Below are 288,358 nucleotides of genomic sequence, written 5' to 3' on the forward strand. Positions count from 1 at the left end.
ACGTCGGAAATTCATGAATTAATCAGTTCACCTAAACCGGGGCTGGACAATCTTTTCAGCCCCGACAGCTGCATTTGGGCTGGGTGCTAGGTCAGAGAGCTTCAGCTATTGGGCAGGGTAGAAATGAAATGAAGAGGAGGAGGAGGAGGATATTCCAGTTGCATGGGGCTCACAGAGAAGGGGAGGCTAAAGCTTTTATCATTACAATAACCCTGTAAGGTAGTTTGGAGTGGGACTGTGGCTCAGTTATAGGACACTTGCTCTGCATGCAAAATGTCCCAGATTTGATCCCTCACATCTCCATTTAAAAAGTTTATCAGACAGTAGGTGGTGATAAAACACCTTTGACTCAGGGCTTTTCTACATGAGTTGGTTTTTTAAAAAACCCACCACTTTACCAAGGCTTCTACTTCCTGATTCTTTGTGGGATTAAAATTGACTCCTTTAAACATGTTTTTTTTTCCTGTCCCACCCCCTGACTTTCTATAAGTTTCATTACACAACTGCTATGTGGCACTGTGATATAGCGGAATTGCATGAATTCACTAGGGTTTCATGCTACCATTCATGGATATATCAGATGTTCCTCACTAGAAAAAATATATGCTAAAATGGTCTCTAAAATGGAGAGGCCCTGAAGGATGACGGTGCCAGGTAAAGCTCCTGCAAATTACCATAAGTGAGGAATCACCAAGTGCACAATAAATGCCTCATGTAGAAAGGCTCTAAGACCCTGGAGAGACACTGTCTGTCAAGGTAGAGTAGAGAATACTGTGTTGGTGGATCTATAGCCTGACACAGTATAAGGCAGCTTCTCACGTTAGGCTGAGAGTGACTGGCCCAAGATGAGTATGAAAGCTGAGCAGGGGGTACATACTAAACCGAAGGACACTGAATGGCCATTGAAATGCATTGGTTTATTCCGGATGGCCATAGGAAATCATTGGAGGAGTTTAGGGATCATCTATAAATCAAAATACCTAAAGGAGTTAAACATTTAGTTTTCATAGAAAACCACACAGAATCAAAATACAAACTAACAGCAGTTTTAGGGAACAACTACTATGACCCCCCAACACTGTGGTTCTAGGGATCCTCCTCACATTCAAGAAGAAATTAGAATGCAATAAAAAGAGGGTAATAACAGTTTTATACACTGCTTTATAAGCACCAGTTATAAAACACTCACATATGAGAAAGGAATTTTGTTGCAACATGCCAAACATTATTTAAATGTTTACATTATCCGCCACAGCGCCCACACCTTACAACAGGCCGGTTTCAAAATGGCCATAGGAAAACATCGGGCTGTCAGGCAGCCCCACAAAAAAGAGAGGGAGCCCTAAAATTGTCATGGAGGTTTGAACTGAGACCCTAAGCATCCTAAGAGTTTTTGCTGGAGGCGTGCTCCATTGGAATGGTCCCCACTTTGCGCATGGCCACCTTAGGTCCCTTCAGAATGGCCATAGGAAGCACTGAGCTGTGGAACCTAATGTGGCCATGCACAAAGTGGGGAACATCCCAAGGGAGCACACCTCCAGCAAAAAACTCTTAATATGCTTATTACAAACCTCCACGAGAATTTTGGGGCTCCCCTTTATTTCTGGGGCTTCCTGACAGCCCAGTGCTTTCCTATGGCCATTCTGAAGGAACCTAAAGTGCCTGTGTGCAATGTGGGGGCCATTCCAATGGAGCTTGCCTTCAACAGGGATTCTTATGGTGCTTACAGTCTTATTACCAACCTCCCCAAACATTTTGGGGGCTCCCCCTCTTTTTTGTGGGGCTGCCTGACAGCTCAATGTTTTCCTATGGCCATTTCGAAACCAGCCTGTTGTAAGGTGTGGGCGCTGTGGCGGGGCATATATAAACATTTAAATAATGTTTGGCATGTTGCGACAAAATTCCTTTCTCATATTTGGGTGTTTTAGAACTGGTGCTTATAAAGCAGTGTATAAAACTGTCATTACCCTCTTTTTATTGCATTCTGATTTCTCCTTGAAGTTGGGGATGATCCCTAGAACCATAGTGTTGGGGGGTCGTAGTAGTTGTTCCCTAAAACCGCTCTGTTAGTTTGTATTTTGATTCTGTGTGGTTTTCTATGAAAACTAAATGTTTAACTCCTTTAAGTATTTTGATTTGTAGATGATTCCTAAACTCCTCCAATGATTTCCTATGGCCATTCGGAATGAACCAATGCATTTCAATGGCCATTGGGTGTCCTTTGGTTTAGTATGTCCCTGAGCAGGGGTTTGAACTTGGGTCTCCCTGGCTCTAATCCAGCCTTCCCTTATCACTGTGGAGGCTGATGGTTCCATTCTGGCTTTAATCAGAACCAGACAGAACTCTAAACTATCCAAGATGCTGAATCTTGTTTCCAAAATGGGGCCAGCACCTAGGATAGCTTCTTTAGAGTTCTGGCTGGTTCTGACTAAAACACAGAGTGGAATCACAGCCCCACTGAAATTGGAGACACTGCCTAAACTGGTGTGCTCTCTAGGTTGACTTCATCTCCCATCAGCCCCAGCCAGAATGGCCAAATGCCAGGAATGGCAGAGTTGTGATCCAAAGCGCACCAGTTTGGAGAATTCTGTTCTAGTTTGACACTACCAAACCATGGTTAATTCTGCCAGTATCTGACTTCATCAGGAGACTGAATTTCGACACATTTGTAAAAAGCCTTTTTAAGGAAGTACCTTTGGCCTCACTTTTTTGTTTCTTGTAGAGCCAGTTTTTTTTCTTTTTTCTGTTTTAATGCTCCTTCTCATATTTGATCTCTAGTTGCTGCAGCAGACAAACATGGCTGGATTTGAAGCCTATTGGAGTCAGCGGAAAGCTTAAACTTCAATAAGTGTGGATTGGCTTTGGTAATCCTTAGGTCCTGAGATGGAAAATGTATGATTGACTATAAGGAAGATGAATTACTTTCTGCTGTCAAGAGAATGCGGAACCAGGGTCTTAATTGTATAGATGCTATTGATCCACAAATCACACCGAGACTTTTCTGTTTCAGAAAAAAGAAGAGGCTAATGCTTGAGGTCAAAGTTAGGGGTATGCTCTCCACCCTGGAATTATTTGGTAACCACAAACACCCACGGAGCATTCGCTCTTCCAGAGCGGAAATTGGCTGCTTCTGAACCCATTGATTAATGTCAGAGTGGAGACATGCCCAATCCGAGCTTCTAACGGCTCCGTAACTATTCAAACATTGTGTGTGTGTCTAATTGGAAACTTCCCAATAAGGAACATGAGGTGATTGGGGTGGGGGAGCTTTGATAATTGATATTGACATCTGTGGCTAACCAATTAGGAATTGCCACAGCACTGTCCATGACTGTGTTCTGTTCTCCAACCGCAGTGTTTGGGGGAGGGAATCCCAATAATTTTTCTCACGGTGTCCTTGGCTTCTGTGCTCATTGTGGTTCTTGGTGTGGCAGTGTTCGTTTTGGTCAGAGAAAGAGATAGAAAATTATATTAGATACAGAGGGAGAGAGAGAGAGAGGAAAGTGTGAATGCGTTTGTTGAGATCATATTATTATTATTGAATTTATTTAGGAGGGAGGGAGAGGGAGAAAGAGAGAAAGAGAGAGGAAAGTCTGTGGTTGTTATTATTGAATTTATTTAGGAGAGAAAGGAAGAGATTCCAGGCAGGCTTGGGGAGAGGTGCCTTCCCTCCTCACTCGCAGCGGATTGGGGCTTCCAGAGAGGCAAAGAGAGGTCTGCCCTCCCAGCTTATGCTCCCCTAGAGCGCCTCCATTTGTTTTTAATATCATTTTTCCTTAACTGCAAAGCTTTGCTGTTCCTACACATACACACACACAGTGAGTGAGAGAGGGTATTTTAAGGGGTGGGATGAGAGAGATAGTGGAAGAGAAATCTGGTTCTAGTAGTACACAGGAGAAAATGCCTCTCTTTTGATAGTATAGGACTGAGGGCTCCTCCTCCCTTGCAACCCCCCATGCTTGTTCACAGGGCTTGGAGGGCTCATGGTGCAAAACACTGTTGTCAAGACACGGCCCCTCTCCCTCTCCATACAGAACAAGGCACGAGAGGTGCCTGAGAGGACATTTGAGTTTGGAATTTAAAAATTCCCTATAAATCACTGTATGCAGGGATCTGCTCCAACCTTGGCATGCCCTAAAGCCTTCTTTAAAAGCAGGGACAGTGCCAATTTTCATGTGTTTATCTTTAAACCTGAGGGAGCTGTGAGTATTTCTGTTAATTGCCATTGACGATAGTGTACTGGTTACCCAAAAACGGAACGGTTCTTTGACGGGTAATTCGACATGGCGGAGAGAGGGACCCGCTCTGGAAATTGAGGCGAAGAAACACCTCTACGGAGCACCGGATCGAATTTTGAGGTGGAGAAGACCTGGGCCGGATCTACACTACTGCTTTAAAGCGCTTTATAACAGTTTTATAGCACATTAAAGCAGTTAAAGCGCTTTATAACTCTTATAAAGCACTTTAAAGCAGTAGTGTAGATCCGGCCCTGCTCTGCACACCCTTAGTCAATGTCAGCTTTGCACACTCTAGATCAAGTGCATCTCTCTCTCTCTCTCTCTCTCTCTCTCTCTCTCTGTGTGTGTGTGTGTGTGTGTGTAAGCAAGTGTATAGACAAGAGTTTTCCTGTTTCATTACAAATAGTCAGACAATAGATTTTTAAAAATCTATTGTCTCTCCCTCCCTAACCATCCCTTTTTTTATATAGTTTTTATTTATTTTCTACACTATATAAACATAAATAAAACATTACAATAGTAATAATAATAACAAAAGAAAAACATTAAACAACTGCTACATACATATTGAATAAATGTTGAGTGCATATATGTTGAATAACTATTACCTATACATTATCATACTACAACATAATCATTCTTAACATAAAAGTGCACCCCCCACCTCGGGATCATTCCTGAGTCCAAAATCTAATCGTTTCCTCTGCTGGCAGTTTCCCACTTCCCTTAGTAAACACAAATATTAGGAACTATTTCCAGATTCCTTCAAACTCATTTATTTTAGTTACGCCTTTTCTCCACTTAATATTACATGTCAATTTATCATTAATGGCTATATCCCATACTTCTTTGTACCATTCTTCAATAGAATATTCCCCTTGAATCTTCCAGTTCCTAGCTACCATCAATCGCGCTGCAACCAGCAAACTCGATATCAGCTCTATAGTTCCTTTTCCACACTTTATATCTTCAAATAGTGACAGCAATGCAATCTTTGGTGTTTGTTCTATTTTCATTCCCACTATTTCTTCAATTTCTGAAAACACCATCTTCCATAATCTTTGTACATATTTGCATTGCCACCACATGTGTAAATACGTTCCTTTTCCCCCACAACCTCTCCAACAATTTGCTGAATGCTGATCATTTATCTTATTCAATCTAATCAGGGTTAGGTACCACCTCCATAAAATTTTAAAATAATTCTCCTTTATTCTCACTGATAAACTTCTCAACACTCTTTGTTTCCATAGTCCCTCCCAGCTCTGTCGCCCTATTTGTACTTTCAAATCTGACTCCCATACCATTTTCTCTGGGTTCTCTCTAAACTCCTTCTCTAACAATAATTTATATATTTCACTCATTAACCCTTTTAAAACTATACTACCTCCTTTCCCTTTTTCCTTATTTACTATTAACTCTTCAAACTTCGTCATTTTTCTACAAACTCTATTATCTTTAATCCACTTTTTATTCCATTGTTCTAATTGCCCATATTCTAACCAAGATAATTTTTTCTCCTTTAACAATTTTTCCATATCCTCTCTTGTTTTTATATCTCTTAACCAATCCTTTAATTTCATTTTACTTTTCTCTTTTAATATTTTACATAATCTACCCTTCAGATCCTCTGGGAAATTCTTTAACATTATTATCGGTGCTAAGGGAGAGTTGCTCGGAAGCAGCTTCCCTTTAAATTTACTCCAAATTTCCCATTGAGTCCTCAGGAGTGGATTATCTATACTTCCAACCCAGCCTCCCTAACCATCCCTATCCATTGCCCACATATTTAAACAGCTTCCCCTTGACACGCCAGGACCAGGGTGTGATTTAAAATGTCTGGACTAATTTGTTTCCCTTTTGTAGCACACAGGCGAAGGAGCACTTTCGTCACATGGGTATTATTGCCTTTGTTGCATTCGTTTCCCACCGTGAATTTAAAAACTGTAATTAATCTGTATTTTATTATGGTGTGTTTGGGTTATTGCTGGCTGCGGAAACAAGGAATCGATGTTGTAAGTAAATAAATAAAACTACCCTTTCTTCGAAGGAGCTCAGGACAGCTGCATTTTTTTCCTCACAACACTGTGAGGCAGATTAGATTGAGGGCGATAATGGGCACCTTGCCACAACTGGCTAGCCCATCATGGGTGACAAGCCTCACACCGCTGCAGCAGTGATACCGGGAAGCAGGGGGAGTGGCGGTGGGGTAGTGCCAACTCAGTGCCATGAGAACAGCCTCATTGTCTAACCAGGTGGTTCTACCATTTGCCTCCTGCTTTCTTATGGAGTTCAAGACCAAAGAGAGGGGTTTTTATGACCCCCATCTCCCCCACCCCACATTCCACGAATGCATAAGGAAGGTCACAGGGCCGGCCGTGTGGGCGAACACTTCTTCCCTGAGGCCAACTACAAGTGTGCTTACTGTGCATAAGAAGGTGCTCTACGCATATAGAACGCTGTAACATAGATGGAATGTAAGCTATAGAGAATGTAAAATTCTCATAAAGTGGGAGTCATGAGGTTGCCAAGTTTGATCAAAGAGGGGATGAGCCCACTCAGTCTCACGGATCCCCCTAAAAAGTTGAATGGAAAGAGCATCAATGAGGTTTATGTCTGTCAACTCTATTTTAAAATAATAATGATTTCTACTGAACTTTAGGAGAATTTACACATGACCACCCTTTTCTACACGAGGCTGTGAAGTTGCTGTGAATCCACTGTATCAGTTTTGTCGCAGAATTGAAATCCAAGCACTATACAAAGAGCATTTCTTTTCCTGCTTTTCCACTATATAACCTCTAGGTTGCACAGAATAGCACAAATACACAAAAGGAAATTGTGCTTTCTTTTGATTCACAGTTAAATGCTGCATTTTCCCTGCTCTAAAAAAAAAAGACTTGTTGAAAGTGTTGGTTAGACACGGAACTGAAACTGGAGAGTCACAACGTCATCTAAAGAATCTATAAATAACTGTCAGTAGGGAATGATGAGTGCAGAATAAATGCCTTGTGTAGAAAAGCCCTAAGACATATTCAATCCAATCATACGTTTAACATAACCTGTGGTTTGGACCTTAGCCATTGCTAACTTCAGCTATGTAGGGGTTTGGGGGGAGGGAGGAGAGAGGTCTGTTTCATTAGGGTTCATGATGGATTGTCTGTTTCTCAACAGTACAGCTATCCCATCACTACACGTCTAGGCCTGCAACTACTGCACCTATTGAGTTTCTGCCTTCAGGAAACTGCTAAATATATAGATTGTTTGCCTGCAGAAAAAAGTGGCTGCTCTGTTTTTATTCTCCTTGACAACATTTCTTCTGCTTTTATATAAACCATCTGGAACCAAATAAGAGAAATGCAAACAGTTGTTGCTTTAAAGCAGTGGTTCATCTGCAATTAATTGGGGAAGTTCTGCAAATTAGTACACCTCTCCTTTAATTAATACTGTATTGATTTTGTGCTAAGAAGCTTGATATGATCTTCTGCAGTTTAAAATAGAAGTAAACCCATCTCTTAGCAACTGGGCTGAGGATTGATGGCTACGTTTTAACAAAAAACTAAAATAAAAGGAAGCAGGCTGATGTGACTCAATTATCTGTATTATGGAATGTAATAAAGCCCCATATCTTTAGATTTTCTTTTTGTATAGATACTGGCATACTGGTAATATTATGCACCTGTTAACATGTGGCAAAAAAGTAAAATCCCATGGTAAATGCATAGCAGAAATAACTGGCTCTCTACATTTTAAAGATAGCGCCTGTTGTGTGCGGCCAAAATTGCCTACTGTAATGTGCTTCAAAGGCCTCTCAGCTGCAGTGCAGGGGTAATGGAAAGGATTGATGGCTGCAGTGTAATAGGCTAAAGAAAAGCCACTGCAGAGAGGCACCTACCTTAACGACATGTTAATGAGGAGGCAAGCGAAAATAAATAGGGCACACAGAAGTTATGGAATGGGAGATTCATAAGGAACAAGCATGATAATAAAATGGAAGGTAAAAAAAGACGTTAGTTTTCAGATTATTCACTACAATCCTTAATGAGAATGTGTAATGGAGAGCTGCCAATATACACTCAAAAAATGCAAAGGTGTACACTCCAGTTCTAAATCCCTGTCATATTTTCCCCAAACATGTTAACTAAAGAAAGACAGCCTTGCCAGGAATCAATGGCTTTAAACAGCCGTACCAATTCCCAAGAGAAACTCCATTTTCCTACCTAGCATTTCTATCTTTGTGCTGTTCTGTTTTTAAAAGACCAAAATGGAAGGAATGAAACATTCAGCTTTGCATGTTACAGTTACAGTTGTCATTGTAGAAACGAAAACTTTTTTTTGGTAAAACATATTCAGGTTTCTAAAAATGTTTCTGTTTTTAACTTACGACTCTTATTATATTACAACTTTATTCGTTGTTTCCTTGTTTTCAGCTGAGTTTTTATCAACTGTATTTACATGTAATGCATGCTAGTGTTATTTTTAAAAATCTTTCCAGACAAAGCAGAATATCTAAATAAGATGTGCTAGGCCTCAAACCTGCCAGGAGCATACACCTTTTGTCCTGGAATCCTTTCTCCAATCCCAGATATGAGTTGTTAAATATCTTTATGTTATTGCCACACAGTGCCCAAAAGACAGTTTCAGTTGTTTAGAAAAAGCGAAGACCAAGCATGTTCTAGAACACAGGTTTCCAACTTTGGGGGCACTTTCGGAATTTTGAAAGAGTTTTGTGGGTACCATCACAAAATGGCTGCCGTGGAAGCCATGCCCGTTCACCAAGTGGCAGCTGTGGTGTTCATGGCCAGTCACAAAACACACATTTCAGATGGCAAACTAGTGAGGCTGAGAGATGAGTAACTTGCCCAAGAATCTGACTACAAGACAGATAGGGTTTGAGCACCCCCACAAAATCATTCATTTGTTTGAACCCATTTTTCTGCTTCAACAGAACGCCTTCACAGAAGGCAAACTTTAGCTTCACACTCTTTCACCCAGCAAACATCCCTGCCCACCTGCATTTCTCTTTCTCCCAGGTCACACAACAGTGCTGGTTCCAGGTTTTTGAGGGCCCTTGAGCAGGACCGTCTCAATGGACCCCCTCCCTTAGTGAGTCTAGCTTCTCAACACCATGGTCACCAGCTTCTCCTGCTCCTCATCCTCATTGTCATCATTGCTACCTCTTGCTTGCTTTACAGGCATCTGCTGCTCCTTTTCACCACCGCCATTGTCTGGGTTAGAGCAAGAGGCTGATGAACAAATGCAATGGTGAAGGAACAGCTACATCAGACTGTTGTCAGTGGGCCCCTGTTGGGGTGTAGCCACTTGGCAGGTGCCCAAATGCTCACCCTAGACATTGGCCCTGATCACGAGTTCCAGCAATCTTGGCCCAGTCACACACAGAGAGACAGAAAGGGAGGGGGGGCAACTTTCTACACAAAGATCCAGAAGGAGGGGGAAACATGCACACAGAAGACCCATGGGAAGGGAAAACATACACTTGCACAGAGATACAATCCTGGTCTCACCTTGGCCCCATCTGCCCTCAACCTTTCCTAACTTCCCCAACATGGCCCCAACTGTACTTTTTTCATGAGGGGCTACAAGGGGAGGAGAGAAGATGCTCCCCATGAAACAGATACCATTAGTGGAATAGAACCCCCATTCTACTAATGGTATCTGTTTCATGGGGTGCATTGACGAAGCTGGTGTTGCCACCTGGATACATAAGCAGGGAAACGCTAATGCACATGATTACACAGGGATACCTTGGAAAGTTGCAGGTAAACTGGTAAGCAAACACACACATGAGAACTACCCATAATATGCTTATCTTGATTACATGGATGTGTATTAATGTAGCCAGAGATGAACTCCTCAATGTATGATAGAGTCAAGAACATGTCTTCAATGTAGGGCTGGTATTTCTTTAATCGTAGCAGACCTTAAAGCAGTAGTGAGAAGAAAGACCCACACCACAGCAAGGACCCACTGACAAAAGCCCTCTGGAGTTGCTGGTCCTCTTCACCATTGCAACCTGCTCGCTCTGGCGCAGACAACCATGTTGGTGAAAAGGAGCAGTAGTAGATGCTACTGCCTTCTTGCTCACTGGCACTCTGCCTATCAAGCCAGCAGCAGCAGCAGCAGCAGCAGCAGCAGCAGCAGCAGCAGAAGAAGAAGAAGAAGAAGAAGAAGAAGAAGAAGAAGAAGAAGAAGAAGAAGAAGGACTATGAGGAGAAATAGCAGCTGGTAGTAATGGTGGTGAGAAGGCCACTGAAGGTGCTTTGACTAAGGAAACTTAAACACCTGGAACCATCACTGCTTCTTACATTCTTAAGCAAGAGTGTATAGTCAGGCTGGCAATGCAGATGTGCTATCCTGACTATGAAGTATCACTTTATATACTTAATCCACATGATTGGTTGAGAACAGGGATTTTTGTACAATAAAAAGTAGTCTCTGCAAGGTTCAATTCAAGCACCCTTAAAGAAAAGTTTCGTAAAGTTCTAGCCCCATCTGCCGACAATTAGTAAAACAGCCATGCAAGATATTTAGACTTTTTAAATATATATATATTGATGCAGGCAGGAAAATAAGTGCTGATTTGATAGAGCTAAACCATGTCCTTTTAAGAAGAACATGACATCCGCTGCCTCCTGCTGATTTGGGAAACACCCGTTTTGTCAGCCATTTTAACCCCTCACTAGAAGTATTGATTACTGTATTGACATATTCAATACAAACTTATATTCAATACAAACATATTTTGTGAATTAAGAGATTTAACAAAAAACAGAGTCAAGAGTATACAGCGGATCTGGAGTTCAGCAAGCAAGTCTAATATGGTCTTATGAATAGATTTTTGAAGATTACAGTACGTTTATTTCTGGATATATAATGTGACTTTTTGTATTTGATGACAGTGAATTGCTTAAAAATACACACACACACACGGAGAGAGAATGAGAGTAACAATTATTTATATGCCACTGCTCATTGAACAAATTATAACTGGTCTATTATTTATTATAAGGGGTAAGGATGGACAAATTTGTCAATTTCGATTTTTTTCTTAGGCCAGATCTACACCAAGCAGGATATAACACTTTGAAAATGGTTTGAAAACTGTATATGGAGTGTGACCTGGGCCCCAACAGTTGTCAATACCATTGTATGAAAATTCATAATCATTGTTATTCACGTTTCCTGATAAATGTATTTTCTTATTCATGTTTGCCTAACATACACATTTTTGCAATGAATTGTCCTAATATAATTAGGAATTTTGAATGTTATTTCCCTTAATATACAAAGTGTTGTACACATTTTTGCATTGGAGAACCTATTGCAAAATTTGGAAAAGTGACTTTGAAACTGACTTTCGGTTTCCGTATTAGTTCGAAAGTGCAAAATTAGGTAAGTTTGCATTAAAAGACAAACAAAATGAATTTCTCTCCCGTCCCTTAAAGGGAGCCTTTACTTTTTCCCATCACGTATACATCAACAAGAACCTGTTTACACAATCAGCTGGCTACACCAAATGGAAGGAGGGTGGGGCTGTAAAATGATGGTGGTAGGCTCCAACCTCTATTTCCATGTGTTGGCTCTTTTTCTCTAAGCTCACAACTCAGAATCTGTCCATGCAGTTGGGAACCCCCATGGTTTTATGCGCATAGCGTGTACGCAATAGAGCCAATGAATGTAAGGAAATCAGGGTGGGTGGGGGTGGAGCTTGCTGCCATAATCCCACTCCCTCACTCTCCATGCATTCAGTGCACCCAAATGGTTGTATGAACAGAGCCACTGACACACACGCAGAGCCCCAGTGTGCATCAGATCAGGTGGGAGTGGTCTATGACCAGCAAGAGCAAATGCTCAAATCAGAAAGCAGACATGCCCTGGAAACCTTTAGGGAATATCACCTGACCAGTTCTGGCCTATGCGGGCAAAGAGATGTCCTTGGCTGCTGTAGCAGATCTCCCTGAAGTTCCCCTCTTTGGCCAAGGCTGGTGGTGGCAATACACAGGCTAACCTTCAGGTCACCCGTTCAAAACCTATTGCAGGTTCAAGTCCTGATGAGGCATGTCCTCTGCAATTGCCCTATTCAGTGGGCATAGGTGTGGCAACTCTGTTTTCTAAGCTGTTAAAAGCACTCTAAGAAGGATACAAGGAGCCAGATCTACCAACATGTGGGATGAAATATTGCAACAGTGGTGTATGAAGAATTGATGGCAGAATAAGACTGAACCCTGATTGCAGTTAGGGCCAGCCCTACCATGAAGCAGCCTGATGTGGGTGCATCAGGCAGCAGAATATTGGAAGAACGGCAAGATGGCAGGCTGCGCCCACTTCTTGATTCTGTGGCAGTGTGCAGATGGCCAGCAGAACTAAGAAGTGGCCACTTGCTTGCACACCTCCCAGCTTCTGCCCACATGGACTGCTTGGGCAGCTGGCTGGCTGTGGCTGCCAGCCACACCCAGCTGGCTGCCCAAGTAAGCAGTCCAGATGGGTGTGAGATGTGCAAGTGAGTGGCCACTTCTTGGTCCCGTCGGCCACCTACACTCACCTTCTCTGTCTCTTTGCTCCTTGTTCTGGCCGGTCACATGCATTGCTGGCCAGCTAGGTGGCCATGCAGGTCACCATTAGTACCAGCTGCTCCATTGCTTCCCTGCTTGCCTGTGAGGCTCAAGTCTTGTGAGACTTCCGGGGCGAGGTCAGTTGAAGTCTCGCAAGACTCCCGCACATTGTTTCGGAAGTCTCGTGAGACTTGAGAGTTCTGGGAGAGGCGGGGTGCACATATGCACGCCAAAAACACACGAATGGCTGAGGGCTGTGAGGGCAGCGTCAGGGGCTTGCTCACTTCGGGCAGCAATCTGCCTTGGGCTGGGCCTGAATGCAGTGTATTAATTGGTATCATTGTCTTTCCTTTTTCTCCTTGGACTATCATTTCAAGGCACAGTTCTGCTAGTTCTGTATTTTCTTTTGTTTTCATTTTGATCATTGGCTGCACAACATCAGTCAATCTGGAGGGCTGCTCTAGTCATTTTCACCCACAAAGCTCTCGCTGTGTGCTATTTCCAGGTTGGGACATCAAAGAAAATGTGATGACGCTTCATGAGTCATACAGAAGATCCTACTCATCTCCATATAGTCACAGGTACTCCCAGTTCGTGCGGGAGGGAACCCCCCCCCAATGCTGTTCCAAGGCGGGGAAAGACACCGAGCGCTTCCTTCCTCCTTGCTGTGGAACAAAGTAGGAGTCTCAGTGCGCAGTCTCCAAGCACAGAACAATGATTTTCATTTAAAATGTTTTCCCTAAAACCCTGAAAACAAACAAACAAAAAATGAATAATAACAAATGTATTGTTAATGTTTTGGTTAACCAAACTCAGGAATTTTGCATGCCTATTGCCCACATAGTTACCAGAGCAGCCAACTTAGCAACCAAAGGCTACTTCCGGAAACATAAAAAGCCCAGCTTTTTGTAGCTTATTGTCACCCAATTAATAGGGTGTATAGCAGTCATTATTTCAGATGGAAACACTGTTTCTTGTGTGGGTTTTTTGTGTTTGTTTTTTACAAATATCAAAATACAGATGTACCTGTTTCACGTTCTGAATGTTTCTACTTTTGGGGTTGAAAAGGAAGCATGTTCACTTGCCTTGAGACCCGGATGACCACAGGGCCACAGCATGGATGAAATAGGGGCACTTCACTGGACTACAAACCTGCCACCATATGGAGGGAAAATCAGGCTGAATTGTAGACCATACCCTTTCTTCTTCTTCTTCTTCTTCTTCTTCTTCTTCTTCTTCTTCTTCTTCTTCTTCTTCTTCTTCTTCTTTTTTTTTTTTTTTTTTTTGAATATCAACAAAACAGAACAGAAAATACATTGTGAAAAAGAAAAAGAAAATACACATTACATATATAGGAATATCATTTTCCATTAAAAAAGGGGGGGAATTATACAAAGGTTTCAAGAAAAGCAGACCAAATATCCGTGTATTTATCCACTCACAAGTTACATTTATATAACACCCGTTCAAAAGTTGATAGTACAATTAGATCCTCGATCCATTGCATTGTGGGAGGTGTGGATTGTAGTCTATACTTAAGGATATTTATGCAATGCTATTTTCCTGTAGCTTTGTACCTGGATGGGGTATCTAGATCTTGTAATACTTGGTAGAATCAATCAAAAGTCGCTTTGGCCTTCCTCTAGAACAGAGAGAGAGGGTGTGATGGTGGGGAGTATGCACAGGAAACCCTAGAACTCTAGTCTGAGAGATACAGAGAAGTATACCACTGTGTTTGATGCTCTCTGAAGAGCTCCAAGCTCCAGAGTTCTTTAGTTCCTGCTGGCATTTCCTGCCAAAAAGATATGGCATCTGATGGGCAACAAGAAAGAGAGACAAGGACCAAAATAATCAGGGACACTGACGCCCTATTCAGACATTATTACGAATATGTAGACCAATGTGTAAGCAGGGATACACTTATTAGCCTCACCCCTGTCATTACATGGGCTGACTAGCCCTGCCATCTGACATCTGTTTGTATAACACTGAAGTCTCTAGGGATGGTGCCTTTGCATGTACAGCTGTGTGTACAAACCCCAGTCTTGCAGGCTGCCTCCTTGCAAGCATTTGCACTACAGCTGGATGTCAGGGGACAAGGCAGGATGGGCAGGATCAGAGGCACGGCTAGTCAGGGCTTCTTTAATCATCCATTTGCCTACATGTGAGTAATAACTTCTGAATAAGGCTTGAGATCCCAGGAAAAGTTAGAGCCTGTGTGGCTGATAGGATTTAAAGGCCTCAGAACATATGTAAGTAAATGAGTGAGGCCTCTGCTGATCCCCAGAATGCATAGAACAACTGACATTAGCTCCCAGGGACTGGGCACAGTGGAATCCTTCATATGGAGCATATCTAGTACGATCAAGATTGGTTATTCACGAAAGTTTCTGGATCCTTTTCATGACATCGTCATCCTCCAGTGCCTCTTTCATTGTTTTTGAGGTTTAATACACTAAGATTTCACTTGCTGAAAATGGAGTAACAAATATACACCACTATTCAAAGAGCTGGTGTATTTCCTGGATAGCAGAATATTCCTGTAATGTTGCAGTGCCATCTGCTGGCTGTTTAAATGGAACATGGAACTTCCCCACCATGGGAACTGCAAAAAAGTGGGGAAGAGGAAATGGAGAAGGCACGTTTATTGTGCCCATTGTAATCCCAGAATGGGTCCACAAGAAGAAAGCCCAGTGAGGGAGCAGCTTTTATCACTCGATTTAGAGAAGCTAAGTGTCTCAAGTGTATGATTAATATACATACATGCCATACTACTGTCTGATAATAAATACAAATTGGGCAGTCAGAAATGTAAGAGCTTAAACAAAGGGAAATTAAAAGAAGAGCACTAATCACTGAAGAGTACTGACCATTTCTCCAATTTTTCAAACAGGCCAGTTTGTACTGGGTTCAGAGAAATGGTACGTGGGCACCACGTGTGTATTACACGTGGAGCTCTGGGAGAGACAATGGTGCTACTTTGTGGCAGTGAATTGGAGTTTCCCTACCCTTTCCCATTGTAAGCATGGGGGCAATGACCTTTTAAAGACGTTCTTCACGTGATGCACTCCAAATGTCCCTAGGTATGCATTCATGGGAATATAACATGTGTGCCCACAGGCAATCCCTATGAACATGGCCTTTGAAAAAGGCACTGCTGCAGGTGTGAAAACTGGCAGGAATCCACAGCTCTGTCTTTGGATGCCCAGGGCACAGATTACATTTTCCATATGAATTCATGCCCAGGGCTAAGCATGGTTTTACATGTCTGAATCAGTCCTGAAGTTACTAAGTCCATTTCTTCAGATCTTAAGCACAGAAGCTAATGAGAAATTATCCCTTAACCCAGCCTTCCCCAATCTGTGCCCTGCAGATGTGTTGGATTACAACTCCCATAATTCCCAGCCAGCCACTCTACATGGAGAAAGGGACTCAACTAGTGCCTACAGGAGCTGCTCCTCTGGACACTGGCTGAGTCCAAAGCTGGCTTTGTTCCTTCTGGGCTTTCCCCAACCTGCTAAGGTGAGGGAGGAGTGAAGTGGACTCAGCCTCAACACTATAGCTCACTTGCTCTCCCGCTTCCTCTTCCTTCTGATGGGGCGGAGCTCTGGGGAGGGGGAGGGGCTGGCGGAATTTGGCCCACTAGCCACAGGTTCCCCATTCCTGTCTATTGTAAACTATAAATGTGTAGCAATTATATACAGATTTAATTGTCATGTCTCCTCCCAAAGAATCTTGGGAAGTATAGTTCGATGAGGTGCTGAGAATCCTCCCTCGCAGAACCATAATTTGCAGTGTTTCCCGGGATGAGGGAGATGTTAAAGCTGTAATGTGGATATGTCTAAAGTGGTTTTACAGTAGAATTCTGTGTCTGTTTTCTCAGAAGTAAATCCTACTTAATTCAATGGTGCTTACTCCCTAATAAATATACGCAGGATTGCAGCCACACAGCACAATCCCATCCTTTCAAACAAGCCCAGAATTGTGCTGGGTGGCTGCACAGTTTACACAGAAGAAAGTGTGGTTTACATGGTTTGTGGTTTACAGAGAAGAAAGTTCTAGTATGTTCAATGGGACTAGTAACCTTTTAGTTTATGCATCATAACTATGGAGAAAGTGCCACAAAAGCATCAGGTATATAGCCATCAATGGAAGGTAGGGTGACCATATGAAAAGGAGGACAGTATCTTTAACAGTTCTGTTGAAAAGGGAATTTCAGTAGGTGTCCTTTGTATATATGGAGAACCTGGTGAAATTCCCTCATCATCACAACAGTTAAAGTGCAGGAGCTATACTAGAGTGACCAGATACAAAAGAGGGCAGGGCACCTGCAGCTTTAACTGTTGTGATGAAGAGGAAATTTCCCCAGGTTCTCCATATATACAAAGGACACGCTGAAATTCCCTTTTCAATACAACTGTTAAAGATACAGGAGCCCTGTCCTCCTTTTCATATGGTCACCCTAATGGAAGGAGAGATACATATATAGGTTAGGAGAAAAGAACCTGAATGATTATTCTCTCATGAGCTTCATGCCACTGATTCACTCATAAACATGTCCCACACATCTCGAGCTGAGTCAAACACTAAACCAAGAAAAAGCATCACAGTCAAGAAGAGGCTCCCAGGAGGAGGATAGTTCTGCATAAGCTGTACCTGCAGAATGATTCAGAAAAGTGACGCTGAAAGAAAGATTACGAACACAAGACATATAAAAGTGGAAGGGGTATAAAAATAAAGATGTAAAACTGCAGCATAAACCTACACTAAAAATGGGAAAACGGGGCTGTCCAAAGATGATGGAATAAAGAGAAATGCATAACAGGGGGGAAAGTGGTGGCTTGTGTACACACAAATGTAAGATGGCATTTTCCTGCCTGTAGTAATGGTGGGGAATTATAAAACACACTGAGTTTTATGCATTTACTTTAATGGTTCTTTTAGATTTTTTTTTACAGTGCAATCCTATACACGTGTACTCAAAATTAAGTCTCATTTAGTTCAATGGGGCTTACTCTCAGATAATTGGGTATAGGATTGCAGCCTCACAGTGCAATCCTTTATATGTCTATTCAAAAGTAAGTCCCATTGAATTCAATGAGACTTACTCCAAGATGAATGGGTATAGGACTGCACATAGCTAGGAGTGAGGGTGCTTCCAGATGTAGGGCTCCAAGTGCCTCTAATCGGAAGGCATTGTGCAACTATTCACCCTTTGTCTCCTTAATGGATTTTTCAATGTAAGAAAAACGTTGGAAGTCATAGGAAAATATGAGAGGGTTATAAGCCTATGCGGCAGGGTTTTGCTATTTGATTGTTTTACTCTGTACAGCACCATGTACATTGATGGTGCAATAATAATAATAATAATAATAATAATAATAATAATAATAATAATAATAATAATAGGAAGATGACTAGAGCCCTTGTAAAATTCGGTGAATGAGGGAGGACAATGGCATGATAAAACCCTCATCTGGAACCACCCAGAGTCCCTTATTTCTGACTACACTTCCATAACATTGTGCTGTTAATGCATTACTCCCCAGGCAAAACATGAAGAACTGAGGGAGAAATAAATAAAGATGTATGAGATATAGGACCTTTTCATATGAATATACAACCAGCTTATCATTTTAGCCTACTTGAGAGCCGGTTCTTCAAAAGTCCTAAATTGCAGAAATTTGTTGTTGTTGGCTCCAGCAATTAATCGGGGGACAAGTTTTAGCTTGTGATTTAAGTTTAAGTGCTTCCTTGCACTAATTAATTGATTGTGGCCCTCAATTTCAAGTTGTAAGAGCTTAAAAACCTTACCTGGAAAGGGATATTGGAGACACAGTGGTGGGGCCTGGCTGGGAAATAGATTGGATGCTTTTTGGCAGGGGCATTTTTGAGTAGGGAACAAGTGACAATAGAGTTGAGGTCACCTGGTATTTGGCTCTGTCAAAGAGAAGCTGTTTTGATCCTAAACCTGCAAATTCCAAAGTTAACATCTAATGAAGGCAGGGGTGCCCACCATGGTGCCATGGCACCTGCAGGCACCTCCAAGGGCACCTGTGAATGGGTCCCCAATGTGGTGCCCATAGGTACCAATGTTTGTTTTTAATTTTCAAGTTTGAATATTTGTTCCATTTTTTATATATATACATGCATGGATTTATTTGAAATGCATACAACTTTTTAGCAATTATACATAGGGTTCAACACAAGTAGACCAAATATCCCAATAAGTACCCATTTGAAAATGATGTCTATTCAAATATTGATAGCATTGTATGGTCCTCAATCCATTGCATTATAGGAGATGAGTGTTAATTCCTCCAGTGTTGTAATATCAGTCTTTTAGCTATCAAAAAGGTGTAGAGAATCCATTTGTGTTGACCATTTATTCATTTCAATAAGGCAGGTAAATAATTTTACAGAGCATGTACATCAGTGAATATTAAAGACTGTTCCAGTACAAAATTTATCCTCCCCATCTAAAGAAGCAACTACTGGACATTGCCAAAAAATCTGATTAAAAAACACATTAGCTGTATTGCACCACTAGTATTTCGCCAAATTAGATAAAGAGATGTTGCAGTGTCCAAAGACATGAAACAAAGGGGTTTTTTGGCTGAATAAGACGCAAACTAAGATCCATAGACACAACAGGTAAATGCTAAAGTGAATTTTGTGGTGGTGCCCACAGCATGGCCTCAACTTCCCAAATGTGCCTCCTGGGTCCAAAATGGTTGGGGGCCCCTGCTCTAATGTCTGCCTTTGATTTGCCTGGATGGGCACTGCATCAAACATGGCCAACTTGTCCCTTCTCAACCCCCATCTCTTGCTCTTTCCAAATCTGACATGGCCCATATGTTTCTTGTGTATTTTCTTATGTGGGTAAATAGCCATTTTGGGGAGAAGGACAGAACTGAAACTGGGCAAATGACACTGAGGGTGGGGGAACGGTAGCCTCCTCCCTCCCCACTGGAATCTGGGTCCAAATTTGCCCACCTCAGTAGTTTCTGAGAGATCCTCTTCACATCTAGTCTTGCCATTTGAATATATCCAAATAAGAACAACAATATGAAGGCTGCAAAGCTACACTTACACACTTGAAGTCTTATTTATTTATTTATTTTTATTTTATTTTATTTTATTTTATTTTATTTACAACATTTATATACCGTTCCACATCTTGAAGAGATTCCAGAGCAGTGGACTTACTTCTGTCATGCATAGGATTGCACTGTAAGTTTCCCACACTTTAAAACAGCCTTCCCCAATTTGGCGCCCTCCAGACACATTGGACTACAACCTCCATCACCCCCAGCCAGCAAGGGTCATGTGACTGGGGATGATGAGACTTGTAGTCCAACACATCTGACTTTCAAAACAGCAGCAACAGCCCTAAGGAGCAGCAGGGAGCCGGCTGTCATTTTCAGAGAAACAGATCGATGCATCAAAGTATGTCCTTAGAATTTGAGTTTTATAAGGTTTATTGTGGCAGGCTGGTGGTGGTTGTGTGTGGAAAGCCAGTTTCTGCATTTCACATATCCTAGAAAGCAATTTAAATAATGTACTAGGCTTTGAAATAAGAACCAGTGTGACTCAGGACTTGAACAGAAGGGGCATGTAATATTCCCTGATGTGTTTTAAATTCTGCCTTTCTTATTGGCAATAGATATATAGGGGAGCGGGTGGGGAAGGTGAGATTTTATTGTGTGCCTTGCTCTGATTTCATAGTGGCACAATGACAGAAAATAAAGCATGTCCTGAGGAAAGCTGTGGGCTATGACATGGCAATGAGAACTCCAGATACGTGTGACGTTAGAAACACATACACACAGATAACTGCCTTCAGTTTAAAGGCCACAAGCAGCATTTTAAAGTCTGTATTTCCTTTCAGCTCTCTTGGATTTATCGACATAACATTCAGTGGGGGGAAAAAAAATCTGAAATGACCAAGGCTGGAGCCATGAGGAGTTTCAGCCTCAATTTATCCCATTCCTTGGTAACAGGAGCAGATGTCTGTTCTCTGAAATGTGCTTTGGTTGTAAACCAGGTCTGCAGTTAACTCTGTGATGTTTGTTCTGGTCGCCACAAAACATTACAATTGTAGATTTAAGGGCTGCCAGAGAAAATGGCATTGAACAGAATCCCAGATGCAAATATTCCAGCTTTTAAACAATGGCAAGATTAATATTGTGCTGGGTTACAAAGCTAATTGGCGATCAATAAAGACCACCACAAGGCAAGAACAGCTATTGTTTTTATAATGAATCACATTTTCTGTGGGTTCAGTTCCAAACAATTATTAAAAGACCCAGTTCTAAGGAGGTTCGCTTGGCACCTACATTATATGCTTTTAGATGCCAGGTGAAGATGTTTTTATTCTCCCAGCATTTTAACAGTCTATAAATAAATTTTAACTTGGTGTTTTAAATTTGTAATTTTGCATTGCTGATGTTTTTATCTGGTTGAGCTTTTATATTGTATTTTACATTATGGTTTTATTCTGTTGTTTTATACTTTGAATGGTTTTAATTTTTGTGAACCGCCCAGAGAGCTCCAGCTATTGGGCGGTATAGAAATGTAATAAATAAATAAATAAATAAGAAACGGTCAAACTTTGGAACATGTTCTGCCTAACAAACGACTTTTCTCCATGGTTATTTATAAATGTGATTCTGGATCTTAAGTGAAAATATTTAGTTATTCCCTCACTCCCCCATGAGACATACTGAAATGTTTTTCAATAAAACAGATTAGAATAATGAAGACAGATTTGTGAAAACTTCTCTAGCTCTAGGGGTGCTTCTAGTCTAGAGCAGGGGTCCCTAATCATTTTGGAGCCGTGGCCTGGGCACATCTGGGAATTTGAGAAACTGTTGTGGGTACTACCACAAAATGGCTCCCATGGAGGATGTGGATAGTCACATAATGGCTGCTGCGGGTCCCTGGCTACTCAAAGGAGGTGCTACAGGCTGGGAGTGGAGAGAAACAGCAAGATAAAAGGGGTAAGTGGGAGAGAAAAAACAAGGCTAGGGGATCGGTAAGGAAAGAAAGAAGGCGGCTAAGGATGGAGAAAGTAGAGAATGGAGTTCCAGTATCCACTCAAAAGTTGTAGTGGATTCAGAAGATGGACTGTGGCTTGTGATCTGGGAGTGGTATGTCGACAACTTTGGAGCTTGTGGCATAGTATCTTAGGCAAACAAAATAACTTGGGGCAGCCCTGAAACGGACTGGAAATTGAATTAGTCATAAGAGGTTTGTTTTTATCTGAAGTAATTTTTGTGAGAAAAACATCAACAAATATAAATAAAACAGCAGTGGATAAAAAAGACTTCTAATGGGGCAGTAATGAGATGGTATAAACATTTTTAAAAAGAAAAGAAAAGAAAACATTGTCTTTATTAACGGTATAAAAACAAAATCAGAATCAGCTGTAGGCTTCAAGGAGTAATTCATTTAATTTCCTGTGTTCTGTGTTATTTGACTATGTTAGCATCTACTGTTTTGCTTTGAAGAGGGTACAGTAAATTTACAAAACTTACATTAAAAAAATTTCTGCAAGTTTTAGGATGAACATATTTTTCAAATTTTGTGTCCATTCCAAGCGGTGCACGGGTTTTCAACAGAAAGATGGAGACACGCAACTTGCATCTGTTTGTTGTTGCTGTTGGTGTTTTTAAAGAAAAGCAGTTTCAATAAGTAAACTAGTAGATTTAAAGTTCTATGTAATGTACGATTGAGCCATAGTAGATGTGAATCAGCATTTGCCTTTCTTTTGTTATTTCAGCCTATTCCCACGAGATTGTTCAATTGTTTTATTAAATGAAATAGTATTTATTATACAATAAAAGCTGTTCACTCCTATTTGACTATTTTCTCACCAAAGCTGCCTCCCCCCACCCCACCAATTCCAGGCCTATTCATGTCCAACACTAGGGGGCACATGGGGCAGGATTTAGGGAGAAAACACCTGGCAGGGGAGGGGTTAGGCATTCCTTCTCACCACCCCAAACTCCGTTGCAAAGTATCCTCTCCCAAAGGCAGTTTACAACAGAGAAGGGGCCAGTTTACATATGGCTGTCATGCAGTGGAAGCTGGTGGCTCCGATGTCAGTGGGGTGGTGAATCCACACCTTGAATGGCTCCTTTAGAGTTCTCAGTGTTTCTGACTAAAACCCAGAGTGGATTCCCCGCCCCACTGATATCGGAGCCAGCAGCCTCTACCGCTGCTGTGTAATCTATTGTTTGGTCCAAGAACATTCATGCCCTGGAAATTCTGTACTGGATTAACAGGATGGCCTAAGGTTCAAATGGGCTCATTTTAAAACATATTTTTGAACATTATCACCAGTACTACAGGTTGGGATTGTAAAGACTGAAAAGATTGTTAAGATTGTAAAGTCCAGTTCTGGGCTCCACAATTCAAGAAGGACACAGACAAGCTGGAGTGTGTTCAGAGGAGGGCAACCAGGATGATCAGGGGTCTGGAAACAAAGCCCTATGAAGAGAGACTGAAAGAACTGGGCATGTTTAGCCTGGAGAAGAGAAGATTGAGGGGAGACAGGATAGCACTCTTCAAATACTTAAAAGGTTGTCACTCAGAGGAGGGCCAGGATCTCTTCTCGATCCTCCCAGAGTGCAGGACAAGGAATAACAGGCTCAAGTTAAAGGAAGCCAGATTCTGGCTGAACATCAGGAAAAACCTCCTCACTGTTAGAGCAGTATGACAATGGAATCAGTTACCTAGGGAGGTTGTGGGCTCTCCCACACTAGAGGCATTCAAGAGGCAGCTGGACAACCATCTGTCAGGGATGCTTTAGGGTGGATTCCTGAATTGAGCAGGGGGTTGGACTCGATGGCCTTGTAGGCACCTTCCAATTCTGCTATTCTATGATTCTATGATTTAACCCCAAGTACTTGCACAAAACGCCCTACAAACATTAAGCATAGCTACCTATTTTGTAAAGCGCTTCTTCCTTCCTCAGCCTCATTAGTTTCTTTTCAGAACTATAAACCAGATATGAACGTAAACAAGACTTTGCTATTTTGGGTCCTTTACAGACATCTGGTGGTGATCAGAAGCTTCCACATCAGCTAATCCAGTTCACAGCTGGACTAATTCTAAGGAAAACACACAATTGCCATAGCCCCACCCCTCCCCGCCCCCATGGCCACTGCTGGGTTGAATTTGTGAGGAATACTGACAGGGAATGGTCGGCTCTCCTTAAAGTATTCAGCATGATGAGCTGGAAGAAAACTGGGGTCAGTTAGTAAATTAGATAATGGATATTCAACCCTGACCAAGGGAAATTAATAATCAAACAAGTACTGATCAGAACAAAACTCATATATATCAGGGGTGCAGAACTTCAGGCCCACATGCAAAATTCAGCCCACCTCAAGGGTCCCCAGATGGCTACACTTCCCCCTGAGCACTGATGGTCTGGTGGTTTCCTTTCTTTTGTGCCGTTTGTTCTCCATTCTAAAAGTTTGAATTGCCTCTCCTAAGGCTTGGTTACTGGTAGCAAGAGCTTTCTACAGAAGCTTTTAATCAGCACCTTTAAGGAGGCTTCTGCTTCCAGGTTCTTTGCAGGATTAAGATTAGCTCCTGTACATGTTTTTCTGTAGTGCTGGTCTGAATCCTGCCCCCTATTTTTGGGAACTTTCTCCCTCCCTGCCAAAGAAACATTGTTTTTTCTGCCTCTTTCACAGGAAGGGGGGAATTCGGAGAATTTTTTCCTTGGGGAAGGGAACAGGGTTCCCACATACCTTTTAAAGTGTAGCCTTTCGCTGAGGGGGCTTCTTATTTTTTAGTTGTTGTTTTTTTTAAAAAAAAAAAATCACTTTCCTCCAGCATTTGGAGGAGCCCAGCAGTTCCTATTGGAGTCCATGTGACATTTTCTTCTCCATTAAGCACTCCTGGGCTCCTGAAAATGCTGGGGGTGTTTTGAGAGAAAGAAAGAAAGAAAGAAGACCCCTCAACATCTGGCTACATATGTGGAAAACATCTCCCGCTCCCTAAGGAGAAAATTCTCCAAAATTCTCAACTCGCCCAGCCTCCTTCACCCAAGTTTTTGTCGTCCTCATCCTGCCCGCAAAACGCCAAAAATGTAATGGTCGAAATTTTCAACACAGCACTAGTGTCCCCCCACCTCACCAGGTTTTCCTTTCTCTGCCTTTCTATAAGTTTCATTATACAACTGTTAGCTGTCACTGTGGTATAGTGGAATTGTGCAATTACATATTACTTATTCCACCATTTCTAAATAATATGAGCCTTTCCTTGTTAGAAAAAAATAAAGGGGAGAAGCCTGGAAGAAGCCCTGGAGTAGGAGGAGGTCATGTAAAGGACCCTCAATGTGAGTAATCACCGGTGCACAACAAGAGCCTCATGTAGGCTCTTAAGCTAAAATATGCTGGACTTTTTGCTCTACTATCTTTGCCTTTGGCCCTGACCACCACTGGAATGAGGCTCATGAGAGCTTATCCAAAATGGAATTCAGCTCTCCGCTAAAAGAGATTCAACACCCCTGATAATTTATATAAATAAATAAACCGGATGGCATAGTATTTAAATGGGTAAATTGGATAGATATAGATATTTCCATATGTATTCCAAGCTGGCCCAGCATTAGAACTTGACATAACGGGGCAAGTGCCAAGATCCAGTGGCCCTGAAAGGGCCTACTGGCACGATGGCTGCTGTCATCGCTGCAGAGTGTCAGCAGCAGCCAGCACAACTCACTGATGCTGCTGTTGCTGCTGGCTAGCTGGCTGCCCATTCACACTGGCATGGAGCTCCCATCCTGCACCCCTGAATTTACTTGTCGACCCTTGATGTCCATAAAGCAGGGAAGGGGGCAGTGTAATGAAGACAGCAGTGCCAGTGAATTCAGGACTGTTAGCTGATGTTATGTTCAGTACTGCTGCTAGGCGTCCCCCCGCCCCCGCAATTCACACTGAACTGGTAAGCTGGGGGAGCCCTTGGTCAACTAGGAGGGCCCCCCACCATGGGCAGCTTGCCTACGGACCCACAAAACCTGGAAGTGGGCCTGTCTGTGAGTAATTCTTTCACATTTTTGTTAGAATCCTCGAAACAAATTCGCGTTACATTCTTCAGTCATTATGCAACCATTAGTACCTTCAGACGTGTTGTGTGGATATGACAACCTGGGGTATCATATCAGCAGCTTGGCCCCTGTCGGCCTGACAGGACCTACCACTGATAGGCTTCCCTTTCTTTCTAACAGTTAGATCTGTGCCAAACAACCAGGGAGCTGAGAACTGCCATGTTAATGTCCCATGCCAGCTGGGATTGATGGGAGTTGCTGTCCGATGAGGGAGCAGGTTGGGATGCAGAATTGCATCTTATAAACTAGTTAGATCAGAAGTTTTGGATCTCCGTATGAATTTAAACCACATGGGTCTGGCATGTGGTGGATCTCTGCCCACACTTGTCCTTTGACGCTCTTGGTAAAGCTGCTACTTTACACTGTGCCCCCACCCACTCGTTTCTTGTTATAAGCCCTCTTTCCAAAGTAGTAATCCAAGCCATTAAAAAAACACCACGTACATGGAGGTGAGTGGGTGGAGAGAATGGTGGCAGTGGTCAGAACCCTCATGATGAAAACACATGTTCTTTAAATTCTCATAAAGCCTATCTATCATGGAAAATTATATGGTAGAATGGTTGCCTTATACAGCTGAGAAGAACATTAGCTGTAAACTTTGGGAGAACCTTCACTGGAGTCCCTTTCATTTGTGAGAACCACTATATTTTTTTCAAATGCAATTGCTTCTCAACAGACGCAAGCTAATGAATAGAGGGCAGTATCAGCTGTGTTTATAATGCAATCAAGTGCCATACACCATAGGCCCCTTGTTCCTGTGTAACACCCCCTTTCTCTGGTTAAAGTAGTGCAGACCTCTGCGGGTACACATGCATTAAACAATGTAATACTACTACTACTATTACTAGCTCTGAGGTAGCAGGGCTCATTTTACAACCATCACTCCCACTTCTAACATAATGAATGGACCTGTGGCACAAATTCATATTACAAAGTGATACACCTCCAGTCACATGACCTTTTAAACTCCTCCTACTTCTCCTGCAGTTACAACACTATGTATTGGTGTATGGTAGGGATCCCCAACCTTTTTGGACTTGTGGCCACATTAGGGAATTTGAGGAACTGCTGTGGGCACCCCCTCAAAATGGCTCCCATAGCTAGTCAGGTGATGGCTCCTGTGGTGCCTAGCTAGTCAAAAGACAAGTAATTCATGCGGCAGGGTCTTGCTATTTACTGTTTTACTCTGTACAGCACCATGTACATTGATGGTGCTATATAAATAAATAATAATAATAATAATAATAATAATAATTCCCTCAAGAAATAGAGTACAAGCAGAGGAAGGGCCTGAACTCCTAAGCCAATCCACATCTTTGGAGGATAACAAAATACCCATTTCAAGTTGCAATCCTATGCATGCTTACATGGAACTCCATAGGAATTACTTCTGAGTAGGCCTACATAGAATTGCTCTACTAATCCTACACACACACACACCCCTTTCCCCAGCTCCAAAGAAACGAAAAAGGCCCCAGCGCCAAAGGTAAGAAATGTTTTCCCTACTTTGACCCTAGGCTCAGCTACTACTTTTTCCACCTGGCACTCCTACCCCATTGTCTGCTGTCAGGGCCCACATTGGGGAAGTGTGTGAGAGTAAGGCTAGGGGCAGAGAGGAGGAAGAAATAATGGGAGAAATAATGGGACTGTCTGGGAGAAAAAGCGAGGTAAAGAGGTGGTGGTGGGGAAATTAGGTTTGAGGCTGGCAGTGAATGATCACTGGCCCTTTTCCCCAGTGAATTGGGGCCCAGTCCCAGTTGCCCCGGAGACCTCCATTTTCCCGGAGGTCTCCAGGGTTTCCCAGTGCATCTGGTCATCCTAAGAAATAGGAAGGCAAAGAGGTAGAGAGAATGAAGGTGAGGAAGAAAGAATGAGGCTAGAGACTGGGTTGGTGCTTTCCCTCTTCTGAGGTGGCGTCAGGTAATCCCGATGCTAAGGAGACAGCATGGGATTTCTGGCCATATGGGTCCCTGAGCCACCCCTGCCCTCTTCCTGAAGGAAGGTGACCAGTCGCTGGTCACTTTCCACCAGGCTCCGCCCCTGGGTTGACCCTGGATTGGCCATGGAGTGATGTTACATAGCGGAAGTCCCGTGTTGATGTCCCTCCTTTTGAAAAAGTCAGGGTAAATCTCCAAGTTTTTCAAAATGCAGCATCGCAGGGAAACCCTGTGGTGGCTGCAAAGCTGTACCTGTGTGGTCTAACTGGCGCAGCGCAGATCCACAGCCACCGCGGGGCTTTCCCCAGATATAGACAGCTGTTGAGGCGGGGAGAGAAACAGCGAAATAAAAAGATGAGTGGGGGAAAGGAAAGAAGGCTAGAGATGGGGAAGGGAGAGAAATGGCAAGGAAAGGGGTTGGGGAAGCAAAAGTGCACGGCTAGAGGCTGGGAATGGGGACAGATCAAAGGGTAAAACTCTGTGTGGGCAGTAGGGTGGGACAAGAAGCAACTTTTTCCTTCTCCTCCTGCTTACGGAACAGCTAATCATCAGTACCAGGTCCAGGAACAGGAAGAAGAACTTGGCATTATCATTTTTCAAGGTTTTATTATGTAACTTTTTGAAGGGGGCAGGAGGGTGGAGAGGTTTGCGTGTGCCGCTGGAGGTCCCACCATGTTGGGGAGTACTCCTGACAATATGGTAGTGCTCTTTAGTCATTGAACGTTATAGGACCGTTGTTGCTGTTTTGTTTTGTACTTCAGAGAAGGGATGGTCAGGTTTTGGCATGCTGAAGGCATGTTCATACAACCATTTGGCATATAGTAGCTGTGGGGGCATGTCATGGCTCCCAATCTGTAACAATCATTTCATGCACACCTAGCAACAGGCAGCGATTCATCTTTTAGTCTGCATCAGGTAGTTTGCACCTCCCCTACCAACTATATACACTTCCCAGTTCCAATAAAGCAGGAATGCTATAATACAACTACTTGTCTTCAGATACTGCAATACCGCAAAGAAGACAGTCCAGAAGAGCGGAAGGAAGGGAACATAAAATTAATAGGTACGTAACTGCAGCAGGATGAATAAAGCCTGCCTGGCACATAGCTGCAAATGTTGGTGATATGTGGAAATGAAGTTAGACTGAGATAATAGCTTTTCTTGCTTCTTGTAGCATGTCATTTAGAATATTTATAAAAAGCCCCAGCTTCTAAAATGGTTGCCTAAGGGCATGACAGTAGAATGCTTTTTTAAAAAAAGGAGAAACTAAGGGAGTCTCTATAAGAAAATGATACAAAAATAAACTCTTTTCAGATGCCACATCTGTTTTTTCTCAGCCTTGGCAAGAGTGCAGTCATAAAGCTGCATCTTACGCTCAGAAACATTCTGGAATTTGGAGCCCAAAGCCTGACTGAAAGAAAATGATCTTAGTGACATAACTAAACTTTGAGAAATCTGTATCCTGACTCGAACAAGCTATTTTTAGGGCTAGATTTTTATTCGACCCCTTTCAGTTGTTAAATTCCCCAACCAATTAACCACAGGAGGAATGTGAACAAATTCTGATGCATGGAGATGTAGCAACGGCCTAAGAGTGAAGCAGGAGAAAATGGCCCAACACACTAAAAGTATGCTTAAAACAGGGTTGGGCATTGAGAGGTCCGGGGTCCATTCCTCACCCCCATACACGGGGCACCTTACAGTCCCACTTCCCTCAAATCTAAAAAAATCAGTGATTTGCCACTGAAATTTGGTGACAAACTGCTCTGTAACTTATTCTCAAGCTAAATTTGGCCCTTTTAGCACTCCACGGCTAAGATATAGGTGTATTTTGTATGTAAATGTAATTTATTTATTACATTTATATTCCCCCTTTTTCCCTCCAGGGAACCCAAGGTGGTGTACATCCTCCTTCTCTTCTTTTTATCCTCACAACAACAACCCTGTGGGGTAGGCCAGGCTGAGAGTCTGTGACCTAGTGGAGACTAGAACCCAGATTTCCCGACTCCTAGTCCAACACTATAATCACTACACCACACTGGCTTTCATGTATAATATTGTATTTTTAAGGTTTTTAATCTTTGTAAACTGCCCAGAGAGCTTTGGCTGTTGAGCCATATAGAAAAGTAAGAAATGAAATGAAGAATGACTTTTTTTGGTTTTAAATAAAATAGCTGCTGCCAAATTCAGCAGTTTAGCAGGAGCTGATGGCGGGTTCGGGACACACACACCTGGCCTGCTTGTTCCCTATTCCTGGGAATTTTGAGCATTAAATTGACCAGTAGGTAAAGGGCTAAGCACCTCCTGACCTCCCTCTGCTTCTTCACTCAAGAATTACAGCTTCTTGAGGGTGCTTTTCAGTTAAAAGCTGGGGCACTATTGGGTCTTGGGCCTTTGTTTTGGTTCCCAAAGCCAATAATGCCTAAGGGTACAATCCTATGCATGTTTAGACAGAAAGAAGTCCTCCTCCTCCTCCTCCTCCTCCTCCTCCTCCTCCTCCTCCTCCTCCTCCTCCTCCTCCTCCTCCTTCTTCTTCTTCTTCTTCTTCTTCTTCTTCTTCTTCTGCCTTTTGCCCAATACTGGGCCTCAAGGCAGCCAGGAGCACAAATCAAATGCATTCCATCTCCATTATCATTAGTGGGAGTATCAAGAATGTACAACTCCCTAAAAATCACAAACGTACATAAGAACGTAAGAAGTGCCATGCTGGATCAGACCAAGGGTCCATCTAGTCCAGCACTCTGTTCACACAGTGGCCAACCAGCTGTCGGCCAGGGACCAACAAAGCAGGACATAGTGCAACAGCACCCTTCCACCCATGTTCCCCAGCAACTGGTGCACCCAGGCTTACTGCCTTGTATCCTGGAGATAGCACACAACCATCAGGGTTAGAATGGAGTGCCTTCTACCAACTCCGGTTGGTGGCCCAGCTATGCCCCTAGCTGGACAGGGATAACCTGGCTTCAGTTGTCCATGCTCTGGTAACCTCCAAATTAGATTACTGCAATGCCCTCTACATGGGGCAGCCTTTGAAGATGGTTCGGAAGCTGCAGCTTGTGCAAAATGCAGCGGCCAGATTGATAACTGGAACCAGAAAGGTTGAACATATAACACCGATTCTGGCCCGCTTGCAATGGCTGCCTATACTTTTCCGAACCCAGTTCAAGGTGCTGGTCTTAACCTATAAAGCCTTACACAACTTGGGACCACAATACCTGACGGAACTCCTCTCCTGACATGAACCTACCCGTACTCTGTGCTCAGCATCTAAGGTCCTCCTCCAAGTGCCTACTCCGAGGGAAGCTTGGAGGATGGCAACAAGGGAGAGGGCCTTTTCAGTGGTGGCCCCCCAATTATGGAATGATCTCCCCGACGAGGCTCGCCTGCCGCCAACATTGTTATCTTTTCGGCACCAGGTCAAGACTTTTCTCTTCTCCCAGGCATTTAAGAGCATTTAACAACATATGCTGAGTTCGTTTGTTTTTAACGGACCCCAGAACTGTTGTTTTTAAATGGATATTGTTGTTTTTATGCTTTTGATGGTTTAAATTTTGTATACTTTTTAATGTTCACTGTTTTTTTAACTTTTGTAAACCGCCCAGAGAGCTTCAGCTATGGGGCAGTATATAAATATAATAATAATAATAATAATAATAATAATAATAATAATAATAACAATAACAATAACAATAACAATAACAATAATAATAATAATAATAATAATAGTCATTGATAGCCTTCGCCTCCAGGAATTTATCCAAGCCCCTTTTAAAGCCATCCAAATTGGTGCCCATCACTACATCTTGTGGTAGTGAGTTCCATAATTTAACTACACGCTGTGTGATGACATATGAAGAATACAAATTGGCGAATGCCATTCCCATGTGATTTTTTGAAACGGTCAGAAGACTTATTCAATAAAGGTATTCATTCATTCCCATGTAGCTAATATTGTGAAACAAATTTATGCTGCATTGGATCCAGATTACGGACATGCAGCAGGGTTGGCGGAAGCAGACTTTCCCACTCCCTCTTTCCCACGGCAGTGGTGCCTCTGCTCAATTTTCAGGGATTCCTCTTCTCCCCACACCATCGCCTGTTCTATTCAGCACCCTCCACACTCTCTGCCCTCGTCTATACGACAGTGGGATAGCTCCTCATTAAATAAAAACACGATTTTTAGTTGATTTGAATGTAGGTAAAGAGCGTCACACTGCAGCAGGAACAGCGATTTATTTCCTCAATTATTATTTTTTATAGTGAGTTATTAATGTGCATGTGCGTATTATCACATTACCCCATATACGATGATAAAGAGTAGAAGCCAATGAAGCTATAAATCTGATCTGCGGAGCTCTGCAAACTAATATAACACACAAACCGAGCGGGAGCAGGGGTTGGGACGAGGCTACAGAGGGAAAGGAAGGAGGCTGGCTGCCTGTTTCCTGCTTTGTTCCCATTGCTCCTCGTAAGGAAATTCAAAAAACAGCCTCCACGAACCAGGAGCAGGGGGTTGGGGACGAGGCAACAGAGGGAAAGGAATGAATTTATATTAAGAAGCAGCGGATTGGTGCAAAATTGGGAAATGGGCCAATCACGTTATCCTACCCTCAAAGCTCCACCCACATGTCAAAATCCGACATAACTCCCCCAAAGACACACCGCCATAACACGGTGCAAACTTGGACCCGATCTAAAAGTTGCGGTAAATTATTGCAGTTAAAACCCAGCACTGAGCTGAATGGACGGCTGTGTCCTGTAACCTAAAACGCAAATATGTGCATTTAGGTCAGGGTAAAGAAGCCATATAGACAAGCCCTCTGTGTAGCAGAGGCCTGGAGGCATTCCCCATGGGGAGGACGGGGTGAGGAAGCCGGCTTCCGCCAGTCCAATGAGAGACACTTCAGTCTAGATCCAACCCATGATGTTTTTATTCTCATATAAACATTTAGCCTTAAAACCCACCATACACTAAGTTTTGCCTTATAACCACGGGAGCTCAGTCTTGTGCATTCAGCATTTTAGATACCGCTGCCTGTGTTAGAAGAATAGATTCATAAATGCAATGAAGTACTTTGGTACCTTTCCTGACTGATCTGTGGACCACCTAGAGTCTGAAAAGTATTAAGGTGCAAGTGTTGTAAGCATTCAGCTGAGTTGGAACCAAGAACAACTCCGAATATTAAAGCAGAGGGTCTAAAGCTGGGGTGGCAGGAATACAGTATATCAGACCATCTGCAGAGCACATGCTGCATATATTTTGCACAAAAAGAAGCTTTAAAAACCATAACTGTAAAAATCCATTGCCAGAAAAAGGTTAGAGAAATAGCATGTAAGTAGTTCTCACTGCAGCCCCAAAAGCAATAAAAATGAAGTAACCGAAGATACATACCTTAATCTAGCTGGAAAACTACTTTAACCATAGGCAACTCCAATGTTAATTTTAAAGCAATTATATGTTAGCAAGTAAACATATAGTGAGTTTGCCTCCTTTCCTCCCAATATCCTCTTAAAAAACAACAATCCTCCAAGAGAATTCAAGTTCACCCTTGAGATCTGAAAATGAAAGTTTCTCAGGAATTCAATTCTCATATATCAAGGCAAAATGGTTTCCCTCTCTATGTCTAAGGTACACCACCACCACGGAACCATCAAGCTCAATAGCTTGGCTATTATCCTAAGTAAAGTAGTGAAAGATTAATGAACTATATATTGGAATGTAAGCTGGCTTCACAGTCAAGCAGGTTATCATGCATTGATCGTAAGACCTAAAGCAGCCATGCCTAAATGCTGTTGTTCCCGACTGAGTGCATGCCCAGATTGTGCATCAATTAAGCAATACATAGATGTATTAGATAGCGAGGCGATACCATCCTCAAGGATCTCACGTGATCTCGGATAGTTTCCTGATCCCTTTCAATTTAATGATCCTATGATGATGATGATGATGATTTATTTATATAGCACCATCAATGTACATGGTGCTCTACAGAGTAAAACAGTAAAACAGTAAATAGCAAGACCCTGCCGCTTAGGCTTACATTCTAATTAAATCATGGTAAAACAATAAGGAGGGGAAGAGAATGCAAACAGGCACAGGGTAGGGTAAACAGGCACAGGGTAGGGTAAAACTAACAGTATAAAGTCCAAACAACATCAAGTTTTAAAAGCTTTAGGAAAGAGAAAGGTTTTTAGCTGAGCTTTAAAAGCTGCGATTGAACTTGTAGATCTCAAATGTTCTGGAAGAGCATTCCAGGCGTAAGGGGCAGCAGAAGAAAATGGACGAAGCCGAGCAAGGGAAGTAGAGACCCTTGGGCAGGCGAGAAACATGGCATCAGAGGAGCGAAGAGCACGAGCGGGGCAATAGTGTGAGATGAGAGAGGAGAGATAGGAAGGAGCTAGACCGTGAAAAGCTTTGAAGGTCAACAGGAGAAGTTTTATATTGGATTCTGAAGTGAATTGGAAGCCAGTGAAGAGATTTCAGAAGTGGAGTAACATGGTCAGAGCGGCGAGCCAGGAAGATGATCTTAGCGGCAGAGTGGTGGACAGAAACCAGCGGACTGATGTGAGAGGAAGGAAGGCCAGTGAGAAGAAGGTTGCAGTAGTCCAACCGAGAAATAACCAATGCATGAACAAGAGTCTTGGCATAAGAGACAGACAAAAATGATCGAATCCTGGCAATATTATACAGGAAAAAATGGCAGGATTTAGCTACTGCCTCAATATGAGGAATAAAGGAGAGCGAGGAATCAAATATAAAGCCAAGACTACGAGCTTCCTTGACTGGAGTAAGCGTAACATCATTGACAGTAAGAGAGAATGAGAGATGAGGAGAAGGTTTAGGAGGAAAAATAAGCAATTCAGTCTTTGCCATATTAAGTTTCAAACGACGATGCAGCAGCCAAGCTGAGATATCTGAAAGACATGCCGAGATACGATCGTGAACATCAGGAGAAAGTTCCGGAGATGAAAGATATAATTGTGTATCATCGGCATACAGATGATATTGGAGGCCATGAGACTGAATAAGATTGCCCAAGGGCAACATGTATAAAGAAAACAACAACGGCCCAGCACCGAGCCTTGCGGAACCCCTACTGAAAGGGGAAAAGAGGAAGACGAGCTGCCATTAGCCAACACGCTGAAAGAGCGACCCGCTAGATAGGAGGCAAACCACTTATAGACAGAGCCGCAAAGTCCAAGGTCATGAAGGGAATCTAAGAGAAGATCATGATCAACCGTGTCAAAGGCTGCAGTTAGATCAAGGAGAATCAGAACGGAGTAAAGGCCTTTAGACTTGGCAGTAAGAAGATAATTGGTGATCTTAGTAAGGGCTGTTTCAGTGGAATGCAAAGGACGGAATCCAGATTGAAAAGGATCCAGAGCAGAGTTACTAGAAAGAAAGTTGAGACAACGAGAGTAGACCACACACTCCAGGATCTTTGAAACAAAAGGCAGCAAAGAGACAGGTCGGTAGTTAGACAGAGCTAGCCTATCAAGAGTAGGTTTCTTGAGAATAGGACAGACTGTAGCATGTTTAAAAGCAGAAGGAAATGAACCAGAGGACAGAGAAAGATTAATAATATGAAGCAAGGAAGGGAGGATAGCGGGAGTAAGATTAATAAAGACGCGGGAAGGAATCGGATCACGAGAACAAGTGGAAGGCTTCGAGGAGCGCAGTATTGTAGACAGTTCATCAGCTGAGACCGAAGGAAAGGTAGAGAAATTTGCAGGAGGAACTGACAGATGAGGAACAGGAACTGGAAGAGGAGCAGAGCTGGCCAGATCAGAGCGGATAGTTTGGATTTGCCCAGGATTATTTAATAATAATAAATTCCAAGAGACATGCCAAAGCCTCATTCACTGGTCTTCTGTCCTCAATTGCGGTTTCTACACAACTGTTCCCCCTTGGGATTTCACTGCGTTAACAGTGGGGCTGGTTTAAATCAGCTGTGCCATCCTGAACTGTTTTTATTTGGTGAGCTGTCAGTACATGCATGGATGTTTGGACAATAAGAAGTTTGTGAATTGGCAGAAAGAGTGGTGTCATCATCCATCACTCTGGATGCAAAGAGGTTTAATGAGGGTAGGTGAGATGGTTGCTTGCAGCCCAATCCCATTGCAAGCATCGGACTTCCAAAATGCATGGGATTGCAGCCGTAGTGGTTAGGTTGGTGACAGCAGGATTGGTGGAGCTATCTGCAAGGCAGGTTCATGCCCTATGCATGCAAGTATGTAGAGATATATGTCAATATCTTGTCCCCAATGTTATTTAAAATCTATAGGAAGCCGTTGGGAGCGGTCATCAAGAGATTTGGGGCAAGGTGTCACCCAGCTCTGTATCTCTGTGACATCTGAATCTGGAGAGGCCATGCACACTCTGAACTGGTGTGTGGATTCAGTTATGGCTTGGATGAGGACCAATAAATTGAAAAAGAATCCTGGTATGACAGAGACCTATGGGTTGGTGGCTCCCTGTCCTGGATTGGGTTGCACTCCCTCTGAAGGAGCAGGTCCATAGTTTTGAGGCGCCCCCATATCCATCTTTGTCACTGGAGGCCCAGGTAGCCTCAGTGGCCTGAAGCGCCATTACCAACTACTCTCATTCCTGGATAGGGATAGCCTAGCCATGGCAATCCATGCACTGGTAACCTCACGATTAGACTACTGCAATGTGCTCTATGTGGGGCTGCCCTCATGCGTGGTTCAGAAGCTGCAGCTCGTGCAGAATGCAGCAGCTAGGGGACTCACTGGGACACCTACCAACTCTCACATAAAACCTGTGTTAAAAGAACTGCACTGGCTGCCTATTAGCTACTGAGCCATGTACAAAATTATGTTATTATCCTATGAAGCCTTAAACATTTTGGGACCAGGATACGTAGCGGACCGCCTTTCCTTATGTACATCCAGCTGACATTTAAGATCTTCAGAGGTGGTCATTCCAAAATGAACTAAATGTCACCATGAAGAACTTCAACAGCAGGACTTTTCTGCATTGTCACCCACCATCTGGAAAACCCTCCCTCGTGCAGTTCGGGAGGCAGAAAATGTAGCATCCTTTAAACACCTCCTGAAACACATCTTTTTACACAGGTTTTCCCAGGGCTGAAACTTCTGCTGGGTTTATTTTGGTTTATGTGGTATTTTTAAACGTTTAAAGCTTTATACACTTTGTTGTATTTTATGGTTTTAGTTGTGAATTGCCCAGAGAGCCTTGGCTATTATGCAGTATAAATAAATAAATAAATAAATAAATAAATAAATAAATAAATAAATAAAATGTAAAAGCACAGCAATTTTATTTTGATATGCTACAACATTCCCTATTAAAAAAACCTTTCCCCCCTGTAACACAAACTGATTTTTTAAAAACTGTGGCCTTAAATACTTTCTACATCTGAAATGGTTCTTGGCAATTTCCTTGCAATATCACTGTGCTGCTGTTTTATTTTTGCCTAAAATGTAAATTTCTCTTCTTTAGCGATCATGCACAGATTTTGCCCCTTCAGCCAAAACATCCAAGAATGGAAACAATATCCCGTACTGCCTTTTCCCCTTATAGATTAACTTCCTGTCCCCTTTCATAAATGCTATTACTATGCCTAAAAAGAAAGGCAACTTACATTTTCTATTATGTTAAACAAGAACAATGTTTACAATAAAAATGGTTAGTGCTCTTACAATATAATGTTCAGATGCACCTATCAGGCTTCCTTTTATGTGGCAAGCTGAGCAACCTATTTTAATTTTTTCTCCTGTAACAGTCTTTAAGGATAGTCCAATACAAACTCTGCTATAGAAAATGCTGCTTGACCTTTAAAGCTCTAAACGGTTTGGGATCTAGTTACTTAAAGGACCGCCTTCACACATATCAACCTGCCCACACTTTATGATCAGAAAGAGGGGCCCTTCTCATTTGGCCACCTGTGAGAGCAATTAGGTGGGTGTCCACACGGGCGAAGGCCTTCTCTGCAGTGGCCCCAAACCTCTGAAACAAGCTTCCATCAGGGGTCTGCCATGCAGGCTTTTAAGAAGGCCTTAAAAACATTTTATTTTACCGTGGCCTTCCCATGATTATTGCTGCTATTGTTGTTCCTGCTGTTTTTATTGTTGGTTTTATTGTTATTGTGAAGTTTTTATTGCTTTTAATATTGTAACTGTTTTTATGTATTTTATTGTTGTAAGCCGCCTTGTGAGAACTTCTGCCCTGAAAGGCGGCCAAGAAATGTTTTAAATAAAAATAAATAAATAAATAACATATTAAATCAGGTGGTGGTGTAAAACACTTTTGCATTTGCAATGAAAAAGTACAGCATTTGTCTAGTCTTATCCTATGCATATCTAACTTGGAAGTAAATATCTAACTTGAGTTCATTTTTTCTTGGAGGTAAAAGTGTGATATAAATGCAATAATAAATTAAATAAATAGCCAAATATTTACTCCCTGGTAAATATTTGTAGGACTGCAGCCTCACAAAAATACAAGTTTCTTGGTCATCATATCTGCTTACAAAACATACAAGGGCTAAGCACACAACTTTCTTCAGAATTACTTCTTATGGTATGAATGTTTTGGAAAAGCCAAGTAATAAGATCTCATTTATGTCCCGTCTCAAGATTAGACAGCAACAGGTTTTTTTTTATTTAACATATCCCTAGGATGTGTGTGTGTGGCATCTACAGCTTCAAATAATGAAATAAAACTTTCTAGAAATAACATGAAACTTAAATTTATTCTTGCTAAACATCCAAAATTATTGTTATAAATAACAAGATACATGAAAGATCTTTACATTCCTTATTTTATAAAGTAATATTTTGTAAGTACAGTTATATACACAATTTACAGGCTTGTTTGTACAGCTATTTCTCTACATATACAGAATACTGCAGTTTATTTTGAGAAAACTATCAAGTTTGTTTGATTTGGCAAAATAAAATCAGATGAAAAGAGAACCGCATTTTATATCCACATGAAAACAATTTCTTTAGAATTGGAAACCAAATCATCAGTTGGTTAACAGCAGCTGCTACTTTGTCCAAGTACTATTTTCAAAGTATCTATTGCTGTATTGAAAATTCAGAATTATATTTTAGAATAGTGAAGGCCCCTGGGCCAGCCTCTGGTCTTCATTTCAATTTTGTGTGGCCTGTGTTCCATCTTGCATGGGGCAAGAGCAGACACAGGGTTGGAGTCAACTTCTTGCTCTGGACTTTCACTGACACAATAGGGCTGGAAAATCCATTCTGGTAGTGGATGGCCAGCGTTAGATCCGACCCACTGGCTTCTAGAGTGTGCTATTTTGTCGCACTTACCGGGTTGGATGCAGAATCCAGCGGGTACACTACACAAAGTGGGCGCAAAAGAGACAAGCTCTGGTGCTGAAAGAATTCGTATAGAAATTTTTATTTGTATCCAAAGGTGCTCAACGTTTCGGACTGTGAGTCCTTCGTCAGGATGTAACGAGCTGCAAAGAGGCTACTGTAGTATGAAGTTTCTCAGACTATGGTCTGAAGTTTCTAAAGCTGTTGTTTTCAGCATTCTGTGGTGGAGCTGAGTTTGTAAATTTTAAAGAGCCGTCCGTTTTGGCGAGTTAAGGCGAAGGACTCACAGTCCGAAATGTTGAGCACCTTTGGATACAAATAAAAAATTCTATACAAATTCCTTCAGCACCAGAGCTTGTCTCTTTTGCGCCCACAGTGCTTTCCCCGCCTCGCATACACACCCACACACCCACACTACACAAAGTGCCAGGATACCCGCAAGATAGCAGAGATACCTACAGTAAGTCCTGTTTCCTCCTCTTGCTGTAACCCCCAATAGTTGTCCAACCCTGATCTAGAAGCATACATTCCTTGGATCACCTGGGACACAGCTACTGCTAAAATGATAAGCTTTTCATTACCATTATAAATGGATGTTACACAGTCAGCCTGTTATAAGGGTTGTCTCTTGATACAGAAGCCCTTGTATGTGAACAAAGGTCTTGCAGGCATAAGTGCTTCTTTATTTGCTGCAACTGTCAGGGATAGACCTGTGTATGTCTCAGTACTGAATGGTGGGCTATTCCTGCTGTTTCAGTACCTGGGAAAGCTCGTGCTCATCACAAGCTGTGTGCACAGCAGAGTGCAGGCAAAGTTTTGAACCAGGTCAATACCCGTTTAATTCACCGAGTTAAATCTGATTTTCTTATTGGTGAGTCTATAAAAGCAAGAAGGTAATGAATCGTTAGAGCAACTTTTCGGCCTTCAGGGCCACGCTGGATTTCTGCTGGGATGGCAGGAGTCATGTGTGTACATAAGTACACGTACACACACACATATACAACTCACACACATACCTCACTCATGCATGTGCACACGCACACCCCACTCACATACAACTCCTGCCCAAGAGTGTTTCAGCAGCCAAGCATCTACTTTGATCAGATACAACCAACGCTCCACCAGAAACCTGTTCTCAAATCACCCAACCATCCAGGAACCCTGGCTCTTAGCTCTTCTTCCTCCTCTAACCCTCTCTCTTTCTGAAGAATCTTGACATCGCACACAGTGATCTTGAACTTTTTCAGAAAAAAAAGAGGAAAAAATGCTCTAGGAACAGCCTGTATGGTTGCTGCTGTAGAAGCCCTGTTCCTAGAAAGCATTCCTAAGAAGCCGACAAGAGCTTTAGAGCATTGCTCCCTAAGATACTCTAGGAACGAGGCTTCTATGACAGGAACAGTAGAGTCCATTCCTAGAGCATTTTTACTATTATTCTGATTTTACTGTTACAGTCTCTGGCCTTTCTGCAGCCCAGAGACTGTACTTTTTGCACCCCTGCTCTAAAGCTAAGGAGGATAAAGTGAAACAGTGCCGCTACTATATAATGGATTGGATCCAAACTTCCTATGAGCAAAGTTCTACTTACACCAGAGGATGGGGATAGTGATTTCCCTTCACAGCCCCTTGAAAAGCTGCTCTAGATGGTTGGGAGATTATTGGAATAGGAGGCAGGGGAAATCACTGCAGTTTTGAAGGTGGGTATCCTGAATAACGGTTCTAATATGAAGTGCAGATTGAATGAGATGAGCTTTTAAAACCTGTATTATTTTAAAAATGGCTCACATACACTGATCATTCCTTGCCAAAAAAAAAGTATTATAAAAAGGGAATGACTTCTGGCTGTTTGTTGCTTTTTGTGCCTGGCAAGCTGATATTTTCATTTTCTTTCACTATTTGAACAATATTAGAAATCTATAAAAATGCTAAAAGCGATGAAGTATCCACTCCAACATACAACAACCTAGTGCAGCCATACTATGCAGTCAAAACTGAAAGCTTAATCTAACACAAAAGGCTGATGTATTTGCATATTCCCAAGAGTAGAAGCTTAGCTTTTGGTCAAGAAATGTACCAACCTTAAAAGACAAGCATTATGCAGCACTTAAGGTGACCTTGTACACTACTGTGCGATTACTCAATGATTCTGCCTGTGGTCAATTTGGACGTTTACTGTTTCCGCTATGACCATAGAGTGCATTGGTTAAATGAATGTGCCTGCACCTATTGGTCAATTCACCTTTCTCCCTGACTTCATGTACACATAGAATCAGTGCAAAAATTGATTAGAAACAGTCATCGTATCAGAGTATATACATAAATATGAAATTAAAGCTCTTAGGGTGATAAACGATTTGGTGAACTATTTCCTTCCCCAGCTGCAGAAAGTTTGAGAGTTGTCAGCTTACGTGGAGGGTGCTGAGGACTCTTACGAAGATTATCATCCATCTGTAGAAACAATTCACCAGTTTAGATATCTGAAGAAGGTTATAGCAAAATCTTCACACAGTAGTACTCAATTTTATATTTTACAAGGCAACTCCCTAAATATACACACTGGTGCAGTCTCATTGAGCTCAAGGGTACCAGACCAGTGTGAGTATTCAGTAAATCTTTATAACAATGTGATTTATTAGTCCTTGACATTTCAAAGTACAATTGGTAGGCATGTCAATTTTTGCTTATCCATAAACACACTATTATTTGAGCTATTATGAGCCATTTAGGGAAAAGACACTTCTACATGACTAGGGTAACATTTAAATGACTTCTCCAATACTCCTGGAAACCTCTAGCAAGGCTCAACGTCACTGGGATAATTCACCTTTAGAATATAGCCAAATTCAATCTGAATACATAAGTGAAGTAAAATTCAGAGAAATTGCCAACAATAATGACAGACCAGTACATTTTAGCATTATGTGATGGAAACAGCCATTTAAGAAGAGCAAAACAAATTCCCTTTATGTCAGGACTTACCGAAATATATTCAAGAAATTAAGGTGTTTCAAAAGCAATCATACAAATGTCTACTCAGAAGTAAGCCTCAATGAATTCAGTGGGACTTACTCCAAGGTAAATGTATAGAGGACTGCAGACTAAATTAAGTTTTGGTAGGAAGTGACAGAACTTGAAACACATTATTTTAAGTTGTTACATTCCCTCTCTGCTGGCTCTTAGGGGTCACAGCCAAAGAGCACATTATGAATCAACTTGATAAATGTCAACTTCCGCAAGTATGATAGTTTTTGGTATTCTCAATCATGTGTCCTTTCCCCTTTCTGACTCCTACACCCTCTTTATACCTGCTTAAAGACAGAACAGGCTGAAACACACTGGCCTGGTTCAGACAACACACTAAACCATGTTGCTTAACCACAAAACGGTTAATGGAATGCATTGACCTTAATGTATTCCATTAACCATTTTATGGTTAAGCAGCATGGTTTAGCGTGTTGTCTGAACCAGGCCATTGAACTGCTGTCATCATGTCTAGCTTCGTCTTTTGTTATCAACAATATCAGAAAAATGCAGAAAGACTGAAACAAGAACCTTTTCAATCAAGTTGGATTCCTTGTTTACAAGCTGTGTGAGTTTCTGCAGATTTGCGTCAACTGTGTCTTGACCTGCTGGAGAGGTGCCTAAATAGACAAAACACACAGAAAAAGAAAGTTAAAAGGAACTGAAAATCCTCTTAGGTGCAATCCTATGCATGTTTAGACGGGAAAAGGTCTTACAACTCCCAGTTGGAGTTGTCTTTTTTCTGTCTAAACATGCATAGGATTGTTACTTTAGAAAGCTTTTGAAGATTTTCATAGGGAAAGAAGGCCAAGAATTGCACACATCATAATCAATGCAGAGTAGAAACATAAAAAAATGATAGATTTCCGAAGCTCTCTGGCAAAAGAATTTAATTCTAAGCTAGATTAGGTAAAAACATAGGCACCCCTCTTTTGAAAATATAGAACATGTTGAAAGAGAAACATACTGCTTACCTGATAAGTAGCAACTCAGAATGTCATCACAGAAGCGACATAAATTGGGAAGCTGCTTCAAATGATCTTGTAACTGGAGTTTGGGGAATGGTACTTTATAAAGAGGAGCAAGAAAACCAAACACAAAGGCATCCAGAGTAGTAGGCCTAGAGTTAACAAACAGAAGTTATAGTTACCTCAGACACCTTTAGAAATTTTCTAAACAGAGAAAAATCTAAAACAAAATATATCTATGCTTGCAGGTTTTCACATGCTAAATGTTAGTTTGTGTGCTAATGTGGAATTGACTGAAGACAAACATTTGATTGACTCAATGTGTCATATGGCATAATTTAATATTTTCATGGTCATTTTGCAAGATTGTGTTTTGTCATCCATCAATTGGGCTAAAAGAGCCAATTGTTCATGGCATCCAACAGCATACCATTTCATTACAGACCCTGAGCACGTTGGACATACAGTTAGAAAACAGCAGTTATTGTCATGGTTCAGTCCTGTTTAAAGACATTAATATCAAACATTTGCCGTAATTTCAGCTTTCTCCCTTGGTACAGATATATAAGAATGGATAAATTAATAGACCTAAATGGAAAGTTCAGATATAGATGATAATCACAAGCCATCAACATGCAGTAATATATTAAAAGATGCAAGATGGATCCATAGAAGGCAAAGAGTGCCTCAAACACTAGGCCAGAATCTTATCATCATCTTGTACAACTCTTTTTTCAGCTGCCTGCAGTACAGACGTTGCAGAGACCAACACAACCTGAAGACGGGACTACTGTGGAAACGTGAGAGTTGTCTGCAATATAGCATATCCAATACAGGAAGATCAAAGCCTGTGGAGATGTGCCCTCAGAAATAACAACAACAACAACAATAATCTGTAATTAGGGCAATCATAGTCTGGTTTAAATTACCTACTTAAAAAAACCAGTCACCAGCTCTTGGGGGAAAGCAAACATAAATAACATGCACAGAGCAAGGTTGGAAATGCCATCCAGTGTTCAGTGGACATGTACCTATTCCTCTCTAGGGCTGACTCTTTAAAAAAACAAAAAACCTGGTTCTGCAAGGTTGCAGCAGAAGCTAGCTTTGCAAGCACTGATTGGCTGGCACATGTTTAAAGTATTTTATTTAAGAAATGCAAGGTAACAATTATATAACAACAAAAACATCAACACACAGAGGCTCTTTTACTTTATTCATCACAGATTTTATATGTATTTTAGAATTATTGTCCCTGAACATGCTCTTGTTGTATACATTTTAAGCTCTGTTGCAGCCGTAAAGTAATCACTTTCAGATTATCAGCCTCAGTGATTATTACATCCTTCCGAACGTAGGACTGTGCACTTGGTGGATGCTGATCAGCAGACCCTGCATTGGTGTATGTAATGAAGGAGAACCATGTTTCTCCTTCATTATCACTCTGATTAATCGGTTGTGTTCTGTTAATTCTTTAGCAAAGGCCACCTCCCAGATTTTAGAAGCTATCTATTTACAGTGTATTCTATTTTTGTTTTCTAGTAGCATACGATAATCATCCTTACTTCTGGTGGTAATAGTAAAATTAGGTATTTACGTAACAGCTGCTTTTGTGTGTCATTAAAAATAGAGAGAACTAATAATATTATTAACATGTAATATTATTACATATATTATTATTAATATCATTGTGTAGCATTAATAACGTGACATTGTTGCAATAATCCCCTATCCCCACTATGGAGCAGTTCTACACTTAAAGAGTATTTTTACCAAAAGAAAAAAGAAAAATAAGCAACAAATCAATGGATAAACTGATAAACATGATGTGCTTTTAATTAAAATGTAACCAAAAAAAGGGGAAATAACGGCACACTGCCAGCTGGAAACATGAGGGAAGAGGTTAGACTGATGGCTGAGCCAGGGCTCAATTCACTAGTATGCAAATGTGTCATTTCACTTACAGTCAGGTGAAAGTGATTTTGGCAGAAAGGCGAGACATAACTAAAACAGATAAACCAAGCCAAGCTCGCTATCTGGGGGCCATTTTTAAAAATTGTGTCTGATTAGACACTGGGCCTATTCAGACAACATGTTAAGCTATGGTTAGGCCACTAACCCTTTCACAGCAAATGGTTAGTGAGCGTGTTTAGAATCATAGAATACTAGAGTTGGAAAGGGCCTATAAGGCCATCAAGTCCAACCCCCCGCTAAGACAGTTTAGCTCAAAATGCTTAACCAATTTGGTTTAGAATGTCATCTGAACCGGGTCACTCTCTTGTTTGTGGCAACCACTAGTTGAACTAGGGCAGATTTTAAAGCTAGCATACCAAAAAAGAAAAGAAAAAAAGAGTCTATTCCTAACCTGCAAGGATAAACAAAAACAAAATTTTCAACACAAGAAGAATTTGGCATTAAAAGTACCATACTTACATATGCTACAAACACTATAAACGTTCTGCACTCACATATTTCCAAAGAAAAATGCAGATGTCCCCAGTCTGGTTGATAAAAGATTCAGGCACTCCTTGGCATCTCTGTAGATCTAAAAAGAAAGAAACCAAAGCTTATCTGCACAACATCCTTACCAGGTACTTATCTCAAATTAATAGAGGGTCTGCATGATGGACAGCGATGAATCTGTGGCACAATGTGTACCACCTTAATCTAGTCGGGATTAAAGAAGGCCCAAATTTATACTGCTACATATATGCACTTACTGAATGTATGCATTAACCCTAAGACAATGCCCTGGAACTTGCCATATGTCCTTGTGTAGGTGTAGACTAGCCTGTTTTTCATTTGTTTTGCATGGTTTCCCTGCCTCTTGTTTGTTCATGTTAGAACCACACTGTTCCCGTATCCTGCTGGAAGACGCGGATAATTGTGTCAATTATCTGTGCCTTGATCATTCCACGGATTGATTACCCTAATTTGCTATATGTGAGCCTGCCCTTGAAAACTGTTCAGAAGCTTCAGCTGGTACAGAATGGCTTTTTGATTAGTGTGAGGTGGAAAGACTGCATAACACCACTTCTTTCCATCTACACCGGTTGACAAATTTGTTAGCTGGTACAATTCAAGGAACTGGTGTTAAACTATAGTACCCATGTGGCCTGGGCCTTATGTACTTAACCCAGGGTGGGTAACAAGTGAACCACCTAGTAATTTATGGTGGACAATGAAGTGCATGAGCAAGAATGCATGTTCAGGATTATTAAACAGATTAAACATGCCTTATTGTTAAGATGTTCTGAAGATGTGTTCTTTCTTTATATATTTAATTTAGGCTACGCGGATTGTAATCAAAAAGAAGACAGCCACGCAAAACTAAAGTCAGTCTATCCCTGTACTTAACAAAGCACTTCCATCTCCCCCACCCTAGAGGCATTCAAGAGGCATCTGGACAGCCGTCTGACAGGTGGAATCCTGCATTGAGCAGTGGGTTGGACTCGATGGCCTTATAGGCCCCTTCCAACTCTACTATTCTGTGATTCTATTATTCTACATGAACTTTTAGGGTGCAACCCCGGTCAGATGCCCGTCAGCCTCTGAACTTGGAGGCTGACGGGCATCCTATGCAGAGCGGGAGGAGTGCAGAGGCAATCTTTGCCTCTGTGCTTCTCCCACTCTGCATTTTTGCAAAACAGGTGTTTTTGCCCATCTTGCTAAGGCTCTGTGGAGGGAAAGGGAAGGAGGCTCTGAATTCTGAGGCTGATGGGCATCCTATGCAGAGCAAGAGGCATGCAGAGGTGATCTTCACCTCTGTGCTTTTCTTGCTCTGCATTTTTGATAAACACGTGTTTTTGCCCATCTAGCTGAGCCTCTGTGGAGGGGGAGGGAAGGAGGGATAGCTCCTATCCCACTTCCCTGGTCCTCTCCCCTCCCCTTCCCTCCCCATCCACAGAAATGCCCCCTTCCCCTCCTCTCTGAGACTGCTTATCTGCAACCTCAGATAAGCAGTTGGCACAGTTCTCTCCATGCCAGATGCAAGGGGGAGAGGGCAGGGACTCCTGGGTCCAAGGTTGGAGCACTGCTCCTAACCTCAGATCTAGGAATCCGAACTGTCCTAGGGGTCTGGAGGCCACAGGATCGCTCTCTTATCCACTCAGGTTATCAGAGAATGTCCCGTTCAAAATTCTCTAACACAGCAAGATTGGCAGTAATATAGAGCAGAGCATTCACTGAAATTGCTCCAATATTATGGAACACTTGCAGATTGTTTGAAGAGCTGACCTAAGAGGCTGATAGGTCTGTAAACCTCATTCATCCTTGCTCTGTTAACCCTATAAACCAACATACACTGAACTATATCCCCCCCCCTCCCCGGCAACACGTTAAACCAATTATCTGTAAATGCACTGTAAATGATGAAAACCAAAAAACACACAAAATATAACACTACATTCTACACTGCAGATTCAGTGGGAAACTACTGTCATGTAAGCAGGAAAACAAACACTTGCACTTATTTATTCATTTATTTATTGCATTTTTATACCACCCAATAGCCGAAGCTCCCTGGGCAGTTCTCAAAAATTAAAACCATTCAAAGTATAAAACAAACAGTAGAAAAACATGATATAAAATACAATATAAAAGCACATTTAGTACATTTGCATCAATGTGAGTCATACATGACTCATAAAATAACATTTACCTGTGCTTCCACTTCAGTGATACTGTAGAGTGGAGGGCCCCCTTTTGTCAACAAGATCCTGTTAAGTGCTTCTCCAGACATTTTTCTAGGCAAGTACCAACTCAATGGAAATGGAATTCTTGAAGCAAACCATGGTTTTGTCACATTGTAGTAATTATCACTTTCAACCCAGAAAGTGTGCAGCTATATCACAATGATAAAGAACATTCATATAATCACCCCACCCCTTGATAAAAACAAAAAACAAAAGTATTGTCCCAACATTTGTCTATTGGTGGATTTTTAAACACGTAAAAAGTAAGCTCCAATGTTGGAGCACCAAATTATTTTATCACTAGACTCAAAATCCAGTTATTACTGATGGTTTCAGACAGACAGACAGACGGACACAATTTTAAGTATACAGCCCTGGTTTAGAACTAACAGGATAGAATTGCTTGATCAAAGATAATCAGAAAAGGCAACAAACACATCAGGTACTCCATTATGCTTAAAGAAGCAACTTATATCCCATTTGAATTCCTCCGAATCCCAGGCCTCCTGTCCTGGTAGCACTGTTTTAGGGAAGCCTGAACAATAAACATGCTAGCTGTGAGTTGTAAACCCTCTCTATCCACTAGCCGAGCTTCTATGTCATCACAGGCCTAGTCTTCACCAATGGCAGACAGAAAACTCCGCACATAAAACCTGGCATATCAAGGAGACAGCCACATCTGAGAAGGCCTGTAGCTGTTTTTCCCCCATGCCATCTTGTAGGCAGTGTAAAATCAACTTATTTCAGAAAGCATTTGGCTAATGAGCTTATTTCCCCTGCTTTATTAGTTTAACTATTTCTTTCTGGTTTTGGCATGACATGTATTTTGAGAGATACCTTGAGCCTCAGAATGCTAAAAGCATCAACTTCTAGTTTTCGTTGTGAAGGGGATTTTTTTTTTTATGGAAGAACATTATATCACTTGAGGCACCTCCTGTGGTCCAAAGTGGTACAACCCAGACACCAGTTTAACTCCTTATGTGGTGTGCGAAAACCAAGCCATAGAAACACAGTATACAGAGCTGCCAAAGTTTTTGCTTCCATTTATTTAAATACTCCAACTGTCAATAATCTATTTACAGCTGTATTCCCCTTTACCTGGAATTAAGCCCAACTGAACTCACTGGCAGTTACTTCTGAGCAGACATGTATAGGATTGCACTCTAAAATTGTTAAATTGGAGTGCTGATTTTAAAGAGACCCAATGTCAACTGGGCAACGTTACTTCCTTAAGCATCTCATAGTACACATGCAGGTGTGTACACACACACACACACACACACACACACACACACACACACAGAGTTCAATCCAAATTAAGTCACATTAATTTCAATGAGCAAACCAAGAATGTGCTTGATATTGGTTGGGTGACACACCAAAATATTAACTTTGGTCACAAGTAATAATTGTATATCTTACCACAGCAGGGTGTAGTTTTTCTTCAAGTAGTGCAATGTATGCCAGTGTGTCAGCACCTTCTCTAGCAGACAGTTCATAATCAGCATTATACTTCTATCAGTAAAAAGAAAGAAAGAAAAGCAATACATTCATGTAGCAAGCAATCATATTATGTATTATTTAAATACTGCCTTTTCTTCTAAAAAGCCAATGCAGTATACAACAATATAAAGCAATAAAACCTTTACAAGCATAACAGGAAGATTTTTTTAAAAAAATTAAAACAGTGTAACTACATGTTTTAAGGGTTAAATTAAAAAGATACATCTTTCTAAAGGTCAAGAGTTTCATAGAAACTTTCCAAAGGGAAAATAAACACAACCGAGAGTTCCTATACAGTTAGATAGTTATAAATTCCCTGTTGTACAAAATGTATAGGACCAGAAATAATAATTATAATTACAATCTTAACTTTTCCTTCAATTTCGTGGTTTCAAAATATTATGACAGTGACTGCTGGATTTATAGAGACACCTAATTCTAGGTTCAGTGATATCTGCATAAATCTAACAAAATCAACTATTAATATTTATGTAATATAGTTCAGACGTGCCTGTCCTAATATTTAGAAGATGAACAGTAGACAGTTTTAAAAATACATCTTTGTTCTTCTAAAAGACATAAAATATTAATTACAAATATACTTGGGCTCCTGTTTGGCTTCTTTCAGAAGAGCTGAAAGAATTGAGGATTTATTAATTTACAATATTTATATACTGCTCCCCATTGAAAAAAATTCGGAGCGGTGTACAAGGTGAAATAAAAATAAAAACAGAATAAAACAGTTAAAACAAAATTTAAAAGAAGCAAAAACAGAAATCCAAGGCTGCATGTTAAAGAAAGGCTTCTTGGAATAAAGATGTTTTCAGGAGGTGCCGAAAGGAGTACAAGGTTGGCGCCTGCCTGACCTCCAGAGGCAGGGAATTCCACAGGAGGGGCGCCACCACGCTGAAGGCTCTTCCCCTGGTGGATTCCAATCGGAGGATGGATCTAGGTGGAACCACCAGGAGCAGGCCCTCGGATGACCTCAGTGACCGGGTAGGTTGGTAAGGGAGAAGGCGATTTATGGAGTACGTTCCACTCTCCTAGGGTAGTATCCAATGGGAAACTACCATTAATATAAATGCTGCTGCTCTAGTATAAACAACCTCTAGTGCAGCAGCACTTGCTGATGTGATGGATTTCCCCAGCAGGCACTCTTGGCCTTACTCTAGTGGTCTTTTACACCAGCGCAAGACAATCTACATTAGTAGTAGTGTCACACTGGATGCTGCCCGTAGTGAATATGTTGCACAGAGACTGGTTGTGGAGTAGCTCCTCACAGATTCTAAGCAGAATCCTTCCCTCTCTCACACTGGTGTTGCAGCACCAGGCAAGCTGCAGCCATCCTGAATGCTCCAGTACCCAAGTATTTTACCATAAACAGAAGCCTTTCTATATTTTGGGACAACCCAGCAGCCTGTTTGCCTTTTGATCTTGCATACACCGGCTGTCAGCAGGAGCCAGTGCTTTGCCACATGTAGGGCCAAAAGATTTGAACAGGTAGAATGTCCTACGCAAGTACTAGCTCCTGCTTGAGGTGAAGTGTCTGGTTGTGATGGAATACACAAGGCACTACCATGGCTTGTCTGGCATCATAGCAGCCGGGAGGTGTCATTTGTATGCATGTAGCACTTGGTGAAATTCCCTCTTCATCACAACACTTACAGCTGCAGGAGCTATACTGGAGTGACCAGATACAAAAGAGGGCAGGGCTCCTGCAGCTTTAACTGTTGTGATGAAAAGGGAAATTCACCAGCTCCTGTATGCATACAAAGAACACCTGCTGAAATTCCCTTTTCTATTCAACTGTGAAAGATACAGGAGCCCTGTCCTTCTTTCCATATAATCACCCTAATTTCCATGCACTCATATCTGCTGGGAAAGAAAGACAGCATTCTTAGAGTTTTAAGTACACTGATTAAAAATCCTCCCCCATTCTGATTTTTCAGCTTTCATTTTCTTGATTTCCTAGCCAGCAATAGCTTTTCTAATGTTAAAACTAATCAGGAAAAAAAATTCTTAATAAATAAAAAAGATGGGAGACATATTTTATTCCCTCTCTTTAAACGACCAAAGAAGCAAGCAATGGCACTACTAAATTTACCCTTGACTTTACCAGGTTTTTGAAATTAAAATTGGAAAGTTCCTAAAAGTGAAGGTAAACATCACCTGAATATTTCTGGGCTACATTTCATTCAAATAATTGATTTACTTATTTGCAGTACGGTTCATTTTTGACAAAATTACCTGACTAAAGTTTTCTGAATCCTTATAATGTAAACACCTCCGTTATCTTGGAAACCGCTAATATTTTCATGGAAATTTATGAATACTCTGCTCGAACAAAACATAGGCAGAGATCTAAAGATGAATGTTAGGCATGCCTAAGGCTTGCACATATTCAATGGGATTATTTTTTTCCCTTTGAAGAGTAGACTGCAATGCCATACCATCAACTGTGTTATTAAGTCCTTTGAGTTTTCAATTTTGTTTGTGATATAATGAGGCTGTTTTATAGAAAACATAAGCCTCTTGGGCAAACAGAACTAGCTGCACAGCTCTTTGAATCCTAACTAATATGATATGTTCTGATTGACTGTTTCTATTACATTATGTCCCACGATGTCAATCCACAATATGGAAGAAAAACAAATCAAAGGAAATGAGGAAGCATATTATAGTAAAGAGACTCTCAAGAAGTCTTAATATGATCTTAAATGTATTACTATACAGTTGCGGTAAAAATGCTAAATATTTCAAAGGCAAGGAGTGCATAGTTCACATATAACTGATACAGTCTTCACACTGCATTGTCAAATGACAAGACAAGCTAAGCTGGAAAACCTACTAATTATCAAAAGTTTCAAGTCTTTGAGCTTTGAAGTTGCTCCATGATGTTGCTAAATTGTCTTTATTGATAAAAATTAAGATGCTTTCAGAAGTCATTACTGATGCATCAGTAATTCTACATCTTTTAGTTTCTTTATTATAGACTCGTGGGAACCTCAGAAAGGTTAGTTTTTCTTAAAAGAAACAGAATAGGTTAACTTCCTTTGTTCGAGGACCACTTTAACAGGTTTTTTGGTATAAATCCTCAAAATGTGACTCTCAGCCATATCTATTTACCTGACACTCACTGTATTTTATGGTTTTAATTGTGCACTTCCCAGAGATCCTTGGCTAATGGGCAGTATAAAAATGCAATAATAATAATAAATCTACAAAGTGCTTCTTTCTGAAAAGCCTATGTATTTTTTTTACTTTTGAAACACTAACAATCTATTTATATACATGAGAATGTGAAAATGTATTATTAAATTACAGTTCTAATGAATATCCATTCAAATACTCAATAGAGAATATGGTTAAAGACATTTACTTCTAAGACTCATTCATTATCTTACAAGCAGCCAAACAAACATCACAGCCATCAACGGGCTCAAGTTAATACAACACTTCTCAATCCTAAACATATGCAATGGACATTACCTCTAATAGGTGTGTTTAGGATTCTAACTTTTGGTAGCATTCATGACACCCCTCTTAGGGTGACCATATAAAAAGGAGGACAGGGATCCTGTATCTTTAACAGTTGTATTGAAAAGGAAATTTCAGCAGGTGTCATTTGTATATATGGGGAACCTGGTGAAATTTCCTCTCCATCACAACAGTTAAAGCTGCAGGTGCCCTGCCCTCTTTTAAATCTGGTCACTCTAGTATAGCTCCTGCAGCTTTAACTGTTGTGATGAAGAGGGAATTTCACCAGGTTCTCCATATATACAAATGACACTTACTGAAATTCCCTTTTCTATGCAACTGTTAAAGATACAAGAGCCCTGTCCTCCTTTTCATATGGTCACCCTACTTTTACTCATCCCTCACCCTAAGCTCATATATCTTTAAGAACTGGTACCTCAGTTTGCTTTCTTTCTTCTTCCCTCCCCATTCCTTTTTTCTTTTTGTGTTGTCTTTTAGATTGTATGCCTGAGGATAGGAAACTGTCTTGTTCTTATTGATCTTATGTTAAGCCACACTGGGAGGCTTTTTTGGCTGATGAACAGGATAAAAATGCTTTGAATAAATACACAAACAAATTTACTTAAAAGCAAGAGCATATTTTCAGCGTGTGGGACTGCAGAAAAAGTTCAGCTGTGTCAAATTCCAGCCATTTCATGGCATGGTATTACCTGCTTCTGCCACCACAGGCTGAATTAATCCCAGATACTGCTCATATTACTTTCTGAAAGTCTGCAATAATGCACAAAAAGCCCAGGCTAAATTCAGCCCACACCAATAGATACACTTTGTCACAGACTGAAGTAGATGGAGGCTAGCAAGAGCCAGGCATTTTCATATCTTCACTTAAACATCTAGCGATCATGAGAATGGCTCTGTATGCTGCTGAAATCAGCAGACTCACTTCTATTTGTTTCTAGAATTAGGATGTTACTTCTTACTTTAAAAGTGGTGCTAATGCATGTAAGAAAAACAGTAGTGATGTTGGAAACTCAAATTCTATTATCACTACCACAAATGAATCTGTATAGTGCAGTTAGCATCAAGTGCTACTAATTTTAAAACATACAATAGAAGGGTTCCTGGTTTTGAAACATTTCAATATTACACGCTTTCAAACACCTTTAATATGGATTGTTGTTTGTATTGATCATACCTGGTATAACCATGTCAAAGATGGCACAAATAACACTATTGCTGATTCCTCCATTTCTTCTAGAGGAGGAAATGAACTGGCACCAGTTCATTAAGTATCTTATAATGATAACAGGATACAAATATGTATAAAACTAGGCCAAGGAAAGTGCACTTTAAACAGCAAATGTAATGAAACGTGGCATGTTATTTGTGGAAACTCACCTGCTTTCTTAAGAAGTTTAATATTTTTGCTGGATGAGAAATAACAGTGCCATCCAATATCAATAATGGTACACTCCCTAAAAATAAAGGATCAATCAGTCAAAATGGTATAATCAAAAGAAGCCTATTAATGATAACTTAAAGGCATTTAAGTTTGTTCACATGGGAAGGCTGATTAACTTAATACTAAGGGTTGGTACTGCACCAAACCTTTGTCTGCATCCTATTTCGCTTAGAAGGTTTTACTTTTGTTTCATTTTGAATTAATGCTCATATTTTGCAACAAATTATTTGCAACATTACACCAGTGCAGGAGAGGAGTATGGGTCATCTTTGGTCCTGTTGACATAGATAAGGTTATGCTAAGCATGCTACTCTACCAACAACCATTAGTCACAGATGATTCATATAAGGCCTTGCACAGTACTGAGTTTATTTATTTATTTATTTAAGGATTTTTATGTCGCCATTCAGCCAAAAAAGGCTCTCACGGCAGCTTACAAAAGTATTTCTTGACAGTCCCTGCCCACAGGCTTACAATCTAAAATTGTAAGTTATTAAAATGAGTTACAGCATCCTAAGTATTTCACTGCATATGAAAACATAAGAAGAGCCATGCTAAATCAGACCAAAGGCCTATCTAGTCCAGCATTCTGTTCATACAGTGGCTAACAAGCAGGCCACGGGGATCCCAAAAGTAGGATATGAGTGCAATAGCATCCTTCTGGTCGTGTTCATCTGCAACAGCTATACAGAGGCATACTGTCTCCAATACTGGAGTTCATATAGAGCCATCGTGACTAGTAGCCATTGATAGTTTAATCCTCTATGAATTTGTCTGATCCTCTTTTAAAACCATCAAAGCTGGTGGTCAACACTACATCTTATGATAGCGATTTCTATAATTTAACTGTGTTCTGTGAAGAAGCACTGGTGTAACATATGGCTTACAACATAGTGCTAGTACAAGACTAACTTTCATCTGACCCTATATGGGGGAATGATGGTAGATTGGTTGGCTTTGCACATCAGACCATATGATGGTGCCATAAACCAAGTATTTGTTGAGCGTTAGGTATGTATATAGCCATTCCTTAAAATGTGGGCTAAAAAATTAACATACACATTTAAAATGCTAAAGCAATACCTCTTGGTGCGTTCCATGAATTATCTATAACATTCACTTTCAACGGTGCTCCAGAAAACCTGGCATAAGCCTGCAATAAAGGTTAAAAGAAAATACAGTCAGTAATTTACTCTTCAGAAATTAGACAAACAAAATGTGAGCTTGGATAAAGTAGCTACTTATTTGATTTATAGTGTGCCCTACCCTAAAGGATCAGGACCATAGAATAGTAGAGTTGGAAGGGGCCTATAAGGCCATTGAGTCCAACCCTCTGCTCATTGCAGGAATCTACCTTAAAGGATGCATAACGGTTTTATGCTGTTGCCATAATAAACACCATGGTTACAACTCAACTGTTAGACTTTATTATGAACTTCAATGGGATGTCAGTCAGCTAAGAATAACTAACAGATGATTCGTATACTGCCCAACCAGCAAATGCCATCAGGGTTGTTTACAATCATAAAACCAAACAATAGCAACAAAATAACCATAAATAAATAAAAATAATACAACAATACAAGCATAAAAATAATAAACATTTAAAACATTTTTAAATATTAAGATTATTGACATAAACAGTAAAATTAATAAAGCAACAGCTTAAAGGTTAAATGCTTGCTTAAAGGTCTAATCCTGACAACTAAATGTATAGTGAAGCCGCCAGGCAGCTCTCCCTGGGCAGGGTATTCTATAGACTGGGGGTCACTACACAGAAGAGTCTTTCCCTGTAGCCACCCATTCCACCCTTGTAGGCAGTAGCACCCAGGGAAGAGCTTCCAAAGAGGATCTTAGTGATTGGACAGAAACATATGTATATGCAAACCCAGGCAACCTGCAAATCACGGAAAATTTCCATGGCTCATTCTCAAAGTAACATTTTCATTACCTATCAGCTTAATTTGTCTCAAAACTGATATGAAAAAACAACTTATGTCCTTTAAAATATGCACAAGTGACAAACGTTAACTCAGTAGTTGCAAATGCTGATATTCACTTAACCGTGTGATGTCTTGTAACTTTTCTGTGGGTATCATCCGTAGGAGGACCTGCAACCGTTTTTATAAAGAATCAATTTATATCCTCCACTGCCCACAAGCTGCGTGCAACCGAAGTGTTTTCTAGAAAATTGTTTTGAAAACATCAAATGAAACTGACTTCTTTGTCAATAAGGGCACAATCCTATGCATATTTAGGCAGAAAATGCTCAGACAACACCCAGCGTGTCCCAGCCAGCATGTCTACCTGGGGCAGGCTGGGAATTGTCGGCATTTTTTCTGTCTAAACGTGCATAGGATTGCGACCTAAAGTTCTTTCCACCCCTAAGCCGAATCTTCTCGAGAAGAAAGCGCAATGCCCCTGCATCGCCCTCCCCAAGCCCACGTCTCTTCACAGCAGCCTTCCCCAACGTGGTGCCTCCGGATGGGTCGAACTACAACTCCCATCATCCCTATGCTGGGAGCTGTAGTCCAACACACATCTGGAGGGCACCACGTTGGGGACGGCTGCCTCCCAGCCTCTCCCTCTCTTCTACCCACAAGATCTCGGTCCGCGCAGCCCGTCAGGCCCATCGTTACCATGACAACGAGGCACTCCGCGTGCACGGACGGCAACCCCCAGTCGCCACCCCAGCAGCGGAGCTCCATGGAAGACGCCATGTTGACGCGGCCAGCCTTTGCCCTCGTGAAGCTCCGCCTCTCCCATCCCACAGGTTGTCTTCGCCTCGCTGTAGGCTGGGCCGAGAAGGCCGGCGGGGGCGCGCATGGGCGCGCTACGGCCGTTATGCGCGAGCGAGGCGCCTGCCTGGCCCAGCTCCTCTTGCTCTCTTTCTCCAATCCCAGATATCTTGGGGTGCTTTGTGGAAGAGGAAAGGCACCCTGTAACGACTCCTGTATTATAACTTCTCAGGACAAAGCGTTGGCGCCGAAGAGCTGGGGGGAGGGGGGAGGGTGTCTCCACAACCTACCTAGATATGTTGGACTACAACTCCCAGCATCCCCCAGCCAGGAGGGCCCCAAGTTGGGGAAGGATGAGCTAAGGTGTGCAAGAAACACCTTACTTCCCTCAGCTTCCTAGTTACTGTTTGCCAAAGGAATATTTCAAATATAGTCAAGAACAGCTGACTTACCAGTATTGATATGAAAAGGAGTTCCTTATTCATTTTCTGGCATGTTGCCTGTAGAAAGGCAGTGGCAAAATTCAGCCAATGCACAGCACAATCCTACCCAAGTCCCACTGGGTTTAATGAGATTTCTCCCAAATCGCAGAGGGCTGCAGCCAGAGTTTATGCATGTGCATTCTGAATGAAGTCTGAGTTCAATGGGGTTTCCACATAGATGACAAAGGAATGTGGTCTTTAATCGCAACTACAGGTGCAATCCTACATATGCTTATTAGTATATAAGGCTCATTGAAGTCAGAGGGACTTGCTTTTGCACGTGATTTGAGGGCGTACAGGCCAGGGTGTACCTGTTTTTTGGGATATGAAATAAGAAAAACTCTGTCAGCTTAGCACTGACCCTCACATCATTTTTAATATTATACTTGTGCACAGTGGTTGCTAGGAGCACATGTATCGTGAATTTAAATTGCTTTTTACTATAAAAACATAATAGCAGGCATTTGCTCTTTTCCCAATTGATGCTTGCTGTGATCTGCTAACAAAAGCATTTCAAATGTTCACTATTCCCAACTCCTGTTAGATGCATGTATTTGTATTCTTGTGTTCATATCTGCAATATAGTCCAGGTTATTTATTTATTTAAAATATTTCTAGGCTGTCTTTCGGGGCAGAAGCCTTTCCAGGTGGCTTACATTAAAATTCGTTTAATAAAAAAACTGATAGGCAACAAACATTCATAAAACACCAATAAAACATTACTACATTACAATGAAACATTACATTACAATAAAACATTACAAACATTACTACAAGGCTCAGTAGTTGCAGCTACAAAGCAGAAGAGTCCAATCTTGGCTTTATATTTGATTCCTTGCTCTCCTTTATTCCTCATATTGAGGCAGTAGCTAAATCCTGTCGTTTCTTCCTGTATAATATTGCCAGGATTCGACCATTTTTGTCTGTCTCTTCTGCCAAGACTCTTGTTCACGCACTGGTCATCTCTCGGTTGGACTACTGCAACCTTCTTCTCTCTGGCCTTCCTTCTTCTCACATCAGTCTGCTGGTCTCTGTCCACCACTCTGCCGCTAAGATCATCTTCTTGGCCCGCCGCTCTGACCATGTCACTCCACTTCTGAAATCTCTTCATTGGCTTCCAATTCACTCCAGAATCCAATATAAACTTCTCCTGTTGACCTTCAAAGCTTTTCACGGTCTAGCTCCTGCTTATCTCTCCTCTCTCATCTCACACTATTGCCCCGCTCGTGCTCTCCGCTCCTCTGATGCCATGCTTCTCGCCTGCCCAAGGGCCTCTACTTCCCTTACTCGGCTTCGTCCTTTTTCTTCTGCTGCCCCTTACGCCTGGAACGCTCTTCCAGAACACTTGAGAACTACAAACTCAATCACAGCTTTTAAAACTCAGCTAAAAACTTTTCTTTTCCCTATAGCTTTTAAATATTGAGTTTGTCCTGACTCTATACTGTTAGCTTCACCCTACCCAGTGCCTGTTTACACTTCCCTGTGCCTGTTTGCATTCTCTTTCCCTCCTTATTGTTTACTACAACTTTATTAGATTGTAAGCCTATGCGGCAGGGTCTTGCTATTTACTGTGTAATCTGTACAGCACCATGTACATTGATGGTGCTATATAAATAAATAATAATAATAATAATAATAATAATAATAATAATAATAATAATCAGAGGAAGTGTTTGTAGGCACTTCACACATCACAAGGGGGCTGACTATACATTCTGGAAGCCCCGAGGTGGCTCTGTGGTGGCGCTGCATTGATTATAAAATGCAGCAGCCACCTTGAAGCTATTGCGGTGTTTTCCAGAGAAGCTCCACATTTCAAGTGTTGGGGACTTACCCTGACTTTTCAGGATTGAGCGAGGTGAACATGGCCCTTCCACCGCCTAACCGCGCTCCATCCTCGATGCAGAGGTGTGGCCGGGCAGGCGGTGACCCCTGATAGGTCACCATCTGCTTGGACAGGGGGCAGGCCTGGCCACCGGAAACCCTGCACTTTCACTGTGCATCGGGATTAGCCACTGCCACCCCAACACAGCAAAAGCATGGGGTTTTGCTTATTGTGGCGGCAACTCGCTGCCGTATAGGCAGCCCCAAGATTATCTCTAATGGGCTACTATAGTCTTGCCCCAGCACTGCACTCATCTAGATTGCCTATTTGTTGATAGTCACAAAAGCTTTCATTACTTTATTTACATGTTGTTAAAAGACAGTCTTTTGATTTTATTGTCAGTCTCATTATTTGGTCTTTAAGAATCTCTAATATCTATTATAAATGTATTATTTATTCATATCCCACTTTTCCTTCAAAGGAGGTCAAGGCAGCATATACAGTTTTCTCTCTGCTCAGCCCCACCACCATTTTATCTCCACAACAATCCTGTGAAGTAGATTAAGTTGAGCTATTGTGACTGGTACCTGGTCACCCAGTGAGCTGCATTGTTGAACGGAGATTTGAACATCAGTCTCCAAAGTTATAGTCCAACACTCTTTACATCCATATTACAATCAAATGAGTCCAGAGTTCTGGAAACCTTTTTTGAGACATGCTGTATAAAAAGATGCAAGTTCTTTGCTGCGTTACTAATTTTCAAGTTGCCATTGTTTTGACAACAGAAGCTCACTCAGAAATAAAACTATGCAATTTTAAGAGAGAACATTTGCTCAAATTAATCTTTATTGCACCTAGAGGCAGAAGAAAAAAATTGCAGAGGCACAAACATTCCTTGTACCACATCGTATTGAGTCAGTGTTACCAACAGTTAGGATTTTTATTGAGAGTTTATAGACTTTATGGAGAGACTTGAAATATTTTGTGGTTTCAGTAAACCCCCTTTTCCTGGAGTCAGATTTTGTAAGATATATTTTTCACCTAAGCCTTTGCCCACCATGAATACAGAAACTTTACAGCTTCAGTAGTGAGCCAGCTAAAGAACACTCAAAAATATCCAGCTGTTTTTCACTTTTCTAATGAATTAAACACATGTTTGACCAATCACAAATTAACCGTTGCATGTACCCTTGTGGATCATTTCCTAACACAAATATGATGATACATGTAAAAAAAAAAAATTAAAATTAAAGGAACAACCTGGAAGGCAAAAGAACTTAATTTTTTAAATCAATAAAAAAGAGGGTTGGCTGATCTGGTATTATAGTAATGCAAGAGGAAAGTGTAGTAATAATATATTTGATGCGACAATAAAGAGATATAATAGAAATAAGAGGTTTTTTTAAGCAGCAGAGAAATGAAAGATATCAAAAATAAATACTAAAAACATATTAAATAAATATCCAAATAAGCAGCTAACAAATAAATAAACAGCCACAAGTTGCCTAACATTAAATTATCTTTCAAATAAATGCTTTGGCTTGGCAATCAAATGAACAAAGAGTGGATGCCCATTTAAGACAGATATCTAAATATGATATATTAAGAAAAGAAAAAGGTAAAACCACAGACTACACAGAGGGAAGACTGGAGATATAAGGTTTCTCTAACAGAGTGATTTATAGCGCACTTGTGAATGGCCACTCATGGAAGTTTGCGGGTAGATTACATGATGTTGTGAACATCCAGGACATCCCCCACAGTATCCGTTGCAAATTCCGCCATGAAAAGAACCACTTTTAAAGTGGTAACATCCTTTAAAAAGTGGGATTTTCTGCCACTAGATGGCACTGTCTGAACTGAACAGAGGGGAAGTATTTAATTCAAAGCATGTAGTCCTCCCTCTCTGCCCAAGTAACACACCCAGGAAGCGCAAACGTCCCAAGTAAGCCATGCAGTTTCCTCTTAATGTAAAGACGCCCACAGAGGAGCCTCATAAAAATATCAGCATTGCATCTTTTTCTAAATAGCTGATATAAATGATGGCTCTTAATGCTTTTATATTTTGAATAATTTGTATCACAATAAACAGCAATCACACATCTAGTTTAATTTTATATATATATATATAAACAAACAGATTTTTAAAATGTGAAATGTTGTGGCATAAAATGCCAGCTTCAGGGACTGAAGTGACTGAAGCTGGCAGTTTATGTCAAAATGTTTGACGTTTTAAGAATCTGATTATTAATGTTTTCTTTTAAAAATTATAAACCGGTTGTGCAATTACTGGTAATATATTGTGGTTTGGAGTGATGTGTCATGCACATCACATTCCCTATGTATCCATTTATTTTGTATTATTTATTCAGCTTCTGCTCATTAAGAAGTGTATGGCCTACAGGCCTGCAAACCATGGCTACCCACAAAGGTTTATGGGTGAATGGCAGCTTCTGCTCTTAAGCCAGCAAACTGTTGTTTTTCTGTACTAGTCTGCAACATTCCTCTGTCCATGGGAAGATGAGTCAAAGCACGGTTCTCATTGGAGCATACTAACAAGCTTACATTCCAAGGTAGTTCAGTTGAAAAGCTGGCCATAACACTCTTGGAAACCCAGTTAGTGGGTCTTACCCGTGCCAAAGAGATGTCAAGAAGTGCCTTACTATCAGTAGTGCTCATTACCAGTAATGCTTTTCTGTGCTGAGAATGTAATACCTTGTTAGTAAACCTAGTAATCAATCACTTGATTAACTTGGGAGCAGTGCCAAGTCCAAGTTATGCTATAATTATTCTTGTGCCCAGAGGTGGGGGTCCACATTTTGCCAAAGAGTCTTTTGTGCAGGAAGCCTTTGAAGTCTGGTCCACTTTTATTGGGATATGCCTTCCAGTAAAGACTGTCTCCTTGTAAGTAAACTGTGGATCTGGCTCATTTATTCCCTTGGTAACCCTGAAAAAACCTGAAAGCCCACAGCTGGGGCATACAAGAAGACTGCATACTGCACTTCTAGCTTCTGATATTTCTGCAGACATTGTTCACACATTTTAATCCTATCAATCCTATCTTTACAAGTTTAAGAGCAAGAAACTTTAAGGTTTTTTTTTTTTTAATGAAATCTGATCACATGCACTGTGATCACAAACTAGGGCATGGATCCAGATTTACACTTGGACAAGTGTACTTTCAGCTGGTTATCAGGCTCAAGCCCTTACCAATGGTGGCATCCAGACTATGAAATTTGCTTAGCACTTATTCTTTGTTCCTTTCATTGACAAGATAAAACATTTATTTGAAAGAGCATTTAATGTCTGCCTTCACACACTGCTATAACTCACACTCAAGGGTTGAATATTGGTTGTTGTTAGAAATGTGGGCTGTTGTTGAACCATGGGTTATTGTGTTGTCTGAACCCAGCCATGATTACAAACCATGTTTTGTTAGCCATGAACAACCCATGGTTCACAACCCAACAACAAACCATGGATTCTCTTCATGGGTTGTTCGTAGTAACAAATCATGGTTTTCTAGCATGATTGGATTCAGACAACACTGTAAGCCATGTTTCAACAACAACCAATGGTTCAGTGGCAACCCATGGTCAACTCATACTCAACCCTTAAAAGTAGTTTATTGTGTTGTCAGAACCCAGCCACTTGTTAGGCAACCTGTGGTTCACACAATCAGGAGTTCCTGCTGAATGGGGTGAGCTATGGTGTGGAGAGGAGAGAGAAATCCCTCAAAATCAAGCAGAGCGGCTGAGCCTCCAGCACCCCCCACAGCGCTGAAGAAGAGGGGTAAGAAGAAGCAAGAAGAAGCAAGCAGCAAGCACCAGGAGGTGGAGAAAAAGAAAGAGAAGATACGAGTAAGGTGAGACTGAGTGTGTGTGTGTGTGTGTGTGTGTGTGTGTGTGTGTGTGTGTGAGAGAGAGAGAGAGAGAGAGAGAGGATGTATGGGTGAATGGGGTGCATGGGGTCTTTGAGTGAATGCGTGTGTTTGGAGTGAGTGATGCTGAGTGTGTGTGTGCGCACGCGTGTGAGTTGGGGGGATGATTTGGAGGTGATATTCCTATTAAATAATGCACTTTAGACCCATAGACATTCCTTTCCAATTTGTTTGCTATAATTGGCATGACGTATTTCTTGCACTTTAAAATAAATTTAGCAGTTTCAAGTTTTGTGCTTCTTATTTTTTCCAGGAAATGTATGTTCTTAAAAATCAAAGTTGCCATTTTTTTTTGGGGGGGGGGAGTAGCTCACCTTGCCTAGGGCGCAAAATAGTCTGGCACCGGCCCTGATGCTAGCTTCATAAAAAGCACTGGTAGAGCATGTGCGTGTTAGCTCACAGCCCATGGCTTTTGCACACCACAGCAAATACAAAAACACAACTTTGTGGTATGGTGCAAAAATTGCACCCTGAGCCTGGTGGATACACACAACCATTTCACTACAGACTAATAGCCATCATGTGGATTTTTAAAAAATACATATGTCCAAATAGTAATATAAAGAAAATGATTCAGAAACTGCAATTGGCATATAATTGTGAGAGCTAGGCATTTGGATCATATTACTCCTGTTCTTGATCATTTATATTGGCTACCTGTTAGTTTCTAGCCTCAATTCAAGGTGCTGGTACTGGCCTTTAAAGCTTTAAAAGACTTGAGATGGGATCACAATTATCTGAAGGACTGCTTACAAAGGGTGACCATATGGAAAAGAGGACAAGGCTCCTGTGTCTTTAACAGTTGTAACAAAAAGGGAATTTCAGCAGGTGTCATTTGCATGAATGCAGCATCTTGTGAAATTCCCTCTTCATCACAACAGTTAAAGCTGCAGGAGCTATACTAGAGTGACCAAACACAAAAGAGGGCAGGGCTCAGTAATGCCATATGGGTAAGGTATTTTATTATGTTAAAGGCAATGCTCCTAGATGATATGTACAAATATTTTGCAGACTGATGGTGCCAACCTGGCCCAGTCTTGGCAGTAGAAGACCATGTATGGCTGTTAACCCTGTACCTCTCCAAACAATGGCCCATCTATCAGCAGCCCAGAGTTCTGGGCTCAGATGTCATGGAGCATCACTCGCTCCTAAACAACCCACAGTTAATGAATGGTGGGTTGTTTGATCATAGAATCATAGAATAGTAGAGTTGGAAGGGGCTTATAAGGCCATGGAGTTAGTGTTGGAATCCTCAGGCTAATTTTTGCAAGTTGGATGTACTAGCAAAGGTGAAGTAGGGGCTAATTTCTTCAGCCCAATCTTCCTGCTGGAGGGGAGACAAAATAATTTATTTTTGAGCTGAAGTGAAGGTGCTAATAAAAATATTTCATTTCCTTTTTGGGCTAAAGCACAAATGCATTGAAGAAATAAAACTCAATCAGCTGATGTTCAAACCTTTTGGTTACGAATGTTACGGCTGGTACAGAAACGATGAAGAAAAAGAGAGATGTATACTCTGGTGTTGAATGAAAATTGCAATATTTAATGATGATTTCCTCAGTGAAAAGTAAAAAATAATGCGTAGATTTAAAAAAGACACGTACACTAGCTCGACATTTTGGGCCCTTAGGTCCTTCATCAGGAGCTGCAAACAAATTGAACAATCTATCAGAAAATATTTCTTTAGAAATAACCATCCTTTTTACACTTTATCTTCAATGTACAATACAAACAAAGAACAACACTCATAAGAGCAAATGCTTTTCAGCAAACAGTTTTTGGTCAACCTATGTTTCTCAGCAAACAGTTTTTGGGCAAACTATCTTTCTCAGAAAATTCCTCTGACCTGAGGGCAGTTTGCCTATATATTACTCCAGTATTTTGAATATGCTGTGTAAACTTACGTATATGCATAACTCACCAGCCCGTAGGTTGTCTGCTCTCTAAGCAAAACAAGCTACCCTTGAAAAACAGAGATTCAATGCCAGTTTTCTCCTGGTTCCCTACTCCCCTGTACTGTTGTTGAGGTTTGTTTGTATAACAAGTGCTGAATATCTTTCCCTATATTGTCCTGAGGAGGACTGCTTGAACTGCAAAAGATACTAACTACACACTACAAGGACAAACGGCTATTACTTATCTCAGTTAGAGGCGTGGGCTTGCCAGCTGAGTGCTAAATAAGGTAGTGATTCTGTTGTCACTCATATACTCCATGATTATGTTCCTAATTACACTATCAACATATGTGCGCCCAGTTGTACAATAATTTTTGCCCTAATACATGTGGAGCAATACAAGTTATAGGGTACAGAAACGTTCAAGCCACCTCAGCTTTGCTTGGCATTGTGGGATTGTAGTGCAGAATATAATGCTATAGCAAGTGCCGTGTAGGACCAGAATGAGAAACCTGCTTCCAGCTGACTACAAAAGAACAGTGCCTTAGTAGTGCTAAAGGGCCCTACGCTATCTGAGCCTATAAAGTATATAGATAACTTTTAAAACTCTAGCAACATCTGTAATGATATTTGTAGCTACATATAACTGTACAGGTTAATAAGGCATCTGTGTGAGTTTAGCTCAACTCCTAAATTTGTCTTTCCACCTTTTCCACAGAAGTCTGCATGTTTGGCATATAGAAAAATTGTCTATTGCTGTTGATCTTACTTAAGAAAATGTCAGTGTCTTATTCATATTCCAAGCTATGAAAAATGACTCATTGATTAAGACAAGTTTTACAATTTGTTCAGAAAGAGCACAAAAGGCCCACTGTCTTTCCAAAAATGCAGGGTCTGAGTCAGTGTTTTTTTGGGGGGCGGGGGGAGGAACAAGCCTGCCATTCCCAAATAAATTGTTCTGGATTATATCCCACTTGAGTTCAGTATGACCTCTCTGAATTAAAGGAGATGAAGAACAGCAATCACTGAACATTTACACTTTCATAGCCCTGTTAAAGTCAGGGCCTACTGTGATGCTGTCTCCTACTTAGTCGGACCATTGGTTCTTCTGGCTGCTATAAATGGCAGCAACCCTTTAAATGGCCAGTAAGTTTAAGTGGTCAGTAACTCACAGCCAAGACACAATATTTATTTGGATGTATTTATTTAAAAGATTTTTAATTTGCCTTTCTGGGGACATTGTCTACACAAGGCCGCTTACAGTATCACAAAAAACATGAACATACAAATTACAATTAAACATACAAACACACACTCAGAGTAGCAGCAGCTAATGATTTTTAAGTACCACATGCAGACTAGAATAAATGTATTTTTGGTGGGAGGGGCTGGGGTTTACAAACCAGCAGTGATGAAGCCATATATATCTCCCTTGGGAGGGTGTTCCAAGGGTCTGGGACCATTGCTGAGAAAACCCTGTCCCTAGTACCCACCATCCTAATGGATCTTGCTGATGTGCCAGAGAATAGGGCCTCTGATGCTAATCTCAATGCTCTGGCAGGCTTATATAGGTGTAAGCTAGGGTGACCATATGAAAAGGAGGACAGGGCTCCTGTATATTTAACAGTTGTATAGAAAAGGGAATTTCAGCAGGTGTCATTTGTATGCATGCAGCACCTGGTGAAATTCTAGCTGAAGTATAACTAGCATGACCAGATACAAAAGAAGGCAGGGCTCCTGCAGCTTTAACTGTTCTGATGAAGAGGGAATTTCACTTGGTGCGGTGTGACTACAGGAATCTGCTACATAATCCATAAAGTTAAAGTCCTGTTTAACGGTGAATTCAAGTGATGGGTGCTAACAGGATTATAGCCAAAATGAGGCCCCTAAGAAATAATGGGGAAGTATCAGTATACTAAGGGAAACTTTGAGGCCTGCAGCCCTCCCCAAAAACTTTTAAAACAATAATGAAGAGGGAATCCACCCTCAATAAACAGCCAGATGAGGACTGAGCATGCTCAGTAGCCACAGACTGCAGACTGACAGCTGGAAAAGAAGAATGGAATGGGGGGGGGAGTAGTGGGTTACGCTACTCAGGGGGTGTTGCTGGCTGGAGCCCTGAACAGGAACACCTTTAAAAAAAAAAAAAAAGAAGAAGAAGGGTGGATATACTGCAACATTTTTTTGCAGGTCCCACTTATATGGCCTATACAGAAGTGAAACCGCCCTTTAAAATTAGACCCTCAACCACATTGCAGCTGCAAAAATATTGTCAATGGTTCCTGCACACAAGAGTCAACATCCAAAGATGATTAATTTGGAAACTACCAAAAGCTCTTAAAGAAAACCGCAATTCTCTGACAACTTTCCATGTCTGCTGCTTATCATGTGGTCTCTTGCACACTCAACCATGCCTTAAAACTTTAAACAACGCCCTTTCACAGACTAAATAGCTTACCTTTAGGTTGCCTCTTGACAAACGGTTCCAGAAAGAGAGTGCAAAGAGATCCAAAGTAATTATGCAAAATGAAAAATAAAATAAAATGTATGGGCTCAATTTGTCCAGTGAAACATTTACTAACATCTAGTTTGTATCACATTTTATTCTACACATTTTTCACAAGGATGTTAAAATTTCATGAAAATCCCATCAGTATTGGCTTGTAACATCAAGTGACAAAAATACATTGATGCATTTCCAGAGCACACTGTCAGAAAGAAACAACTCGTTTCATGCTAATATATTTGTTTTAAAACCCATTCCACGCAAAGGTGCAGGATAGATTATATTTAAAATTGCAATTTATAAACAAATCTCATTAAACTATAGCATTGCTCACAAAGAATAAAAAAAAGCAACGAATGAATCCAGCTATATCACAGAACTCTATGAGAATGTCCTCAGAAGGAAGTTCCACAGAGTTCAATGGGACCTACTCCTAGGGAAGTACATATACCCTGCATAGGATTGCATCCCATAGGATTCACTGTAAAGAACCAGGACTCCATCACAGATTGATTGATTGATTCATTCACACAAACCACAGAATCTTCAAAGCATGACAACCTTTTCTATCGTAAACGTTTAGGAAAAAGCTATTGGAGTTCGAGGCACTGGAACAAAAGGTAACCGCCAGAAGGGGGGAAACTTCCATTGCGACCAGTGACCCTAACAAGACAAAACCCTAAATCAGAACGAAAACAAAGAAGTCTCATTTGAGAATCCAACAGTGTGTGCATCTATTAACCTTTGTTAAAATCAAAAATCCATAGACGCTTAGAGTTGGTCAATATATACGTTTTGACCAGCTTCACGTACATAGATTTTTAAGATTTAGAAATGAAAATTTCAAGATCTGTTTCATCATCATTTTCCTCCTTTGCTTCCAGATTTGTCATATATATTTGTAAAACGATTCTGGGACGTTTTCCATGCCCAGGTTCTCTGAGAGGTCCAAGGCGTTGCCCCCCATCCGGCACGTGCCTCTTGGTGTTCTGTGGGTTTTGAAAGCACCGTGGGCACCTTCGAGATCGGTCTGCTCTCTTTCGGACCCGCAACGCCTGCGTTTCCCCCAGGGGAGACTGATTTCGATGGGGCTGTGAATCCATTCTGGGTTCCAGTCAGAACTCTAACAGAGCTATCCGAGGTGCCGAACCCATTCTGGGGATAGGGTTCAGCACCTTGGATAGCGCCTTTAGAGTTCCGTCTGGTTCTGACTGCACCTCAGAATGGATTCACAGCCCCACCGAAATCGGAGCCACCAGCCTCTACTGCCTACCTCCCATTGCACCCCTTTCTTCTAGATCTGAAGTCTGACCGGTGGGGGTGGGGGCGGGGGGGAAAAACTACTTTCTGGCCAATGGCTGCAGCCTCTGTCCCTTTAGCTCCGCCCCCCATTACCCCAGTTAGGTCTGTCTCCTCCGCTAGTTAAAACAGTTGTTGTCTGGGCTGCTGTAATCCAGTGCGCGGCTGTCCCAGCAACAGGTAGGAGCCCCGTAGCCAGCCCTCAATTTGTCTCCATGCTTTTCGCTTAGAGGGCAGATCCTAGCGCATCCTTCTCCATCCAAACCCAAGTGCAATCGGAGGCGGAATTGAACAGCAGCAGCAGCAGCAGCAGCAGCAGCAGCAGCAGCAGCAGCAGCAGCAGGAGTTTGGGGCATCTTCCTTAGCTGGAGTGATGGACAGGATGAACAAACGCAAAGCCGCCTTCCTGCTCTTGCAGATGGCCCTGCAGCTTTGTCCTGGCTTTAGCACTCAGCCTGCCCCTCAAGGTAAGAGGCAACAGCCCCCTTCTGGAGGCTCCAGGGCAAGGGGAAGGCTTTGCATCCCCTTCTTTGCTGGAGCTGAACTTTGCAAAGGGGGAAGATATTTATGGGAATAGGTGACCAAGAACGGCATTCCCACCAGGACTCAGGACTGTTTATTGTCCAGAGCAGGAGACTTGATGGGAAACACATGGCAGCAACAGGATCCTCAAGACGGGCTCCCCCCGGCGATGGCGGCCCCGTTTCTGGCAAAGAAAAACAGGCGTCTTTGAATTTACAAATCAAATTCGACAAAGAAATTAATTTAAAAAATAAACTTTTGTCATGGGTGATGGTAGCGCTACAAGAAATACGAAGCCGCGTGTTTGTTGGAATTCCTTTAGAATAAGAAGCATTAATCAGAACCATAGGTTTTTCTGTTACCAAGTTTTCGTTTTAAGGAATTCCTTTAGAATAAAGATAGCAAAGCCCATTTAAAAATGTTTTTGCAGTCTGATGCTTGGGAACACAGTGACAAATTTCACGGATTGTTGTGAAGAATCCCACACCTAGAAAAAGATCTGTAGGACCACACAGTCCTACTTTATTCTCTGTGACTCTCATTTTTCTTCCTTTCGTTTGTCTAGGACTGAACACATTAGCAAACTGATGTGATTCATCCCTTTATTAAGATATGGTTTCTTCTTTTTATCTTTTTATATATAAATCAAAACTCTTGCCTGTGAAAGGGTGTCATGATGGAATGATGATGACAACAACTAATGTCTCTCTGAAAAACAAGTGATTTACAATATTAACAGTACAATCATATGTATGTCTACTCAGAATTAAGTTTTGTTAAGTTTAATGGGTCGTACTCCCAGGTATGTCTGCAGTTTTACACAACCCCCATTGAACACAGTGAGACTTACTTCTGAGTAAAGAAGTAAGGGGGTTATTTATCTGAAATTATACCTTGATGTATGTTGTAAAAACAACTCAACAACAAATCACTAAAATAAAACAACAAATCAATCAAAACCAAATAAACACACACACACACACACACACACACACACACACACACACACACACACACCAGGAAGAACCCAGTGCTACAGAAGCCTAACAAAAAGTAATAACAATATTAGAAACTGCAGTAGTCAGCAAAAATGGAAACAAAAGCCCAACCTGGATCAAAGAAACTAATTTCAACTTAGCCCGAAGGCTGCATGAAAAAGCTAGGATTTAGCCTGGTGCCTGTAACCATATAGTGACTGAGCCTGGTGCGCTCCCTTTGGAAAGGAGGGAGTGGCCACTTACACTTTGCCAAACAAGCAAGAAAAAGGAAATGCATCTCACACACACACCCAGATACAGATTTGCATAAAATTTGCATATATAAATGGTGCAAATTTGGAAGTGATTACTATAATGTAAATCAAAATGCAATACATTTCACTGTGAGCAGATGACCTGTTTACTTGACTGCTCAGTCTGCTGTCCAGGTGCTAACTGTGGAGGGGCAACTTCAAAGACCTCTGCTTTCCCTTCTTAGGGCTCTTTATCTTTAGGACTGGACAACATGCCAAATAAAGGATGCCTACAAATGTCTCCTGTAAAGTAGAGCACATGGCCAAGCTATGGGGAGGACATTTCATAAAGCCATCTGAAAAAGCCCTATCTCTAATAGAAAACTGCTGAACCTCATTCAGTGAACGTACCTGGTACAGAGCCCTAATGGTGGTGAGAAACTATTGTAATAGTCTCATGGTACCACCTCTTTAGGCTGCAGTCCTAAACACACTCATCATTAATTCCATTAAACTCAGTGATCCTGTTCAGATGACATGCTAAACCATGGTGGTTAAGCATTTTGAGCTAAACATTATGGCTTAGTGTGTTGGGTGAACCATTCCTAACCATGGCGGCTACCTAACCACGGTTTAAACACACTCATCATTTGCTGCAAAAGGGTTAGCGGCCTAAACATGGCTTAGCATGTTGTCTGAACAGGTCCAGTGGGTCTTATTTTTGAGTAGGAATGCCTACGATTGTGCTACTGGAGATACTCCTGTTATTGATTCCAAGTTGAGTGGGAGTAATTATTTAATTCAAATTGCTATTTAGTACTTCACCTTATTTAGACGATAGTGTAGCTTACACTGTTGTGTTGCTAATATTACCAAAATGATGATATAACAGAGCTATTGAAATAGGAATAAGCAGTTTTTGTAGTTGATATTCTTTTAAGGATAACATATTTATGATTTTAGTTTTTCCATGTAGGCACCATGCATAATAATACTGCTAAAATCCTAAACATTCATTCATTCATTCATTCATTCATTCAAGAAAGATTAATCAGTTAATTGGTTGACCATGTTATTCATCTCTTTTCATGTGTTACCCAAGGGCTATGTGTAAGAATGACATTTTAAGTTACCTGGATGAAGTGGAAAAGAAACTTGATGAGTAGAAAATCTTATAATGTATTCACAGGACAGTATTTTGAATTATCTTAAAAAGCAGTGCCTGTTGAGGAAATAAATGGATAATCGTAAATGAGAAGCAGCTATAGTGTCAGGCTCCAGTTCCCTGGAAAGAGCTCCTGTGCAGCCCCCTATGGCTGAGAGTCCATAGGAAAATGTGTAAGTGACAGAGAGGGAGGTCTGTGGGTGGGGTCGTACCTGCACCGTTGAAGGCTTCCTGGTACACCCATGGATGGCTCTGCCAGGGTAGAGGTCCACCAGCGGAGTGCCATCAATGGTGGTGGGCAAAACAGCACTTTCTGGTGACATGTTAATGTGTGCATGTGTTGGGGCAGTGTGGATTCACAGGATCTAAATCCTCCCCTCCGATATGTCCACAAAATTGACCTGAAACTACACCTGGTTTGGAGGTGGTGGGAACATATTTGCCCCTCACTGGAGTCAATGGGAGGGTGAAACAAGCAAACAAAAAGCTTCCTTCCTTTCTCCCTCCCCCTGGAATAGGATGGCTCTGGTCTTGTGTCCTTGTTTATAGAGGACTGTCCTCTATTTGAAGGGCTGTCTCGCCCCATTTCAGTTTTAAAATGAAGAACCATAAAAGCTGCTATCCATCATCACAGACAGGCACAAATCATAGAATCGTAGAACAGCAGAGTTAGAAGGGGCCTACAAGGCCATCGAGTCCAACCCCCTGCTCAATGCAGGAATCCACCCTAAAGCATCCTTGACAGATGGTTGTCCAGCTGCCTCTTGAAGGCCTCTAGTGTGGGAGAGCCCACAACCTCCCTAGGTAACTGATTCCACCGTCGCACTGCTCTAACAGTCAGGAAGTTTTTCCTGATGTCCAGCTGGAATCTGGCTTCCTGCTCAGTCTTCCACATTACCTGCTCAGTCTTCCACATTATGGTAAGACTTTTTGTAAACCGCCCAGGGAGCTTCGGCTATTGGGCAGTATAGAAATGCAATAAATAAATAAATAAATAAATAAATAAATTTCTATTTTAATAATAATAACAATAATAATATCTAAATCTGCATTCTATACATGCACATTTTATGCAAATTTGTGTCCTCTGTGGTCCTTTATTTTTGGTGATTTCCTCTTTTTTGTTGATGCATAAATGGCCACCCTAATCAAGGAAAATGTTTCATGTTTCTTAAATAAACCTGTTCAAATACATTACCCAGAATGGCACACAGAGTTCAGCCCCATAGATTTCAGCGAGACTTAACTTTGCCCGTGCATAACTTTGCACTGGTGTGTGGCCATTGTTTCACACACACAGGCTGATCATTGCACCTCCTTTGCAGCCAGCTCCCTGCTGTTAACTCCACGAATCTCCTGCCTTCCATTTTGGTTGGTACCCTATTCAGAGTCCCCCAAATCACTACAATTTACCCATAATTCCAAGGAGGGTTAATAGGTTTTTAGGCTAAGAGGTTAAGACAGTGGAGGCTGGTAGCTTTGATGTCAGTGGGGCAGTGAATCTGCTCTTGGTTTCAGTCAGAACTCTAAAGGAGCTGTCTTCTTATGTTTTTATGCTTGTTCATGGTAAGCTAAAATTCTCAGCAATTCTGGCTCACTGTGACCTGTGAACTGGCCCCTTTTGTACAGTCCAAGGGATCACATTGATCCTTCTCACATCCCTGTCCTTAGGCCTCAGCAAGCATTTGCTCCCCACTTCAAATCCCCAGATGACTCAATGACACAAAACTCATTCTGATGTTATATGAAGGATATGTGAAAGAGAAAGTAATTGGCCACAGCCGCTTCTACCAAACTGGTACCCTTCAGATGTTTTGGATGCATCCCCCAGAATTCTTTACTATTAGCCATACTTACTGGGGCTGATGGGAGTTGAAATCCAAAACATCTGGAGGGCACAATGTTGGGGAAGGCTACGCTGCAGTATAACATTATCTATGAATGTGTATTCAGTAGTACTTGGGTTTAAAATAAACATTCTGAGTGGGAACCTGATTTAGTTAGTAGCACTTCGTTCCTATTGAAATCAGTGGGATGTTATGATTAATTTGCCCCGTTGATTGTAATGAGATCTCATTTCTATGAATGTCTGGAGCCAACACAATGTTACACTGAAAGTGGCCTAGAAAGCAGATATTTTACTTTCATGCAGTTTCTGATAATTGCTCTGGCGATTCAGAAATTGCTGCTGCATGTTGACTCTGAAGTAAGATCCACTGAGTTCAATGGGGCTTGCTGCGAGATAAATAGGAATAGGATTGCAGTCCAAGTAATATTGGCTGTAAGAGTGCTTACAACTGCACCTCAGCAATTACCTTACACCGTTTTTCTTGCACTGCCGAAGATAGTGTAAGAAATCTTACATTTTAATATGCTAAAACATATCACAGTAACATACCACAACCAGGACAGCCATAAAATAATCAAGCAAGTATACCCTTTACTCACATTACAATTGGCTCAAGTGAGTTATCATGTAAAGCTGTGAGTTATCTACAAATTAAACCAATTAAAGATCACATTTCTCATTACTAGCATCCCCAATACAACATCTGCTATTGTTACTTTGTCATGTAAACGCTCCGGGTGGAAGCAAACAGCACCAAGAGCAGACATACAAAATAAAATGGACTGAAAAGTAGACGTTCTTTAGCTTAGAGGGGAGCTGGATTTCGGAAGGAGAAAAAGAAGTGGAGCAAAAGAACATTTCTCTGTGGTTCGCTACAAAACAAGAGGATAATATAAAGTAAGCTGAGGACAATACTTTTAAACCTATAGCTATAAAAAAAACACATCTCATTGTAAAATTAACTTTGGAAACCTGCTTGTCATGACATGATTAAAATCGAGAAATAACATGATTTTTAGAACAGATTCGATGATAATGATTTATTGCATTTGTATACTGCCCCATAGCTGAAGCTCTCTGGGCGGTTTACATAATATTTAGACAATTAAAAACAATATACAAAACTTAAAAACCACAAAAACATACAATATACACATACATTTAAAACCACTATAACAACATTAAAAATCTATGAGCCTAAAAAAAACAGACCAGGCTCATTTCATATTGCTAAATGCCTGGGAACGGAAAATAAATGTGTGGAAAATAAAGCACAACTATGAAACAGCTGGGATTGTAAATCCTAATGTATCTCCAGAAGTGTGTGCAGGCTGAACTATGAGTGTAAGACATGTTTTCCCACTGACTTTCCTGTTCTATAGCTGTCGTCTTGCCTCAGTGCTGCATTACAATCACTTTTAAACTCCCTTGAACTGGAAAAAAGCTTCCTGTCATGGAGCAGCAGGACATGGGAGAACGAAGGTTGTGCTTCAGGAAGATAGTTATTTAGAAGCGCTGGTGCATGCGTGTCCACAAGCTGATGTACGTGTAATTATGCTCTCTGCAGTGACAAAATATAGGTCAGCGCATGGGCTCTCTGGAGTCTCCTCAGGATGCAATCCTATGCATGTCTAGACACACACAAAAGTTCTTCAACTCCCAGCATTCCCCAGCAAGCTCAGTGGTGTACGTAGGTAACTTTACACCCTGGACTTAATGGTCTTATGCGGGGCCCTTTAGATGCTCTGTGTGTAAAGCAATTAACATTTCTCTTTTCTCCGCCTCTCTGGGCTTTACAACTGCTTTTTTGTTCCTGATACGTTAGAGCAAAAACAAGCAAAATACCCTGATCCGGTCCATTTTTGTATTTTAGATTCACTGAAATCGTAGCACCATTATGTCTGTAGGAATAAAATGGAGTTTGCTTCTGTTGCCCTGATCATTAACACAAATACTTGGGAATGAAGTACCATTTTGTCACAGGAGATGTTACTATATTATTTATTTATTTATTTATTTTAAAACCACACACAATAAAATAGGCATCTTCAACCATCTGCATGCCTGGTTGCTGGTGTTCCTCACGATAAAAGGTTTTTTAAAATGCTGCGAAGTGAATTATTTACTTTGTTATTATTGTATTTCTACAGCCGGGGTGGGTGGAAGAGGGTTATTGGATTTTCTGCCTGATATCTCATCCAAAGAACTTGGCAGACTTTGGATGCTCTGTACCTTGACTTGGGTTGCTATTTACTGGTGTGCCTCAGGCAGCAAAATGTCTTGGGCCGGCCCTGCCAGCTTGGCCAGGTGTTGATGTTGGGCCTGTTTGCCATTTTGTGATCACCTGTCATTCCTTGGGAGGTCATTTGCAGGGGGGTGGGGCTGGCCTGCAGGGCCCTGGACTTTGGCCTGAGGTCCACCCCTAGCTGCACCAGTAAGTCTTCTATGAGGAGGAAAATACAAGACTGTAATCCTGTGCATGCTGGCTGGGGAATGCTGGGAGTTGCAGGACTTTGTTCTGTCTAAACATGCATAGGATGGTGCCTTTACTGCATTTAAACATTAATAAATAATCCAGCCAAAGTGAAGCATTTGAAAGTCCTTTGATATTTCCCTTTGAAATTGACCATGGTATCCTTCTGGAAGGTCTGGCTGAGTTGGGAGTGGGGGGCACTGCATTCCAGTGGTTCCGCTCCTACTTGGCGGGTCGGCTCCAGAAAGTGGTGCTTGGGGAACATTGCTTGGCCCCGTGGACTCTCCAGTATGGGGTTCCGCAGGGGTCAGTCTTGTCCCCCATGCTGTTTAACATGTACATGAAACCGTTGGGTGCAGTCATCCAGAGTTTTGGAGTGTGCTGTCATCAGTATGCTGATGACACGCAGCTCTTCATCAGGTGTGGCTGTGGATGTGCTGAACATTGCAGGGGCCTGGCTGCGACAATGGACTAGATGAGGGCTAATAAACTGAAACTCAATCCAGACAAGACTGAGATGCTGCTGATCGGATGGGGAGTGTTCAACCGGTTCTGGATGGGGTTGCACTCCCCCTGAAGGAGCAGGTTCGTAGCTTGGGGGTTCTCCTAGAACCATCTCTGTCACTTGAGGCTCAGGTGGCCTCGGTGGCACTGAGTGCTTTCTACCAACTCCGGTTGGTGGCCCAGCTATGCCCCTATCTGGACAGGGATAACCTAGCTTCAGTTGTCCATACTCTGGTAACCTCCAAATTAGATTACTGCAATGCCCTCTACATGGGGCAGCCTTTGAAGACGGTTCAGAAGCTGCAGCTTGTGCAAAATGCAGCGGCCAGATTGATATCTGGAACAGGGAGGTTTGAGCATATAACACTGATTCTGGCCTGCTTGCATTGGCTGCCTATACGTTTCCAAGCCTAATTCAAGGGCCTATAAAGCCCTACATGGCTTGGGACCGCAATACCTGATGAAACGCCTCTCCCGACATGAACCTACCCATACACTGCGCTCAACATCTAAGGTCCTCCTCCGAGTGCCTACTCCGAGGGAAGCTCAGAGGATGGCAACAAGGGAGAGGGCCTTCTCGGTGGTGGCCCCCCGGCTGTGGAATGATCTCCCCGATAAGGCTCGCCTGGCGCCAACATTGTTATCTTTTTGGCGCCAGGTCAAGACTTTTCTCTTCTCTCAGGCATTTTAACAGCATTTAACAAGGTTAAGTTTGTTTTTAATGGCCCCCGGAATTGTTTTAGATGGATACTGTTGTTTTTTATACTGTTGTTTTTATGTTTCTGATGGTTTTTTAAATTTTGTATACGTTTTAATGTTTACCATTTTTAACTGTTGTAAACTGCCCAGAGAGCTTCGGCTATGAGGTGGTGTATAAATGTAATAATAAAATAATAATAAAGTAAAATAAGGATTAAAAATGCCTAATTTGTTTGGATTGTGGCTTTTGTTTTTAAATATTTATTTATTTATTTCCTCCTCCCCCATAGCTACCCTTGTTTTGTTTGTTTGTTTTAACTTGAGAGGATTATTCTTGAAAAATTTGAGAATCCATTTCCAAAGTTCCCAATCCACATTGCCTCCAGACTGTGTAAACAATTGGCTTAATTCACTGTGGGAAGTCATGCATTCTGTGTACACTTACAGGCTAAGAAGCTTTTGTTCAGCTCTTTGCTGTCAATTAACCTCTGTGAATGTCGGCAGCTAGTTCTTCGGATAAGTACTGCTAAGTGTAACTACTTGGTAAATGGGTTATCCATAAGAACCAGCCAAGTGATGGGGGGAATTGCACCACATCCCTGCTTCATTGTATTTGCAACCAGCTGCAGGTACCTGGTAAAATTCTACACACCAATTGGCAGGACACTACAGATGACCAGCTTGGATATGCAGTGTGGTAATTTACCATTTTGTAAATCGGGGTGTTGAATCTCAGGTCTGCAGGCCAAATTTGGGCCGCCTGGGGTCCTAATCCAGTTCTCCAGGGTTCCCTAAATGGTCCTGCTTCCACTGACCTTTCACCCTTTCCCCTGATTGCCAATTATTGGGTGGTTCCCGGCTTTTGAGCATTCTCTCCCCCCCCCTGCCCCGCCCCCAATTCTCAAAGGTTGAAATGGCTCTCCTAAAGCTTAATTATTGGCAGTAAGAGCTTTAAGCTAAAAAATATGCTGGTATTTTGGCCCCACCCCCTTCGCCTTTGATCACACCTCCTTTGCATTCAGCCCCACCCACCACTGGAATGCAGCCCCTGAAAGCTTCGCTGAAATTGCATTTGATCCTCAAGCTGAAAATAAAGATTCAGCGCCCCTGTTGTAAATGATTGGCTAATAGCAGTCTTTGTAGGACTGAAACCATAGGCCTGGTTTCACGCAGGTGCCCAGGTGGTGACAGCATGACCGAGGAATGGGCACATGCTCTTCCCCATGCACATAAAGGTAATGTGTGTGACGTATATGCTCTGCTACATGCTGGGAAAGAAGGCATGTGGGGATGACTCTCCCCATATATTTTTTCTCCAATTTAGTTGCGCAGGGAACAAGGCTTGGAGGGATGACTCTTCTCCACACCGTCTTCCCCAGCAAAATTGTGGCAGTGGAAGCAGAGGGGAGATATTTGGAAGCGGGGTGGTGGACGGCGCTGCATGGAAATTCATGATGAGCTGCACAGAAGGCTTCCGAGGGGTGCTTGCCATCCTCAGGTCCTGACTTGCCCATTTATGCTCTGTATTGTGACCCATGAAAGCCTGCTTTGTATGACCTTTCCCCCTGTTTTGAGGTAAAAGTATCACATGAACTTGACAGTTACATGTATGGGCCTCCATATGGAGTACTTGCATCACAGATTCTTAACATATGTGTAGTGGTGGAGAAAAAAGCATGTGCTGCTAACTCTTCTACCACACTTTTTTTTTACTGCCTGGGTATGTGTCTGAACGGAGCAGAAATTGGTGATCTTCCTTCCTCCTCTTGCAGTCTTCTTTGCTTCTCCTCAGCTTTCTTTCCCCTCAGCGGATGTGATACCTCTGTTCATGAATCACAAAATCAAAGGTCTGGTTTTTAGCTTCTGAATGTTTGCACTTCTCTTTATAACAGGGATCCCCAACTTTTTTGGACCTGGCACACATTTGGGGATTTGAGAAACTGCTATGGACACCACCACAAAATGGCTCCCACGGAAGATGTGGCTAGTCACATAATGGCTCCCGTGGGGGGGGGGCTGGTCAAAAGGGAGCTAAAGAGGAAGTGGTGGTAGGAAAATAATGAGGCTAGTGGGTGGGAGGGAGGAGGAATAGCAAGCCAAAGAGGTAGAGGGAAGAGAAAGAGCAAGGCTAGAACCTGGGAGGGAGAGGAAACAGTGAGGCAAAGGGGTAGAGAAAGAGCAAGGCTAGAACCTGGGAGGGAGGGGAAACAGTGAGGCAAAGGGGTAGAGAAAGAGCAAGGCTAGAGATGCTAAGAGGAGGAGAAACAGTAAGCTAAAGAGGTGGGGTGGGGGATAGAAACAGGGAGGCTAGAAAGGGAGACAACAAAGACCACCCTACCATTTCCTATGATTTTTATTCAAAGTCTATTTTTTGAGGGGACAGGACCTACAGAGCTTCATGAATGCTCTTGGGGGTCTCTGCAGGTGCTGCATTGGGGACTCCTGTTTTACAAATATCGGGCCTTTGTTCCCCATTATCTCCTCATATGGCACTTTTAATCAGCAAAGAGTTTTATAGCTTTTTCTGTTGAACAACGTCTCACTTCAACGAAGTGCTACCCAACACAGTTGCTCTTTGCTGCTAAATCCAGCATGTCTCCACCCAGAGCCAGGAATAAGTCCTGTCTGCTGTGAAAAATGTACCACCTACAGAGGGAGCTTCCAGGCAGCAATGTTTTCTATCAGCCGTGTGGCTTATATGCGAGTACAGCTTGGCCACAGAAACAGCGCCCTGTTAATTCCTGAAAAAACAGAGTTCAGTCTGATTCTTGGCATCTCTAAAGCCACATGAGTTTAATTTAAAGAACTGTATTCCAAGAAGTGCACATTTTAATTTGACTACAATTAGTAAGGTCATTTGACTTACTTCAATGATTCCTCCGCACCCCCCATCTTCAGAAATTCAGCAAATTATTGCAAGATAGCTATTAAATATGCAGGACACGATCCAGTGAAAGTGAAGTCCCATTGATTTCAGTGGGGGAGGTAAATGTATACTTATGCATTACCCATTGAAATCAATGGAGCTTAAAAGCGTTTAACTGTGGCTGGATTGTTCCCGTAGCATCATCTAATGTTGAAATCTAGCATCAAGTAAGTGGCACCACTCATGGAATGTAAAAGTCCCAGTGGAGGCTGGTAGCTCCGATTGTGGTGGGGCTGTGAATCCATTTTGGGTTTCGGTCAGAACCAGTCAGAATTCTAAAAGAACTATCCAAGGTGCTGTACCCTAAGCCCAAAATAGGTTCAGCACCTTGGATAGCTCCTTTCAAGTTTTGCAGCAAATGCTTAGTGAGCGTGTTTAAACCATGGTTATGTAGCCACCATGGTTAGGGATGGTTCACACAACACACTAAGCCATAATGTTTCACTCAAAATGCTTAACCTGTGTGGCTTAGCATGTCTTCTGAAGAGGGTCTAGATCTACCCCAAGGATGACACTTTGAAAATGGTTTGAATATGGAGTGTGTCCTGGGCCCCAACAGTTGTCACTACTGCTATAAACTGTTTTAAAGCAGTAGTGTAGATCCTGCCAGGGTTATTATTTTCCCAGGTGTTCTAAGATTGTTTTAAGATCTTGAGCACTTTCTTGCTCTATGTCAAATGTTGCTACTGTTGCTTGTTGTCTTTATTTTATTCAGTTTTGTATCATGGTTGGGTTCTACTCCATGTGATTACTTGGGTTTTTAATTGTCTTTATGATTTTAACCTTTTTGTTAACCACTCAGAGGACTTTATTAAGTGAGTGACATATAAATACAAGAAACAAGCATGCAAACAAACAGAACAGGAGATGCCAAGGCCTGAGCCTTCTGCATGCAGACCAAGTGGTCTATCTCTGAGGTATGATCCTCACTAACTTCACTGATCTGAGGGGTGGTGTGCCACTGCTCTCACTTACCTCCCAGAACTATATCAGTTCTTAAAGGGGCTCAGGTTAGTCTTTGTGGGCTCTTGAGTGGAGGAGGAACCCCATAACTGGCAGGCAGCCACCAAAAGTACCTCTCCCTACACCCTTTCTATCTGAATCCTAGGGTGGCCATGGGCCCTACTTTACAGAGGGCAGTCCTCAATTTAAAGGATTATCAGAGGTCAGTCCTCTATTTTACGGTGTCCTCTGTTTGAAGGGCTGTCCAATCCAAGTCCAGTTTCAAGATAATGAACCTTAAGAAGGGAGAGCAGCAGAGATTTTGAGTAGTCCATCAAATGTGAGCACCTGGATAGCAGGCCGAGCAGCCACACAGGGAGTTGCAATGATGGGAGTTGTAGTCCAACACCTTTGGAGGGCACCAGGTTGCGGAAGGGCTGCTCTAAGCAAAAAAAGAGAAGTAGGTGGCCCTAAGTTGTCCGTCATCAGTTTTCCACAACCCCACAGTCACCTCTGCATATTCTATTCTCCATCCTGTCCTCATGGTTTATCTGCTTTGGGAGAATGAGAATTTCACTGGCACTTTTTGCATCCTTAGGGAGGATGTGGCATTAAGGCTTGTGAGCCTTAACTCCCAATTTCCATGCTTTTTGGAGCTTGGTTGAAAACTGTAGAGCCTTAACGTTGTTTTGTAAACCATAGGTTTTTTGTTTATTGAATATATTCTCCACTTTAAATCATGGTAATTATTCTAAATTTGTATATATACGTACAAGTCAGCATATACAAACTATTGTGTAAATTTTTGTCCTCCTTTTGGTGACGTATTTCCTCTTTTTTGGTGATGCATAAGTGGCCGGGCTATTTGATTCATCAGTTGTATTATGAAGAGATTATAATGAGACATACAGACTGCCAAAGATAATTACTTTTGTCATATTGAGATTAGGCTTTCATCAGCATGATTGCATTCAGTTTCCCATCATGGCCAGGCCATGGTTGGTATGGTTGTTACAGAGATAAACTAATCCACAGTCAAAACATGACTGTGTATGTGCACCACCTTCATAAATGGCCAGATGCCACAACTGACATGACTTCACTGTTTCTTCACTGAGTCAGTTTTTGGAGCCCTCAACATTTCTGAAACAATGAGCATTCATGTTCTCCCCACAGAAATAATCAGTAAATTTTTGAACGGTTATTTGTATATATGCTTGATTCATAAAAAAGCTAGCCCCAAATGTTCTGTCACAATCTAGTGTGACCAAACCTGGGGCTATACATGTGAAGAGTGGGACTATCTGGACTGCAACACATGTTGCACCTCCATCCCAATGTCATTCCTGAATATTTATGTTTTTCCTGCAAAAATCAATAATGGGATTTCGTTCCAAAGTAAAATACTTTATTGTGATCACTGTTCCAGTAAGAGAAGAACTTGTGCTACTCATAACCCTGAAGCCTTTCTTGATATTGTCCTTTACCTTATCTCTATGTATGTTGGGAAGAGTAAGATTGTGTCTTCTGAACCTACCAACTGGGTGAACATACCCCACTTCGAACACACACACCCAGACATTCATATATATTTAAATAAAAAAAAATATAAGGGGATAAACACCCACACCCCATAAGCAACCCACTAGGGATTGAGCATACTCACTAGCCATGAAATATGTGTGGAATAGAACAGTGTTCTGGAGGAAAACATGGCTGACTGGTTGGCTGGAACCCTAGATAGAAGTAGTCCTGTTTATTGCTGAGGATATAATGCAACAATTTGTTGCAGGTTTGTTCCACTTGTCTATTATAATCATCAACTTCTTAAAATCCTTTTTAATCTCGTTATAGTTTTTGATCTTCTTTCTACACCTAACCAGAGGCTAGTAAAAGCATTCCTGCAACAGACGCTGGCTGATTCTACGCTGAATGAAGTATACGTTCTTGCAACGTTCAAACTGCAACCCAAAAGCACAGCCGTTGTATTTGGGCTCTACTCCTCCACTGAAAACAGAAAATATTTTGAATTCACAGTGATGGGGCGGGTGAATAAAGGTAAGTCTGTTGAAATGAAACAACTGTGCATGCACATTGGGTAGAACCATGACTGGCAAGTCCCATTCATTTCAGTGGATCTACTCTATGTAGGACCTAGGTTGGTTTTTTTATCCCTTATAATTAATGAATAGAGTGTAGGTGGCTTCTACAAGTGTGGTGTAGTAGCTAAGGTGTTGGACTGGGAATTGGGAGATCCGGGTTCTAGTCCCCACTTGGCCATGGAAACCCACTAGGTGACTTTAGGCCAGTCACAGACTCTCAGCCCAACCTACCTCACAGAGTTGTTGTTGTGAGGATAACATGGAGAGGAGGAGGAGGAGGATGTAGCCGCCTTGGTTTCATTGGAGGAAAACAAGGCAGGATGTCAATGCAATAATAAATAAATATTTGACCTGGTCTATGAAGAAGGCTGCCAGGCAGGTTTGAGCACCTGCTCAGGTCCCTTCGAAAACTAACTGGAAAGCTCACTACTGCTGGCCATGTCTTCAACAGGAACAGTAAACCAGGAGTAGGCAACCCCATGCCATCCAGATGTTTTGGATTAGAACTCCCATAATTCCTGACCATTGACCATTCTGGCATGGGCAGATGGGAGTTGTAGTCCAAAACATCTGGCGGGCACCAGGTAGCCTATCTGTGCAGTAAACCATTGTTTATCCTGGGAATGGGCAGCCTGCAGCTCTTCAGATGCCATTGGACCTGAACTCCTGTCTGCCCCAGCCAGCATGACCAGTGGTCAGACATGACAAGAGCTAGAGTCCAATAACACCCAGAGGGGCACAGGCTGCCCACCCCTAGTTTTACACTCTTTTTTCCTGACACTATTTTAAGTATTTTAGAATTTCAAAATTGCATTTCAAAATTGGAATAATGTCATCTTATTCTCTTAACTTCTCTCCAGGCTACTATGCTACATTTCTATGGTCTTAATGTCTTATGATTTGGCTTCTATTTATTTTCTTTCTTTATTTAAAGTACATTTATTTATTTATTATTTATTTATTTAAAGTATTGTCAGCCCCAAAAGGCTTTCAGGACAGCTTACAATCAATCAGCAAAAAAGAGGTTTATGATCTAAAAAGACACGACAAACAAGGGAAAAGGGATGGGGAAGAAAGAGGGGGAAACGAAGTAGACCTCCAGCCGGGCTGGTGGAAGAGCCCTGCTGCCCCTCTCATCTCCCAGGGGTGGGGGCAGTCCAACTGGAGCAGAGCACAGCCTGGTTTTCCTGTTGCTGCTCCTGTCTCCCTTTTGTAGACCAAGGATGGCCAACTTCCATCATCTCCATGTCTACTCCATTCTCCAATATTGGTCTGGGGGCTGGAAGTATATTTTGCTATGGAGACCCTAATAAAGACTGGCATAGTTATGAGCTACATGTGCTCAGGCTCACAACTTTGTATAAAAATATGTATATATGATTATTTACAAGTTAAATAGAATCCAAAAGAAAGAGGTACCTTTTTCCCTCCCCCCCCCCCCTTATGAAAGAAACTCTGGGCAAGCTTTGTACAACTCTTGATTAAAATCTGGTAGGCCTGCCAAGGGCCAGAGGAAATTGCATCAGGGGCTGGATTCACTTCATGGACTGCCACATTAATATACCTGTTCTGGACCATGTTGCCAACTGCTTTTAACTCTTCTGAATTCTTAAAACTTGTTGGTGCCCAGAGCTAATCACAGTGTTCCGGGTGACGTCTCATCAGTGTTGAGGCCAGGAAACGTCTGTTAATGCAATTATGATAGGTTTCTTCTACTTTTGACTGTTCACCTATGTACTTGCTGCATTTCACTTTTCAGAGAAGTATGAGCATTAGCTTATGGCAAGATCCTGCACTTGTCTTTCATGCATTCTTGAACAGCCCCAATTCCCCTTCTTGAGAGAAACAGGCTGGCATCTCTCTGCCAGCTAACTTGGTTCTCAAAGAATCAAGTCAGTTCCCCCCCTTCCCCCCCTTGGGAAATCACTGTTTCAAATTACTAAGGAATTTTATAGATACACGCACATGCTGCATCCAGCATATGAAAGATGGGAACTTAATTTAGTTGATCCCAACGTTTAGCTCTGACTGCAGAATAAACATTCCGATTGCAGAGGCCATATAAAATCAGCCTCATGACAGAAAGTGCTCTTGGTTGAGTGGAATTTAGAGCCATGGTGCTGACTTTTGGGAAACATTGCCGTGATAGGGTAAATTCTTAAGGTGACCATATGGAAAGGAGGACTGGGCTCCTATATCTTTAACAGTTGTTTAGAAAAAGGAATTTCAGCAGGTGTCATTTGTATGCATGCAGCATCTGAGGCTTGTCCATACAGCTTGCAAGATTTGCATATGCGTAAGTTTATGGGTGTACATTTAGGTGTTGTGTGTGTTTATGAAACAGAGCTTATGGGTTTGCTTATGGAGAAAAAAGTATGTGTGCATGAATCCATGTGCATCAGTGCACTGTCTTGATCACTCATATTGGTGTATGTCTCATAGACTGGAAGGGCCAGGTGATTTAAGTATCAGACGATAATTTTTGTAATCATTTCATTTATGTAATTTTTAAAAAATAATTTAATAGATTTTGGTTAAAACCAAAGATGACACTAAGAAAATCTACAATCTATAAAACAAATTAAACAAAAATAAGCTCCAAAAGAACCACAGGAGAATATTAACTTCAGCAACAGGAAATAATCTATAAAGATCTTGTCTGGATGAGCAGATATACTTACTTACTTTTTACTATACTGCCCAATAGGTGAAGCTCTCTGGGCCCTGTTATGAAAAACAAGTATACATTTCAAAGAATGCTGGAAGGCTTTGCAACTCAGTGCACACGCTCCAAAAAATGTTTTCATGAAGTTCTGGGAACTGATCTAGGACATGTTATTCATTGTAAGAGATTTCCACTGGAATGCACACCAGCTATGGAATACAGGTCCCATAACAAAATGTTCAGGCATGGCATTTTAATTTTGCAGTCATTAGAATTGCATATAGAACCATTTCAATCTGGCTTCAGGTCTGGTTTTGGAACTGAAACGACTCTGTTTGCCAGAAACTAGACAGAAGATGTACATCCCTGTTGGGTCTGTTGGATTTTTCAGTGATGTTTGATATCGTTGACCATGGTATCTTTATGGCCTAGCGAGGATGAATCTGGGAGTAACTGTTTTAATTATTCCACTCAGTCCTTGGAGGATCACTTTCAGAAGGTGTTTCAGAAGGTGATGTTGGGGGACTCCCCTCTAAAACCTTGACTGCTGGTTCAGGGCATGGCATTGTTTATCCCTCTAGGATAAACTATTCAATATCTACATGGAACTGTTGGGAGAAGTCATTCAGGTGCATTGTCACCAATATGCAGATGACACATAACTGTATTTCTCCTTTTCTTCTAAAACCAGCAGAACTGTTGAGGTTCTCAATTACTTGCTAGAGGCAGTAATGGGCTGGATGAGAGCTAATAAATTGAGACTTAATTCATTCCAGATCAGACATAAGAAGAACCATGTTGGATCAAACCAAGGGTCCATCTAGGCCAGGACTCTGTTCACACAGTGGTCAACCAACTGTCAACCAAGTATCCACAACAGGGCACGGTGTAACAGTACCTTCCCACCCATGTTCCCCAGAAACTGGTGTATATAGGTTTACTGCCTCTGATACTGGAGGCAGCACATAGGAGGAGTAGCACTGATAAGCCTTCTCCAGGAATTTATTCAACCTCCTTTTATTTTAAAGCCATCCAAATTGTTGACTACTATGAGTGTGCTCCTGGTCAGGGGAGGGGGGGGAGAGAGAGAGAGAGACTTTGCAACAGGAATTCAACTTGCTTTGTGTGAGGTAATACTCCTGTGGAGGAATCTGGATTGCAGTTCGATGGTCCAGCTGGACTCAGCTTTGTACCTGGTTGTTCATATGGCAGGCGTAGCCACGAGCACCTTTTCCCAGCTGAGGTTGGTGCCAATTCTTGATGAGGTCAGACCTTTGAAAAAGCTTTCAGAAACTTCAACTGGTCTAGAATGCAGCTGTCAGGATGGTAGTGGGCATTTTCTCATGGGTTCATATCACACCTGTCCTGCAACAGCTGCACTGTCTGTTTCCAGGCACAATCCAAAGTGTTTGTGATTACCTTTAAAGCCCTACTTCCTGCTGTGCCAGCTTGCCCATTCCCTAATAATGGGGAAAGGAAGAGCTTTTTCTTTATCCCAACTATGATGGAGACTTGATTGATGGGGACAAGAGAAAGGGCTTTCATTGTAGTCACATCCATTTTTTTTTTGTCCTGTTGGCCCCTTATCTCCAAAATCTGAAATTCTTTGCTCAGCTGGCCCCTTCTCTTGCCATGCCAGACAGTTTAAACTTTTAAAATTCCAGCTGGCACAGAGTGGTAAGCGGCAGTTACTGCAGCCGAAACTCTCCGCACGGCCTGAATTCGATCCCAGCAGAAGCTGGTTCTCAGGCAGCCGGCTCAGGTCGACTCAGGCTTCCATCCTTCCGAGGTCGGTAAAATGAGTACCCAGCTAGCTGGGAGAAAGGTAACTGCGACTGGGGGAGGCGATGGCCAACCACCCCGCTACAAAGTCTGCCAAGAAAACGTCAGCGAAAGCAGGCGTCCCTCTAGGAGTCAGCAATGACTCAAGCGCTTGCACGAGAGGTTCCTTTCCTTTCCTTTGTTTTACTAAGTTGTAATTTCCTATCAAACATGTTTGCTAAACCTATTTCATTGTGTTGCTATTTGTATTACTTATTTTATCATTGGCCTCGATTGCTGTAAGCCACCATGCGTGGTATGCAAGCACTTGAATGGCAGTTTAGAATAGAAACCAATAAATAAATACATAAGCCTAGGATTTTGTTTGATTTCTGTAATCAGAATGAATATGCGTACTGCATACCAGCTTTTTAGAGACTTGGGAGCTGTCAGTGCCAGCAGTACACCATTTATTTGGGGTGGGGTGGGTGGCTTCTATGGGCACTGACCAAACTGGCTGTGCAGGCTTTTAGAGCACTTCCAATCTATACCTAGCAAAGTGGAAAACTAGCTTCCAGGACCAGGACCTGCCCTGCTGCGATAAGCAGGTGTATAGTTTGTGTGACTGTAAAGGATGCATATTGGATAGTGCCATGAGGAGTAAGACACCTCCCTCCACTTCAGTAACCGCTGAAGCTATACTAGAAATTTCAGAATTGTTCATTTTTGAGTTTGTGAAAGAATGGCGGCCATATCCATATATCTATATATGCATCTAGGCAGCCCTTTAAAAAGTAAAATACAACAGCTGAAAGTATTTTTCTTCTTCTGAGTCATGTGCTGTTATTCCAGAATTTCTTTCTTTCTTTCTTTCCTTCTTTCTTTCTTTCTTTCTTTCTTTCTTTCTTTCTTTCTTGTTTCCCTTAGGAGAGAAATGAGTTAAAGCAGAACCTGGTTGTGTCTATTTCAACACTGCATTTTCCTTTAAAAAGATTTGGATTACTCTCTCTTTTTTTAAAAAAAACCCAAAAACCAACGTTCCTGTTAGAAAGGCCTGAAGCTGCTCAGGATTCAGTTTAGTTAATTTCACCATTCCATTTGACTTGTATGGGACTAATTTTTTTGTATTTATTTATAGTATCTCCATACCGCCTTTCTAGACCAACCAAGGTAGTTTGCAAAAAGTCCAAAACAATAATCAGATAAAAACATAAGAACACAGTAAAAACAACATTTGAAATCATTAACATGGTTTTAAAAGCCAAATTGCTTCCCTTCTTGAACGCAGAGGGGGTGGGGGCCTGTTGCAACTCCAGAAGATAAAGAACATAAGAAGAGACATGTGGATCAGACCAAGGGTCCATCTAGACCAGCATTCTGTTCACACAGTGGCCAAACAGCTGTTTAATTGTGTACACCCTATCATGTCTCCCCACACCACGTATAATTTTGCATATCTCTATTAGGTCTCCCCTTAATTTCCTTTTTACCAAGCTAAATAATCCCCGCTGTTGTAACCTTCCCTCATAGGGGAGATGCTTCAGCCCCTTGATCTATTTATTTGCCCTTTTCTGTACCTTCAGAGTTTAGGAGCAACACAGGAGACTGTCCTTTCCCACATGCCTGACAAGCGGGTTTCTACAAGCAGGAGTGTCTTCAAAAGGGCCTCATTGTTGATCTTCGTAACAGTCAGGTTAATATTGAGACAGGTGGTCCCTCAGATAGCCTGGTCCTAAGCTGCTTAGAGCTTTAAAGTTTAAAACGCACACCTTTGATTGAGCTCAGAAAAAAATTTGGCATTCAGTGCAGGTTTTTTACAATTGATGTGACCACAATATTGTGTGCCAGTTAGCAGCCTAACTGCCATATTTTCCACCCATTGGGCTCTCCTTGCTTCACCATTGCATTTGAAGAGTTATCAAGGCATTGATGCTAGAGCAAGGTACTGCTCTAGTAGTTAATGCAGAAGTAACTTCTTTTGTTCCCCAGAAATAAAATTATATAACACATGATATTGCATATATCCTTGGATATGATGTGAAAAAGAAATCCTTTATTTGAATATTATTTACAGATGTCTTGTACACTTTCTGACGTCGATAGATTTTTGTGTATTTTTATTTAATATATATTGATCGCCATAGGACTGTTTGAACTTACAGTTTGCTGACAAACACAGCTTGTCTTAAAGTTGCTTTCTTTTTATTCTCCTCATATTACAAAGGCTGATTATTATTATTTTAATAGTGGGGAAATGAAAATATTGTTAACCAGATTACAGTGTTCCAAAAGTGGACAAAATAATCACAAAACCATCTGCTAAACTAAATTCCCTCTTCTGGCGGAGTCCTTTACCGCTGAAAATATAAGCAGCCGACTCCCTAGATACTCTATGTCTACCATTCCCGCCCACCCCGCCGCCATCTTCCCCTTCACCTGGAGATACGCTCAAGAAAGAACTGACCACCTTTAAAGAACAGTGTTGTCTTAAAAACAGTGTGAGCTCACTTAACAACAGCACTTTGAAGCCTATTCAAATATCCGATGGGATTTCTTGAATCCTAAACTGAAGGTTTTTTTTTTTATTATTGCCCTTAGTAACGGAACAGCAGGGGCTGGGTTTCTCCACAGTGAAAATGACTGAACTCTTCATTATCCGTCGGCAACGTTAATTCAAACTTTTCCCGCAGCGGAAGGGTGCAGAAGCACAGATGTTTTAAATATAATCACGTCTTTGGTCCTAGCGAGCATTCCCCCCCTCCTGTGCTCTCTCCAAAAACAGTATTCCACCCCCTCAAATGAACTTTGATCTCCCATCCAATCCAGCTGCCCTCGGGCAGTCCTGTCTCATGGCCGCTGCCCAATTGTGGGCTCTTCCACTCTTTTCTGCTTTCTGTTTCTCTCTAATTCTCTGCTCCACTTATTCATTCGTGCTCCAGATGCTAGGCCTTACTTATGGGCTTACCAGATTCTAAGCCAAAGAACGTGGGTTGTATATCTGTACATCTCCTGATGCAACAGGAGGTAAGGCAGACGTGGCTTCTCCTGCCTGTTCATTCCTTTCCCAGTCCTGTCGTTCACATCAACCCCTAATCTGCTGTGAACAATCAGGATTCCAGGGGGGGATCTACACTACTGCCTTTAAAGCACTTTGAAAACGTTTTGAAAACTGTATATGCAGTGTGTCCTGGGCTCCAACAGTTGTCAAAACTGTTATAAAGCCCTTTAAAGCAGTAGTGTAGATCCTGCCCAGGTACGCTACACAGCACTGCTGCCAGCTTCCATCCCAGCGCAAAGAGTATCGGGAGGGGGACATTTTCTCTAGGACCCCATCTCTGTTTGCCATAGTCCTCATCTTGACCACCACCCAATAGCTCTTATTTTGCATCATTTAGTCTGGTTCTAAATTTTAAAAAATAGTCTACCACTTATATGGCACATTTAATAGGTCACCAACCTTTTGGGGTGTCATGGGTACTCTCACAAAATGGTTGCAGTGATGAGTGTGGACAGTTCTAAAACACTCATTTCCCAGAAGGCAATCTGGTGAGATTAAAAGAAAAGCAACCTTCCCAGGAACCTAAGTACAAGGCAAAGGTGGGGTTTGCAACATGTTAGCTTGCCAGTTATTATTTTTTTTCAATTACAAAAAAATGGTAAGAAATAAAATAAAAATCAGGAGTATCAGGGAACTTGACAGATGCCGAGACAGTTGTCTCTTGACATATTGGTGTTGATGGGCATCATGTGTGATACCCCAATCTTTTATTTTGTTCCTCTACCAGGAAGAGCTAATCTTACTATTAGGAAATAGGGCAGGCACCTAAGGGATGAACAATCATGTCATCTCCCACAGATTTAGGGGCACATTAAAGAACAGGAAATGATGCACAGTTTAATTTGTAATTCTATCTTTATCATGTGAAGAGGGACACTATCTGGATTTTCTTCCCCAGGCACCGAAAATGTTTTGGGTCAGCCCAAACTATTTCTAGTATATTAGCAGGAAATGGAAACTAGGCACAAAAGATTACCCTGTGTCTACTCTCTGGGCCTGTTCAGACAACACGCTAACCCATGGGTAGGTTGTTAACCATTTTGCAGCAAATGGTTAGTGGGCATGTTTAAACTGTGGTCATGTAGCCATCACGGTTAGGAATGGCTCACATGCCATGCTAAGTATTGCTTCACATGCCATGCTAAGCTGTGCTTAATCATCATGGCTTCGTGTGTTGTTTGAACAGAGTCACTGCATTTATGGCCATGGACAGGAGCAGGCAATCTGGTGTCCCCCCCTCCAGGTATTTGGAGCTACATATTCTGGGAGGCCAGTGTTCACAGATGATGGCAGTTGTAGTCCAATCTGTTTGAAGGGCACAAGGTTGACTAGCCATAAGAACATAAGAAGAACCATGCTGAATCAGACCAAGGGTCCATCTAGTTCAGCATTCTATTCACACAATGGCCAACCAGCTGCCCATGGGAAACCCGCAAGCAGAACTGAGTGCAACAGCAGCCTCCCTTCCATGTTCCCCTGCAACTGCCTCTGATACTGGAGGTAGTAGCTAGCCATCAGAACTACTAGCCATTGCTAGCCCTTTCCTCCATGAATTTGTCTAACCCCCTTTTAAAGCCATCCAAATTTATGACCATAACTATGTCTTGTGGTAGTGAATTCCATAGTTTAACTATCCCAGACTTTAGATCTTCAGGTTCAGGTCCAATACTTAACCTACGAGTTCAGACTACTGTTTTTGTCTTCTCCTTTTGTAAGATATTTTATTACTAATCCAGTGAGTGAATTGTTATGAGTGAATTGCTAACTAGAACGCTGAATCGTCACAGCAGGCACGATTCAACTGAGAACAGCCAGACTGGCAAGGATTTTCTATAACTTTCCACATGCTTTTTTCTCCATTGGCAGGAATTTTATTGTATCTCACGTATACTGCATTCTCACCTTACAATGACATTATTTTCTTCTAGTTTCCCTTCGATATTTGAGGAAGGATGGGAAATTAAATGCTGTGATCTTCAGCAATGTACCGCTGGCGGATGGGAAGCGCCATGCGGTTCTCCTCAAGTTGAGTGGCCTGCCACGTGGCTCAAGCAAAGCAGAATTATACGTGGACTGTGTGCAAATGGATTCCATTCAAGATCTGCCCAAAGCTTTTTCAGGACTGTTGCTAAACTCAGAGTCAGTGGAATTACGGACACTGCAGAAAAAAGCACAGGTGAGCAGCTGTGGGGAAGCAATGCAGCATTGCTGAAGTTTGCAGGTTGGCTGGGAGCTAGGCATGTCTGGGCTCCAGAGGTGACAGTTGTGAGGATGGAGTGTGCAAGGGAAATGAGAGTTCATCAGTTCATATTCATCCCCTTGGAGAGTAGGGATTTCCTCACAGTTGTTTATGGCTTCTTTAGATAATCATATGACGCTCCAGTTTCGCTTCAGTGTCTAATGAGCACTTTTGGCAAGCACTTTTTAATTGTGAAAGCAAAGGAAAGCGCTCTTTTCGCTTGTATATTTGCTCTGCTCTGCTATACCACAGTGCCACCTAGAGCTTATGTAGCAAGAAAGCAGGAAAGGAAACACTGTAGTGCTCAGATCTCAGTTTTGCAATGAAAACAGAAGCAGATACGGGATTTAACAGCTGATTAACAGCCTTGTGTCGAAAAGATCTAATTTGCAAGTAGACCTTTTCCTCATGACTGGAGATTTCTGTGGCACTGTTTTTGTTACATGGGAAAGCAATCAGTATGCAAACTGTGTGTGTATCTGTTTCCACAATTCTAAACCAAATGCCTTTGCCTTCCTTCAGTCTTTGTCTTTTCTTTTTTGTTCTTCTAGGACACTTTAGAAGAGCTGAAGCTAATAGTGAGAGGGTCGTTGTCCCAAGCTGCGAGCTTACAAGACTGTTTCCTTCCACAGATTGAGCCGGCACTTCAATATCCAGGTAACGTTTGATGTTTCTGTTATATAGGGTGACCATATGAAAAGGAGGACAGGGCTCCTGTATCTTTAACGGTTGTATAGAAAAGGGAATTTCTCCATATATATGGAGAAACTGGTGAAATTCCCTCTTCATCACAACAGTTAAAGGTGCAGGAGCTATACTAGAGTGACCAGATTTAAAAGAGGGCAGGGCACCTGCAGCTTTAATTGTTGTGATGAAGAGGACATTTCACCAGGTTCCCCATATATACAAATGACACTTGCTGAAATTTCCTTTTCAATACAACTGTTAAATATACAGGAGCCCTGTCCTCCTTTTCATATGGTCACCCTAAGTTATATATTCCAAGAGTAACATGGAAGAGTATCCTAGTAATTATTTTTAGCCTAGCATTTTTGTGTGTGTGCCTTGGATATGATAGCAGTCCTGTAAGAGGAAACAAAGACATGCCTCCCTGAAAGCAACCAGTAGAGTCTCCATCTCTAGTGCCCCGGACACCAGACATTGTCCTTTAATTCTACAGCAGTTATAAGAGTAAAAGCAGCTATAGTTTGTTTCTGTCTACTCTGACCCATTCCTTCCAGGGTCCTGCTTTCTGTGTTTCCCATTTGTCTGCTGTGTCAAGCAAGTCTCCAGATGCCCCACACAGCAGGTGAAGGAAGGATCTGAACTAGGGTGACCATATGGAAAGGAGGCCAGGGCTCCTGTATCTTTGACAGTTGTTTCGAAAAGGAACTTCAGCAGGTGTCCTTTGTATGCGTGCAGCACCTGGTGAAATTCCCTCTTCATCACAACTGTTAAAGCTGCAGCAGCCCTGCACTCTTTTGTATCTGGTCAAGAGGGCAGGGCTCCTGCAGCTTTAACTGTTGTGATGGAGAGGGAGTTTCAGCAGGTGCTGCACGCATACAACTATTAAAGATAAAGGAGCCCTGGCCTCCTTTCCATATGGTCACCCAAGACTCTGGACCATATTTAGGAGAGTGTCTGGAGGCTGGGGAAACTGCGGCTCTTTCTATACCTAAGTGCCTTTGGGGAGGGAAGGGGGACGATCCTGGACTTACCTGCTTCTGGGATTGTCCCTGGGCATCTAAACGGAAGCATGACGTCCCGGAAGTAAGTTTTTTTAAAAAAGCCTTGACCCTTCTCCCTCACCCACCCCTGATGTCCTTGGACTCCCCCTGGCCTGGCTCCTTCCCTTTGCTGACCTCCGCTGCTCATGGAGAGGAGGGAAGAAGCCAGGACGGGCACCCACAGTCCTCAGGATCATCCCGGGACCATGGGTAATACCGGGATAACCAAGGTCTCAGTTATCCCGGGAAAATGCAGGGATCATCCCTGCATGCTCCCAGGATCCCCTGTGGATGCACAGGGATGATCCTGGGTGGAAAGGCAGGTGTAGAAAGGGCCTGTGTTTGCACTCTTAGCTGAAAACCTGAAAGGGCATCAGCTGGTGTTTGAAGCGGCAGCCCCACTGAAGGGATGCGTGCACTAGATCATTTCTTACCGAGAGAAGAAGTTCGCACTTCATCATAATTGATGGATCTTTTAAAAGGAAGGTGGCTGCATCCAAGAATATTTCCCCAAAACAATATGGCAGGGAAGAAGGGTGTCGAGAAAAGGAAAAAAGGATGGAAGTAGCCTCTTAGCAGCCCACAACCATACCTTAAGACAAACTGTTCACCTCTGTAAAAGCTGAAAGCATACTATGAACTTTGCTGTGGTCATAATAATAATTATTTTTAAAGAGCGAACTCAATGTAAAATGTGCTTGAAAACTGCACCAGGAATGTTGGGTGGGGGGAGGGAGGTTTTTGACATCGCAAGCATTAGCCAATCAGTGCTGTGCACAGCCAGTATTTACTGCAAACTGGCAGAACTGATTTCCCTTTCAATTTAATCCTGGGGCAGGTACATGTACATCTGCATACAGTGTGGAGAATGCCTTCTCACAGCCGCTTAGTCACTCAAATTAGGCTATTTTAGGGTTGTGGAAGGTTTATTAACTATGCCAACAACCCACACTCACCAGGTTCAGGCGACACAATAAACCACGGTTCCTGCCTGCTGCGGCTTGAAAATTCAAAATGGCTGCTGGCATATACTGCAAACCACAGTGGCTTAAATAAGCCATGGTGGGTTGTGTTGATTAGGGTGAGCATATGAAAAGGAGGACAGGGCTCCTGTATCTTTAACAGTTGCATAGAAAAGGGAATGTCAGCAAGTGTTATTTGTATATATGGAGAACCTGGTGAAATTACTTCTTCATCACAACAGTTAAAGCTGCAGGAGCTATACTAGAGTGACCAGATTTAAAAGAGGGCAGGGCACCTGCAGCTTTAGCTGTTGTGATGAAGAGGAAATTTCACTAGGTTCTCCATATATACAAATGCCACCTGCTGAAATTCCTTTTTCAATACAACTGTTAAAGATACAGGAGCCCTGTCCTCCTTTTCATATGGTCACCCTAGAGTTGAACATGCGAACCAGGTCAGTGTATGTCTGTATAGACACCCTTTCTGTCCCCCTCCTTTTCTGGGGAGGTAGCAGTGGCGCTACTTTGATGCAGCTACTGTAAGATCCATCAATGAAGAAGGAAGGGGGAACCAGCTTGGACGCCTTTTATCCCATTCCTCCCCCTTTGCTAGCAGGGTATGAGGTCATGCTAAGAAGTTATTTCTTCTTTGAGGTTAGATGTGTATGTTCTTAGAAAACTAATACCTTGGCTTGTGTTGTACTGTGGGCATGTTTTCTAGTAAACCTGTTAAATAGATATATCGAAACAGTAGCCAAAAACAATTTAAACTGAATATTTTACCATATGTAGGCAAAAAAATTGCATATCATCAGCATGGTTGTTTTTGCCTTTTGCGTAGTAGTTGAAATGAAGGTAGTGGCGGCTGACTTTGGGAGATTTATTTATTTATTTAAGGAGTTTTATGCCGCCATTCAGCCAAAAAAGGCTCTCACGGCGGCTTACAAAAGTATTTCTTGACAGTCCCTGCCCACAGGCTTACAATCTAAAAGACATGACACAAAAGAAAAGGGGATTGGGACAGAGGAGGAGGAGGAGGGGGGAAAGGAAAGCAAATTCAGGCACTACAATCTTAGTTGGAAAGTTCAGCAGTTACAGTTGACAGCAGGAGGGAGGGGGCTCTCAGCTGGAGCTGGACCCAGGCACGGTGGAGAGGTGCCTGGCTGCTGCTTCCTCCCTCACTGGTGGCCTCTGCAGAGACAGTTGGTAGCAGGAGGGAGGGGGCTCTCAGCTGGAGCTGGACCCAGGCACGGTGGAGAGGTGCCTGGCTGCTGCTTCCTCCCTCACTGGTGGCCTCTGCAGAGACAGTTGGTAGCAGGAGGGAGGGGGCTCTCAGCTGGAGCTGGACCCAGGCACGATGGAGAGGTGCCTGGCTGCTGCTTCCTCCCTCACTGGTGGCCTCTGCAGAGACAGTTGATAGCAGGAGGGAGGGGGCTCTCAGCTGGAGCTGGACCCAGGCGCGGTGGAGAGGTGCCTGGCTGCTGCTTCCTCCCTCACTGGTGGCCTCTGCAGAGACAGTTGGTAGCAGGAGGGAGGGGGCTCTCAGCTGGAGCTGGACCCAGGCACGGTGGAGAGGTGCCTGGCTGCTGCTTCCTCCCTCACTGGTGGCCTCTCCAGAGACAGTTGATAGCAGGAGGGAGGGGGCTCTCAGCTGGAGCTGGACCCAGGCGCGGTGGAGAGGTGCCTGGCTGCTGCTTCCTCCCTCACTGGTGGCCTCTCCAGAGACAGTTGATAGCAGGAGGGAGGGGGCTCTCAGCTGGAGCTGGACCCAGGCGCAGTGGAGAGGTGCCTGGCTGCTGCTTCCTCCCTCACTGGTGGCCTCTGCAGAGACAGTTGGTAGCAGGAGGGAGGGGGCTCTCAGCTGGAGCTGGACCCAGGCACGGTGGAGAGGTGCCTGGCTGCTGCTTCCTCCCTCACTGGTGGCCTCTGCAGAGACAGTAGGTAGCAGGAGGGAGGGGGCTCTCAGCTGGAGCTGGACTCAGGCACAGTGGAGAGGTGCCTGGTTGCTGCTTCCTCCCTCACTGGTGGCCTCTCCAGAGACAGTTGGTAGCAGGAGGGAGGGGGCTCTCAGCTAGAGCTGGACTCAGGCACGGTGGAGAGGTGCCTGGTTGCTGCTTCCTCCCTCACTGGTGGCCTCTCCAGAGACAGTTGGTAGCAGGAGGGAGGGGGCTCTCAGCTGGAGCTGGACCCAGGCACGGTGGAGATGTGCCTGGCTGCTGCTTTCTCCCTCCCTCAGATTTGGTGTGGCTTGGATATCTTTGCTCAGGACGCAATGGCAGCTGTATTTCTTCCTCTTAGGACAGCTCTACATATTATGATTTCTGCCTGCAAGAACCACCAGTCTTACAAATTGCTTGTCACTGTGTGTGTCCACTCATTATATGCTTGCTGTGGGAAGTGATAGAATCTAAGGCCAGACACCTCGTGTCAAATCATTACGAGCTTGGGATAAAAAGTAGGCAATAATACCATGAGCTTCGTTAAATGAGCAATTTATAGCATGCTTGTTACTGAGAGCTGACAGACAGTGGGCGCCCATTGATTTGAAGCTGTGTAAGTGTGTGGAGGCATCTTTTCACTGATACAGAGTTGAGCAGAGTGAGAAAAATACTTTCAGAACCCAATTGTTAGTTGCTATTTGCTGTGCGTTTCGGCCATGTAACCTATGCTGAGAAGTTTCAGGGCAGGATATTCCACGTTCAGTCCTGCCCATGTGGCTTCGCAACTGTGAGGCTACAGGTTTGGGGGGCATCAGCATTGAAAGCGGCGGCACGTAGACAGCCCCTGGGATGTGTTCTTTTTCAGTCATATAGGTGAATTATGAACTTGGAAGATTATTATTTGCTTTTATACCCTGATAAAATTGATTTTCTATTCAATTCCCCAGAGAGGCTTACACATTAAAACGTACACAAATACAATAAAAACTCATGTAACAGTGTTAAAAACTAATACACAGTGCCTAGAGGTAAATGCACCTCTAAAACTGACTTTAAAAGGTCTTTGCCCCATGGGGGGGAATTCCATACCTTAGGCAATACATCCGAGAAAGCCCATCCTTTGGTAGCCAGCAGACAGGGCCACCTTTATCCCTACAGACATGGGAAGACAGTAAACCATCTTCAGCTGCTCTCAAAATTAATTGTTCGGATTCAGTAAAGGAAATGCATTGCTTTGGATGTCATCTACATGCGCAAACAGTGTACCTACAGTGTTCAATCTGTGGTGGCTGTAGTAAAACATTCAGATCATCACTGAATCCTCTCTAGTTACTCTTCAAGTAGCAAACATGTGGGCCAGCCCTTGGGCTGCAATCTTGAAGCTACTAGACCAAGTTTGCAAATCTATGTACAATTACTTCGGAGTAATCTCCACTGGAACAGCATAACATCAGTCCTGGAAGTAAATCCTCTCGAAACTTTATTGGGGCTTTAAAAAGGTTTATAACACTAGTGACAACTGTTGGGGCCCAGGACACACTCTATGTACAGTTTTCAAACTGTTTCAAAGTGTCATATCCTGCTTGGTGTAGGTTCAGATGGCAAGATAATTGACGCCTAAATCCTAGATTAATGGGATCACGGTATGATCTGAAGCAATGTGAATGATGGAAAGGGCTATATAAGAGTTTATTTCTGAACCTACCACATGACATAATTTAAATGCTTTCAATTTATTATTGCAGGTGACTTTAACAGGCAATTATTAGGTCACATGATGCAAATGAATCAAATATTAGGTGATGTGAAAGATCTTCTGAGACAACAGGTATTTGAAGACTTTTTTTTTTTATAGTATATACATTTTGCTAGCCACTAGCCAAATGGGTATCTTATCTCTGCAGAAAATTCATCCACGTTTGAAGCATTGGTGCAAACCTCTGCATCACAATAAGAAATTTATACATTATGATCCACTGCAGCTTTAGCGAGGGAATTGATTGTTGTTAAATATGCATGGCATAGTTCATTCCTGAATCATACCACTGAGCAAATTCCAGGAAAGAACATGAAGATATGCCTAACTTTATAAAATTATTTATGAGCCTGACCCTGCAAACTTTTCCAGACTTGGCAAAATTATGGAGACCCTGGAGCTAACTTTGTGACGTATAAAAGCAATAAAAATAAGGCAAGATTGAGGTCAGGTATGTGCTACGGTTGACTAGACTTTCTCAGAAAAATCCCAAACTTTATTTAACTGTTGATCACTACTCAGTTGCTATCTAGTTTCACATGTGCTGCTTATATATGATACAACCTGTTTTGGGCCAGTCCTGATATTTTAGAGTAGGGTTATAATTCAGCAATTAATTTAAGCACAGGATGAAGTTGAAATTTATTCAGCAAATGATCAATTACAAAGTTTAAGAATAAAGCATTAATTCTCTGCTTAGGGAACATGGCCTTTTGAGCTCAGTAATAAATATTGCATGTTTTACATAGTTCTGCTAAAGGTAACAGAAGGCTAAAATATGAAATTGTGGCTATTTATATGAAGTAGACTTGTCATAAGGTCCAATATGAACAATTATGCCAATATAAACACAATACTGAGTAAGTATTTGCCAATCTAGGCTATACTATTCAATTGTATTAATTCTGTTCTCTGCATTTTCTGGACAATATGTAATAGTGCTAGTAGCAATTCAAGATAAATGAGATTGATGAATATATTTATTTTATGTAACTTCAAGGTTAAAGAAACAACTTTTTTGAGGAATACAATCGCTGAATGCCAGGCATGTGGTAAGTACTTTTGTATTTCCTGATTTAAAAGATGATTTTATGAACTGTACAGTCAAACCACAAAGGTAACAGTTGTTGTCCTTAGCCACTAACTATACACACTTATTTGTTTGTAAGTAAACATCACCGAATTTCATGGGATTTCTTTCCATGTAAAAATGTAGCATGGCCTTAATTGAGTAATCTACTGATTAAAACAATAGGCATGTGAGTACCCAAGTAAACGAGCACCCAAAAGTTAAAAAAAATGCTTTGCAGGCTTCTGAAGATAATGATAAATATTTGTCACACTAATACCTACACATCAAAATGAACAATGAATGGGAAATAACCCAGGGGCTGTTTTCACGGTGCTGAGTTGGTGCCGCCTCCCTCAGAAGCCCTGCAGAATTCATTTCCCTCAGTTTTCCTAATCCCAATGTCAAGGAGTCCAACTGGGTACCAGAGCCCCCCCCCCCCCCCAGCCCTCCTCCTGGTGGAAGGTGACCAATCGCTGGTTGCCTTCCAGCTGGACATCAGGAAAAACTTCCTGACTGTTAGAGCAGTACGACAATGGAATCAGTTACCTAGGGAGGTCGTGGCCTCTCCCACACTAGAAGCATTCAAGAGGCAGCTGGACAACCATCTGCCAGAAAAGCTTTAGGGTGGATTCCTGCATTGAGCAGGGGGTTGGACTCGATGGCCTTGTAGCCCCCTTCCAACTCTGCTATTCTATGATCCTACCAGGAACCGCCCCCGGATTGGCCCCAGAGCGATGTCAGATGGCGGAAGAGCCATACTGACCTCGCTCACAGAAAAAGTCGGGTAAGTCCCCGACTTTTTCAATGCACAGCTTCACTGCGGTGGCTGCGAAGCTCAACAGCTAAGGTCCTCCTCCGAGTGCCTACTCCGAGGGAAGCTTGGAGGATGGCAACAAGGGAGAGGGCCTTTTCAGTGGTTGCCCCCCGACTGTGGAATGATCTCCCCGATGAAGCTCGCCTGGTGCCAACATTGTTATCTTTTTGGTGCCTGGTCAAGACTTTTCTCTTCTCCAAGGCATTATAACAGCATTTAACAATGTTAAGTTTGTTTTTAATGGATCCCAGAATTGTTGTTTTTAAATGGATACTGTTGTTTTTATACTGTTTTTTATGTTTTTGATGGTTTTTAAATTTTGTATTCTTTTAATGTTTACCATTTTTAATTGTTGTAAACCGCCCAGAGAGCTTCGGCTGTGGGGTGGTATATAAATGTAATAAAATAAATAAATAAATCTGTGTTATATCTCTGACACAGCACAGATCCGCAGCCACTGCAGGTCTTTCACTGCGTATAGACAGCCCCCCAGTTGTGAACACTTTTATTTTTAACTGAATATCCTAATGGGGGATAGAGCTGTTATTACTTTTCTCTTAAACAGGAAGTAGATGAACTCACAACAGCAATACAGAACTGCCCTTCTTATGTGAAACCAGGATCACTTCAGTCGCATTCCCTATACAAATATTTTTTCCTTGTAAAAAATTCAGTGTTCGCCCATATTTTTGTGTGCTGTCATGTGGAATGAATGCACATGGCTCTGTGTGTCCCCATGACTGCAATTATATGGAGAAGGAAGCCCTGAGTGGTGAGCAAAGCTAACATCAGGGGTCAACTTTACTAGGCATCTGCTAGGGCCCATGTCCCAGAAAGCTGCACATTGCTGACCCCCATCCCCCATCCAGAGCCCTGTAGCTGTCATGTCTAGCCCTGCTCCCCCTGGGTCGGAAGAAGGTGTTTCAGGTGATCAATCAGAATCAGACTCTGAAGTAGAGAAGTTGGCACCAGAAATAGGCCAGTCTTTACCAGTGGGGTAGAAAGCTCTCACAGGCTCTTCACCAGCTGGTGGTAAACTTTCTCCAGAACTTATTTCATCAAGGGCAAATAATACACAGTCAGTGGGAAGCCAACATTCTTCCGAAGGAGAGAGCACGGACAGATTAGTCGATCCTAGAGTACGCCACAGATTAAAACTGGCGGAGTGAAAGGAAGGCGAGAGAAAGTCAGCCTGGCTCAAATCGCGTCAGAAGCCACCTCAGAACTAGTCTCTCTGAAGTTAATGCATCTTGGGAAAAGGCTTTCCATTCTTCTTGAAAGGACAATTGTCTCGCTTACTTTGCATAATCTTGCCTAGGGGAAAGTTCCAAGAGATTAGACTCTCTTCAGGTGGGAAGAGATGTTTATTGCTTAAATAAAGCTTTGTGGATTACTTAGCAGGCCTTGTAATTGTCTCCCAAGAAGGCAGGAGGTTTTGAGGAACACGACAGCAGCCTCCCTTCCTCCTTGTTGCTTCTCCAAGCATATGAGCAGCAACGAGAGGAAGGAGAAAGGGCAACATCTTCCATTTGCCCTGCCTACCTTTCTTTCTGAGCATAGTGGGCCCGGAGAGAGGGTAGGGGGTGGAGCAATCAAAAGGGCAGTGTTGATGGTGGCAAGGCAAGGTTCTGCCAGAATCTGGAGCCAACAGTGATGGCAGGGCTCCTGTGGCATGTGCTGTGTGTTCATCACAGAATTATCTCAGAAGGTAACTGCTCTGATCCAGCTGGAGGATTGATCCACTACCTTGCTGGGTGCCTTCTTTTTTTTTTTTTTTTAGGATTTGTCTCAGTCTTTGCCAATCAGTAGCAAGATGGCTAAAAGTGCTGTCCTTTATGACCACAGGACTGGGTACTGGGAGCTTTACCACTCCACTCCCACCACCCCCTAAGCCCAAATGTGAAGGCAACTCTTGTTTCCGAGGGGTGCGGTGCACAGACACAGCAGATGGATTTCAGTGTGGGCCTTGTCCCGAAGGCTTCACTGGAAATGGAGTTATTTGCACAGATATTGATGAGGTAAAAAAAAGTGTATGTTTTTGTCTGTCTGTCTGTTTGTTAAAAGGACTCATATAGACCCCAGTGAGAGAGAGCGGGAAACATGTGCGTCTAGGGGCCAGAGAAATCCAGGATGTGTCTTCATTCTTCGACTGAGGGTAGCCTCCAGGTTCTCAAGGGGCAGGTGCCCTGAGGGTAAAATATGTGAGTTCCCTCTTCAGGTGTTAAAACCTTAGAAGTGGGGATTCAGAAGTTTCAGTCAGGACCAAAACAGAGATTACTTTAAATCTGTGTTAAGCAATTATTATTATTTTCTCTAGAGGAGTGACAGGGTCCACAGTTCAGATTCAGACTCTAGCTTGGGGGAGTGGGGGAGGGCTTTTAAGTTCTGGATCAGGCCCTCTACATCTACTGAAGTAAAAATGAAAAAAGGCATAACTCTGGGAGTCTCCAACCTGTTACCCATCAGGTTTCCTGCCCCTCCTGGCTTTTTTTAACTGGGAGGATGGCATGGTGCAAAATGAAGGGCTACCCTCCATCACCATCCTTATTTGGGTTCAAAATAATGGTTTTGGGGTTTGGAGCTCAGGCCCCACCTCTGCATTGTAGTTTGTTTCTTAAGGAACTTACTTTTCTTTCAGTCTCATTAGTTTGCCTTCTGGGAAATCAGTGTTATGCGACCAGCAATGCCCATCATGGCACCAATTTTATGAATGGGGCAGTGTGCCCCCATGGCAGCTATTTTGTGAGAATGCCCACGGCTTTCTCAAAATTTGACAGCCTCAAAAGGTTGGGAACCCCAATTGTAACTGCTGGACCCAGATGTAGAGAAATGTTGGGTTTTGCCTTCAATTTATGCTTCTAACAGTTGTCTGAATGGACATTAGGTTTGCTGGCTGGATGCTTTATCATTCATATGTTGAATAAATCTAATGTTTGCCTTTTAGTGCCGATATAATCCATGCTTCCCAGGGGTGAGATGTGTGAACATGGCTCCGGGTTTCAGGTGTGAGGCCTGCCCACCAGGATACATTGGGCAGATCGTTCAAGGACTGGGAATAAACACTGCCAAAAATAACAAACAGGTGTGTGGTCTCATTGCCATCTGTCAGAAGCAAGTAATGCTGGTCTCTTTCTCTGAAGTGTATTAGACAACTGAGCTTATTTTTCTTCTTTAAAGATATAAATGAGTTGTCTATATAAATGTCTGCATCGTTTCTGAATGTATGTGTTTTATTGCTGTAAACTGCCTTGAGAGGGCTTCTTGCTGCCTTGAAAGGCGGCAAAGAATATTTTAAATAAATAAATAAAATAAATGTTGTTGTTGTATACCACCCAATAGCTAAAGCTGTCTGGGCGGTTTACAAAAGATTAGAACTTTCAAAATACAATATAAAATATAATATAAAAACCATTTAAATACAAAAACCATTAAAAACAAACAACACTGAAGATTCTAGGACCGGTTAAAACCTTATCATATGCTGTAACATGCCTAGGAGCAGTGGAAGCTGGTGGCTCTGATGTCCGTGGGTTGGTGAATCCTCTCCAGGTTTCAGTCAGACCCAGTCAGAACTCTGAAGCAGAACTCCTCAGAATTCTGATTGTTTCTGACTGAAACCTGGAGCCCCACTGACATCGGAGCTACCAGCCTCCACTGCCAGGGCGTAGACGAAAGGCTTAACTTGGTGTTGAAAGGATGGGACTGTCTATATGGCGGCGGGTTGATGGTGTGATAAGCGAACTCCTGCACTTTTGCTGCTTCGGGGTGGTGGCAGCTAACCCAATGCAGTAGCAAGAGTGCAGGGTTTCCAGTGGCCGGGCCTGCCTGCCCCCTGCCCTCTGCCTGGGTGGACGGTGACCAATCAGGGTCGCCATCCACCTGGTCACATCTCCACAATGACTCTGGAGTGAGGATAGATGGTGGTTGTGCTTTACTCGTCTCGCTCCGGAGAAAAGAGTTGGGGTAAAGCCTCAACTTTTTTTTCTTCGCAGCTTCACAGGAAAGCCCCAGAGTGGGTGCAAGGTGGCTGCTGTGTTGTATAATTGACATAGCGCCATCACGCATCCACCCTGGGACTGTGTGTATAGACAGCCCTGATGACAGCAGAATAGTTGCACAGTGTGTTCTGACTGGTATCACGAGGAGCCCTCGTTCTGTAAGCACACTAGAACCATCTCCTGCTGTGGCCTTTTCCTGTCCTTTCAGTTTGTTTCTCAATTAGCATTAACACCAGATTATTATTTTTTAAAATCTGCTTTTAAAGACTTCTGCATGTAGTCATTTTATACTGGAATAGGCAGCTCACTGAAATAAACTTGCTTTCTTTTTTATGGTATTAGGTCTGTTCCGACATCGATGAATGTCAGGATGGAAATGGAGGCTGTGTCTCAAATTCCCAGTGCATAAATACTGTGGTAAGGACATGTCCGAATTTGACAATTCTGTCCCAAAAGCAAACACCATTCACACAAAACACCTTAAAAGGGAATAGCATTTCAATGGCACAATTGCAATGATCACTTGAAGGCCATCCAGATGATGATAACAGTTGTGTGAAGCCAGCAGATAAAGCTTTGTAGGCACATTCGACTCCCATTCCGCTCTACCACGTTGGCCCACACATGGTTCAGTCACCATCCATGAACAAGAGAATTCCGTATGTGGCACCCCAACCATGAACTTGCAACAAGAATAACATATTAACTGATGCATAGCTTTCTAGCCCAGATTCCTATGCCATATTTCACCAACCCAACGCCTTCCAGATGTTTTGGACTACAACTCCCATCAGCACCAGCCAGCATAGTCAGTGGTTAAGGATTATGGGAGACTGAGAATGAATCATGGGATTTCACATTCCCTCCTCCCCTCTCCAGAGCAAACTTCTCCATAGTCATAATAACCACATTTAAAGAATATTGGACTTTTATTGTCCGCTCATCACTTCTTACTCATGATTGTTATGGGTTCTTTAGATGATGACTTGACCCTCCAGTTTCACTTCAGTGTCTACAGAGCACTTTTGGCAAGGTTTTTTTTAGAGCGGGGGAAATGCAGTTCTTAATTGTGAAAGTGAAAGAACCTCAACTACGTAGCATAAGATAGTTCTGCGCAACTGTGACCCACCTCTCCAAATGTGATTCACCTTCCAAAAATTGTGCCTTGGCATTCCTATTCTCTTTGCACGGGAGAGAAACCCTCTTCTGAATAGAAACCAGATAGAGTTTCAACATACTTTTTCGGCACACTTATCAGTAGCAATTTTATTTTTCACTATTTAATCATGAATATATCCAAGAGCAGCAAGCCTTTGAAACTTGCTGAATGTCTGTGCAACCCTGACTTGGGTGCCTCAGGGCTGTTCTGAAATGTTTCCTATGACATTCCTGTCTAAAAGCAAATGAAATATGTTTTTTACATCAGAAGTCTTGTTTTTTGCAAATCAGTTAATTAATCAACTGAGATTTCTTTAATTGGGCAACGGCCCTAGTTAAAAGCAATGAATGTGTGGCTTATGGGCTTGTTTGCTTTCCTCAAAGGGTTCCTACCGCTGTGGAGCTTGCAAGATAGGATTTACTGGCGACCAGGTCAGGGGGTGCAGGGCTGAGCGAAGCTGTAAGAATCGAGGCCTGAACCCTTGCAGCATCCATGCCCAATGCTCTGAAGTACGGCAAGGAGATATCGCATGTGTGGTAAGTTGATGCTCTTGCTGATTTTTTTCCATAACTTGATGACATTCTTCAATAAAAAACATAATTTGGGATACATCCGTGTTTTTTGTTTTGTTTTAAATCACCTTATGTTGCGCTGTCTGTTGGGGAGAAACATTGTATATCCCCATATTTTTAAAAAAATCCAAATGAATCCATTCAGGGTGCGGTCCTACTGTCCCTGGGAGACAGCCCCAGTAGCTGTAGGATTTCTCGGTTTTTTGTCTCCGAAGGTGGAGAGAGAGGCCTCTCCCAGGGAGCCTCCCCAGTGTATGCTCTCTCGATGGCTAAGGAGGAAGAGAACCCACATCGCTGCGTCGCATCCCTCTTCCCATCACACACATGCTTCCCCTTTGCCTTTGGTGTCCCCTTCTTACCTTTGCTGCTGGGCTGGCTGTATGGAGAGCTGGAAGTAAGAACATAAGAACCCAGGAAGAGCCATGCTGGATCAGACCAAGGGTCCATCTAGTCCAGCACTCTGTTCACACAGTAGCCAACCAGCCATTGGCCAGGGATGAACAAGCAGGACATGGTGCAACAGCACCCTCCCACCCATGTTCCCCAGCAACTGGTGCACCCAGGCTTACTGCCTCGAATACCGGGGATAGCACACAACCATCAGGGCTAGTAGCCACTGATAGCCTTTGCCTCCAGGAATGAGCATGATGACGGCAATAGAGGATGGGCGGCTGCTCTAAAGAGCCCTGCCAGCAGTTCTCTCACTGTGGCAAATGCCAATGAGGGAAAGTGGCTAGCGGGGCTCTCCAGAGCACCCACTGGAGGCAGGAGGGCGGCGGCAGGGGCAAGGGGGAGCAGCGCAGTTCACTGCTCTTCCTGCTCCGCCGCCTGATGCAGGCACCTCACCCTGCTTCATGGTGATAGAAAGAGAGACTCAACCTCATAAGTGTCCTCTACGGACCTCTTCACAGCCAGGGCTACTCTGACGTTAGAGAGCGCTAAAAGGGAAGCATTCTGGAGGTGCTCCCTGGGTGTGCCTGGAAAGGCTGTGGATCCAGAGAACCTGCAGCCTTCTTGTGCCAACACCTTTCCAGAATTGGGGGAGAGCTACACCAGCCCTGGGGCTAGCGTCCTTCATTTCCCACCCATTGGAATGGGAGCGAAACAGTTCAAGAAAGAAAGACAGAAAATGGGGAAAGGAAGACGTGGCTCCCCTGTTCGCTTTGCCCTGCTGGCAGAGCTCCCCACACTAAACGGTAGGATCGTTTTGCCCAAAAGCATTTGGCCCTGAGTAGGTCATGACACTGTCCCCTTGGGAGCCTATTGCAAGTCCTCTGCATTCCTATACCAAAGGGACCGTGCGGCACAATGGCACCTCCAGCCTTGCTTTAGTCCTGTAATACGTTTTCTCGCAGTGTGGCATTGGCTGGGCTGGCGATGGCTTTGTGTGTGGAAAAGATCTCGATATCGACGGCTATGCTGATGAAGAACTTCCCTGCTCGGCTGAAAGCTGCAGGAAGGTAAGGAGATCTTATCGGGGTCTGGATAAGAAGACTAAAAATGGTGTTTTCGTTGACCTTCGTTGTAACCACCATTCTATTGGGGAAGGGCATTTGCAAGGTGAGAAACGAGGCAACCCACCCACCCCCAGCAACCTTTCCCAATCTGCTGCCCTTCAGATGTGCCAGAGTGCAACTCCCATTGTTGTGGTCCAATACAACTGGAAGGCAACAGGTTGGGGTCATTGCTTCTCTCTGACCATCTTGTTTTCCCTCTAGGACAACTGCAAATTTGTTCCAAACTCTGGACAAGAAGATGCTGATGGAGATGGAATAGGAGATGCCTGCGATGATGATGCCGACGGGGATGGCATTCCCAACAATGAGGTACCGGTTACACATATTGGGTTTATTTATTTATTTATTACATTTTTATACCGCCCAATAGCCGAAGTTCTGGGTTAGATCCAGATCTATAGTTAAGTTTAGAGTAGACCAATGAAATGAATGGATCTTGAGTTAGACATGGCTAATGTCCTAATGAGTTCAGTGGGTCTGCTCTAATCTTGACTATAGATCTGGTTCTAACCAATTATTCATTTTTTGTAATTTACATCTGTCCTATATCTAGCTACATTGGCACAAACCAGACAACATCAACCGTCCTATCAGGCATTGCTTTACCTGCACATATTCTAATGTGATGTATGTCACCATCTACCAAAAGGGATGGGAGAACCAGGAATGCTTGAGCTTGCTGAAATTCTCTAAATCTTACTTCAAAGTTCAGTCTGGCTTGCTTCTGTTCTTGTTTGCAATTTGCTTTTCAGTTTGTTCAGACGGGGGAAAATACACATTTTTCAAAACTTGCACATTTTTAAAAATGCATACTTGAAGTTGTGCCTGTTTTAGCATTGCAAATGCGAACACAAGTTTGAGAATTTACAAAAAAATTAAATAGACAGGCACTCCTGTTCACATTTGGGGTTGCAAATGGGGCATTTTCGGGTGATTTGTGCACTGAACTGAAATTCTCATTCATCCATATCTACGATAGTGCTTGTTTGCCACGGATGCAGATTAAACTGGTGAGTCTCTATGCAAACAGACCAAACCAGCTATTAAAAATGGTGACAGAAATCGATGGGGGAGCATTTCGATCACTCAGGACATTTTGTAGCAGACATTTAAGCACTGATGTGCATCAGCAAGAAAGCTCAAAAGGGAGATTCCAGCGTAAGCCACAGAACTGAAATCATTTGCAAATTTCAGTCTGTGGAATTTGGACTCAAACGAGACTGGCGATAGCAAACTCACTCCAGAAAGTTACTGTCTCTCTATCGGTGTTTATTTCTTTTATTAATCTTGCCATGTCAAATGATCATCAAGAGGGGACCAGTTGGGAATGTGTCTCACCCCTTGCTTTGAATCTTCTAGCGGCTTGATTGGGTTGTATATTAATTTGTGCTCTGCATAGGAAGATGACACCATTTAGGCCTCACTTTGCAAAACCAAGCAAAAAAGTAACAGCCAGCTTTCTATACTCAGAGTATTTATAACCATTTCAGACCATCTTTTCAAGTGGTCTCTGGCCTACTAAAACTTATGCCATGATATAGTTCTTAATCTTCAAAGCACCACAAGACCTTTCACTGTTTCCACTTGCTGTCACTTGCAAAAGGAAAGTCAGTAGTCCTGATGAGTACTGGTGTTGTGCAAGAGCTGTAGTCGAAAGGAGTTGGCTTTTCTCTGTTTCAGGATAACTGTGTGCTGGCTTCTAACGTTAACCAGAGAAATAGCGACCAGGATATCTTTGGCGATGCTTGTGACAATTGCCGCAATGTCTTAAACAATGACCAGCGAGACACTGACGGAGATGGCAAAGGAGATGCTTGTGATGATGACATGGATGGGGACGGTGGGTAAACCTTCATGTCGGCGCCACATCTGAAACTCGTGCAGGGGGCACCTAGCATTAAAGGGAATGTTTTGCACATCAGCCCTTGGGCTGGGCTTACACTCGGGCTTCAGTATAGGCAGTGGGGATGGTCAGGCCCCCCTTTCCCACGGCAGTTCTCAGTTCCCCTAAAAGCTGCTCCTGAAGATGGAGATGCAGCAACCACACCATGAGGGCCTGCAGTCACAAGTGAGAATCAGCAAAGCTCCTGAAGTTCTTCCAAGCACATGGAACTCTTTGACTCTTGGCCAAAATAAGAATAGGATGATGATGATGATGATGATGATGATGATGATGATGATGATTATAATTGGGTTGGATCCAGATTTAATAATACTTAAAGTAGGGCAAACAAAATCAGTGGGACTTATTTTAGTCATGCCTGACTTAAGCCCACTGATTTCAGTGGGTTTACTTTAAGTATGACTAAATTTGGATCCAACCCATTATTATTATTATTATTACTAGCTGTACCCTGCCACGCGTTGCTGTGGCTCAGTCTGGTTAAATTGAAAAGAAAGAAAAGACAAAGCGGATGTTTCTACTATGTTTAATTTCACAATGCTTGTGGATATACAATATTTTTAGTTGTTCCATTGTCTGTGTAGATATAGAGATTGTCTGGTTTGCCCACTCTAGAACACGCAACATATAATTGTCCATGTGAGAAGCAATCTGTGTCTAGATCTAAACCGCACAATTCTAAAGATTGGCCCTGAGCTTTGTTGATGGTGATTGCAAACGCCAATCGAATTGGGAATTGCAATCTCTTAAATTGAAATGGCATATCTGTTGGAATCATAGGAATGCGAGGAATGAGGACATCTTCACCTTTGAAAGGTCCTGTCAAGATTGTTGCTTCTATGACCTAGAAGAGCAAATAGGAGAGAACATGCAAATAGGAGAGGAGGCAGAGGCAGTGGATTGGCCTACTGTTTGGTTTTTAAAAAAGGATGTTTTTACGGTGAGGAGGTTAGTGGAAACTCCTGGCAGTTACCTTTCTTCAGAACGTGCAACTGTCACAGGTGTGACATCTATATTCACTCAGCCAATTGTGAGAGAATATGCAAATAGGAGAGGAGGCAGAGGCAGTGGATTGGCCTACTGGTTGGCGATATCACAATGACTTATAAGAGCAAATAGGAGAGAACATGCAAATAGGAGAGAAGGCAGAGGCAGTGGATTGGCCTACTGGTTGGCGATGTCACAATGACCTATAAGAGCAAATAGGAGAGAACATGCAAATAGGAGAGAAGGCAGAGGCAGTGGATTGGCCTACTGGTTGGTGATGTCACAATGATCAGCAGGACTGGTTTTGAGGAGGCCTATTTCTTCTATTTTAAGACAAACCTTTGACCCCATAGAGAACATAGTTACATAACAACGCTCGCGTATTCGAACGCAACGCTGTGTCAAAATTTCAAAGCAATCGGTGAAGAACTTTCGGAGATATGAAAGCATGTTTTTACGGTGAGGAGGTTACTGGAAACTCCTGGCAGTTACCTTTCTTCAGAACGTGTAACTGTCACAGGTGTGACATCTATATTCACTCAGCCAATTGCGAGAGTACATGCAAATAGGAGAGGAGGCAGAGGCAGTGGATTGGCCTACTGGTTGGTGATGTCACAATGATCAGCAGGACTGGTTTTGAGGAGGCCTATTTCTTCGATTTTAAGACAAACCTTTGACCCCATAGAGAACATAGTTACATAACAACGCTCGCGTATTCGAACGCAACGCTGTGTCAAAATTTCAAAGCAATCGGTGAAGAACTTTCGGAGATATAAAAGCATGTTTTTACGGTGAGGAGGTTACTGGAAACTCCTGGCAGTTACCTTTCTTCAGAACGTGTAACTGTCACAGGTGTGACATCTATATTCACTCAGCCAATTGCGAGAGTACATGCAAATAGGAGAGGAGGCAGAGGCAGCGGATTGGCCTACTGGTTGGTGACGTCACAATGATCAGCAGGACTGGTTTTGAGGAGGCCTATTTCTTCGATTTTAAGACAAACCTTTGACCCCATAGAGAACATAGTTACATAACAACGCTCGCGTATTCGAACGCAACGCTGTGTCAAAATTTCAAAGCAATCGGTGAAGAACTTTCGGAGATATAACGACAGTAACGAACAGTCTTTTTCATTTTTATTTATATAGATTATTATTATTATTGTTATTATCATCATCATCATTACCAGTGGAGCCTGGTGGCTCCGATTTCGATGGGACTGTGAATACATTCTGGGTTTTAGTCAGAACCAGATGGAACTCAAAAGGAACAATCCAAGGTGCTGAACCTATTTTGGGAACATGGTTCAGACTTCAGATAGCTCCTTTAGGGTTCTGTTTGGTTCTGATTGAAATCCAGAATGGATTCACAGCCCCACCGAAATTGGAGCCATCAGCACCCACTGGTCATCCCCATGTGTTTTGTGTGTGTACTATTTTGTATAAATAACCTTTCCCCAAGAAGCTCAGAATGACATATGGAGCCATCACATTTCACCTTCACAAGAAGCTTTTGAAGCCGATTATGTGGGCGGGGGGTGGGGGGCAGGTTGCAAGTGGTCCAAGGTTTCCCAGCCCTCTTAATGGCCAAGAAGTGATCTGAAACAAGGTCTTCCTAGGACACATCCAATAAGCTTTGCATCAAGCCACACTGACTATTACTAACTGGTAGGGTGTTCAAAGGACAACACTGACTGTATGTCATCCTCTCATTCAGGTATTAAGAATGTTTTGGACAACTGCCAGAAGGTTCCCAATCGGGAACAGAAAGACCAGGATAATGATGGTGTTGGTGATGCTTGTGATAGCTGCCCAGATATTAGCAACCCCAATCAGGTGAGTGACAGCAGGAAAGGCTTTGGTCTTCAGTGAAAGTAAAAAGAGGTCGGTACATTTAAGGTCATTAAATTTAAGATCATTGTCAATCCTGTTCTGGCAACTTATTTTATTTATTTGAAAACATCTATATCATGCCTCATCTTTAAGGAGTTCAAGATGGCTTACAACAAAGTCAACACATTAACAATTGAAAACATCCTTTCAATGGCAACATAAACACTAAACATGAAAACAGCAGCAGAACAGTAACCAAAAGGTATAAAATATTTTGACGTTAAAATATATGTTTATTAAATTGTTTACTTTATATTATTGTGTATTATGGGGTAGGGTTTTATACTGTATTGTAGGGGTGTGCACGGACCCCCCGCTCCGCCCTGCGGGCCGATCTGAAAATTTCGGATCGGCCCGCTCTGCTCCGCGCCGCTCCGCCCATACTCCGCTCCTCTTCGCCGCGGAGCTCCGAATCAGAGCTCCGCAGTGGAGGGGAGTGGTGCCAGGTAAGGCCAGGAGAGGAGGGCGGGGGGGGTTTACCGTAGCAGAGGCGACGGTAGCAGAGCCTGGTAAGGGACCAAGGGGGAGGGGGGCCTTACCTGCCTCCGTCTGCGGTCCGTCGGCTTCTTCAATTGAAAAAGTGTGGCCCAGACTTCCTGGTTGAACCGCGGGCTCAATTGAAGAAGCCGACGGACCGCGGACGGAGGCAGGTAAGAGAGAGGAGGGGGGGTTTTACTGGGCCCTGCCGCTGTCGCCGCATGGGCGACAGCGACAGCGGCAGGGCCCAGTAAACCCCACTTACCTTTCCGGCGGAGCTCCGGATTGAGGTGAAGGATCCACCTTCACCTCGATCCTCTTCGCCACGCTCCGCCGGCCCCCCAATCCTCTTCGCCTCCGCCTTAAGGGGAGGCGAAGCACCCCGCTCCGCTTCTAATTCGCCGGTCCGATTAGAAGCGGAGCACATCCCTACTGTATTGTTTGTATTGTTTGGATAAAAAAAATGAAGAGAGGTAAATATCTTGCAACCTTCCTGAGGGCGTATTTACACATGCATGAACCAATTCAATTATCTCATTTGAGATGTAGCTGAATATGCCATTGCCCCCATTTCAGGTCAGTGTAATCACATGGAATCTCTATGGCGTTTGGTCTATAGTGGCTGAAATGCAAGTTGTCATTTGATGTTACAGGGAATTGAATAAATATGCACATTCACACTGTGAAAAAATTTTTTTGAAAAAGAAACAGATTAAAACAGCCAATCACCTACTAATTGCCTTCCAAAAAAGAACGATTTTTTTCCAGCTTCAGGAAGGTCATTAATGAGAAGGAGCTCATCTGCCTGTCATTAACGAGGAGTTGTTCAGGCCTTGTTTGGCATCACATACGCAGAAAGAGAAAACCTATGACATTGTGGAAGGTTTAGTCTGGACCATGACACTGCTGTACATTGCTTTCCTGTGCAATGTGGGACAATTTAATCAACCCATGCATGGGTTGATATATCATTACATACATAGATATGAATGGTAAAATTTTAACTGAGAAACTGAAGAGGGTGCATTGCTATAGTAGCAATGTTGAATATATGAAGCTGCTTTTCATTATGGGTCTGTCTAGCCCTGACTGGCCCCAAGGATCTCTGGTAAGTGTCTTTTCCAGCTCTGTTACTGGAGATCCATAAATAAAAAGCAGCAGATTCAGCCTGGGACTTTTTACAGATAAAACATGGGCTTTATTTTGGAGCCCTTCATTGGTCAAAACACTGACATTAGACCCAATGTTAGTAAATGGTCTCGCTTATTCATAGGACTTTAATTGTTAAAAATAAATAAATGAAAAGGCTGTTATGAGGGAGAACATCTAAGGATAAATAATCTGTGCCTATAGAGCACAGAATTTATACACACTTGGGATCCAATCCATCTTTTCAAATATTAGTTCCATGCTAATATGCAGTATTGAAAGACTTGTATTGCATTGCAGAGACTTTCAACATTGTAATCATGTACTTTCCCCCTTTTGCAATGTAGTATTGTAATAATTTTATCTTTTTGTTTACAGTCAGATGTTGACAATGATTTGGTAGGGGATTCCTGTGACACCAATCAAGACAGGTAGGTAAATTTGATGTAATAAATGTAACAAGAATAATGCCGAATCAAACTCTGCTCTGGTGCAAGCCAGTACGCTTTTACTAATTTCACTGCAATTTCAGCGTCAAATTTAAGCTTACATTGTTTTAAATTCATTATACCCATTGTTGGAATCAACAAATTCTAAATTGTAATGTATTTCCACAAAATATTTGTTCCTTGTGTCAAATTTTGTCACATCCAAATTTGGTGCTTGCATCTCTTTGAATATATTTTGAAAGCTCCCTTGGGCGCAGTGTGTGAATGGTGATTAACTTCCCCTATCCCTGTGCCATTTATATAGCTTCTCCAAGTTGATTATTTGCCCAGTTAGAGGCAAATAAGAGGTGTGGGGATGAATGGGGGTGAATTACATTGAGGAAACAGCACTGGGCGGGGGAGTATTGGCCTCCCCCAGTACAGCAGTCCTTAATCAATTATCCCCCTTGGCTTTTTTGAAAGAAATTCAAAGAGACCAAATCAAAGATAGATTTTGGGATCCAAATGGTGGTGGGTTGGAATGCTTACTCCCACGTCCTGGTGCACAGTGGTCCTGCTCTGATTGGGGATCACACACACACTTACTGTAGAGTAAAAAAAAAGAGATAAGCCTCAGCTATCCAATTAATGTAATCTGTAGTTTGAAGAAGATTCTTCCAACTGGGAAGATTTTTTTTCCAGACTTTCTCTTGGTTTGTTCCTAGTGATGGGGACGGACACCAGGACAGCACAGACAACTGCCCCACTGTCATTAACAGCTCCCAGCTTGACACTGATAAAGATGGGTTAGGGGACGAGTGTGATGATGATGATGACAATGATGGGGTTCCAGACCTTGTTCCTCCAGGCCCAGATAATTGCCGTCTGGTTCCTAACCCAGGACAGGAAGATGACAACAGTAAGGCTGGCCTCTTTCTTCCTCTTTCCTCTCCTTCTACCTCAGTCTTTTTACCCCAGTGCATTGCATATATTGTGGCAGCACAGTGCCTTGTGATCGTCAAAGGAAAACTGGCATAAAAGTCCCACAGAGGCCTCTATTCTCTATACCAGGAGTGAAAAGTTTCCCTTTGTGAGAACAGGGTCTTGAGAACTCAGAGCTTTGTATGAAGAGCTAGTTTTTCAAACCAGACTCTCTACCCAGGACTGGCCCAAGACATTGTGTTGACTGAGGTGGGACAGCAAATGGCACCCCTCCCCCACGTCAAAGCCAGCCGAGTCATTTTGGCACCTTAGGCTGCAAAACCAACAAACACCACTCCCAATACCTGGCAGTAAAGGTACAAGAATAGTAAATCCACTTCATGGGAATTGGCAAAACCTAAAATGGGGTGAGTCCACAAATTGGCTTCTCCAAGAGTCTTCCACAGTGGTTTGCAATGTGGCTTAACGCAGCTATGCACTCAGTTTCCCCTGGGATCCATAACTCAGTTTATTGCTCCCCTTTGGACTGCTAACTCAGCCTGTTGGAGGCATTCAGAAACCGGTTCTTGTAGTAACAGCCTCATACAATTACTGCATATCTATGTGGTTTGCTAATGAACATCTGTCGGTTATTCTCTTGTCACCAAATAGTTGTTCCAACAGGAGCTGTCAATGACAACACTTGAGTGTTACATTTATGTGTCCAGGTGATGGAGTTGGTGATATCTGCGAATCGGATTTTGATCAAGACACAGTGATCGATCGGATTGATGTCTGTCCCGAGAATGCAGAGATCACCCTGACAGACTTCAGAGCTTATCAGACTGTTGTCCTGGATCCAGAAGGGGATGCTCAGACTGATCCAAACTGGGTCGTTCTGAACCAGGTAAAGCATTTTTGAATATCTAAAACTTGCAAGGAATGATAGGTTGCAAAACAAAGAAAAACATCTCTCCAAACTTTTCAAAATTGATTATGCTTCATTCTGGCTTTGAAATGAGCTGGGAGGTATCAAAGGAAAACAATCTGAATTTTTGCGGCAAAGGACTCAGTCCTGTTCATAAATGAACCAAAGGTAATAATTTCCCCTGAATTAAAATGATTTTTGCATAAGAAACACTGCTCATGTGCAGGGATGGATGATCTCTGATATTCCTTCCAGCTGCAATCCCCATGTGGCCCTGAGAGCCCCTGATTCCCTGGAACAGATTTTCGGGGTGTGTGTGAGGGGCCTCTCAGATGGGAGAATTTGTGTGTGTGTGTTGTGGGGGGGGGATTGGGAATTCCCCATGTGTGCATAGAATTGTTTCCACTTGTGCAAGGGGGGAGGGTTAGATCCCAACCAAAATCCAGTAGCTATGGACTCATGTACAGGCAGGGCCTGTATGAGAGGAGGCTACAGGAGAGAAAGAAGGCGTCGGGCCAGATAGTGTTGTCTTTTGAGAATCCACTATATAATAGCCACATGTTTCCAAACTTCACCCATACCACAAGAGCCAGAAATTTGCTTTTTGAGAAACAAGAAATGGTCAGGAAATCAAATTCTATTTCCCATATAATAATTGTCAACAGTAAAAGTTGAAGTAATGGAAGCCTCTGTGTTTTTTGATAGAGAGCAAGTACCATTGGATATTACACGAGGCTGTTAACAACTGTTAATCAGCTGTATCTACTTTCAGTTTCGTCACAAAATTGAGATCTAAGCACTACACAAGAAGTGTTTCCTTTCCGGCTTCTCTGCTGCATAACCTCTAGGTGGCACTGTGGTATAGCAGAGTAGTACAAATACACAAGTAAAAAAATGTTTTCTTTGGTTTTTATAATTAAATACTATACTTCCTTGCTCAAAAAAATCTTGCTGAAAGTGTTTTTTTAGACACAGAAGTGAAACTGGAAGGTTGTCTAAAGAACCCACAAACAACTGTGAATAGGGAATGATGGGCACACAATAAATGCATTGTGTGGAAACACCCACAGCCAAAGAAGATTTGCGTAGACTCATTATGTGATACAGATTGGTAATTGGCAAGGAATGCAGTCTTCCCCATCCTTTCCGATACGACTGTAACAAACAAAACATCTTTACTACACTTCTTTGTTTCATTAACTATGTTGCTTCTATTTTTTTTGCAGGGTATGGAGATTGTGCAGACCATGAACAGTGATCCTGGACTTGCTGTTGGTATGTGCACATTGTTCTGTAGACATTCACACAGCAATCCACAAACAGTTTCCTGTTCCTGGGGCATCACATCATTGACTCAAAAGATTGCTAGAGAGATACCCATCATGTATCCTACATCCAGGATGCTTGAAATGTGCACCTTCGTGGTACATCCGCCTCCCGCAACCAGATCTTTGACTGCAACTCCCAGGATTCCCAGCTAGAATGGCCATTGTACACAAACAGCTTTACACGTTCGGCTCCAAGAGCACCAACCTCTTGTTAGGCAGGGAGCACGGGAAGGAGTTCTGGAATCAGTTCAGGTATCCCCTTGTCACCTAAGGGTAGGGAGATTGTGCTAGAAGCACAGTTTGCATGGATAAAAGCAATCTCTGCAGCATCTCTGGTTAAAGGCTCTCAAGCTAGCAGGACTGAGAAACCCCCTGCCTGAAGCCTTGGAGCACTGCTGTCCATCACAGCAAACGAGCTTTTTCTAATGTGGCGCCCTCCAGATATGTTGGATTACAAGTCCCAAAATCCCCAGTCAGCACAAGGTTGGGAAAAGCTGAAGTAGACAATACTCAGCTAGGGAGACCAATGGTCTGATTCTGTATTGGGCACTTGTTGCACATTATCGAATCTTCCTGGTCAGGCCCGGAATAAGGCATCCCGCCGCCTCAAGTGAGGAGGTCATCATGCCACCCCTGGTGCTGGTGTCTCCATTCTGCTGCTTCTGGAGGAGCAACGGCTCCTCTCCCTCCCTCCTCATTGCTGGCAGGAGGCCCCCATGTCTGTGGAAGAAGAGAGAAGTGGGTGGCTGGTAAGCATGGAGATGGAGATGGGGGTGTGGGTGCCCTCCTCCCCTCCCTCCCTCCCTCTGGCATCTGCCTGCTTTCCTCTTCATCCCCTCCCTCTCTTCTTCCCTGCTGCACAGGAGAGTTGGACACAATATTGTGACAGGTCCTGGCCATGGAAGTGGCCAGGACCTCTCGTGATATTTCAGCCGACACTGCCAGGAGACCCCTGTGGCTGTGGAAGAAGGTAGAAGTGGCTGCCCAAGAGGCGGGCTGGTGAACAGGGGGATGGGCGGGTGCCAGACATGGCGTAGCATGGGAGAAAGAGAGGGCCCAGCCAGCTGGCAGCAGCAGGGCCTTTGGGTGGGGAGAGCAGTGCAATTTCCTGTTCCTCCCATTCCGCACTGCCTGATGTGCCTGCATCACTGTGGGTCGTCCCTGTTCTTGGTGGGCTTGGATTGCGCATATTAGATCCAAAGGAATAACTGGTATTGCTGGATCAAAAGCTATATTGCTTAATTGATTTGGACTTGATGTATATACCCACATATTGAACAGGTTACACAGCCTTCAACGGAGTCGATTTTGAAGGTACTTTCCATGTGAACACGGTGACGGATGATGACTACGCCGGCTTCATTTTTGGTTATCAAGACAGCTCCAGCTTTTATGTGGTGATGTGGAAACAGACTGAACAGACCTATTGGCAAGCAACTCCCTTCAGAGCTGTCGCAGAACCTGGTATTCAACTGAAGGTAGTGGCTTGAGCCAAAATGACCAAAATCTCTCAGCAATCTAGGGATTGCTAAGGAGAAATTGGCAGGCTGTTTGTCTGCTGTAGTTTCTTAACGCTGGTTTGTTTGGGTCCATGTGCCTGTCTTCCCATTACATAATGGAAAGATAATTAAAGCTGTTTTTCCTCAGAATTTTCGGGAGGGAGGCGGAATGTTGAAGGCGATTTGTTTTTGACTGGTCTTTGTACTTGCTAGGCTGTTAAGTCAAAGACTGGTCCTGGAGAACACCTCAGGAATTCACTTTGGCACACAGGGGACACCAATGACCAAGTCAGATTGCTGTGGAAAGACCCTCGAAATGTAGGCTGGAAAGATAAAGTTTCCTATCGCTGGTTCCTGCAGCACAGACCTCAGGTTGGATATATTAGGTAAAGATAGCGCAAAGAAGGATCTTCTCTCACAAAATTTTCATGTTGAACTGTGTGTCCATATACGCATGCACACACATCACTGATTTTATCATTTCGCCAAAATGTTGCCATTTTCACCTGCCACAACAAATTATATAAAACAGATTTAAATAAAACATGTTGGTTACAAACGTATGGAAGCTTTTGAAATGACCAGCGCTCTGTGTCTCTGAAATTCAAAGTCATCAACTTAATAGTCTTTTAGCATTTCAGAAAGCTATGAAGACTGGTCTATTCCGGCAGGCCTGTCCAGTGGAACTTTAGGATGTTTTTAGGATGTTTTAATAATGTATACTATGTTTTTAATTCGGTTTTATGTATTTTATACTTATTGTTCCCTGCCTCGATCCAAATGGAGATAAGAAATAAATTTATTGTTATTATTACTATTATTGTTTTCACTAGCAGACCATTTCAGTGCCTTTTTATGTGTACATACTGGCCTGGGAGAAAGCTTCACTGAACATAGAAGGAATTGCTTCTGTGTATACGTGCATAGAGGATCAGGCAACATAAAACAACAGTCTTCTTTGCTCAACTTTCAAAGGGCAAGATTTTATGAAGGTTCTGAACTGGTGGCAGATTCTGGAGTTACCATCGACACTACCATGCGTGGAGGAAGACTCGGTGTTTTCTGCTTCTCTCAGGAAAACATTATTTGGTCCAATCTGAAGTATCGCTGCAATGGTAAGATTTCTCTTGTGCTGCTCTCATGCCTTATTAAATGAGCAGATGTAAAAAGAAAAACTATTTTAGGCAGTGTGCATGAAGGTCACTGTAGATTTTGAGAATCATTATGCCATTATGTCTAATCTGACTTCGCATGTCTCTGGGCTGCACGGATGTGAATTAAACTGATGCTTTTATCTGTTGTATAAATGTCTTTTATTCCTAAACACACTTAGAATTAAAAGTGTGTAATTAAGCAGTCACATTAAAACAGCAATAAGAATAATCCTTAAACCATGCTGAGCATTTTTGGGATATGAAAACACTAGTTGGTTCTCATAAAAATCACTGCTGAAAAGATCAAACATGGCTTCATTCAAATAGTTGTATCCCTAAAGCTGCTTGGGCCATAGCCAAGTGTACAAATGTTTGAACAAGTCCTCAGGCCAAAGTCCTGCCATTCAGAACTCCTTCATAGATGTTCTGAAGATTACCAAAAAAGCCTTCAATGGCTATACGCCTAAGGTGGCAGTCCTACTGTGCAGTCTCACATGGGAGGAAGGCCCATTGAATTCAATGGGATGTGTTTCCAAATAAATTTGTATAGGCTGCATATCCTTATTTAATTCTATGGCTTCCTACATGAGATGTCCAGGCTTAAACTGGCACGTGTTCATGTGTCAATAGTTCTGCTCGCCATGGTGAGTGTGACACTGCCCTATAGCAAGTGTGATTAGAGGTGAGCCCTCCTTCCAACTTCAAAGTTGAAGAGGTGGGTGGAGATGCCTTCAGAAGTTGCATGTGATCCCCTGTGCCTCCTAGGCTCCGAAGTTGGAAGGAAGGATAGGAGTTGTTTGGCACCTATGTGCCCAAGATTCCTGGGAATTTTGGCCACACAGAATCAAATTGGCAAAAACAAACAAGCCTCCCACTCCTGCTGCTCTGGAACAGAAAAAGCAGACAGGGCAGGGTTGGGCACTGCTGTCTGAAGGCACTCATGGTATTTTCAAGTTGTGGTGCTTAACCTGCCATGTTCCCCACTGGCCCATCCTATCAGGCCATATGTGAAAATCTGAAACCTTTCCTAACAACTGATATAATCTCAAATAATAAAAGGCCTCTGAAGACCTTATGGTTTGATAAAAAAAAATGCAGAGCACTGAAAAGGAAACTGAGAAGACAGACACGGAAAGCACTGGCCCATCCCAGGGAGGAGGAGGGCTGGCAGCTACAATTTTTGCCTTGGCCTGCACAGCCAGCCCAAAATTGTAAACCTCTGCATCAGTGTAATATGTAAGCTGTGACATTGGGCATCTTATTTTATTTTATTTTATTTATTACATTTTTATACCGCCCAATAGCCGAAGCTCTCTGGGCGGTTCACAAAAATTAAAACCACAATAAAACACCCAACAAGTTAAAACACAATTACGAAATACAGTATAAAAAGCGCAACCAGGATAAAACCATTAAGTGGAAATTGCCTTGCTTACCCAGGGCATTTGTGCGTCCTGCTTTTTGGTGCAATTGTTATGTGCTGCATTACATGGGCGGAGAGGGGTGACCATGTGCTTTGAATTGAATACTTCCCCTCCATTTACTTTAACTGAGACAGCGCCATCTAGTGGCAGATGATCCTGCTTTTTTTAGGATGTTACCACTTAAAAAATTGTTATTTTTATGGTGGAATTGGCAATGGATACTGCAGGAGACTTCCTGGTCATTCACGATATCATGTAATCAATCCATAAACTTCTGTGAGTAACCAGTCACAAGTGTGCTATAAATTGTTCATTTGGAGAATCCCATAGTGTGAAGGCATTCAGGAGTATGATGTGCTTTGACCACATTGAAGGTTAAACTAGACATGACTCTAAATATATTATTCCCAACTAGGTTAGGGGTTTTTTGTGTTACAAAAAAAATAATCTTAGGCACATGGGGAAAGGAGGTTTAATCTTTCCCTCCCGAGTTGTGACCCTAATAATAATCATACACACTGCGATCAGCCTTAAGACAAAAACTCTCATTGGCATCATGGGGATTTCTCCCCCCAAAAACTAGTTGCGCTGCGGAGGGTGCATTTTCATTGTGATTGTGGCTGGGTAGGTAAGAAACTACTCATTTAGCATCGCATGTAGTTTGGCTCTCATAGAAGTCATAAAAATATTTTATAGCTGTCTGCAATAAGTATGCTCTTTTTCCTAATCTGAACTTTGAAAGAAACAAAGTTCTATAGGAACAACAGAGACTGATCTTTTATCTCCTTCCATATTTTCAGATACCATCCCAGAGGATTTCCAAGAATTTCAAGCTCAGCAGTATGGAGTTGGAGATATTTAAGAAAGACTAAGAATGCAAGTTGCTATGGCAAACAATAAAGCAGTATATATTAAATTCTTATATGATTTTTTGGTGCAAGTCCACACTACACTTATTATGATTGGTGTAAAACTGTCAGACATTTATATATACATATAAATGTGAAAATAAACAGATAAAATAGGTTAGGGTTTCACTGTGTTTTGAATTTCTTTTAAGATAAAATAATTAAGGGATAATCCTACTATGCTATTGTATACCCGCAGTTATAAAGGGACTAACTACATATTATATAAAAAGAAGGGGTGTTGCTAGGTATATAAACGATTTGGAGACATAGGTCCGTGGAACACAAATTTGCAAAAAAAATAAACAAATTGCATCTCTAATCTAAAGTTCACCTGTAGTCTATACTAATGAAATACTAGTGCCCTTCATTATGTTTTGGACTACAACTCCCGGCATTCCGAACCACTGGCCATGCTGGGTGTAGCTGATGGGAGCTGAAGTCCGAATCATCCAGAGGCCACCAGGTTGGGGAAGGCTATCCTTTACGCAGTCCTGCTTCCATGCTTAAAGCCATGAAAAGTAGCCAATATTGCTTTCACGTGAAGTCACCCCACTTCCTGAGTGCTGAAACGATTGCCAAGTATTATAGACTTTCAATCTATGGTCTTAGACCATCTTTTCCACAAAACACGGCTAGAGACAGAAGTGTGTTTGTTTGTTTTGCCTACGCCTTGGCTAGCTACAAGTTTTGTACAACAACTTGAAGAGGTATTTGGTTGTTCATTCTTGCATGTGATTCCCAACAAGGCCCTCATAGTCTCATGGCTGCAGTTGTTGTGGGGTAGATATTTTCCAGTTGGCTATGCAAGTACATGATTAGAGAAGAAAATAAGCTTCATAATGATAGCATCTGAAACTCACTGATCTAAATAGGGCCAATTAGCTGCTGTGGTTTCTTATGAGGTAAGAAACGTTGGTTTGGAACTTAAAAATATGTCTGAGCCATATAACAAGAGACTGGCTAATACTCTTACTCATCAGAGTACATAAGATTATCTTTAGTTAAATATGCTTATACATAGCCTAGAGGTGTCCACAAGAATATCCAGGGCCATGAACTTCCAAGAATTAGTTGTTTCACATTTTTGTTATGGCTATAGTAGTATAAGTAACATACTTTGTTTGAAAAGCTGATTATCTAAAAGTGTTTGATCTCCCCAAGGTAACTGGAGTGCTATAAAATTTTATTTGCAAAAGCAGCAATCTGAAACTAGCACTCAACAAACAATAATTGTTGTCTTTTAGACCAACTCTGTGGATAAATTCACATGTCAGTTTGTCACTGTAAGAACTTTCCTGCACTCATTTGATCAGAACAAATGCTTTGAAACCAATATTCCCTCCGCTGTGGTTTTTTACTTTTTCACCTAGTGATTATTGCACACAAGTGGTTTTCTGTGTGCAAAGGGGAAAATGTCACTGCTTGTAAGGACTTTACCATAGAAATGAATGTGTCCGGAAGCCCTAAGTGTCTTGTATATAAGGCAGGGTGAATAACTTCTTTCACTCCAAGAGCCAAATTTCATTTCGGAGAAGTTCTCATTCTAGTGGTGGCTCCAAGTGCCATCATAAGCTGAGATACAGCAGCTGGCTAAAAGAGAAAGGGTCTTTGTTTATGGAATGCTCTCCCCAGAGAAGACTGCCTGACATCTACTTAAATATCCTTTCAGAACCAAGCAAAGACTTTTTTTATTTTCCCTGGCCTGAATTACACTGTCTGTCTGTCTTACTCTTTGACACTTTTAGGTTTGTATTATCCACTGGCCATCATGATTATTTTAGTTTCCCTTCTCAGTTCAAAATAGTTGTCTAAGTGCTGCTTTATTGGATCTTATTGAATTGTATTTTTTTCTAGCTGTGATTTGAAATCATTTTTAATAGTTTTCTGTATGTCATCCACAGAATGACAATTATTGGTCATTCAAATGGAGTAAATCAAATAAATCAGCAAATAAATAAATAAAGCAAATTTATTTAATAAATAAATAAAAAGTCCAAATACTAAAAAACTAAACAATACAACCTCCACCCCCCACCAATAAATAAAGGCCCGATTCTTACAACAGATCAGGTGGTAAACCCATGTCTGGACTTTAAGTTACAGCTGCAGACCCACATGATAGAATGCTTCTCAATACAATATTCCCTGTAACATCTTTGACTCTTCAAAATTTGAAGGTAACTTCTGACAATACAGGAAATTTAGCTGCCCACTAGGTGGCAATAGTTAGCTTACGGTTTTTAGATTAAGTGTGAAGGTGAATCCACACATAATATCGCTACATTTAATATATTTTTCAAAAACAAATTCATCAGATTAAAACAATTATCTGCTTTCCTGGAGTTTAACTAGAGGACTTTCCTCACATAACCCAATAAACAGATAAAATGTGATGCCTGTCAGATAAAAAGTACAAATTGACATTTTCATTTTGCCTAACATTACAAACTTTCTATTCTTATTATTACATTTTTTAAAAATCCTACCTTCATTTAAGATACTCAGGCTGACATACATTTTATCCTCGCAACTAGTGGTAGTAGGTTAGGCTGAGAGAGGGTGACTAATTTCTCCGCCCCCCCCTTTCTACTGAGACACTCAATATTCCACGGTTCATTTAACTCATGTCCTTGTTGGGCTATTTTTTGTTCTTTTAACAGTTTAATATACAAAATATATTCTTAGGGCTACCTAGGGAGTACCCCAATTATGAAGCCATTATTTGGGATGGCTCCAATTTGCTTCAAAACCAAAAGGCTTCCAGCCAATTCCCTCATCCCATGTGTGTGTGTGTGTGTGTGTGTGTGTATATAGAAGGAGGGGGTGGGTAGGGATAGGTGTAAAGCAGCACAACAGCAATGCAACAAGGAAGCTCTGGATCCACTAGGGATGCAGCCAATCTTATATAAGAAAATTAGGAAGACTAATAACAGAGTCTTTTTAAAAATATACCTTGAGCTAAATGTTTTGGCTTTCGCTCTCATGGGAGTTCAAGATAGGCCATGCAGCATACACAGCCCTGTCCTCTTAACAGATGGGAAGAGCTGGGGGGGCTCAAGAGGAATGGGCACGGGATTGACACTGCTGCCTTGCCATATTCCCCAGTGTTTGGCACCTGAGGCATCTGCCTCATTCTGCCTAATGGTTGAAAGTGTGTGTGTGTGTGTGTGTGTGTGAGAGAGAGAGAGAGAGAGAGAGAGAGAGAGATGCTGAATCTGATGTAGCAGTTAGAAGTAAAAGTCTTACCCATTTCCCCAACCCGCAGACTTTAGTGGCACATTTCCATCTCTCAAAATACTCTATTTTGGGTTTAGCAGATATTCTGGGAAAAAGTGGTCTGGGAATATAACATTGCAGATCATTCTGAACTCTGTTGAAAAAGCTAAATGATGGAAATAATTAAAGAGAAGTTGGGTTTTTTTTTGTGCTATTTAGAAACCATGTTTATACAGTGATCCTAGTTAACGTCTGTTCAAACAGCAAAGCGAGTGGTTTTATTTTTAGAAACCCACACTTTACTTATATTTTAACACTGGCCTTCTCGAACTTTTAGGCCACAGTCGCCCACATAAATAGAACAAGGAGAACCTTCTACCTAGTAACTTTGGAACACGCTGCTTGAGAGTTCTGTCTGCACCCAATTATATCCTGCCTGCAAGTTTCTGTCACAAAATTAAAGGGTCAAGAACTTTAAACAGCAATTAAAGGTTGTATCAGATGGCCTAACACTCTTCAGCTACATTTCTAAGCACACTTACTAGGGAGTAAAGCCAATTGAAATCAGTGGGACATACTTTGGAGTAGAGCTTAGTAAATGATAGCCTGTGGATATAACCTATGTTAAATCACTAGCTGGACAAAGCTAACCTTTAATTTAATGATTACTTCCCAAATTGAACTCTTCTTAACAAAGCTGCTCTACCTATACTGTTCTCTCATTATGTTATGGGTGGAACATTTCAATGAAAGGCAGCACAGGAAAAAGAGGGAATATAGCTTTATGGGCACCCATTAAGGGGATGAGACAAATTAATGGAAGAGAAGACTATCAATGACTACTAGTCCTGATGGCTATATGCTGCCTCCAGGGTCAGAGCAGTACATCTTTGAATAGCAGTTGCTGGGGACAATTGTCCTCTCATATTCTACTTGCGGTCTTCCCAAAGGTGTGTAGTTGGACATTATGCAAGGCAGCATGCTGAACAAGATAGGCTTTTAGTCAATAGCAAGCCAAGAGCACAGGTATGATTCTAATGAGTCCATGTACATGTGTACAATATTGAACTATGTAGGACTGTTACCTCTAGCAATTAATTTAATCAATCAAATTTATTACAGTCATAGACCAGTAGATAGCAATTAATTTATGAATGTTCATCTCTAATTGGATGAAGTTGCAGGCAAAACATGAATCTAGAGTTCCTTCCAAAGTTTGTTACCTCACTCATATCCATCTTTGTGACTCTATTATTTAAATTAGATATGCATACTATATTTCAGACCATCCTCCACTGATTACTACCATGGAAATTCAACTTTTAAATATGCATACATTATTTAGATACACATACATTTTAGGCCATCCACTGATTATTACTATGGAAACTAAACTTTTAAAAAGTGTTACAAGGCAAAATATACTGTTTTGTGTTTGAGGTCAGTCTAAATTACCTTCCATGTGTTCCTTACAACTCAGGCCCTCTGATTTCAAAGGGATTCCGATTCCCCTGCAGTCACTTGAGCTGATAACCTTTTGTTCTACTAGGCCAAGGGGAGGAGGCGAGTTAAGGCTGTGTGCTTAGCAGAAGTCTGCGGTGCTTGGAGTGGATCTAAGATGAAGGGAACTGATTTTGTCTCTCTGCAGGAATCCCTTAGACAGCTGAGAGGGATCTGGCATCTGTTGGAGTAGAAACGCAGAGGACTCTCATCTTAACCTCAGTGCAAATAAACTTATCGGATAGATACATCACATGTCTCTAATGTTCTTCTTCTCAGGAAGGTTGAGGAAGTTCTGGATGCTGAAACTTCTCTCTGCTCAGAAGTACGGTGCAGAAACAAAACAATAGAAGAGGGACAAGCCAATTTAACAGGCTATGTGGCAATAGTATTCAGGGAACAGGTGGAACATAGCTTTTTTCTACAGCTTTAAGGCAGGAGGATCAATTAATCTTTAAATATACCAACCTGTTTAAGCCTCTCAATAGGCAAGAGTCTTAAAGGCTTATGCGATGCATAGAAGGAATGAGTAGAAAGTAGATTGTGAACTGCTAATAGATCTCTAGGTAATTTGCAGTAGATCAGCAAGGGTTTCTGACTTCCAATTGTCTAACAATAGCAAAGAAGTAAAAGGCTTTGCCCCCTTCATTAGGAGCGGAAAAATACTAGGAGGTGAGTGAACATGGATTTCTGTGACCTTGGTTATGGTACCCATCAAGTTCCTGGGCTGAGCATGTGCACAGGAGCACCTTTCCCCTTAAATCTTAGCCTAGGTAGCTTGCCCACCTGAGCTAGAATTTTGTACCTGGATCTAGTTGGTGGGCCATGGGTGTAAAAAAACACAAAAAAACCAAACCCAAGTTGATCCTGCAAACTTGAAGTCTGTCTGGCCCTGTTGTACAGAACCCAACAGCTTGCTGTTGGGTTTCATCATACTTCCTTTGGTCAACATGAGGCTTCATCAGTTGGCCCGACACTGAAATTTTATTTTGGCTATTTAATATTGAATATATCAAAGAGCAGTTCTTTAAATCTTGTTATGAATTTTGCTCTCCTCTACCTAGTGAAGTCCTCCCCCCCTTAATGAAAAGCTGAAATGTGGTAGCTGTTTTATACTAAACGTTTCATTAAAATAATCCAAAATGGATTTCTAGATAATGAATACATAAAACACTGCCAGTTCCAATTTCAAACCACCAGAAGTTTATTTGTTAAACAATTACATCTATAATACTTTCTCAATATGCAATTATTCCTAGAAAACCCAATAGAATACTTTAAAAACCGCATACATTGTTTTACACTTAAGATTTCTCTTGAAGACTTAACAACTACCCCTCCCCCAATTTTAGTCTTATATTTTCTATAGGCCATAAAACTCAAACTGTAACAAGTGCAGCTCCAATTATGAACAAAATACCCAAAAAGTTAAAAAAAGACCAAGATCGTATAAAATGTATTTTTTAAAAAATGAATTTTTTTAAAAAAAACCTATGCATGAATATCCTATTCTGTGTTCATTCTTTAAAACTGACATAAAAACATTATAAATGAAAAAACAGACGTTAAAATATTAAAAGTTGGTGGTACATTTGAAGAGAGAAAGGACTGCTTTATGAGAGACCATGGCTACAAATCCACCAGGATATTCTGTGAAAACCCCACTGAACTGAAGTATGGAACAGAATCTGAACTGTTATACAGCTGCCATTCATTTCAATAGAGCTTGTGCGGGAGAATTTCCTGGTAGGTTAGGCTCCATACTTTCTTTACATCATGCACTCAAACATCACCAAGAAACATTTAATAGTTTAGATTATACAGAGTAATTTTCTTTTATGGTTTATGTGCAAAATTACATAAATTTCCTTCTACCTTTCTATTCTTGGTTTTCACTGGACGATTCTTTGGCAAAACCAGACAGTGCTGCAATACCCCAAACCTTTGACTGAATAGTTTTTTTCAAATACTGGAAAGATTTAAAATTCAACAATGTTTAGGGTTGCAAGACTTGTTTAAATGGCTTATGAACTACAGCAGTTAACACACAAACTGACTCTGGAGAAAAAGCCAATAGTACAGAACTGAAGGATGCGATTTCTTGATAACACACTAACAAGCACAGATGTGCAACAGTGTGGGCCACATTATCAGCCAGTTATTAAGGTCAGAGGGATTTACAACTTTTAAAAGCCATGTGGCAACATGAATAAGCCAATTTGCTAATTTTCACTTACCATACAATAAAAGGGCTGTACCCAATTAGACATATCTACACGCCACTTCAGACTCACTATAAGCATGATGCCTTACTATTTTCAGAATTCTTTCCTTCAGAATATAAGTACAAAGACACATTATTATGTAGGGAAGGGAATCAGTAGTGTAAGAAATTCAGTATATTTTAAAATGGTCCCTGGGATTCCCTTTGGTAAGGTCATAATTGAGCACCAGCATTTTATCTCTCTCTCTCCGACATTTGCATTTACAATCCATTGCAATAAAGAATTCACTTTCCTCTCTTCAAACATCAGAACGCAGAAGACAGAGGAGTCTCCAACGAATAATTCTAGCAAGAACTGGAGATGATAAAGGTCACGTTTAAACAGTAGCACCATTCCTTTTCCTGAGCTTATGCCAGCTCCCTTTTTAAGTGCACTGAAAAAGGCAAGATGCTACCCTCTCAAAGAAGCCTTATGGTGGTTTTATTGTGTATACCACTCCCAGAGAATGGAAAAGCTCCATCACTTAAAAAAACCTTTAACATTAAGACACTAAGAAGAGCTAGGGGTTCACAGAAACACAGTAGTCCAACACCCAGAATGTAATGAAAAGGCTTGCTTGGTACAGCATATGTTGTTAGTTAATATGCAATTAGAGGCAAACAATTTCCAGAGTAATTTGAAGAAACATGGAGACTGGTTTTCCAAGGATTTGGGGAGGGCTGTGTTAATATACTTAATTTCAGCACACAAACTGAACAGCTGGTTGGCCGCTGTGTGAACGGAGTGCTGGACTAGATGGACCCTCGGTCTGATCCAGCAGGGCACTTCTTAGGTTCTTATTGTGCTAATTTGATCTGATTAGAAGCCAGTTGTAACGAGCTCTGGTGTAAAAAAACGAAAACAAAAACGAACTTGGCTTCTCCCGAATACCCTAATTGGCTAAATTTAGCTAGTTTCTCATACTAAGCTGCTGAGAAACTAATGGTTTCCGTTTCAGAGTACTCAACCCCGCCAAGAAAGTATTAGTTAGTGCAGTTGCTCTATACATGTATGGCTACAGCTCCACACAGCTCTAAGGCCTGCAAAATTTACTATGGAAAAATAAATTAAGAAAATAAATAAAAACTGAGCAATAAGAAAAGTGATACTGTCTATTGATTCAGTCCTTGCTGGTGGAGGAAAATGCAAGAACCATTTAGCATCTGTCACTCCTCCATCACCAGCAGATGGCTGCCATCTCCAATTATCTGGAAATATTAAATGAAAGCAGCTGCTGAAATTACTATAATACATAATAACTAAAGTGTGAGAGCATCACATAGGTAGGCAACATAATCTCTACTAATGCACTTTTAAACTATGAAACTACTTTAGGCAAGTTTTACTGAAACAGGGCAATCTAGATACCACAGCTAACTTTGCTGCTTCCCGAACATTATTACTAAACGGTTGCCAAACTTTTCTTTTAATCTGAAAGACTGGCATGTGGTAACTTTAAAATGAAACACCAGTGTCTACAAAACTAACAAGCAATATGCTAACATCTGAAGTAAGCTTACCTCTGGAGCAAAGATAATAATTCACAGTGCAATCCTAAACAGGTTTACTCAGAATCAAGCCCAGTTGTATTCTATGGGGCTTACTTCCATGTAAGTGTGCATAGGATTGCAGCCTTAATATGGTTCAAGACTTAAGAGCTTTCTCTTCCAACATTACTCCTCTCACACATAAGAGGAACTTTTAAAAACTTATTTCTGATTGTAATGATGAAGGAATCTCCAAATAGACTTTGGTAGACATGGGAAACGCATGGTCCCCAAACCCAATTAGAAGTTAGAAAGGCAAATGTATTTTTCAAGATCTCGGATATGTTAACTATGTTTTCCCCCCTATAGTCTCTACAATTGCACTTAAAATAATTACATTAAACATACTTAGGGATCAAATCTGGGATCTAAGCAGTGATACACCAAAACAAAAAAATTCCCTGGAAATAATGTTTAATATCCCCAGTTATTCTTCAGGGTACAGATCCTCACTGGATTTCTTAGGTCCTACAGTTTTTAGTAAATCACAGTTTTAAGTAGATTGCAGACTGTACTCACTTAATAACTCTTGCCAAATAGGAGACTCCTCAGATTTACTAAGATAGCTCAGTTACCATAGGCAGAACTCACATTTTGTTGCTCTGCTCCTGGACTGAATATTTTATTAGATGCATTTACTCCCAGAGTGTCTCATAGTTGTTAATTAATTGCACCAACATTTACAGTGTTTCACATCCCAGTCAAATTTTCAGGTTCCACATCATGTCACCCCAGTGATTCATAAAGGTGCCTTTCATTAATATCATAAATAAATATTTCTATACCCACAAATTTCTTTCTTCCATAATCTTGCAATAATTTACTATGAGCAACTAATACAGAAAAAGAAACTCCGGAGATATGATAGTATCTTCATTCCAATCAAACTTTAAACTCCATTTTGTCATTCTACACAAGTGTTTGCTTTATTAGTCAAAATCGTAAAGACGCGGGTATCAATGTCTGTGAGGACTGTAACACGTCAGCATCAGTCTTACTGCAAGAGCAGGGGGAAAAGGGGGAAAGGAAGCTTTCCCCTATGTACAAAGAGGCATTTTGCTTTGTACAGGAAGAACATAAAATATCTGCAGAACAGACAATCTATAATTTCAACCGGTGCTTTTAAAAAAAAAAAAAAAACTTATTCTGGGATATTTAGCAGTATCCATATTTTTTAGGTTCCAGGCTGAGATGCTGCTTTTGACTAGATGAGTTCCTTCAGACTAATCTAAATAAAAGTTTTTTAAAAAACAGTCTCAAAATGTGTTGTTTAATATGAAAGAGAAAGCAGTATCCTAACCACCAGTGGTAGTAGGACAGCTGCTAGGCAGACTTATTTCTCCATTCCCTAAACCACTGGACATGTAGTAGAAGGAGATTCACACTGAGAATCCTCTGCTTGGACAGCACAAAGGAGCTAGAAGGGTCCACAGGTAGAGGAGGACACACAACCAACAAGAAGCCATCTTAATCCAGAATATGGACCAGGTTCCAACGAAGAATTTTTCAATTGCAGCATTTTCATAACTACAATGATGAAAATAAGTGGAGGTTAACAGATTTGTTAATACATTTGCTGAGACACTCAAAGGGTTCTAAAAGGATGGCTTTGCAAAAGCCATGCTGATTCTGCTTCTCTCCCCTCCCCATGTTTCATCATTCTAGCTAAATAGTGCAATGCTATTTGTGTTTACTCAGAAGTCTACTGAATTCCAGGTAAGAGTACACAGGATGGCACTGTTAACCATGTTTTCTACCAATTTACCTGGATGAAAAACTAGGCTGAAGGGATTTGTAATTTCCTGATCTCCCCCCACCCCTGGAACCACTTTTTTTTTTTAAAAAATGGTATCATATTGGCTCATATTCATTCCTTTGGCACGGAAATCCCAGTGATTTGTTAATCTGTAATACAACAACTGTTTTGCCTCGCAAGGGAAGAATGAAGCAGTCTGCATCAGCTGGCAGTCTATTGGGAGCTGCTCTCCCATGCGGCTTCCTTCTATGTAGGGGGTGGAGCTTTGAGGAGGGCCTCTCAGGAGGCCTTTGGAGGCTACACAGAAGCTCTGGCAGGCTGAATTCAGGTCATAGGCTGGAGGTTCCATATATGTGTTTTTGTGCTTTGACACAAGCCAAGTTTATCGCTAACCAAATCAAGACAAGGTGTCTTTACCAAAGATGGGAGATGAAGCACACATAATCTATCAAATATTATAACTGATACACTACATTTCAAGCACTCAAAGTCCTGCGCATATACCATCCGAGTGATATTTACAAGAGCTTTGTAAGATAGGCCAGAATTATCAGCCCTGTATTTGCAAGGAAGAGACCTGAGGCTGAAAGAACAGTGGCTTGCCTAAGGACACTAAATGGGTTTGTGGCTAAGGTGAGCTTTAATTGCAAACACCCTGTCTTACATGAAATCAGTATGGCATACTAGCTCAGTGTCAAAAGCTTTTACTTTGAGAAACAGACTTACTGGAACCAGTGGGTAACAGTCATCATCACATAAAGAGAAGCCAGGAAGAACACGAAATGGAAATAGGCATAGCTGTACACAGTGGTCTTCTTTTCATCATAAATTACTGTCTGGCCACCCCTTTTGCGAACAGGCTCTACAACATCACCTGTGTAAACAAAGCACAAAGACAAATATTTAAGATTTGCACCAAGCCTAAATCACTAAATACTTCAACTCATTCATTTGAATATAGTTAAGAATCAGAATTTTACCTCAGGAAAAGCTTTAGCACAATGCTGAGATACAGGCTTGAAATAAGCAGTTACAGTGGGGAAATTCACAACAAAACAGCTTTAATGTGCTCATATTAGAGAGCCTCACTCTCTCCCCAGCATGACTTGATGGCAGTTAAAACCTTTGGGAGTGGAATGGATTACATCTAAAAGAAAATGTGCATGTGTCCAACAGAAATGAACACCATGGGTGTTGCCATAAGAGTACAATTTATTACAATTAATTCTAGGGGAAAATGTGCCACACCAACTCATGGCAGAAAAAGTAAGGCACATACCATTTTCCATCCACAGTTATGCTGTTTCTTTTAAAGCTGTGCCTGTAATTAACATCTTTGTGGTCATAACTTTTATTTTAAGTTGTGTGTGCCTCTTTTCTTATGTTAGTATATACTTTCTCCACACACCACAGCAAATAAAAAATATAGCTGTGGCTTTGAGAAGATAGAATGGAGTGATATTTGAAGAGAAAGTTTTATATAGTATCTATGTATCTTTGGTTTTAAGAGCATTTAACATGTGTTTACAGCTTCTGCTGTTGTGTGCTACAGGATTTGCATTACACACATTCTTGGGTTTACAGGGCAGGTCACCCTTCCTTGTCTTGCTAGGATGATTCAGTTGTTGCAGTCTATTAGATGCTGAAAGTTCTCCAAGTAGAAACAACTGAACTACCCCTACTTGAACTGTATCCAGAGAAGAAAACAACTGGAAATCTCCCCACACCTGCCAAACAGGTGGTTTTCCATGTTGATTGCAGAGGCCACCAGTGAGGGAGGAAGCAGCAGCCAGGCACCTCTCCACCGTGCCTGGGTCCAGCTCCAGCTGAGAGCCCCCCCTCCCTCCTGCTGTCAACTGTAACTGCTGAACTTTCCAACTAAGATTGTAGTGCCTGAATTTCCTTTCCTTTCCCCCCTCCTCCTCCTCCCTCTCAATCCCCTTTCCTTTTGTGTCATGTCTTTTGGATTGTAAGCCTGTGGGCAGGGACTGTCAAGAAATACTTTTGTAAGCCGCCGTGAGAGCCTTTTTTGGCTGAATGGCGGCATAAAAATCTTTAAATAAATAAAATAAATAAAAAAATCCTCACCCCACAGGAATAAGCAGGTACTGGACAGGGGGCAAACTCCATCCTAATGCCAAAAGTGAAACATACTACTTCTGTCAGTAATATGAGTAGGATTAACAATAATGATTTTAAAATATACTGATTGGCTCTTAAAAATATACACCTTCCTATTTCTAAATCTTCATGAGTGATCCTAAGAAAATTTGCCACCACATTTGCAAAATTCAGTGATGAGGACAACTTTTTTTAAAAAATCAATCAATCAATGGATCAATAAATCAGAAATAGGATTCTCAAAATCATGTCAAACATCCAAAGGCAACAGAATGTAAATACAAATCTCCCCTATGAGGGAAGGTTACAACAACTGGGATTGTTTAGCTTGGAAAAAAGGAGGCTAAGGGGAGACATTATAGAAGTGTTCAAAATTATGCATGGTGTGGAGAATGTGGATAGGGAGACATTTTTCTCCCTCTCTCAAAAAACTAGAACCCAAGGTCATCCCATGAAGCTGATTGGTGGGAGATTCAGAACAAGTAAACGGAAGTATTTCTTTACACAAAGTATAGTTAAATTATGGAATTCACTACCAAAAGATGTAGTGATGGCCACCAATTTGGATGGCTTTAAAAGGGGGTTGGATAAATTCCTGAAGGAGAAGGCTATCAATGGATACTAGCCCTGAAGTTTGTGTGCTACCTCCAGTATTCGAGGCAGTAAGCCTCTGTGCACCAGTTGCTGGGGAACATGGATGGGATGGTGTTGTTGCACCATGTCCTGCTTTATTGGTCCCTGGTCGATGGCTGGTTGGCCACTGTGTGAACGGAGTGCTGGACTAGATGGACCCTGGGTCTGATCCAGCAGGGCTCTTCTTATGTTCTTATGTTTGTGTGGACCACATGCAACAAGTTGCCCACCATATTGTAAGTCTTTATAGAAGTAGAGTTCCAGGAAGGAATAAATTCTTACCATCTTCACCAGGAGTACAGCAGAAGCAGCAGCGGGCTACCTATAGAACGAATACAGAAACAAGAGAAGGCTTCAGTTTCCATGACAGAAACAAACACAAATAAAACCAACATAAAATTATTAAAAAAAAATTAAAAAAAATTGCAGCACAAAGGTGAGGCTTTCCATTTGTAAAAAAGCCAAATCTAGAATATTTTAGAGATTAAACTAGTCTTCAGCAATGATTGCAAGAAAATGGGCATTTATGGAGGAGAACATTGCACAAGCTAATTTTATGATGCAGATTTTCAAAGTGCCACAGTTTTTGTTTTTTTAAAGTAATCAAGTATTTTGGATTCTTCCTGATATTAAGTAAACAGCAAATTATTAAACAAGTTTATATATTTAAATTAAGGTATAGAAAGCATGTCATTTTTTAAAATAGTATTTTCTATAGAAATTAAGTCTTTACTGGCAACACAAGGAATGTTCTTTTATTTGCCATTAACCTGTATTAAATATGGGCAACAACGGAGAGGGCCTTTTCAGTGGTGGCCCCCCAGTTATGGAATGATCTCCCCGATGAGGCTTGCCAGGCGCCAACATTGTTATCTTTTCGGCGCCAGGTCAAGACCTTTATCTTATCCCAGGCATTTAACAGCATTTAACAACATATGCGAAGTTTGTTTTTTAATGGACCCCAGAACTGTTGTTGTTTAAAAAATGGATACTGTTTTATACTGTTGTTTTTATATTCTTTTGATGGTTTTAAATTTTGTATACTTTTTTTTATGTCCACTGTTATTAACTTTTGTAAACCGCCCAGAGAGCTTCGGCTATGGGGCAGTATATAAATTTAAATATTTATTTTTAAAGAATAAGAATAAAATCTCTTTGGGCCACATGCCCGAATATAGTCTGACAGACACAAAATCCTTTCAACTAATTATATTGAGAAAGAAAAGTCAATTCTATGCATGCTTTGGCTTAAATGTTTCTTCGCATTTTTAAATTGAAGAATGTTTAACAATATCTAAGTTTTTGCCTTTCAAGTCAGTACCGGATATCAACTCAGTAACAGTCACATTTATCAGATATTCAGGCCTTGTAAATTCTTGAGAGATGCAATTAGCAATGTTGGCATGCATGTAAACAGCTCTTCATAATGTGAGTAACAGTCTTTCGTTCAGATGCAAAAAAGGCTCCCTATTTAACAAATGCAGCTGGAGAATTATGTTTACATTTCTAATCAGAAGACAAAAGTCCCTCTGTCAAGGAGAAGAATGAGACACACAATTAGGTGCTTGCTGCTAGCCTTTTCTTTATGTTTCCATGCAATGGTTCTTGTAGTGCTCTTTGGGAGCAAATGATCTAAAAGTAATTCTATTTTGGTAGACTGTAGTGCAGCAGTTCTGAGCTCTCTCTCATGCAACTAGGGCTGTCTTCCCAGACAGAATCCATCTGTGTTGTCCCTCGCTCAGCAAAAGAAGAATCAACACACTAAGAGTGCTTCTTGACCCTGCTGTTTGCAAGTGACAAGCATGCTAAATCACACATCCAACAATGAAGACTACTGCTAGTCCAAATGAACTAGAAGGTCAAAACTGGCAGCGGAGCAATGACATATGCTAAGCGAGGTATGTTTGTGCCAGAGCCCCACACTAGGAAGTGCCGCCCCTTTCAAGTACTTTCTTGGCTGGTGACACTTCTACAGCGACCGGTGAAGCCACCATCTCAAAATACCCTAAATTGAACTGATATCAGATCTTCTATTAGTGCAACCAACTTGGCAGTGAGGGCAGCAGTGCACTCCAAGAATGAATCTTTTCCCTAATAGATTTTCCATATGCATCAGAGCAAGATGGAAATACAAAGACTTATCGGACATATCTGAGATGCAATGGCCGTGTTTGCATGACACAATAGTCAGCCATGTGTTAACAGTCAACTCCATGGGTGACTATTTAGGGGGTACTCCCCACACGACATGATAATCAACTGTGGTGTAGATTAGGATCAGAGTTGAGTTGACTATTAGTCAACAGTGTTTGACTGACACATCTCCCCCTCTCCCCCCCTTCAGTCCTCCCACTGGTATCCCATCAGCCATTGCGAATTCTGCTGGCTGGACTAGAGCAACAGTCGCCACTTTGGTCACTCTTGCCAGGGAACTCTGTAGTCACCAAAAATAACCAACTGTGTACGCCGAAATAGTCAATGGAGCCCAACACAACAACATAATAATCAACAGTAGTTCAAATAATCAACTTTGTACAGCGTTGGTTATTTGCATTGGCTATTTTGACCGAATAACCCACTGTGGTGTGAAAATGTCCTGAGAGATGACACAATAACACACTGTTGACTATTAAAGTGACCATAGACTATCGTGGCATCCGAACCCAATCATTGTGTATGGAGGGGAAGAGGAATTAGAACGTGGAACTATCCCCAAGAGAGAATCCACGCTTGGCTCAGGCAGGTTACACTACAAAAGGAAATGTTGGCTCACTTCAGTTTCTGGTGTGGCATATATTCCCCTCAGTGCTTCAGAACTTGCACGTGTTGTTGAGGTCAAACTAGAAACAAATGGGAAAATAGAAATGGATCAAGCGGAATGGATAACAAGAGACATCATTTCTGGAAACTATGAACAGAGGAGTTCTTAAAGAGCCCAAAAGCCATGTTTCATGGAAGTTGCACATTTTGTGGAAAACTGAATTCTGCTGCAACCAGTGTTTCCATGGATACTACCAGTACTTCCCAATAGCAAATTGCCTGAGCACAGTGGCTGAAACAAACCGGTCAAATGGTGGTGTATTAAGGGATGCACCAGGGCAGAGGGTGCTTCCTCAACATAGCTAGATGCCTAGGGATTCCCCATGTGGAGAAACAATGAATGAATGAATGAGGTGACCCTTCAAGTTCCTATAAAGACTGGATTGTAAGCCTATGCGGCAGGGCCTTGCTATTTACTGTTTTACTCTGTACAGCACCATGTACATTGATGGTGCTATATAAAATAATAATAATATAATAATATAATAATAATAATAATAATAATAATAATAATAATAATAATAATAATAATAATAATGTTGGATGAAATCCTCAATTATACAGATTTTGCACTATTTTAGAGAGCTATCTGTCACTTATTCACATCATTTGAGAGAGAGGGCATATAGCCCCAATCCAAGGGGGGAAAAGTACACCACTATTATTTGCCTATGTAAACACTTTGGTTGTGTTCGGACAATACAATAATTGACCATGTGTTAACAGAACTCCACGGATGACTATTATCATCTTGTCTTGGGAGTACCCCCCCCCCAAATAATCATCCATGGAGTTGGCTATTAACACATGGTTGACTGTTGCCCACCCCCACCCCTCTCTGCCTTCCCCACTGAATAGCGGCACTGGTTCCCAGGAGAATCCCCACTGACAGGACCCAGCATGAAGGGGGATTCTCAGAGGATGTGCCATCCTTGGGTGAGGCAGGGCCCTATGACCGGCGGAAGGATTTTTGCCGTGGTTTGACATTATATGTCAAGCTGCAAGAGACATACTTCGCCCCCTCGCAATCTGTTTTGATATGAGGTTGGGGGGATGGCAAGAGAGCTCCTTCCATACCCCCCAACCCCATATCCAAATGGATAGTGGGGTGATGCGGGGCGGCAGAAGTATCTCTCCTGCTTCTGACAGCTGCAAGAGAGATCCTTGCAGTGTCACCCACCCCTTCTCCCCAAAGAATGGGTGGGTAGGTGGTGGTGCAAGGATCTCTCCTACAGCTGTCAGAAGCAGGAGAGATGTTCCCCCCCCCCCGTCCCTTAGTTCCATTTAGATATGGGGTCGAGGTGGTGGTGGGAGGAGCTCTCCTGCCATCCCCAACCCAATATTGATGTCGATTGCAAGGGGGGGGGGGAAGAATGTCTCCTGTGGCTTGATGTGTAATGTTAAACAGCAGGAGAAGTCCTTTCATAATCGCGGGTGCCCTGCCCCACCCAGGGATGCGATGTGCACATCCCTGGGAACACGTGCAGAGCTGCATATTGTGGTGACCCCCCTCAGGGATGGCATGTGCACGTCTAGGAAAGAATGTGGGGAGCTGATTGCAGTGCCCCATCCAGGGATGGCACAATGAGCAGCACCCCATGCATGTCCTGGGACGGCTGACACATGCTCACAGAGCCCCACTGGGCAAGAGCGCAGGGGTTTCTGCCACTCTTGCCTCGCGACTCTGTAGGCACGTGAAATAGTCAACAGAGCCTGCCACATGACACAATAATCAACCACTGTGCAGAAGGTCAATGCACACCACTGATCATTTCCACAACTGTTACATGGAAAAGGTTTGACAGACAACACAATAGTCAATGGTGGACTATTTAAGCAATGGTGGACTATTTAATCAACCATTGACTATTGTGTCATCCAAACCCAGTCTTTTAGTTTTTTCTATTAAAATACCAATGGTAAGCTCCACTTAACAGATTGTAATTAAACTCAACTAATACTGTATCATCGACTCTTGTATCAGCACCTCTGTGCTGACCCAAGGATACAGTTGGAGACTTCTTACATTACTGATTCTTTAAATTGTAGTTTCACAATCAAGCAATCTACAAATTCCTTAAAGAATCATAGAATAGTAGAGTTGGAAGGGGCCTATAAGGCCATCAAGTCCAACCCCCGCTCAATGCAGGAATCCACCCTAAAGCATACCTGACAGATGGCTGTCCAGCTGCCTCTTGAATGCGTCTAGTGTGGGAGAGTCCACAACCTCCCTAGGTAACTGGTTCCATTGTCATACTACTTTATGACCTCTGCTTTAAATTTAATACACATCAAGCTACTGGGGGATTATGTCAAATTATTACTGCCCTCTCAGAAGTAAAGTGATACATTTTTTTTGGTAAATATACTCAATTACTTGTATATTACATTATAACTGCAACTCAAGACATACCAAGAATATAAAATGCAACAGAATAAAATGGCAGTTCCCAGTCCAGTCACCAATTTTTCATCCGTTGGCAGCTCATGGCCAAAATCAGGTGCACAGATTGTGATGTTGTTCAGATTTTCATCTAGGACTTAAAACACAGTCCAAAATCTACAATTAGCTTCACTCATCTTATAGTTCAGTTATTATTTCGGGTTGGGAAACATGATTCCCCCCTCTCCTTCCCCTGCAGCCCCCTATGCCTCCTATCTGCTCCAGAATATCCCCAATCTGCCAAATAAGATTTTGAGGGTTTGCTGGGGGTGGGGGGTGGGGTTTGGGGTAGAGGGAAAATCACCCCTCCCCATTTCACTGACAGAAGCTGTTCCATTGTAGGGAGGGGTTAATTGGATATAACTCAATATATTGATGTACTATAATATATTTTAAAATAAAGAAAATCAAATGTGCATTATACTGAAAGAGAGCCATATCTAAAGAAATCAATGCAAAGGCCCAACTTGCTGCTGTTCTTTCTTTTTATTGTTTGATTTATTTATTGATTGATTCTGCACCAGCACCCCAATTGTAAGATCTAAAGAACTACATCCCTTACATCACTCACCCCTTACACTCTACATCAAAATACTTTCAATTCCTTTCTTATTTTAGCTTTCTCCAAATACTGATATAATACCCTCAAAAAATATAACCATTAGCATATTAGGTAACATCTTCCAAATAAAATATTATAATACTTCATATTGCAATTGCTAAAATATTCGAACAGAATTGCAATAAAGCTATTGCAATTGCTAAATATTCAAACAGAAGGAAAGTCCAGACAAAATTAAACATTCAAAATGCTACTTATTTCCATCAATATGTTGATTAAAAGGTCTATTCCAAAACTTCAAAAAACTATTCTAACCATCACTATAATTCCTTATTTTAGCTATTTCTCCTCTTCCTTTCTGTAAGCCTTACAAAATGCATGAGCTGAAGCAATCCCACATTCTTAGTGTAAATATAGAACAGCATCAGTCAGATCTATGTCTTGAAACATACTCTGGGATAGCATTCCAGTTTGAATGAAGCTGAGATCCACTTATTAGCAGTTAGAATACTGTTGCTTGTAGGTATATCTGTGGGACTGCAGGTGCAGGGACTACAATATTTCTATTATATAGTGCCCAAATAGGTACTGAGCCTCCCTAACAGTGAAGATAGTGCTCCAGCATCCTGTTGGGATGGCATTTGTAAAAAACGAGAGCAATGGAACAGAGTATCATGGAAAAGGTTGGCTGATACAGGAACATTCCATGCTGGAGTATTTTGTTGCTGGTTGCACTTGTTTTTCTTCAAAACTATTTCCCTTCATCACATTACAAATTGTGTTTGAAGTCACCCAATCAGAATAAAAGAGTGGAATATATAAAATATGCATTTCTGGATTGAGGACTTAGGCCTGGTTTTGACATTACCCTGCAGTGCAATAGCCAATGAAATACCAAATGGTTCATTCCATGTGGTTAAGCCAATTTCTACCTTTTGTAAATTTCCCAGAGAGCTTTGGCTATTGGCCAGTATAGAAATGTTGTTATTGTTGATGATCATCAACATAGGAGCTGTACTGTGGCATGGTTGAAATTGTGCTGATCCCAAGACTCACTTTGATCCTTATTTATTTACATAGTGCCAACAATTACAAGTCCAGGTAATCTGTTTTGAAGTAACTTACTAATTTCTGGTGGTTTGCTTGAAAGAGATGATAAGGTGAGATACATGACATAGCAGCTGATAATACCTGATTGCAACAAGCCAGAATGTGGCTGACCTATAATAAAAAATAAAAAAATAAAATGATGACATTTTTATAGACTGAGAAAGTTTCTATTTACAAAAGAAGAATGTTCAGTGGATTGGATCCAAAGTTTCCCTTCTCCAATGGAAGGAGTCTTTCACCATCAAAATGGGGGAAATTCCTAAATTACCCCAACTCATTTCCATCTTTGAATTTATTTATTTTCCTGTTATCGAGGCTAATATTAAAGGCTTAAGTGGATAAACAGGTTCAGTTGCTGCAGCTGGATGACTTGGACAAAGTACTTCTTGATTACCATCCTGCCAGTCACTGAGGTCATCAGAGGGCATGCTCCTGGTGGTTCCACATGGACCTACTGCCTGATTGGAGTCCATCAGGAGAACAGCCTTCAGCATGGTGGCCCCTTTCTGTGGAACTCCCTGCCCCTGGTGGTCAGGCAGGTACCAATACTGTGTTGTTTCCAGCATCTTCTGAAAACAGTTTTATTTCAGAAAGCCAAGATTTTTATTGGTATTCTGTGTGTTTTTAGTATAATAATGGTGTTTTAATTTTTGTATCTTTTACTCTTTTAATATTTATGTTCACTGCTCTGGAATCTGATTCAGATATGGAGCAGCATACAAATTTTGTAAATAAATGAAACAGATCTTGAGAGACATAAATGGACAAGAGGAGCTCTGAACTTAAAACCTCACTTTGACACACAAATATATTTCAGTCCTTCAAAATGAAAGAGGTGCCGAAAAAAAATTACACACACACTCATACAGAATAATACGTGAAAGGCCTCATTATGTGAATTGGTATCTTTGTTACTACTCATCTTTACCATCTACTTTGACTGATAGGGGGCTGATTCACATGTCACAATAAACCACAATGGGTTGTTTGTTTGCTCATTATCTTGATAGATGATCAGGAGTGGAATAGTTTATTTCGTAAAAACCAAAACAAAAAAACTTTCGAGGAGACTTGCGCAAATTTCAGAGTTTTTTCACCTTGGGGAGATTTGCACAAATGTAACTTTAGTGAATTTGCACAAACCTTCACAAAAGTTTAAAAAACAAGAAGTTATATTTGTGCAAATCTAGCGGATTTTTTGGGGGGGAAAGGCGTCACTGTCTAGGGAGGTGACAAAGTAGAGGAGTAAGTTGAGTAGTGTAATTTCAAGACATAATAGGGAGAGAATATCATTACTGATGTTACGAGGAGTTCTTTGCTGCACTTGCCAGGTGGCTCTGTACCCTTTCTAACAAGCCACACAGAAGCCATTGTGCTGAGTTCACATGTCATGACAAGCCACTCTGAAAATAACCCACCAATAACCCAATGGTTCTGAGGATGGCTTGTGCATGGTTAGCAAACCACACTGAGGTTTGGATATAACAACAAGCCATCCTGAAACAAACATGGCTGAAAACTCACCATGGGTTATGTTGTGTGAACCAGGTCAGTGGGTCTCCAGGCTTTCAGGAAGAAAGTCTTTCACATCGCCTGCTATCTGATCTCTCCCCCCCCCCACCGCCTTTTTAATTGAGATTGAAGCTTGGGTTTATCTGCATGTAAAATATATGTTCTATAGCTGCGCTACAGTTCCTTCCCTAAATACAGATGGCAGAACAGGACATACCATTGAATCACACCAATGGTGCGAACTAATGACCACGCAGCAGGGCTTATGTGGATAGGCATTCAGAAATGACAGCAGGTATTGGTAGTTTTTGCTGCACAAGGAGGATTTAGCTGCTGGGTCCAAGCCTAGGAAAAATGGACCAGTCACAAACACACACAGGATTCTAATGGAAAAATACTGAGGTTCAATTATTGCACGGAAGTGACTAGTAATTCCAGCTAAAACAGATTAAGAGCAACAATAACAAAAAGGTTGCTTACGGTTTTGGACACAGGGTGAGATGGCTACCATTGAAATAAGCAAGCACAAGCCACCATTGACGCCAAGCAGGATCTTGTTAAATGTACAGCCATCAGCACGAGTGTATAGGACAGCCATCACAATCAGAGCTCCAACAGCAATTGAGTACAATGCAAGGGTCACAAGAGCTAAGGAGCCATACCAGAGTTTATTGTGCTTTGTGCCAGATGTCCTGTTTGGGAAAGCAAAGCAAATTATATGTTAGGCTGGAGAAAATATAAATGAGTTATTCTGAGCCATTGCCTTAAGATGCAACCTATTCTGAGGTTAGTTCATATAGCATGAAATTTGTTCTATTTATATTGCTTAATGTGCCAAATGACGTGATGCTGGTGGCTGCTAAGGGGAGGATCTTTTCAGTGGTGGCACCCTGGCTGTGGAATGCTCTCCGCAAAGAGTCTCATCTGGTGCCTACACTGATCTTTTCTGTGCCAGGTGAAACCCTTTATACTTTCCCAGACTTTTTAGTCCTTCAACGTTGTTTTTAAACGTGTTTAGATATTTACACTGCTACTGGCTTTTACTCTGGTTTTATTCTGTTTAAATTTTTTTAAGGTATTATATTTCATCATGTTGTATTTTGGGATTTTAACTTTCATGAACCACAGCTTTGGCTACTGGGCAGTATAGAAATGTAGTAAATTAAATAAAATAAATTTTAAAATCATACAGTGGTCATTTCTAAAAAGAAAGATGCCTTATCTTTATAATTCGAGGCTTGATATGTACAGGATTCACAAACTGATGTGATCCAGGCCTAGAGGCATATCGGCCTAATAACCTGGGATCAGCACCAGGATGAACTTTCAAGGGTAGAAAACAGCATTGCTTTGGTCCATGAAAATGAGTTTAGTTTTGACAGAATGAAGAAGACCAAAGTGCAGAACATATCTGGGAAAACTCTTGACATAAGGATAACCACTACATTAAAGACTGAGAATTCATGGAAGAATACATCAAGAAAGGCAATACTGTTCACCAGCCTCTGAGAACCATGAAGAAATCTCATCAGGTTTACATTCTTTTCTCTTATCATATTAATGCCTTTCTGACTCATGTGTAGCTAAAAAGACTAATGGAGATATTGCTGCACCAGGCATGTCAAGCATTATGCCAGCAATAAGAACGTAAGACAGGCCATGTTGGGTCAGACCAAACATTTAGCTAATCCAGCATTCTGTTCCCACGGTGGCCAACCAAATGCCAATGGAAAGCCCACAAAGCAGGATATGAGTGTAAAAATGCCCACCTCCCATTTTCTCCAGCAACTCGTATAAGGGGAATACTTGAAAACGTTGAGAGTCAAGTAAGAAATAACCACATTTAATAAACAGTATGTGAAAGATCTATACAGATAACCAAATCCCAGACTAAACGTGAATGCCTGCTGCAAAAAGAAAAGTAAAAGTAAAAGTAAAGAAGTAGATCAATTAATCAAACACAGTAATTACAACTAATTAGAATACATCTGCTCTTGGCAGATTATATATAACACGCATATTTAGAAAGTGAGGAGGAGGGGAGGGGATACACACCAGTTCTTATTCCATTTGTGTGCAAATTCTACAAGCAGGATGAGCTGAATGACGATGAAGAGAAACCCTCCTGCAGCACCTACGAAACGCCATGCTGTAGGAGAGGTAAAGTTTGCTTTATCAGTTTTGACTTACATAAATAACTTTTATCAACTATGGAAGTTCTTTTCAGCAATCAAGTCACTGAAATTGTCATCAAATTGATTTATGAAAAGGAACAAACACTTGCTCACAAATCATATTTGGCAAATCTGTGCTGGTCCATAAACTTTTCTACAAGCCAATTCCACAATTGTCAACACTGCAAAGAGGCTGCAATCACAAAGAGGCTGCAATCATAACCTTGTGTTCAGAAACTGTGTATCTGTGGTAGGATAAAGTAGTGTAAAAGCAAAAGCCCTGTGGACTTTTCAATTCACCTTAGCATTAAATCATGCAACTATTGGTAGAAAGGCCTTTATAAAACCACCCAAGCCTTGTGATGGAAACTGGATAGTTTTCCCCAGTTACAAATTTATATGCATTTACTGCATTCTCACCCAAAGGGTAGAATCATACTTGTATTCACACTGTTTCCAAAAACATCTACAATGTATTTTCATTTACTTCACGAAAGACAAATCCAATATCTAGATTAACAGTATGTTCAAGATAAAAATCATAGAAACAGATAACGTACACTCTAACCAGCATCTGTTTCCTGGGCCACGTTTGCATGAACAATCTGTGATGCAGCTTATACCTTCACATTTTAAAAGTATTCAGAACATGTTCCAACTATATTATAGGCATAAACAAAAACTGAGAGTGGTTATAAGCTTGGTCAGATTTCCTAGGCATCTGCATCATCATCATCATCAATTTCTTACCCGCTTCTCCCTTTGGATCGAAGCGTGGAACAACATTAGTACAACAAATCAACACATCAGGCTAGTCTTTAAAGCTGTCTTAAATTCAGAGAGAGAGAGAGTTAATTTATCTCCTCCAGCAGGCCATTCTACAATCTGGGGTGACAGAAGAAAAGGTCCTCTAGGTAACAGTTGTCAGCCAAAGGTTGTGGGCTCTCCCACACTAGAGGCATTCAAGAGGCAGCTGGACAACCATCTGTCAGGGATGCTTTAGGGTGGATTCCTGCATTGAGCAGGGGGTTGGACTTGATGGCCTTGTAGGCCCCTTCCAACTCTGCTATTCTATGATTCTATGAGTAAGTTCTTCCCAGAGGACATGAGTGCAGGGCAGACTGTATGGGAGAAGGCAATCCCGCAGGTAAGCTGGACCCAAACCATGTAGGGCTTTAAAAGTAATGACCCACACTTTGTACTTTGCCCAGAAACTAATTGGCAGCCAGTGGAGTGTTTTTTTATGACTTGTATCAGTTTATTCAACAGGAAGAAAGCACAGTGTAGTTAAGATTTATTATGTGTCCTGGGTGCCATCAGTATGCTGATGATACTCAGCTCTACTTCTTGTCATTGGAGTCAGCTGGGGCTGTAAAGGTGCTGAACCAGTGCCTGGAGGCTGTAATGGGCTGGATGAGGGCCAATAAACTGAAGCTGAATCCTGATAAGACGGAAGCTCTGTGGATTGGTGGTTCCTGAGTCCGGGAATTGGGTAAGCAACCTGTTCTGGATGAGGTGGCGCTCTCTCTGAAGGAGCAGGTACGTAGCTTGGGAGTACTTCTAGATCCATCTTTGTCAATGGAGGCCCGGGTGGACTCCGTGGCATGGAGTACTTGGGGTCAGCTTCGCTTGATCCGCCAGCTACGGCCTTTCCTGGACAGGGACAACCTAGCCACAGTAGTGCATGCACTGGTAACTTCCCGATTAGACTACTGCAATGCACTCTACGTGGGGCTGCCCTTGAAGATGATTCGGAAGTTGCAGCTAGTGCAAAATGCTGCAGCTAGACTGCTGGCTGCCTATATGCTTCCGGTCGGAATTCAAGGTGTTGGTAATGACGTTTAAAGCCCTAAACGGCTTGGGACCTCGATACTTGAGGGAGCACCTCTCCTTATATATGCCTGCCTGAGACCTGTTGGAGGAGCCCTTCTCCGCATCCCACCAGCACCACACATTCGCTATGATGGGACAAGGGAGAGAGCTTTCTCTGTTGTGGCACCCCAACTGTGGAATGCCCTCCCCTTGGAGGCCCGACTGGCGCCAACGCTGATTTTATTCCGGCGCCAAGTGAAAACATGGCTTTTTAACAAAGCTTTTAATGGTTAAATTCACTAAGATGGCACATTGTTTTACTGCTTTTAAATTAAATATTGTTTTAACTTGGATTATAGTTTAATTTGTTTTTAGCTGTGTATATTTATTGTTTTATATATGCTTTTATTTGTACACCGCCCTGAGATCTTAATGATATAGGGTGAGATATGTTTTCAATAAATAAATAAAATAAACCTGTGCTGTGCCAATGTGACTGGCTTACTTTCAAGTCACCAGCCAGTGAACTGAATGAGCATGGACATCTCAATGGTAAGAGAACTGTAACTATCAACTTTAAGCAAGCTCTCATTTTTCTGTTATTTATATTTTTGGGAAATTAAGTTTTAAGGGCAATTCATCTGACATCTTGCCACTGCTTTACAAATGTTTTAACTTAGAAAGCTGAGGTTTGAAAAGTGTGTATGTCTTTAAAGTTCAGAAGTTAAAACTAGTTAATAAAAGCACCTTCATATCTAAGGTCTAAGATTACATTGCACTATGCTATCTTGCATTTCCCTCTTCCTACATGGTTTGGATATTGCCATCTGCTAGCATTTATGACAGCAGCAAATTATCTTAATTAGTAGGAACTGTTGTTCAGATACTGCTGCAGACACAAGTTCTTACAGTAATGAAATGGAAGCTCTGCAAGAAATCTAATTTTGAACTACTTGATGTCATCAAATTGGAAACTAACAGAATTGCAGGAGCCTTTAACTGCAATTGCTCCTGTCTTTTAGCAGTACTAGATCAAATGCAGTTTGGTTTAATTGTTCCACATGAGAAACAGAACAAACACTAATTCCTGCAATGTAGTACAGCTGTACAATGACTGAGCTAATCATATCAAGCTTGACATACCAACATTTTTACACATTCCCAAGTGACTCATTTCTCCTGCACTCAGTAGTTTTACTGAGTGCAAATGTGTACCTTACTCATACAAAGAACACATATTTCTAATACAGCAACAAGGTGGGAGAAGGCTTCATACATCATGCAGTAGCCAAGCATTCATATATTAACACACATCTTTTCGGGAAAAGTGAGCAGAGGGGCTGCATTTGTGCAACTCTGATATGGTCTTTTAGAGAAGGGCAGGGGGCATTCTGGAATTGCAAGTGCTCCATCATCATATTATTTTTAAAAACTACCCATTGTTTTAAATATTTATTTATTACATTTATATCCCACTTTTTTTCCTCCAAGGAACCCAAGGCAGCATACATAATCCTCCTCCTCTCCATGTTATCCTCACAACAACAACCCTGTGAGGTAGCTTGGGCTGAGAGCCTGTGACTGGCCCAAAGTCACCCAGTGGGTTTCCATGGCTGAGTGGGGACTAGAACTTGGATCTCCCAACTCCCAGTCCAACACCTTAGCCACTACACCACACTGGTTTGCATGATTTTTAAAGGGGTCACCTAGAGTAGAATCATGGTAGGTACTGGGGAGAAGTAACACTTTCCACTTTTGCTGCAGTCCCAATGAAAATCCCTAATAGCACCAATAGCAACTTCCTTACTGAGGCATATAGCAGCTTTTCAAGGGGGAGGTTAACAGCCTGGGTGGAATGGATTAACAGTTCCCCATCAGGATTTTATCTGGATCAGGTTTTCCATTCTTCACCACAGTTCATGCCCTCCCAATTCCACCAAAAATGCAAATACAAACCATGAATTTAACTGGTAAATTTTAACATATTGTACAGCTTGGTCCTTTGTTTTTGAGCTCCTGGTTTGATTTTTGCCCAAGTTGCTAATTGGGTTTTAGCCCTGTTTCCTGAGAGATAATTGGGAATGAAAAAGGGATATCCTCTTTTAGAAGAGCTATTTTAAACTAGGGATAGCTTGGCTCAGGTAAGATGACGCGATGATAAAAAAGGACATAATATTTTTGCCTGCTTGAGTTGGCACATAGTGCAAATGTATTGTTAACTGTTGCAGCGCTAATTACCTTCTACTTTCTAGGGCCGTTGAGCCCATGCATAAGCATGGGTTGCGTTTCCACAACTGGAACTTTGTAAGAGATTGATAGAGATTGAGTGTCTTCCTACTGAAGGGTGACATGCCAAGTGGCCTATATCATCCACAATGATACCAAGAGAAGAGAACATGGAGTGAAATGTTCGTGTTGCAAGTATAGCTCTTGTTATTGCTGCTTCTCAGTGTTTCGAGGAGACACAGCAAAGAGTGTCTGTAATCTGCGTATGTATCACTTGTAAGTGCACTTTGCACTGAGTCCACTTTGCACCCAAAATTGGGGATTAATGGCAATCTATGCATGTTTAGACAGCAAAAAAGCCCTACAACTCCCAGCATTCCCCAGCCATTAAGCATAGGATTGCACCCTTAGTCTGACAGCTTGAGGGTGGAGTGGGGCGGGGGGGGGGGAAAGAAAATGTTTTAATCGCACTGTAGTATTTTCAAATGTATTTGCAGCTTTAATTTTCTTTTCTTTTTAAAATTAATTTTAATATATACATTTTAGCATTCATAAATCATACATCAGAAGTTTCATATACAGAATCCAAATGAAACACAACAGCTTGGAACAGTCATCTACTAAAGTATTCCTAGAGTTTAACTGTAGGAGTTCATTGAATTAAAAAATCAAAGTCTTTACATCATTCATTCATATCCAATAGCAGTTCTTTAAATAAGAGCAACCAAAAGTTGAGAATCGATTTTCTTTCAAAATTAGTAATTAAAAAGCCACAATAGCATTTAACATCAACAGATTTTAAAATTAACAAAGGTATAAAGTGGTGCCGACTGTAGAGGTTATGGGGAGTACATTCATAAGCTTCCTCCTTTGGTTAAGCTATAACAGGGAGTAACAGTTATATCTATTGATGTCTAAATTATATCTGTCTCTCATATAGACAATGAAAGGGTGCCAAGCATTGGACAAACGAGCAGTTTTTGGACTTCCATCTCTTAGATGAACATATTTGGTTAGCCGGGTCATTTCTGCTACTTTCCAGACTTTGCACAGCCATTCTTTTAGCGTGGGGATATCATTACTCCTCCAGTTTCTGGCAACCAAAATCTTGCAGCAATCAAGAGATTCTGAACCATTTCTCTATAAATGGGGTCTATCTGTTCCTCTACGTAACCAAGCAAGACTGTTAGAGGGTCGCAGGATACAGAGATATGTATAATTGTAGATATTGCATGTACAATTTCCCCACAGAAATGGTTGATTAGAGGGCACTCCCACCAAATATGCATCAAATTAGCTTTATCAGTTGCACATTGCCAACACTGATCTTCACAGTTCTTGTAAATATGACTCAGTCAGTTAGGGGTCAGATAGTGTTGGTATAGTATTTTATAATGGTTCTCTTTCATGTTAACACAAGGGAATCGTGCTGGGCCTTGTAAGAATATTTTCCTCCAGATCTGTGGATAATTTTCATTGATAGTGCATGAGTTTTGTTTCACCAGTTTCTTCCTACACTCTTATATCTCACACTTCCCTTCCCTGTTTCGGTTTATTATTAACATCTGGAGCGAAGATGACCACTCCATGCTCTGAACATGGCTGCTCCACGCCTGCTCATCTTACCCATTTCCTCCTGGGAAAACAAGTCACCGTTCAATGGCTGTTTCTCTCTCATATATCAATACTAGTAGGGCTGTGGTGTGACAGTCTTCTCTACAACCAATTTCACTTCACAAGTTATGTGCCGTAAATGGAGACCCATGAAGAAAAACATATGGCAATTCTGTTAAAGTCTGTACCTTTAAGAAAGGTATCCTGGTCTGGAATGAAGAAAGCTCCTGAGCACATGGCTGCCAAGAGTAAAAGTTTAATGAACCAAAACCTGGGAAGGAAAAACAGGAAAAAAGAGCATTGGATTTCCTTTGCTGAAAAGAATGAAGACACCCACATTCATTGACCAGTGATGGTGGTGAATACAGAAATATCATATCTCATATAAACAAAAGAAAATTCAGACAGCAGACTTCTCAACCATTCTTTTCTTTTATTCTGCTACACTCCCCAGTTTAAAGGATTCATGTGCAGATTGCAAGCTCTGTCAACTTGAGGGTTTAGAAAGAGGTGGAACAAACAGTGCAACCCCAATGGATTCTGTCAGCAAGGAAATGCATGCAAACGTAAGAGCAGAAGGGAATGGGGAGCGCTGGAGAGAGACCTGGTGTTACTGGCTATTGTTATTGCTATTCGGTCAGTGCTATGAACATACAAAGGTCCCTTAAGAGTCGGCAAAGCTCCAAAGAGTTTTCAGTCCCAAACTTGGGGAAAGGGGCAGAAAGTAAAGGAGAGGTAAGTCCTATATATTAAGATGGTGAACAATTTAGCTGCTTCGCATAGTCCCATTCTTAAAATTTTGTTTTTTAAACAACATCCATTGAGCTTACCCATTGTGAATGTACGCACGGCAGCTTTTGCTACTGTTAATTTTGATTGTGAGTAAGAAGAAGATAAAAAAGAAGCAGGCCATCCCGAAACACACTCGATAAACTGCAGAGTAGCCCACCAGCTTCTCACAGGAGTCACCTGCCTGAATATGTTGGCATACTTCGTTATACAAGGGAATCTGAAACACACAGTTAAGACTTATTAGAGATATACACAGGCTGGGTTCACACCATGGTGGGTGGAAACTACACTTAGGAGGTTATACAAACTGCGCTCCCATCAGACGATCAGGCAAACAAGTTACGCAGAGTAGTTTATCCCACCTCCTCACTCCTCCCACCCAGCAGGGCAAGTATCCCAGCTTCCTTTGTGGGAACAGAGATTGCTTGAGAGGAGGAGAGTGGTGGCAGAGTTTTTGGGCGCTCTTTTCAAGCAGCTTTGTAACGGATCTCTGTAACTCATGCTATGTGGCAGACAACACGCTAATTCTTAGTGCACAGTGGGTTCTCAGAATGGCTTTTTTGGGGAAATAACCCATTGTGTGTGTGGGGGGAACATCCAACAGGCAACATGCTAACCATTAAAATGAAGTATGTTGTGTGAACCCTGCCATAGTCTGAATATGATGATAACCAGTTCTAGTGACTTGCAGATCATTAAGGGATGCTTCCAGAGTTGTCAACCCATAGCTCTGGTTAAATTCATCGGCAGGCACTTACCAGAAGATCAGATTTTAAAACAAAATGGTAGCCTGTGTGTTATGGTTCTCTGAGATGATTGATGTTTTCAGAGAAAAGCATTGAGGTATGTAAATTCTTCTTTTAGAAATTAAAGCATTATTAATAATAATAATAATAATAATTTATTTCCCTTTTCTGAAACAGCAACCATGTCTGTTCCAATAAAGTATCCATTAACAGCATGTCAGAAAGATTTATAATTAAAGCTGCACTCATTGCCATTTAGCAGCTGTTTCATTTATTCAGTTTACTTTCTTGTAGGCCATTCATGAAGTTACCTTTAAGAAATAGAACACTAAAAATTCAATATTTGGTCTTACTTTGAAAAATACAGAAACTACATTTCTAGTGATTTTTCTCTAGGCTCACTGCAAAATTATGTTCTATTTAGTTATATGTATTGTTGATTTATCCATTAATTTCTAAATAGTGATATTTTGTTGATGTACAATATTTATTAAAAATAAAAACAAAAACATAATATATTCTAAAACACATATACACACACACACACACACACACACCCCTCCCTCAAACTCACAACAGCTTGAAACGTTTATTACATCTTGCAAAAGTAAAATACCAGAAAGGTGGAGAAATTCCAGCCCTCTCCCCGCTTGCTAAATATTTGTTTTTGAGGCCATGCTTTAGCTCATGGAAAAAGAACAGCCAGCCGCACATATTCTGGCCTCAAGCTCACCACACTAAATGCGCAGCTGTGCTCAGAAAATGTATCTTATAAAGCAAGTTTCTGTGACTTGGGCACGTATCTTTGGGCTCTGCTCCTTGTAGAGACTGGCACCCTTTCACAACCACAACAGTCTTTAAATAGATGTACTGACATATGCAAATACAAACATTTACAATAAAATAAAAGCTTCTCTATATTCTCATGTGTGTGGACTGACCGAACCTTTAAAACAGCTGAGTAGAACATTATCATACCATTTGTGTGCCTATAAACAGAGACAACCCTTCGAGACGCAAAATAACATTTTCCAAGGCTAAGCCCAGTTTGCAAAGATTCAGAGAAAACAAAATATAGAATAATCTTTTACTTAAACTGTCTGTGGATAAAGGAGATGTGGAATCTGTCGACTATGCCTGACAAAAACAAAACTAATATTCAAAGGTATGGAAAATACTTTCCTTTGTTTAAGGCAGCAGATCCAAACTTTGACCATGATCCAAAGAACCATGAAATAAGTTCTGTCTGGGGCCTTATCTACACCAAGCAGGATACTGCAGTATGAAAACGGTATATAAAAGGCAGGAGCCTCACCAAACAGAATATGTTGCGGTATGAAAGCGGTATATGCTATGTGTCAATGGGGCCCAACTGCTGTCAGTACACTTCAATACTGCTATAAAGCAGCAGTGTGTCTCCTGCCTTTTATATACCACTTTCATACCGCTTTCATAGTGCAATATCCTGCTTGGTATAGATTAGGACTGTGTGTAGAGCTAGTGTGGTGTAACCTGGTGCCCGCCAGATGTTTTGGATGACAACTCCCATAATCTGTGACCTTTGGCCATTCTTGCTAGGGCTGATGGGAGCTGCAATGCACAGGATGGCAACACAAAACAGAACCTTCATGGTGGTGGCCCCTCCAATTAGGGAACACTCTCCCCAAAGAGGTATGCCTGGCACCAATGTTATCACAATTTTGGTAGCAGGTTAATACTTTCCTTTACTCTCAGGCATTTGATAACATATGATAAGGTTTTTAAAGGGTCCTGGGATTTTTTAAAATTGTTGATTAAGTAGAATTGTTTTATGTTTTCGTAGGGAAACGGTTTATTATGTTATTTTTAGGGTTTTAATCTTTGTGAACCACCCAGCGCGCTTTGGCTATTGGAAATGTAACAAATGAAATGTAGTCCAGAGTACCTGGAGGGCACCAGACTAAGACCAAGAAAAGCTAGTTTGAAATCCTCACTCAGCTACGAAGCTCCCTGGGACTCCATGAGGGAGGCAGGATCTACACTACTGCTTTATAATGGTTTATAACAGTATTGACAACTGTTCAGGCCCAGGACATATTCCATATACCGTTTTTAAACTGTTTTCAAAGTGTTATATCCTGCTTGGTGTAGATCTGGCCCGAGTCACTCTCTCAGCCTAATCAGGGTTGTTTCTCAGCACAGAGATGTTTTGAGGATAATATAGGGAGGGGATGAACCACATGTGCCACCCAAACATTTGTCTCTCAACCAGCAATCACAGTAAACTACTTCTGAAATTGAGGAGAGAGAGTTGCAAAAGCAGTTTTCTGTATAGTATAAAGACCTGCCACTCAAGAGAGAAAAAAACCCAAATAGCACAAGGCCATTGTGTGAACCTAGGCAGAAACTTGGACCTTGGCCTTTGTGTATAAAATTAAAAAGGCAGAAAGCAAAACCCAAGAAATCATGTATTGCAATCTAAGGACTACTTTGGCTGTGACAACTGAAGTCTGCAACCCTACATACATTTATCTGGGAGTGAGTCCCATTGAACTCAATAGGACTTACTTTCAAGTACTGCATAGGATTGCACAGTAGGACTACTTCTGGATTAGGATTTAATTAAAGCAATAAGAAAACTGAAGATGGGACATGTGAAAAGAAGGCAGCCTGTTTCATATTGTGGCACCCAGGCTATGGAATGAGCTCCCCAGAGAGGTTCACTTGGCACCTACAGTGTACTCCTTTCGTCACCAGCTGAAGACCTTTTTATTTTCCCAGCATTTTAATATTTAATTTAACTTAAATTTAAACTTTGCTGTTTTAATTCTATATTTTAACCTATATCAATTTTTGCTGTGTGGTTTTAATCCTGGTTGTGCTTTTTATATTGTATTTTGTATTCATGTTTTTAAATTGTTGGTTGTTTTTATGCTTTTCATGGTTTTAATTTTTGTGAACTGCCCAGAGAGCTTCGGCTATTGGGCAGTATAAAAATGTAATAAATAAATAAATAAATAAAGAAAGAAAGAAAGAAAGAAAGAAAGAAAGAAAGACTTTCAGATGTCTTGGCCAACGATAGCAACCTTTTGTTAAATAGCTGAAAAAGCACACTATTCCAGACTGTTTTGATAATGTCTGGAAACATTTATTAAACATTTTTCAGAACAATAAGTAAAATAGCTAATGCCTTATCTAAGCATTTTCAGATATAAAGCCAGAGCAGTGTAGCTCCTCATTTTGTTGATTAGAAGAAGGGGATCTTTTTTCTGTCAAGTGCCACATTCCTTTCCGGGTAAACTATCAGAGGCTGCATGCCAGCACTAGGTGGGGCCGAAGCCAGTAGAGGATAGTGCTACAGCCAGAAGTGGGCAATGCTACGCATCGCATCGTCTCTTCTCTTTCTCTGCAAACTCATTTTCTCTCTTTCTGCCACCCCCTTCGCTGCCTGCCTGTCTCTCTTTCTAGAGAGACCTCTTACTCCCTGTAGGGTGCCAGGGAAGGGGCAGAATGCTCTTGCTGGAGGACTGAACTGATCGCTTGCAGAGGGTTTTTGAATTCATACCTGCACCAAATTGATTTTAATGTTGAGCACTACTACTGAACGTTTTACCAAAGAAGCACTGGCTCAGTTCAGAAAACATGTTAGTCAGTGCAGCATGAAAACTCCATGCAACAGTGGAGTTTTTAGGGGGTACTCCCCACACATGCTCTAACTCCACCGTTGTGTGACTATGGTCTACTGTGGAGTTGAACAAAATCTATAGCGATGTTTGATTGACAATTCCTCTGCTCTCTCTCCTTCCCCGGTCCTCCCAATGGTATCCCATCACCCATTGCTGAAAAAAAAGCAATCCTGGCGGCTCTCCTAGAGTGGCGCTTGCTCCTTTCACTGCTCTTGCCAGGGAACTCTGTAGCTCGTGGGAAAAGACAACCCAATGCAATGGAAAACTCCACAGAGCCCTCCACATGACACACAACACAATGGTTGTGCAGGAACTCTCCTGCACAACATGGATATTCAACACGAAGTGTTTTCCAAAAAAACCCTCCAAGGGGTGAAGTTTTCCCGCCAGACAACACATTTCTCAACGTTGGTGTAAAAACTCCACTGTGGAGTTCTAAAACCACTGTTGAGAAACATGTTGTCTGAACTGAGCCACTGTTTATGCAGCCTCTGGAGATGCAAAAAAAAAAAAAAACCCCAAATAAACACAGGGAAGTTTCCAGCTAGTAGATGCACCAACTCTGTACTGAAGAATCACAAAGAACTACACTCAATCCTAAGTTTGAAGAGTCAAAGGGAAGTTTTCAGTTCTACTCTTGGAATCCTACTTAAGGCTAGTCCAAGAATACTAATGTCGAAGTGGCTACACTACACAAACTGAGAGGTCGGGGTCACACCCAAATTGGATTGCACACTGCTTCAAAAAAAAAAAAAAAATAGAAATATTTGTTTCTTCTAGAAGACAACAGATATAAATACTTTTGCAAACTTGCCAGGATATTCCTGGTTGGTCCCCCACCCCTCCCCGATTCACCTCATCACCATCTGTCATGTTTTATACAAGGCAGCCTGAATTGGTATCAATTGTATCAGTGGGCCCTTCTTCCAGACAAATAAAAGGAAGACTGAAGCCCTAATATTTGTATAAACTGTACTGTCTCAAGACTGAAGATTCCTCGCCATGATTATGTCATCCCTTCATATGCCTGGTGCATGTGTCAGAGCGGTCTGCAACCAGCAAGCAACACAATAACATGTTCATTTTTCAACTGAGTGAATGGGAGCAGAAGATGCATCAGCATCAGGAGGCAGAGGATGGAAAAGGAGTGAGGGAACAATCAGAACTCAGTCCATCTTTGGGTACACTCTGCTCAGTGATAAAATTAACAAGGGGGCCTTGAATATTCAGCAGGGTAGAATTTAACTTGCTGCAACAAGTTACAGGACTAGAATGTAGGCAAAGGTTCCAACAAAGGAACTGCTTGAGACACTTGGATTCTCTCATTCAAAGCTGCCAGACACTCAAGTTTCCGAGAGCAATAATCTTTTGCCTTTGTGCAAACAATTATCCTTTGTACTGGCTCTTTCTATGCCTCAGTTTTCAGAGCAAAACACAGGCTAAAACATTTGGCATCACTGAAATACACATTGTTTGGGGTCTTTCAAGACTCTTGAAACAGTTTACTGTATTTGCATATGAATATTTTAGCAGAGGTTTAAAAAGCATTAAGTACTATAATGCTAGAGTGAGATCTAATCATGCAAGCAATAGTGCCCATTAATTTAGTATTCACGGGCTCTCCTGCCAAACTTCTGTAATACAAAACATAATATAATGTGGTTACTCCTGGAAATGGCTACCAAGTTATACACAATCATTCTCATCCAATTTAGCAACTGATAATCACCCTCTCCCTTCTCCTTCCATAAAACCTCAGATACTTACATGTTCTTTCACCTCTTTTGCCATTGTCTCTGACATCATGCCGCAACAGGTGACAGTCACTAAGATGAAGTACAGTGCATACATGAAGCGGGTGCTGGTTGACTGTTTTATCTTTGGACAGCATTTGCAGCAAAGTGAACATGCAGCAGTACCACAGCAACAGGCCAACTAGAGGAAATCAATATTTAAAAACAAGTCAATGTCACTGTATTTTAAATCAGCTAGCAGAGTCTATTGGTAATTGTTAGAATCCAAATATAGTCACTATAGGTGCAGCAAAGACTTAACATTTTGGGGTAGGGTCAGTAAATTCTATTCCTGGTGCAAATAGATTTTGAAACTCTTCCCACCTTCTGGGAAGGGTGGCTTGCTGTAGTGAGAAGGTTTGTTGTTTGCAAAACAGAAGTCACCCTGAGTTCAGAGAATTATTTGTGCAGCAGTTCTCTAGATTTTGGGTGCTGTCAACCTTCCAGAATGAGAGTATAATCAGCCCGTAACATGATTACATGACCTCTCAAGCACCAATGTGGCCACGTCCTAGAAGAGTAGCAGTGTTTCTAGCAGCAAAAAAAATATGGTGCTATAGTAACTTAAGAGTACGTAGTTACACTTATTTTTTTCAACAATTGTCTACTACTTCATCAGATACATGCACCAGACATAGGCGCTGAGACAGAACTTTAGAACCAGGTGGCAAGATTAACTGTAAAATAAAATAAAATAAAATGGATAAAATTAGGAAGCATGCAAGGCTTGATAAGGGTGTGTAAATAATAATTGCATTGCTGTAGTCCAACACTCCAATTGTGGCCAGCCAGAAGTTCATAAGCAGGCCAGGATATAGATAATCATCCCCTGGTGCTTGTGCTCAAAATATGTTAAATCAGAGGTAATCTGATAGTTTAAGAATAGGGTTTGAAATTGCATCCCACTAGTTTAGGGTGAATCAGTAAATCACACTGACTCAGAATAATAACTGGGATAAATTAAGTGTTTTGTTAAGCCAAAATACCCAATACAATGGGAATAATAAAGCAACTACTGTATAAATGAACCTGCCTGTAGTTTAAGATTGATTTGGAGGCCCTGTTGCGTTTCTCGCCACCAAGAGAGGCTAGTTTGTTGGAAAAGTGTAACCCTTGTAAGTTGTAAACACCTCATCTCAGCATCTTTCCCAGCCCTGTTATGGCTTTATTATCTGTTCGGCTGCCAAATTATGCCTCAAATCAACCCCTTATCAGCCAGGATCTCACACATGCAGTGGACTCCCTTCCCAATAAGTATGTCACAGAAAGGCAAAACTTCTGCATAACACAATCCCTATACTTAATGCCAATTAACTTGCTCCTCCATCTGACAATACTAAAAACTATGGCTTACAACCCAGGGCTTACAACCCAGGACCTCCGTGTTTGACAAAGTTCTTTCTAATTCTTTACAGAGACAAAACTTCCATCAATTCCAATAGCTTCCACTGAGTAAACAAAAATCTGGAAGTTTGCCCTTACTGCATGCCATTTAAAACCAAGCAGAATTTCAATGAATAGCCCTAATGAACCATTCCCAATTCACTATATAGTGTTGGGCTTTTGTGATGAATGAAACGCAGAAGAGTTGGACTATCTCCCCATAAGAGCCATTGTATTTAATGTTTTTTAAAAAGCACCAACCCCAAACACCATAAGCCAAAGGGACTTACAAACTGATACTGCATACATACACTTAATTTTCTTAAACATTAAATGCCAGTATACAATATATGTGCACAAATGATAAAAGGCAGCAATAATATGAACTACCTTGCTGTGTTTAATCAACATGCCATCAACATGCACTACTATTAGATAAATGTTCTTCACCAGGGACAGGATCCAATCAGCCCCAAAGCACGACTCCACACTTCCGCGACAGAGGGTTCAAAAGCGCTTTATTGATTAGTAATCAAGGTCTGGTCTCTTGAAGGCGAGCAGTCAGACAGAGAAGCAAGGAATTCAGTACAGCATTTGAAGCCTGCAAAGGGCAGTGCCCAGTAGCAGCATGAACCAATCAGAACGTAACACTGGAGCATAACTTATCTTTGTTAAACAATCCCTTTGCTCTACTGTAAGCTAACTTTTGCACTGGAGCCGAGGCTCTCGTTTTTGTTAGATAAGACAGATACAAGGAGACAACCTTGGGTACGTGACGCCTCGCTTGCTGCATAATGCCTGCTTCATAGTTTCCTTTTGAAAATGGAGTCACTTATGCTAACATTTCTCCCCTTTAAAGCAATTTAAAACTCAAGCTTGCTAGCTTCTTCTAGGTCATCTATGGCTAAGGCTTCATAATGCAAATACATTTGCTGGTGGATTACAGATTTTGCAAGATTTTTCACAAGAGACAAAATACAGGGAAGACAAAAAGCAAGGATAAGCAAAATCATTACAATCAGGCACAATGTAAGAAATCCTTCTTTTAACCACCCCATATTGGGTAACCAACTAGTGAGCCATCCAAATAGATCATTAGTGGGTGGTTGTCCTGTTGTATGAAAGACTTATGAAAGTGGCTCCACTTTCGCTGAAAAAGAACACAGAGTTGTTTAAAAAGGCCACTGATTCATTTTTCGAAATGACATCTGTGAAATTTAAACCATAGAGTGTAGGATTGGTAAGACTATAGGAGGGCATGTCACTAAAACTATATGTGCTACTGCATGTAGCTTTTTCTACTACTGAGATTGAAAGACAAGTATCAGACTTATTTTTCCTTAGATGTTGTATTGTTTGAGAAATGAGGCTATATAATAATTCCACCTCAACTAGCACTTGTTAGGTATTCAAGTTAATTAAAGTACATTTTGGTAGGAGCACAATCACAATAAGAAACATTGCTACTTCAAGAGGTAGTTTGAATAGAAAATTTGCAAGTTTAAGAGCACAGATGGTTCCAACCATGGAGTCCTTCATCCATTCAACGCCTTGTTGGCAAGCTGTTGTGACCTTGGAAGAGGAATCAACACAGAGCTTTTGGCAGCATCTGCAAGGGGTAGAAACCCTCACTCAGATTTTCTTCTCCCAAGGTTGTAGTTGTATGTGACACCCTCCCAGGGACCATAAGATTGCTCAGCCCAGAGAAAAGGAATGAATTTCAATGGCAATTTGATTATGAGGACAGCAAAATTGGAAACCTTTTAATACCTTTTCTCCTTTACACAATTTTAATACCCTTTCTCCTTTACACAATTTTAATAGGGTGAATATCACTAAACAGCAGTAGTGCTATTTCAGTTTTCAGATTGGGGCAGGATTTTAAATCAACAATCAAAGTCCTGTACTTGGATATATTCAAGATTAAATTGTAAAAGAACAACCCAATACATTTTATGAGTATTGTGATGATTTTTTGTATACCTCTTAACAACTATCAGAACAATCTTCAGCCCTTCAGACTTATGTCCAAGAGAGAGGTTAAGAGACTACAGGCACCCTTCCACTGGCAGAGAAGGGGGGCATCCGTGCCTGAGGCCCTAGTTACACCTGCGTAAAGCTCAATGGGCATAAATCTACTGCTGGCATTAGGCCCCTAAATGGGATTTATTTATTTATTGCATTTCTATACCGCCCAATAGCCAAAGCTCCTTTACACAATTTTAATAGGGTGAATACCACTAAACAGCAGTAGTGCGGTTTCAGTTTTCAGATTGGGGCAGGATTTAAACCAAGGGGTGTTACAGGGGTAGCTTTGAATCAGGCTGGAGTAGGTGTTTCCTCTCCTGTTTGGGGGAAATAGCAAGCCATTGAGCAATAAAAGGAGAGCCCTACCTCGTCTTGGCAAAAGTGCAAGCCAGCAGGATTGTGGGAATGGCGGGTGTTTTGCTAATTAATTCCTCCCCCACTTAAGATTGCTTTGTGAAGTAATATTATCAACAGATGCCAAACATCTTTTAATTTTTTTAAAAAATTTTTTTGCATATGTAACTAGAATATAGGCTTCTTCAAATGTTGATAATTAGAAGGTGTGTAGAACACATTATGGCGTAAATCCACGCATGTTTAGACACAAAAACTCCTATAATTCCCAGCATATTCCAGACAGGATTGGCCCTAAATTGATCAAAGCTATGGGTGTGCCACATTAATGACATGGAGGGAGGCAGGAAGACTGGCCTCTGTAAATGACACTCCTGTTGAAAAGTAGGGTAACGGAAATATAAACAAAATTAAGCTTTACCTTCCCTGTTTAATTGTAACAAAGTTATAACATTCTTTCACATGTGTTTCCTATCAAGCATCCAAACTTTCCTCTTCTTCATATAAGTGAAACTTAACACAACAAAAATTACTAGCTTGGATTCAGGCCTTGCCTTCTGCAAATGAAAGGGCTATTTCTGTCCGCAGAAAGCTTTTGATCAAGCAGAGCGTTTTCAGTGGTGGAAATGGGATGCTTCCAGCCCTATGCCACACTAAATCTGCTTTATGGAACTATGGGACCCCTGGGACAACAAGGGAAGTGGTGCTGGGGGGCAGCAGAGGGAGGGGGGAGAAACAGCAAAAACCACCTTCCTCCTTCCTGGAGCGCCCTGAGTGTAACTCCCCTCAGGGAGTTCTCCCACTTATGGGAACAAACTCTAGATCCAATCTACTATTATATATGGATAAACTGCTTACAAGTGGGAATGACTATATTTGGAAAACCTCAGTAATTAATGGTGCAGTCCTATCCGGAGCTCCGTCAGGCTCCAAAAGTGGAGGCTGACAGGTGTCCTATGCAGAGTGTGAGGAGCACAGAGATCCACCCACTTTGCATTTCTGCTAGATGAGCTTTTTTGACTGCCTAGCTGCAGCTTTGCAGAGTGGAGGGAAGGAAGCTGGGGAGACTGAAGGATTCTTCATAAATTGCTCTCTCCTAGGTCCCCTCCCCTTCCACAGAAACTTCCCTTCCCCTGCTCTGCAAGGTCACCTTTCTTCATTGGCTGTGAGGAGGAGGAGAGCTCAATTGGGACTCCTGGGTCTGAGGCCAAAGCTGTGTCTCCAGCCTCAGATCCAGGAATAAGAACATAAGAAGTCCCATCATGCCAGATTAGACCAAGGGTCCATCTAATCCAGCACTCTGTTCACACAGTGGCCAACCAGGTGTAGACCAGGGACCAATAAAGCAGGATTGACATTAACTGCATGAATGCAATTAACATGCACTTCTTTGTTATGTGAACAGCAGCCAAGGGGCGTTTTGTGAGTTAAGGTATCACCAGACACTGGTCAAATCTTAGGCTAGACTATGTTTTGTTGTTTAAAAGCATTTCATCAAGGAGATAGAAATATGGTCTGGTTAGACATTTAGCAAGCAAGAGTATGTCTGTGGAGGAGGAGCACATGTAACACGAGTTGCCTACCCTGTGAGAGTTTTCTCTCTCAAAAGAAGGTATAAATTGGGCATCCAGAAGGAGCACCTGTTACAAGTTAAGATGGATAAGTTGCAGAGAAATTATTTATCAAATAAATATTATAAACATTATTCATGGACCTGAGCAACGCTGGGCGTATCAGCTAGTGACCTATAAAACCCTATACGGTTCGGGTTCAAGTTATATGAAAGACTGTATTCTCCCTTACGAGCCTGCCTGTGCCCTGAGATCTTCAGGGGAGGCCCTTCTCTTGGTCCCAACACTATCACTTGAACGCCTGGTGGGAATGCGGGAGATGGCCTTCTTGGTGGCTGCTCCAAGGCTCTGGAACTCCCAGGGAAACTAGACTGGCTCCCTCCCTGCTATGTTGCTGAAGGCAGGCAAAAACGTTTTTGTTCTGGCAGGCCTTTGGGGAATAGTCTGGACCTCTCTTTATGTCTTGGATTTTTTAAAATTGTTATTTGTATTTTAAATGTTTTAATATAACAGCAGTTTTAATTATATTTTTAACTTTTGTATATTTATATATATACGTTTTAATTGCATATGTTTTAATTTCGTAAAGCTGCCTTGAGGCAGGATACAAATCTACTACTACTAATAATAGATATTATGGCTGTCATGCAGAGAATACTTCAAATTGTTCTACATGGACACCCTTATGTGGTATAATTTAAGTAAAGTGGTGTGTGTGTGCGTGTCCGTCCCATATACATGGATTATATGTATATAATCCATATATGTATATATATGTATATAAGGAGCTAGCGGAAGAACTCTCAGAACCTTTGTCTATTATCTTTGCAAAATCATGGAAGACGGGTGAGGTGCCGGACGACTGGAGGAGGGCTAACGTTGTCCCTATCTTCAAATAGGGCAAAAAGGAGGAACCTGGGAACTACAGACCAGTCAGTCTGACATCCATCCCTGGGAAAATTCTGGAGCAGATTATAAAGAAGTCAATCTGTAAACACCTTGAAATCAATGCGGTGATCACTAGAAGCCAACATGGATTTGTCAAGAACAAGTCCTGTCAGACAAATTTGATCTCATTTTTTGATAAGGTAATATCCCTTGTGGACTGTGGGAATGCTGTGGACATCATATATCTTGACTTCAGCAAAGCTTTTGACAAAGTACCACATGACATTCTGATTAATAAACTAGCTAAAAGTGGGCTAGATGGAACAACTATTAGGTGGATTCACAGTTGGCTACAGAATCGGACTCAAAGAGTACTTATCAATGGAACCTTCTCAATCTGGGGAGAGGCAACGAGTGGGGTACCGCAGGGCTCAGTCCTGGGCCCAGTGCTCTTCAACATTTTTATTAATGATTTGGATGAGGAGGTGCAGGGAATGCTGATCAAATTTGCAGATGACACAAAATTGGGTGGGATAGCTAATACTCTGGAAGACAGAAACAAACTTCAAAGTGATCTTGATAGGCTGGAGTGCTGGGCTGAAAACAACAGGATGAAATTTAATAGGGATAAATGCCAAGTGGAGAAAGGCAAAGAAAGGCAAATGCTATTTTGGGCTGCATTAATAGAAGTATAGCTTCCAAATTACGTGAGGTACTGGTTCCTCTCTATTCGGCCCTGGTTAGGCCTCATCTAAAGTATTGCGTCCAGTTCTGGGCTCCACAATTCAAGAAGGACGCAGACAAGCTGGAGCGGGTTCAGAGGAGGGCAACCAGGATGATCAGGGGTCTGGAAACAAAGCCCTATGAAGAGAGACTGAAAGAACTGGGCATGTTTAGCCTGGAGAAGAGAAGATTGAGGGGAGACATGATAGCACTCTTCAAATACTTCAAAGGTTGTCACACAGAGGAGGGCCAGGATCTCTTCTTGATCCTCCCAGAGTGCAGGACACGGAATAACGGGCTCCAGTTAAAGGAAGCCAGATTCCAGCTGGACATCAGGAAAAACTTCCTGACTGTTAGAGCAGTACGACAATAGAATCAGTTACCTAGGGAGGTTGTGGGCTCTCCCACACTAGAGGCATTCAAGAGGCAGCTGGACAAGCATCTGTCAGGGATGCTTTAGGGTGGATTCCTGCATTGAGCAGGGGGTTGGACTCGATGGCCTTGTAGGCCCCTTCCAACTCTGCTATTCTATGATTCTATGATTTGCCAAAGCTCCCCACCCACTCACCCAAACGTACTTTTCCACACTTTGCAATGGTGTGGTAAAAACTTCACCTGATTCATGATTTGAGTTCAGCACTATTTTATATATTTCCCTGAGAAGTGAGTCCCATTGAATTCAGTGGGCATAGAACTGCAGAAGCAGCAGTTTAGAGCAGCCAACACAGATCAATTGGAACACAAGCAGCCAAACACGTATGATGCATTACAGAGTTTGGCAAACCATTATTGGACATCTATCCAGTCAAGGCAGGCCAAGGTAACTTCATATAATCAGCAAACAAAATGAATTGTCACATTCTCAGAAAGACCAATTATCTATGCAATTGCCCATTCTCATCTGGCATCACTACTTTTTTGAGCAAGGAATAGCCTTATTCTATTTGGCAACATTTTGTGGAGCTCAGTCAAGACTAAGTCACATGGAAGAAACATACCTGACACTAAAACAGAAATTTTGCAATATGAGAAGGAAGATACACCCAAATGGTTTCACTCTTTTCTCAAGTGAACACAGAGACTGGGATTTTGCCCCAAGGCTTGTCAACAGCAGGATAATGTTGTCTTTGCTGAAGTTTAATAAATTCTTACCTACAGAATAATCTATCACCACCATCAAAGAATAATTTTATATGCTAATAGACCAACAGGTTTTGCTAGTAAATGGTACTGTGATTTCCTTTATTTTTTGGGTTATAAAATTTTCATCCAGCAAGCAGGTGCAGCAACTAAATAGTAAACCTATATTGCTTTTAGAAAAGTTCACTATTTAAATGAGTCATTTCATATTTTTAATCCTTACCAAAGTACTGGTCGCATGCTATAAACATATGGAGAGTTGAAATGGGAAGCTTTCAGTTATACAAAAGACCAAAGGCTATGTACAGCACCATGTACATTGATGGTGCTATATAAATAAATAAATAAATAAATAATAATAATAATAATAATAATATTCAGGTTGGCCTATGATAGCTTCTTTTTCAGTGGCTGCAAGCTGGATTTTCAAGAAAGTAAATTACTGGCCTACATGCATAAAAGACAGTACAACTGAAAGCAGCATTTCTTACAGCTAGCAAACTAGGCTGAGATGAGAGAATAGGAGACTGTTTTCTTCAGATGCAAGAAAGTTGCTCTACTACTTTAAGCATTACATTTAATACTTAGATGAACCAGTTAAATTTCCCCATATGTAATTAACACAAGTATCAAGGTACTTACACAACAAAACACATCACCTGTTCATAGTTAAATTCTGTGCTATATATATTATGTTTCTGGTGAGCACTAATTTCTCTAAGCCTGAGCCCTGCTCCTTCCAGGGCTCTGGCTTTCCTATCATTTCAAGGCTTGCCCCAGAAGCGCTACATAGCATTGCAGATTGGGTAGAGACCACTTGCGGACCGGGGCCAGCAGGGCTAGCCATGTGCAGACCAGAACTAGTGGAGCTGGCCATGAGTGGAAGGCCCCAATTGGATACGGCTCACTGAATTGCTTCTCTCAATATGTGAAATATGTAAAAGATGAAGACTTAAGTCCTGGTTTGCAATAACCCTTAGTTACTAGCTAGGATTTGTCTGGCAGACGATCACACAAACTATTGTTTGTATTCTCAACCCCAGGGCTAGTTGATTCCTTCCTCCTTTGCCCATTCTCTCCCTGTATCCTAAATGCCTTTGGGCACTGTAGTACTGGCATGTACAGAAGCTATTTTTACTCGTGGTTTTTTTTTTTTAACCCGTCTTGCCTGCTGCTTCTGTAGCCTGGTGACACAACCCATGCTCTTGGGTTTACATGTAACAACAATCCATGGTTCAAACAACCTAGAGTTCAAAACCCAGAAACAAACCATGGCTTTTCTTTCTGGGCTGTTCATGGTTAATAAACCATGGTTTGTTAGTGTGGCTCAGTTCTCACATCATGACAACCCAGAATTCAAGAACCCATGGGTTAAACAAAACCATGGATTAATGTCATATACAAACTAGGTCTGAGGCAAAAAAAGGTAAGTGGCAGGCAGTCATTAAAGGGGAAGACAAAGCACTTTAGATTTCTCTCTGGTCCATCAACTGACATATTCCAGAATACATATGCAGTCCAAAAATATGGAACCTTCTTTTCACACCAGAAGGAACTCATTGATGCTCCAAAAAGGAAGGATAGGAAGCAAGTGCAACTGATTAAAAATACCAGGTTTCAGATAATTTTTTTAAATCCCTGAGAAAAATATGTAATAGAGAAACATGAAAGAATTACAAATAAGTTACTGGCATACACCTGGAATAGCTGATCATAGTCACATAAACAACAAAGATTTACAGATAAAAATACCTCAATTCAAGAATTTGGAAATATTTTTGGTTCTTTGCTCGCTAGGTTTCATTTTAAAGACTAAATGTTTCATAAATGCTGAGAAAAGCCAGACATCTAAACAGTAACAGTAGAATCTGGCACCCTAATCCTAAACATATTTCCTTGAAAGTAAGCCCCTGTGACTTCAAACATGCTTACATTTGCTGGCTTAAACTCTCAATGTAACTTCGTAAGCAATTTCAGACACCCTCCAAGTCAGACAATATTTTTTATTGGAGTGCTTATATAGGGAATAGGACTTGGCTGGTCCAGTCACAGCTGTACAGTTCTTTCTAGGGAATAACAGTTGAGTGATATATACCATATCTTATCAATACCAGATTTAAAAAATAAAATCTAGAGAGGATTTTAGTGGGTGTTGATCACTCGTTTCAGGAATAGCTCATGGGAATTCTAATTATTACTGTAGTTGCTAAAATCATATCCGCATGGAAGTATGATTTTCTAAAACTATATTTATTTGCAGGCAATTCAAACATTATGCACTTTACCTATGCAATAACTGTGCTTACAACATGTTGTATTTCAGAGATGTGGATTAATCCCTGGAAGGGGTGATATATGAAACAACACCCTCAATGCAAGCAGTAGGAATAGATCAGTTGTTTAGTTCAGAATGAACCATGTTAGATTATATTTAATCTTATTGGCCTACATTGGAATGGATCCACTTATCTTCAGTTCTAAGGTCTCCTGTAGCTAACTATCACTTGCCCATCTTTCACAAAACCAAAGGTAACACAGCACAACACATCAGTCATGCTAAATTTAAGTGTGCGCACATATTGCCCTCTACACGTGAGCAGGTAAGAGACCGCAGAGAGTAATTGTTTACATCTTCAGAATCCCAAGATTGAATGGGGGGAGGAAGGGTCTGTAGTCATCACCCCTAGGGCTGCTGGGATGAAGGAAGATATAAAAATACATAAAATCCCACTATTCTCAGAAATGTTTTCCATCCTGGGAGAATCACACCAGCTCATTTTACCGGAGGATCTCAAAGAGAAATTAGGCAACCTTTACATTAACAAAGCAGGAGATAATTTTAGATACATCCCAGACACTTAGATCTATAGCAGGCGAAGAACAAAACAAGCACAGACTTGCCCAGTCTTGTCTCCTAAACCTTTGCTAAAATAGGTTTTGCCCCTCCTAAAAAATACAGCTAAGTCATATGTAGTCATATTCCCTGAATTGCATGTTGCAACTTTTGCCAGAGGGGCAGAGAAGCTCAATGCATTATGTGTGCATTTTGTTTATTTTCTTATTTCTTGTTCAATATTCTAATATGTTAAATACTAAATGGATGAAATTTATTCTATTCAAGCAATAAAAATGGAGCAAAGGTGAACAAAGGTATACAAATCGTAGTAAGAGGCAGAAAAATGGCAACACGTAAGAATACATCTTACTTAACCACAATTCATCCAGGTAAGGCATCTACATCTTATAAAGTGATCAGATGTGGCTAATCTTTATACTGGATTATTTCTTTTACAAAGAGTTCACATTATGCTACAGTCATCCTTTAAACTTTCTTCCACAGTCTTGAGGGAGAAAATGTAGTTATTTTAGGAGTATTAATAATTCAACAAATTACAGGATTTAGAAAGCCCCTTAAAAATCACCGGGGGCGGGGGAGAGGGGAAGTGGAACTTTCCTTACTATTAGTATGGATGATCCTTTGGATCACATGATACATGTGACAGATTAATTAGACTGTTTCTCTTCAAGTAGCACAGGGGTAGACAACCTCCAGGGATCAGAGAACCGCATTGTCGTCCCCCCGGAAACCCTGCCCCACCGTAATTACTGCCACTGGAACACAATTCTGTTTGTAAACAAGGCACACTCCCCAATTATCCTTTCGAAACTGCTGCGATTTTGCTGCAATGGTGGCTAATTCAGCAGTGGCAGATGGTTGCAGAAATGGTCATGTGGAGGTCATGCAGCCTGCATGTTGGCCATCGCTAACATAATTTATAGGTTGAACAAACATTTCCTGAATAAGATTTACAAGAGACTTTTTCTCCCCAACAGAACTAAGTTACAGTATTTTCTACAAAGAATGAATTTAGTTATTATCATAAAACATTATTTCCATATACAGAATAGCACTGACTGAAGAATAAGGCCCACAAACTGGCAGGAGTTTTAAAGTTTACTTTATGAAAATATATAAATCAGCATATAATGTAAATATTGCTAAATGTAACATAAAGGGTCTGACAAGTACAGTCTCACCAACAACCTTGTCACAGCATCACCCTGAATGCGTGTCAGCATTTCATTTATACACAGTGCATTTTGAAAAGAAACAATTATAACAGAAGTTTTCCACTGCAGCTGCTTTATTTAAGATAGAGGTCAACTTTCTACTCTCAAGAGAGATGCTACAGAAAAACCACATGTAAAATCCTATTTCCTGTGAAACGGGACAGATGTTTTTATGTAAGCAAAAGCAAATCACAACTGTGCAGGCCTACTGCAAGGCCAGAGTATAACTCATGTGGTGGCTGACATTTCCCCCTTTAGCTTTAAGTTGCGTTTGACTTCAGAACAAAGACAAGCAAGGAAATTGTGCACTTTGGACCAGTTGCTGAGACTGAAATTGGAAACTGACAACAATTTCGAGATTAAGTGCCAATACACAAGTATCACACATGGCAGACAGCTGGTCTAGTGCCAGCCCCCCAGGGCAGTTCACTGGACATGTGCCTCCCACCTCTTTCTCTCCCACCACTGCTTCTAGTTAATCCAAGGCAAGGCAAACAGGCCTCCTCCACTTCTCAGGGTGTTTATGTGGGAGTAGAAAGACTGTTGGCTATGCTTCCAGTCTCCACTGGCCAAGTGATTACACCGTCTTCTTTTCTCTCCCTCCATGATTTACTCAGTAAAGTGTAACCCCAACAGCATAGGCAGTGTGGAGAGAAGAAAATAGCCTTTTGAAGGAATCCAAAACCATCTCAATAGCTCAATTAGATAGCTTATTGAAGATAATACCAGGATAGTTAAGGAAAGCAGTTGAGTATGCATGATAAAATGAGAGAACAAAACCTAAATAACAAAATGCTGACCTACGTTCAGCATTTGGACTGCTAAATAATCCAGGGGAGTACTACTAAATTTAAATTAGGGACCCTGAAATCAACAATGCATCTTGATTTTTGCATGTTGTTTGATTGAGGTGATCTTGATGGATAACAGTAACCTTTCTGACCAACAGGCACAATTCACACATGCTGGAAATACCCAAGGAAGAAGGCAACCTAAATGGAGCCTGCTATTCCAGCTACTATATGGAAAGTTAAAATGTCAGCCTTGGCTAGTTCTGGCTCCTTGTCAACAAAGATATTGCCTATTCATTAAGATTAGATTATTTGTAACTATTTTTGCATGCAAGGACAGTTCCAGCTTGTATTGCTACACATCACTGCATAAGAACATAAGAAGAGCCATGCTGGATCAGACCAAGGGTCCATTTACTGTAGCACTCTGTTCCCACAGTGGCCACCCGGTTGTCGACCAGGGACCTAACCTAGAAACAGGACACAGCGCAACAGCATCCTCCCACCTAAGTTCCCCAGCAACTGGTGTATACAGGCTTACTGGCTCTGATACTGGAGGGTGATGGAGTAACAAAAGCATCAACATAAAAACAAGAGATTTGTCACAAGGAAGCTAAATATCTATTTCAATACAGATGGGGAATATACTTTCTACTAATGCACAAGGGGAGTTTATTTCCTGCCAAACCTGAATATTGTTGATAGATGATAAATTCACCAATTTTGAAGGAAAACGCCCACACTTCTAAACAGTAAATACACATTTTTAGTGTTGGTAAACTGTATGGGGGAGCGTAGGGTTACAATAGTGAGAAGAAGTTTCTCCAGTCTATATAGTGAGCTACAGAATATGAATAGCTTGCTGCATAGAGATTCCTATCCCAAGTAATATAAATAGTTGTTTCCTGTGCACCACCCACTTCAGAATACCAGAATTCGTCCATTAATGCCTCTGAAATGTAAGGGTGACTTTTAAAACTTGGAGCTAGCACTGTTCATACCTATTAAGATTTACTTTCAGGGCCCACGTAGAGAAAACAAAATTGTATTCTTCTTTGAGGAACTAAAGATGCACATTACAAAGAAAGAGAAGCTCTTGGGGAAATTATACACTTCTGGAGGGTGGGAAGCTAGAATGAGATACTAAAACTACAAAATGTACATTGATGGTGCTAAATAAATAAATAATCTTCATTTGCCTAAACATTTCCAGCAAATGCACTGCCAACAGGTATGCTTTTTAGTTGTTTTTAACTTTTATTGCTATTATATTAATCTCCAACAGCTTTCCTTGAAGAACATAACTCATGTTCTAAGGTTATATATACACATTGTAGTGTTTGCACTAATATGTATATATAAGAAGTTATCAAATTTCAACCTCTCTTTCATGTGATAACACATCCCACAACAATTATGCCCTTGTGTACAAAAGGAACAGGTGTAACTTTGAAAAGAATGTGATGGAACCTAGACTGAACTGCATCTTAGAACAGCATTGTACTCAATTGGATACTGGTGATTTTAAGGAAAGGAAAGGAACCTCTTGTGCAAGCACTGACTTTTGGAGGGATGCCAGCTTACGCTGACGTTTTCTTGGCAGGCCTTATAGAGGGGTGGTTTGCCGTTGCCTTCCCCAGCCGGTGATTTTAAAGCATGCCACAATTTACTCCTGCCATTGATGGGTGAGAGGGAATTGTGTTGCTTAGAAGCTTTATACAATAGCTTAAAAACAAGTAAACAGAAATTATGCTTTAGCAAGTACAAAATATTATCATTTCAATATTACTGCAAATGGCTTTGTCAGTTTGCTTTCTTAATGTAGAGAATTTAAACATTCTAAGTAAGCTCCATTTGATCATAATTTATAGAAAGGGTTTTATTCAGAATTCCCCCCTCCCTTGTGAAGGGAAGGAAACTTCCTACCATGGAAGGCTTCTGATCCACTGGATGAATGGGGGAAGAGTCTCATTTTTCCCCAATTTCCCCATCCCCTGCAGCCCCCTATCATCCCAAAAATAAGCTCTGGAGGATTGAGAAACTCTTAACAGATGAGGAAGTGGCACTAGGGAAGGGGGAAATCAGCAAAAATCACCTTCTCCCTTTTTGTCAGCAGAAACATTCTGAGTAGAATTTTTCTCAGGGAATGCTACTGCCAATAGAAGGAATCACTGGATCCAACTCAAGGTATATTACTAGTAACGGGACTTATATTCATTTACCAGAGCAAATTCTGTACACAAAGTTTGGACCAGATCATTTAACAAAAATCTTTTGATTTTTCTGTCTACAATCTGATAATATGTTTTTAGGAAAAGAGGACAACTGCTATGTGATTCCTAGAAATTCATGGGGCACTCTTATTTTGTGGGGCGTGAGGAATGCAAAATGTGAACAAGAATAACTGTGTCAGAACAGATGCACAATGGATCAGGTCAGCTTATGATCAAGTATTATTTCTCCATTCCAAAACATGCCTGGCCCATTGCTGTACTTCACAAGATCAAAAGCACGGGGCACATCTAGAGTAAAATACACTCCTACGGCATATTTTACAGGTCTATAATGTTCATTGGACTTGACCAGCTGAACAAGCAAGGCATTGCCAGAGCATTTCTAAACATATCAGTACTGTTCCTAGCCAACAAGGCTATTCAGCAAAATACATGTCCCATTGATCTCACTGAGACTGAATTAAACACATGCTTAATTCTCTCTCATTGAAATCAACAGGGCTCACAAGTTTATAACTTTGGCTGGACTGAGCCTTAAAACAGAGCACGTGAAAAATGCATGCCTCTTCCCTTACATATTGTCACCTTACAACAGGAAATGCTATTCCTCCATTCCTGTTATCGAACTTGAAACATGTGATTTTCAAACAGGCTGAAAAACAATTTTATCCATCAGCTGCATTAAGTAGTATGACTGAGCAGCTAAGTGTGCTATCTTCACTGACAACCCCTTCCTTCTCTTTGCATTAATGGCACACAGAACTTTGTAGGGCATGGCACTAGAAAAATAATTAAAATGCTCGACTTTCATGGCTCCAAAGCAGTAGAACACATTCCCACTTCTATAGTGTGTCTGAAGTGCAGGATGCATATATTCATTCTGAGGAAATTAAGAATATCACTGAAAGCTGAGTAAACTTCTTAACTTAGGGGAAATGTTAAGAGATGTTTCAAAACAGCTCTATTTTAATAACAGGAAATAGGAACAGAACAGAAAAGCAGGGGGTGCATTTTATCTGAAACTGCAGAGTCCTTTTACTGATAATATGAAAAGAAATTTCAGCTATCTTGTTCTAGGGAAGAGTTTTCATGTATTAATAGCACAAAAAAGCAGTTTGAAGCCAGCATATTTATATGCAGCATTTTAGTAGGCCTATACATACACTAAGGGCACAATCCTATGCATGTTTAGACAGGAAACGTTGTGGGATTCCCCCCCCCCCAAACATGCATAGGATTGCACCCTAAGATTTTATTAAAAAAAACGTTAATTTTCTTAAAAGTGCTTTCACAAATGACACAATATGTGCTTTTTGCAATTTCCACTCTTTCATTTAACAGTGTCTACAGTACACAGTAACTGGAATTCACATTCAGTTTTAGAATGGTTCCCTTCTGCTGTCTAGTCTCCACAAGTTGGAAAATCCATTGAGTTTGTGGGTTGATGTTACATATCAATGGTGGGAGGGGGCCTGACTGGCATGCAACAGTTACTGTATCTTAGAGCGGAAGGAGGATCAAACTTTTGCAGAAGAAATTACTGCTAATGCCTGTATGTTCTGGCAACAGAAAGCAAATCAGTTGTATTATCCCACCAAGATATGGTCCTCAGTAATCATACTGCCCCAGCTAAATGCAGCCTAAAGACGCAATCCTACGCATGTTTAGGCAGTAGAAAGTTCTACAACTTCCAGCATTCCCCAGCCGGCCATATTGTCTAAATGTGACTAGGATTGTACCCTAAATGTGTGCTGCTTAGGAGTGTGTCCCGCTAAGTTCAGTGGCCCCACTTCATGATAGGCATACTCAGATTTATGTGAAGTCCACTCCTAAAACTCAGTCTTTCCTACATAAATGTTGCATTTAATTATGCAACAAGTACTTTTGGGACACAATGCTGTATCTTCCTTTCCCCGCCCCCCAGACAATTGCTAATTAGTAAGGAGAAAACATAGTTTCATTCCAAAGCCACAATATTTTCTTTCTATTTGATGAGTCAAATAAGTATACATTTTATGCATGGCACAAAAAAAGCCTCTGATCTTCACTTCTGTTGTATGTGAGTGTCGATAATCCACAACCAAAGTTTCTCGGCGTTAGTCAGAGAGAGAGAGGGGTGGGGGTGGGGGGAGGGAAGGTGAGCATGAGAGAGAAAGAAAACCTGGCCAATCTTCCCTTGTGATATACAAGAGTAACTACCTTGCATTCAGCAAACAGGTGCAAAAAGCCTATTTGACTGCAACTTCCACCTTTCTGAATGTATTGGGTTTTGAGAGATAGAAAGTATTCAATATGTATTTATTTAAAAAATACAGATAAGTCCACAGAGTGCTTTACAGAGTGGCTGAGTTCGGACCACAGCCTAATCAATGGTTGCTTCCCATTCTGTTCCTATTACCACCACCACCCCTTGATCAGCGTGTCGTTCAAACTCAGCTAGTTAAAAGTACAAGGTTTTCTATGTTGCAGCCTTCAACAGCTTGTGACACAATAACCTTGTTAGCCTTTAAAGTGCTACAGGACCTCTTTGCTGTTCTTTTTGCAAAAGACTATGATTGCATTCCATTTTAAGCACCACAGCCAGTCTTGAGAAATCCAAAGCTTTTAATGGTATGTATATATTGGCAGCAAGCTTATATAGCCATTGCAAGAGCAAAGCAAAGCAGTAGATACATCTATCACCCTGCTGCAAGGAATGGCTGTTTGAGGGGATTATGCGATTTTGATCGCTTTTCCTATTATAAATCAAAATGGCACAGTAAAAAAAACAAAACACACACACACACACAAACAGAAACTAAACGGATGCAGCATCTGATTGAATGTGGCACGCCAGCGTTACCACACAATGCCCCGATATATCCGGCTGGCAACCCCAGCAGTACCGCAAACACTTTGCAATCACTGCTCACACGATCGACCTGGGAAGGGTCCCTTCAAGAGGCAATGCCTAGCAGTAAACCAGAGGTCAAGGGCTTTACATTTCGTGCTGCCGGGCGAGCCTTAGCTCAGGAATCGCGATCTTGGCCGAGGAAGCAAGCGCGGGGGGCACCATCCGCGCGGACCTCGGTGCCCCTGTGAACATAACGCAGCGCGACGGCAGCAACCGCCCGGCGTAAAGCAGCCGCTGGCGCAGCCCCCAAAGCCCCTGCCACGCAGCCAGGGTGGAGTCTTCCACCGTCCCTGCCTGGAAACGAGCCTGGTGGGCATGGAACGGAGAGGCTTCTCCGCCACTCCCCACAGGGGAAAACGCACACACACACCCTTTACCTGGCCCACACAACAGGGCGCGGACATGCTGGCCACAGGCGTCGTCGACGGGGCTCGCTCGCCACGCAGCCCTGGTCTCTCAGCACCTGGCGAGCGGCCTCGAGCGCAGCTGAAACGTCTTCTTCCTCGTCGCCCTCCAAGCCTTCTCCCTCGTTGCCTGGACGCGCGGAGAGCGCGCGCACGCGCCCTCTAGAGCAACTGGCCCGTGCTCAAGGCGCAGGGCGCGCGCTCTCTCACCGCCCCCACACAAGCAAACCTCTCTGGAGATTTTTAATTTGGTTTGCGTCTCTCCTCGCTTCTCCAAGCGCTACCCCAAGTCGGGTGGAGCTCCAGCACAGCCCCAAACCGTGTATGCTTCCGTTGTCGTCAGTTTTGCTTAGAAGGAGATAAATGGCTTTCCGGTGCAGGAGGTTGGGAATAACCCGCCCTAATTGGAGAGAGGGAGAAGACGCGTAAACCCCGAAGCAGTCGCGGCGGAGGTGAGGCCACCACCTGTCCTGGTTCTCACGCTCAGGGTCTCCGACGAGAAAGGCACCGCGAGGGTAGCTGGGATTGGGAATCCCAAGGGAGAGGGAGGAGCCAGAGATGCGCGAGCGATTGTTTACGAGATTCTGGCACCAGATACCTCCGGGGCTGCAACCTCACAGCGGCTGCTTGGCGGGCTGGCGAGAAAAGCGTCAGCGGCTTTTCTAGGTGTTGCGTTAAGTGCCAACCCGCTCTCACCCATTTTCGTGAAGCAAATTCTCGTTCATAGGTTCTTTGCCACCTAAAGGAACAGGTCTGAAGGATCAGAATCCATCCGAGTCGAGCATTCCGTTTCCCACACTAGCCAACTCGGTGCTACTTGGAAGCTCACGAGCAATGCTTGAATACCCCTCACCCCGCGCCCACTTGAGTCTATGGGCTGCAATAATCCCCAGCCAACACCCTCTAACTCCATCTAGCATAACCATAGAATTGTTGAGTTAGAAGGGATCACAAGGATCACCTAGTCCAACCCTCTGCAATGTGAAGGAAAACCAATTAAACCATCCATGAGAGGTGGCTGTCCAGCCTCTTCTTAAAAACCTCCAGAGATGGGGAACCCACATGGGCAGGAATACTGCAAATTGTAGTCTAAAACATCCAAAGGTTGGGGAAGGCTGATCTAAAAGAGCTATCCCACAAGAGTGTTAGCATAAGTGACTCCATTTTAAAAAGGAAACTATGAAGCAGCCATTATGTAGCAAGCGAGGCGCCACGTATTCAAGGGTGTCCTCTTGTGTCTGCCTTATCTACCAAAAACAAGAGCCTCTGGCTCCAACACAGTTTACAGTTGAGCAACGGGGTGAAGACCGTTATGCCCCAGTTTTATGTTCTGATCGGTTCATGCTGTTACTAGGCACTGCCCTTTGCAGGCTACAAATGCTATACTGAATTCCCTGACTCTTTGTCTGACTGCTTGCCTTCAAGAGACCAGACCTTGATTAATAATCAATAAAGCGCTTTTGAACCCTCTGTCGCTGAAGTGTGGAGTCATGCTTAGGGGCTGATTGGATCCCGTTCTGGGGCGAAGAACTTGTCTAACAAGAGTTTATCCAATTCCATTACAAACCCATCTGACCATCAGCACAGCATGTGGCCACGAGTTCTAGATATTTATACATTGTGATAAGTAGTTATTACATGAGAAGCCTTCTTCCTTGTTGAAATTTGTGTTGTGTGAACACTGTCCAGTACTGTTCTTCTGCTAGTGGAATGGAAGCCATTAACCACATTGAATTTCCCCTGACAACCCCCCCCCAAATTTTGGGTGTATGTGTCCTCTGGTGTAGATCTGAGGGAGGGGACAGGAAACTCATATTGTGTGAATGGGGAAGTTGGATTTAGCCCAGGTGATAATGAATCAGGAAAGTAGCAATATCTGTCACTGCAGTGGCAAAGAATGTTACTGCAAACAGGAGAATTGGTACGAGGGAGGTCTGCCCAGCTCACACAGTGTGCTAATGCTGACCACAGTAAGGGGGGGGGGGAGATGGAAGCAGCTGTGAGAAAATTCAGGAGGGTGATAAGTGGAAGAATTTGACTTCTGGATATCCTGTAAAATTTTGTGACTAAAGTAGGGTGATGGCATAAGAAAAGCCTCATCTGGAAGCACCAGGGAAGATTGGGATATGTACAAGAAAATATATTCATTGAACTAGTGATACATGTGGTAAATCTTACTGTATTCAAACAGATAAAAATAGTTAAGGAGGAACCATAGGGGGAGAGAGAATATTAGTTAAAAATCAGGAATATGATCACAAAGTCAATTCTTAGGTGTGACATAAGAACATACAAGAACAGCTGTTTTCAGTCAACCAACCAGTACAGTTTATCAAACAATGGTTAAGAAGATGCTTCTAGGAAACCCACAAGCAGGATTCCAGGGAATAATCTGAACCAAGGCTTCCTAGGCCTCAGTAGCCGATCTTTTTCAAATGGCAGAGCTCACCCTAGAGATATGTCTCAAGGGCAGTTTTATTTACTAACAATATCTTGTGAAAGGATCCAACAAGAGTTTGGCTTCCAGAGCTTAACAATTAAATCTTTTCTTAGTTCAAACTTCAGACTAACCAACTCATGGTGGCACACATGGCATGTTCTCAGTTTATCTTCACAGCCCTGTGAAGCAGGTGAGGCTTACAGGGAGTGACCCAATAAGTATCATGGATGACAAAGGAGAGTTTGTCCCAGGGCCAAGCTACAGTATTCTACTAAAATCCATTCTTGATCCTGCCTTGATGTAGGAAGTTGGATTGGATGGCCTTCTTCCCATGTTTATTTATTTTATTACATAAAATACATTCTTTCAAAATGGCACTAAAGTATTTAAAGCAAGGACAAAAAGTCTCCTACAACTGCTATATGGATGCTACAGCCAAATCAGAATTACTCTCTCCCACCACCCCACTCAACTGATAAGAGAGAGAACATCTTATCTCATGTGAAAGGCCACAGCAGTGAACTGCATTTCTCAGAAAACGTAAGTTTTCAGTGCATGACACTTGTCACAATACAGCCTTTATCAGAGGGCAAAATGAATGGGAAAAACTGTTAAGCCAACATGTACTTCTTACATGTTAATAAAAGTATGGTTCATTAAATAGCAAAAGCTTTAGAGGCCAAGATAACAACCTGGTATCATTTACTACTAAGAGAAAAGTGTAGGAAGTAGATTGTCAAATGCAAACATGATACCTTGGCAATGGAAGTCAATGTGCAATTTCAAAACATGAAAGTTTAGGGGATAGCAGGATATATGTTGTTTACTGGTAGAAATTGAGCCTTGTATTTCCCCTTTCTTTTGTTGTCCTTCTACTGCCTAAGAATCATCTGAAGAAGGCCAGTTAATCTCAGATGCAAATAATTCTATGCTACTCAATTTACTACCGGAAACTGGAGATTTAGATTTTGTAGAAGCAACTTTGGATGTCTTCCCTTCAGACTGCCAGAATACTCCAGGTAATGACTAATTAATATTTCCCCCAGTCCAGCCCAGTCTCTCTCGCCAACCTTGAGTACAATGCTGCCAGTGCACCAGACCCGGTTTTAACAGGGTTTTTGTGCCAGTGCACCACACTGTTGACTTTTGTTCCGTTTGGCACCTACTATATTATTTTAGTGGTCTCATCAATGTAAGTAAGGAGCTCACCTCCGAGAAATGCCAATCAAGCAATATGCCCCCATAACACATCTTGGGAGGCAGAACCTACTACCATTTCACAGATGTGAAAGTGAGGCTTAGAGAATGCCTTGCCCCAGTTCAGCTAGACTGAACCAAGGCCCAAGTCCAACTCCTACCTTCCTATACTGCAGAACACCATTCTTGGTCTCTGAAGTACAGCCTGGTCATCCAGGGCAGGAGGAAGGGGAAGTCAAACAGACACCATTATGCCGTTTTCACATTTCATAGCCACACACAAAGAAAGCTTTCCACGTTACTGGGCCTCTAAACATAAATTCACTGGCACATGTAATTGGAATGAAATTACTACACTTTTTGGGCTCCCCTCTGCCTAACACAGAAACTGTGGAAACAAATATTCACCTGCACATAGACTGTCATTCTCTGTACTGGGTGGGTGGGTTTATGTACAATTTTCTCTGTCTCCAGGGAATTTCTAGTATATTATTTCATTCAGCAGCACTGATGCAGAATTCCACATATCTTATTTAGAGAATATTACTAAACACTGAGCCATTTTAAACACTTTTTTCTTTTTTAAAAGGCATAATAAAAATACATGGTTTTTAGAGTAGAAATACTACATACATTTTACATACATTTACAAATTTAGCTTTCATCCATGTTCAGTTGATACTTGAGTTCTCACATTTGGTCTTTTCAGACTTCACAGCAGCAGAAACATTCACTATCCCCATTTACACAGTTGTCAAAACACCAATTTTTTAGGTAACCCTGTGAGGGGGAAAAAGAGGTAAAATGTCATGCAAGACAGTTTAACTAGTCATTGTTGCTGTGAGATGAGGAAAAAACAACAACCAAGATTGTCTGTGCCTCAGCCTTTTCAAAGGAGTATGTAAGACCATGAAGCAGTCCTGATCTCACAGTGATTAAGAAATCAGGTAGCATTACACTTGCACTGGGCCTAAGAAGAACAAAGGTTAAGAGATGGACCTTATTTAGCCTTTCTATAAAATTGGCAAGTATCTTTTTAATGCATCTTTACACAGATTCATGGCTAGCTCACATATACGTGTATAGCTGGCCAGCTATGCTCATGTGACACCATCAACCCCATCTTGTCCAAAGGAACCCAGAGTTCCTTCGTATACGTTGCTTTTAAGCAATCACCCTCACTAGCAAACAAGATGAGCTTCTCCCACGGTGGCTGCACTGCATTGCCATTAAGAGGCAATGTAGAGCAGCTAATGGCCGATAGGAGGGTAACTCATACAAGCTTCAAGAATAAAAACCCACAACCTCTTGCAGGCAAAGAGGAATGGGGTGAGCAGCAGCCAGAAAGAGTGCTAACAGAGTGAAGAGAAGGAAAGAGCAACACAGGAGAAGACAGAGGCTTTCAGTAGGTAGGGTTCAGATCTGGCAGATCTCCCCAGTTGCTTGGAAGCAACTAAGGCAACTCTCAACCTCAGTGCAAGAGGGAAGTGGATAGTTCCTCCCTTCCAGACACTTTGTTTTGTGTATTTTCCCTCAGGTAAAGTGACAGAACTGCCCCCCTCCCTCATTTATTTATTTTTAGCACTTCTCTCTCTTTTCGATATAACTCTCCAGAAGTATTTCTCTGCAGAACTGCAGACAAGGTCATTGCTATCTATACACAGTGGGGTCCCACAACTTCGCAGTGCAAGTAAAAAGATCAAAGTTGTCTTTCACCCCATGGCACTTCTCCTTGTGAAGTGGCTCCAAGCCCCTGGCACGTGCCTGTAACTGCATGCTTGTTCAAGAGATGTACAATATCCAGACACCATTCATGTGTGAAGCCACCATCAGGAATCAAACCCCATTTTTTTATTATTTTTCATTTCAGCTCACAATATTTTCAATGAAGGTAGTTCAGATAGCTGCAGGTATTCAAAGCACTTCACCTTCATGGTGCAGTGGCAATTAAGGAAAGATGTATGATTAAGAGAGATGACTAATTCTGTTCAAGATATGCACGTGCTCTGACTGCAGAAATTTAACAATCTGACCAACTGACATTTCAGCTGCTCAGGTTTATAACCCTAAGATGGCTACAACCAAAAAAATAATCAACCTACGTCTTCAGAAAACATTTTTGTAAAATCACACATTAAGTATTACCCTTAAATCACAAGAGTAACTGAGCAATAGAGTAAGTTGATCATAAAGATGGCAAAGCATATTTTCCCACAGTTTATAGGAAGTGGCTGAATATGCACCTTTTAGATGGTGCTTCAGTCCAGACAAGCCTGCTGGAACGAAAAACTGAATTAGATGATGGAAATAATCCATCCACACTTGACTCCAGCAAATGAACATACATTCTTTTGGTGAAAGATTACTGTAAAAATACAGCCTTGGCATATATAAAATGGGGTTAGGGATGTAGGGGGATTTTGTTAAATCCCTTCTGTCTATGTTTCTGCAGATTGTCAGGCATCTTTTGTTCAGTTATTCTCTCCTTGATGGAATCAGAATTTTGTTGTACATGTGCAAGTGTGCATTAAGCACTAATACAAATTAGCACAAATCCTCCTCCAAATTGAAACAGTGATACACAAGTCCGTGGAATCCACATGACTCAGAAAGAGCCAGTCCACTGCAGACTTTGCAGGTTAGATTTAGAGAAATCTGAATTCATTGGAGTTGTGGATTTCTCAAGCATCCCTAGCCGGAGCACACATTGATAATCTGGAATGAGACATATTGCATTATGATTGGACAAATCATCAGACGGTGTTTAAATTTTACACTTAATATATAAGAAAGAAAGAATTAAAATAACATTGTCACCTTGATCTTTTCCATCCATTCTTTTCCTCTTCAAATTTGGAACTGGATTTTGCTGTTCTTTCAAGGCTTCTGCAGGGCAATTGGGTCTTGGCAACTGGCTTCCAGGCGTTGGGGCTGGTCGATTACTAAAATAATCGTGTTTCAGTGCCTGAACGAGGACAGAACAAGATGCAGTGCTGAAGTCATAACTTTCTCTCTATAAGATTTGTACTTAATGTTTATTGCATATTAGGAGTAATGTGTTGCTGGGGATGGGTGGGGGGGAAAGTTAGTAGAGATGAAAGGGTTCTTCACACTTTCAATTCTCTATATGCTTTGAAAAACATTTATTTTATATTATGATCTTCTAAGATGAACACAGGATTATTTAAGGAGAACACAAGACTTAGAAATGTGTACTCAAGAGTTTTGTACATGCTGCCATTCTGCAGGAACGCAGAATGCAGTAGGTGGTCCTAAGAATCCCAATTTTCATTTTAAAAAAGCAGAATCTAGCTTTTAGCCCTTATGGCTACAAGGATTTGTTAGAAAACAGGTGGTTAATACTTGCTGCAAACTCAGACAAAGAGGTGGCTCAGTAAGAGTTTCAGTGGTAGAGGGTAGAAATTCATAATCCTTGCTCTCTCATGATTAATAAACCAGAGTAAGTTATGTAAAATAGAAATAACTGCAGAATTATGCAAGGTTGTTCAACTTGCATAATTTAGCTTTTCTTTATACAGAAAGTGGATTGATTAGACATAATGGATTGTACCCAACCCGGTCCATCTGCCAGTGGAATGAAACCCACTGGCGGAATGGTTTTCTTCTCCCCTTGCAGACTCCCACTTGCAACCCTGTCCCAAATCTGATATAGAGGATTGCAGGGACTCTCCAGAGCATATCTGGAAGGCACACAGGGGGCTGCAGGGAAAGGAGAGCAAGAGGAAGTCTGTTCACATTACTGTGGATTTAAAGTCAAAGTTTTTTGGGTTTTTTTTAAGTAAGGAATACTAAAAAAAAGCCTTGGGCTCAGTGCTCTCTAGCTAAGAGTGTTCCTCTTATATATTGTTGGTATCCATATTAGAGCAATAAATGAGGTTTCTTTTCATCTGTAATTGTCTTCACATACATCAGTGTGTTGCATTTAAGCAAAATATTTCTATAGTGCTGTCAATAACAAATAAGAATAGGACTGTATGCACTTTCTGAGATATAGTTTTGCAGCCTGGAAACTAAAGATTCTGGACTCTCCTCCTCTCCCTGCGCCATTTGCTATTTGTGGTGCAACAAGCTCTGAAACTACAACAGAATGTTCATGGATTAACTTTAGAGGGATGTCTTGGAAAATACAATCATGGCCACGTTTGCACAACTCCTGGTTTACTGTGAATGAGAAGGATGCTTCTGTATACAGCCTGTTTGCTCCTCCCTCTGTGTGAGTAGATAAAACTAATGAGAAACCGTTAGCTTCTCAGGACATCTGAATCCAGAGCTCCTGGTTTGCTGCTTCCAATTGCTCACATGAAGGAACTGTGTGTACCAGCTTGCTGTTTGTTCATTAGTAAACCATGATAAACCAAGCAACATAACTTATCATTGTTTGTGAATGGTATAAATTGTATGTATACTGATAGCAAAGATTCTCCAATTACCACTCCTTATGTAGCCAAAATGGCCTCACGCATAAAAGAAGAGGGACCTATTAGCCTGCTTCAGGGGCGGGGGAGGGGGGAAAGAACCCACATATTTTTAGAAGTACATGCTGCCCTTTCGAAGAAAAATCTAAGGGGCAACCCTCCTCCACTAGCAATTCTAATGAGGACTGAGCAAGTTCAGTGGGCATGGAAAGCTGACTGTCTGCTGACAGAAAACTGAGGAAGAGTTAGGAATGGAATGGAGTCTTCTGAAATAAGGCATGGCTAATTGCCTGGAACATTGAACAGTGCTCCATAGTGCAAATTTTGTGGGAGGATCTACTTGTATAGGATAAATACAATACAATCAACTAGCTCTAGCATTGCTGTACTCATAAAATCAGAGCCAAGTTATGTTAACTATCCACCACTAATAGACATGTTTGCTGCCACTATCAAGTCAAGAGGTACTTTTTGACAGGGCCTGTACTGCTGAGTATGTTTCCACATCTTTGGTTTATGCCAAGCAAAACTTGTAGTGAGCAACCAGGAGAAATAAAGACCACAGTGAATAATTGCAAGCTCACAATAATAAAGAGGTACAAGCGGTCCCACTTTTAGCACATGTTTCTAATCTGCAGTTCTCAATAAGTGGCTCAGAAAAAAGGGCTGAGCCTGCTCTTCATTTAAAAACAGAAAACACCCAAGAGCTTAAATTACATGTTTTTAAGTTGCAGTACCATGTACTCAGGATTATGTGCCACTGAATTCAGTGGCACTTGTGTCCAAGTAAGCTTGCATAGTTTCAGAGAATCAGAATTATAGGATGGTTGTGGAAGATTTTATTTTATTTAGTTAGAAATTGATGGATTGCCTTTCAGCCCAAATAGAGCCCCCCAAGGCAACTTACAATTAAAACTTAAGACAAAGATCTGCATTCTGCCACAGGCACTATGGGCAATTAACATATTGGCTCCCCACGCTGGGACTTAAACTCAAAACAGGTGAAGATTAAGCATCCATTCCTCCTCTTTGCTTGCTGTCTGAGCCAAGGGAGAATGCCAAGTGGCCAATAAATATTCAGAGTTCAAGCATGCTGCCTCTTTTGCCCACTAAGATGACATATAGGCTTTACTCAGGTAGGAGACACATCCCGTAGCTTCCCTCTCTCCCCTTTCCACTGCTCTGCTAATTTAGCTGGCTACTGCTGGAGCAATGAGGTTGGTGACATTTGTCAGCTGGCCGGGGGTCGCTCTTCTCTTCCACTCTCTTTGGATGGATGATGCAGCCTGGCTATCAACCCAGTTGAGCTCAGCCCTTCAGAGGCAGCCCCTGGGCACCTACATTTTCAAGCTCAAATAGTGGCATTCATTTTATCTGTTCCCTGAAACAATTATCAGAATGCAAATATGGTATCATCACCTGTTGATGATATCAGAAGCAGCTGTGAAATCGATGCTGATCTATTTTTATTTAGAAGCTCATAGCCAAGATGTCGCATTGTTAAAGATTAGTATGAAAGAAGATCTATGAATTCTTTAGCAACAGTCAGTTAAATAAAGCAGATTTACTTAAGACCTGTACAGAATCTATTTTTGCTAAATAATTGCAGCAACAAGTTATAAGCCTAAGGGTGGAGCGATTTAAATACCTGAGTAGCTGTGACTCTGGTAGAAGGATTAAAAATAAATAAGCTTTGCAGCAGTTCTAGCAAATCATCACCAGCAGCACTGAAGATGTGATGAAGCAGCATTCCAGGAAAACTTTTAAACGTCACATAATCAGGAAGATTGGTCATGCCCTGTCAGAAAAAAAGGGGAAATGATGTATTAAAAAGAAAGAGGCGGCAGCTACAGAATCCATAAATGTGCCCAACAGTCCTGATCTGTAAGACATCCATTGGGTTGATCCAGATTTATCCGTTCACTGTTGGGTTGATAGAAGCAGAGTGCCCCACCCGCCCTCTCCCCACACCAGTCCCTGATAATACTACAATGAGGTTCTGGAGGACCTTAGTAAATAGGAAGGCTGTGCTCAAAGAAGGTGCTTCCACCCAGTTTTGGGAAATCTCCCTTCTCCCAGCGCCCCAGCCTACCCCATTCAGCAGGGTGCACAACCCTCTGTGTAGCATTTTCGGGGGGCCGGAGGGGCTGCTGTGATGATGATGAGGGGGTGGGGAAGTCTGCTTCTGTCATCCCAGTTCCACATCCCTAAATCTGTATCCAGCCCATTAACTTTAAACCTAGTCAAACAACTTACAGGCCACTGCTCCTCTGTTGGAGTACCCAGAGTTTCAAATATCTTTGTGAGCTGATCCAGGTCAGAGTCTCCTGGCAAAAATGGAACCTATAGTAAAACGAATACAGTGGCTTGACTAAGTGAAATTCAGAACTCTTATATAGAAACATATTCAGCCTTAGAATCTTAAACTTTTCTAGTAAGCAAATTCAAATTGTGACACTATGTTATCTAGATTTAAAGCTTCTATTCCAGGGATGGGCAACCTACAGCCCTTGGTCCAGTTTCTTGCAAGTGGGAGGAGCCCAGAAAGAAAGAGGTGTTTGGTGTGTATGAAATGGCGTGGGGAGAGGGCTTCCAAAATGGATGGAGTGCTGTAAGCAATCAGTTTAACCCCCTGGCACAGAGCAATCTATCCTGCCACTCCTAGCAACTTGCTGGGTGGTGAGGAAGAGAAAAAGAGGGGCAAAGAGAGACTCACCCACTTATACCTCTGGCTTCACCAACTGTCACTATGCAGCTCCCCCTCAATACAGCCCTCAAGTGAAAAAGGGTTCTTGACCACTTATTATTATTTATTTATATGGCACAATCAATGCACATAGTGCTGCACATCGTAAAACAATAAAACAGCAACTCCTTGCCACACAGGCTTACATTCTGATAAAATCATAATAAAAAACAAAGGGAAGGGAATGCGCCAAACAGGCACAGGGGACAATAAAAACTAACATTATAAAATTGTAAGACCCGTGGCTTATGTTCTAAGGATGTACCACATCCTAAATCTGGTAACAGTAGATACTGGTATCAAATAGGTGTCACTTGTAAAGTACCAAAATATTAAGCATTTGTGCAGGAGCGCGAGCAAGTTTCACATGTCAAGGCTTACCCTTAGAAGTAATTCAGCCAATATGCAGCCCACTGCCCACATATCTACGCCTACGCCATACATTCTAGCACCAAACAGTAGCTCAGGAGCTCGATACCACCTGAAAAAGAGACAGGGTCATGCTACTTTCCCCTCTCTGATGCATGCATACAAACTCAGTTCTATTTTGTGTCTGAATATTTACATTTTGTCTTGTTTTTCCTCTAAAAAGACGGGGTAAGCTTATAGCATATTCCCTTCTTCACCCAAAACAAGGGGGAGTAAACAGCTGCTTATGTTAGTACTCTGCAATTCATTGACTTTTTAAAAATGTGAAACTAATATCTGAAGAAAACACACTACTCTGATACTTTTAAAAATTCAACAAAATTTCTCCCTTCAATACCAAATTGTCAGGAAAAATGTTAACCAAAGAATCTCACTGCTTAGCTAATGTGCATCAGTTATTCCTACTAGGGCTCATCAGAGGCCTTGTCTAGATGTTTCACATTTCCTTACAACCAGGCTGGTTCTCAAGTGGCAAGATACTTTCCTGACTTTTGTTTCTCTACACATGCTTACACCCTCCTTAAGATTCAGGAGAACTTCCATAAATGACATATTATTCATTTTATCTGCTTAATTTGTTACTGAGTGTTAAAAATATGCCCAGTTGTAAAGCATTTATTCCTTACATCTTCAGAAGAACTCAGGTGGCGTACATGGTTCTCTCCCCTTCATACAACAACTCTGTGAAGTAGGCTAGGCTAAGAGATGGTGATTGGCCCAAGGTCATTCAGTGAGCTTCATTGCTGAATGAGAATTTGATCCTGCATCTTAGTTTGACACTCTTAACCCACTACACCACACTCTTATCTACCGCACCAATGGGAAAGCAAGCAGTTAGGCTGCCCTATGAGTAGACCACCTGTGTTCCTAGAGGGATCTCTTTCTTACCTTGTTACTACTTGGTGTGTGTAAACTCTGTTTGGACTTCCAAAAGACTTTGCCAAACCAAAGTCAGCCAGTTTCAAAACTCCATTTTCATCTAGCAGCAAATTGTTTGGCTTAAGATCCTTAACGGGGGGAAAAAGATATGGATATGGAGAATACTTCATTGATTTTTTTTTAATGAGCTATATGTTATATCAAGGGTTTTGGTTTTTTGCATTCTTTAACCACCAAATAAGAAGTCCCTTAGAACTTTTTGTTAAGGCTAAAATCAGGTATTTCCAAAAACCTTAATTGAAGCAATTCCTTGTTTGCTGAGAGGCCCAGAGACTGACTTACCCTATGAAGAATCCAGTGTTCGTGTAAATATTCTAAACCCTGAAGTGTCATCAGCATATATGCTTTGATGTGAGAAGGTGTCAACACAAGACTAGTGTCCTTTATTATCACCTGTAAAACAATAGAAATGCATTTTACAAATTGCAAAATCTTAGGGCACTACTGTGTGTATCCTGAAACAGTTTCCAGTAACAAAATGTTCATTGGATACTGATGCCTTCATTTTCAATATTTACTCTAGAAAACTCCACTTGCATTGATTGAGCTATGCAAATAATAATAGGAAATAAATATATTATTATTATTATTATCTGCTGTATGAACACCTACACCCTTTTAATATATTCATACTAAATATGTAGAATTGCTTCAAATGGGTAGCACCATAAGCAGTTACAATGATTTCCCTTCCTTGAAGACATCTACATTAACATAAGTCTTCCGCTATTAAAAATGTTGGCTGTCCACTTGCTTCCTCTTGCAGCTGCACAAAACCCCACTATACAAGGTATTCTTCATCTGTGCATCAGTTATTCCATTTGTCTTCAAAAATCATTTATAGAGCGCCATCTATGTGTGTTTCACTTTATAAAGAACGAGAGGACACGTCCGTACCCAAAGGGGTTTACAATCTAAAAACAGAGAAGTGTGACAACAGAGGAAGGGGAGGTAAATGGAGGCAGGGGAAGAATATGCACTTATTTCAGTAGCATATAGTTAGGCTTAGTTGCAGCAGGGTAGTGAGACTGGAGGTTGTGCCAAAGCCTTCACAGAAAAGGAAGTTGAGAGATGGCCTCATGGAGACATTATGAGAGGCAATTCCAGAAACAGAACTGTTCATCCTTTATGTGGGAACTAATGATCCCATATTCTTAAGAGGTACACTCTGCACTGCCTTTTGTTGCTCTCCCCATACCTTCTCTCCAACCTTTGTTACATTTCCCCATAACTTTTGGCCTTAATATAAAACAAAGTGAATGCTTACAATCAGTCACATTTGTCTCTGGAGGGAAATAATTATAGCAGTGGCCAAAAATTGGTTTAAGCAGTCTTACCTCTAAATCTGTTTCCATAAAGTCAAACACTAGACTAATGTTGGATTTGTGTCCAAATGCATCAAGCAGCTAGAAGAAAAATGCACGCACATTATTTAAGTGTTTTTGTAGCTTAGTCAGGGATGGCTTCAGGTTTGAAGGGGCCCTGAGCAAAGTGTTCTGTGGTGGGACCCTCCCTCTGACAGCGGGCCCTGGCAGGCTTAACTGGCTGTGGTGGCAGCACAAGCCATACTGAGCAGTCATACTGGGGCTAGCCACACTTTTAAGTTCCCCACAATGTCCCACAGTGAAGGTAGATCCAGCCACCTGGCACTGCCTGGAGTGCCGGACCAGAAAAATAATAAAAAATTAAGTGCTCCCTGGGGCCTGGCAAGTTCTGGAGTAGGTGCTAACACTGGCCTTAATATGTTTTTGTTTTGTTTTGTTTTGTAACTTATGTAGAATGCTGGACCACATGAAACAATGGCTTTGTTTTCTAACACTCTAGTTTAGCTCAGACAGAATTACCACCAACGATTAAGGACATTTAAACTATGTGTTGGTATGATGTCTGAATGAATAAAGTGTAGCTATGGCTTTTGTTCCAACTTTGGATGCCTCTTTACCTCACTAACAAGACAGTTGAGCAAGTAAAAATGAAACAAACGCAAGCTGTAAATTATAGTTTAACTGTACCTTTGGAACTTCACATCATGGTTTGAGTTTCTAAACCACAGTTAGTGCAAACCATGGTGTGATGTCATGCGTGAATTCTTCTTTCAAGTCTAGAAGTCAGCTGAGGTGACTTAGTGAGGCCTGATCCTCATTATTACAGCAGCTGAATAGGAGCTGCTTTTCCTTTGTTATGTCAGAACCACATTACTGGGTAATTTAGGTGATTCCTTCTGCCATGAACATCATCAACATTTAGCGGAGAAGGAAGCATGTCATTTGCCCCTCTCATATGATTCTAACAGGCATTACCTAATTGAATGGGAAGAAGCCATAGATAAAATGACGTCCACAATACTCCAATAATGTATGAACTTAGTCAAATATCCAAGTGGCTTTGCCAACCATTAACTATTATTCCTTACACTTGGAATACTAACAGCATTCAGGACCAACTCTAAAAGCAATCGGTAATTTGTGAAACTTCTCTTACAGGATTAGCTATTTCAAACTGATTACATCCATAAACGTACGAAGGATAACAACAACAAAAAATCATTCCCTTCAAACAACACTTCATACTTACTCCAATAATATTTGGATGGCTAAGCTCCTGAAGCAGTTTTATTTCTCTAAGTGCTGTTCTGTTGATACCTGATTTAAACAAAAACACAAGAAGGTTATGGTTGTAACACCATCGCACCATTCTCAGTAAAGTACATTTACTGTGTCTCGAAGCCACCCTGGATAAGAGGAGGAGATGCTGGTACTTTTGCCTCAATGATTTATGCTACATACACATGCTAGCTTTATGCTCATAAGATAAAGGTTTCAGATCCTGAAGTCCCATAGTTGAGGGGGAAATAGGAAAATTCTATGTAAGGAGCTATAACTCAATTGTAGAGCATTCGAATGGTCTCAGATTCAAACCCTGGCATCTCCACTTAAAAGGAAAGGCTAGAAGAGAATTGTGCCTAAGTCTGAAGAGTCACTGCCAGTCAGAATACACAGGTCTGAGGTAGATGGACTAATGGCTAGAGATGTTAAGTACCAGAAAAAACCTTGAAAAACTAAAAACAAACACATCCCCCTGTTTTTTTCCCTAAGCCTTTTTAGGTTTCCCCCCGAAAAATTGAAAAAATGGATTATGGGATGTTTTATTTTAGCATGTTGAATAAAATGTTTAAGATGAGGTGTTCATATATTTATTTCTCCAAATGATTTCTAAAAACTATGTACAGTATCAGATTATTACAATTTCTGTGCACTGAGGACAAGCAAGTCCTAGGTTGCAAACTGAAGCTACAACTCTCAAATGCAAGAGCAAGATGCACTTCTGCCTCTAGGGGGCACTGCCATTGAAGCAGAGATTGAAACTGATAATGATAGCTATAGCTCAGAAAATGAGTCTGATTACATTTCATGCACATTCATTGAATCTTGGTCACCCCTGCCCTTTTTCAAGGTTCTTTTTATGGGAATGGGTGCTTTACGTCTGCTTGACACTGTGGAGGACTAGCAAAAACATAAATAAATTTCTTTCTTACAAATGTTGATGGTTTCTTCTGGGGTTTTTTAGTGGTTTTTTTGCCTGATCCTCATAAACTGGCAAAACCAAAGAGGTTCCTTACAGTTCAGGTGTTCCTTACAGTTCAGGAGCTTGTTGCTCCAACGTGTTATCAAAAAAATTAAAAATTAAAAATTAAAAAAGTAAATTCAATTTGTAATAATTGTTTGAATGCATTGTACTTTTAATATACCAAATGGTAATAATTTTATGCCAAACCACCTTGGACGAAATTACATTTTATGTTCCTAAAGTAACTTTCAATCTGTAAAAAGTGCTAATATAGCTCTTTTTTTTCAATTTTTCAAAAAATTCCATTTTAAAAAAAAACTCGGGGACAAACCATTTTTTTCCCATGGCTTCAAAATTTCTGGAAATTTTACATCTCTACTAATGGCCTGACACCATGTTAAAGAGGCTCTATAATATTCACGAATATTAGTCATGATGACTAACCTCGTATGCCAAAGTCAACTTTTCATAGGCAAGGGACTACTTCAGGTTTTTTTCCTAATTCATCAAACGTGTATGTTTCTGATTAGATCCAGGCTCCAGGGCCTGGCTTGAAAAATTCTAGAAAAGAAGAGTATTTCAGGCTACTGTTGTTCCCATCCCCCAATCCTGAGTTAGTTAGACAGTAGGACTGCTGCTGTTAAAACAAGGTCAAGGTGTCTCTGCAATGTCCTGTGACGTTACACTTTCCACAAAACTTCAATATTTCTACACTAGGAAGGAAATTAGTGGCAAGAACAAAAGGAGTTGCTAATCCACATCTTTCCTGCTTCCAGAATAGAAGGGCAAGAACATATTTTGGATAGAGTCCAAGAGACCATGAGTCATACATATCCATATACTGTATATATACTTATAAACAACCATAACAATCTCCAGAATCTCACACACACCTTCTAATATAGGCTACAATTTACCAGTTAATTACACTTATACCAACTGTTTTCAAAGCTCAGTTTCACTGGCTATTTGTTTCCAGGATTGATTTAATGTACCAGCATCCACATTTAAAGCCATAAACAGCTTGAGAGTAGGCCATCTCAGAAATGAAAACACTTATTTAGCCTAGCTTTTACTTGGCAACCCACTTTTATGATGTTCTTGATGATGCACAGCTATTTCTTATGTTTTTACTATTGACATTTACTAATGTCATCCTATTGTTCTCTTTTAATGATGTTTTATTGTTTATTTGTATTTCTTATTATAAGTCACTTTGTTTATTTTAATAGGAACTTAGAATACAAACCTAGACTTAAAACAAGCTTATGTTTAAACTTTATTGGATTGTGGACCAATTGTGGACCATTGTGACTATTCACAATGTATATTTTACTTAAAATGATGTAGGGGGAAAACATTTTTATTTCTTTTTTCTAAAAACAACCAGTAGAGTGAGAATATTATACTACTGATCTATTTCAAAATAAACATCACTACACTTCCCATTTATTAACTTTTCCACTCACAATTGAAGAGATAAATTGGGCCCCAGAACATGGTCTCCTTTATCATTGTGGTAATGATTTTCTAGCATATGTGAAATAGTCTGTTCATAGTTGTGTATTTCAGATACTTACCATCTTTAGCTTCTGACCTATGCCCAAGTTTGATCTAAAACAGAGTATTTTTTTAATTAATAAGACAATATTGCTCATTATCAAGTTCAAGTTAGAGACTACCGTAGTTCTATAAGAATATAAAGTAACAGTTCAGTCCTATGCATCTTTACTTGATCTTAGTGGAATTTACCCAAGTGTGCTTAGAACTACAGCCTTGGTTAAACACATGAGTAGGTTTTAGTGTTTACAAAAGCTGTGCATAGATGTGGCCAGATCCAATGTTGCATTTCGATGTCATGTTAAACCAGGAATCCTGCTTTACTAAACTGTGATGTGAAGACCCAAGCATGGTGCAACTTGCATTCAACCTGTTTGCCCCTCCATTCACACAGGTCAACAAACCAGGAGGGGCTAGTCTGGTGTTACGTCAGAACCCAGGATTAAGGTTGTGTTGCCAGGATTCATATGCTAATTTTAAATTGTAGAGGCCATAAATATTTTAAATGTCCCATGGAGAAAATCTATAGATCAGTGTGCTACACCAAATTGAGTCCTGACTTCTTACTAGGTATTAGCATCCCTTTGGCATCTTACTGAACTCAAGGTGTTCTTTCTTCGGTTGCACAGTGTTAAAAAACCCTTTTGAAAACTATTTTAAGATATTCATGACAGCTATTCATGCTCGAAGCTTGATTAAATTGTTATTTTTTATTATGAAGAAAATTCAAGATATACAGGCAGCTGATGCGGCTTTTCTGCAGTGGTTGTCTTAATTTGATTCCTGTGAATCTTTTTCACATTCAGGTTGTCTGCAGAGGAATCCATGGTCTTTTGCCACAAAACCCCAGTAGACCGCAGAAGATTTTGGAGCCTGTTCCAAGGATGCACACATAACAGGCCAGGCCTGTTGGGTCTCACTATTTCCTTATATGAACCAACAGTGTGACCTACACAACCCAACTCTCTCCTGCACCTGAACATTGCAGAAGATCAGTAGTAGTGGGCAAGCAGTCTTTCAGGGAAGACTCCACCATTACCAATGGCCTTACTGAAAAATCCTGATAAACTACCAAGGAAATCCAAGGTTGCTCAGTACACAGTTTGAAAACCACTGTGCTGGAGTTTCGAGTTGTACTAGTCAGACACATTGAGAGGAGAGAAGTGACACAACTGGCTTAGTTCAGACGTCACCCAAAGCCATGGTTAGGAAATCTTAACAATGGCTTAGCATTATGTCTAAATTGATAAACCATGGTTTGCAATCAGTCAACAATCCATGGTTTGAAATGGATTTGCAAACATGGATCATGTGAACTATAGTGTAGCATGATGTCTGAACTGAAAACTAAAGTTATGTAACTCTACTTCTAGATAGAAGTGAGATAGAAGTGCAAGGAGATGGGAAACAGATACTGACAAACAGCTCTAGACTATGGTTTGCACAATTTTTTGGATGCTGAAAACATGGTTTGGGTTGATCTTAGAATAAAGCAACATACCCACCTTTTTAATAGCAACGATTTGATTTGTATTCTTGTCTCTCGCTTTATAAACAGTTGCAAACTAAAGGGGAAAAATGCATGTTAATAGTCCATTTTTCTGATAATATAGAAGCATCAGAATCTAGTTATGTTTAAAAATGTTTACCTTGATTTTGTAATATATTAAATAATTAAACAATTTTAAACAATCCTTATTTTGCTGTTCTTTGAGCTAGTCAAAACAAGCAACCAAGGGTGCAGCCCTATGCACATTAAGACAGAAAAAGACTCCCAATATCCCCGAGCCAGCCATGCCAGGTGGGGCTTGCTGGGATACGTAGGCTTTTTTTCCTGTCTAAACATGCATATGATTGTGCCCTAAAGGGAAATTAAATGTTGAATTTGAAGAGACTCAGCATAATTGCTACGGAAAAGTTATCTTAAACAGCACCACATATAGTGAAGTGCATACATCTGAGAGTCTGCCACACAAAACACGCACGGCATATTTTAAATGGTTTAATTTTAACAGATACTTTTGCTGCTCATTGCCAGGTTCTTGTCCTAAGCCTTCGCAATAGGAAAGAGCAGGTGGCAACAGACATATATCCTATGAAGTGCCTAAAAGACAAATCTGCAAGCAGTCAGCAACCAACCTATTACTTTATTATTAAGAGCACGGTTTCAATATGGCGCCTGTTGGAGCACATGTGCCCACTAAGATCTTCCCTGGTGCCTGGAGGGCCTGTGCTCTTTTAATAAAAAAATCTAGCTGTGCGAGGCGGCTTTTGTTCTGTTCTCTGTGTCTATAACAGTTCTTCTGCACCTGCAAACCTTTCTGATTGGATTGGCACAACAGAAGGAATACTCTCTTCCTTTCTCACCACCACCTGAGAAGGTGGTGCTGGTGCCACCTTCAGCTTAGTAGGTGTTTGTGTGGGTGTGGGTCACATTCGAAAGGAAGTGGCAATGTAGATGGCCAATTATATGCCAGCACTGAAAATTAAGGCCCTTTTCAGGTACCATGATCAGGGATGGGGGCAGATGAAACAGAACGGTTATTCTATGACAACATGTGGTTGGAAGCAGCACAGCAAGGCCATTTCACCCCTTTTTTTGTGGGGGGCTGAGAATGAAGTGGGGCCCTTCCTTGCTTGCCTGCATGTTACTGGCAGGAGAGCGAGCACGTTGCATTTCTCTCTCTCTCTTTCCACGTGGAGTGGGGGACGGCAGGGCATTCCTTGCTTGCCTGCCTGCTTTTAGAGGTAATGGTAGCAGAGTTCTTTGTTCCTCTGTGGGGCAGAGAAAACGAAGAGGAAAGAGAGGAAAGCAGGCAGACACAGTGGAGGGGTGATTCCTTCTTTGTGCACCTCACAGTTTTTTGGGTTTTTTGAATTGGTGCTCATTTCTCATGTGGGCAGAGGTGATAAATACCTCTGCGTTGTCATAGACAGACCATTTTCTGGTCAGGGTTAATATCATGGCTACCATCCGCCCCTGCAGGGGTGGCGGACCTATTAAGATGGTCCGCCCTCGAAGGCTGATGGATCCTCTTGGATTCCAGAAAGCCTTAGAGGGTGCTATGGCTGGTATTGTCGACGATCCTGTTGAAGCCCTGGTCAATAGATGGAATCAAGACCTAACTAGGGCTATCGACACGATTGCCCCCAAATGTCCTTTCCGACCTGCTTCCAATCGGGCACCTTGGTACACAGAAGATCTCAGGAAGTTGAAGCGGGAATGTCGACGACTGGAGCGCTGATGGAGGAAAACTTGTCTCATATCCGACAAGGCACGTCATAGAGAACATCTTAATTCCTATGGGGTGGCAATACGTGCAGCGAAGAAAGCTTTCTTCTCTGACTGCATTGTGTCTGCGAATTCACATCCAGCAGAACTGTTTAGGGTGGTGAGGGGTCTAACTCAGGCACCTCCTCCCCTGAACCCAGTTTTAGAGCCTTCGGTAGTTCGCTGTGATGCATTTAATGATCATTTCACAGATAAAATCTCTCGGATAAGAGCCAATTTAGATGCCATCGTTATAACAGAAGCTGAAGCTGAAGTGTCCAGCAACTCCGTGAGTAGGATTACACTGGATCACTGGATCAGTTTCAGTTGGTGAGTACTGATGATGTGGACAAGCTGCTTGGACGAGTAAGGAAGACAACTTGTCCTCTCAATCCCTGTCCTTCTTGGCTGGTCGCCCAGGGAGGAGATGCAGTTAGACTACAACTACAACATATTCTTAATGCATCTCTCAGGGAGGGGAGTTTTCCACCATGTTTAAAAGAAGCAGTGGTACGGCCGCTTCTCAAAAAGCCCTCCCTGGATCCCCTGGACCTTAATAATTATAGACCAGTATCAAATCTTCCATTTTTGGGCAAGGTGATTGAGAGGGCAGTTGCCTTCCAACTCCAAGCAGTCTTGGATGATACAGATTTTCTAGACCCATTTCAAACTGGCTTTAGGGCAGGATACGGAGTTGAGACAGCTATGGTCGCCTTAGTGGATGATCTCCACATGAGCATTGACAGGGGGAGTGTGTCCCTGCTGGTACTTTTGGACCTTTCAGCGGCTTTCGATACCATCGACCATGGTATCCTTCTGGAACGCCTGAGGGGTTTGGAAATCGGGGGCACTGTGCTCCAGTGGTTCCAGTCCTACCTCTCAGGGAGATTCCAGATGGTGATGCTTGGGGATTGTTGCTCCTCAAAAAAGGAGCTGTTGTATGGCATACCACAAGGTGCCATCCTATCCCCAATGCTGTTTAACATCTACATGAAACCGCTGGGAGAGATCATCCGGAGGCATGGGGCGGGGTGCTATCAGTATGCTGATGACACCCAAATATATTTCTCTATGCCTTCAATAACAGCATCAGCTAAGGATAGTGTGTCTCCTCTGAATGAATGCTTGGAGGCAGTAATGGGCTGGATGAGGAAAAACAAACTGAAGCTGAATCCAGACAAAACAGAGGTGCTTGCTGTCAAGGGCTCTGACCTAGGTTTGGAGGTATGTCAGCCAGTTCTGGATGGGGCTACACTCCCCCTGAAAGACTGTGTTCGCAGTTTGGGGGTGCTCCTGGATCCGTCGCTCCAAATGACAGCCCAGATAGATGCGACGGCCAAGAGTGTCTACTATCAGCTTCGGCTGATACGCCAGCTGCGCCCCTTCTTAGAGTCAGAAGACCTAAAGACAGTAGTGCATGCGCTGGTAACCTCAAGGCTTGACTTCTGCAATGCGCTCTACATAGGGCTACCATTGTACCTAGTTCGGAAACTTCAACTAGTTCAAAATATGGCAGCCAGGTTGGTCACCGGTACACCAAGGGGTGACCACATTACACCAACATTAAAATCACTCCGCTGGCTGCCAATTAGTTTCCGGGCAAAGTACAAAGTGTTGATCATTACCTTTAAAGCCCTAAATGTCCAGGTTGCCTCCGGGATCGCCTTCTCCCATATAGTCCGCCCCGCACACTCAAGTCCTCTGGGGTGAACTTACTTCAGTCAGCTAAAACTAGGCTGACATCAGTTTCCCAGAGGACCTTTTCTTCTGTCGCCCCCAGATTGTGGAATGGCCTGCCGGAGAAGATTCGTAAAATTAACTCTATGTGTGATTTTAAGGTAGCTTTAAAGACTAGCCTTTTCCGGCAGGCCTATCCAGATCAATGTTAAATCATGAATTTTTAAGATGTATTGATTCCTGTTCTAATGTTGTTCCCCGCCTCGATCCAAAGGGAGAGGCGGGTAAGAAATAAATTTATTATTATTATTATTATTATTATTATTATTATTATTATTATTATTTCCTGAAAATGCAGATGTTTCTGGGTCCTCTCTCAAATAGGCAACTCTGAAATGGTTGACTGGCTGGGAGATTCTATAGATCTCCCCACTCCCCACCTAATAAGATCAGTAAGGATGAGGCATCACACCCAGCCTGTGGCTCCCCCAACTACTTCTCTTTCGCTCTTCCCCCATACTTTCTCTTCAGCTAGGGACCCCTCTCTTAACCTGCGGGTTCAATTTCTGAGCACATTCTTAGCTACACATACACACCCAGCAAGATTGCCTCTGTTGTCACTCTTCCTTCTTGCTCTTGTCTTAATATACTTTCTGTCTGCAAACACTGATCTGAGCCATGGACCATCAAATTAAAGCTGACACCAATGTCAATGGATTGCACAGCAGAAACCACTGACCTGACGCTTGCTAGCACCACCATGGCACAGATCCAAAAACACCATTAAATCGCAGATAACATCAGTGTCCACCAATGTGTTTTGCAATTTCATGATGGTCTGGCAGAGTGGAGAAGAACCCATGGGAAAAAAATCATGGGGACCTGTGCCTTGGATTCATATTGTTTCACCATGGTGCTGCCGCCAAGGACTAGGTTTGTAATTTTTGAAGTTCAAATCCTTGATGCAGATGCACAATATGATGTTAGCTTGAAGGAGATCCCATTTAAAAATCATGCAAATGAAGGAGGATCCATTTTTTATGCGACTCCTTCATTCTTCCTTTTTTTTTATGGTGCCCACAACAGTATTTTAGGATTTCACAAATACCCACAGGGCAAAAAAAGTTGGGTATTTAGAAATTGCAAGATACTGTACCTACAAATCATGTTCAGCCATAGGTGAGGCAAGCAATAGATTTTAAGAACTGAACATATTTTGGAACAGGCTTCTTGCAGTACGGTCAAATTTCATTTGAACAAGTACCACTTCTGGTCAAACAGGTGCCTCAGGTTTTGAAAATACAAAAACCCAGTTTGTCAGAGAGAAAATTGGAAGAAGGTTGCATGTCATGACCAGTAAAGAAAACAAAAGATGAAAAACCAGACACAGCATAAAAAGTTGTGACAAAATTGTGTGTGCGAAAGTGTCCCTTTTTGCAAAGCCTCTGTGCAAACTCCTAGCCCAGAGATTATGGGGAGAACAAACTAGGAGTTAACAAATAAAGACAGTCTTTTAAGCTTATCTATATCCACCTCCCCATCCCGTATTAAAAATAACCAAAGTAACAAATAATAATGACTACAATGATGATGACACCAATGAGCTAGTGTGGTGTACCAGTTCGACTATTGGATTAGAACTGGGGAGACCCAAGTTAAAATCTCCACTCACTCGGGATCGTAGACCTCTCCGTGCACTTAACCTACTTCACAATAGAAAGGGAGAGGGGGAGATGGAAGAACCTTGTATGCTACCTCAGAGGATTTGAGGCAGGATTTAAATATAACAAACACCCATTCCTATGATAGGTCATTAAGGGTGCAATCTTATGCAGGTTTTGACCGGAAAATAAAGTCCTACAGCTCCCAGCATCCCCAGCCAGCACTGACGACGATACCAGTGAGCTGGTGTGGTATCCCAGTTCGAATATTGGATTAGGACTGGGGAATGATGGGAGCTGAAGGGCTCCCCCGCCGTCTAAACACGCATAGGATTGTGTCCTGACAGAATAAAAGGAACGACACCCCACCCCCGTCCTAGTCCACCCTCAAACGAGATCCACACGGAGCCACATCCTCCGCCAATACGCTATTAAATAAGCCCGAGCAGAGGCGCCCGGTGATTCCCAGTTCCCTTCCCTCAGTCGGGTGCTGCTTTACCTGCCCTTCGCCCAGGAAGTCCAGCTTTTCGTAGCGCTTGGCTCGCGCTCGCGCATCCATCCTGAGGAAAGTCGAAGTGAGGGGGGAGGGGAGGAAGGGCGATTTAAAACCGTCACTAGCTAACAACACGCACAGCAGCTCCAGGTATCCGACGCGCAGCTGCACGCCGCCGCTTCCTGCTCTTGCTCCTCCCCCCAAGCGAAACTCCACCCCTTCCATCCCTTCAACAGGCTTAGCCCAGCTTCTCACGCATGCGCCATATGCTCGCCCACGAAGCCGATCTGCCAGGTCTTCCGCCGCGGCCCTAGCAACAGTCTGTAACGTAGAGATAAGAAACTTTAGAGTTATCCATTAGCTGCGTTGTAGACATAGAGAAGATAAATCCCTACTTTCGGGATACGTTTCTTTTTCTCGCTCCCTTGGGGCGGAAGCGAAAGCTCCCCTTAGAAAACAACGGAGAAATTTAGGGTTTTAATGTAGCTGTGACCGGGCAGCGGCCCCGTCCTCCCAAGTAGTGAGGGACCCCTGGTTTGATTTCATGCGGGAAATGTGATGTGTGGTTTATTTTTGTTTTTATATATGTAAACGTGCCTTGCCAATAAAGTCCAATTGTAGGTGTTGCTAAAAAAGCGGCTTACGACAGGCCTGAACTGCATTCCTCTGCTAAATGTTGCAGGCTTAGAGATGGGGGCGGGACTGAGGGTAGCTCGGGTGCTCAGCAAAACATTCACATGCAAAACACACTTCACTTTGCAGCAGTTTAGTTCAATTGCCTCTTGAACCCGACGTCACTCCACTCCAGCGCTCCATTGCATTAAGAATTGTTGTGCACCACGGACTTGTGTAGAAGCCACATTGCCTTTGGCTGGCTGGGGAATGCCGGCCGTTGTAGGACCTTTGTCGAAGTATGCATAAGCTTGCGTCCTAAGAATATGAACTATCTCTGCTGCCTGATCACAGCTCGCTAAATTCTGAAATTTCCCGTTGTTTTCTATGGGCATCTCCCTGGAAGGGATGGGGAGGTCTAAATCAACACGGCTAAACTATAAATCTATGGCAAAAAATAATAATAGTTTGACAGTTTTTCTCTAGATGGCAAATAGCGTAAGGAAGAACTCTGGGGAACTGAAAAGCTTTCATAATATTTTGTGACATTTGGTTGATCTAATTTTGCCAAATAAAAAAAGGGGTAGACAAAAACAATGTTTTATTCAAACGGGGGGGGGAGTTCCATTGGTTTTGGACCACATGCAAGTCCTTCTCCAGGGAAATCTAAAAAGCAATATATATTTACAGACTTCATAAAGTATACACGATAAAGTGTTATCTGTACAGCACCATGTACATCGATGGTGCTATATAAATAAATAATAATAATAATAATAATAACTAATATTGTCTTTGAATTTTTTTCCTTATGGCCAACACAGCTACCTTCGCATTTGATAAATGTATTGTCATCAAAGTCAATCCAAAATGTTCCCAAACTCCGTCACAGAAGTGTAGCTCTTAAGGTGATGTGAAGAAAAACAGCTGCTATGGTGAATGCAACCTCATCTGAGGAAGAACAGACAGCAGTATACTGTACATCCTAATAAACTGCAGGCATCTTTTTGTTTGGGTGGTCCCTCAAATGGGCTTGCTTTGTTTTCACCATTTGTTCTCCACCTTTCTGAAAAATATTCAAGGCAGTTTCTTAAACAAGCCAAAGAGCAAAATAAATGCCTATGTGTAATACAGTAGCTTTATATGTGATTGCAACCAACAACATTTAGACTTAGCCACAATTTTACGTACACTGGAATGGGAATTATCTGATCCAAGTGGAGATGTTGTTTTCATGGTGACCAACAGTTTAAATGGAAAGCATTCTGTAATAACATGAATGTCATCATTTTATTTGCCTTACCAGTGTATTATTTTATTTGCAGACTATGGCCACAGCTAGACCTAAGGTTTATCCTGGGATCATCCAGGGTTCGCCCCTGCCTGAGCACTGGATCCCCTGTATGTCACCTAGATGAACAGGTTTGACCCCTGGGCGATCCAGGGATAAACCTTAGGTCTAGCTATGGCCTATATTTACTGTATTAGCAGGAGAAGTCATTGGGGAAGGGCAGAGCAAATGCCTTGTATCAAAAAAGTTCAAGGTTCAATCCGTAAATGCTTCAGGTAGAGCTTGGAATGATCACAGCCATTTGGTGTGCACAATTTTAAACTAGATGGATTAATTGTCTGTTGTAGCATTATATAGCTTACTGTGCAGTCAAACATAGGCTGGAGAGCTTTTTATATTGGCAGCTTTGTACAAATTGGATACTATCTATATTATTTTTCCAATATGTCCTGCTTATAGTACCATTGCTTAACACAGACTGCTTATTTATTCACCCTAAACCAAGAACTATTCCCATTGTCCCTTTCAAAGATGGAAGGGATGGGGGACATGAACAAAGAAATTTTAAGCCCCAGGGCTTGAAATGGAAACATTGGTACTGGTCCATCGAAAGCTTTCTTTCAAATGAAAAGTAATATTAGTGAGCAATATTTAGAACTGAGCATTTCACATAAATCCTTCATGTTCCCTGCTCTTAGCCAGTACATTTTTAGATGCAAGTAGAAGCTTCTATTCAAAATGGTCCATAGTAGCAACTGGTTCATATTTGGAAATAAACACAAAAGCACAAAGCAGGCTAATGTGTACATGAGTTGAAGCATTTGTTTCAATTTGGGATAAGTTTCAGTTTTCAAACATACTCAAAAGTTCACAATTATAATTCAGAAGCAGTTCTATACAGAGATAGTGACTGGGTTAACACATGATAAACCATGATGGTTTATTTTCCAGAACAACCCATGATGGATTAGAGGGTTGTCTGAGGGATGTTTCCCCCTTGCCCACGGTGGGTTATTTCCCCCAAATAATTTAGTTATGGTGGGTTATGGAGAGCTGCACCTACAGAGCTGCTCAGCAAGAGCAGCCGAAACCATTGCCACTGCTCTGCTCCTCTCAAGTGATCTCTATTCCCGCCACAAAGGAAGCTGGGATACCTGCTTGGCTGGTCAGGAGGACTACAGGAGGAGAGGGAAAAAAATACTCTGTGTAGCTTGTTTGCCTGATTGTCTGATGAGAGCACAGTAGATTGTTTGTATAACCCAGTGTAGCTTGCCACCCACCATGGGTTAGCGTGACATGTGAATCTAGCCTGTGTGTTGAATTCAGTTGTATCTTTCATCCAAAAAAGGCTTCCATGGATGGAAAGAGAAGGGAAGTGATTTTTTGCTTATCCCCTCTCTCCTACCACCTCTCACACTGTTCAGGAGGGTCCCTTGGAACATGTTTTGGGGAGGACATAGGGGACTGCTGAGGGAAAGGGGAATCAGTGTAAATCACGTCTTCCATATGGAGACACCTCCACTGGATCAAACTATTCCATGAATGGCCACAGCAGGATACAATCTACACTGATTATTTTAAAAAGTGCTTGAGTCACTTTTTGTTTTTAAAACCACTATAGTAAGTATGTTTGTTAAAAATGTAAGGTGCATACCACAATATTCAGCCTATAGAGTTTTTGAACTACAACTCCCGTCAGCCCTAGCCAGCATAGCCAATGGAGAGGGAAGATGGGAATTGTAGGCCAAAACATCTGGAGTGCCACAAGTTGCCCACCTCTCACTTAGAGACAGACATATAAAAATGAGTTCCTGAATATTCTGCAATACTTTTCACTTGACAATTCTTCCAGGCTGAATGGGTGTACTGCCCACAAAATAACAGTTCAGGAAGGAGGCTTACTTCCCCACCCCACCCCTAAAAGAGTAGACAGTGGAGTCTGCAATAATGTGTTTGTAAATTATCTTTTTACTAAATCCAGTGAATCCACTAACACTGAGAAGTTCTGTTCTGATACTGTCTCAGTCTTAAGAATGTAAGAACAGCCATGCTGAATCAGGCCAAGGGTCCATCTAGCCCAGCACTCTGTTCATGTGGTGGCCAACCAGCACAAGGTGCAACATTTCCCCCGTAAATGTTCTCCTGAAGAACATATATTATGATGCTGGATAGAACATACAAATCTTGCTTTCTTTGCTGCCAGAGAGGCATTAGAAAACAAGTGGAAACAACATTTTTTCTTCTTCTGGCTACTATCAGGTTGGCATTTTGCTACCAGAAATGTTTAATTCTTCTTTAGTGCATCAATAACATTTACAAAACAGATAACACTATTATAGTGTAGAATGAAAAAAATAAATTTTAATAGTGTAGTTATTTCAAGTGGAGTCAAACAGTTACTCAAAACAGAACTGTCTTCTGATTTGGAACACAGCCACTTTCTGAAGTATTTATCTTCTCATCCCTCAAGAAAGGCCTTTAATACAGCTATTTGCCTACAGATGCTTACAATATTCAGAGAGTGAGGAAGGCCTTTATTGTGAATACAAGAGTTTGTTTTTCAGCAGTAGCTAATCTTCTGGGTTATTCTGGACCTCCACGCTGTAAGAGAAAAGTTAGTTTTTGAACATTTAATAGAAAACCATGAAAGTAATAAGAATAAAAAAATACAAAACAAACAGCACAGGCATAAATATTATATAGAATCTAAAATACTAAATTCTAAAATGCCTGGGAGAAAAGAAAGGCAGAGAAAGAAAGAGCACGCAAGCAAGCAAGCAATGCAGGCATCGAGCAAGCCATAAATGGAGTGTCACAACTGAGAAGGCTCTTCCTCCGGCAGGACACCTGGAAGAGAACCTCTGAAGACGGCCCAAGAATCTGAGCAGGTATATACAGGTGTTCCTTTTGGACAGTTAACTTTAGGGTACAGAATCACAGCAAGCTGCACTTAATATTTCTGTTGCCATTTGGACCTTCTCTTGCTTACTTTTTATGGATCACAGTAGACTGATGACAGCTCTGCTCATTCAGCTGTTTGACTCTCTTGGGCAAAAGCCACAGATGTGTAATAAGTGCCAACTGGAAAACGGTAAGCAATCCCTTCCCTCAAATACTGACATCCTGGACAAGCGTCTTTATGTCAACTGCTCCCTCTTTTAGGCAGGAATGACCTTGTCAGTCATCTATACTTTAATAACACAAAAGCTTTATTACTGTAATGACACTATACATAAAGTGTGAAAATTCTTTGGAAACTACAATTGGTTCAGGATACCACAGATAGGCTGCTGCTCAGGGCCTGTTGCTGATATGGGCACATTATGCCTATTCCCAAAGATCTACATCTCCTTCCAACCTGTTTCTGGGCATAATTCAAGGTGCTGATTTTAAACTTTAAAGCCCTATCGGATGCAAAGGCTGCCCCATTACCAAGGCTTTGGGTGTTAAATATTCTATTTGGGTATTCATTGGTGTTTGTTTTAGTTTGGCCAATAGGCTGCTGGAACTGTTCAAATTTTGGCTATTTTATCCGAAGTCTATTTCTATGTTGATGCTTATATCTGCTGCCCATGTCTTTTATTTTGTTACTGTTTAAACATTGATTAAATGATTCATTTGCCAGCTGCACTGGTTACTGGTGCATTTCCAAGCCTGAATCAAAGTGCTGGTTTTAACCTTTAAAGCCTTAAATGGTTTGGGACCAAGTTCCTTAAAGGACTGCCTTCACCCATATCAGCCTGCCAGGACTTAAGATCAGAAAGAGGGGCCTTTCTCATTTTCCCAACTGTAAGAGCAGTTAGGTGGGTGATCACAAGTGAAAAGGTCTTCCCTGCAGTGGCCCCACACATTTGGAACAAGCGGCCCTCAGAGGTCTGTCATGCTCCATCATTGCAGGCTTTTAAGAAGGCCTTGAAAACATATTATTTTACCTTGATATGACTGCTGTTGTTCCTGCTCTTACTGTTGGTTACTATTGTTTTTATTGCTATTTTATTGTGCTTATGTTTTCATTGCTTTTAATATTTTAACTGTTTTTATGCATTTTATTGTCGTGAGCTGCCTTGGGAGGGCTTCTGCTCTGAAAGGCAGCCAAAAAATGTTTTAAATAAATGCATAAATAATTTTAATGGCCACCTTGAGTGCCATTTATGGAGAAAGATGACATATAAATATTTTAATAAAATAAATGTGAAAATAAATAAGTGGGAAATGTTATGTAACTTACTTGGATGTAGTCCATCTCTTCAACTGGTATGGGTTTCCTTCGGTATTTTTGAGGTAATGTCCTTACTAATTCTGACGTGTCAGGCGTGCCTTGTGTTCTACCACTGAATGAAATATTTTGATGGGATGGTGGCCCACCTCCTGCAGGGAACTGTGAGGATGCTGCATGAAGTGGAGGCACTCTTGACTGTAGAGGCTCCTGCACTGAAGGAACAAGAGACACAGGTTCAAAACCATCTACGCTAGCAAAAATATTCTGGACATTAAGATCTGGGGTGGCAACCTTTTGCCCCAGAGGACTGCATGTGACAATGGGTGGTGGGTCAGGCACAGCACCTGTGTGCATATACACAAACGTGCATACACACACATACTGCCCGCCTGCCTCATTTCAGTGTGCAGCGAAGTTTAAACCTCTCCTCTCTGTGCTCTGCAATTACTTCTCACCTCCTCACTACCAATCAGTTGGCTGGAGGTGAATGATTTAAATGGACATGGCTACATGCAGGGATGTGCCACCTTCTCTAGCACAGTTGGGCTCCTGAAAGCCTGCCTAATAGCTGAGAGTCATCCCTCCCGCCACCCCCGTTTTCTTCAACAAGATTGTGACAGTGTGCACAGGGGGATGGCAGTAATATTGTGGGTAGCTGTTGGGTACTGCCCGCAGCCTGCCCATGTGCCCTAGATTATGTAATTTTCAGAGAGGTGGCCATGTTAGTCTGTCACAGCAAAAACAAGAGTCTTGTGCCACCTTAAAAACTAACATATTCATTATGGCAGAAGCTTTCATGGACTACTTTAGGTCATCAGATGCATGACCAGTCAAAGCAGCATGGTATAATTTGCTGAAGATGAGAATGACATTTCCATTTAAAGAAATAGAAAATACAGGATGGGAAAATAAAATAAAATGATAGAAATAGTTTGAATAGCTTGGGTATGGATTTTTAAAACCACAGCAAAGCAAATATAAATGTTGGAAGGCATTATAAATGGCATACCATAGTTTTAGGATGTTTTTTTAACAGTGTGTACTATGTTTTTAATTAGTATTTTATGTATTTTATGCTTGCTGTTGTTCCCCGCTTTGATCCAATCGGAGAGGCAAGTAAGATATAAATTATTATTATTATTACATTGAAATTTATTAATCATAGTTTTTACTAGATCTCTGGCTTGAGCTTGTATGTCTAAAGTAACAGCAAATGTTAGCTCAAATGGATTTCCCATCTAAATACCTAAGATTGTCTTGTGGGAAACCTTTTCTGAACATTATCATGGAAAACGTTATCTAAAATAGATGTACTTTTACAGAATATATACCTACTTTTAGGTTTGGGAGTACTTTTTCTGTCTGGAAACTTAATTAATGGTGAATGTGGCTTGACTACCTAGAAAAAAGCAGATAAGTGGAAAGAAATGTAAGACATACTAAGAAAGCCAGCCAGTATACATATTTACATGTCTGAGACAAAGTTTTTTCTTGCAAAGAAAGACAGCAATCCACCAAGCACGCCATTCACTTCAGTGGGGATCATAGTAGGACTTAAAACATCTCCCATTGGAATGGAAGACCAACTATAGCAATAGCTTTTGAGTAGAATGTGCTTGAATATACGTATTTCTACAAACTGCCTTGCTTGACAACATAATGCTAAGACTATTGAAGATTTAAATTTGAAATATTGGAGTAGTTCCACTGCTAAAACTATCATGTGAATTCCAGAGGCATTACTCATTTATCTAATGGTTACTCCAATTGAGTATCTAATGATACCCCCCCCCCCAAAATACAACCATAATTGTTATATTAATTCTTGTACTAATCAAGGCGGCAGGTTTATCTACATGGATGGTTAGCAAGCTCCAATTGCAAAGTCCAATAGTCATTCTGAATTTGCTCTTTGCTGATGACACCAAATTATTTAGGGTGGTTAAAAGAGCTCTCCAAACTGTGAGCATGTACATCTAAATGGCAAATGTGGTTCAGTGTAAGCAAGCGTAAAGCCATGCATGGTGGGCAAAAAAAATCCCAACTTCATGTATATACTGATGGGATCAGAGTTAGCACTGACTGACTATAGTGGATTTGATACTGGAAACACTGGTGAGTTTTAGTGAGCTCCCACAGCTGTGTCCTGTATAGTGTGCTGAATGCATAGTGACTTGTGAAGCCTAACACAGTGAGTAGATTTTAGCAGGCTTTTGCTAACCAAGGTAAGTCCCTTGATGGGCAGCTTCTTTAGTGGGCCTATAGTACGCTTTTAATTGGTATAAGCAAGTGCAGCTCCATACGTCAACAACTGTACATCTGCCTGGTTGCCTCATCCCTCTAAGATAAGGGTGTAGTGCTTTATCTCACCCCTGAACTGAGAGGCTTTCCCTCCTAAGCTGGAATGTTGGGGCCTCTTTCTCACATGAAAAGCAATTAATTTCCCAGATGTAGATGCTCCAAGCACCTTCAAGAATATGAGAGAGAACTATATAAGTTGAGAACAAAACGAACCAATTTGATCACGCTCAAAGGGGGAATATGCATGCTGGCAGCCTGGAGATTTTGTCAGTCCTAGAAGAACATCCTGTATACTGTTTGGGCCCCATGGTACTATCAGCTGTGAGAAGGATTTGCTTTGTCAACTGAAGGGACTTGAGCTTCCTTTGTATATTCTTTTTGCCGCCATACAGCATCTTTATGTAATCATTAAACTGTTCAACTGATCCATTTGTGATTTGTCTCAATTTGGTAGATATGAATCTGGATTAGTTGGTACCTAAGTAAATCGGGATCCCATAAATGAGTACACTGCTCCACCCGCCCCCAAAAAGATCTTGCAGTAGTGACATATCTTTAGAGGGCAGGGAAGGAATCCCAGGCCGAATATCTCCAAGGATCCAGAGCAATGTCCAGTGGGAGATTATCCAATCCCATGAAGCTGATTGGTGGGAGATTGAGGACAGATAAAAGGACAGGCCAGGACAGGCCTGGTTTTGGCACCTATGTTGGGAGAAAGACAGAGGGACTGTGACTCTGTTGATTCTCCTTGATCTCTCAGCGGCTTTCGATACCATCGACCATGGTATCCTTCTGGAACGTCTGGCTGAGTTGGGAGTGGGAGGCACTGCATTCCAGTGGTTCCACTCCTACTTGGCGGGTCGGCTCCAGAAGGTGGTGCTTGGGGAACATTGCTCGGCCCCGTGGACTCTCCAGTATGGGGTTCCACAGGGGTCAGTCTTGTCCCCCATGCTGTTTAACATGTACATGAAAACGTTGGGTGCGGTCATCCAGAGTTTTGGAGTGCATTGTCATCAGTATGCTGATGACATGCAGTTCTACCTCTCCTTTTCATCTTTATCAGGTGAGGCTGTGGATGTGCTGAACCAGTGCCTGGCCGCAACAATGGACTGGATAAGGGCTAATAAACTGAAACTCAATCCAGACAAAACTGAGATGCTGCTGGTGGGTGGTTCTTCTGACCGGATGGGGGGTGTTCAACTGGTTCTGGATGGGGTTGCACACCCCCTGAGGGAGCAGGTTCGTAGCTTGGGGGTTCTCCTAGAACCATCTCTGTCATTTGAGGCTCAGGTGGCCTCGGTGGCATGGAGTGCTTTTTACCAACTCCGGTTGGTGGCCCAGCTACACCCCTATCTGGACAGGGATAACCTAGCTTCAGTTGTCCATACTCTGGTAAACTCCAAATTACATGGGGCAGCCTTTGAAGATGGTTCGGAAGCTGCAGCTTGTGCAGAATGCGAAGGTCAGATTGATAGCTGGAACAGGGAGGTAGCTGGAACAGGGAGGTTTGAGCATATAACACTGATTCTGGCCCACTTGCATTGGCTGCCTATACATTTCCGAGCTCAATTCAAGGTGCTGGTTTTAACCTATAAAGCCCTACATGGCTTGGGACCACAATACCTGATGGAACGCCTCTCCCGACATGAACCTACCCGTACACTGCGCTCAACATCTAAGGCCCTCCTCCGAGTGCCTACTCCGAGGGAAGCTCGGAGAATGGCAACAAGGGAGAGGGCCTTTTCAGTGATGGCCCCCCGACTGTGGAATGATCTCCCCAATGAGGCTCGCCTGGCGCCAACACTGTTATCTTTCAGGCGCCAGGTCAAGACTTTTCTCTTCTCCCAGGCATTTAACAGCATTTAACAATGCTAAATTTGTTTTTTAATGGACCCCAGAACTGTTGTTTCATAAATGGATACTGTCATTTTTATACTGTTGTTTTTATGTTTCTGATGGTTTTTAAATTTTGTATACTTTTTAATGTTTACTGTTTTAACTTTTGTGAACCACCCAGAGAGTTTGTGCTATGGGGCAGTATATAAATGTAATAAATAAATAAATAAATATTTCTTCATATGGAATTCACTACCATAAGATGTAGTGATGGCCACCACTTTGGATGGTTTTGAAGTTGAATTAGCTAGATTCATGGAGGATAAGGCTATCAATAGTCATGTTGGTTATATGCTATCTTCAGGATTGGAGATAGTAAGCCTATATACACCAGTTGGCCAGGAAGGTGCTGTTGGACCCATGTCCTGCTTGTGGGTTGCTGGTTGACAGCTGGTTGGCCACTATGTGAACAGTCCTGGAATAGATGAATCCTTGGTCTGATCCAGCATGGCCCTTCTTATGTTCTTATTGAATTAACTACTTGTATAGATTTTTCCAGATCTTTTCCTTTATTGGAAGTTTTTATTGCAGGGAAGAAAAGTGAGTGTTGTGTTCTTCACCTAAGGAGGGATCAGAACACATCACCCCTTTTCCTCAAGGAATACTGCAGGTTTGGCCAGCCTGCCTCAGAAGTAACAGGCCATAGCTGCTGCAATTATTTAAAGCATTTTACCCCACTCTTGATAGACTTATCTTCCATTAATTGTACTAATTTCCTTTTAAAGTCATCTAAGGGGCAGGGTCATAGCCATCTACGGGGCAAACTATGCAAGGCACTAAGGGCACAACCCTATGCATGTTTAGACAGAAAAAAGACTTACAACTAGCCGGCTGGAGAACCCTGGGAGTTATAGGACTTTCATTTGTTTAAACATACATAAGATTGCACCCAAAATGTATCATTAGCAAGCACTGCTAAGTTTTAAAGAGAAACTAATACCAGGCATGCTGGGGGTGGGGTATTTTTTATCAGGACAGCTGTGGGGGAGGAAAGAGTTAAACCTCACCTCCCTATGTGGTGCGGTCTTTACAAAAATCACCACCAGCCTGCCCTGCTAGTAATTTTTTTTTTTAAAAAAATCAAACAGGGGCAATAGGTATCAATGGGGCATTTAGTGTTACATAGGGTGACCATATGACCAGATTTGCCCGGGTTTCTGATGGCAAATCTGGGAGGAGGAGGGGAAATCCGGATTTTTTTTCAAAGAGCAGCTCTAATGGAAATTAACAAAAATGCTTATAACTCCGTCATTTTTTAAGATAAAGACATGAAACTTGGCACAATGGTAGCGCTTAGGAAGGGCTTTAGTCATACCAAATTTGAAACAGATCTGTTGATCCATTGATTTTTTAGGAATTTTTTAAAAATTGAGGTTTTAAAATTATTATTTTTTAAATCGTCATTTTTAAAGATAAAGAGATGAAACTTTGCACCATGAAAGGATTTAGGTAGAGCTTTAGCCACACCAAATTTGAAACAGATCCGTTGATCCATTGATTTTTTAGGAATTTTTTACAAATTGAGGTTTTAAAATTATTATTTTTAAAACTGTCATTTTTAAAGATAAAGAGCTGAAAGTTGGCACCATGATAGCTTTTAGGTAGAGCTTTAGCCATACCAAATTTGAAACAGATCTGAGGCCAGTAGCAAATCCTGTTAACAACAACAGCAGCTTGCAATGAGAAGATATTTCTCTTGCAGTCAGAAAAGATATTTGAGGGAAGGGGAGAATGTAACACACAGAGTATAGCAAAAGCTTCAAAGTACAGCAAAACCTACAAAAGTAGGAGTGAGTGAAATTAATTTCAGATACACTGAATCTCTCACTTGTTCTTTATTTCAGTGATTTTAACATTAAGATGTTATGTAGAACAGATTTGTCTTAAATGTGTGCTGTAAAATCAGATATGTGACCAAGGCTATGTTCGGGTGGGCACGCCCCCTTGGGGGAGACCATGTTGTCCTCTTTTTTGGTTTCCAAAATATGGTCACCCTAGCGTTACAACTAGGTTGGGGTGAACCAAAATGGGGTCAAATTGCTAATCAACAAGCCCTGTCAAAGTTATACAAATAGTAGCCTCCCCCGCTCTCCCCTTGTTGGAAGGATCTTTCAAGTGAGGAATCGACAGTCTCAAAGGATCCCTCTTCTGTCAGCAAAACTCCAAGCACGGTTATTTCACCCAACGTCCGCAACTCCTATTTAGGCAACACGAGGACAGAGATCCACTGCCCGGCTTATTTGGGAGTTGGCTTCACGGGAGTACAACAGGATCGGATTGCGAGGGTCCCAAAAGCATAAGATCGGACTTCCGCCAACCCCAGTATTTTGGGGGGCGCTTCGGGCGAAGGTGGAGGGCAGAAGCGCCCAGGGAGGGCTGCGCGAGCTTCAGGCGCTCTCGCCCGAGGGAGACACTTGGGAGCCTCTCAGGAGCGCAAAGGCAAGCGCAAGCGGCTGCTCCTGGCTGAGCAAGGCCCCACCGAGCGCCCATCGAACCATTGAACTAGGACTTCTTCCCTCGGCGTCTCCCTCTTCCTCCTTTCCCAGCCAAGGGCACCGGCCTCAGCTAGTCCCAGCCAGCATGTCCTCGGCTTCCAACCTCCTCCCTTCGAAGCTCGGCCTAGAGCCGCAAACCTCAGCCGCGCGAAAAAGCCCCGCCACGCCGTCCCCGCCGCAGCGCTCGGGTTGAAGGACTTACCTGGACGACCCTACTGGCGGCCGCCATCTTGCTGCCCATGGTGACACCCCGCCTGGGCAGGGGAAAGAACCGCCTCCAGGCGGGGCCTAGCTATGCCCCCGCCCCCGCGTGGACTGTGCTGGGGAGACGGAGTTACCTTTCCGGATGCTTCAGAGAAAGAGGGAGGAGGGAGCCCAGCAAGGGGGCGTAGGGAGGGACCCAGCATCTCCCGGGCAGAAGAGGGGGACGCGGTTTTTAGATAACCCATTCACACTAATACTTCCTCCCTTATAGGATCCAGGTCCATAACAGCAGGCAGAAACTGCATCGGTAAAGCATTTCTCGCGTGAAAATGCAACGATGGGGAATACACGGCCAGTTGAATGTCTGTCTGTAAGGCAGCTGCTGAAAGAACGGAAACTGCAGGACGAGGCGACTGTCGCATACGCTACTGGATCCTGTTTACTTAAAGGATTCAGCTATTGCCTTTTATTGAAAGTTGAATCAAGCCCCACGCCCCGGGGCTAAAAATGTGTCTTCTCCAACCTGGTGCCCTCCAGATGTGTTGGGTTGCAATTCCAATGGTCATGCCGGCTGGGAGTCATGGGTGTTGCATTTGGGGAAGGCTGGTGTAGAGGGACAGGGTGAGCATGCTGGCCTCATCCCCATGCGTGCCAACTCAGCCCCTCAATTTCTGACTGCCCCGTGATGAGCAGAGAACTGAAGGGTTGTACTTGTGTTCACTTGAATGCCTGTAAAACCCTCTGCATGATCTCTGATAAAAGCTCAGGTGAACTTTCAGTGACAACTTATACCAGTGGTAGGCAACCTGGTGCCATCCAGATGTACTGGACTACAACTCCATAACCCTTGACCACTGGCCATACTGGCTGGGGGACGGTGGGACTTGTAGTCCCAACACATCTGGAAGCACCAGGTTGCCTTCCCCAATCTATACAATCGTGGCACCGGATGCTGAACATAGATCTAAGTACATTCTCAGTGTGCTAGTTTGGTCATGTGAGTGAGCCCTTTTAATTTTAGATTTACACGTGTTGCTCACCCTATATAGCAAATAATATAGTATCCTTAGCACATTGCATATATACAGTGCCTGTGTTCTTTGGCCCACAGGGCAATTAGTAAATAGGGGAGCCAACCCAGGGAGCACTCCAGGACAATCCAAACTGGGTCTCTGCTAGAACTGCTATTAATCTCTCTCTCACTCCCCCGCTTTGTTCCCCTTAACAAGAGAGAATCCTGTTTAGGGATTACCCACATCATGTCTAGTGTGGCCCTCAAGGGGATAGGAAAAAAATGGCAAAGAGCTCTAACCCTTTATAACAAATTCCAACCCTGTAGTAGATCACACAAAGTGATTTAATTGCAAGCACAGCATCAATCAATACCGAGGCACATTTATTGAAGTATTGATACTTACATCTGTGTTTAATTTCATTTTAATACATGTTGCCAAAACTCATCTTCTCTTTCTAAGGCATTTGCAATTATACTAAATGGTTTAATTATTAAACTAAAATTCTCTGCGTAAATGGTACCTTTTGCTAGTCATGCCCTATGCCAGCCTTCCTCAACCGGGAGTTGTCCAGATATTTTGTACTATATATTTCCATATTCCTGACTATTGGCCATTCTTTAATTTTTGTGAACCGCCCAGAGAGCTTCGGCTATTGGGCGGTATAGAAATGTAATAAATAAAATAAATTCTGGCTGGGGCTGGTGGGAGTTGGAGTCCTAAGCATCTGAAGGGGAAGGCTGTCCTACACCATTCACTGGCTTAGTCATTAATTTTGTCCTGACATCTGCGTCCATACAAGTAGAAATATAGTTGAGAGGGGCCTCAAAAGCTAATTAATCCAACCCTACTGCCTATTCAGGAAATCCACTGCTATGACATAATTGCTAGGTAGACAATCAAATCTTCACTGTCCAACAGCCCATACTGTCAGGAAGCTATTTCTAATGTTTATTCCAAATTCCCCTTTTTTGTAATTTGCTCCATTATCCATATGGCAGTCCTCCAAATACTTGAAGAATGATAGATCATCTCTTCTCCAGGCTAAACATGCCCAGCCCCAATCTTTTCTCACAGGATTTTTCACGTACCTCAGGACCTCACTATCTTTGTGTCAGCCTCCTCTAGACACGTTCTAGTTCAGGGATGGGCAGCTTGTTAGCCTCCAGGTCTTTCTGGCCTATAACTCCCATCAAGCCTCACCACTGGCTATTTTGGTTAGGGCTGATGGGAACTGTGGCTTTCCAGAGGGTTTGGCTAACCAGTTGCCCATCACTGTTCTAATTATTGATATTGTTCTTAAACTCCAGTGCCTAGAACTGTTTATGATGCCAAGAAATCCAAACTACAATAGTACTGCCGTAAGAATTCCCTGCATTGTTTTTCTCATTTGTTTATTTTAGCTAGTAGGTGCCTTGGGGGCAGGTACCTATTTTTATCTATGTCACTCTAAAGGTGCCATGTTACATTTGGTGATGGCACTGCAATAGAACACACATCCATTTGTCACTGAAGCGCAAGATTCTACTGGTATGCCTTCTGCACTCCTTAGTTTAAAAGGTTCCATTTTGCCTGGGGATGTGATCTAGAAGAGGTGTACCAAACAAAATTTCCCACAAAACTCTCTGTTGACATGAACAACACGTTTGCACCTTCTATTCAGCTACTGTGGGATCTTCTGAAATCACACCCGAACTTCCTCGTGTTCTAATCAATGCACTTATTAATTGGCTATGAGAAAACCAGAGTTCAGATGCCTCCTCCTAGAGCCTCAGTTCCCCAGTATTTCTCCTTCCCCATCCCAAAAAATGTGTGAGCCCTCAGTGGATGTCCATCCTTGCACCCTTGGAATAGAACTTCCTTCTCTGCTGTTTGAACAGAACATAAAACTAGTACCAATAATAATTTTTTTTATCCTTTTCGAATTCTCTTTAAAGTGCTTTTTAAAGAACAATTTCTCTCTTCCCTCCCACCTCCTTGACGGAAGTTGAAGCAGTTTAAATGCACTGCCATGGTGAAACCATTCCACTGCCACTCTCCCATTTGTGCCCGTCTTCAATAGTTGACAAATTGCTATTTTATTGTATTTCCTCAATAAAATTTTATTTCTAGAAAAGTTCTGATCTTCGCTCTGTTACTTCCTTTGAGTCTTCTGCTACTTAGACTAAATGACCTGAGCATGATTCCCAGTTTTCGTATTTTGGTTAAAGTGCTAGCTTGTGCCAGCTCTACCAGACTGACAGCAGCCTGTCCCCCACATTAGGGCCATGGCTGCAGTGGAGGGGGGTTTCTTTAGCAAAACATCTGAGCTAAATTTCCCCACTCACTCATTTTCCAGAAGGGCTTATTCCCTGAAAATGGAGAAGTGGGCTACAAATACGAGGTCCGAGCAAGGTTGGTAAATACACTCTGAACAGTATTTTGAAATGCAAAACATGAATAGCATTGTATTGAATATAATTTCAGAAATCCATTGAACAGGCAATAACCATAACTAGGCAAAGCTACTGGCATATGCATAAATGCGAGGTAGCAAGATAAAACCACCATTGGAAAAATTTGCCTTTAGAGCAGAAAATGAGAAAACTCCCAGCAAACATTATTCGGACTTCATCCTCTCGTTAGTAACACCTCTAGAAATTATGAAGGAGCAAGAGATGAGAAGGATTCCAGTCACAGAAATCTCCATGAACAGATTCTTAAATACATTTGCAGTGACTCTTCCAAGGTAAAGCTCAGACATTTAACCATTAAATTATCCACCATATTTTACAGCAGTAAGTTCCTTTGTACGTTGCTACATCCATATGTACATCAATACACTGTGAGGTTGTACAGTGAATGTCCTTGTACAGATGTCTGACTCTGAGGAATATGCCCCATAGTCAGACTACTTTTCCTCCTCTACATTAGCAATCTTGAAGGTGTTAGTTGCTTCTTCAGATCCTAGCCACATTTTTCTCCAGTTGGAGAACAATTGCCTTCAAAGCTGGATCCTGTGCCCAATTGACTCCACTTCCAATTATGAGATTCTGAAATAAAATTAGTTTGTTTAGCTTTCACAACGGTACTAATTATGTTCTCTGCTCCCAAGTAAGGTATTACTTCAACATGCAAATAAACACAAGTTTCATAGCAGAAGAATTAACACAGTGACCACTTAAGCCATACTCTATTTTGGTAGATTATATAGCCATCCATAATCAAGATTTTCCAGTATTCACAACATTCAAATATGCTTCTGTTTAGCACAAATCATTTCATTTAATGGGAGTGTAATGAATACCCAACAAAATTTACCTCACAATTTCAGTACTAAAAAGAGCAAAAATGAGTTATAAAAATTGGCCACACAATAGTATCAAATCGTGCAAGTTACAGTATATACTTGGTCACTTCTTATCTATTAGCAATAATGGGAAAGCCCAATATTAACCTGTCAATAGACCCTGAAATCCCACAGTAAACAGTTTTTTTTCCATCCATAAAGTTCTTTTTATTAGTACGGTATCAACTGACTTAGTTTTCATCTAGTACAAATTAACAGAGAGCTTCGGCTATTGGGCGGTATAGAAATGTTTTAAAAAAACACACACTGATCTTGATTAGTGCGACAATTTTCCATCTTTTCAGATGCAGTTACTTACCTGGAAGATGTTTTGAATCAGTGTAGTCATCTGAATTTCCTGCTGCAGATTTCTACGAACCTTCTTCAACATTTTACTCACTTCCATATTTTCCAGTTCTTCTTTTTGTTTTCTTTGTGTATCATGTATTTGTGCCAGTTTGCATTCCCCAGCTCGTTTCAGTGCTATTTAAATTGAGGAAAATGTATATGAACGAGCGAATTCCCCAAAACTTACTACAAGAACATACCTTGCACAGAATCAAATTAAAAATTCAAATTATGGCATCAACTTAAAAACAAATAAGGGCGCAATCTTATGCATGTTTGTACAGAAAAATCCCAACAACTCCTAGCATTCCCCAACCAGTCATGCTGTCTAGGGAATGCTGGGAGCTGTAGGGCTTTTTTCCATCTAAACATGCATAGGGTCACACCTTAAAATTGGATTGTATCAAATTTGCTCCTTCCACCAACAGAACAGCTTCCATCAGCAGAATGGGAAAGGGGTGATTCCCTCTACAGCTTCCATGATCCATGAAAATTTGCTACAGAAGATTGGGTGACCCTCCAGACAGATTGGTGAGGAGGCACAGAGGGGCTGCAGTTTGCTCAAATGAATCCCCCCACACACACTTATGATATCAGCTATACAACATAGCTGACATGCAGGTGTAAATACCTTATGATTTGAGGTAAAACCTTTAGTTGGAACTGTAAGGAAATACCACAGGTGTTGTATCCTGCTCATTATGCTGACTGTTTCACTAAAGTAGCCTTGGCCAAGGTATTGATCTGGCTTTTGAAATCTGGTTAATCACTGTATTAGGATTGTATTTCAGATTAAGGAAAGCTTGTTTTAGTTTAACAAGTTGTTTATCACGATCATGGAGATTCATGCATAACAATCTTAACAACACACTCATTTTTATAGCACTTGAATCTTAACACGTTCATGTAGCTACATATTTAAATGATGCATAATCATTTCACTTTTATAAGACAATGTAATAATATAGTGCTATGAAACTGGAATTTCACTATTTCTTACCTAGTCTGCTCTGCTTAACCTTATTCAGTTTTTCTTCCAACTCACGGGATTGCTGCATAAACAAGTAGTTTATTAATATATTTTGCAGATATATCTACCTATATTTGTAGAATATAGCACAACTGCGAAGATTAACACTTTAAAAATGTAAAGCTATACTTTCAATATTTCTTTTATAGGCAATGAGCCTTAACTTCTTCAGACAGTGCATAATTTAACTATGAAATTCGCTACAAGATGTAGTGATGCCACAATTTAGATGGCTTTAAATTAAATGGGGGATATATATATTCATTCCTGGAGGAGCATAAGGCTATCAATGGCTACTAGGCCTGATAGCTATGTGCTACCTCCAGTATCCAAGGCAGTAAGCCTGTGTGCACCAGTTGCTGGGGAACATGGGTGGGAGGGTGCTGTTGCACTCGTGTCCTGCTTGTGGGTTCCTGGTCAACAGCTGGCTGGCCACTGTGTGAACAGAATGCTGGACTAGATGGACCCTTGACTGATTCAGCATGGCTCTGGAGGACCCTCCCTTGTGCGGTTCAGGAGGCAGAAAACGTAGTATCTGTCAAACGCCTCCTGAAGACATACCGTTTTACCCAGGCTTTCCCTGGTTTTTAATGTAGCTGGTTTTGTATTGCCTTTTTAACGTTTAAATTTATACTTGTTGTATTTTATAGTTTTTAGTTGTGCATGTCCAAGAGAGCTTCAGCTGATGAGCATAATAATAATAATAATAATAATAATAAATGTTCTTAGCAATTTTAATAATGCTCTTTCAGCTTCATTGGCTGCCAGTCCAGGTCTGGGCCTGATTCAAAGTGCTGGTATTAAAATTTAAAACCCTAAATGGCTTGGGGCCAGGCTATCTGAAGGAAAGCCTCTTCCCATATGTACTTGCCCGGACCCTAAGGTCATCCTCAGGGGTCCTTCTCCGCAAGCCCCTGCCAAAGGAAGTAAGGCAGGGGGCTACCAGGAGGAGGGTCTTCTCTGCTGTGGCATTCTGGCTGTGGAATGAGCTCCCTAAGGAGGTTCGTCAGGCACCTACACTATATTTTTTCAGACGCCAGGTGAAGACCTTTTCTCTCTCTCAGTATTTTAACAGTTTATCAATTTAATTTTAACTTTGCTGTTTAAAATGTGTATTTTAAATTTGTATTTCTGTACTGCTGCTGTTTTTTATCCTGGTTGTGTTTTTATATTGTATTTTATATCATGTTTTCATACTGTTTGTTTTATATTTTGAATAGTTTTAAATTATTTATTTATTTATTTATTTTATTTATTTATTAATTACATTTCTATACCGCCCAATAGCCGGAGCTCTTGAGTGAACTGCCCAGAGAGCTTCAGCTATTGCAATAAATAAATAAAATAAAGGGTACTTACCTGCTGTGATTTAAGTATTGCAGTACTAAGCATCATTATATGTTTTATAGTATCCCAGATAAACCTAATAAAAGCATAAACAGAAAGATTCTTAAATCAAATTAAACGTTACAAAAGAATGCACTTAAAACTCTTTGACGGACTGTACTTCTAGGAAAAACAGTTTTGGGGTGGGATGATTTTGGAATGGAGATGCGGTGTTAGGGGTGTGGTGCTTAATCCTGACCTTTTCTGCTGCAACTCCCCTCCCCCATGCACAAGACCAGTTATAAAAAGCTGAAAAAAATGGACAAATAAATAATATCACAAGATATGTTCTCTTTTATTAGCCAGCTATGCATGTCAAGCAACTGGGTATCAAGATGGATAGCTTGCAGTAAGTTGCAAGAAGAAAAAAAGCCCATTGTAAAAACATAGAATTTGCCAGTTACAAAAAGAAGTGCTAAGGATTGTATCCAATAATGTTGCTCTGTTAGCAGGAGGGAATTGCTAATGGAACAGATTTTTCCTTTCCTGCTCCAGTACTCTCCTCCCAATCTGTTCTAAAGAGTTGGGGGACCCTTCAGAGCAGATTTGGGGCATGCTCAGGGGTGGGAAGAGGAAAGATGGGAAAGACCTATCACACAAGAATCCTTCCACATGAGTGTTGGATCTAATTCACGGGGCATGTCTTCACGATTCATTTATCCCGGGGTTATTGCTAAGTTGTCCTTCTACGTCCAAATGACGCACAGGGGATCCTGGGGTCAACCCAAGTCTTTCCCTGGGATAACTGAAACCAGGACAACTCAGAGGACTGCAGCTGGTGTGGCCAGTGCTCCTGGGTCCTCCCTCCGAGTAGAGGGGCTCTTTAAATGGGCATGGAGCTGCACAGGGTGACTCCGTGCCCTTCGGGGCGGGGGGAGCAATTTTGCCATCCCCAGGATGGCTGCAGCCGCTTTTGTTTAAAGGTGGGTTTTTTACTTACTTTTTTGGAGGATCAGAGCTGCGCAATTGCGCAACCAGCTCCTCCTTCCAAAAACAACCATGCTGCACCAGACGTCCCTCTTTCCTTCCAGGACGTCACACTGGTGTATGGACTCTGGGGGAGAATCGCAGATGCTGGAAAGCCCGAGATCCTCCCCACCCCTGAGTCCTGGACATGCCCACTGTCTCAAAATACATGGTAGCACAACCTATATGTTGCAATGCAGGTTGAACAGTTTTCTTACGAAGCAAAGAAGTTTAAAGCACAGCATGGATAGGCATGCTGGACTGTTCTACTACCCACATTTTCCACCTCAGTCTTCTGACTCCCTTGTAAAAAAATAGCCCAAAGTAGTGTTTTGGCAGGAGTCCCAAAGGGCTCCTATTCACTCACACACACCCCACCTGCTTTATAGGAAAACTGGGAACAACCTAGTTCTAACAAAGAGTTCTGCTCCTATCACATCCAATATAAGCCTGACCTTTCATTTTAATTTGTAGCTAGACAATGAAACATGGTATAACAGCTCATGCAAAGAACAGGAGATTTTAACAGCATATTTGGACAACATTGTCTAGTTTTCCTGTTTTAAATACTAACTCAGCAATTGCATTTGGGGAAAGTTTAGGACTTCTTTTAGGATTTTTGCTGTAACTATGAAAGACTATTTCTAGAAGGATAGCCATGGTAGAAAGGACTAGAAATTCAACCTATAATTCTCAGTGGTCTAATCCAAGTGCCCTTCTGAAATATTTTGTTTTCCATACCAGCACTATTTGTATGTCCATACTACAGTTATTAAAAGCCAAGCAAAAAAATATTGTCAATTATATAAATCAGTTTAGAAGAACTCCTTGTCTTGGAGTTTCAAATCCCCTTACTTAGAGTCATCGTCATTGTTCTTCAGTTTGGTTCTAAGGGCATCAGTTACTTGGATCCTATACAGCAAAGGGAAATGATAAGTAAGATCAGTTTGATGAGATGTATACAAATATTTACAGAAGAAACAAGACCAGGATCTCATGCATTCTTTTCTCCTCTCATATACACAAACTTCCATACACAAGCAATTAATCAAGCAGTTGAACATTTAGATAGCTATATGTTAGAGTATTTCAGTACTAAGATCTGCATAAAGTAAGGAAGCTATTCTTGTACTTTAGAGCAAACTCCTCAAAAGGAGCCATTTGTGTTTCAGATTGTAGTTGAACTGTTTCACAGGTTAAATACTGCAAATTATCTTTCCAACGACCTTTAAATGAAATTGCCTTTTGGGAAGAAAATGACATATATGGAATTAAACAGAAGGTAGTTATGGAATAAAAAGCTGACTAATAATCATGTTATAATCTTTATTTATTTGGGAGGAAATCTAACAGTGTCCATCCACTAATGGAACTGATATCCTTGGTGGAACTGATTCCCCCTCCCCATTTAGCCCCTCCAGAATCTGCTTCAGAGGGTTGGGGGACCCTTCAGCAGAAATCTGGGGAGGGCAGAGGTGGAAGAGAGGAAGGGGAGGTCCCATTACACCGGTGGAATTCACCCTTTTGTTATTTACACAATAATAAAATCAAGGATAAATAATACCACTTTTCCCAGGCTTTTAAAGAACTGTTAATGTTAACATTTTTAAACTTAGAGCTTTTACTATTTGTTCAACTAGCTCATTTGATGTGTTGATTTGTACATTTATTTTGCTTTTGTTTTAAATTGTACTTCTTTGTTTTCTGTTTTGATAGCCATCCTATCATTTATGTTCAAAGTGTGGGACAAGCTTTCTCCAACTTTGTGCCCTCCAGTTATTTTGGACTCCCAACTCCCATCACCCTCAGCCAGCATGACCCATGGCTAGGAATGGTACACCAAAACATCTGGTGGGCACAAGGTTGATGAAGGTTGATGTAGGATATATATTTTGTAAATAAATGAAAACAAGACAGTCTTTACCTTTGTATTGCTAAAGTTTTGTTCTGGTATGATACCTTTACCGCCTCCATTTCTTTTTCCAAGTCTTCTATGGAACTAAGAACATTGAAGAGAATTAAGCTAAAAGAAAACCATGACCCATAGAATCTTAAAAGTATGTTTCTTATAAAAGTTTCTTATAAGAAAACACTCTTTCTAATAGCTTGAGTAGTTTATAACATATTTCCCCTCCCCCATTGCTCTGTTTTGATATAACTCTGGCTGTTTTTGCTAATCGCGTCGGAAACTAAGGAGAAAGAACAAGTAGAAATGCAATACTAAAAACAGAGCAAGAGCTATATATCAAATGTTCATTGCTCTCAGACAGAGTTCCTTGGAAAGAAGAGCCACTGAATGAATGGAATTTACTTTCAAATATGTGTGTTTAGGATAACAGAATGAATGCAGCTTACCATGAAAATGTATAGTAAGTAAACAAAAGAAATAAGGTATTTTAGGAACATTTAAACATTTAAAAACCTGGTATTTCAGAAGTACTACAAGAAACTTTTGAGTGATGATAAATCAGAGCTAATTCTGTAAACAGAAAACAACTGGAATATATATTGAAGGAGCAATCAATTAATACTTCATGCTTTCCTTTCTTCCTTACAAATCTAACATTGTTGCTAGTCCCTTACTTTTTGCATATAAAGGGTGCAGAGGTTATTCACCTCCCAGGTTTGTACAATGAGAAAAAAACAGGAACATATATTTGCCTTATATATTTTAATAAGACTCAGTAACATACCACTCTATTATCTTTTCATCTATAACTTGATCTGGAATGCTTTCTTCACCTGTCAAACAAAAGTTACGTAAGTCTTCTTTAAAAATGAAAAATGATTCTCACTCCAAAGACAAATGTGCCAATAGCATTAGCAAGTAAGTTCTAAAGTTTCAAAACATAATTTTCATATACATTGTATAGAAAAAGTAGTCAAAAGATTTCATCCTATTTACTTTCTAAGTAAGTGCATGCTTTTAAATTGTCTTATCAACTGGAAATTTCTATTTATTTTTATGTTTATTTTAACAATATAGACATGAGAAAGTTTGCAAGTCCTTTTTTACAATAGTAATCACATACTTACTTGCATTAATTGTTGCATTATATTCCATAAGATGCTGGTTTATTTGTTCCCTTACTCTACAATAAAAAATCCAGAAAGTCAGCAGGTGGAAGGGTTGTGCAGTTTACAGAAAAAATATATTATCCCCATAGAGTAAATTATAATCATTTTACTAATCTTTCCAGATTTTTCTATGATCAGCTGAGTATTTTAAAACAGGAGTTGGGCAATTTCTCTTGAAATACCCACACATTGTGAATCTGATGTTTATTTGAAGACCACCACATAAAATTACCTCTATACACTGACTGAAAGATGGAGGAATAGAAAATATTTGTGGGAAACACCTGCCTTCCGTTGGATTTATTCCTAGGGCAAGGATCCTAAAATAAGAGGGATTGCCCCTGCTAAAGTAATAAGGACACTTGGAGCCAATGCCAGCCCTAGGCAAGTACAGATTTCTCCCATGTAATCCTCAACATGTCTATTCTGTAGTCAGAACCATTGAGTACAAAAGAATTTACATGCAGGTATGTACAGAACAGCCTTCCCCAACCTGATGCAATACAGATGTGGCTGGCTGGAGGATGCTGGGCATTGTAGTTCAACACATCTGGAGGACACCTGGTCAGGAAAGGCTGGTATAGAAGCTGGTGGCTCTCCAGATGTGGCTGCACTCCAACTCCCATCAACCCCATCCAGCATGGCTAATGATCAGTATGAGGGGAATTGGAGTCCAACAACATCTGGAAGCCCACAGGTTTCCACGGCTGAGACAGAGGGTAGTATTCAGTTTTAGCCCTACCTAGAGGGCCTTTTCTGCTGCGGCACTCTGGTTGTGAAATGAGCTCCCTAGAGAGGTTTGCCGGGCGCCTATGTTGCACTCTTTTCAGCGCCAGGTGAAGACCTTTTTATTTTCTCAGGCATTTTAGCATTCTAAGTCTTTAAATTCTGCTGTTTTAAATCTGATTTTTACATCGCTACATAACTGCTAGGTTTTATTCTGGTTGTACTTTTATAGAGCCTATTCAGACAACCTGCTAAGCCATGGTTAGGCTGCTAACCCTTTTGCAGTAAATGGTTAGTGAGCATGTTACAATCTTTTAGATTGTAAGCCTGTGGGCAGGGACTGTCAAGAAATACTTTTGTAAGCCGCCGTGAGAGCCTTTTTTGGCTGAATGGCGGCATAGAAATCCTTAAATAAAATAAAATAAATAAAAATGTTTAAACTGTGGTTATGTAGCCACCATGGTTAGGAATGGTTTACATGACACACTATGCCATAATGATTAGCTCAATGTGCTTAACCACTGTGAACAGGGTCATGTTGTAGTTTTAATACTGTTTTATGCTGTATTTTCGTGAACCGCCCAGAGAGCTTCTGCTATTGGGTGGCATAGAAATGTAATAAATAAGAGTAGACCCATTGAAATGAAAGGGATTTAAGTTAGTTGTGACTAACTTAAGAGTCATTCATTTCAATGTCTCTACTCTAAACAGGCCTATCACGGGATACTACCTATAGGATTGCGATCTAGGGGTAGCAATCCTATGCACCAAATGACTAAAGGAGGAACGGACCGAAGGAGCGTCAGCAGGTCCGGCTTTTTCCCGTCCTCCTCGCAGACGGGCGTTGGGGCTCCTTCTCCCGCTGTTTCTTCTAAGGAGCCACTGAACGGCGCCGAAGCCCCCTGACAGTCAGCCGAGTCACTCGCTCCTTCCTGCGCTTCCATCACTGCAGCGGCACCAGCGGCCAGTCAGGCTTCTTCCTACAGACGGGCTGTCCTCGCGCTGCCGCCGTTTCAAACGGCCCGCCGCCGCCTCACGTCACCGAACAGCACGGCGATCGATTGCTCCTGCCTGAGCTCGGCGTCTTCCGTTCGTTCTGAGCGGAAACAACGACGCTCTGTACGCAAGCCTGGTGCGGAAAGCAGTCATTGGCGGGGACGTCGTCAGCCCCGCCTCCGAGGGGGAAGGTCTAAGGGGGACTCCTATTGGGCGGGGCATCAGGACGGGAAGCCGCCGTTGAAAATGCCCCGGGCAGGCGGCTGCATACAGAGGAGCCGGTTTGGGTGGCCTCAGACAGGAGTAGCGACAACAACTGGACCCAATTCAAGCCTCCATATGCCTATTTGCCATAAATTAAATAAGCACACCTTAGAAACACAATTTATAGGTTGTGTCTAATGCATCATAAAGGAGATAAGTTGGAAGCCGTTCCAAATATTACCAAAGTTTTCCACCTTCAACTCGGTCCATTTCAAATTGTGAAGAAGCGCATTCTCTAAATTATCCTTTTATTAAAAAATAAATTACAGTCAAGCAGTGTTGCAGCCAAGAATCTGATAATTAGTTTTGATAGGGTTGTATTTAATGCCATCCCCCAATGGAATGGGTTTCACCTCCCCACGCTGCTCAGGCCAAATTTGCTCAAGGGAGAGCAAAGGGAAGGTCACTTGCACCATGTTGGATGTAACCCATAATCTTATACTGTATTTGCTTCATTAATGAGACGGGAATAGGATCCCCTATTGAGGACCACTCCCTATTGCAAATAAATTCAATACAGTGATGTTTCTCAACTAATTTGAGAAAGCTGAAGACCTTTTTATTCACTCAATATTTTAACACTTAATTTTAACTTAAATTTAAATTTTACTGTTTTAACTCTGTATTTTAATCCTATATCAACTTTGCTGTGTGGTTTTATCCTGGTTGCGCTTTTTATACTGTATTTCGTAATTGTGTTTTAAACTGTTGGGTGTTTTACTGTGGTTTTAATTTTTGTGAACCGCCCAGAGAGCTTCGGCTATTGGGCGGTATAAAAATGTAATAAATAAATAAATAAATAAATAATTTTTATTCATCAAATTGTAGCATACTACTCGCTTCTGGTTTATGGAAGGATTATATGCATATTTAGGTTTTTCCATCAGAGGGGGGAAATGCCATCACAGTACAATGAGAAAGAAGGGGACATCATGACTATTCTGCCCTCAAGCCTCTCAGACTGAAAAATGACCTGTGTGGGTGCTAGATGATATAAGACATTGGAGAGTAACATGGCCAGCCACATTTCACGCCAACTTTTCTGCTTGAAAACAGTTATGTTGATAATTCAGAGGAGACAAACATGTTTTGTACAAAGCCATCTAAGTGTATGATTCCAATGATTCCCTTGATCCATAAATGAGGAACTGAGATTTAACATGCATTGGAAGGATGAACTGGCTAGTCCATGGATGTGTTCCATTTGGCCCACCAGGTTTGTCCCCAGGCCGACCCCGCTCACAGCATGAAAAGCCCTTTTCGCCACCCTGTAGCTGTTCAGAGATGACAGCTTTCCCCTGCTGAACATTGAAAAAGCCACCCCTTCCTGAGCACTCAGCAAAGAGCTGTTCTCAGATCAGAAATTATTTGTTCTCTGTCCAGCTTGGGTGGGAGGAGAGTTGCAGAAAGAAAGGCAGTGTCCCTGGGTTGGAACCTATCAAGCAAATGGGAGTGGAGGCCTTACAGCTCAGATCAAGTGAGCCAAAGGCTCATTTCATGATCCAGGTAACTAATACATGCATTTCAGCCTGTTTGGAAATGCAGCCAAGGAGGACTTAATACGAAATGGCTACAACATATCAGTACAGTGAATGTTAAAAGCCAGTACAATGAATGAGGAAGTACATGACCCTACTGAATGTTGCATTCATAGCTTTCCTCATAGGTAAGGGCACCAAGTTAAAACCCAACCAGTTGGCTTCCACTTCTAAAACCCCAAGATAATCCTAGATAATGCTTTTGTAATAGTTTTCCAGGCAGCTGCTCTTTACAAGAAGTCTGCATGATGCATGGTGGACTAGTCTTCTCCATCATTGCCAGAGCTCCATTTTAGGGTACTTTTAAGAATAAGATACACACAATTGTTCCCTGGTACAGGATTTATTCTCCCCACAGTTTAAGTTCCTCTAGCAACCTAAAACACCAGGGGGTGGGGATTTAATTTTGAGAGATTTACCACCAGAAATTTTGAAATTAGAGCATGACAGGTTGAAGTAAAAACAAAAGTTTATTAAAAACTTTAGATGAATATATTTATATATACACACACAAAACTAGTGACACATAGTGTCAACTTCGTCCAACAGTTAAATTAGATTTATTTCAATAGTGGTTTAGCCAGATCCTGTATGATTGCAGAGTTCAGTGCTGGAAGAGTGCTGATCTTGGCATTCTTGCTGCTGGCGTATTTGTTCTTGATCGTCTAGGGAAGCAGGGAAGGGGAAGAGAGAGAATGATTGAGTTGTACATAAATAATCACTCTTGAGATACCACTTTATTTTGGAACCAGGAGTCCATTCCAATAAATACCAACATATTAAAGCCAAAGCTATGGAGAAACATGTAACAAATAAGCAACACAAATGATGGGACAACATGGCTCACATATGTAGATATTCAATAGCACAAGTTACTTATAAAAGTTTAGTGTTTGTAATAATTGATGTAAACACTGCCACTTTGGAGTCCCCCCGCCCATCCAAGAAAACTGCCTTCACTTTCTGATTAATGCAGCTAATGCTTCAGTTAAATCCAAGTAGCAAGGTGTTTTTCCATCCCTCCACAAATCAGAATTGCTGCATCACGCTGACTCATCCATAAACCTTGTTTCCATTGTTTACAGTGACAAATAATCAAAGCAGGCAGATACACAATAATATGGCACTTGCTTACCATATGCTTTGTAAGGCCTCGGTTTACCAACATCACATTCTTTGCCATATGCTGCATAACAGGAATAAGAGCACTCTCTGAGTAGTACATGTAGTGTTGCAGAGTTGGCGTCTAAGAGCAAGAAGCAACATTAGAGTTAGAAATTCTACAAAGCAACCTGGTCTTGGTTCAGATCTTCCTTTGGAAGGAAATCACAATGCTCCATGAGGCTTTCCAGTAACAGTCTAACAGTGCAACCCTATGCAAGTCTACTTGTAAGTATAGCAGGCGTAGTGGTTTGCAGCTCAGGTGTTTGAAGTACTTGATACGCAGGGCCTCTTGAGGATTCCTGAGAGTGCAAATCAAGCCTTATGTATTATATAGATAGGGGACACAAATAGAGACAGTGTCTTAAGTGCCTCCTGAGCGAAGCCATAGCAGACAGGCAAGATCTTCTCAATTCACCACTTATTCTCCAAGCTACTCTGCAACAGAAAAACCCTACTCCAAGTATGCCAAAGAAAGATATGGAAACTATGAAGAGTCTAGAGCAGGGGTGGCCAACTTGTGTCCCTCCAGATGTTTTCGTCCACCACTTCTAGTGAGCACAGCCAATGGTGAGGCATGATGGGGGTTGCAGTTCTCCAGATGTTTTGGCCCACAGGTTGCTCATCCTGGTCTAGCCATTAGTTACTTTAGGGCAGGGGAAGCAAACTTCATGGTGATGTCTTACCCTTACCACCACACCCCTCCCTATTGTAAATCAGGGACAAGTCTGAGCTTAGTTACTTACCCACTCCCCCTCATCCAGAACTTTAGTAGATAAGCAGAAGGCTGCAGCAGCGATCTGAGAGGGAGGGTAGTGTACCATTTCATAATCCACCAACGAGAGTTCCATCAGATATTTTGCCAGGGTGTGTTGCTGTATATCTGCCTGGAATAATAAGGATAAGGCTGGGTTATCCTCATTCAACTTTGCAGGTCAAGAAGGAGCACTATGGCTTGCAGGGCATTCCTGTACCAGAAAATTTGAAGAATGAAGTTAAACTTGTGCCTTCACAGCTGCACATCTGTAGGACAAATCAAGACCACTTTTTACAGCTCTTCCTTTCATTTCAACAGAGGGAAGACACTAAAACCTAGAGCCAATTTCCTCTTAATTTGACCCTCACAACCAGTGTACTATTTTGAATTCATTTCCCTCCTCCCGCCAGCATTTACTCTGAGACAGATTTTAAGATTTCAAATTCCGATTCATATTTGACTCAGGAGTGCCATCTTGTGACCCAGAGATTTGCAGGAACCCTTTTCAAACAGTATTACCTCTCCAATTTTTGATGCCCTCCTTAGGAAGTGCAGTGGAAGAGGGCGGCCAAGGCTAAAATCGAGCGATCTTAGGATCTTCATCTCCATTTGTCTGATCTGGAGGTTGCTGTAAGTGTGATCTGTCACAAAGGCAAAGTCTCCAATTTCTGGAGGAAACATTTCTTCATATTTGCTGGCAACGAACATGGCCGTGACACCAACCAGCTGCAGCATCCTCTTCGCAACTTTGTTGTTCTGCAATGGAAAGCACCATCATTCAGACCTTTCGCAAGAGGCAGCTTTGAATGGCTTAGAGTTCATGAAACTGCCCCAATACGTACTGGCCAAGCCACTTACTCTCACCAGAGAGACTTTTCAGAAAGCAAATTGATTACTGAAACTTGTCTGCAAGTTTGAGGAATACATCTTGATTGTGGTGTTCCATTAACAGCCCTCCAGGAAAAGTGCTGCAGATGAGTCTGGTCAAACTTTGCCTCCCACAGACCCCAAGGGAGAAGTGTACACAATGTGTACCTCTTAATTTACTGTTCAGCTCAATAAAGGGAAAGTCGGGCTCTTATCCTGTATTGCCCATGCTTCGGCCAGGGCAAAGTTCTCCTTGCTGATCAGCTTCTCTTACCTGCAGAAAACGATCAATGATGGCAACGGTCATGTACATGGTCTCTTGCAAGAGTTTGAATTTAATCTGGACTTGCACAAGCCAGTCAATTAGGATGGCCCGCATGTTTCCAGTAATTTCCTGGCCTGCCAAGTAGTTCGCTCTCACTGACTGCTGATCCTATAAGGAGAGATGCAAGGGATGTTACGTTAAAGCATATTTAGCTTCATAGTCAAACCTAGAATGTCCTGTTTTGCTCAAGAGCGACGCTCTGCCACCATCCAGCACTATTAAGTAGGGCTGTGCTCCGCTCTGAATCGCGAATCCGGAGTGGAACGACCCGATCCACCTCTGTCAAAGGTGAATCCAGATCAGGGGAGCTGCGGATCAAGGCGAAGCAGTTCGCCTCCATCCGGAGCTCCAAACACAGGTAAGGGGGGGGGGGCTTACCTGTGTCCGTCATGGTCTGGCGCAGGCTTCAACTGAGGCCCAGGCCTCAGTTGAAGCCGGTGCCGAACCGCAACTGAGGCAGGTAAGGGGGGGAGAGGGGGCTTTCCTGGCTCCGACGCAGTCCGTGCAGTGACAGCGGTGGAGCCAGGTAAGGGGGTAGGGGTGCTTATTCGGCCCCCATTTTGCTCCCCCTGCCTCCGCTATCCGCTGTGGAGGCAAGTAAGTAAGGAAGGAGGGTGCAAAATGTTGATCCGCCCCTCTGGATCTCGCTCTGCAAAGCGGAGCGAGTCAGCCCAATCTGAAAATTGCAGACCGGGCCACGAAGCGGTTTAGGGGGTCTGTACACAGCCCTACTATTAAGCTGGAGATTTTCTCCACAATTGAAAATCCCCCTTCCTGCAAAGCACAAGACACCTAGTTGAGGCTGAAGTGCATTGCCCATGTCTACCCACTGCACACAAACTTAGGCAGCAATGCTGTGGACCCCTATTTATTATTTATTTTATTACATTTATATACCGCCCCATAGCCAAAGCTCTCTGGGTGGTTTACAAAAGTTAAAAACAATGATCATTAAAAACAGATATACAAAAATTTAAAAGATAAAAACATATCTATTTCAAACAACTATTCTGGGGTCAATTAGAAAATCAGCATATGTTATTAACTGCCTGAGACAGTCTTGGGGCGCCCACAGGATATTTCAGATTCCTGGATCCAAGGTCGGACCCAGAAATCTGCGCTCCCCCTCACAACTGGTGGAGAGAACTGCGCTAGACGCTTCTCAGAGGTAGCAAAAGCAACACCAGGGAGGAGGCAAAGGGGGTGTTGCCGCGGGCAGGAAGGGGATTGCAGCTTATGCCATACCTTGAGGAATCTCCGTTCTCCTCCACTCTCCTTAGCTAGACAGGCAGATGAGCCTGTCTAGCTGAAATGCAGAGCAGGAAGGCACAGTGGATGGGAAGATCTCTTCCACCATTCCTCCCGCTCTGCATTGGATAGTCACAAGCCTCTGAACTTGGAGGTTTATGAGTATCAAGGGCAGTTCCCATAGAACTGCACCCTTAAGGGCCTTTCCCTAGTTTCATTAGGTTGACTACAATTTGACTGGCAAGAGACTTTTGTTTTCAGGGCCACGTGCAAGGCCCATCTCAGCTCTTTGAACCAACCTCAAGAACTTTCAGGTAGTTGTAGATGTCCTTCACATATTCACTGCAGAGATTTGGATCAGAAGCATCATCTGTATCTACATCTTTCACTTCAAGAAGAACATCTGAGAAAGCTTGGCACAGCATGTCCTCTGCTGGTGCACAACCAGAAGTCTCCATTGGGCTTGCGGCTGGAGACTCCAACTGTGCAAGAGAGAGAATCATCCTTTAGTGCGATATCTACAAAATTCAGCAAACATAAACAAGTATCTTGCATGTATATCCAGACTTTCTTTTGTCATGAAACTCAAGGCAACATCCATGAGGTTCCCACCTGGTCTCCCATTCAGATACTGACCAGACTAGACTGACCTAGCTACAGCTGCATCATGTGCCCCAAAACCCTGGTCTTTAGACTGGTAGGCAGGAGTTATATGTGGTCCCTGTAAACAACTGTTACAAGTAAACTGCAAGTCTCGTGCTGCAGCTATGTTTTGTACAACCAGATCGCTTTGGATGCAGATCAACTTAAATCTATTAGTTCTGGAGTAGAGATGTAAAATTTCTGGAAATTTTGAAGCCATGGAAAAATTTTTGGAAAAATTGAAATAATGCAATATTATCACTTTTTACAGATTGAAAGTCAATTTGTTACTTTAGTAACATAAAATGTAATTATGTCCAAGTTGGTTTGTCATAAAATTATTACATTTGGTATATTAAAAGTACAGTGTATTAAAACAATTATTACTAATTTACTATTTTACTTTTTTAAAAAAACTTTTGGTAACAAATGGAGCTACAAGCTCCTGAATTGTTAGGAACCTCTTTGGTTCTGACAGTTTGAGAAGCAGGCAAAAACATTAAAAAAAAGAAACCACCAACATTAGTAACAAAGAAAATTATTTATGTTTCCGCTAGTCCTCCAGTGTCAAGATATAAAGCACCCATTCCCATAAAAAGAACTGAGAAAAAAAGGGGAAACCAAGATTCAAAGAAATTTAATCAGACTCATTTTCTGACCTATAGCTATTTAACTAAACCTATTAGTTTCAGTCTCTGCTTCAATGGCAGTGCCTCCTAGAGGCAGAAATGCATCTTGTTCTTGCATTTGAGAGTTGTAGTCTCAGTTTGCAAGCTAGGACTTGCTTGTCCTTGGTCTACAGACATTGTAATAATCTGATATTGTACAGTTTTTGAAATCATTTGGAGAAGCAAATATCTGAACACCTTGTCTTAAACATTTTATTCATCATGCTAAAATAAAACATCCCATAATCTGTTCTTTCTTTATTTTTTTCAAATTTTTGGAAAAAACCAAAAAAGGCTCGGGGAAAAAAATGACCCCCCCCCCGCCCGAATTTTTTCAGGTTTTTTTTCCGGGCCTTCACATCTCTATGCATGAGTCAAGACTTTTGGGCTGTTGGGCACATTTGGAATTTTTAGGAAGTGACATGGATGCTGTCACAAAATGGCTGCCATGGAGAGGTGCCCATTCATAAAATGGCTGCAATTATAAAACATTCATTTCACAGAAAGGCAAATTGATGCCAAGAAAACAGCTTGATCAAGAACCTGAACACATGTGAGAGGTAGAGTATGAGCCCCCAAACAGAAACCTCCAGTTGTCCTTCATATTCAGGATCCCCCCCCCTAAATAAAACCCTTTTACCCTACATTCTCAACACACAATATTCTTTCACCCTAGTCAACTCATTTTTCTCTGGATTATCTTCCCTTGGTCTGCTACCAAACACACACAAATGAGGTAGTTTCTCCTTCTGTCCCCTCCCAAACTCTCTGATCACCTCTCTCTCATTGGGGGCCTTCGAAACCCTTCCCACTGCTCTTCACTGCCCTCTCCAATTCCAAGCTTACTGGGCAGCAGGTTTTGCCTCTCCCCACCATTTTGGAAAGTGGGTGGAAAGTGGCAGAGCACTGCCTTCAAACTGTCCCATCCTCCTCCTTTCTAAAGAACACTATGGGGCCCATATGGCTGGCAAATGCAATGTTTTTTCCAGTTAAACATCAGTTGGTCTCAGTGAGAGCAAAAGAGATGGCCAGGGGCGCTAACCCCAGCATTAGTAGGTCTGGTGAAGGTCCTAGTGGTCTATTCACAGGCTGTAGGAAATGCTCAGCCTACCTTGTAGGCCAAGGGAGAATAGTAGCAGCAGTATCCTAGAACAAAGGTAGGGCTGGATGGTGTATTATTCACCTTGAGTACTGGCCTACAATCTAGGGCCACTGGAATTAAGATAAAGGAGTGTCTTGAGCAGACTAACAGTTTTAAGTTTCTGAGCATCTCCACAGCCACTGACAAAGTAGGCCTGTTTTACTATTGCAGCACCTTGTAGGAAGCCTCTGTGCAAAGGTACTGGTGAGTAGGTTGTCAGCCTAGGAAAAATACTCAAGTTGATCAAAAGATCAACTACCATCAGCTACAATTGATCCTCCTGAGCTATACTCCATAGGGCTAAAGAGTATTAGTCTTAGCAGCAGGAAATACCCAACCCTTGCATTCTTGGTTTTGGAGCCCCCAAGAGAGACACTTATCAAAAGCAAACTTAAGTCTTGTTTGGCTTTAGAAATCTTGGCAGAAAGTTGTTTGGACTATCCAAGTCCACTGCTCAATGCAGGTTTGAGAATGCACATTTGTGCTGCCCATCCAGTACTGGGGCAAGGGCAGAAGACATATCCTCAAGAAAGTAAATTATATCAGACACACGAAGACAAATAGGGTCCTTAATGCTATTATTTGCAAGCTATTCAGTACCTTAACAGGTTCTGGGATTGGCTTTTCTTCCTTCACAGGCTCAGCTGCTTTTCCAGTGGGCTTTATGGCTTTTCGAGTTGTTACTTTATCCACAACTGCAGGTTTTGGTATCTCCTAATTTTGGGGAGTGTATGGAAAGAATAAAGAAGAGGAAATCAGTGCAACCGCTGTTCATTCCCAGTGTTCAGTTTAGCTTGGGAGGACAGGCAAGGAAGAGCAGGTTACCTTTTTCACCGCATCCTTGGCCTTCAGTTCACACGCCTTGTTGGCAATGTCTCCCAAAGCAGTCCTAGGCCTCAAGCCAGGCTTGGCAGCAGCAACCCCCCGCTTGCTAGCTGCCATTGCAGGCTTGGTTTTGTTCTCTGAATTCACCTTTGCATTCTACAGGAAAGAAGACCCTGGTTAGGTCCCACACGTTCAGAAGCACTTGAACAAAGCTAGGATGAAGTGTGTGCATGTACACAAGAGCAGTGAGCTCTCCCACCAGCCCTAGGGAGGAAACATGGAACAGGGCAGTATTGGAAGATTGAACCAGCCAAGGGGAAACGCCTCCCCACCCCCACCAGTCAGCGCTGTATTTCCTCTTTCTTCCACTCTAAAGCCCAGTTTGGAAAGTCTGGTAGGTAGAAAGACTCGGCAGCACATTTAATCCAGCTGCATTTCTAAAGCAGCAATAAGTGACTTGCACCACCATCGCCTGCCGCCTCCCCTCCCCCGCGGGAAGCAAAGCTACTACAGCAGAATAGTATATAAATTTACTCGGAAGTAAGCCCAACTGTGTGCAAGGGGGCTCGGTACCACCCAGGTGAGTATGGGCTGGCAGCCGTAATTGCCTGCCATCGCCTGCAAAAGTCAGTGCTCGGCAGGCAGGCAGGCAGCCCAATATTACCACCCCTGCTCCGAGGAACTCCTCCATACCCGGGTGACCCGCAAAGCCATGGCCAAGCCTCGATTCCTACAGCACTCGCTCCTCGCAACCGGCCCGCTCCGAATAGCTCCCGTTCTTCTCGCCCGAGCCGGCCGATTACTTCTGCGCACGAGTCCGATACCCCCCGCCCTGCCGCTGCAAGTTTAAAACTCGCACTAGGCCGTGCTGATTGGCTGTCCCTCTGGCTTCCGTCTCTTCCTATTGGCCGCCCAGCGTTCCACCCTGAATGCGTTTCTACGGCTACGGCAGGCTGGATCCTCTGAGCGTTCGAAAAGGGGGGCGTGGCGGTGTTGGGTCACGTGACGGCATGTTGTCTTTCAAGCTCGGCAGCTCAGCTGGGCCGGAGGGGGCTGTTAATGGAAGGGGTGGATGCGGGGTCAGGCATGGGATGATTGTACTCAATAGCACCAGAATATCTCCGACGTGTTTTTCCTGTATGTATGTATAAAAGTATTTCAAGAAAAGGGCAACTAACATGATTAAGGATCTCCTCTATGAGGGAAGGTTAAAACAGCTGGGATTGATCAGCTTGGGGAAAAGGGGGCTAAGGGGAGACCTGACAGAGGTGTTACGAAATTATGCCTGGTGTGGAGAATGTGGATAGGGAGACATTTTTCTCCCTCTCTCATAATACTAGAACTCGGGGTCATCGCATGAAGCTGATTGGTGGAAGATTCAGGACAGATAAAAGGAAATACTTCTTCTCACACTGCGGAGTTGAACTATGGAATTCACTACCTAAGATGTGGTGATGGCCACCAATTTGGATGACTTTAAAAGGGGGCTGGATGAATTCCTGGAGAAGGCTATCAATGCTTACTAGTCCTGATGGCTATGTGCTACCTCCAGTAAGTGTATGTACATCAGTTGCTGGGGAACATGGGTGGGAGGGTGCTGTTGCACCATGTCCTGCTTGTGGTTCCCTGGTTGACCACTGTGAACAGAATGTTGGACTTGATGCACTGTTGCTGTTGGTCTGATCCAGCATGTCTCTTCTTAAGTTCTTAAAATTTCCCTCCTCTGTGGCATGTTACATGCACAGGATATTGAAATCCACATGTCTATAGCTGGAAATCAATGGGGATTTTTTTAAACATGCAAAGAATACGACATCACTATAAACCCTAGACCTCATGCAGGGATGGACAGAAAGTAGATTTCCAGATATCTTGGACTTCAGCTCCCACCATTCCTGACCATTGGCCATGCTGACAGGAGCTCCTTGGAATTGAAGCCCAAAGCATCTGGAAATCTGCCAGTGCATTAACAGTACAAACCTATGTATGCCTACTGGTTTGTAAATCCTAGTGAGTTTAATGAGACTTACTTCCAGGTAAGTGTGTATAGCACCCTAAATTGCACTGTATTGGGTTATCAGTTTCCCCATCCTCAAGTAAAGTTCCCTGTAATTTTAACAGGTATACATCAGGCAGAAATTCAACAGTTGAAGGTTTCTCTATCATTACAGACTCATGCTGGGAAGGATAACCTGTGGAATGTGTGCCTATCATGCAGGTGTTAAAAGGGATATGCAAAAAGGAGGAAAAGATCAGAATCTTTGCTGGGTGGGGTGGGGGGGAATCTTATGGCCCTCCTGATGTTTTGGCCTACAACTCACCATAGCCAATAGTGAAGGATGATGGGAGTTGTAGGCCAAAACATCTAGAGGGCCACAAGTTACCCACCACTCCTTGAGGGGAAGGTACCAAGTATTGAGGATAATCAAGAAGGGCAGACGGAGCTATGAAACCCAGTGCCAGACTCAGGCAAGACGCAATCTCTTAGCATCAACATCCTCATCTGCATTTCTGCCATTATGTCCTAGTGATAATACCAGGTGGGGTGATCAGAAAGGATAGCTCTTCTGGGGAGCAAGAAATCTTGTGTGTGAAAAGAACAATACTGACAAAGACAGAGGGAGCTGAGGATTTGACTATGGGTGCAATCTTATGCATGTTTAGGCAGAAAAAAAAGGCCCTACACCTGGCTAGAGTATGCTGGGAGTTGTAGGACTTTTCTCCTGTCCAAACATGCATTGGCTTGCACTCAGATGTGGGGAACCTCTTGGGGGTGGGGTTGGCATGGCATTTTGAGGAGTAAAAGAGGATGGCAGAGAGTGGTGTGCTTTGCCTGCAATGTGTTGTGTTTTGCTTGTTTTGGGGGACTAGTTGGTGTGGTGTGCGTTTCTGAGCATCACCAGTTGCCTGTGAAATGTTTGTGTGTGCGCTTTGTGTGTATGTGGCTATATGATTCGGCCTTTTGAGCTCATCCTTCACCCTGTCTTGTTCTCAAATCAAACTTGTTGGCCAACATAGGTTCGAACTATGTTGTGTTCAGGGCCCACCTAAGTGGTTAAATATTAGAATTGAAATAGTGTATTTTCATACAGAAAGAATAGCACTTGTATGATTGATTTTAATAAGAGACTTAAGCACATGACAATGAGATTTAAAAGTGCTCAAGTCTGGCTGGATTGTGCCCTGTAACTTTATACCTGTGTGACATTAAAAAGCTGGCTAATATAAACAGTAGCTTCAGGGCTGACATGATGTTGGCTACATCCAGTGCTGCTAAAAAGTCCTTGTTCGCCTAAGTTTCATGAGGTCAGTGCCATATTAAAAATGTCCCGTGTACCAGACCCTAACATTTGCAGCATTTGTGCTTTAGAGTTTTATGCCTCAGCTCTAGCCATGCTGCACGCATATGGGCTGGTGGGTACATCATCAACCTTTTTTTTTTTTAAAAAAAGTTATGAGCCATACAGTTCTCCTGCCTTTGTTGTTTATTCGTTCAGTCGTTTCCGACTCTTCGTGACTTCATGGACCAGCCCACGCCAGAGCTTTCTGTCGGCTGTCGCCACCCCCAGCTCCCCCAAGGTCAAGTCTGTCACCTCCAGAATATCATGCATCCATCTTGCCCTTGGTCGGCCCCTCTTCCTTTTGCCTTCCACTTTCCCTAGCATCAGCCTCTTCTCCAGGGTATCCTGTCTTCTCATTATGTGGCCAAAGTACTTCAGTTTTGCCTTTAATACCATTCCCTCAAGTGAGCAGTCTGGCTTTATTTCCTGGAGTATGGACTGGTTTGATCTTCTTGCAGTCCAAGGCACTCTCAGAATTTTCCTCCAACACCACAGTTCAAAAGCATCTCTCTTCCTTCGCTCAGCCTTCCTTATGGTCCAGCTCTCGCAGCCATAGGTTACTACGGGGAATACCATTGCTTTGGTGGCACTACGTTTAGCCAGCATGACACTTAAATAGACCTTCCACCTATTCTAAGATCCTGTGTTTTTTTGTTAACTATAGAAGCTATACTATAGAAGTTAGCTATAGAAACTGTACAATAAGCCCATATAATGGAGACAAGCATATTAAGCAGTAATGCTTAAGAAAGGCAGCATTCCTATACATGATGAAAAGAATTCCCCACTCGTGTACATGCAAGTCCCCATTATTTCAAACAGTGTAGATAAAATTTAGGGAGCACTTGTATATGGTAGTCTTTTCTTTCTTTCTTATAGCACATCTAGGAAGGAATTCTTATCAAACCAGTAGAACATGAATGTCTTGAACTCACCCCAACTGCACATACTGTTCCCCTCACCCCCCACCTCAATTTAGTAAACTTGCTGTGTTGCACATCGAGCATTAAACTCTACTAAGATAACTGTTTGGTACAATGTTGAGGGCAGTTTACCGTTTCCCTTGAATGTGTAGAAAATGGCATCCATTATGACAGTTCAGCTTTGATTAATCAATTAGGGAGGAACAATAGCTGAAAACTAAATCATTCATCACCGTGATATCTTTTCCTCCTATTAAATAGGTCGAGTTTTTAAAGTTGTAGTTTAAGCAATAATATGTCACTAGACATTTATTAAAATTATAAAATGTTTATTTTACATAGTGGTTCAAATTAGTTTTCCAACTTTTCCACTGAACAGAAACAGGAGTGTAAGAACAAAAAACGTAGTTTTATTTCTCCCTGACTTGTTGCTAATATACCATTTTTTCTCCTTTAAAAAAAAAACCCTTCGCTTACAATCTTTTTATGGTAGAATCTATTTCTCCTCATTTAACAAAGCTGAGCTTAGAAAATAGGACTATATACAGAAATGGAATAAATATAAAATTGTACATATTCATTTGTATCTCTGAACTTTGAAAATCTTATTTGCACTCATTTAATGTGTAAATACACATACAGCAGCAAGACTTCAAAACAATTTTGAAGAAATAGTTTTTGGAGTCTATTTGTTTCTGTTGCAACCTAAAATGTTTTCCTTTAGGTTTGAGATGGAAGAGAAATGCTCAATATTCCTTTTTGGGGGAGGTGTGCAATACATTTTTCTCATCCACACTCATATAGCAAAATCTGTTTAATAGACACCAAATACAATATTTTACAATGCCATTATTTCCACATATACAGCATATGTTCTACTCGTCACACCTCTTTTTAAGCCTCTTGATCTGGTTTTAAAGGTATGTAACATTTTTCTTAAAATCCAAATATATAGTATATTTGTTTCTGTACATTTATGTGCAAATTCCCCTGATGAAATACAGGTAGTGAATCCTAAATATGCAGCTCCAAATTACATGATGTAAGTGCCATCTTTGTAGTATTTCATGGATTCCATTTGTTTTGTCATAGCAAGAACATCATGAAATCCTGTACTCAGGCCAGACATATGCTGAAAATAGGCTTCTTTTTCTACCTGGACAGTTAAATTGTTAACTCCAGCATCTTTAAGAACTGCTGAAACCTGAAAAGAATAAAAATATGACCATTACATCTTCAGCAAACATCCCTTTGAAGGTCTAAACAAGACAACGTTATATGGAGGAATAAAATGCCTAATAGAATGAAAAGGTCTTTACCTGGTACAGAAAGGATAACAGTGTAAGTACCAGGTAGACCTCTTTGGGAAGGATATTCCATAGAGACAGACTGGGGATGCTGCTGGTGTACCACCTACCCTGCTGCCCAGCATCCTCCCTGACTGAGCTGGCAGAGGTGGTCTCGAGTGTGGTGTTGGAAGAACCTAGAACAGTGGTTCTGGGTGACTTCAACTTTCATGCTGAGGCCGTCTCTGGAACTCCATGACAACCATGGGGCTGTCTCAATTTGTCAGTGGCCCAACACATGAAGCAGGTGTGATTTGGTTTTTGCTCTAAGTAGTGAGTTGAGTAATCTGAAAATTGGGTTCCCCCTCCCCCCCCCCCCCAAGTAACTCCATTGTCATGGTCAGATCACTTCCTGGTGAGATTTGAAGTCTCAGCATTACTAGCCACTTTTTCTGGCTCCTTCGGTTGTAAACTGAACAATTTAAATTTGCTTTTAAAATTTTATTTTTTACTGTTTATATCTATGTTCACCACTCTGGAATCTGTGTTAGATAATTTACAACTCTTAAGTTACCTGCTGTATAATTCTTTGTTCCATTACTTCTGACATCACTTGTACATGTATAGTCCCTGCTACAACATTAGCAGAGTGACACCAGAAATGAGGATCTCTGTAGGAGATGACACCATCAATTTTCGGGATCTGTAAAATATATATTAGCAACACTTGTAATAATATTCTACAAGACTGTTCAATGTTGTATCTCTCTGAACACTTACATATTCACTAAATTACAGACAAAGTTATGGGATTAGGGCATCTTTATGAATTTAAATTTGCTTTAAATAGTGTAACACTTTAAATTTTATGCTCTTTAATTTGCAAATTATTGCCTCAGTATGTCAGAGTACCACAGCATCTAGTTTTGCAAAGATCACCAATTTTAAGTGAATAAACCCAAAGCAAGGGCCTTCCTAAATGGATTTATTTTACCAACAAATTGTATCTGATAATGAATGTATTATGGTACTACAAGCAGCAATTAAAATGTCTTGCAACAATCTGGACATAACTTAAGATAAAATATAAAGAAAAACACAAGAGGCAGATAAATTCTAACCTTTTCTAAAGCCAAGTGCAGATCTTTTTCATGCTCTGGTGGCAGCCTCAACAAGAGTACCTGGCAAGCATCTTTTATCAGTGGGATAACACTGAGAAAAATCAGTGTAGCAATAAAGAGAGAGCAGAGGGGATCAGCTATGAGCCATCCAAACTGCTGGATGAGTATCGTTGATATGATCACACCAACACTACCAAGGGTGTCTGCCAAGACATGCAGGAACACTCCTGAAATAAAAACAATTTCCAGATCATTAATACGATAATTCAGCAGTTAACCAAATACATCTATGAATCATTTGACATCCTTTACCTCTTAATACTATTTCCCTTCCCCCGCCCCCAATATGAATTCACCTTGCCTTCCACTTACCTCTCATATTGGTGTTCATACCACCTCCTATTGACCCATGTGAGTGTCCATGATTATGATTGTGCCCATAGTCACTATGGGAATGGCCATGGCCGTGGTGTGAATGACTGTGTTCATGTGCATGGCATCCTCCTCGAGATGGCCCATGGGAATGGGCGTGGCTAAAGGCACAGATACCAACAAGGTTTACTAACAATCCTCCTACTGAGACAGGCTGCATGAGAGAGAGAGAAAGATTTTTAAAACTTTTTACTACCATTAACAGTGCCTAGAAAAACAATTTATATGCACAGCATAGTGGAGAGATGGGAAGCAGGAACACACTTATCAGTTCTGCTGAAATATTAGCACCCCTAGGCTGATGCAAACATAATATTCTTAATTTCTTAACCATGCATACTTGAGCAACAGAGAATGAACTGTGGAACTGTATGATCTGTGGTGTGCATGAATTCCCTTAGCAGTATCAGTCATAGCAAAGAGTTACATCTGCACCTCCATTACTTAAATTTTATATTGCACTTTATGCTGTATTTTGTGGTTTTAATTGTTGTGAACCACCCAGAGTTTTTCAGCTACTGGATGGTAGAGAAATGCAATTAATTAACAGTCAACAATAACTAGAGTTTGATCTTAATTAGGATTTGAAACGAGCCCATCCTAGTCACAAACAAGCCCTGTTTATCAATCATGATAATATTTGATATAATAATAACAATCATAATAACAAACCCATGAACATAGCTAAGGTGGGTGGGCAGAAGATCAGAGGAACCCATGTGCAAGGAGAGAAACAGTCTGGAATCGGAGTGTGACATCCCATGGCCCATCCCCTTCACCACAGTTAAAAGGACTGGAAGCATTATGTCTATACTGTCCCCATATAAATCAATAGCTGCAATTCTGTACAGTATTAATACACTTTGTTTTCAACTAACAAGGCTGTGGTTAATCTACTCATACTTTAGCAATGTATTAGATTCAGGCCCACATAGGAAACTTCTACTAACAATGGATGGAAGGGAAAAGGACTGCCACAACTAGAAAAGACTGGGTGAGCTGAACACCATAAGAACATACTTCTATTCAAAACTGACAACCGTTACTCTTTCATTATCAAATATTTTTCAGAAGCCTTTCTTCTACACGTTTTCTAGGGCTTAACCCCTGGCAAAAAAGGAGGATTTTTACTTAAGGATGAAAGTTTTGACTCTAGCCAGGTATAATCTATTGCTTTCTCATGCCATCTTATGCAAACATCCATGAAATGATCAAAGCATGTACAACACCAGCAATGATTGAGAGATTGAACCCTATTGTTTCTACAATACAGGTTAGAACGTTTAAGAGCATTAAATTCAATGTTAACAGAAAATAAGGTGACAAACTTACAGTCAACATATTTGTATCAATATCTGGAGGATCAACCAGTCTGGCCACAGATTCAATGAAGACAAAGAAAGCTATTACCATGAGAAAAAGGCCATTAATAAACCCAGAGAGAATTTCTACACGGCCAAACCTGCAATTGAGAAAGTGAGGAATAAAAATATACAGAAGAGATATTGTGGTGCCCTGAATTGTGCTAAAATCTTAAACTAGTCTCCAGAAAATCCAAAACCATTTGACCAAGGAAAATGAATCAAATTGGTTGGATTTATATGCCTTTGTTTGATTTGCAGGCTTAGTACAGCTATAATTACAGCATTTGCTAAAATGTGGCATGGACATCACTTTTTCGTCAGTCTTAACAAAAATGTTTACAGAAAATGAGAAAGGGAGATACCAATAATATTAACACTAAGAAGATCTGATTTTCTGGGATGGAGATTGATGCTTAAACAGGAAGGCTTTGTATTTTCTTACCAACCACTGTTTTTATCTTAAGTCTTTGGGGTGGAATGGGATAAAAGTAATACAAAGACAAATAATAACAGTTCTACAACAACCTTAAAACTGCCTTGCTTTGAGACGTGTTTTGCTAGTGTAAATTAGCATGAAATGCTTGTTTTGCCAGCCCTTCATTAACTATAAGGGGAATGTAGGGAGCTGTTTTTTTATGGAGTCAGACCTCTGGTTCAGCATTATTGTCTAAAGACTCTAAAGTGACTGGCAATAGCTCATCCAGAGGTTCAGACAGACAACGGTCCCAGCCGTACCTGGAGATGCTGGGCATTGAACGTGGGACCTTTTGCATCAAATGCACACACACTACCACCAAGCTACTGCCCTCCCCCATTTCATGCTGTGTCAGCACCAACATTGCCTCACATTGAGGCAATGTTGGTGCTGACACAGCATGAAATGGGGGAGGGCAGTAGCTTGGTGGTAGTGTGTGTGCATTTGATGCAAAAGGTCCCACGTTCAATGCCCATGAAAAGGATCTGCACTTGGCTTTAGAAAAGGTTAAAATGGGGGAGGGCTGTAGCTCAGTGGTACAGTGCGTGCTTGCACAAGAGCTATGCACAACCAGTTGCACAAGACTTATGCGCAACTATGCGTGTGCAACCGTAACTTTATCTGGATTCTTCACTTGCGCATAGCTCAGAACCTAGTTTCCACTAGCGCAACATTGTTTGCACTAATGGAATGACACAGTTGGATACTGCCCATTGACGACTGTATGTCTGGCAACTGACTACCTTTCATGCTTGACAAGTTTATTGTGCCAAGTAGTGCATCACTGGTGTGCCCAGAATGCAAAAAGGGGACGGACCATAGCTCAGTGGTAAAGCACGTGCTTTGCATGCAGAAGCCCCAAGCTAAACTCCTACATCTCCAGTTAGAAGTATCAGCTAGCAGATGATGGGAAAGGCCTCTGCCTGAGACCCTGGAGAGCAGTTGTCAGTCAGGGCAGACCATACTGGGCAAGAGAGACAGTTTGGCCTAGTATAAGGCAGCTTCCAATGTTGTGTGATGTGGGGTACAATTGGTGGCAGCCTTCTAATAAATCCCTATAACTAGTTCAAGATACATACCCATAGGAGAATATGCGGGTTGCTTTCCATCTAGTCATCAGTGCTGCAAACAGACCCATAACTAAAGCAGAACAGTCAAAAAGCATGTGAAATCCATCTGAGATTAATCCTAGACTGTTGGTCCATACACCATAAAATAGTTCCACAAAAGTAAAAGCCTAGAACAAAAGGTGAGTAAAATGGGATTTTGCCTTCGAAAATGAAATATAAAATTACATACTATAAAAGCAAATGCCAGCGTATATTGAAACTCCATCTTATCCACACTTTACCCACATCTAATGACAAACAAAATACATCCATACACTACTTGGTATATCACAATCTGGCTGAAAACGATACTCTGAATAATTGCCTAAAATGTCTGCTTCTGTGAAAGGCGGAAGGACCATACTTGAGAATGAATTGCTGTTTGATGAAAGCAGTTCAAATGAAGACTGGGAATTTTTTTCCCAATGCTTCACTCTCTTCTATCTTTTATTATAGAACCTTATGTAACCCTCTCTTTTAGAGGAGCTCATTTCTATCTGATAATAGCAAAATTACCCATTTATGTTTCTTTTCTTTCATCAACATTAATAATAAAGTGCATTCACACATTTAAAATGTACAAAGTTTTAGAGAAGAGCAAGGAGGGCTTAATGGAGTTGGTGAGGAAGGGCTGGCTGCTGTGGTTAGGAGAACAGCTAGGGTTAAGCCCAAAATGTCAGGAGGAAACTGGCAGAAGGCATTCACTGCCATTACCAACTAAATCAAGACTGAAGAGTCAAGCTCTTTCTCCCCTAACTTTGAACACTACAAATCCATTCTGAAGTCAACATATTCCTAACCTTTGGGCAGAATACACCCTTGAATAAAGCTGATCAATATTACTAAGGAATTATCTAGAAAACATTGGCTGGGATACCGAGCTCTGTTAGCTCAGTAATTTAAAAAAAAAAACTTTCCTCCACTTTGCTATATCACAAATTTCTTTTGAATCTCCTTTCAGTTTCAAGAACTATTTCCCATGTAGTACAAGGGATGGGGTGGTGCTGTTTGAGAACTCTTAACTTTGGCTCACAGAATTGGTTTTGCTGTTCTTTGGATCCTACCCACTCCAGTTTGTATTTTTGCTGACTGCATAGAACACTCAGTTTCCTTGGGCAGTGGACACAAATTCATTAGGGCTTGTAAAATATTAATCCCCACCTTCAAGTGGCCAGAAAATTTCACCAATGGTTTTTTTTTAAAAAAAGAAAAAGAACACACTTACCAGATTTAGGCACAGAAAATAGAAGATCTGCCTTGAGTCAGACTCCTCAAGGATTTGTTTCAGTGATTCTTTAATAAATCGTGGTAAGGACTGAGAGCTGTGTTGAAAAGCATCACCCATAAAATTGTACAGTGGTATTCCCTCAGGAGAATAACCAATAAGAGTGCCTTTCTGTCCTTTCCGTGTTGGGGAGGAGAGAATATTGGAAGCTGAAAAAATAAAGCATTTGTTTACATTTTGTCTACCAATAAAAAAAACTACAAAGTCATTCAGAATTTCCAGTAATTGTTCAGTTTTATAACACACTCCCATCAGCTAGTCACTCTACACACGGAAAAATATTTGTTGTCACTTTCGGGTACAATTCAAGGCCTGTGATAACAGGTGCTGAATGTTAAGAGATTTTGATTAGCTCCCACTCCTTTTATTTTAAATGTCTTACTAATTTGTCTATGTTTTTGTTACAGGTGAGGAACCTTCTGGTTCAAAGGTAAAATCAAATTATTTCTGACTCCAACTTTGTTTTGATCCAGCCTCAGTCATGTGGCAAGATTTCCTATGGGGATGGCTCATGGCGTTTCACATAGGCAGACTGGTCACAGAAGCAGAGCCAGAAATTGCTTTCAGGAAAAGGCTAGAGCAGCCTGACCATGCTGACAGGGAATGATGGCAGTTGCAGTCCAACACATCTGGAGGGCATCACGTTGGGGAAGGCTGGGCTAGACATATTAGTAGCTGGTGAACACTATCCCAAGCAGTTCAATAAGTGAGAGGCAAGGACTGTGTATGTCTAACTGCACACAAGCCTAGTCCAAGTACAAAACAATTGGTGTAGCCCACTGATCAATTTAAAACTAGGGAACTGCAGCCTTACCCCCCCCCCCCCATCTATATCTATACCTAGTAATTTACCAAGAAGTTTTTGTACAATCTTTTCACCAAATAAGTTTCCCCTTAAGATCAAAATGCAAATGAAAGCTAACAATATTCCCAGCACTTTGATACGTTGCAATATCAAGGCTTGCTGAATTTCTATCTGCATGAAAAAATCATTGGCAATATTCCACTATTCTTCTGAAAGGAGGACTAATACATACATAAAATAAAGAAAACGGTGCTGACTATCACTCCTCCAGAAATAACGTGCTCAGTGGTTTCCTGGTTTGCTGGTTTATTCATAGCTCTAAGCTGATCTGTTATTGGATGTGTCCAAAAGTTGGCAAAAAGTAGAGCACTAATGAAGATGAGAAAGGATCCAAAACGGGCACACTTTGAGACCTCCATCTTGATGGAACACATAGATTCTACATAGAAGTCCAAAACCACGACGAAAAGGATAACTGTTATGAAGGGCATGATGAGAGAAGACCAGGATTCTACTTTACTCTGCAATCAAAAGTAGAAACATTTAATAAGGCAGCAAAACAGTTTTGTATCCACAGTAAATGTAGTTATATATTACTGTTCCTGATATTGGCATCTTCAAGAGGTTAGTGATATTTATAACCTCTGTAATGAAGAAAAGACAAGTCGCCATCCATGCCTTGATTAATTTCATCAAATGACTATTGTAATGTCCTCTATGTGACTGAGGCTCTAATCAGTGCAGAAAGCTGCTTCTCACATCAAAATTTGAAGAGCATAATACTAACGTTTTTAGAATTAGATTGGTAGAGTGTAGTGTTAGTGAACAGAAATATGGACTCCACAGAGTTCCAAAATGCTGCTAAGAGACCAGTGTATCCTAACACACGGAATAGATTTTAGCAGGCTTTAGCTGACAAGATAGGCCTCATTCCCTGGATGGGCCTCTCATAGTTATGTCACCCTTTCTTATCTCAAGATGAGCTGAGAGGTTTTCACTTCTAACCAGACACTAGAAAGGCAATTAGTTTCCCAAGCTGAGGTGCTTTGGGAACCTACAAGAGGGAGCCCCCCTGCTGCTTCTGAGAGGGAGGAGGGATGCAGCCTGTCACCTCCTGGGAGGGAGGGAGGGAGACATCTAGCAGAAGAACCTATGAGATCCAATCCATGAGCTTCGTATGTCAGTCTCGCTTCAGGGGGCAATGTGCAGAACTTTTGTGGCTCAAAGGGATGGCTTCCGTCTATCGTGGAGGCCCCAATAGACACCCAGCTATGAGAGCTTGATTAGCTGGAAGGAGGTGTGAACTTCTTCTGCATACATTTTCTATTAATAAACTGTCATTTTTTTTGCACACGTGGCTTGTTTCATCTTAATAGCCAGAACAGCCTGATTGATAACCTGGCAGAAGCAGAACCCAGATCTAATACAGGAAGTAACCAGTTTGTTTCCAGGCAATTAAAGTTGGTAGAATTAACTTGCAAAACACAAAGTGACCCGGACTTAGCATTACTGAGGGTGCACCTGCTCCCATATGGGCCCATCTTGAACCAAATGAGATAGTCAGGTGGTGCTTGGCTCTGAGTCTCCTTTCTGAGGATGCTTGGCACACAGCTTTCCCTAGAGCTATGGAATTCTCACCTTACAGAAAAACCACCAAACTACTTCATTATTCATTTTTACAACCCTTGTGAAAGCATATGTGGTTTCACTAGGCCTCTGGAAATGGCTGAAGCTTCTCCTGCATTCTTATGGATATATGGTTTTTACATGTCTGGCATCTAAATTGTTTTAAAATTTTAAGGTAATTGTCTTTTTTTTTTATCATGGTATTTTATCATGATTCTTGGACCACAATCCTTTCTGTTGGACAGGACACTTGCTAAATTAAAAAGGCAATTTATAAATAAAAAGGAAGTGTGCAACACCACAATAATATATTATAAACCACATAGTTCAGTCTTAAGGGCAATTCTAAAAGAGGATTTTTCAGTCCAGTGTGTAAAGAAAGCTGTTTGCTTCTCAGAGGCTGCTATGCTGTTTTACCTCTGTCGTGAGAGACAAAACAATCACCCAGGGACACAAAAGGAGGACAGAAACCAGATGAGACAATGATTGAAGGCGTTTGGCTCCACCAATATCTATTGAGAGCTTTCGGGAAGCTGTGTGAAAACCAACTTTACAACACAATGCTAATACAAGCAAGATCACGCCACCCTGCAAAGAAAGAGACAGAGCAATATTACCGCACTGCATAACCAAGTATTTCACATCTCCTTTAAAAATCCCTGCTATTATTACTGATTTTCTCCCCATACAGTTCATAGAAAACACATGGACAGAAATTCCTGGGAATATCAGAAACTGGAACCTAATAGTTAATAAAGTTAATGCTTATATTGCTGTAACTACTTACATCCAAGTTTATATTCTATAAATCCAAGTCTCGTCTCCCTAGCACAGTATAGTTATGATACAAATACATGGTGAATTATCGCTAACCGAAGACCACTAAGACAGCAATCCTGACGCCTCTAGATGGTGTCTGACGGGCCATAGGATGCGGGGACCCCCCTGCTCCCAGCAAGGCTATAGACAGAACTATGACTTCTGGATGGGGAGAGGGGAAATCCGAGCAGGGATTTCCTACCACCCTCAGCCACTGCAGAGTTCCACAACGGCTGCTCTGCCGAGGTCAGTGTCGCAACCTCAGAAGAGGACAGGAAGGGAGGAAAAGGGGGGAGTACCTGTGAGCGGGATCCACTGGATCCACAAGCCTCTCAGTTCCGATCCCTGCCAGCAGCAAGGTGATGCACAAATGGAGGCTAGACAGGCAGGACTTAGGAAAGCCTCTGCTGCTCTTCCTGCAGGCAGGACACCGGATAGGCAGAGGGCTCTGCAATCAAAGCCTTCCACCTAGTGGGTGTCAGCCCTAAATTAAACATAAATTTGATAGTCAATAACATAGTGCATTATTACAAAGGCTACCCTAAGTATGTCTTTGCTGCTGTATATTAAATTTGTTTCATTTTCTCTCCATTTTGGAATCCTTTTCTTTCAAAGAGCACGGCACAAAAGTTTAAAAAACACAAAGCCTTGCAACTCATTTCTATTCATGATAGCAACAACATCAATAGGCAAGGTGGACTCTACAGTTCGATCCCAAGAAGTAGTTCAATAGTGGAAGGGAAATTATAACATTCATTTTTATTTGCACGTTAAGATTCTTAGGACTTCATGACAATCTTTAATCAATAAGTAAGTTTCAATTAGAATAAAATTATGCATGGAAAAAAGTACATAATGTACTTTAGCTTTTAAAGTACTTTAAAAGTAACTTTTAAACAATACTTTAATTTAAATAGTTCATCTAGGTTCCTTACATCGCAGCAATGGAGTTTTCCCAATAATTCATCATATCAGCAGGAACACTTACTTTGTGATCTGCAACTCCTAAGAAAGCGATGATTGTATAAAGTATATGGGTTAGAGCACTGTCATGGTGCCCCTCAGCTAAAGAAAATAAAGCTCAGGAAAATTCTGCAGTGGAATCCTATCCCCTCCTCTCAATTATAGACAAGTATAAACAGCACCACCATTTCTGTGAATTATTTCCCTAAGGAAACTAAATAAAGTGTAGCAAATACAGTAAGAGAAGCACAGGACATTTTTAGAATTCATGTGACTTTGAGAGGCTAAACTAGGTGGTACAAAAACCACAACACACTCACTGAAAACACTGGGTTGGATCCAATGCTATCATTCAGCTGATGGAATTGCTTCAGCTAGTGGAACTGGGAGAGGGCATTTCCTTTTCCCTCCCACTCTCAAGATGTGCTCCAGAGGGCTGGGAATCCTTGCCGACTAGATTTCTGGGCGGCACAAAAGGCTGCAAGGCGGAGCAGAGAGAGGGAAAAGCCCCACTGCGCTAGCAGACTTCTACTAGTATAACAAGTGCTTTGTTCAACTTCTGGGGCTTTGCTCTGATTTTTTTTGCTCATCGAACTATGGCAATATATATATAGCAGCGCCTTTTTGGTTGTGGTGTCAACCCTGTGGAATGATCTGCTAGGGAGGGATGCAGACTTAAGCCACACGCTGAACAGTGATAGACACCAAGTTGACCTGGCTTTTCAAGAAAGCTAAAGGCTGCTTGGATTGTTTTATTTTCTCATTTGCTTTTTGTGATGAGGTTGTTCTTCCCCTTTTGTCTGTTGTTGCTTTAATTTTTATATACAATGCTTTTCTGCTGTTTAACTTTCCGGTTCATTGCAAGTGTTTATTCTTCCATTGCCACGTTTGTGCATGGCAATGAAAATATTGTAACAATATTGCATTGTTATATCTATTGTTAAAGTGCAATCAAGCCAATCCGGTCCATGTATCCTTGTGATACCCAGTTATCTTGGTATACTCATTGTGTGCCAAAAGGCAACATGCTATAAGCAGAGTCATACAGCTATTTAGTACTTAAAGCAGTTTCCAAGTATTCAAAGCACTTCACATACACTCTCTCCATAGTCCTTACAAACAGCCCTTTCAGATAAGAACGTAAGAGCAGCCAAGCTGAATCAGACAAAAGGCCTTTCAAGTCCAGCATTCTGTTGACACAGTGGACAACCAGATGTTCAAATGGGAATCCCACAAATAGGACACGAGAGCAATAGTTTGTGTTCTCTCATTTGTGTTTACTTCTCATTTGTGTTTACAGGGGCTTACTTCTTCTAATACTGGAGGTAATATACAGTCATCATGAAGAGTAGCCATCGCTAGCCTTATTATGCCACCTATCTAGATAGACCATCCTGGAAAGGATACCTGAACTAAGCACAAACCCAAATTACACAAAAGAGAACTGGGATATTTCGCAGTAGACACACAATCTGGGAGCAAAAATCACAAAATATTTCTTTATCAACAGTCACAAGTATCTAGAATAAATCAGGCAGGTAGGACAAGGTAATGCTATCCCTCATACACGCACAGAAAGGATACGGTGTTCTGCAATTTTAGCCATGAGGTCATCATTATCAAAAAGCAACAGACAGATCACAGCAATAATGAAAAAGGCCACACCTCTTGTCTGAAAAGAAAAAAAAAACAGTTTTAAAAGGTGATAAGAAATGCAGAGGTAGAGACATATACCAAAAAATTCCTAATCAATTTGAATGAGGAAGGGAGGGAGCAGGGCGAATTAGGGGCGCAATCCTATGACATCCACACCCAATGCTCGTAACTCTCCAAATTCGGAGGCTTCTGTGCATCCCGTAGAGTGAGAGGAGTGGAGGAGGCAATCATTACTTCCGTCTCTCCTCCTGCTCTGCATTGTAACTAGATGGGCTTTTTTGCCCACCTAGGTAGGGTGCTACAAAGCGGGAGAAAAGGAGGCTGGAGAAGCCTGGGGATACAGCGTAACCCAGCCCCTCCTCACCCACAGGAACACCCCCCTAACCCTCTTCCAAGGTCCCTTTTGACCTCAGAGGGGCAGCGGCCATGGTTCTCTCTGCACCAGCTGCAAACACAGATTCCTAGATCAAAGGTCAGAGCGCTGTCTCCAACCTCAGACCCAGGAATCCAAAATATCCTATGAACCCCTCCCCCACCCCAGATGCTATCTAGGGACCATAGGATTGCACTCTAAATGAATTTGTTTTGATGAAAGTCACTTTAAGTTGAATACAATACTTCCTGCTTGCAACTTCTTTTGCCTAGAATGGAACAGTTCCTGATATCTCACCTTAAATATGATCTCACATCCTTTCTCCACTAAGAATGCATATACTCCATGAAAGGGTGCTTATAAATTACAGTTAGGTAGATTATCTAGTCACATCTTTTATATACTTAAACAGGTGTGATATATTGTCGCAAAATAAATGGGATACCTTTGCTGGTCCTCCTCCTGAACTTGTAAATAGTACACTAAGCAGCGAAATTACAACAATATCACTATGCTCAAACAGCAACGCAGTTCTGCAAAACAAGAGATACAGAATCTCATATATGAAAGACATAATACATGACAATGTAATACAAACATCTAGGGGCTTTCCCCACTGATTTCTATCACATTCCCCTAGGGCAGCATTTCATGATTCTGTTTGCCATCCCCACCATGGTAAAAGTTGCTCCACAACAGAGCTGAGTTTGGGAGGCACAAAACTAGGGAAAAGATCCCCACTTCCCTCTCCAGTCTCACACTGGGAAGGAAAATGGATCTGGCCATTGTGCTTAGTAGTGAAAATAAGCCTCTGCTCCATTTCCCAGGCCAGGTTCAATGCCCAGCACAACTGTGGTGACTCAGCTCACCCCCTTGGGGCTGGAGCTGGGGGAAGGAAGACTATCCCTGACTTCGTGCAGAAGTCCAGTGCAAGGTCAATGACCAACATGTCGACCTGGCTGTAAGCCCCACCAAGTTTGATGGGACTTACTCTTTGGTAAGCATGCACAGGATTGCAGCCTAAAGCTAGAGTGAACCCCACTGAACGGAGACATGCAAAGGATTGCACTGAATGAGAAAGGCAGTGTCGTGGCTGCCACACATTTTGTCATGGCTAGCAAGGCCAGCCAAAAGCTCTAGATCCTTGCCTTAGGGTCCTGGTTTTCTAATCTAAGGCAAGGAAGGTGTTCAAGCCTCCCAAGTGTAACAAGACACATTCTAATTCACAGCTGAGTGGGACAAACAGATGCAAGAAGGATGGAGAGCATGGGAATGCTTGAGACGACTAGGGAAAGAGCCTTCTCTGTTGTGGCATCCTGTTTATGGAACACCATGGAGGGCATCTGGTGTGACCTTGCAACTATTTTGGTGCCAAGTCAAAACCTTTCTGTTCACCTAGGCATTTTAAGCGGGTCAGTCAATTTTATGGTTTTAACTGCCTTCTGTTTCTTTCTTATTGTACTTTTTTGTACTTCTTTGTTTTTATTACTTGTTTATTGTTCACTATCTGTATATCTTTTGATGAAGGGCAGTTTATAAATATACAAATAAATAAACAAATAAATAGCAAGGATATATTTACCTTAAAGGTCCACACAGGGTGAGGCCAAAAAACCACAAGAGTGAAATTATGCAGCCAACAATAGCATGTTTAATTATTTTGATCCACTGCAAGAGAAAATATTGCATCAATTTAAATCCAAATTATTTTTAAAAATGCATTCTCTCTCAATATTTTATTTGCTGATTTAACCCAGGAAGATACAATCTTTGGCGTTAAATCCATCATTCTTAACAAAAGAGCTCTTTACCAAGTGATTACCTTGACATGACATAGCAATAGAATCAACATATCAGTCTCTAGTTTTATTAAGCTACCATTGTCATCCCAGAAACACTTCTAAACAGTCTCATAAGGAATCTCTCCCTAAGAGTCTTATGTAACAGTGCACAATATCTTCCACAGAAGTTTGCCAACATTATTTACCACCATGGATTTGCAGGAACATCATGGTATTTACCATTTAATATGCCAGTGAGCTGGTTTGAAATGGACATTTAGAGATATCATCCATTTCATTGAGTCTAAGGGCAAGCTCCCCATATAAAACATGATGTGTATAATAAAGGTTCATCTCACCTGATGCTTGGTGACAGGTTTTCCAGAAGAAAATGGTTTTTGAAACAAAATCATAAAAAATGCAGACCTAGAAAAATAGGAATTTTGTTAGATCAAGTGAAATTAATTTTTAAAAAAGTCAGTGTTTAATCTGCCAACACAGCCTCCTCCACTTGCTGCTGTTTCATCAAGCAGTGGTTGGGCCCCTCTTCCCCTCACAGAGCCCATTACAATGATCTGCTCCATGAGTCACCATCACTTCAAGCAGACTTAAAAAAACCCATTTTAATCATATATATCCTGCTCTTTCTCTCTTTCTCTCTAATTCCTTGTGTGTCATGTCTTAAATTTAGATTGTAAACTTGAGGGCAAGGACTGTCAAACTGCCTATCTTGGGAGCCTTTTTGGTAAAGGGCAGGGTCTAAAAGCTGTAAATATACCCATAAATTTTAAAATAATATCACAGAATCAGTACATTTGGATCTCAATTGTACCCTTAACGATTAGTTCCAAATTCATTGAGGGATAACGATTGAGAGTTTCAGCTATATGGTGGTAGAGAAATGTATTCAATAAATACTCCATCAATTACCAAATTTCTTCCACGAAAGTTCTTCTCTGTAGGAATTCACGTGAAAGCACATATAATGTGAAAATCAAACACGGAGGTTTGCTGCTCTGTGTCTTTGTGCTAGGAAATCATGACTGATCATGGCAATAAAGTACACATGCTGCAAAAAATATCACATGTGACAAATCTTCGCAGGAGGTTTCTTATCTGCATTTCTCATGCTACCAAGTTCAATCCAACCACATGCAAGTGCACCTTTAGATAGTGTGTACTCATTATTTGTGGCTTGTTGCAGAATGCAGGCTGGGATTATGCTTTTTCAAACATCAGACATGAAGAATAACCACAATAAACACATACAAGAGAATTTATGTTTCCAACCTGCAAGAAAATATCACCAGTGGCACCTAGTTTTGCATTTAAAGCCAGTACTGAACACTTTTAAGTTACTGGTGAGTTCTTCATACTTTCAGAATAAATTGTGTTTACTGAACTGGAAGCCTTCCAGCTAGAAGGAAAGTAAGACTTCATAATGGAGAGAAAACAAAAACAATGTGAGTTCAATGGCTTTGTTCAGGTGTAATTATCCAATTGTTTGGCAATTGGGAGTGCTCACCTTAATTCTCCTATACCTTTCTGAAGAAACAATGGACAAATCTGCATCAACATTTTCACTGTCATAATTAGTTCAAGCCAGTTTGCAAACACACTTCTGAACATGATCTCAAATTTTAGTTTGATGCCAATTATACTTAGTGAAGAGGTTGGTGCAGGACAAAAGTGATCATACTAAGCTATGAAAGAGGATGAAGACAAAAGAGGCATGCTTTGGCAATGTGGCAGCATCACTTCTGCACTAGCCCTATGGCATCAAACAGCAGATCTTCTATGATTAAAAAAACCCCAAGTCTTTGGATACAAAACTAATCTCAATAACAAATTGTTGAAAAATGCTGTGTAGTGCTCCAAGTCAACTTACCCAAGCTTTACTATGAAGATAAACTGTACAAGGTGGACTACTTTCAGGAGGTCGTAGGATTCAAACAATCCCAAAGCCTTCAAAAACTTTGTTAAACACAGCAACACAATATATTTAGTCAGGCTGGAAAAACAAAAACAAAAAGGAATTGCTATGAAATATTGATAAAGTTTCAAATAAGGATATACATTTATATAGAAAGAAGATATTTCAGATAAGCTAGTTTGTAGAGCACTGACTCAGTCAGTGTGCAAGACACAACTGACCTCCAATAGGCCAGATCTATCATAAACATTTCCCTAATAAATAACTATCCAAAGGATATCTGATCTACAATGTCAAATATTTTGTGACCCGCCCAGAGAGCTTTGGCTATTGGACGGTATAAAAATGGAATAAATAAATAGCTGATCAAAAAATATGATCAAGGAAACGCTATGAGCCTTGGATGTGTCGGTTTACTCCACAAAGCATCCTTAGATGCTATGAAATAAAGAGAGTAACCTTCTTCTGACATATCAACTTGCATGCATTTATATGTTTGGTGCACAAGGTACCATTGAGTTTTGAGTTTCTCAGATCTAGTATATCATATTTTAAAAACAAGCAGCATCCTGGGATGAGTCCAGTTCAGCATTGCTGATAGCCAGGCTGCCAGCCAGTCTTCTTACTTGCACATGTAGCAGAATTTGAACTTTGGATCTGGGAAGGTCCTCATCCAACTAGGTGAGTAGTTAAGTAAGCGATTAGCCTGGTCCATAAATACCAGTGTGGTACACATACAAGAAATCTATGTGACACTGTAACCAAATGTGTAGTCTATAAAACCTCTGACTAGTGAACGGTGAAAACTGAGGGATACTGTAGCATGTAAAGTGCAGAATTTGAAGGGAGCTGTGTACAGATGGGTAATGATGAAAGAGACAAGAGCCACATAGGATGAGGCTGCTCAAACACATCTACCTGTAACGGCTTTCTGTGTCATTCAAAATACTGCTGGCTGACTTACCAGCAGAGTTGGTCCATTAAAAAACAGAACATTTTAAACTGAATTAGGAAAGGTTTTCAGATCCAGTAGGTTCTGAAGCTTTCAGGCTGTTTCACATGCAGTTCAACTCCTACACTGACGTTACGTGATTCACGCCTGGAAATCATCACACAAGACCACCGAACTACACGCAAAATACTGTGCACGCCTTGCTGAGAATTTCCAGTGAATGTACATGCTGGAACGGACACACCAGCAGAAACATCACATTACAATCTATGTGGAGACCCCGCTGCAGAAGGCCGAGGGGCACTGGGGGCGTGTGTGTATGGGAGGACGCCGGGGGAAAGGGGTCGCGGGAGGAGCCGCGATGCCTGGCAAAACGTCCCAACGGGAAAGGGCTCCTGTGCCCACTCGCCTCCCTCAGCCAAGCGTCCCGGAGCCGGGAGATTACCGGGCACTGGGCACATCCACGGGCCCCAGCCGCCCGCCTCCGGCCAGGGCCTCGCCGCCGCTCCCGCTGAACTTCTCCTCCATTGGCGGCTCTCGGGCCGGGCTTCCTCAGCCGCCGCCACCTCCACCGCGGGGTTTCCTCATCCTCCAAGGGCTGAGAGCCGGCTCGGCAAACAGTCAAAACGAGACAAGGCCCGCTGGCAGGCCTCGGCCCGCAGCGGAACCGGAAGAGGCCGGGAAACGGCGGCGCCAAGAGCCACGTCCTCACTCGCCGCCGGAACCGCGGATTGCAGGCAGGGGAGGGTAGAGCTACGACCTCAGCGCAGCTCTCTCACGCCACCCCCCCCGCTCCAGCCGAAATGGACTCGCCCAGCCAGGGCTCGAAGGAAGTGGAGTGCAACAGCGCCACCTATCGGCCTAAATCTGGCGCTGAAGGAACGAGAACAGTCTCAGAGGGAGAGCAGGGAGCAGAGGTCGCGGTGTCTGAGCACAAGGGAAATCCCGAAACCTGTGTTACCTGTTTTAGGACAACCAAAAGGCCACCAAAAACGTGTAAGCTCTCGAGATGGTATAAAGAAGGAGGAGGAGCCGGGGAAGCTGATTAAAGGTGTAATCCTATGCATGTTTAAAGAGAGAGAAAAGGGTTACAAGTCCCAGCGTGCCTTGGCCAGCCCCTTCTCTCTCTCTCTCTCAAGCTGCTATTATCAGATGTGTTTTCCATCCTGGCCAAAATACATGGGCTCCTTTTTATCATTGGCACAGTTTCATTTCCCCCATGGGCCTAAGAAGCCCGACCCCATGTATGTTTAGGCGGAAGAAAGCCCCACTGCCACCGGGTTTGTAGGAAATGGCAGGGCAGGCCCTTTGTCCAAGGATCGAAGTGGCAGCACGTCTCAGGCTGGCTGAAGGCATTCTTCTGGCCTGCCGTTCCTTTTTACCTAGAGATGGCAGGGACTGAACCTACAAAGTTCTATCACTGAGCCGTGATTCCTCCTCGAAGCTCAGTAGGCTTTAACTCTCAAATAAGTGAGTATGGGGCTGTCTTCGCGGCACCGATTTGGTGCTGCTCCACCGCCAACCCCGGTGCTCTCGCTGGTGCGCGGTGGCGGCAACTTGTCCAAACCAGGGGAGGCAGTGCGGGCTTTCTGGCGGCCATTAGGCTCACTGTGCCCATCTACTCCCCTTCCCGTGGCTTCCAGCGACCAATAGGAGGACATCTTCTGCTCCAAGCAAGGACAGCCTGGCGGAAGAGTGGGGCTGCCCTCCCTGGCTTTGGAGCCACCCCAGGGCAAAGACAATGTCAAGATAGCCCCTTTGTCAGCCTTCCCCAACCTAGTGCCCTCCAGATGTGTTGGACTTCAAGTCCCAGCATTCCCCCAGCCAGCAGGGCACTAGATTGGTGAAAGCTGGGGGATGGGAATAGGGGATATCACCATCTTAAAACCCAATACTTCACACATTTACTCGGACGTCAGTCCCATTGACATTAAGGGGAAATTGCATTGTTAGCCTGGGCGTTTGTGCTTCCTGCTTTTTGATGCGATTGTTATGGGCTGCATTACACGGATGGAGAAGGGTGGCCACGTGGTTTAAATTGAATACTTCCTGTCCAAGCATTCTCTGGTCGCTTCCATTGAGACAGCGCTATCTAGTGGTGGAAGATCCTGCTTTCCCCCCAGATGTTACCACTTTAAATGTGGTGCTTTTCTTGACAGAATTTCCAACAGATGCCACAGGAGACAACCTGGTCATTCATGATGTTGTTTAAAAGATCCTCAAATTTCCCAGAGTGGCCAATCATGAGCATGTGATAAATCACTCATTTAGAGGAGCCCTTAGTCTGCTGGAACAACTCCCAAATAAATGTGTTTTGCAGGCTTCCCGAGCCCCAGATATTTTGGACCAACTCCCATCAGCCCTAGCCAGAATGACCAATGGTCAGGAATTCGGGGAGTTGTACTCCAAGACATTTGGAAAACACCAGTTTGGGGGAAGGCTAGTGTATTGGATTGCAATCTAACAACCTAAATAAATAAACCTAACAGTGCAGTCCTATGTAGGACGTAAGTTCCACTCCCATGGAGTTCGCAGCATTTATAGTCTCAGGTCAATGCATACAGGACAGTAGGCACAGCGTTTCCCCTCTCGTCCTCAGTCTTTCCTAACTCCCCAGGTTGAGGCACGAGTGTAATTTCACACCTTGCAATCCAGGCCTCGGAGCCTCGGCGTGTGAAATTACATTCCATTTCATCTCCTGAGCTGACCTGACCCAAGTCTTTGTGGCCATGCAGGCTTGTCTGCCTGTCGCTACCCGCCTGCCCGCCCCATGCATGCTGGCTGGATTTCTTGCTTGAAGGCCTGGCTTGAATTGGCCTCCACTAGCTGGAGACAGTTTCTTGGGCAAATCCAGCCACTGTGAAAAGTGAGACTGGGACTGGCCACGTCTGACCCCATTAGTACAGACATTCCAGCTGTACTCTGGAGCAAAGGGTGGCCATTTGACACCCGGTGTCAACGAACACTTCCTCCGTGTGATTAAACCATGGTAAGCTAATTTGGACATATGGTCAAGAGACGAGTATTAGAACATGCTGTCCCAACACATCATTTCATTCAGATTAATTACCTCTTCATGTACTTATGGTGACAGATCTTTAGGGGGCAGGGAAGAAAGTCCAGGGCCCACATTTCCAGGGGCCCAGAGCAATGTCTGGAGGGAGAACTGCTAGATTTCTTCCCACTCCCTGCTCAGGATGGCTTTTAACAGCTTCTGGAGAAACAGGAATTCAGCGAATGGAGCACTCCTCAGCAGGAAAGGATCTCCCTGTTGAATTTCTGTCTGCCACCGAACCTTTATAGGCACAGGATCTCAGCTAGAAATGTGTGTGCGCGTGTGGAGGGGGATAAGCTGCTATTCCTACCTGAAGGCTTGGGAGAATGTTAAAAGAGCAGGGAAAGTTGTCCATCTTCTGGCATTGTCAGACAGCAACAGATACTGGAGAGCCAAATTTCAAATATAAGTTATGATAACCTGGTTATGTACATCAACACTCCTAAGTCACCACTTAACTCCATCTTTCTCTTACACTTGAATGCTGTCCTTCCTCTGTGGAGATAAGGGAGTGTACGTGGAGGTTATCCTATTTGGTTTTCATAGCAACCCTATGTGGCAGGTTGGATTTAAATGAAATCTGATGCAGGCATTCCAAAAAAGAAAATTATTTTGAAATTGAGGGAAATAAAAACATGTCTTTTTCTTTGATTCTTTGAAGGGCCAAGCTGGACCAGACACAAGGCGCATTTAGTCCAGCATTCTGTTTGCATAATGGCCAACCAGCTTCCTCTGGGAAACCCACAAGCAGGACATGAGGGCAATAGCAACCACCCGCTCATGTTTCTCAGAAACTGGTATACAGATCCATAGTGCCTCTGATACTGAAGGTAACACATAGCCATCAGGACTAGTAGCCATCCTTATCCTCCATGGATCTGTCTAACTCTCTTTTAAATAGGGTGACCATATGAAAAGGAGGACAGGGTTCGTGTATATTTAACAGTTGTATTGGAAAGGTAATTTCAGCAGGTGTTGTTTGTATGCATGCAGCACCTGGTAAAATTCCCTTTTCATCACAACAGTGAAAGCTGCAGGAGCCCCTGCCCTCTTTTGTATCTGATCACTCTAGTATAGCACCTGCAGGTTTAACTGTTGTGATGAAGAGGGAATTTCACCAGGTGTTGCATGCATACGAACGACACCTGCTTAAATTCCCCTTTCAACACAACTGTTACAAAGATACAGGAACCCTGTCCTCCTTTTCATATAGTCACCCTAACTTTTAAAGCCATCCAAATTGATGGCCATCACCATATCTTGTGGTAGAGAGTTCCATAGTTTAACTATGTGCTGTGTGAAGAAGTCCTTCCTTTTATCTATCCTCAATCTCCCACCAACCAGCTTCATGGAATGACCCCAGTGGTTTCTAGTATTGTGAAAGAGGGAGAAAAAACCTCTCCCCATTCACTTCCTCCACACCAGTGTTCTCTGTTCCCTGAGCCTTGCTTACAGCAAATGTCTCTCTGAAGTTCCCTTGTCTAATCTCAGCATCCTAGCCCTGCCCATGACATTCATCTCTCCAATTCTGCTTAAAGGGGAAAATGCTTCCCCATTTTTAGCAGTTCCATTCTCATACGACGAAATGGGGAGGCATTTTCTCATGAGAAATTCTCACACTTTTGGTGGAGGGGAGTACCAGGAAAGCAGCATGGTATTGCCTCTCCCCACCCCTGCCCTACATAGCTATTTTTTTTGTCCTTGTCAGTTGTCAACGGCAACAGAGCTACAACAATAGGCAGCATTATTATTATTATTATTATTATTATTTATTTATTTATATAGCACCATCAGTGTACATGGTGCTGTACAGAGTAAAACAGTAAATAGCAAGACCCTGCCGCATAGGCTTACAATCTAATAAAATCATAGTAAAACAATAAGGAGGGGAAGAGAATGCAAACAGGTACAGGGTAGGGTAAGCAGGCACAGGGTAGGGTAAAACTAACAGTAGAAAGTAACAGTAGAAGTCTGCACAACATCAACAACAGTAGAAGTCTGCACAACAGCAGGTTGGCCATGGTAGGCCATCATCTCTCTCTCCCCCCACTACCCACAATGCATCTGGAATGTTGCTATATCAGTAGGCATCCTTCCCATAAGGCATTGTGTGGGAGGCAGCACCCTTCTGATTGTTGCTTGCTGTAGCTCCATTGCCACTTGCATTAGTGGAGCGGCTAAGTTTTTAAGGACCCAGTCCTATGCATGTTTAGGCAGGAAAAAATGTCCTACAACTTGTGAGGGCAGTGCGCTGTGAAAGGTGGGTCAAAAACATCTCTTCTATAAATAAATAAGCTGGACTCACAGTGAGCCTTTCTACACAAGGCTTTTATTGTGTGCTCATGATCACTCAGTCACGATAGTTTGTGGGTCTTTTACCTGACATCATCCTCTCCCACACTTTGCAACCATTACTGTGGGTATTTTTTAGATTGAGGGAAGTGCAAAAAATTTTCTGAATGGCATTATATTTAAAGGGTGTAATTGCACAATTCTGTTAAACCACAGGGCCATCTAATGGCTGTATAATGGAACATATAGAAAGGCAGAGAAGGAAAACGCCCAGAAAAAAAAGCACGCGTAAAGGAGCCAATCTTAATCCTGCAAAGAATTCAGAAGCAGAAGCCCTGTTAAAGGTGTGGGATAAAACCTCATGTAAAAATGCCCGATGATAGGACAGGAGGATTGGGTTCCCTTGCTGAAGAAAATGCCATCTATAAATATTGATCTGCAAAAGCTTTTTGCATGGAGTGAAATTCAGCGTCACCCACATTGACCTGACTGGGAGAAGAACTGTCTCTTGGCCCACACAAACTTTACTGGCCAAGATAAAGGAGGAGCTTGTACCACCGTCTCCTTAATGTGACAGATACCAAGCGAAGAGAACTGTGTTGCTAGGGCATTGTTTGTCTAGTGACTCACAGCATCCTTCAGGCAGTACAATTGATAATATATCTCACTCCGGGTTTCAAAGGAAAAAACATGGAGAAAGGGAGTGCAGTTGTTGTCTGTGTTTGCTGACCTTGACCATTTTTAAATTCACCCATGCCAGATGGTGAGCTGCTTTCTACAGTATCACATTGTTGTCCTGTGAGTCAGAGGCCTTCCATTCATGGAAACCAAAACTTTACTTGCGGTAAATGCATGGATCAGAGAGCCGTACAATCTGGTAGCCTGCAAATCTCTGCTTCAGAGTTCCATTTTGTGGAAATGACACCATTGGAACCCTATTTTCTGGCTGAGGTTGGAGATGTTCTACCACCACAACCACCAACCTCCGTTCCCAATTATGTACTTAACCACTGATGAATTTTAATAGCACACTATTTATATCCAGAAGGGGGAGATGTTGCCAAACAGCAGAATGAATATTTAGAGTTGTGAAAGCTTGACCTCAGGAAGACACTCAGTTGAAATATGGAGAGACAAGAGAGGCTGTTTGTATAGGACTTTAAAGGGTTTTACCTCTGGGGGTAGACAGCAGCAATTGCTCTTAAAAGCATTCTCGTGAACATAATATATGGACAGGTTTGCTATTTCAGGGTAGGTGTACGTGGCTCCAGTCCAGAGATAGTTGCATGCGACAAGATGTGTTATTGGGCTTTTCTACATGAGGCAATTATCGTGCACTTGGTATTCCCTGCTGACAGTTGTTTATGGGTTCTTTAGATGAAGTTGTGACCCTCAGTTTTGCTGCTGTGTCTAAGCAGCACTTTGGGTAAGTATTTTTTAGAGCAGGGAAAATATAGCCTTTAATTATGAAAGTGAAAGAAAGTGTGATTTCCTCCTGTGTATTTGGGTACACCACAGTGCCACCTAGAGGTTATGTAGCAGAAAAGCAGGAAAGGAAACACTCATATAGTACTTTGATCTCCATTCCGCAACGAGACCAAAAGTAGATGCAGCGGATTAACCACTGTTGAACAGCCTCGTGTAGAACAGCTTCTTGACTAATATCGCACTAGTAATGTGGTGTCTTCAGATAGCAGACTGGGGTGTACATTTCCTGTCCACATGGTGCAGTCCTGGTAAGGACTGGTGCATCAGAGCTACATGGAGCTACAGATGTGTATCTGCATCCAATCTCTGCTGAGCATGTACCCGTTGTATTAGGTGCCATGCATGTGGCTCCCAACTCAGCATGAGGAATCACCTGCAATTGCTGAATTTGAAAATCTGGCCTGGGAGTTCACACATGCACCACCAGGTTGCAATTTTATAACCACTTACATGGGAGTAAGGCTCGCTGAACTTAATGGGACTTCTGGATAGACAAAAGTAGGAGTGAACTGCAGCAATCCTATGGACATGCTTACCTATCCCCCATTGTACACAGTGGAATGTACCTATGAGTAAAAATAAGGACTGTGTTGTTGCCAAAAGTAGGGTGCATGTTTGGACAGGATAAAATCCTATATTTCCCAGCATGCTCCAGCCAGCCAGGAGTTCTCTCTCTCTCAACATGTGTAGGATTGTTGCATCCTTAACATGCATTCCTATTAATCGCCAGCTGAAGACCTTTTTATTCACTCAGTATTTTAACACTTAATTTTAACTTAAATTTAAATTTTACTGTTTTAACTCTGTATTTTAATCTTATATCAATTTTGCTCCTGGTCGTGCTTTTTATACTGTATTTTGTATTTGTGCTTTTAACCTGTTGGTTGTTTTATTATGGTTTTAATTTTTGTGAACCGCCCAGAGAGCTTCGGCTATTGGGCGGTATAAAAATGTAATAAATAAATAAATAAATAAATAAATGGACTTTTATCCAGACCCAGGGGTGGTTCTGTATTGGGGACAAGTGGGGGAGTGACCTGTCAACTGACCCCCACCCACTTGTGGCAGAGAGATCGCCCCACAACCAGGGATATGTGCAGCTGCCGTGTGCCACACATGATCTTCTCCTATCTTCCTCTGGCAATCTGAATAGAATATTGGACAGCTGCCCTGTCCTCTGCCCAACCATCCCCAATGGGCACCAGATGATGATGATGATGATGATATTTATTTGTATCCTACCTTTTGCCCAATGCTGGGCCTTGAAAGTCCAGAAATAAGTATGCATAAAATTATATCATTTATGGATTTATGGATGACTGCAGCCAGGAAATCAGAAGACGTTTACTTCTTGGGAGGAGAGCAATGACAAATCTTGATAAAATAGTTAAGAGCAGAGACACCACACTGACAACAAAGGTCCGCATAGTTAAAGCAATTGTATTCCCCGTAGTAACCTATGGCTGCGAGAGCTGGACCATAAGGAAAGCTGAGCGAAGGAAGATAGATGCTTTTGAACTGTGGTGCTGGAGGAAAATTCTGAGAGTGCCTTGGACTGCAAGAAGATCAAACCAGTCCATACTCCAGGAAATAAAGCCAGACTGCTCACTTGAGGGAATGGTATTAAAGGCAAAACTGAAGTACTTTGGCCACATAATGAGAAGACAGGATACCCTGGAGAAGAGGCTGATGCTAGGGAAAGTGGAAGGCAAAAGGAAGAGGGGCCGACCAAGGGCAAGATGGATGGGTGATATTCTGGATGTGACAGACTTGACCTTGGGGGAGCTAGGGGTGGCGACAGCCAACAGAAAGCTCTGGCGTGGGCTGGTCCATGAAGTCACGAAGAGTCAGAAACGACTGAACGAATAAACAACAACAACAACAAATGGGTCTATTATTATTATTATTATTATTATTATTATTATTATTTATTTGTTTATTTATATAGCACCATCAATGTACATGGTGCATGCTCTTTTAGCAAAGTAAAGGTATAAATATGCTGGAGATGTGTCACTTGCCCTATTGGGAACTACCCACTTCTTTGCTTTAGGTTGCAATCCTATGCTCACTTACCCAGGGTTAAGCCCCATTGAACTCACTGACCCTGTTCAGATGACATGCTAAGCCATGGTGGTTAAGCATTTTTAGCTAAACATTACAGTGTAGTGTGTTATGTGAACCATTCCTAACCATGGTGGCTTCATAACCAAGATTTAAAGATGCTCACTAACCATTTGCTGAAAAAGGGTTAGTGACATGGCTTAGTGTGTTGTATGAACAGGCCCAATGAGTCCTACTTCTCAGTAGACATGTATAGGATTGCTGGATTCAATAGGGTTTACAGGAAAAGAAGAAAGGTGTTAAAAAAAATAAAGGGAAGAAAGTAGTCTGTGCAACCAAAAATGGGAGAAAATACACATATTTACAAGTGGAAAAGGACAATACCAAGCAGATATATGCCACATATCTGAGCCAGTGTGGTGTAGTGGCTATAGTGTTGGACTGGGAGTCGGGATATCCGGGTTCTAGTCCCCACTTGGCCATGGAAACCCACTGGGTAACTTTGGGCCAGTCACAGACTCTCAGCCCAACCTACCTCACAGGGTTGTTGTTGTGAGGATAAAAATGGAGAGGAGGATTATGTATGCCGCCTTGGGTTCTTTGGAGGAAAAAAAGGCAGGATATAAATGCAACAAATAAATAAAATTAATATTTTAAAAATAGGCAATCCTCACATTTAAGCAACAGCTGGGGATTATGGGAGTTGTAGTCAACACATCTGGAGGGTGCCAGTTTGGGGGCGGCTTCTGTCTCTTCTACCTTTGTGGCCTTGTGTTTATCGAGCAATAGCAACCGGAAGGCTAGTCAAGGAGCAGACAGCTGAGAAACAAAATTCCTGAGCATGTGGAAGGTGGGTGTATATCTGTCTGCCTTTCTCTCTCTCTCCCCCCCCCTCCCACCCACTCTGCATGTTTTAGGCTGAGAGGCTCTAACATATGCTAAGGCTTTGCTTCGTATTTTTGGTCTGCTCCTTCTGCTGCCCCTTCGCCACAGTTTGCACGGGAGCTTTCCGAATACAAAAACGCAAGTGCGGGGCACACGACTGCAGAGAAACATGCAGACGGCTGCATTCCATGGCCCTCGGTTCAGTTCTTTAATACCATCCTTGAGTAACAGGATCCCCAGCAATAAGTGGAGAATTCCAGGGCTGGCATATGCTGCTGGGGCTGGGAGGGGGGGGAGGGGAAGTGACAGTGGTGGCTGGTGGCTCTGATGCCAGTGGGGTAGCGAATCTGGGTCTCAGTCAGAACCTGTCAGGCCTCTAAAAGACATATCTGAGGTGCTGACCTAGTAAATGTTATTATTTATCATTTTATGCTTTTTGTGATTTTAAATTTTGTGTATTTTTTTTAATGTTCCCTGTTTTTAATCTTTGTTAACTGCCCTGAGAGCTTCAGCTGTGGGGCGGTATATAAATATAATAAATAAAAGGTTGAGGCCTTCCCCCTGCAAGCCTACCCTTATACAAAGGCCCATTGCTCCTAGTGTGGGTCTGCATCCTGCCCTGTTCGTTGGAAAGGATATACGGGATTTCTCCTTGCATGTTAACTTGTCTTCAGTACTTTTCCACTTGTGTGTGTGAGAGTTTAGAGTGCCCCTGCTATTTATAGGTTGTGTAGTACAGAGCATGGCTACGGTGGGTTCTTAAAAAGTTCATTTTGTCGAGACAGGAGAGAATGCGCTCACATCCCGTTCACAGCCCCTCCCGTCGTTCAACCACTTCTGTGGTGGGATTCTTCTGCAAAAGGCAGCAACCGGACCTGCTAAAGTAAGTGCTCTGCCTGCCCACTCACATGCGTGAATATAGGAGCCATCGCGGTCGGTCGTGGTGAGGCCTGTCGGCTTGTTTTTTCACCTGGCCAAAAATAGTCCTCAGAAGAAAGGCTTGGCTGTTTTTGTTATCTGTTGTTTGTTTTAATTCTCAGAAATACCACTGTTCCGCTGCACAGAAATGTCAGAAGCTTTTCTGTGTGCTACATAGTAAAAACAAGACAGTACATGGCCAGCAAGACAGTTTTCCAGATAATTGCCTAAATGTGCTTAATCTTGCATTCTTTGAAACAGTTGTTAGCTTTTCTTTTTTTTAAAAAAAAAAAATGCTGGCTGGTGCTCAGGACATTTACACTAAATTATCTCTCTTTGCCATGGCATCCTACCCAGAGAACATCTCACTTTCAAGTGGACTTTTTTTGTTCATTGTAACCAAAAGGTTCTTTAAAAAACAAACACCATTTCCAAAGTTATGGAAGCACACCTACAACACTGGTTTTATATTCACCAAATACACCCTTGAATGAATGGTTGCTTTTTAAAGAAGTTATAGCTAGAGAGATATTTGCAGCACAGGATATGCTGTGGTTTTTAAAAGTCTCAACAATAAACAGAATTAGCTACTAGCTTATGCGAGGATTCGGGCATTGTAAGGTGGTACGGCCCATATGTAGGGCCTGTACCACCTTAAGCTTCATGTGGGGAGGTGTTTGATTGAAAGTGCTGTCATTTCAAAATGGCCTCTGCATTAATAATTGGAAGCAAGTCCCCTCTCTGATGCAGAAAATTAATGACACACGGGGGCAATTTTCGCATGGGGATGCTTTGAAATAAATTTCTTGTTATATGAGATTTGAGGTGACCCGATTCCCTCGCAAGGAATTCATTATATCATTATGCACGTTGACTTGAGAGTTAATCTGATGGTGTAAAATGAAAATAACCAGGATTATTTTTTTTGAAAAATTACACTGATGCCTTATTCCTATGCTGCATTTTCCAATCAGTAGCAAAGCCAGCAGCTTTTTCAGAGTGTGCCACCGTTGTCGACATATAAAACAACACACGGTGCCATTATTTTCAACATATAATGGTATGGTGCTCCAGTTAGAGGTAGGGTGCAGAACATTGTTCAGGCTGAGGGCCAAATTCCATTTCAGAGGAGCTTTTGGAGGCTACATTCCATTCATGGGAGGGGGCAAAGGGGTGGAGCCAAAATACCAGCATATTTTAGTTTATAGCTCTTGCTGTTGGAAACTGAGCCTTAGGAGAGGCATTCAAACTTTTTACTGTGGGATAGAACTGCACAAAAGCCAGGAAACGTCAAGTGATCATTGTGTGGCCAGGAGAAGGGGCCTTTGGGGGAAGTCCAGAGGACCAGATTGGGACCCCAGAAAAACATATTTGGACCTGAGACGTGAGATTCTGTACTCCTACCTTATGGTGTGGTTAGGAGGAATTGTTCAGAAGATTAACCACAGCCTGCCATGTCAGCTGAACCTGGACAAACCGGTTAATCTTAGCTATGGTTAGTGGAAAGTAGCAAAGTTCAAAACATAGTTTGTGAAGCTGGCTTATTTCAACTAACTAGTTAAGATTACCCACAGTTTAGGGTTCAGATGACACACTAAACTGTGGGTAATCCAAAATGGAAGCAGAACATCATGGAGGAGGAGGGGTGAGTGAATGACCCTGAGGCTCACAAGGGTTATTTGCATAGTGCTAGCTTAACCATGCTTTAGTGCTATGTTTGAATGTAAACGTTATGGTAAGGGTTATATTTTTGAATTAGAACCTTTGAAAAGAAATCTACAAGGTTTTCTTGAAGCAGTAATCTCCTTTGCTAGCCCATTTTCCTGCATGAGGGAAAGCTGTTGTTTGTGTGAAATAGTGCCCACGTGCATATTTCAAATGATACTAACCACTTCAGAGAAAGTGGTATTTGCTTTGGCTCCTTACATGAAAATAAGGTAGTGAAAATCATTGCGTGGAGACTTTGCTATCTCAAAAATGAATGTGTGAATCATGCCCACATCACTTTAAAGTCTGTAATAATGAAGTCTGATGCGACATCAAAATAACCTTAGTCTTATTATGTGGATTTTGTTTGTCATGTCATAGGCATAAAAGAAAATAGGCGTAATGATCAGAGAAGATATGAATAAAGTATAAGTGGCTGTGCTACAGAGATAAGGTAGATTGGCAATGCATATTCAAATACCATACAATCTCATTTATTGAAATGCTTAAGGGATTGTTGAAATGTTTGGATGATGGAAATTTATATAAACAGAGGAGAGATGGGATATGAATTGTTATAATTAGGAGTTTCAGATCACAAAGATTTACAAAACTACGGGATGGGATTCAGCTGAATACATTGCTTCAACCTTAGAGTGCCTAGAATAGTCTTGCTTAACTGGCTGGGGGATACTGGGAGTTGTAGTCAACACATCTAGAGGGTTCCAGGTTGGGGAAGGCTGGCTTAGAGACTACAAAATATTTACTGTGAAGTAAGTAGCATTGGACTCTGTGGAAGCTATTTCTGAAGAAACAGTTTGTCTTATACAGAGCTTTTCTACACAAGGCTGTTCATTGGCTGTATCTACTTTCAGTTTCATCTCAGAATTGAGATCTAAGCATTACACAATAGCGTTTGCTTTCCTGCTACATAACCTCTAGGTGGCACTACAGTATAGGGGAATGATGCAAATACACAAGAGGAAATCGCATGTTCTTTCATTTTCATAATCAAATGTTGCACTTTTCTTTCTCTAATTCCCCTCCCCCCCCAGAAGTGCTAGTTAGGCATAGAAGCAAAATTGGAGGGTCACAATGACATCTAACAAACTGGTAAACACCCATGAGTAGGGAATGATGAACTCATAATAAATGCCTCATGCAGAGAAGCCTGCAAACAGGCAGGAGAGGCTTTGGGGGTGGAGGTGAGGACTGGAACGTCCAGATGAGAGCTCCCGACGCTCTTAGTTACATACAAGATGGGCAGAGAACAGACACAGCATGTCCTCTTTTCTTGGTGTCCTCCTCCATGCTGATTTTTTCTGCTCCCCAACCTGGTGCCCTCTAGGGAATGATGGGAGTTGCGGCCCAGCCAGCCGCATCTGGAGGGCACCAGGCTGGAAAAGTTCTCATACCGAGGGACAGCTTGGTAGGAGAAATTGCACGGAGGGAGAGAGAGAAAAAAAAGGTTCAGTTTGCAGTATGTTTGGAACTGGCAAAAGGTACATTTCAAGCTATTGCTACACTGCTTTTCCCCCTGTCTTTCACTGCACCAAACACTGTTCAAGTGAGAGAGAAAAATGCAAGGCCCCAACCATAGATGACAGCACCTCTTTGTCTTTCCGTGGTATGTCTGGGAGTGGAAACCCAGGAGGTGCACATGTAGCATGTGTTGTAGAACCTGTAACACTTGGCCACGTTGCTAAGTAAGGAGGGAACCTGTAAATTTGGTGCGTGTGTGTGTGGTGACATGCAAATCACCAGGCTTTTCCAAATTTCACATGTCCCCCCCCCCCCCAGTGGAAGCTGGTCTTTCTGAGGTTAGTGGGTTGGTGAATCCACTTTGGGCTTCAGTCAGAACCCTAAAGGAGCAGCTATCCAAGGTGCGGAAGCCTTTAGAGTTCTGACTGGTTCTGACTACAACCTGGACTGGATTCGCTGCTCCCACTGACATTGGATCCACCAGCCTGTACTGCTTCCCCCTAGGCTACAAGCATGACAGTTTGAAAGACAGGAAGGGTTGAATCCAATTAAAGTCTTAGTTAGAGTAGACCCATTGAAATGAATGGGATTTCCCATTCCTTTCAATGGATGTATTCTAAGTAGTCCTTCAGTTGGATTCTACCCAAATACTCTTAACACTAGAGCCTTGTGCAGTCCAGGTCCGGGCCCGATTCAAAGTGCTGGTATTGACATTTAAAGCTCTAAACAGTTTGGGGCCAGGTTATTTGAAGGAACGCCTCCTCCCATATGTACCTGCTCGGACCTTAAGATCATCTACAGGGGCCCTTCTCCGTGAGCCATAGCCTGCCATTTTTCCATCTCCGTGAGCCCCTGCCAAAGGAAGTGAGGCAGGTGGCTACTAGGAGGAGGGCTTTCTCCGCTGTGGCACCCCGGCTGTGGAATGAGCTCCCCAGAGAGGTCTGCCTGGCGCCTACACTGTACTCCTTTTGTCGCCAGCTGAAGACCTTTTTATTCTTTCAGTATTTTAACACTTAATTTTAACTTAAATTCAAATTTTACTGTTCTAACTCTATTTTAATCTTATATCAATTTTGCTGCGTGGTTTTATCCTGGTTGTGCTTTTTATACTGTATTTTGTATTTGTGCTTTTAACATGTTGGTTGTTTTATTATGGTTTTAATTTTTGTGAACCGCCCAGAGAGCTTCTGCTATTGGGTGGTATAAAAATGTAATAAATAAATAAATAAATAAATAAATAAATAAATAAATAAATAAATAGTATTTAATGTTCCTTTTATTTGTAGAACACTCTCCAGAGAGCATACAAAGGGTAAACTTTATTGAGTAAAATCTCCATCCGATGAGCTTTTTATTGCGTGCTCCTTACTGGGCACTCATGGAGTTTGCTCAGGTCCCTCACATGACGTTCAACCCTTCTGGCCTATCTTGTGCGATAGAAAAACCCCTCATTAAGTCCGATGTTTTTTTAAACTCGGAATTGCTGCTCTCTCCTGCTGTGTGCAGGAGAAGCAGCACCATTAGAACAGCTGCTCAATGGGCCTCATGCTGGTTCTGTACTTTTTTTTTGAAAAGAGGGAGTAACTGAGGAACAAAAACACGGGTGGAGAAGCGAAGGTAGGGAGTGTGGGCTTCATCCCAACAGCCTTATATTGTGCTGCTGCAGTGAATTATATGCAGTGGACTCAAATGACGTGGACGTTATAGTCTGCTTTCCCTGCAAAGGACTCCGATGACGTCGACTATGTCCTGCTGTGATTGCGGTTCTTCTGCCCCTCATAGCGAAATATTTTGGTACGCAGAAAGTCTGGTTCTTTTGGGCATGCGAAAGCACACCGCTCAAACTTTAACATGTATTTTCAAATTGCGCTGTTTCATTGTGCTGTTTTGTGGGCTGGTTTCAAAGGAAGGGTATTGTTGATGAAAAAGACGGGTGTGCCAATTGAAAACCTTTCCTTCTCCTGCTTCCAAAATCCCCCATTCTCTCCTTGCGGGGGAAACAGGACTGGCTAATCCCTAGTTTAACAAGCATAAAGCAGTAGCAACAACCCTCACCCTCATATATACAGGACTGCGAGGGAGAAAAGGAAGGTGGGGTGGGGGACAGAGACTCTTTAGATCTGTGTGTGTTTTTAACAGAGCCTTTGCTTCAAAGCATGTGGAAAATGCACCCTCCTTGCCAGCAGCATCCTCATTTTTAAAGATAAAGAGATCCAAATTGGCGCAGTGGAAGGTCTTAAGGGGTGCTTTTAGCATACCCAATTTTGATCAGATTGTTTCATCTGTTGATTATATATGATTTTTAAAATTTTCCTCCCTTAAACCCTTACAGTTTAGTTTTCCACTAGTCCTTAGGTCCATAAAGCAATAGAAGGCTGGTCAGTTTCACCCAAATGTCTTGTCAGTTTCAAGTGAAGTCCTTGCTTCTGAATCTGTGTGTAGGTGTGTGTCCTTTTCCATCCTACTCTGCCCCATTCCCCTACCCCCTCCTTGCTCTCCATAGGGGTGGGGCTCCTCCTAACATCACAGACACAGGCTGTGTCTCTTCCCTTATTGATTCATCTCCCTAAAAACATGTGTTGCTCCTGTTCTTGTTTGAATGGGAGTGGTGGGGGAAGGACACAGATCATACTTCCATTCCTTTGAGCATGTGAAGCTGAGTGGGGGATGTCAGGAGACTGGGGGAAGGAGAGATGGAAACATTCTCCATGGGTGGGGGAAATCCTGCATCTCCCCACCTTTTTCTTTGCTTTTTTTTTAAACAATGGGTGGGTTTTCCCCCCCAGTTTTTATTGGGAGCTTCCACATGGGAAAGGATGGCTTAATCTTCTCACTAACTGTGATTTACTTCTCAATTTCTCTGTCATTGGAGGTTCTGGCGCTGCGTTTGAAGTCTCCTCCTCTGTACACTGGGAGTTGAGATGGCCACTTCCTACCTTGCTTTGCTCCCCCACCCTGTTTTTTGTTCCTTTTTAAAGTTGCAAAAATTAAGACTGCAATCCAAGGGGCTCTAATTTGGAAATGCATTCCGTTGAACTCAATGGGGTTTATTTACTGAGTAAGCATGCAAAAGAGTTGACTGCAGTCTTATGTAATGTTCTACTTTGGTGTTCAGTAACAAGAGAAGCAAATCCCAATCCCTGTTGTCAGAGGGGGAGTTGTCCCCACTTCAAACAACCAATAAATGCTAGGAGGAGGTACAAAGAAGATCTGGGGGGTGGGGATAACAACATGTGTTAGTGAAACTCAATGGATCTCCGCAACACGCCACAGCAGAGGTGTAAGTTTACAAGTTTTCATATGCTATATAAGCACTATAAAACCGAAATGGGATAATTTGAGGGTAAACCAGAACAAAAGTGTACATGGGATGAACCTCTGTGTTAACCCCTGGTGTGATGGAGCTTTTAGTCACGATACATATTAACTGCCCTCCAATACCAGGTGAATGCCTTTATACAAATAATTGTAATACTCAATCAAGTTAATTGATACAATTAACACACAATCATTACATCTTCCTTTTTTCAATTGCCATTCCCAAATCTTAGAGGTTTTCTCACTATTCTTCCTCTAGATGTGATTATTGGTTTCTCCTCCAGCCCCATCTTTTTTCTTTATTCTGTTCCATATTTACACTTCCACCACCTTCTTTCTCAATCTCCCTATCATGACTTTCCTCACACATCCTTTCCTCAGACCTTTGTAAGTCCTTTCTATTTCTGCTATATAACCTTGCATCCTGAGTTTCCACCACATGTGATCTGAGTTTCCACCACATCTCTTCTCAGAAGTAAAACCCATTGAGTTCAGATGTGGGTGTAGGTTTGTGGCCTCAATCTGTAAGCCTAATTAACTACAGAGTAAACCCCCTTGAAGATAATGGGACTTGCCTCTGAGTAAATGCACCCAGGATTGTACTGTAAAGATAGCTTTCATGCTTTGACTAGCTGTTTGCTAAGATTGCAAGCCTATGCATGCTTAGCTGGGAGTAAGTAAGTAGAACTCACTGGGAATTACTTCTGAGTAGACATGCATAGGCTTGTGCTGTGCAGCTTACCTTGGCCAATAACTAGCTTCCCCTTCTGCAAAGCAAAGAGAGAAGCCCACAGGAATTTAAAGAAAGAATTGGTTTTACTGCTTATAAACATATATATTAGACCAGTCTGCCCGAACATAGCCATGCTGGTTGTGAATGATGGGAATTGTAGCATAACACCTTTTTTGAGGGCACCTGGTTGGGGAAGGCTGGGTTAGACTCAGCAGTGTTCTGTTGATAGTATCAACTTTCAGGGACTTTCCCATAAAAAAAACTTTACCACTACTGAAGGGCACCATCACATATGACTAAATATTTTGACAATGTATTTTACTATCTTTTTGTATTTACACTATTCAGAGCTTCATTGTGTTACGGAAACTAAGGTTGCCAGGCAAAAGATGGGTTATGTGATCTAAGAAAACAAGGTGCATCATGCTTCAAGTCACATTTATTTACTGTAAACATATGAAAAAAGTTGTTTTTGGAAAGAGATTTTGATAAATCACAGTGATAGTCAATCTATGGTGGATAGAATCGAGTTGAGATCAACTGAGTAATCCATTTGAGCAAAACACCAATTTTTCATTGCAGGGATAGGAACCTCTTTCAGCCTGAGGGGCAAATTCAATTTCAGAGAAGGCAAGTCAGGCAAGCTTGTGGTTCCCCGCTTGTCCGTGAGCTGCCGTTTTACACAAAACTGCGGATGAGACGTTTACGGGAATTGCCATTTTGCACAAAAAGACGGCTGTAAATAACGTGATTTATGCAATATTGTGGGAGTAAATGGTCTAATTCTGTAAAAGGCTTACTTGCAATTTTGTGTAAAATGGTGGCTCACAGGAAAGTGGGATGCCATGTACCGCTTGCCAGGTGCCTGTGAGCCATCTAGTGGCTAACCCCGCCTGCCCACCAGGGTCAGGGAAGCAGCAGGCAAGCATTGTGCGAGGTGTGCACAGGGACACTCGCCCATCCCAGCTCAGGACCAGTCGTGTTGACAGCTTGTCTCTCCTTGCAATTCTAAAAGTAGACCAGGGCCTTGAAGGATCAACAGCTCTATCCACTGGATCAACAGCTCTATCCACAGCTCTATCCCAGTGCATTCAGGAACCCATCAAGTTCCATAAGTCCTCTAGGGTGGACCATCCTAATTGATCCCCAACCCCTGCAGGGGAGAACTGATGCTATAACCTCAAATGTAATAGTATTCCTAATTGAGAATTATAAATAGAATAGGAGGAAATCTACACGTCGATTCGAAGGCGCAGGCCAGCACCCCGAAGCTCCACGTGTAGACCCTGGCTTTGAGAGGCGGGAAAGACGCCTTTTCTATTCTCCTCAGTTCTCAACGGGGAGATTCCCAGCTGCTGTTGATCAGCTTGGGATTCTAATACTGAGCGTGCTTACACGTGAGAAAATCCTGTTGAACCCAGTTGGGCTTCTGAGTAGACATGTATATAGGATTGCCTTGCTCGTGCTGCCGCTCTCTCTCTCTCTCTCTCTCTCTCTCTCTCTCTCTCTCTCTCTCTCTCTCTCACACACACACACACACACACACACACACACACACACACACACACACACACACGCTGTTCGACCATCCTGTATATAGGATTGCCTTGCTTGTCCGGGAAACTCCTCGCATTCACCCACAACGCTGCTGCTCTGCTGTTACCGTGGAGAGACCAGGGCGTGGGACGGGAGGTGGCAGCTGGTCGAACAGCGTGTGTGTGTGTGTGTGTGTGTGTGAGAGAGAGGGAGGGAGGGAGCGAGCGGCAGCAGCACGAGCAAGGCAATCCTATATACATGTCTACTCAGAAGCCCAATTGGGTTCAACAGGATTTACTCGTGTGTAAGCACGCTCAGTATTAGAATCCCGAGCTGATCAACAGCAGCTGGGAATCTCCCCGTTGAGAACTGAGGAGAATAGAAAAGGCGTCTTTTCCCGCCTCTCAAAGCCAGGGTCTACACGTGGAGCTTTGGGGCGCTGGCCTGCGTCTGGAGTGCGCCTTCGAATCAACGTGTAGATTTCCTCTAGGTGTATTAGAAAAGAAAGAAAGAGGGGGAAGAAATAAGTCTGGATGTTTGCACTCACATTTGAATTAGAAGAATTTGTTCGAGAATTTCCTCCCAACCTTAACTTCACATTTTGTAGGTATTTCACAACATCTCTCACCGTGCATTCTCTCGGTGTCACCTGCCCATTGCATAAAGTAAATCATTGTCTACAAAAGCCACAATAAGGGTGCAATCCTATGCATGTTTAGACAGAAAGGAGTCCTACAACTCCCAGCATTCCCCAGCCAGCCGGGGGCACATACAATCTCTCTCTCTCAGGATCTACACTACTGTTTCATAATGGTTTATAGCGGTATTGACAACGGCTTATAACGGTATTGGGGCCCAGGACACACTCCATATACAGTTTTCAAATGGTTTTCAAAGTGTCATATCCTGCTTGGTGTTGTGAATAGTCCATATCGGACAACATCCACATCTAGCCACCCATCCCACTGCAGGCCTGTTAGCATTTCAGGTTACATTTGCTCAGTTGGAAAGGCTTTGGCCTGCAGCGGGATGGGTGGCTAGAACATGTGGATGTTGTCTGCTATGGATTATTCAGAGTGTGGATCTGGCCATGTGTATGTGTGTGTATGAGAGAGAGAGAGAGAGAGAGAGAGAGAGAGAGGGAGGGAGGTTTATAAGGAAAATGATATAGAGGAAAGTCTTAACTTCCCCCCACCCTCCATGCTGTGTCCCAATCTGGATGAGAAAACTGGTGGCCACATTTTTGTTTTTAAATTAAAGGTCCAATCCTTTGCATGTTTAGACAGAAAGAGTCCCACAACTCCCAGCTGGCTGGGGCATGCTGAGAATTGTAGGGCTTTTTGTCTGTCTAAACATGCATAGGATTGGACCTAAGATATGCAAATCCATTCATGCATTTAGATTGGACTATCGCTTATAAAGTACAGCAGTTCTCATCCACCCCAATCAAATGAGGAACGTGCAGATACCCTGCTGGGTCAGAAACTGGGTGCGCAGGACACTGACCAATGGCACTGACCTATCACCCCCTGTCCTAACTGAATCCACCCACCTTCCAATGGGAAACTGCATGGTCAAGTTTGAATGTGCCGACCATCTTTTAGATATTTACAGATGTTTGTTCACAGCAGCACAAATGCAGCAAGCCCCTGCGCACGGGATCTTTGGATCAGGGCCCTTGTCTTCTGTGAGCTTTGCATGTACTCACATTGCCAGAGATTATGAGCCTCCCTACGTTAGGCTTTTATTGTGTGCTTGGGATTGCTCACTCACAGTAGTTTGTGTGTCCTTTCCACAACAACCTTATCTTCCAGGGCCTCTCCTGTGCTTTGCAACCATTATCGTGGGGTTTTCCTAATGACAAAAGTCTGTTATATTTCTCAATGCTGCTATAGAAGACTTGTGTAATTGTGCAACTCTACAATACCACACACAGCGCCTCCTATTGACTGTGCAATGGAACATATAATCCCGCAAAGAATCTCAGTAAAGGTGTGGATTAAAAGCCTCATGTAGAAAAGCCTTATAAGCTATACATTGGAATCATAATTCAGACAGTTTACATTCAATTCTGGATTCACTCTACATTTGTGCTGATTATGGTGTGTGTGTTCTTAGTTTTTATTATAATCTAAATACTAACACTGATTGGGTGGCCCCCTAATTTCCTGTTAATAAGAGTTTAAATAGAAATGTGCTTTGCAAGGGTAATGCTGCCAATTTCAATTATAGATGGTAATTTTGTTCTCTGTGTTAAGCTCTTCTATGCTGTCTGGAATAAGTCATAAACCATAATACCTGACAAAAGATATAGTTCACCAAAATGACAGCAAAACATAACAAAAACCTTAGCAGTGGTGAGTAATGCTGATCTTTTACCCCTTCCCTAATACCTGAGGATAATCTCTCACATTCGATTTTAAAAATATGGTTCACTCTGGCATTTAACATGGATGAGTCAAGTATAATAAATGTTCCCTGTTCCCATCAAGAACTGTAAACTCTGAAGCTGTTTTTTTAGTTTGGCTTTAGTGAATCTAAGGTTGCATCGATACTAGAACACTTTGAATGCTGCTGGGACATTACTTTTCTGGAATTATCTGGAATTAAAATGGAGGTTTACCTATTTTATTAACAATATTTATATGCTGCCCAGTAATAAATTTCTCTGGGTTTTCTTTTACAAACAGAACAATAAAAGAAAACTGTGTATCATTAAAAATTGTGACAGCAGAGAATAAAATTAATATAATAAAAAAAGTTTCAAAGCAGTTAACATAGTACTCTATTATCCAGCAATAGCCTTCTCTATGGTCAAGATCCTTCAGTACTATTTACTCATAAGTTCAACAAAGGTCCTTTCCAATGTTAATTAAAGGTTTCCTATTTGCATGTTCTGGCTATTCTATTGTTTCCTATTGATTGAGGCGGGTGGTGGTGGTGGATTAGTGATAAATTGCTTCTTAATTGCCCTTTGAGCAACCTCTCTTAATTGTCCCAATGCAGTTTCTGTTATCATGGCCAGGTTTACTTGCTGGTTTCCTGGATTTTTTTAATTTTAATTTTTGTAGTAAAATAGCATTATTTTGCTGTAAAAAGAAAAAAAAAAGATTTGTAGCTAAAGCCTCCCCAAACCCTGTGGGAATAGAAACAGTCACTAGGGTGAATAGGAAAGGCTATTCATCTCTATTCTCCATGATCAACAAGAAACAACAAAATTGGCAGGACCTGCAAATAGGAGACTTTAATTAAAGGCACAGAAGTCCTGAAAAGCCTAAGTAATGCTTTGCTTGATCATACTGGGCATGTTGGTGTTGTAATTTTGTTTTAGTACAAAACAAATTGCCACAATTCAGGTCTGAAAAAACATGGGAGAACAGCACTGAAAACAGTGGATGTACCAATTTGACAATATTGGATTCTTCATAAAAAAATAGATGGCAATTTCAGAGAAAAATCTAATATGAAAGTAGCAAAGAGCTACTCACTAGCAACAACAGGCCACATAACAAAGACGCAAAGACAGGGCCAAGATCCTGCAAAAAATCCAGATGTCAGCTCTGTCATCATATCTACTCTGGCAATAGTATTGCACGATCTAATAATGTCACCCACAACATCATGATTCATTCACTTGCTCATTTTTCAGTGTGATATATGCCATTTTCTGTCAGCAATGCCCTTCTGCATTCTACACAAGCATCTGACATCAGAAATGGCAAATATTCAGAAAACAGAGAGACAACATTTCAGCCTCTCTTGTGACTGACCTGAAAGTGCCTATTATGGAGCAAAGAAAATTCCAAGGGAGATTAGAGCAAGGGACTGCTAATTATAATTCATTAAGGGGTTCAGATTTATCTGCAGAGGCTTGAAATTGGATACAGTTTAAAACACACACTGCATTGTATTAATTGGCTTACCTAGTGCCAGCAGGTTTGTGTTACAGCAGCAACAATTTTGTTGAATGGCCACTGTTAATATTGACCCTGTTCAGACGACACGCTAAGGCACGGTGGTTAAGCATTTTGAGCTAAACATTATGGCTTAGCATGTCATGTGAAGCATTCCTAACCATGATGGCTACATAACCATGGTTTAAACACACTCATTAACCATTTGCTACAAAAGGGTCCTGCTGAAGAATAATCAACACGGCTTCTGCAAAGGCAAGTCCTGTCTCACTAATCTACTAGAATGCTTTGAGAGTGTCAACAAACATGTAGACGGGTGATCCAGTGGACATTGTTTACTTGGACTTCCAAAAGGCTTTTGATAAAGTCCCTCACCAAAGACTCCTGAACAAACTTAGCAGTCATGAAATAAGAGGAGAGGCCCTTTTATAGATCAGTAACTGGTTTGAGAACAGAAAGCAAAGTGTAGGAATAAATGGTCAATTCTCCCAATGGAGGGAAGTAAATTGTGGGGTCCCACAGGGTTCGGTATTGGATCAATTCTTTTCAACTTGTTCATAAAAGATCTGGAATTAGGGGTGAGCAGTGAAGTGGCCAAGTTTGCTGATGACACCAAATTATTGAAGGTTGTTAAAATGCAAAGAGATTGTGAAGAGCTCCAAAGGGATCTCTCCAAGTTGGCAGAGTGGGCATCGAAATGGCAGATGTGGTTTAATGTAAGGTGATGCACGTTGGGGCAAAAAAAAAATACCCAACTTCAAGTATAACCTAATAGGATCTGAGCTGGTGGTGACTGAACAAGAAAGAGATCTTGGAGTTGTGGTGGACAGCTCGATAAAAATGTCCACCCAGTGTGCGGCCACTGTAAAGAAGGCAAACTCCATGTTAAGCATTATAAGAAAAGGAATTGAGAATAAAACTGCTAGTATCATACTGCCTTTATACAAATCCGGTGCGACCACACTTAGTGGTTTTAAATGTATGCACTTTTTGCATGTTTTTGTGGTTTTTAATTTTTGTATATTGTTTTTAAATGTTTTATCTTATGTAAACCACCCAGAAAGCTTTGGCTATGTGGCATTATACAAATGCTAATAATAATAATAATAATAATAATAATAATAATAATAATAATAATAATAGAATACTATGTACAGTTCTGGTCACCACAACTAAAAAAAGGATATGATAGAGCTGGAAAAAGTGCAAAAAAGGGTAACTAAAATGATTAAGGGGCTGGAGCATCTCCCCTATGAGGGAAGGTTACAACAACTGGGATTGTTTAGCTTGGAAAAAAAGGCTAAGGGGTGACCTGATAGAGGTGTACAAAATTATGCATGGTATGGAGAATATGGATAGGGAGATATTTTTCTCCCTCTCTCAAAATACTAGAACCTGGAATCATCCCATGAAGCTGAGAGGTGGGAGATTCAGGACAAATAAAAGGAAGTCCTTCTTCACACAGCACATAGTTAAATTATGGAACTCACTACCACAAGATGTAGTGATGGCCACCAATTTGGATGGCTTTAAAAGGGGGTTGGATAAATTCCTGGAAGCAAAGGCTATCAATGGCTACTAGCCCTGATGGTTGTGTGCTGTCTCCAGAATTCAAGGCAGTAAGCTTGTGTGCACCAGTTGCTGGGGAACATGGGTGGGAGGGTGCTGTTGCACCATGTCCTGCTTTGTTGTTTCTTGGCCGACGGCTGTTTGGCCACTGTGTGAACAGAGTGCAGGACTAGATGACCCTTGGTGTAATCCAGCATGGTACTTCTTATGTTCTTAAGGGTTAGTGGCCTAACTATGGCTTAGTGTGTCAACTGAACAAGCCTAGTGTGATTGTCACAGTCAGTATTTTCTGCATTTCACTTCCTTCTGACATCACTGTTTACAGTTCACCCCCTCTCCCAATATGTACTAACTCTGGATAAAGCATCATGTGTATTAGAGAAAGGTGCATACTAAAACAAATGCATAATGCATTTTTAAAATAGCAGAATGATTGGACAGAGTGAAGTTAGGATTCAATACCTGTGAAACTGAGGCTGTAGCTAGACCTAAGGTTTATCCCAGGATCATTCTGGGTTCGTCCCTGCCTGAGCACTGGATGCCCTGTGTGGCACTTAGATGAACAGGTTTGACCCCAGGATGATCCTGGGATAAATCTTAGGTCTAGCTACGGCCTGAGATGGATTGGGGATAAACTGATTCATCCATCTGTTGTGTGTGTATATCTCTGTCTGTGTGTATATACACACACACACAGAATATTTGCCAACTGATGATAAAAGAGATCCTCAGCTAACAGGCTGCAGCTGCAGCTCTCTTTTATTGTCATTTGACAAATGTTATAAATAAATAAAATGTAATAAATAAAATGTCATATGTCCAAGGAAGTCCGAGGAAGTTAATGCCACAATAGATATGCTGTTAGCCTTTAAGGTGCGACTATGCTCTTTTTGTATGAGTGTATTTGTGAATAAGTGAGATACGTGGCTAAACTGCAGTTACCTCAGAAACAGCTTTGGGAATACATATCGAAGCAAAATGTGCAAGCAAATATCATTTCTTCCTTTTACGTCACTCTTTCCAAGGGAGGGCTTAAATGTGGCCTGAACTTCAAGGGGCTGTAGGCAGGGTGGCAAAATTAATCACCACAACATAAATACATCAGCAAGACAAGGGTGGGGCAGGAAATAGAAGGCAGGTCTTTATGGTTAGGGCAGCTGTGGAACTTCTCTGACAAGGAGCTCCATGCAAAGCTAAAACAATTGCATGGCCGTTTCTTTCCTTTGACTCTTGGTAAGCTTTGCCTGTGTGTTAAAAACGAATCCTCTGTTTAATGGATGTGACTAGAATGATTTCATACTCCACAAATGTTAGTTTGGAAATTCAGTAACATTAGAAGCTTTTTGCATTTATAACCTGGGGAGAATTTTTTGATATGTGCTTTTGTGTACCTTAGAGTGACCCTATGAAAAGGAGGACAGGGCTCCTGTATCTTTAACAGTTGCATAGAAAAGGGAATTTCAGCAGGTGTCCTTTGTATATATGGAGAACCTGGTGAAATTCCCTCTTCATCACAACAGTTAAAGTGCAGAAGCCATACTAGAGTGACCGGATTTAAAAGAGGGCAGGGCACCTGCAGCTTTAACTGTTGTGATGAAGAGGAAATTTCACCAGATTCTCCATATATACAAATGGCACCTGCTGAAATTGCCTTTTCAATACAACAGATACAGGAGCCCTGTCCTCCTTTTCATATGGTCACCCTAGACATACATATATAGCATCCTTTCCCCAAATGGTGCCCTCCAGATGATTTGGACTTCAATTCCCACTAGCCCCAGCCTGCATGGCCAATGCTCAGGGATGATTGGAGTTGTAGGCCAACTCATCTGAGGGCACCAGATAGATATAGAGATAGATAGATAGATAGTCAGTGTGCACTCTCTCACACAAATCTAAATAAACATTATAACCTGGTATTGTTTCTGCATTATGACGACCACTTATATCTTCCCTCCCCCACCCCAATATGCCCATTTTGTTAAGATGTTTTTTAGAAATCTCCCATTTAGTAGTCTGATTGAGAAATTACTAAGATGTACAAATTTTAAACAGATCAATATACCATAAAACATGGTCATTAAGAAGATGAGACCTCCCTTACTTGCAAGCAATTATTTTATGGTATTTTTGATTAATGATTTCATTTTAGCTGTTTCAGTGTTGTGCGGCCTTCATTTGTTAGTTATAATTATGGGACATCATGCCTTGGCTGAATCTGAATAATCCTGATCAACAAATATGAATTAAAATCAATAGAAATGTCATTAGAGTCCCGCTTCCATGAAAGATAATGCCACCATTTCTCATGCATTCAGTTTATTAAAATTTGCTAAAGTGTGAAATTTGTATGACAAGTAACGATGTTTTAATCTTTCACCAAGGTAACAATTGAAAGCTGATTGATCCCTTTCAGTATTCCATTCAGTAATTATAAAATCAAAATGATAGAGATTGTAATCAAGAAAGATCCACACCCACATAGTGTCACCCCTCTCTTCAAAATAAAGTTTTAATTTGTGTCCTGTCTTTAATCTGAAAATAAAATAAAACTTCCATTTCTGCCAGGGTAAATATCATAGATAAGTAGATATTAGCTTGTTGAAAGGGGGGGGGAATGCATCATTCACCCATTGACTGTACTCATGTCTTTTATTTATTTCTATGTTGAGTTTATTTTTACATTTCTTAATAAAGGTCCTATAGGCAGTTTACAATGTAGAACAACTTTTAAAAATAACAACAATTACAACAAGAATACAATAAAGGCCAACAAATAAAACACAATGATATGTTTCACTTAAAAACAGAAAAGAATTAAAAATTCACAGTACTAAACCAATGTAAAACAGGAAAGACGGATAAAATCCGCCCAGCTAAATGAATGTTCACGTGGTAATTTAATGTATATTTGTAATAATAATAATAATAATATAATTATTTGTTATTTATTTATATATAACATT

At 41.8% G+C, this 288,358-nt stretch overlaps 7 protein-coding genes across 8 annotated transcripts; 1 reads left to right on the plus strand and 6 right to left on the minus strand.

Moving 5' to 3' along the window:
• Positions 1 to 38,555: 38,555 nt before the first annotated feature.
• Positions 38,556 to 57,053, minus strand: MTX3 (metaxin 3). Its single transcript, XM_063127982.1, has 9 exons — positions 56,961 to 57,053; positions 55,405 to 55,474; positions 54,258 to 54,334; positions 49,302 to 49,394; positions 47,846 to 48,028; positions 45,654 to 45,730; positions 43,195 to 43,340; positions 42,752 to 42,840; positions 38,556 to 41,647 (listed from the first exon to the last, which is right to left on the minus strand). The coding sequence occupies exons 1-9, from the start codon at positions 57,039 to 57,041 to the stop codon at positions 41,537 to 41,539; spliced, it is 927 nt and encodes a 308-aa protein (XP_062984052.1). The 5' UTR covers positions 57,042 to 57,053; the 3' UTR covers positions 38,556 to 41,536.
• Positions 57,054 to 69,352: 12,299 nt separating this feature from the next.
• THBS4 (thrombospondin 4) lies at positions 69,353 to 123,769 on the plus strand. Of its 2 annotated transcripts, XM_063128651.1 has the most exons (22): positions 69,353 to 69,473; positions 83,172 to 83,375; positions 92,832 to 93,079; positions 93,694 to 93,799; positions 99,517 to 99,599; positions 100,528 to 100,579; positions 103,259 to 103,431; positions 104,358 to 104,495; positions 105,754 to 105,828; positions 106,954 to 107,106; positions 108,498 to 108,602; positions 108,861 to 108,968; positions 110,340 to 110,499; positions 113,266 to 113,384; positions 115,446 to 115,498; positions 116,221 to 116,414; positions 117,145 to 117,323; positions 118,571 to 118,619; positions 119,954 to 120,150; positions 120,385 to 120,557; positions 121,147 to 121,286; positions 123,550 to 123,769. In XM_063128651.1, exons 1-22 carry the CDS (start codon positions 69,380 to 69,382, stop codon positions 123,609 to 123,611), a joined length of 2,865 nt encoding a protein of 954 aa, XP_062984721.1. In that variant the 5' UTR covers positions 69,353 to 69,379; the 3' UTR covers positions 123,612 to 123,769. The 2 variants fall into 2 exon arrangements, with proteins under 2 accessions (XP_062984721.1, XP_062984720.1); XM_063128650.1 differs by lacking the exons at positions 69,353 to 69,473; positions 83,172 to 83,375; positions 92,832 to 93,079 and having other exon boundaries at positions 93,723 to 93,811.
• A 9,670-nt stretch (positions 123,770 to 133,439) lies between these two features.
• Positions 133,440 to 179,001, minus strand: SERINC5 (serine incorporator 5). Its single transcript, XM_063127983.1, has 12 exons — positions 178,420 to 179,001; positions 159,941 to 160,108; positions 153,801 to 153,979; positions 153,159 to 153,241; positions 147,200 to 147,293; positions 145,625 to 145,836; positions 143,648 to 143,743; positions 141,931 to 142,057; positions 139,471 to 139,537; positions 136,980 to 137,019; positions 134,670 to 134,817; positions 133,440 to 133,714 (listed from the first exon to the last, which is right to left on the minus strand). The coding sequence occupies exons 1-12, from the start codon at positions 178,444 to 178,446 to the stop codon at positions 133,567 to 133,569; spliced, it is 1,389 nt and encodes a 462-aa protein (XP_062984053.1). The 5' UTR covers positions 178,447 to 179,001; the 3' UTR covers positions 133,440 to 133,566.
• A 1,604-nt stretch (positions 179,002 to 180,605) lies between these two features.
• On the minus strand, positions 180,606 to 203,869 carry CDK7 (cyclin dependent kinase 7). Its single transcript, XM_063128778.1, has 13 exons — positions 203,708 to 203,869; positions 202,869 to 203,183; positions 197,266 to 197,325; positions 195,781 to 195,814; positions 193,208 to 193,275; positions 191,971 to 192,039; positions 190,916 to 191,026; positions 190,583 to 190,701; positions 189,647 to 189,746; positions 188,776 to 188,862; positions 188,168 to 188,317; positions 184,901 to 185,048; positions 180,606 to 182,863 (listed from the first exon to the last, which is right to left on the minus strand). Exons 1-13 carry the CDS (start codon positions 203,867 to 203,869, stop codon positions 182,838 to 182,840), a joined length of 1,449 nt encoding a protein of 482 aa, XP_062984848.1. The 3' UTR covers positions 180,606 to 182,837.
• Positions 203,870 to 207,106: 3,237 nt separating this feature from the next.
• Positions 207,107 to 228,714, minus strand: LOC134399912 (centromere protein H-like). Its single transcript, XM_063127984.1, has 11 exons — positions 228,548 to 228,714; positions 226,988 to 227,043; positions 226,645 to 226,693; positions 225,876 to 225,950; positions 224,807 to 224,863; positions 222,959 to 223,022; positions 221,570 to 221,621; positions 220,541 to 220,704; positions 210,320 to 210,383; positions 208,994 to 209,196; positions 207,107 to 207,366 (listed from the first exon to the last, which is right to left on the minus strand). Exons 1-11 carry the CDS (start codon positions 228,697 to 228,699, stop codon positions 207,349 to 207,351), a joined length of 954 nt encoding a protein of 317 aa, XP_062984054.1. The 5' UTR covers positions 228,700 to 228,714; the 3' UTR covers positions 207,107 to 207,348.
• A 2,333-nt stretch (positions 228,715 to 231,047) lies between these two features.
• On the minus strand, positions 231,048 to 238,924 carry CCNB1 (cyclin B1). The gene is made up of 9 exons (XM_063128653.1): positions 238,881 to 238,924; positions 238,188 to 238,343; positions 237,963 to 238,076; positions 235,211 to 235,393; positions 233,613 to 233,771; positions 232,991 to 233,227; positions 232,461 to 232,601; positions 231,689 to 231,799; positions 231,048 to 231,218 (listed from the first exon to the last, which is right to left on the minus strand). The coding sequence occupies exons 1-9, from the start codon at positions 238,899 to 238,901 to the stop codon at positions 231,114 to 231,116; spliced, it is 1,227 nt and encodes a 408-aa protein (XP_062984723.1). The 5' UTR covers positions 238,902 to 238,924; the 3' UTR covers positions 231,048 to 231,113.
• Positions 238,925 to 242,909: 3,985 nt separating this feature from the next.
• On the minus strand, positions 242,910 to 261,116 carry SLC30A5 (solute carrier family 30 member 5). Its single transcript, XM_063127985.1, has 16 exons — positions 260,877 to 261,116; positions 259,435 to 259,557; positions 257,906 to 257,972; positions 257,348 to 257,433; positions 256,211 to 256,298; positions 255,321 to 255,408; positions 253,762 to 253,838; positions 252,372 to 252,542; positions 250,561 to 250,849; positions 249,464 to 249,672; positions 248,209 to 248,366; positions 246,623 to 246,752; positions 245,231 to 245,444; positions 244,859 to 245,085; positions 244,312 to 244,440; positions 242,910 to 243,655 (listed from the first exon to the last, which is right to left on the minus strand). The coding sequence occupies exons 1-16, from the start codon at positions 260,957 to 260,959 to the stop codon at positions 243,485 to 243,487; spliced, it is 2,310 nt and encodes a 769-aa protein (XP_062984055.1). The 5' UTR covers positions 260,960 to 261,116; the 3' UTR covers positions 242,910 to 243,484.
• Between the last annotated feature and the right edge of the window lie 27,242 nt (positions 261,117 to 288,358).

This window comes from Elgaria multicarinata, chromosome 6 (assembly GCF_023053635.1).
Source record: "Elgaria multicarinata webbii isolate HBS135686 ecotype San Diego chromosome 6, rElgMul1.1.pri, whole genome shotgun sequence".
Classification (NCBI taxonomy): domain Eukaryota; kingdom Metazoa; phylum Chordata; class Lepidosauria; order Squamata; family Anguidae; genus Elgaria; species Elgaria multicarinata.

Excerpts from the sequence above, each read along its gene's own strand:
- MTX3 (XM_063127982.1), bottom strand. The coding sequence starts at position 57,041 with ATGGCGTCTTCCATGGAGCTCCGCTGCTGGGGTGGCGACTGGGGGTTG. Across the intron at positions 48,029-49,301 it reads AAAAACTACACCCTGCTGTG|CTGCACACTTTCTGGGTTGA; the intron begins GTAAGATATACA and ends ATTGTGATATAG. Across the intron at positions 41,648-42,751 it reads AATCCAACTTGATTGAAAAG|ATGGATGATAATCTTCGTAA; the intron begins GTTCTTGTTTCA and ends TTGTTTCTACAG.
- THBS4 (XM_063128651.1), top strand. The coding sequence starts at position 69,380 with ATGGACAGGATGAACAAACGCAAAGCCGCCTTCCTGCTCTTGCAGATG. Across the intron at positions 113,385-115,445 it reads ATATTAGCAACCCCAATCAG|TCAGATGTTGACAATGATTT; the intron begins GTGAGTGACAGC and ends TTTTGTTTACAG. Across the intron at positions 120,558-121,146 it reads CCTCAGGTTGGATATATTAG|GGCAAGATTTTATGAAGGTT; the intron begins GTAAAGATAGCG and ends CAACTTTCAAAG.
- SERINC5 (XM_063127983.1), bottom strand. The coding sequence starts at position 178,446 with ATGTCCGCGCCCTGTTGTGTGGGCCAG. Across the intron at positions 143,744-145,624 it reads CTCACCCTGTGTCCAAAACC|GTCAGCCACATTCTGGCTTG; the intron begins GTAAGCAACCTT and ends TTTTTATTATAG. Across the intron at positions 134,818-136,979 it reads CTGTACTCCTGGTGAAGATG|GTGATGTTGTAGAGCCTGTT; the intron begins GTAAGAATTTAT and ends TTGTTTACACAG.
- CDK7 (XM_063128778.1), bottom strand. The coding sequence starts at position 203,869 with ATGCCCATAGAAAACAACGGGAAATTTCAGAATTTAGCGAGCTGTGAT. Across the intron at positions 193,276-195,780 it reads TAGGTCAGAAGCTAAAGATG|GTATCAACAGAACAGCACTT; the intron begins GTAAGTATCTGA and ends TGTTTAAATCAG. Across the intron at positions 191,027-191,970 it reads TTATGGAAACAGATTTAGAG|GTGATAATAAAGGACACTAG; the intron begins GTAAGACTGCTT and ends ATTGTTTTACAG.
- LOC134399912 (XM_063127984.1), bottom strand. The coding sequence starts at position 228,699 with ATGGAAGCGCAGGAAGGAGCGAGTGACTCGGCTGACTGTCAGGGGGCT. Across the intron at positions 223,023-224,806 it reads AACAATGACGATGACTCTAA|GTTTATCTGGGATACTATAA; the intron begins GTAAGGGGATTT and ends TGCTTTTATTAG. Across the intron at positions 221,622-222,958 it reads CAATACTTAAATCACAGCAG|CAATCCCGTGAGTTGGAAGA; the intron begins GTAAGTACCCTT and ends TTGTTTATGCAG.
- CCNB1 (XM_063128653.1), bottom strand. The coding sequence starts at position 238,901 with ATGGCTTTGCGGGTCACCCGG. Across the intron at positions 238,344-238,880 it reads TGGCTTTGCGGGTCACCCGG|AATGCAAAGGTGAATTCAGA; the intron begins GTATGGAGGAGT and ends TCTTTCCTGTAG. Across the intron at positions 238,077-238,187 it reads CCAAGGATGCGGTGAAAAAG|GAGATACCAAAACCTGCAGT; the intron begins GTAACCTGCTCT and ends CCCCAAAATTAG.
- SLC30A5 (XM_063127985.1), bottom strand. The coding sequence starts at position 260,959 with ATGGAGGAGAAGTTCAGCGGGAGCGGCGGCGAGGCCCTGGCCGGAGGC. Across the intron at positions 257,973-259,434 it reads ATCTTCATAGTAAAGCTTGG|GTCTGCATTTTTTATGATTT; the intron begins GTAAGTTGACTT and ends CTATTTTTCTAG. Across the intron at positions 255,409-256,210 it reads CAGGAGGAGGACCAGCAAAG|ACAAGAGGTGTGGCCTTTTT; the intron begins GTATCCCATTTA and ends TTTTCTTTTCAG.